The sequence below is a fragment of the Calonectris borealis genome, chromosome 4 (assembly GCF_964195595.1).
Source record: "Calonectris borealis chromosome 4, bCalBor7.hap1.2, whole genome shotgun sequence".
Classification (NCBI taxonomy): Eukaryota; Metazoa; Chordata; class Aves; order Procellariiformes; family Procellariidae; genus Calonectris; species Calonectris borealis.
Window position 1 is genome coordinate 49,633,298 of NC_134315.1, and position 271,248 is coordinate 49,904,545.

The window sequence follows — 271,248 nt, forward strand, 5'->3', positions numbered from 1 at the left end:
AATGAGGCAGCGCGAAGGAGGAGGGGGTGGGAGAAGAGGGGGGGGGGGGGGAAACCAAAATAGCCCCGCTCTGGTGACCTTGGTGCAGATGTGCCTAGGGAAGGTGCTGCCAAAGCGAACGGCGGGTGTACGGTTCAGAAAATAAATGGGCAGTGGGATTTATTTGCCTTAGTATTCCCTGACTGCTTAGCAGCGCTGTATGTCAGAGGATTACTGCTGCTGGTCTGATCCATTTTGGTTTTAAGTAACTGTGCTGGTGCCTGATGGGTCTCTCCGGTAATTACGGCGTTTATGAAACACAAGTGTAGAACAGAGCCCAGCGATCGCGTACGCTGCTCATGCGGTTTTAACATGCGTCTCGCACGCCCTTCTAATCATATTTTAAAGCACTTGTCCCTTTTGCTCAAAAAATAAAACCTCAAATGCTTAAATTACAGGAAAAAACAGTTGTTAAACTAGTTGTGCAAACCTTGAGGAAAAAAGCAAGCAAATACTCTGCTAACAAGGTTTGCAGAACCCCAAAATTGCATCTGGTTCTCTCCTTACTGATCACACATAGTAACTCACATAAACAACGGAAACATGGTGCTTACTCACCAAAGGCTCGTAAATAAAGCCAAACAAATGACAAAACCCATTTTCAGCCCCGGACTGAGACAACACATGAGGCCGTTTGAGACCTCGGTCCCCATCGGCAGCGGGGCAGCCACGCGATGCCTCTCCGCTTAGCGGTTGTAAAAGCTTTTCCCACCCAGAGGCCATCCAGGTTTGACGGAGCCGCCAGGGCGAGGGCAGGTCTGCGTATGGGGAGCGCGTCTGCTCGCGGCAAGAGCAGAGCTGACCCCTGCCTTCAAGGAGAAGACTTTGGCGTTCACCCGTATTGCGCAACGGCCGACGCGTGGCGATGCAGTCTTGTCTCTTGCCCACGTCCTCCTCTCGCTTTCTCCTCTTCCCCCCTTTTTCCTGCTCTCTGCCTGTTAGATGGGTCTTTTATTTTCCGCCCCGTCCCTCTGCATCTTTCATCGCGTTGCCCATGCTTCCCCACAGGCGGGCAGAGGAATGGCTGCCCCGGTTGCAGGGGCGCACGCCGGGGCACCCTTCCGCCTGTGCCCCAGAGCGCCCCCGGGGCTTGCAGAGAAACAGCACCTTTTAAAATGGGAATGGTTGGATGTTTCTCTGCCGGCAACCGTGCAGCCATGCTTGGACAGGTGCAGGAATAGATGCTTTAGAGAGAAAGAGGGTTGTAATGGCGTAAACTTTATATAACAACCCCACCCCAGGGCTGCATGGCACTATGAACGTACTGTGCATTCGGCAGGGAACTGTTCCCACCACTTTTGCAACTGGTTCCATTTGAGATAGCAGTTAGAGCCATAGACTGATGTTACTTTAAATTATTAGCTTTTTCTTGCCGAGTTTTTAAAAACCGATGTCAGCACGAGCTGATGATTTTGCGCGTCTTACGTCTGAAAGTCGACTGCATTTTTAATGTCTGCAGGAAGGGGTCTGGCTGGCAGTAGGTCGGGGTTTAGAGGAAAACTCTCCTAGACGGTCTTGAGACTGGTTTAGCTAAATAGGTTTTAAGACGTTAGGCGAGAGAGGTGGCCTGAGCCGCAGTCCGGGCTGGGACCGGGCTCACCTGGGAGATGCTTCCCCCATGAAAAGCAAGGGGCACGTTTGCAGCCTTGGAAAGGGGGGAGCTGCAAGGCTTTCTGCAGGCATGGTACAGCCACCCCAGTTCGACGGCAGGGCTGAACACCTTGCTTTCTGGAGGCTTTTTCAGATGCAACGGGCAGGACCGGGAGGAAATCAGGGCCAGGATGCAGATGTTGCGATCGGATGAGGAGATACATAACGTTGCGTAACAGACATCAGATGGGAGCAGGCAGCCTAATGATGTTCCCGCTCCTGTGCCTCCGTGCATCCCGTTACCAGCTAAATATGCCTGGGACTGTTCTTCATGCGTGAGATGAAATCAAATGTACCTGCTGGTAAACACACGGAGATGCTCCTGGGCCAGCCCCAGGACAGCCTGGAGAGCTGCCCCCCGCCATAGAGAGCGCAGGGGAAGACCGAGCAGGGACGATGCTGGGTGGGCAGAGCAGAAGGGAAGAGGAGCGGGAAGCTTTTCCTCCCAGATAAGGCTCTAGGTGACTTCTGCAATCATAAGAAAATGGATATTTGGGTTTTTCCAGGCTGAAACATCTGCCTTTATTGGCTGCGGTTGCGCAGGAGGGGTCTCAAGACCCCCGTGTCCCGCAGCACCCACCCTATCTTCTCTTGGCCACGCTTGGCGGGTGCTGGCCCACGCTCCCCCAGGGAGGGTTCGCCTCCCCCCGCACTGTGTGGGGGCTGCGCTGCTCCTCCTCACCCGCAGCACCGCCCGCAGCGAGCCGGCGTGTGACATGCAACCCCATGCTCTGCTCACGTTGCCTTTAGGCAGCCTGGGCATCCCTAACACCGCACCCCTCGGTGCCCGGTTATGCGCACATCGGCACCGCCGCCACCAGCTTTCCAACTGCATCCGACCTACATTCGCCGCCTTCTCACTGCCGCAGCTTGATTTTATTTAGAGCAGCCTCGCTCATCTAGCCTCGCTGCGGACCCGTCGGTGAGAAGGAGCTTGGTGCATGGGATGCAGCGGGGGGCGGAAAAAGCTGCCAGCATGTCCCTGCTGGCCCCCTTTGATGGGCCACCATGGCACTCTTTGTTCCTCAAAAATTAGTGACTAATGCAGAGCCAATAGACTCACCCCGCTCAACCTGGAAAAGCAAACAATTGCTAAAACATTTGGATGAGGAACCAGGGGCGGGTGGTCCCACTGCGTGAACCCGGCATGGACCAGCCCGCGCAGCTCTCCCAGCTACCTGCAAATGTGTCAGTTCTTTTCCAAAGCTCGCAGACCTATTGACGATGCTGTTTTCCAGCTAGGGAAGATTTTTTGAGGCTATACACGTATTTACTATTCATGTGAAACAAATCCCTGCGCCGGCATACTTTAAGATCTTTGACTTGTTTTTCAGTAGTAGGATGTGCTGCTGAAGTATTTATTTTTGCTGTTTCCCTTGCCCTTGAACTACAGGGAAAAGGAGGTGAGTTTTACCTACAGCAGTCTGGAGATACCGCTGTAAACTTCTGCAAATCGTAAAGCACACAGCAATTAATCCAGCCCTAAATGCCATTACAAATCCCCATTACTTTCAGTGTGGGAATAGCTACTCGCCTTTCAAAAAAGACAGGACACTTTACAGAAATACTAGGCAAAATTAATTTCTGGGGGAATTAAGCCCAGCAGAAGCCTTTCTAGTCAAAGTATGCAATCATTTCATATGCAGCCACATATTACACCATATGCGGTTAATGCTCAAAATAAGTATAGTGGTCATCTATTTAGGGGCTTCCATTAGGTACAGCTTGAGAGATGGTATGCACCAAGGGTGATATATTTAAAAAAAAAAAAAGCCCCAGGGCGGTGGTCAGCCCGCCCTGCAGTATTATCTTCTCCTTACCATCCCCAGCCAGGAAATCGGCAGTGATAAGCCCCATTGGCATGGGCTGAAATATGCCCACCCTGGGGTCTGCAGCGGTCTCCGGCTGAGCGCAGGGCCTCTTCTCGCCCTCCCCGGCAGCCTCCCTCCCTCGTCGGGCTCTGCTTTATCAGCCCCGAGGCTGTACATGCCCCCACCCGCCCCGCACGCCCAGGGCCGGCTCTATCGGCACGTGCAGCAATGGCCGGTCTCCCCTGATAAGGCTACAAATCCCAAAGAGAGATTCAGGGGGGATAATGCCTTCATCTGGGTCATCTCCTCATCCAACTAGCTCGCTCTTCATCGAAGGGGCAGCATTTCCCCAAACACCCGCTGCTGGCGCTTCGGGGCCGGGCACAAATCACCGGGGGGTCAGTCCCACCCAAGGAAAGCCGAGTCCCACCGACCTCTGCCACAGGGCTACGTGCTCCCCAAGGATCAGCTCACGGGTGAGTTCACAAGGAGAAAAAGAAAGAGAAAAGGAGGACCTGGCAGGGCACAGCCATAAATTTCTGTGCTCGGTTCCCCGTGTGACAACTGAAGATAAGCAGCCCTCCCTTTTCTCCCCGGTGCTTGTCCAGCTAGCTTGCTTAGCCAGCCAGCTTTCTGGGAGCAGAGACTCTCCTACCATCTCAGTGTTTGTGTAACTCCCGGCGGAGCGGGGCCGCGATCTCCGTCGGGGCGCCTCCGCATCATTATAATAATAAAACAATACGGGAACAAGCGTTTCTCTCTTCCTCCGGGTGACAATTACCGTCGTGGCTCCCTCCCCGGCCCCGCATCCCCAGCAAAGATTTTTAGCGAAGCTGGTAAGTGCGGCTCGAGCTGGGCTGAGCCTAATTCTTTTAAAGACTAATTCAGCCTGATAAGAGTGCGGGGGACAAAGCCTGCCCTGGCAGCGTAATTAATGAAGTACAAATTGTTTCTAAAGCCTCACGCTGGCAGAATTTTTAGAATTAATGACGACTTGTCACCGTTGGGGCTTGTCGGGGAGGAATCGCTCTCGTCTTACGTGCCCAATCTGGGTCAGCAGCCCATCCCTTGTTTGAGGAGGGGAGAGCGAACAGGCAGCACGGCACTGCCCCAGTAAGCTGCTAATGACACCGTACTCATTACCACGGATGACAAACATTACGCTCTTGTTTCTAAGCAGAATTTTTGCCAGCTCTCTCTGACTTTCTAGGCTGTGATTAAACACAGCCAGAAAAATAGCGCGCTTACCTGGCCTACTTTTTTTCATTTTCCCTCTCCTCCTGCATTTTTCATCAGAAAAATCTGCACAGTAAAACAAGCGTCTATATGATCCCATAGAAGACTTGATGAATGTAGGACAATATCAAGTTATTTTAATAACGCAGCATATGAAAGATTGAGAAAAAAAAACAATTAGGCAATCTATTCAAAAAGAGCCACTTGCTCTGGAATCTCAAATAAGAAACCAGTATATATCTCTCTCTCTATCTCTGCGTACTAAAGAAGAAAGGATAGTGAACGTTTTTATTTTAAAAAGCAATGTTACTATTGCGGTATCAATCAAATGCTAGGTAATTCAAAAAATATGCTGACACGCTCTGTCCTTTCCTTGCCCTGCTCTGCCTACATTTTTTAGCACATACAGTGCATCCACTTGAAAGCGTGGTGGATCCTTGCACACAGCAGGATTTTGCAGTCTCCTGCGGGACCCACCATGTTACAATAGCGTTCAAAGCTTTATAAGCTTCATTTAGTTTCAGCAAGCCTGTTGGAGCATTGTCTGTGCTTAAAGAGGCATTTAGAACTGAAGCGAAGCTTTGAAAGCTTCAGAGACAATGACGCTGGACTCCCTAAACCCATGAGTTCACTGCACGGTTTGAAGTGATGGCATCATGTAGAAAACATGACACGCTGCTCTGAGAGCCCTGCGGTACCTAGGCACGAAAGAGGGGGGGAGCAGGAAATCTGGGGCGTGCGTTGAGTTTCTATGGCTTAGAGTCACGCCTGTACCGAAGGGAAGAAAAGCATCCTTAATTTTTTCCTGCCCTTGAGATTTGTACCCATGCATATTTATTCTCTTGTTCTGGAACGATTTCTAAGCCATTGCTATGTGCATTTCTAAGCTGTTGGGAATAAAAGAAAACAACCCCCGGAGCGCACACAACAAAAACAAGCGGCGATGCAGCAGCCGTGCCACGAGGAGATGTCCGGCTTCTGCGACTCCAGCATCCTGCGGCACCGCGTTGGTGTAAGCAGTTTGCACATCCCTGGACTGAGCAAAAGGCAGCATTTAACGCAGAACTGCGCTGTCTACGAGCTGAGGGAAATAGCTGCAAAACAGGCGTCAGTAAAGCTGTGCTTTCCCGAAAGGCACTCATTTTTCAATGTACAACCCCGCCTGTCACCATTTCTAGGCAAGGGCACATCATTTGTATAACCACAGTGATAAACTGTGCCGATAACATCTCAAGGAGAGAGGAAAACATCCCCTTGAGACCCAAAAATAAGCGTCCACCCTACCCATGCCACCTCGCTCGGGCGGTGAAGGTCACCCGCGTCCTCAGGCTGCAGCGGCACAAAGTCCCCGCTCCCGCCTCGTAGGACTTCCCCGGTGAAACCTGCAGTGCTCGGCCGTGGGCAGCAGCCTCTCGGCCACCGCAGCCACCAGCAAGGAGGATGAGGAGAGGGAGGCTCATGAGAAAATGGGAACGATCCATATAAAATAGCACCTTACAGATCAAGTCAGCTACGTGATGCCCATAAGCAGATCAAAAGGACGGCCCGTAGCAAACAGGCGTAATAAATACCAGCCTCGTGAAAAGCCATCGGGCCTGAGTGGGTTTAAAAAAAAAACAGTAAAATAGGATTTCACAGCATGACAAATGCTGTCAATAAAAGCTGGGCGCACCCCGGCGCCCAGGCAGCGCTCGGAGAGCCGCCTCGTGTCTCGCAGGCTGCATCTCGTTCGTAAGACCACGGTATTTCATCAGGGCGCAGCTGCAGGCAAAGCTCGGTGGAGCGGAAAAGGAGACGGCGTGAGCCACGGCAGAGTTACCGTGTGGTTTAATTTTCAACTTCAATAGCTGTAGAAGGTTTTAATAGGGGTAAAATCTAGTTTTACTTAACTGCGGTCCAGCGGAGCTATTTTTCACTGCGACTAAAAATAAGAAAAATAAACCAGTTGGAGGCAGGTAACGGGCATGGGAGATTTTAGCCCAAAGGGTTAAAGCCTGGTAAAGGTGTAAAGCAGAATCAGTTAGTACTGCAGCATGTCAGAAAAAAGCTTAGCTGTCAAGGGTGCAGCAGTTCCACGTGTGTGCAGATGCATTTGAGGGAGGAAGATGCACTGATGACATTGAAAAAACACAGCACAAAAATAAGAAAGATTTCAGAATACATCCAAGTTGGAAACGCTACTGTTAAAAGCTTACTTAAGCACAGTAAAATATTGCTGTAGCTCTTTTTTGAAGTCCTGAACTGCTACTATAACAAAAATAAACATGCTGATAAAATATTGGAGAACAGCAATGCCAAACTCCCAGAGAAGTGAATGGCCGATTTGCCCGAGCCGAGCTTCAGGCCTGGCTCCAAAGCTGACTTCGCAGCCCAGGACCCGACGTTAATGGGTCACAGATGTTCTCCTGTAAGAAAAAGAAGTTGAATGTGTTTATTTCTTTCGTGGTACAGGCCAGAGGGCAGTTAGGGGAGCATTTGGAAACCTGCGAGTTGCAGTTGCTTGATCGAATAACTCGTTTGAGAAAAAGATTTTGCCATACAAAATTATCCCCCCCACAGTTTCGACAGCAAGTGAGAGTTTCACTTCCGTCTGAAACTGAGGGGGGAATTTAGGTAGCCTAGAAAAACAATGTAATGCGCACGGTTTGTGAAGTACCAGGGATTTTTCATGCCGCAGCCTTAAGGCCACCTCTTTTTTTACACCCTCAAAGAAGCCGGGGGGCTGGCCGCTGCCCAGCTCGGTGCCAGGGCGTCGCGATGCACGCGCGGGCCGGGCTCTCCAGCCGGGGCAGGAATCACTGCCTGCTCTGCCAGAGCTGCGAGGGGAGGCATCTCCTCTGGGCACGACCCGTCTTCTCGGCTCACCTATCTCCAGACAACTAGCGCGGCTGCAGCCACCAGTTTCTCACCGCGTGCCCTTCCCCAGCACCTTGCTCTTTCAGCAAATGAAGCGAGGGGCTAATCCTTTAGGGGAAGAAAAGCCAGCGTATTATGAGGGAGAAAATAAATCTGTCCCTGAGGACAAGAACCGCTATTACAGAGTTGCCCTAGCCACCCCAAAGCATGGGCCTTTCATTTTACCGATGTCAGGGCTGGGTTTAATGGGGGACGAGGAGAGGCAGTGCCTTGCACCGGGGCTGGGCGCGGAGCAGTGGGGGGGTGGCAGGCTGAGATAGAGCACTACAACTCGTCTGACGTGGAAATGGGAAGGATGACGGGACCCGAGCTCAACCCACAGCATCAACTACCGTCCTTTCTGGATGCCTATATTGCATAGAGCGGTAACACCCTAGGAGAGTTGAGTATCTCATGACAGTCCTGCAGATACACGGTACTGAAGTCCTCTCCAGGGCCCCAGTTCTACCACCACTGAAGTCAAATGTCATGTGTCAATATGGGACGCTTCTTCCAGGCGTGGCTGCCCAGCTACGAAGGGCACAAAAATACACGTGAACCCCCAACCCCGGCTACAGCCGAGTGATACCCCGCAGACGGCTCAGCCGAGGAAAGGTGGGGAGGTAACGCCTCGCCCTGGGTCAGAAGCCCCATCACCCCCCTCGCTTGAAATGGTTTGATTTCTGGAGGAATCTCTGCAGGAACCCTTGCCGTGTGGTGGACCCCAAAGCACAGTGGGGAGCAGGGAGGTCCGGGCCGCCCTGGGAAAAGCCGAAAGAGCAACTTTTTCTCTTATTCCTATAGCCAGGGATCAGCCTAGATACTCACAACTTTCTAATCCACTTTCAAATGCTACCTAGAAAAGCATAGCAGAAAAATCAGATGATTTGGACATTTTGAAGATTTTTTTTATTTCCCAGAAAGCAATTTTAGGCTTGTTCGTTTCTTTTCACAGAACGTCTGCAGTTCCCTGCAACTGTAATTGCTGTCATTGTCTTCTGAAAATGACACTGGCACTTGCACAGCCTCCTTCCAAATAATTGCAGGTACTTTCAGTTCCTTAGGGGAGCGCATTTTTGATGTGTAGGGCTTTACCTCTGCCCTTTCCCCAGGGATGTGCGTGCATTCATCTGCTGTACTGACATCCCAGGGGCCGTGGCCCTTCGCTCACCAGCTATTCCCAGTGGCACGTCACTCACAGCTGGATGGGAAGCGGTACAGCTCCAGCACAGTGTGGATGAGGAGCCGTGCAGATCCCATCAGCCACAGGAGTCGGGTGCCTAATTCTCCGCATGTCATGCCAAAAACGTACCCTGCCAGGTGCCCGAGGGCCACGCAGGGTTGCTTTTCCAAACCTATCGTATATGCCGGGTGATGCTCAAATGAAATGCAACTGTGGTGTTGCTCTAAAGGGCTTGATAAAACATTAAACAGGTAGACCTCTGAAAACAACGCATCTGCCTAGGAAATACATTTTGGTTGTTCTAATGAGTTACATGTTTACATCCAAAATCTGTTTAGTTTCCACTAAGAGATCAGAAGATGGCTAACATGCAATATTTCCTCAGGTTCTGCCAGAACAGCCGTCGGGTGGCTGGGAAATGCAGAAGGATCGGGACTTTCTTGAGGATATTGAAGACTATCATACAAGTAGGTTACAAATAATAGGTTGTGCTTCTATGTAAAACTGTTAGCCTTTTAACATTCAGTGCTCCAGCTTTGCCCTCAACTTTCTGAAGCATTATTCCTTATGCTGCTGACTACACACTTGCACTTACATGTTTTCGTATTTTTTGGCTCAGTGGAGCAAGCAGTCAGCTTTTCCCTCATTCCTGAGGGATATCAGGTTACAACGAATGTTGTTCTGCTCTTATATACTTACCCAGTGGCATATTAAAAATGCATATTTTCCACTTGATTTTTCTCCTTGCCAGAGTTGGGTTTAATGCCACTTTTCTTCTCCCACTTGCTAGGTACTGTTAACAAGCCACTAGCTTATTCCCAGATGTAAAAAGGCAGGCAACAACACGTGCCCTGTTTAACCCCGGTTGGGGATACAGTCCCTGCAAGTCACAAAAGCGCCAGTTCATTTTTAACTGAGGAAATTTATAGTGCATCCCTGCAGCTAAACTATTTTTGAGTGTATTAGTTTTTTGAGGAGGTAGGCGAAAGACGGGCGTAGGGAGGCTGCCTGGTAATGCGACAGCCTCCTGCAGCTGCACCCATCCCTGCCCCGCCGGCGCGCAGCACGTGTCCCCGTCCCAGGCCCCAGAGGGTCTCGAGTCCCTGCCGGCGGATACCGCGCCTGCCCCGCTGCCCCGCGCCGGGCTGCGCGGGAGCCGGCTGCCACCGCCACTGCCGCCGCGCACCCGCTGCTGAGTAGGGGGGACGTTCGGGGCCCCGTCGCTCCCAGTTTTGTTCCAACTTTGAGATCCATTCAGTTATTAAATTGAGCAGCAAGTTCAAAGAAAAAAGTCAGAAATATGGCGCGGGCTCGTCAGAGCTGCGTGCTGAGGTCTGCGGGGTGGTGAGCATCCACCTGCCTTTTCCTTGCCCACCACTGCCGTGGCTCAGTTTAGCGGTTTCATCTCAGTCCTGGAAGAAAAAAATCAGGATAAAATCCTGTGGGTGGGTTTGTCTCCCCATAGGCATTACCCAGTACTGCTCCAGCAGCCTGCACCACCGTGCAGCTGCCCAAAGCCCCTCACCTCACCTGAGGAGAAGCCCAAATGCCGCAAGGCCAACATCTGCCCGTGTCCTCCCCTCCCGCTCTGCCTGCTGCAGAGGGTGGTTCATCAGCCCCGCGCCCGCCCGTCAAGGCACTGCAAACCCGTCTTCACGCACACGTGGTAACCGCCGGACCTTGTTCTCAGTCTCCAAACCCTTTAGGTCCAGGAGCAGGCTTACTGTCTTGCACATATGTGTGCATTCATCAGTATAATAAAAAAAAAAAAAATCTTACCAACTGATTTTTTTTTCTTCTTTACAATTAGGTTAAACACTTTGAATCATTAAGTAGGACTGATGCTAATAATATTCTTTTACAGAAACTGTTAGAATAGGAATCTCGAGAGGCAATTTATCGCTATCATAATTCCCCAAAACACCAAGAGGAGGATTGTAACTGCTTTTCTTACAGCAAAAAAGGGTGAAAGTTTCAGCCTGAAAATACATTTGTGACTGGGTAATTGCCATGTGTGAAGAGCATGAACTAGAGGACTAGACAGACAGAGAGGGACATAAATCATACGGATGTAAAAGCACTCAAGCTAGAAATACTGATTAAAGGAATTGTATTGTCTGTTGGCATAATATTTTATTTTCTCTTAATTGAGCATATAGAGAAGTAGATCACTACTCAATGCAAACTTCTGAATCAGTGCCTCGCTACTTGGATTTATCTGTGGCCATACAATTATGGATGATCAAAACCAATTAAATGCATTCATTAAGTAAGGATCTTACCAACGGAAAATACGTGAAACTGAAAAGTCAAAAGAGTCATAGGAGAAAATGTTCTAAAATTATTTATGTATTTATATTCTAATATGACGTACAGTAGCAAGGAGGACAGGCTGATATTTCTAAAAGGTCAATTTTTTGTGCAAGTAACCAGCAATGAAAATACCAGAATCCATATTCCACATATTCCACATGATTCATAGTCCTAGCAGCCAGAGGTAGAGAGTTTTCATGGTCATACTGTAACTCTTAACCTACAAAGGGATACATCTAGGTTTTATGGCAACTCGTGAATCTTCAGCAAGAGAGCTAGGTTATCTTTCCTCACTTTATACAAATCTAAGCATTTCAATTCCATCCATCTGGGAAAAACTTAAAAGATTTTTTAATTTTATTTAGCGTGACCAGCATGTGAAAAGAAAACAGAGGATGCTTGATGCAACTTTCTCAAGGAAAAAGAGTGCAAACTCACCTCTAACTCTCCTGGGAAACCCTCCCATTCCAAATAAGAAAACAAGGGGAAAAAAGCATAATGGACTAAACTTGAAACTTGGTTTGTTTCAATTTCTGTTTTGAGTAGTTGAAGATAATGCATCCATCCTTCAAAAGCATTGAAAGTTGATGAGACTGAAAAAGGACATGAGACTTCTGTCAATTCCAAAAAGTTTTTCAGAAAAACAAAATAATCTGCTTTACTGCCAGTCTCTGTTGAGACCCCAGATCCTATCCAAGGTATTTGGGCTCTGAAAACAATAGTAAGCAAAATTACTTTTATCTAGATTGCATATTCCTGCTCAATCCAGAACCAGGCTCAATTGCTCCTGCAATAAAGGATGATTTACAATCCTGCTGTTGTCTTTGACAACAGAAAGCTTAAGTGAAAAAAAAAACCTCACAAAATCTCCCTTATTTACTTGAACTCATCCAGCTACCCTAGGGAAGAGACCTGAGACTCAGTTAGTTTTTTAGGCTCCCAGTGATTTCAGTAGAACTTGGTCTCCTGAGAAGCTCTGAAGAGACACAGATTCACAAGTGCCTTGCACGGCATTTAGCAGAGCCGTACTCCGAACCCCCGGGGACGTCAAGGCAGATGCTGAAAAACACTCAATGACCTGCTGAGGGGCTGGGAGGAAAAGAGACTCTATTGGGCTTAAAGCACTCCGGGAAAGCTTCTGTTGGAGAAATTGCACTGTGGAGTAAGATCTTTTCCTTATACCTCCATTTTACCTGCGAACTAAGGAAAAAATAATTAATTTAAAGAAAAAAAAATTAGCAATACTGTTTATGATGCTCATGAAAAGATATGATCAGGCTGGTCCCTTCCAGAGGCTAGGCTGTAATACAACTGCACTTGAAGTTGCATTTGACAGAAGCACATTTTTCAACAAAACCTTTTCAGTCTCGAAGGCTTCCGATGCTGCAGAGAGAGCTACTTTTCTCCACAGAGGGCTGAAAGCTGCATCTCGCGTCTCATTTCAACACACGACAGCTGTTTCTGCAGCAAGACATTACAAAACACGTCGCGTTGGAGGGTGTTCGCAGAGACTCTTTGCATGACTAATAATCTCTAAGCAATCACAGTTGTTCCTCGAGAGAAGCCGCACAGCGTACAGCAGATTACCAGGCTCTGCCTTGGCATCAAGTGCTCCGGCTGAAACGCGTCCTGGGGCCGAGACGCAAGAAGACATCAGCAAGGAGGGAAAGGCCAGAGGCACAATAGCATCATCTTGCATTACGCAGCCTCCCGCTGCAGAGAGCACTCCAGCAAAGTTAGTCTGTTTTGATAAAAATCGGGTGTGATTCAAGAGGCTTTAGCCAAAAGATAAGATGGAAGCGACACACCAAGGAATTCTGCAGCACAAACCTCCCAGATTTTTATCCCTGAAGCAAAAGGTACCGATTTCAACTCGGAAGGCAGAAAGGAGTGGGAGAAGGAAATTGTGGGGGTGAAAGCCAGGGCACACTTGGTGGAGGTGAATGGAGACGAGAATCCCCATTCCCTAGAGGTGGATAGGGTTCAAGAAAAAAAGGAATTTTACTAGGCTGAGCAGATGATTCCTAAAAAGGAAACGATTTTCCTTCTTTTCATCGACAAAAAGATTGTTCCAGTGACAGAGTTACCATGGAAACCAATTTTGAGAATAACAAGAAAGCATTTATGGTACAGAGCTTATTTTAAAGGACGGTGAACAGCAGCATCCCACTCCCCTAACTGGACTGATAACCTGATCAGATGGCCCAAAGAACTAAAATAATACATTTAAAGGTGGTGTGGAACAGCAATGGTAAATGGAGCTGTCACAGCTTCATATTGCTGTGCCTTTATGACCTTCAAAATCACGGATAGAGGACTTGAAAGAAAGTTTCTCCCAGGACACAGCTTTAGCCAGGCTGACTGGCACCACATCTCTCAGCGAGCGAAAGCCAGAGACTGGTGAGCACCTCTCCTTCAGTTAATTCAATTAGCCTGTCATTTTCTTTTGTGTCACTCAGTTTTACTACGAAGGAGTTTCCCCCCCGGCTCCCGGTAGACCGAAAATTCACAGTTGTCAAACGCAAGGGTCAGCGTGCAGCTGACCGAAGTGAGGAGGGCAGCACCCCTGCTCGCCGTGGTGCTTCTACACTCCTGTTTTCCCATTCCGCTTCTTCCTGCGGCTGCTGCATGGACAAGGGAAACGGAGAAGTGCCTGCTACCCCAAAGGCTACCGTGATGCTGACTGCACACCTTGGTGGCAAATATTTTCCTCACCAGCTGTGGGGAAGCCACTGAAAAAAGCCACTAACGTTACCTGTAAAATCTAGCGTACGTTGAAACAAGCACATAGCCCCAAACTGCCCACCTGTGATTTACTCCAGCCGAAGCAGAAACAGGTCACCCCTTTACATTGAGCACGGAGGAGTTTTCCCATTATCCCGGCCCGTTGATCTCTGAAAAACCGGGAACAGCTGTGATCTTTCAGAAGAGCCCATCAACTCCTGAGTCTGCTCTTTACAGTGAAGGGGTTAATTTCTGCCAGGGCAGCTCAAGTCCTAAGGAAGGAGGAGGAGATACTACCTTGCACAGCCGGAGGTATTCTCAATGAGAGCGCGTCCCTCTGCAGCGGGGGATAAAAGCCACCATACTAACGGTTAGTGCAAGCGTGAAGTCACAGGCACCTAAAATTTTCTTTCCCATTAAACATAAATGCAAGCTAGTAAAAGCTACTTGTATATATTGCCCCCAGGTTTCCCACCTTGACAGTAGCCGTGTGAGGCTGCAAGTGATAATACTCATCCTCTGTGAAGAAAAAAAGTCTGGTTTACATTGATCTGGGATTCAAGCATGAGGTAGAGATAAGACATTTCTAGAGTCTCTCTCGCACACGTAATGTTAAAATGTTGACTTCAGAGTAGAAGTCATGAGATTTTTTTCTTCCCCTCATCTTCAGTCTTTGCTCTGCTTTGTATTTACTTTCTGTTTTTATTGCTGCTCCTAGATCTTTGAAGGCTGAGGGACGGGAGGCTGGACACGTGCATTCTCTCTCTTCCAGACTTCAGCGAGAAAGAATACGTGGACATGAGCTTTAAACTACAGGGAAGAATGCTCTGCTAGCACTGCCACGACATTTTTCAGGCAAGGCTATCAAGAGCTTTTCAGCTTTCCAGACAGATACGGGGCCGTTCTCTGCACACAAGTAACCGAGGAGCAGTATCTCCCCTCACAGCCACCCGCAGCGCTGGAAGGAGAACCTCGCAGCCCAACTCCCGGGCAGCCAGCCTCTAATGGCTAAAACCCAAGATAAGATGACACCTGTCAGGTGGAGCAAAGACAAGAGGCAAAGCCCGGGCTTTTGCAGGATGTGAGTGCAGACGTGGATGAGAAAATAAATGAACTCAGTCAGATCTGGATGCTTTTTGAAGTACTCGGAAATCAAGCCAGTCTGTAAAGGCACATGCTGCAGAAACATTTCTTTTTCAAGTAGACTGATGCTGCTCAGAAGGTTCTTCCTCTACTGGCTCCTTGGCAAAACTTCTTTCATTTTAGTAAAATCTGAAACCACGTGTCCCACCATCATTGCTGTCATTCATACAAGAGGTGACAGAACCGTTCCATTAGCATCAGCTTGGTGAATGAAACTAAAGCCTCTGAAATATATTATCTTGAAAAAAATTACATTGTCAAGTAGATAGCCTGACATCAAATGGTTTCTTTCAGTAACTCCATAGTACAAGCTTGCAAGCTTGGTCCTCTGAATTTTTAAATTTAATTGTAAATGGTTGCTTACACCATTGCGTACTAGTTTATGATACAAAAGCACTTGCTTTAGACTACAATTATTCACCACTCACTTGCCAAAAGAAGCGTTCGTTAGGGTTACTATGTCCCAAAAAAAGTTGTCTAAAAGAGCTGAGAGGGGAACTGCTATCAAATGTAGGTCTAAGCGTAGATCTTGGTAGTGCTTTTTCAGCAGCAAACCCTCCTTCCTCTGGAGGAATTCAGGGTGGAGACACACTAACCAATAATAGTAACCATCGAAAGGCAAAAAACTTTACAAAAACCTGTTGCTATTGTTTTATATCTGCTCCCTACCAAAAGCTGGATGATGCAGCTGGGGGGTTGGTATAGGAAATACTTGCATAGCAAGTCAAGAATCAATGCTTTTCATTTATGATTTTCTAATTTGGGAAGTTGGTCCAAAACAGAGGTCAGACAATGCCCACTCCATTAGCTCAAGACTGACGAGGCGAAAGCCTAAAAAGAACCAAAAATTTGAAATTAAATTCTCCTTTTTAAATTTCCAAAGTTCTTATCGAGTTAACAGCCAAATTTGCATATCAGTAAAGGGCACTTAACAGAAAATCCTCTCCATTTCAGTAACTAGCATAAGCATTGAAGAAAGAATAAGAAGAATGAAAATATGCAACCCCAAAATGCAGATTTTATATCATGCCCACTCAAGAGAGTGAAGACGTATGTCCTACTCAGACATGCATGCTTTTCCTAGGTTTGTACAATATTCTAACAATCTAGAGAGTTAATTATAAGGGAAGGGCTCCTAGACTCTTTTTTTTTTTTTTTTCTGGTAAAGACAGCTTCAAAAATGTGATAACCGATTTTGAACAAAACATTTTAAATTGAAGTTTTGATTTTGAATTATTTTAACTATTTTCATTTTTACCGCCTCCAATCTGACAGAACAGTAAACCAGTACTTCTACAACACCTTTACTTGAAAGGACCAGAAAAAGTTGATGGACTCTGAAGATGGATTTGAAGCTGGTTTGTTCAAAATAGCTGTTCAAAAAAAATTACTCACTCACTGAACCTTTGACGGTAGTTATAGCAAAACCAGGACATATCATCCAGGCTTTTTTTCCTTTTTTCCTTTTTGTCTTTAATAGGTAAGGATGCTAATGATAAATACCTAACTAAAATCAGTGCATAGTGGAAAAGAAAAAATAAAGCTTATTGCCTTTCACCAGATGATACCAAGACTGGTGTTTTGGAGCTCTTGGCATAACCCTCTTTGGCATTATTTCTTACATATCCTTCTCAAACAGATACGATATTAATGACCACAGAATAAGAAACAGGTCTGCTACAAAGCCTTGACTTTTGGTTTTTTAATCACTGATCTCAGGAATTGACTGGCTTTTAAAAACATAGTGAAAAGCACATTCCCTAGAATATGTTTTAGGAGGAAAGCAAGCCCACAGAGCAATATAGTTTGTTATGATGATTAATTGATGTCCATGCAAAAAATTAATCAAAAAGCATTTCTGCCACTGGGAGTATATAAAGTACAGCATAACAGGGGGAAAAAAAAACCTGACTCAATAGTAAATTAATTTTACTGAGAAACTGAAAACAAGATATGAAAATCTGACTTTTATCTTCCTTCAAAAATCCTCCAGAATGCTAGGATCAGCCAGGTGCATTATTTTGCATGGCTAGTAATGGTAATGCAAGAAAATACGATGTGATTGACTTTTTTTCCTGTACTTCCCCCTGCCTCTTTTTTAAAAAAACGGAAAGGGGAAGGGGAAAAAAAAACAACTTAATTTTTCCCACTGCAGACTGCAGAAATGAGAAAAAACAGCTTTTGCACCTCAACATAAAAATCTGATCTCAGAATGCCACCGACACGCAGCCTCAAGGCAGGTGAGACGAACAAAGGTGGCCAGGGAAAGAGATGGATCCCTGTAAGACCCGGCTTCGGTACGCAGGCGGCAACTCAGGCCCGCTTCACTTCAAACACAACCTCTCCTTCATAATTTTTAACAGCTTTTGCTTTTGAGCTTCAGCAGCAGCACAGTTCAAGTTCAACACCTCACCTGAAAAAAGGTATCCCTCGGACTGGTTATAGGATTTACTTTACAGCGGGTTGCCAGTAGACCAGTAAGACTTTTTGAAACAAAAGAATGGACGATTTTTTTAAATGAAGTCTTTCATGTGGAAAGGCTCTTCTTTTCTCAGAACAGCTTGAGTTTTCATCAAACAACTGGAAACAGAAAATTGCCCAGCAGGTTTTGCTTGAAAGCTGTTCTTTATAAATACTTCATCAGGAATTTTTTTTCCAAAAGGAAAATTTTTCTGACTAGGTTAGGTGAAGTAATGACCAGATGACCAAATTATCCATAATATAAAAACTGTTGATTCATTTGTGGGGCATTATAAAGCTTCTGAAGTGACCCTGAAACATTTAGTGGTGCTTGTGGTGGTGTTCACGGATGTTTTTGCCCTCTAGTCTTTTTGACCCGCAACCTTCTGCACGTGCAGTTTAAAGAGGCAAGTCTAATGTATAGATGCTTGCCTTTCTATATGCCTGTGCACTGAGAGGCGTGTCAGCAAGAGGAGGAGTAAGACAGACAACCATCTGTACAGACTGCAGTGTGTTGCCCGTTCAGCCTACGTAGTTTCTGTAAGCAGATCTGAAAGGGCAATGACAGTGGAGGGATGGAAGAGAAAAAGCAAAAGGAACAAGGAGAAAAGGAAGCTGAAGAGAAAGGCTATCGCTGCTGTGAAGGCAGATCCCTTAAGCACAGAAATATTTACACAAGCATTGTATCTAGACGGCAGCTAACTGCACATGGAAGAACCCAGGCACCTGCGTGACACCGAGGATTAGCCAAGGACTTCAGCTGTTGAAGCCACCAGACGCGCACTTCTGGGGTGCGCTGATTCTCTAGAGCAGGCAAAATATCCAATTGCTGTTTCAGTAAAGCGTTGTGTAAATTTTCAGTGCCACAAACCCCCAGACTAATAACCACAGCTGCATGGGCAGCAGCAGTAACAGAGTCAGGCTGCCAAGAGACCAGTTTCCTAGACCCCTGTTCCTTCCCACTGAAATGATGCGGACACCACCCCATCTCACCCCCAGCAACGCTGCCAGACCCTCACACAAACTCCGCCACCAGCAGGCACCAGATGCTTCCAGGTCTTTTACAGCCGTCTTCGACATTTCTCCTTCCTCCTCCCCCCCGCATCCTCTACCCCTTCTCAGGTCCCTAAACCGGCAGGTGGGAAAGGGAAAGCCTGTGTTTATCAGGCAGCCAGCCAAGCAGAACAGATAAATCGCAAGCTCACACCACAGCCCCTCAGACTAAATTTGGCTGAAACGCACTGCGAAGCTTAAGAACACTGGGAGGGAAAAGGAGAGAAATGACAGAAAATGTAATGCTACAAACCTCACCTCTACAAGAAGCAAGGTGAAGATAAGCACCAGCCAGATCATCTGACTAGTGGAAGTACGCCTGGGCGACAGGAGGACTCTGTAAGGAGCTCTTGCATCAAACTTCTTAGTCACCATCGCAGGTTGGGTTTCTTTTCCCATCGTTCTCCCAGTAAGTTTCAGTTCCAGCTTTGCCACTCAGTCACAGCATCACTGTGCCATTTGCTTCAGAGCCTGGATTTTCCCTTTTAAAACGCGTAGGTTACTACACCCCAAAAAAGTAATGACATTTCAGAGGATGCATTAATGAAAGGTTTAGCAGCTGAATTACGTCAAAACCTAAACTCTTGTGACTCTTAACATTTTAATGCTTTGCAAGTACCACAGAAGGAGCCCTAGAGTCCATGCTTGGCTAGTTAAAAGAAAAGCTGAGGAAGAACAGGTTGTTTCAGGGCAGATACAGTCAGCAAACTTTCTTTAAACCGGTAAGGTTTCTAAGATCAGGTACAAACAAGTATTTTCTCCTGTGTCTAAGTTTGCTTCACAGTGGCTAATCAACATCAGTCCCAAAGAGTAGGTTTACCCAACACCTTAGCCTGGACTGTAGTGATAAACTCCTCATGAGATTATTTCGAAAAGCTGGACCTGATAGTGCTCCTGTAAGAGCTACAGACTCTGCTAAAAACAACTGCCTTTGATTTTCGCACTTTGCACTAGTAGCTTTTTTAATTATAAACCTGAATGGTAGTAAGGGCCTGACCTCCTGACTTAGCTCTAACAGTTGAAAATATTTACCTTACATGGGCAAAAAACATACAGGGCAGAAGAAAGAAAAAAAAAAGAGAGGAAGACATATAGATAATATAGCTGTGACATAACCACAAGGGTGACAGCAGAAGTGAGTATTTAAACCCATCGTTTCCATGTTAGATTCTTTAGAAATATCCCAGATTCTATCTCAGGAAAACTCTGAAGAAAGAAACTGGGACACAAGATTAGATTGATTGTTTTCATTTTTCTTAAAGGCTAATAGCCAAAAACATCTCAGGAGAAGGAAAATCATTTTAACTGTTAGTGACTTTTAACTCAGCAGAAAACAAAAGTCTCAGCTTCTCTTCAAAATTAAAGTGAACACACATCTCAAACCACATAACCATGCATGGTTTCATACTGTGGGATTTAACAGTCTGCTGCATATCTTTTTAAGAAAAAAAGCTTCTAAAAGTGAGCAGATGCAGCAGTCTGGAAGTATCTTGGAATATTCAAGACATACAAATTGTCTCTTTTTGTCTCAGAAGGGATCTGGATTTGCTTTTCCTGTTGAAAGTCACCTACACTAAAAAAAAGCAGAATCCTGAGAAAGGCAGCGCAAAATACAACAATTCCACTAGAGGAATAAGCATCAGTTTCTGATAATGATGCGCCTCTCCTTCCCTGCCTCTCTTTAGCTGAGAAATTTCTGTTCTGGCTGTTCCAAAATTGTGTCCTTACAGGAGGAGACGCATTCTCCTGCCAGGCTTGCTAACTAACACCAGAAGTAGAAGACAGGAGTAGAAAACAGAGTATGACTGCATATCTGTGTTCTAGTCTGTACCTGTAAAACAAAACCAAAACTCGACTGAAGATTATATTGCTGGAAATTCCTTGCGCTTGAACTAAGCACGAGGGCTGTGTTTGACATTTTAAAGGTATTGCCCGTACTGGCTGACTGTAAGCAAGTCTACCTCAAGTACAGTTATTCAGTTGCTATTTATTATATTTAATGGTTTTGTCGCAGTCCACAATGCTTTCACCCTACAGTCAGGAAGCCACAATATTGCAGCTAAACTTACATAGCTGGTCATCTTCATTTCCTTCTTGAATTTGGAAAGTAGCCAAAGCAGTAGAAATCAGTCAGAAACCCTCATCCCCACGGGTACCAGAGGAAGTCTTGGTGCACTAACTGCTACAGGCCATAAATTACCCGAGACTCCTTGACGAGTAGAAGTTCAGCCATGTGAAAGTGATTCTGAGGTAAGAACCATCAATAAGTTCAGGAGCTCAACATTCCTTCATCCGAACAAGCCTCTTGAGTCATCATCATCTCTTGTGTGTGGCAGATGCGTGCTCTCAAATGCAGATGTGCCAAGGAGCTTCTGACACCTGTCAGGTGGTACAGAACAGATTCACAGAAAAAACAGACATTTAGCAAAAAAAAAAAAAAAGAAAAAAAAAAATCACTTGAGAGAGATATTGTACAAAGAAGAGAAAAAGCTCTTTCTTTAGTGTTTCACAGCACAAAATCCAAGAGTGAGAACAACCACCCAAGCTACACGTCCATCAGTACTTTGGTTCGGCACCATCACCTAGCTTTGGTGGCCGGTACTCCATTCATGGGGCAAAAGCCAGGCCTGGTAAGAAACACTGCATTCAGCTCAATACTACCTACTCGCATTAAGCTTTTACCAGTTAGCAGCTGGTAAGCTGTTACTCAATTCGTAACACACTATATATTAAATATTGGATATATTAGGACATAGGAATAAACTGTTTCCGAACACATAAAAGGAAATGTCTCTATTGCAATTGTAAGCACAGTGACATTTTACTTTATGCCAGGCATCACATAAATTTTCCTTAGGCAACAGATAGCTTGCTACACTACCTCTGTGAGAGGAAAATCTTCCACTCTCTATCTTCCCAATAACTTTGCTGATGGGATGACAATAGCCAGAGGCACACCTAAAATCCTTGGATTTTAACAGGCGCTGAACTGCTAGGAAACATTTTAATTGGCAAAGTCACAGGAGACAGAATTCTGAGCGTATCTCCAGCTAAATGTCCCTTTTTCAGCGATACTGTCACCAGAGGTTACACGAAAGGCAGACAGACACTTTCGGGCGATACACCCATCTACCTTGCAGCAGGCCCGCCCGCCTTGCAGAGGTAAAGCTGGTACCCTCCAGAGCTGTACAGCAGAAATGCGGTCTCGCAATCCGTAGCTGCGGGAGGTAGGAGACCAGTCTGTACTCTCCACCCCTCTTTTTGTAGCCTGATCAGACTAGAAACCAGAAGCTGATAAAAAGTGAGGTGCTTGTGAAATTTCACCAAACAAAAATGAGACATTCTGAAATTTGTTCTTATTTTGGTTGGCTGCTTTTGTAGTTTGAAATTGAAAAATGTACATAAACCCAAAGATGCTCAGCATCTTCAATTCAATTTGAACAGCAAATTGAATTCGGTCTCTCACATTCCAGATTAGCATCCTAAATCTTGATGCACTGCGGTGCGAATGGATGGGTGGGTGCTCTTTGCTCTCTCTTCTTTGCCGTAACAATCCTGATCAGGGAGGCTTTCTCAGTGTCAAATCCAGTACATCTGCTGGAAAAGATTTAGCTCTGATGAACTGAATTTTCCAACAACAAACAAAATTTTGTCACTAAACTTACCAGCAGTTCTAGCAACACAATAAAAAACAACTTGAAATCAGACCTTAGCCTTTCTACTCACATCCTTACTGTCTCTGTGTTTTCTATTAGTGGATTATACATCTTTTGTATTTTATTATTGATATGAGGGAAGAATTCATTCTATTGCATATTGTCCCCTGTTACTTCCACTCCAAAGTCTTCAACATGTTTAAACATAAATCCCTGGAGCTTCTAGCTCTTAGTACTCCTCCCAGTTAAGCAAAAGAAGAGTAAAAACCAGTCTCAGGACTTTGTGATAATTATTCCCTGCCCATTCTTAGTCTGTCTCACAGAAGTAACCAAGCGATTTACTGTCCCTCTGGAAGTACAAGGAAAAAAAGGAAATGCAACAAATATTTTTAGAATTTTATTAACTTTAACAAAAACTGTGAATTAAAGGGTGGCGAGTTGTTTGGAGAGGATTCAGGCACACATTTAAATGCCAACCTAGAATATTTTACAAATTATGTACAACTGCATCAGCCATCAACTGCTGAATACTAATCAATGTAATCCAAATCTTCTGGGATTCCAAAACTTTTGTCAATTCTGCTCTCTTCAAATCCAAATTTACGTTTGGCCCAGGACTTTATTGAAAAGATGTTATCTGTAAACAGAATGAAAAACATGGAAAACAAGGAAAGCATGAATTATAGTCTTGGCTACAACAAAATCCTTCCATTTGCACTCTCTCTGTGTATAAGAAAAAGGTACATAGTGGGGAACACCATTATTAAGTAGATTTAGAACAGAAAACAAGAGGCTTTTGCTAATGATATGCTTTTGCTCGGTACTAAGTAAAATATGTCTTCTTTTTTGGAGGTTACCTTTATCTTTTCTTGCTCCTCTTCTAAGAGAAGACTGAAAGCTACAATTACAGTGTAAGCCTGCTATAGAGTGATGAAGAAAGTACGAATATGCAAAATAAGTATTTTATAGGTCCTTTTTCAACTAGACACCTACTGTGTGACTGTCTACAACTGCAAAAATCAGATTCAAATTAACTATAAGATCCTTTCTAGTCCTGCGTATGTTTGTTCAGATAACGTACATTTTGTTTGAAAGTTAAAAAAAAGAGACTTTCAAGTAGCTTTATTTCAGTCAGCATTTCTCTTTTAGCATCACATTACTATTATTTTAGCACATACATTCTCTTCAATGTAACATCATTTTTCACTGCAGTATTGGTTGAAACTCACTACTTCACTGCTGACATACATAAATTGCAGCATTCCTTAAGACAGTAAGTGTTCTGCACACCTTAGAAATATTTTCTTTTCTTTAACCATCAGACATGTGGTTTTAAAACCGTCTCTTCAAAAGAAAAATATGCTACAGCATATAACCTAATTGTCTAATTAAACAGCAAAATACTTCCTACAGGCTGCAGCATAGTTCCTTTAACTCTCTCAAGACCTTGAGAACAGCCGCCTGTCATCAACAGTAGAAAGCCCTGACAACAGTACTCCCAGAATTTATTTTCAAATACGTAAATTTATTTCCCCATATGCAGTGAACAACCCAGTGCAAATTAAGATATAAAATAATAATAGCCAAAAGACTATGACAATGATATCCTGCTCCACTTGGCATAACCAATGATAGTGAGCAGTCCATCAGTAGTAGGTGAATTCTGAACAAAAAAATTACAAACAGTATTCTAAATAATTTTTAAAAAGTAAGGACAGACATATTGCTTGCTCTGCAAAATGGAAATATATAGCAATATAGCAAAGCTAAGCAACAACAGAAAACTGAGTTAAACTTCTATACAAGTGTTATCACAGTAATCTTCCTCGAAACTGTGCAGCATTTTTCCTGCATGTCAAAGCTGATGAATTAGTTTTAGAAATACCTACTTTATATTAGCATCTATTATATGGTAGCAGCAATAAGGTTCCACAAAGCATTCTACTCTTCAGAAACAAATGAAAATTCAGAAAAGAAGAATTAAACTTTCTGAACACCCGGACACCACCATTTCCAGTTTCTTTCTATTAATGTTTTCCTCATCTTAAGAGATTTTAACTCAACCAGGAAAATGAGCTGCAGGTTTTAACATGGTGTGCAAGATAGCACCAGAAGAACAAATATGTTAAGTGATGTAAAGTACGTTCAGTAACTAAACTGAGAAAATGTATTCTTTTTTGAATCATAATAATTTATAAGCAAAATATATTTCTGCATGTTTTTATAAGTGAGGGATATCCTACATCAAGTCCTAATTGAAATTTAAAATTCTTAACAATAGGGAGGTCTTTTACTGAAATTACTCTAGTCTAAAGCTGTGTTAAGCAATATAAATGCATACACACCAGTCCATCTATTGGCTGCCTCCTTGGCTATTTTGTTTGTTTGGCCTGAAATAGAGAAGAAAACAAACAAACAAGAAACCATACATCAGAGTAAAATCATACAATAGTTTCAAGGCACAGAGATTAAATTTTTATTGATGTCATTTTCACAGAACCACACAATATAAGGAAGTTATTCTTTTAAAGTTCCAACAAGTACAAAGCTAAGTTAAAGAAAAACAGGAGCAAAGGAACATAAAAGATACCATATGAACAACTGTGAGTTTTTGAAGTGTATTTTAAAATAAAATAAACCTAGTTTGGTTTGCCTGGGGGCTTAATTGTCTGTACCAAGATTGGAACTAGATACATGGCCTGAAGATACTAGAGGCAACCGAGATGGAAAATATTTTATAATCTTCTCTATACAGAGGTGATCCATCACATAAGCATGCATGACTCTATAGAGATAAGGAAAATGACAAGAGTAGCAGTCTATCACATTAATCCAAAAGTTTATCATATAGCTCTGGAAGGTCTCCTGGGCTTTGAGAACCCCCTCAATGAAATGAAGACAAAATAATGCTCCTGGTTATTAAACTTGGCTTCCCTCCCTTACCACCGCTCCAGATCTGAATACATAATAGTAAATTACCATTACTACAAATAGCTTTTATATAGTTTCCATGAGGCAAAACAGCATCAAGAAAAATTCCTCTTAGATCACCTTGCTCGCATTAAAGTAAGTACTGAATCAAATCAAGCAGGTTGGTTTGTAACGTGGGAATTTATCAGAATCATTATGGTTCTCACGCCTACACATAACTTAGTTATTCCCAGTCAGTCTTGTTAGTACTTGCATGATAATACTCATTTGAATGGTCAGCATGAAGTTTGTCTCCAGGGGTACTGAGAAGTGAATAGATGATCAGGTATCCATTGTTATAAAGATTATACTTCAGGCAAAATTAAATTATGTTGAAAAATCATCTGCTAGTACACAGGAAGCTAAGCACTCATTATTCTACCCTTAATACTTCAATAAGTGATCTGAAAAATATTTTAATCAGAGTAAACCACTGTTTCAAAAACAGCACAGTTTCTAGAAGCAGCCTACAATTAGAAAGCTTGGGCACAGCACGAGGAAAAGCAAAAAAGAAAGATGGGCAAAAAAAAGGGAGTGGGTGAGAAGATGGCATTTTTGCTTGTTTGCATGCACCAGAAATTCAAGTTATTCCTAGCTTGAGAGAGATATTCCTTATTTCCTTTGCTGACTGCTTGTTGCCACCCCCACTTGTTCAGTTCCATGACTGGCAGCACTGACAACATACTGGCAGCCAAGGGCATTTTGAACAATACTTTACCTAATGCTCCATAAAGCAAGTCTGCAGAGTAAGGGCTTTCACTGGTCAAGATTTAAATGTGTTAGCTATGATACTTCACTCAGCATTTTTCTGAAACTCTAGAGGAAAACTGGAAAGCTGTATTTAACTCCCAGTAATGAAGTTTGAAATGAAGGGGGGAAAGTAGGATAGAGTTAAACTCCATGGATCCAGAGCTGCAAGATGACAGCATCCTGATGGCGGGTGAGCCAACCTAGTGCACAGCACCCGCTAGGTCTCAGCAGAAACCTCTGCTTTGCTGGAAGCAGCTGACCAGCTGAGTCCTGTGCTTCTGCATCACACAGCAGCTCTAAGTTCCTGCAGCTTTCAGCACGCAGCCCTGTGCTGAACGCATAGTGACCGTATGGTACAGTGCATTAAAAAAAAAGTGGCAGCATGGTGCATTGTCACCCTTCGAACATTGCTTATGCATGTTAAAATACACACATGCAATCCTGTGTTTTTAAAATGTGACTTCTTACCTCTGTCAAAGAAGAACCCCTGCTGGGCAACAAGGTGGTTAGAATGGCAGTGGCTGCCTATAACCAAGCTGTGGCTAGAAACGAAATCATGGTAGTAAGAGCAGGAAGCTGTAAAACGGGGAAATCCCACAATGGGCAGCACTTTCAAAGACTGAAATAGCAGAGAAATAACAAAAAGAAACCTAACAAAAGAAACTCCTGAAAGTAAAAGTTATACAAATAAAATGAAGAAATATTTTAACCGTGTCATTCCTCCCATGCACCACCTGGGACTGATCACAGACTGGCAGCAAAGTGTCATGGTAGAAGTGTGGAAGGATCACAAGTGGAGGCAGGACTTCGGGATGGGGAAAGTGACATTCAAACAACCTGGCTGAATATCAAAGAAGAGGCTGCCTCAGTCCTTCAGAGGCTGGGAACATACATCCCCCACATTACTCTGCTGCCAAAGGGCTCAGGGTTGGGGAAACAAGAGCCACTTGTAAAGCCTCGAGCATCTCCAGGAAATGCATTCACAAGAGGTCGGGGCAAGTGTTTGCTGCCTGCCATTTCCCATTTACACTGGCTGGCCCACAGGCCCATGTACACCACAGCACCATAGGGATGCAGGTATGGATTTATTTGCCATGTTGAAAGTTGCTTAGACCATCAGGTATATTGTATCAACAGCAATGCCAGCTAGCTTGGCAAGTTGCAAGGCACCCGCATGTTCCTCATGTCCAGCCTGAGCAAGCTCACGCAAACAAGGCAGCTTGCACTGTCTTTTGTCATCAAGTGAGACTGTCACTGCCACTGCTGCAGGATGGCACTGCAGTCTGCTTAACCACTAATTCCTTCATTTAAATTTTCCCCTCACATTTTTTTTTTTTAATTTGGGGTGAGGGAAACACACATCATCCATCCATCCAGAAACTACTATGTCATCACCTCAGCTGTTGCCTCAAGGCTATGGGCTAAGCATTTAGCTATCTACAGGCAAGATTAAAGTCCTTTGGGATCAGGCTCAACTCTTGCCTACAATTCCACTGCAGGATCTTGTCTGCCTGCTGTATCCAACACCATGCCTGAAAGAGGAAGGAGAAACAGGTATTGGCGGTTATGGACCTGCATCACCTGAAGACACCAGCTACATCTGCATCATCGCCAGCATCTTCCAGAGGCCCCTGACTCTATCACAAGAACTGAGAGAAATGAAGGAATCTGCACCTTGACTACTTTCTGGAAACCTTTTATAATTGCTTGTTGGAACTTTCATTGGTTGCATCATCTGTATGTGAACATGCATAGAGGGTGAGGGAAAGGAGGAGCAGTGAAACAGTCATCCCCCAGACACACCTACTTTATGTACTGATGTAACTCAAAGTCATGCTACTTCTGATTGCCTATTCTGTAGCTCCACAAGATCATACAGCCGTTGGCTTCCTGGTTTTTTAGACTGCACTGAAAAAGAAAGTTTAAGACCTAAAGACAACAATAGCATGGGATCTTAAAAATGTATACACCAAAGAAGAATCAGGACACAAAACGTGTGAACTGTAAAAAGGAGAAACTCAGAGACAGCGCTGAGGGCAACTGGCTAGTTGCCAAAACCACCACAACCACTGGGTCCCAGGCTTGGCTGGAGTCCTGCTGGTCCTCCTCCTGACCACAGCTGCTCTATCAGAACTTGATTTTTGGCAGCTACTAAATAGTGTTCCAGTACCGAAGCTGTGCAAGACAATGAAAGAGTCAAATGTGCAGAAGAGATGAGCAATACAGGAGGCAACATATGTTCCAGATGCTTCCAGATGTTCTCATTACCACTATTAGGCCCTAGTTACGCTCTGGTTTATATCTATACATCTGCACATAGGCTGACAATATATACAATTGCTGTCTGGAAGGAACAGAATAATCCATTTGTTCTGGACATACATATTTATTTCACCAATTTGTATGACAATGCATCAATAGACTTTCTTGCTCCTGTGCCTGCAGGATACAAGTCATTCACTTGGCTGAGACACACACCTGGATCCTCTGCTGACCAGTTTCAGGCACACTTGGCATTTTCTAAGCAGGAAAACGGAAGCTTGCATTTTCTCTCCTAAACTGAACAAAATCAACCACTGTGTGTACAGCACTGCAGGGCCCAGGAGCAGTATGGCTTGCAACAAGAGTCAGTTATGTTAGCAGAACACACCTGGAAATATGCCCTAAACAGTGAAAGGCTAAGGGTCAAAGAGTTAGTTTTAACCAGTCCTCATGGAAGTCTCTTCTTCCCTCAATCCCAGGTATCTCTGGAGAACTGCAGGGAACTCAAAAAGCTCAGATTCTGGGAACTGAACCATTGTCCTAAGCATCTGTGATTGTCCTTATCACAGGGACAATCCCCTGTATCACCTTAGAGGAAAGCAACAGTAGGGAAAGGAAGGCCCAGCAGCAGTGAATGTCTAAAAAGAAAGTGAGGGAGCGTTGGGAACGTGCTTTTTAATGCAGGCAAGTGACATTTTACCAGCAACCCGCAGGGATTCAGGAGCAGACTAGAAGGCAGAGCTGACAAAAGGCATGTGGACAGCTGTAGGAGGTGCAGTAAGAGGCCTTCTAAAGCAAACGGACAGCACCTGGTCAGGAGTGAAGGCCAGCAGCACAAAAACGTTAACACAGCAATGTTTCTGAACAAATCTGAACTGGCAATATATATATACCTTAGCATGGTCAGGCCACGTTGTTTCTGACCTGACTCAGGAAGCCCTATGGTCATTCTCAGCGTACTGCAGAACTACAGCCTCCTCTTTCCTTTCCTCCTTCCCCCCGATTCGCCCACTTTTTTCCTGGAAGGGGTGGTGGTGAATGGCCAAAAACTGTTGAAGTCTCAAATATTTCCACAGGAGGGGAAGACCACTACATGCCTCATCAACACAATATATATGCTCCAGGAGACTAAGTTAGTCTTTCTATCAGACTTCGGACACTTCCATGGGTGAAAAACAATTGCGATAGAACAACCACCACCATTTCCTCACAAACATTTTCCAAACCTACTTTCAGGTTCTTTCAAAAAGCTCTTTTAAGTCCTGCACATATCATTAAGGGAATACTAAGGAAGCAGTCACCGAATAGTATTCAAAATCGGACTGAAAAGGTAACATATGCCAGCTCCAACAGCTATACTAAAAATATCTCAACAGCCAGAACCAGCTCACAACCACCTATAGACTTGGAAATGAACAAAGAGCTGTAGCTTTCTTTCCTCTCCTAGCTTCTACTCTGGCATTTTCAAGATAACTTTAAGGATTATTGTAAATAATGTTTTTATGTGTAAACAAAATTTTCACGTCCAGGAACCTCTATTTCTACAGAATAACAAAAGCTAGTTATATTTATAAAACTAGCTCAGTTTGGTGCCAGTTTGGGCCTACCACAACTAATGCCACAAGAAAATTGTATGGATTTCCTCACTTAAAAGACGCATGACTGCAGAGGGAACTAGCACCTTTTCCAGGAGACAGTCATCCATCAACCTGTGGGACTGATAGATACAGGCAAGGTACAACTGCAGTCTTCAGCATGTGTGTGAGGGAGTAATTTTACAGTGTGAATCGCAATTCTTCTGCATGAAATGCAGAGAACAGCTGCAACTGTTCTCACGGGCCAGTGAGGATTATTAGCCCAAAGATTCCCAATCTCTCTTATGAAACTGGTCAGGGTAAATTAATTGCATTAGGTGGATTTGAATTCCAGTAATAATTCTGCATCCACTTAGACTGAATTTAAATATGAAAAATGGTAACTACCATAAGAACCGCATGCAAATTTGAGTTCCGATGACTCTGATTATCCATTGCCTTCTGCAGAGTTATCCATTCTCCTGCTCACAGGCTGCCCTCACTTTCCAGAAACCTTGTTTACCTTGCTATCATCACACTGTGACAGATTTGTGTTTCCCTACCTCTCTTGGAGAAGCATCATTATAATATCCTGTGATGCACAATTTCCAAAATCTTTCCCATTAATGAAAACATCTTATGCAAATAAAGAGCCTGTCTCTAAAGGCTAGGGTAGAAGGTGAATATAGAAATTCTACATCTGTCATCCACAGAGAGTACAAAAGCTAACTGCCTAGTAACTCCTACTGACATGTCCATCCACAAACTGACACCAGAGACCGTGATCAAGAGGCTGTAGCTTGCTGTTGGAGACTGTTCATGGCAGTGATGTGATCAAGTGGCTTCTTTAAAGTCCATATTTGAGTATCCTTGAGACTAAGTAGTTTACAACATTGTCAACACGGTAACTCACAATATTGCAAGAACAGCTTTAGAAGAATGTTTTGTCAGCAAGTATTAGGCACAGATACCTCTACACTATATGCAATCTTTACCTTCCCCATGCTTCCCCAAGAGGTATTTCCTCTTAAAGCAGAATAAAGGGCTCTTGTGTAGAAGACTCATAACACATCAGAATTCTGTCAACTCCTTTGAATCCAAAATAACACATCATTCTTCCCCCATACTCCACTATCCCACATAACACTTATCCCCATATTAATCAAGCCACAATGCTTCATAATTCATGACTAAATTCAAATCAATGCATAGATAGGATTTCTCATTTAAATGACATCACAAATTCAACAGAACTATTTATACTGACATATTACTAAATAATAAAAAGGAGTATCTCTTTTTGCATTTAGATTCTGAATAGTTTCAGAACTACAAGAAAAAGTGTTGACAATTATGAATCCTACCTACTGATCTACAACTATTTTGAAAAGCACAGAACATAAGGTAATAAGCCATTTGTGATAGAAAAATACTCAAGAAATTTTGATATATGAGTGGATTAGATTAGCATTTCTGTTGCAACAGCTCTGTGTGTGTGTGTGTGTGTGTGTATATTTATATGTGCTTGAAAATAAACCTGAGCAAATACATAACATAGTGCCAGTCTTGTCTATATGGTGAGACATGGCAGTGCATAGTAAAGCTACTAATAAGCTGATCCACATCTCTGGGAATATGCTTTTAAGGGGTCTGCCATATTTATTAGTGTGTTTGAAGAAAGTGTCAAGTCCCATCAGCAAAAGGTCCCTCTGTCCCATACGAAAAGGTCACACTGTCAAATTTCATCAGTATGTGCACAGTGTCTCTTTGAAAAACGTCCAACAGAATTTGTCAGAATTGCTACCAAAAGACTCCTCTATGCAAAATACATGCTCTTGCACTTAAGTTTACTGCATTCATGTACCCACAGAAAAAGACCATTTACCTTTCAAGTATTCTACCTGAAAGCCCACGCTGAAATCTTAGCTGCATAACTAAAATACATCTATTCTTATCCAAATAACCGAGGGAAGCTATGTGTTTACAGAAGGGAAGCAAACATACCAGCTTCCTGATTCAGGGCTCCCTAACAACACTTTGTTTTTCTTTCAGTGGACAACTCCTCCCTCCCCACTTCATTTACTGGTAAAAGCTCTGTACTCCATACCCACAGCAAACTGCTGCTGAACTGCATTTCGCAAGGAGGCCCATCCCAGAGCACTATGGGTTTTGTCCTGTTCGGGATGTCACTCTGCTGCACACCTCCTGTGGCACAGAAGTTGCAGATGTCTGGAAGGCATCGTAGGAGGTCCTCCGGTCTGTACCCATGACTCAATGCATGTCCAACCTTACCTATGCCATTTCTTTTTTTTTTGCAGCATGTTTGCAGCATGTTTTTAACGTCTCCAGCGTTAGAGCTTTTACAACTTTCCCAGGCAATCTAGTTCTGCATTTGGTTATTGTCATCATTAGAATAGTTTTTCATATAACTTTTTTCCCCCCTACCATTTAAGGCTATTACTTACTGCTGAGTTGTCCATGAGCCTGAGCAATAGGGTATTCCTTTCCTTTTTTGAAGGAGACATAAATAAGTGAAACCCACCAGGAGCAATCTTCTTTTGAGCCCTATTTTTGTAAAATTTTTTCTCCTAGAATGTGGTTACTCGATGTCTGGTCTTTTGTCCTACTCTGAATTCTCCCTATACCTCTCATGTAGGATATCCAACACTGACACAGTGTTACAGCTGAAGCCTCACTAATGCCAACTTGAGTAGAAAGATGTTTCATGCACCTCATTGCTGGCTATACTTCTGTTTCTATATCTTAGTACGGCGATTTCACTTTTCGTAACAAGCATACTATAATCCTGACATCTTATTCAAACCCTCTCCCCTTAACTATCTGTTCCAGATCATTTACGTAACACAATATCCTTGAATGCATATACGTCCTTGCACTTGCCACTACTGAATTTTATTCAGTGTTTTTTTAGACTATCTTTGCAATTTGTCATGCTCATTTGGAAATCTCACCTTGTCCTTTGTCCATGAAGTCTCTTCTAGTTTTGTCATCTGCAAATGTAAAAGCATTATCTTCTATTCTATTATCCCGCTCATTAATATAAATACTGAGCAGATGCACAGACACGACAGACTCTATTAGATCTTCATCGATTCTACCTCCCTTTCTGATACTGAATTACTAATGAATACACCTTGAGTATGATTATAAAGTAGTTTCATCAAGATTGTGTTTCCCTAGTTTTCCTAGTGTTATGCAAAACTGAGTCAAAACAGCAAAGACAAACTTCTCCCAACCTACAAAGGTCTCTTACAGTGCCAAAGACAAAACCTTTGTGTTTTCTAGGTGTTTCCAAATTGTTTCTCTGTTCCAGATTTTTTTTTTCTGCTATCCTGTTCTTTCCAGTGAAACCACCTCATAAGATGTTAAAGTGAGGACGGGAGAAAAAACATTGGAAATACTCTCAAATACACTACCAGGGCCACGATTAGTCTTGCACTCACACAGCCTGCCCTGCAAAATGTCTGCAGTTAAATAGGACAGAACACGGTATCTATATTAGGAATATATACTGATAATACATGGTCCTAATCTAGATAAACCCATAACGAAAACATACTCTACCATCCCATAACATATGAGAGATTTCCTGACATATAAGATTGGCAACACATTTTTTTAAACAAGACCAGGGAAGACTACATTTGTCAGTCCTGCAACTTCGCACTGAGGACAACAAGTTAAAAATCCACAATACCTTTCCTGACCTCACTTTGCACATGGAAGTCATGAAAAGACATAAACCAGTATGTTTTAAAAACAATCCCTTTGAACATCACCATAAGTTTATCAAAACAGTCTGAATGAATGGTACCATACGCAACTAACCTAGCAGGTCTAACACTGGGAGAGAGAGGCAAAACTCCACAAAAGCCTTTTTGTTTCTTATATATATGATCTATAGATTACTTCCATTTGATGCTCTCTTCATGGCTTTAAAACATGGCCAAATGGACTGCTGCCGATTCATTTCTAAATTGAGGAGTATAATAAATGTAGTTACAAGTAGCCATTTTCCACATCACAAATTTTATCAAGTGTCTACCATTCCTAAGCAGCTCAACAACTTTTGCCATAAAGATTTACTGGCTCAGACAATAAAATTATTCCCACATATTTCACCCGTCTGCCTCTCACCCTACATATTTTTTCTGCCATTCCAATATAAACAAATAAGAAACAAAATAAACCGAAAGAACAAAAATGAGCCTTGTGAGCTTTCCCATTTAATTTTAAGTAAAGGTAACTTGCCAGAGTAGCCAGTTTATTTAAGGAGGGTGTTACATATGTTAGCTAAAGATTTGATCTTATAACTGCCACTTTTCTGAGTGTCCAAGTAAAACGTCACCATGTAAAACGACAAAAGATAAACTATTTTAAAATTTGTTTGTGGTTTTTTTGTTTGTTTGTTTTCTTAACCAGCTAAAGTGCAGCTTCATTTTAAAGCAAGTTGGCATAAATTGAAGGCATCCAAGAAGAATAATCTTGCTAGAATCTGTTTGAGGTATAAAAACACAGGTATGCATGTGTCTAAACATTTAGGATAGTTTTTCATGGCAAAGTAACCTCTTAGCTGGAGTCCAAACTTTAGGCCAAACACAGAAACAGAGAAATTCTCTGAAACACAGAGAATTACAGCCTTTTGCTGAAAGCCAAATGACCCTTCTGAACTTCAGCTTCTCAGCTGCAGTCAAAAGCCCCACATTTCACTTTAAGCTTTGTGCCTTAGAAATATATGTGCTGATGCATCTTAAGCTGCAGCAGTCTGCCCTGGTGGTCTCTCACTTATTATTCTTCGTGGCTGTTATATTCTCCTTTCTTTCTAAGTGCCAGAAGCTGCTCACTCGTTTACCTACTCCTGTTCCTCTCTCATTCGGTTCTTTCCAAATCCATTTTCTACACAGTTCAACTCATTGCAGCATTCAGGAAGATGCCCTTTGAAAATTTGTCACCTGATGTGCTCCTAGCTGGTCAGAGGATCCCCGGTTGCTCTTCAGGGCAACTACCACAAGATTCTGGGAGACGCACGACAAATCACCACGTGTATGAAAGCCTTCTGAAGAAGGCAGAAAAAGACTTCATCAGACAGACTGGTGGAAAGAGAGATTTCAAAGACCTGAGGAGAGTCCACCACAAGACAAGGATATAAACACCATCAGTTCCTAACTTGAGCTGACAACTCTGACTCACTTGCTGTTATCACTGGTGAACCGCAGCGCAGGAATGAAGGGCCAAGGTGGGAACTCTGACCTACTTTCGTCAGGGAAGGTCTTTAAACCTACCACATTATGGCCGCTGGTAATCACAGCCAGATTCTGCTCTGCAAGTGTTTGCTCTGCTGAAGGACCAGCAAGCGTTTTCAATAACTGAACTGCAAACAAGCCTCCCTTGATTTTCAAGAGAAAAAGACAATTGGAAGGGATGAAGCTAAAGGAGCAGAAATACTACTTAAACTTGCAATTCCTTCTCACTTGCTATGATTACCGAAGGAGCTTGGAGCATTAGTGATCAGGTATACATTTGTAATTCCACTCATGATCACTTTTCAACTTTACTTAACACTTAAAATTTATGTTTACTGTTACTACATGTAACTATGATTACATACAAGTACATTTATAATTTTTTAGAAAGGATTAGGAATAAAGTTACGTTTAGTTTTGGTAAAGCACTGAGCTTTGTCTTTTAATGTAGCTTTTGAACAGGTAATTTAACTTGCCAACCTTCCAACCGAACGACAAGCCATTCAAAGAACAGTATAGGGAGCGGGGGAAGCGTAACAAAAAAAAAATCCTAGCTTGATGCGAGTAAATGTGTTCTTTCATTACTGGTACACATCGACGTGTGGGCTTTGTGGTTTTGTTTTTATCAGATAGCCCACAAGTTATGTGCATGAACATACATTGTCTATTTCCTGTCATTCCTCATCCAGATCTTCAGGAGATGAATATATTAAATATACAATTCTCTGAAAGATGACACTAAGTAAAAACAAAGGGGTGCCTGCTTTTAATTCTATTATTTTTCTATGTACTTCTAAGCAAGTGTCTGGTTCACTCCAAAGAAAGCTTATTTTAACCCTCTAAGGCTAACGTAAGTGTGGGCGGAGACACCAGTCTAACGTCAACAGAATGACTAATTTCTAATCGCAGACTCTTTGTTAATGGTATTGATGCATAAACCATAAAAAGCACAGCTTGTCTCTCAGATGCCAGGTGCGTATTTCATGGTCAGTAGCTAGAAAACATCCTCCTAATTGCAATCTGAACATACTGGATCTAGAGGTGATTAAAAAAACCACTCTCTATAGGCTTGATCTGGACCCTATTGATCTTGGTGGCACCTAGACCGGGCTTAAAATTATTTGTAGACATTCACTTTTCCAAGTGAATCATTACATTTATGAAAATAGCTACTTAATAGTTCATTAACTGAATGCACTGACAATGCTCTTTAGTTTAAATAACCTTTCTGATAGGTTTTCTGAACAATAGTCTTTGCCACAAAAAATAAAAGAAACCCCATTAAGCCACTTGGTAAATTATCAGTGTTTTGACGAATTTTGAGTAAAACTTATGCAACTCATTTTAAAGCCTCTCCATTAGCCAGGATAGTCTAATCTTCGTTTCATTTCTTCACTATTGTTCCTTCTCTGGGAACAGGGACTACTCCCAGTATTAGTAAGAAACCCCAAAAAGAATCTAGCACTTGGTACTAAGTTTTTGTCACATTAACTACATCTGTATGCATAACACATTTTCAAATTGATTTGAACCTAACAGAACATAATAGCTGGGTGTATCAACAAAAAAAATCCAAAACAAAAAAAAACACCAAAAGCCAAACTATGCACCCCACAAAATCCAGCAGCTAAATCAACATTACCTTTTCGGCATTCAGCCTCAAGATACTAAGATGAATGAAGAAACTGGTAAACCCAGAACTATTTTCTCATACCCCAATATAATTCCTCACAACAGTTTGTCAAGCTGAAATTTTCAGTGTTTAGACACATCAGAATTAGAAATTTTTGAAGCACCTATAATGAAAAAAGACACTTTGAAGTACATACACTACATATAGCATGACATTTTCATGGTATTCAGTAAAGTCTGGATGTTTTCCCAAAATTTATTTTCACACAGCCATGTAAGTATTAGTTTTAGAAAATAGTCTAATCCTGATCTGGACTGGCAGTGATGCCTCTGAGATCATACTTCTGGTGATTCAAAAGGATAACTATCTGGATATTTGTGGTTTGAAATCCTGTCCCTTTCAACCACTTACGCCTCTTGCTACAGGGTAAAAATAAACAAAGAGAGCAAAAGTAATAAGGTTGACACCAAAATTGCTATATTACATGTGTTGTATCTGGCAGTTTGCTAATTTTTGAGACTACAGTTTGTCTAGACATGTTCAGATCACCGTTTTGAAGGTAAAAGCCTAAAACATAAAAATTATCAGTAACTGAACATTCTAAAAACATGCTAAATAAAACAGGAATGCTGACAAGCAACATCTAAGACCAGCCCCATAAATATTAGCAATCATACCACATGGAAGACACTTACTTCAGTCAGTATGTAGTTATTTCTGAGATTACCGTCCTGTGCAAAGGCACAAAGCATGGCTACTGTGAAAAAAATAGCTAAGACCCAACAATGTTTTAATACAGTATAAATCAACATTCCTCTAATTACAGTGGAAGAACAAGAAGTTTGAAATTCTAGAAATGTTTATTTTACAGTGAACACTGAAAATGTTAGCTGTTTCCAGTTACAAGCTGGCCAATAACTCAGAACAAAATCCGTATCATTTACACACTTAGGCTGCCAGACAAACCTTTCTATAAAATTAATTGTCAGAAAAATTTTATTAGCTCCCTAACATCTCTCTCTGGCGGGGAGAATGAATTAAACTTATGCAGCAGGTTAATCTTGATGTTACGTGGAGCTTTTTTTGTTGGCCTTATGAAAATCTGGAAAAATTATGAACTATTGAAAGTTTGCATTCTCCATGCCTTTGTCTTCTACCGTAATCTTTAGGGAATCTAGCAGCATCACATGTATCCAACTTGCATACATACACGTTATGGCATACAAGCCTTTCTCCTGGAGGAACAGAGAATCTCTTCTCTACGATGGCTGCTTCCCCACGAGAATATCCTCCAGCCTACAAAAATCTGCCTCAAAGCTGAGAAACAAGGGCTCTGTCCTGCGCCAGCTAAAGCAGGATTAAAAGTTTAACAGAGAAATATAAAATCCCAGCTTTTTTTTTTTTTTTTTTTTTTACTTCCGATGACTGTTGTCAGTTTTACTGCCTTTAATGTTGAGGAAGAATTTATTACTCAATCCTAACTCACACAAGATGGCTTAAACAACATTTCCAAGTGGCAAAGACAAGCTTCAACCACTGAACTGCAATGGTCGTTAGAAGAAATCCATATATTTTGCTGTTCTAGATATATTTTTTACAATACCTACCTGTAAAATGGAATTATCCAAATATATCCACAAGACCAGACTATTACGTAGCTTCCTCTAGTGGTCAGTCCCTAAATCTTGTTTCTTCTGCTATTTACTGTAGTTAATTGTTATACACAAATACTGAAATTCTGCATTCAAATGCTGTAGACTTGGGAAGGCATTAGAGTTTATACTTCAGCTCTCCAATACAAAAGCCAAGGAAATTAAGCCAAAACTTATAGAAAAACATTTGTTACTGATATTAAAAGGACAAGCAGTGAAGTCAGTAAAAAACACAGTTAGTATTTTAGTATTCTGATTTGCCCCCTTGTGAATATGCATTACAGTATATTTAGTTACATGGTCAAACATGACTTTCCCACCACAAGACTCAGGAAGCAAGACAGACGTTCAGCTTTTAGTTGAGTCTTCAGATATTTGCTATGAATCATCAAAACTTTGCTTTGACCCTGGAATTAGCGTGCGTGTTTAATGAGACTCACCGCTGTACAATAGGTTTGTTTCTGCAATACCCCTTTGAGGGAAAGAGCAATTAAAAAGGCATAGCAAAGCATTCACTGAATTTGAAGGCCACTGAAATCAGATGACAATATGATATACCCCTAAAATACCACAACAAAAATCAAGGCTGCTCTATGATATGGGATGGGAAATTAATACAGTGAAATTTTATACTGAGCATCAGAAAGATTTCCTTACAGGTTGAAATCATTAAGGAAGAAGAGGGAAAATCCAAATGTAGAAAGTGACAACTGCCCATTACAAAACATGTTATATTGAACAATCCAAATCTTAAAAAGAGTGCGATTATGTAACATAACAGCCATCTCTGATTTCTGACTCAAAATTAAAATAAGGTAATTTAGAATTAGTAATCTGCTCAGGTGATCTAACTGAAAATAATCACAAGGACTATGTTATCTAAATTGTACAGCTAGTAGAAAATTGTATCACTCGTGCAGTTTGGAAATGCTTTAAAATCTGTCAACCGCTAACTTTGATTATAAGGTTATTCTGTGAAACAGCGGCAGTAACTTTCATGCCTAGCTGAACACCTTCCATTGCCTGAGATTCTGTATTGCCTTCTTACACTAAAAACCGTAACTTCCTGCATCTTGTTTTGCCTTTGCACTTCCCCGCACTCTGGAACGAGAGAAATGCCCCCCAACCTTTTTTTTTTCCTCTTTCCCTTAAAGCTTGTAAAATTCCATTCAGCTTTGACAGAGACATTTATACATTGCCAGCAACAACATGCACTGCCAGTGCAACAATGACTGATGAAACATATAAAGAAGCAGATACTTTTTAATCAAAGGTCAGGGACAAATTATTTTCTAAACACTACTGCATATTCCCCTGGGAATTTACAGGTAGCCCAACAAGGCTAATCTCACCAACTCCCTTAAAAGCTCATCCCTCCGTTGCAGAAGCTTACATGGAGCTTCCACACACTTTAACACCACCACCACCACCAAACAAACAACAAAAAAAAAAAAAAAACCCAAAAAAAAAGAGAAGGGCACAACTGAAGTAACTAACGATTACATTTCTTTCCCTTTCCCTCTTTTCAAGATATTAGTCTCTGCAGTTTGCCCTAGCATTCAAGCTGTGATTTGCCCCCTTGTGCCTAGTATTTAGGAATGTGCTCACTGTGACTGCTGCAAAAGAGAGGCTCCTCAAATCATTCAGTGCAACGCTTACTCTAAGGGTATCTCAGCAGTTAAAATACCTGGCACTACGAATCCTCTGCTGTCGGTATCTGCCTAACCTCATTCATTTTTAGAGCTGGAATCAGCTGGAATGTGTCTGTTACTTGTCCTCAGGAGAGCACGCAGCGAGGGATTTACAGCACAGTAACTAACCTCAGGTCTCGAGTTTGCTTATTCCCTGGCATACCATTACATCTTTGGGGAAAGATAACGCAACTGACAAAAAAATGTCACAGCCCCTCAAAATAAATAATATCTGTCCAATTTTGGAGTGTGCTGCCAACTCTGTTTATGTTCCTGGCTTTCTCTCAGCACATTTCTAAAGCTGTGGACTTTGTTAGAAGAACAAGGAAAGAGAAAGATTCAGTCAGATATCTTTTCAGAAAAAGGTCTGTGTCTGTTCCTCATCACTCTGTAATGGCATTTTGGCATTACAGCAACTGAATATGCAGTGGTGTTTGGGCAGCAACGTAAGAGCCTAATAAATAAAACATGAAAGCCGAAGTAGAGAAAATTCAATAAAATTTCATGCATGCTTTTCATTTTTCATGCTAAGTATCAGAGTATTAAGTACATTTCAGTGCCCAATTCTGTATTAATTTGTATATCATTAGAATTAGCAACTCCAACCAAAACCCAGCATGTCAGAGACAGTACAAACAGTAAGTCAACTATACAACAGTCAGTATAATACCATACTTACATATAAGTGACAATTAAGTGTCTCTAATGAAATGCTTACGTTCTAAATAGACAAGACAATGTAAGTAGAAAGATACCTGTTTTGCCAGCATGGAACTGAAGGTAAATGGGAGCCAGAGACTACTCTTCCTACACACACTCTAGGGTTCAGCACACTTAGAAGTTATAGAATTAATATTGTTCTAGAAAGAATGGTACTGATATTAATTCTAACACATCAGAGTAATTCAATTTTAGGATGGTTTGTTAACTGCTCAGTTGCTGGCAGAGTAAATATCAATAAAAACCCCCTTATATAATACAACAAAACATGAAAAGAAGTGGTCAGTGTACCTGTATTGTATTGCTTACAGCTTTAAAAAGAAAAGCAGCTATTCTTTGGCTTATCTCTGCATACTAGATTTTAAGCTGAAGAAGTGCAGACCTTTTCGTGCAGAACTTCACTTTAAAAAATATACAACTTACGCATTTCTTCAACAACGTCTGGATCACATTCTCTGTATTTGTCTATTTCTGCCTTTAGCTTCTCTTTCTTCTGCCGAAGGGCAGCAAGTTCCTCTATTAGAGCTGCACGTTCCGCCTGAGGATTCAGAGTATGTTGGGAGATATAAAAAAATACAAAACCAAAAATCAGTAATTATTGCACAGAATATTTTTCAAAAAATGAAAAGATGTAAATTTAAAAGCTGTTTTCCCTACTGCTTTCTGTCAATGAATCACTTGAGCATTTTATGCACACACAAAACTCCCAGTGACCCTAAATGATATTGAGTACAAACTGGAAGGAAAAAAAATTAAGGCCAAAATGGATAAAGAAAAGAACAATTTTCTACAACCTTTCAACTCGACGTGGTTTGACAAACTCCCAACAGAACTCTTAACTGTTGGGCTTAAAGGTTAAGTGATACTTAGGAGTGCTAGTCTTGTAATTAAGGACAGCGTTACAGACAAACCTACCATTCACACTTCCACATATCGGGATGCTGTGTATGAACACCCGCTGAATTTATTTTTCTTCTTCTTTTTTCCACATCATTTAAGAGCAGTGGTTTCAAAAATAAAATCAGATATTTATGACATGGTAGTCTTTGCTGGGAGAGTATACAATATCAACCTCAAATATTCTATCGATCAATAAGAATCTGCAGACACTGACTCAACACGAGCTCTCCCATAGCCAACTCAGCACATACTTCTAATCCAGTCTGTAGTTACAGCCAAACACTATCAGCACTGGCTGATACTCAAAGAACTCATGCTAGGGCCCTGGGTAGCCTAAAAAAGCCAGAGAGCATGAGTTTGTAAGCCATCAGGTTTTTAGCCAATGGCAATCTCCACGGCAGCCCAGCAGTCTGAGGTGGTTTTTTTTTGTTGATGTTGTTTTTCAAACTTCCGTATTCCCAGTGCTTTTGCCAACAGTCTGGATTCAGCATGTTCTGAAAATGCAGATTGGAAATCAAAAGCTTCCAGATGCTGGGGTATGGAGGCCAGCCGCTCAGAGACCTACATCGTGATCTAGATTTCTGGGGACTTCTTCCTGATGTATAATCCAGGACTAAAATGTTGGAAGCATCAGCCAGAACAGTATTTCCAGGACCAATACCTTCTTGTGACTAGGGCAGGCCACATGGTGGAGAAGCCCAAGTCTCGAAGAGTCCATTTGGAAACCTGACAAGCACAACTGTGTGAGAAACCCACCTGTGATTCCCTGATTACGGTCAAACCCAGAGCATTTCTATAAAACATTTTGGATTATAAGATTTGGCACTTTCCCACAAAATTCAATTCCACCTGAAAGCTTCTGGCCGTCCCTGTTTATGCATTTATTTATTAGAGGTTTAAACCACTTTAGACTGAGCATCTGAAAACAAATCAGCAACTTAGACTACCGTATGAAGTATTTCTAACTAATATGCTATTTCATACGTGTGGCAAATATGAAGCCTAAATATTATTTTGCCATGTTAACAGCTTCAGCATGCAAAGAGCACCGAGCTTACATGGCTGCTCAGAATAGTAATTTAGAAATTTAGATTATAAATAAGATAAAAAAAAAAATACGACCCCCAACACCTAAGTTTGCAGTTACTAGATTTGGCAGTTCAGCAACCATTGCCAACTTTCGTACTTACCTCCGGGTAGTTCAAGTTTTAAGATATCTTTGAATCTGAAAAACCCTGGAAAATTACCAGACCTCAGGCAGTCACACATTTTCTCAGCCTTGGAGCAGCCAGTTGTCAATATTTACTCATTAGTGCATGACCAACTAAGGAATAATCTAATATCTGATTTTTTTCTGTCCTTTTCTCATCTCCAGTATTTAGAATTCTTAATGGATTTCCGACAACTACATTAATATTTACAAACCGTGCATACTTGTAGCCCTATTTTCCGGTAGGAATGCCTCCCCCACAAAGCAACTTACAGTATCTTCACGTCCAATTTTTGATTTCTCAATGCTTTTTTGCAAAGCCTCTTTTTTCTGACTGCTTTCAGCAAACTGATAAAGGAAACAAAGGACAAAATCAACTTATTTCAGTAACATATATTAAACATACTTATAAAATGTGTATACATAGGAATACACTTAAATAAACAGGTGGATATACACTTTTAAGTATACAAATTTATATATATTTACAACTTGTGCAAATAAATACAAAAGCACCCAAATATAAGTCTGAGGCTCTGAACCACAGAAAAGAATTACAGGAAGCAACTTAAAGTCTAAGAAATTTTCACTCCCGTGGCACATAATCTTGTTATGTACTGCATGTTCAGCATGGGACCAAAATCCTATTTCATACCATAATCTGGCATCTCTATGCAAAGGACTCCATGACATGCAGGCTTTGGATAGATGATTTCCTTTGGTCCTTTTCCAGCTCTCCTTATTCAATGGAAGCAATGACAAAAGCGGTAGCAGATCCACCTGCTCAGCTGCTGATACCAGTCTTCCCAAAGTCTGGTATGCCATTGGCACGGCCCCAATCCCTTTTGCATACTGGTGAATAGAAGCCTTTATAGCTCAAAGGCGTGTAAAGCCATGGCCCCTTTTTTGGGTGCTGCACTCACACTGCTAGACTTCAGTGTTCTCTTCCTTCAGGCCTGAGGCAGAGGAATCTCACAGAAGTCGCATCTCACAGGACTGGTGTGAATACTCCCTCCATTCTCCTGTTACTCCAGGAGGAATCATTCATAAAGAGAGATCTCTCTCCATTAACCTGCCACCCATCTTAAATCAGGCCCTTCCAGTTTAGTTGGAAGTTTACCAGAGACACTTTGGAAACTCTTAAGCTGAGCAGGATGCATGACTTGCCCCTCGGGGACATAATACTCAGCATTAGCCAAAGCACCTTGAAATATTAAATGAGATGAATGAGAATGCAAAAAAAATTGTAATAAAACGTAGTTTGGAAACTAGCTATTGCATTTGAAACCAACACAAAAGAAAAAAGAAAAAAAAGAAAGAAGAAACAATAGTATTCTTTCTAAGTATTCACTCTTTGGTTTAGCTTTAAGATGTTCTGAGCACCAGTCCGGTAGAAAACCAGTACATCAGACTAATCATGAAGACGACGAAGGTGCCCAGAGGTCAGAGCCCAGGTTTCATTCTGCCTTCCCCCAAAAACCCTTACATGAAGCCTCCACTTCTACATTTCCTTTCTCACTGAGGATCCCACTGAGAGGAAAAGCATTCCTAGCCATTTCTTGCAATCCCTAGCCTTGATAATTTAACCATATCATTTATATTTTTGTGCAACTGAAACACCAAGACCACATTCATACAATGCAAACAGAACTGTTTTGGAGCTATAGTCACGTCTCAATTTCTATTTAAATTCATGTTCAGCCCGTATTTTCAGAAATACATATTAAATGTAAATGCATGATAAATATCAGGCAGGGCTTACTGACAAGTCTTAGAGATCGGCCATAACAGTAAAAAGAAACTCCGTACTGGTCCATGTAGATTAGGATGCAGCTCACTGGGTTTAAGGGTTCCTTTTATAGCTCAATTTTTAAAAATTAAATACTCTTTCTAGATAAGTATGTGTTCATGCATGTGTGGGCATACATACAGTCAAGAAGGTCTCTTTCAAAAAGAATGTTTTAGTTTTTCTTCAATTTATAGAGAAATTACACTAATGGTAAGGCATATATAACTTGGGGGAAAATATGTCGAGCTGTTTACTCATTGCTTTTAGTGCAAGTAACCACAGAGGCAGTGTGGGTTTCAGTATGTGGCTTGAGGCACACCAACATCTTAATTTTGGTGGATACTTAAACAGTACTCTTTCTGGGCTTTCGACAAAATTCTTAAAAAATCAAGTGTGTTAGTCCCCACATTATGCCGTACTAAACAGAAGTATACAGTTCAGAAGAAGATGGGTACTTAGGTGCAGTTTGCAGTTCATGAAGCCCAGGGAGGACAAACACCTGAGCACACATCATTCAGTATCTCTGAACAAAGAATTTTTCTGGAACAAAACTCACAGAGGAAGCAGAGAAGCTAAGGAGCTTATCCAGGCCCATATACCACAAGTGCAAAGAATAAGCCAACGCTTTCTGCAAGAAAGGCCATAGAGATGTCACTTTCTCTGTTTTTTCATATTCATTAAGCTCTTTAGGAATGTTTCTACATTCTCTAAAATGGAAGCACAGAAGGAGCTCTCAGGGAATTGCAATAAAATCATAAAAGCTGGTTTCCAGCTTGAAAGCATGTTTCCCAGTATGGCATCTTATTATTTTCTTGGCCCTCGATATTCCACAGCATTTAATCATGAAAGAGACAGTAATGACAAACACTGAGAACTACAGAAATTTCTTAGATTCTGACCTACATAACATGCAAGGTTGCCACACCATGAGGTTAGAAGATTAGAAGATCTTCCTCTATCTAAAAGCAGTGATGATTTTTATACAATTTTATTCAAGCTTTTGCTTTCTTCTCTCACAGATTTTAATTTCTTGGCGTTTTTTCTAATTCTCTCTTCACAATCAAGAATTTACAAAATAAAATGAAACCGCAGCTCTTTGTGTATTATTTAGAAGTCCCAGTGGGTATTCCCATGACAACAAATAAAAGATGAGGATAAGGAAAGGAACAGAAGAAGGAGGCGAGATACTGAAAAAAACATTGGACAAGAATGCAAAGGGCGAGGAACAGATGGCCAGGGTCTGTGCAAGGAATCTATGATGATGGGAGAAGCAGGAAGGCTTTGATACAGAGGTGGGAACACAGCTGAAAATAACTGTACACGAAAGAAGGAAAGACAGCCAGCAAGGATAAAGGAGTCGGAGGAAGGATGAACACAGATGATACAATACTTAATTGAGAGGTAAGGGCAAATGGCAGATGACAGGTTATAGGGCATTAAAAGAAAAAAAAAAGGCAGAATTTGCAAGTGTTGTGTGTGTATGACAGCAGAGGATCACATCTGGCCAAATACAGTGACTTACTTTCCCACTCACCAGCTGTAGAAAAGCCTGATTGCAAAGGAGCACAGTAGCAGATGGAAGGTTTCAATCCTTGGAGCCATCTTGGGACATTTTTTCAAGGGAATTGGCAAATAATTTCTCAAGGAACATTAACCACCCTGAGAGAAATCTGACTCCTGCCAATAGCAGTGAGATTGATCCGGAGAAAAAGCTACTTATTGTCTCCCCTCTATGTTTCTTAAGAGAGATGTCTGGTCAGACACATGAACAATCTTCTGCCACAAGTGTAACTGACCGGATGTGGAAAACAAGTACAGACAGTTTCGTGTCTCCAGTCTGTCTAACTGCTCCGAATCAGCACACGATTACGCAAGATGCAAGAAAGCTGGAAAAATGTCATCTAGGGGAAAGCTGTTCAAAGAAGGAGGGGAGACTAAATAGTTAAAAAGTAAAAAAAAATTTGCCGGAGAGCATTTTCAGTGTTTGCAAAACGTGGTAGGAGCCTACAAGACAACAGATTAATAATGTAACTAGCTAGCATCTATGAAACAGCAGAGTTGGGAAACAGTTCCTTTAATTTTACAGACCACTGCGATCAATTAACTGCCCACTGCCCTAGCTTCCACACTAATTCAATCCAAAGTCCCCCAAAGGGATGTTCCTTCTTACTTTGCAAGGGTCTCACAATGTTTAGCTATACAGTTGTGCAGCGGTTTGCGTGTGCTAAGTGCTACGTGGTGAAGATAACCATCAGTTCCATCACAGGCCTGGGGTCTGGTTTGTATTAAGGATACAGATCAGATGTACACAGGTAATTCATAATATATTATGCACGCATTATTACTAGGGTTCCACTTTGGCAAGTCGGTGATGTACATTTGGAAGAGGAATGTTTAACCCTGACACACAACAGCAGCAGGTTTCAGTTCTCTGCCTTCTCAAAACCTGACTGATGCTGTCCTAGCTCTACACCACTGGATTTTTATTCTCCAGCAAAAGTTTTTGTTGGTTGTATTCCTTCTGGTTCCTCGTTCTTAACCACTCTAACCACCAATATCCCACCAAACATGTAGCTCGTCTCCCTAGCACATTAAAATATCTACAAACCTGGTGCAAGCCATGCAAACACAGACCCTAGTATGTACACTGGACAAGAATCAAACCAAGGTCTCGTCCGCTAACCACCAACAGCATTCACAGCTGTTATCCCACTGTCATTATGGTCTTAAAGAGAAATATCATATGCTCAGTTTTCTTTCAGCCAAAACACTCAACCAAAAATGGTATTAAAAACTACTGCTATTGTGAGCACCACTCACTGTGGCACTACAGAAGAATTCAAGACATCCATTTTTTAATTGTAACTTTGCGAATTATTTACTTTGGGTTTGAAGCTCACTATGCTGTGTTTCAGGCCAGGGGCAAGGGCTTGTTTGCTTTTAGCTTAAACAAAAGCAGTTCAAGAGTTTTAGGGTGACATTTGCAGTAGATGGCTGTATTTCTTTCCTATGTTAAACCTAACCCACCACTGAAAAAGTTAAATGGAATTGACAGAAGGCATGGAGAGAAAGTACTTCAAAGCATTCCTCTAGATTTTAAAGAAAGATAAAAAAAATTTTAAGCCAGAAAGCAGACTAATAATATATAGAGCGTAAAAATGCAAAGATTAACAGCCAAAGAACAATCTGAAAATATTGAAAACAGACCTGTTGTGTTAAAAGAAAGGCATAGAACATTACTAAAAGAAACCGCTCAGCAATCACTGTTGACTAAAACAATACAACTTAAAAGAGGGGAAAAAAAGCGCATCGATGTGCAGAATTGTGTTCTAAAGTACTACACAAAGTAAGCATACAACTACTTCTTTTACATATCCAATCACAAATACATACTTGCCAGGGCCTCCAAATACACAGAAATAAGCTTTTAAGTTAGCTCATTATGCTCGCAGTGGAGTAGAGAGTACTGCCGTGAGCTGCAGTATTGTCACTTCTGCTCTGCTCTCAGGATGCCTGCGTACCACTCGTGAAATGCTGGTGTGGCATACAATCCATCCAGCGAACTGAACTGCAGCAGGAGCAGGCCCCAGGTTCACTGGGACTTTAGTCAGGGATGTGATGTACTCTTCGTGAAACACAGACAGCAAACGCACACTTGTTATGTAAATACAACTAAAAGACCTTTTGCTTTTTGCTTTTAACATTTGTGAAAGGAAGAGAAAAGCAACATACAATGTCTTACCCCCAGTCATTACAGGTCACTTCAGCAATACCAAGTAGGGAATCATGTTGGCTGGGAATTAGGAGGAGCATGAGAGAAGCAACTGGGAGACTGCAATGGTTCAGCAAATACAGGTAAGAACAAGAGTAGAGATTAAAGCAATATAGAATCAGAATTTTTAACTCTGGAACTGAAGAATAGACAAGATTTTTTCAGCAAAAGAACACCATAAAATGGATGGGGAACAGGCCGTAGAAAAAGAGAAGAGACAGAGTTAGGGCCCACCGTATTTCTGTACTCACAAGAATATTTTTTTCTTAAATACTACATTATAGGTATACCAGAGAAATGTTCAATACAAGAACTCTCTTCTCTTTATGCATGCTACAAATTTTATCATAAAAAGATTACTTCATTTTTAATGCCATCTTTGAAAGAGTCAGTTCACAAACTTGGGAGAAGGTAGGGAATAAATATAATTTTCCAGAGAAAAAGGAGACCCCAAACAAGTTATATTTGCTATTCAAAATGAAGGGCTGATGCATGGGTTCTTTTAAGTGAATAACACTTGTTCCAAAATACCATGCTATTAATTCTGCCAGTGCGCAAGTTCTATCTTTTTAAAGAAGTACTGAAGAGGTAACGAGTGGGTATTTTTTTGTTTTGGATTGTAACTTATGTCAGTGATTAAAAAAAAGTATCAGACACTCAAGCTAAGTAAGTGAAGGTTTTTTCAGGGAACTAACTAAACAAATATCTGACTCTCCACACAATTGTCCAACAAAGCACTATAAAGGTTCTCAAAAAAAAGAATTCTGAAGTTAGATCTCTGCACTCATAAGCAGTATTTCTGTGGTTTGCTAGATTATTCATGTGGGTAATACTGATTTACTTGCCCCTCCCACAAACACAATCCATTTTGTGTTCCAAGATTTAATTTAGGCCTATAATCCTGATTTATTTAGCATGCTAGCGTATGAGAGTGAGACTAAAATATCACACGGTAAATTAGGCATGGCTCTGTTCTCAGGTCATGTTGAGTATGAGATGAGTCCTTCTTCCTGCAAGTGCTTTTGGATAAAGAAAACAGAACATGCAGGGTATCCAGAAGAAACAAACGAGGAATTCCCCCTCCATTGGAACCTTCACGCATCCATGTACAAACCTTATACTGCTAGCTGCAGTTATTTTGAAGATTATTACTATACAGCAAACCCCTCTACATTAAAAGTAGCTTTTAATTCAATTATTTTCCATCTTTTTAGATTTGCCATAATAGTTAAGTTAAAGTTTACATAGAGAAGATGTCTTGCCGTGAGCTTTTGTTTTTGCAACACCATTTGGTAAGTACTAGTTATGCAACAGAAAATAACCACTCCAGGCCAATCTCCTTAATAGACAAAAAGTGAAAGAAACAGTTGTGCAGGCTGAATAGAAGAACTGAATTTCTCTGGCTGCTTTCAGAGTTGGCATAATTGGCACGACCTGAGGGACAGATGGCTGTATACTCAGATACGAATACTAAGTATGCCCAATCAATCTAAAAAAAAAAAAAAAAAAGCTGAAACGCCTCATTCTTCAACCCTGTTTCACAAATGCAAGCAGTCTAATAGGGAAAGCTGAAAGAGCCAAAAGGCATTCGCATGACTGACAGAACTATAGAAAATTTTAATATCTGGACATGAAGGATGCTTGTTACTGCACATTAGTGTATTTACTAAACCTACGAAGTCCAAGGTGATAGTTAACAGCTCTGTTCAAGGCAGAAAGAACATTGAAAAATATTTTCCCTTGGAAAGACAGGGAGAGAAAGAAGAAAAGTTCCAATTTTTCCCTAAAGGGCTTTTAAAGATTGATATCCTAACCAGCTGGGCCATACACTGACAGTGCCTTCAGGGACTAAGCACAGACAGTCCCAAGTTAAAACACAATATTCATCTGATATTCCCCGAGCTCAAGTCCTGCCTAAAGACTACAAAAACCAAATCAAAACTTTATTCCACAGACTTTAAAAAAAGCCCAAATTCTACACTGAGGTATTATCAGTAAAATAAAAAGCCTCAGTAAAATACATCTATCAAATTTCAGAGTTTTGACAGCACTCTTACACACTCTTTAATGCCAATTTCATAATTTTTAAGTAATGCTCAGACAGATAGCCAAGTCACCTCAAATTCCTGATACAAAGAATAGTCTTTGATGGAACCACCATGTGTTCAACAATAATGAGCTGTTTAACTATGAGGAGAAAGACCTTTCCTCTAAAGACTCCCTGCTTCAAACTAACTTCACACATTTTGGTTTCATACCGGTTTTTTATTGTTTTTATTTCATTCCTTTCAGAAGAGGAAAATGCGATGAAGTGAGACTTACATAATTGCATGCTAGTATTTTTATTTCTGCATGCATGCTAATTTTCTGAAATAAAATATGCTATATTCATTGAATGACAAGATTTTAAGGTGAAAGTCAAAGTTCAAATTAAGTAAGATTACAACTCACCATTTCCATCAAATCCAGCTTTGAAATTAGTATTGGCTCCCAGGCTGGAAGCTCCTGGCCTTATGGCAGAGGCAAACTTACAGGTTTCCAGACAGCGCAGAACATCCAAGCCTTTAAACTTTTTCAGGATGCTGGGTTTCTGCTGATGTGCTGAACTGTCACTCACACCTGCCATGCCTACTGTGGGGCATGGGGAGACGTGCAGGGCTGCATCTGTGCCAGATTTGACTGGGCTTCTGGAGTGAGCGCCCCATGTTTATTCCCAATTTCTTTGCATTTCAGATCAACAGTTTCATGGCAATGTCAGGAATGAAGCCAGCAGCCAGTATGCAAGCCTTTTCGAAAAGGAAAGGTAAACTGTGTGATGACATTACCTAAAAAATTCAGAGTTTCACAGAAAAAGCTAGTGTTCACCGTTAGAAAAAGCTAGTGTTTTCTTCCTGCGTTATATCAGAATGAATATATAATATACACTACTGGGGCACAGTAACAATACATCCTTTTAATGTAGTAGGATTCTTCCTTCAAACCCACTTTATAATCTTTACAGTTACTACAGAGCCAGCTTTTTTAAAAAAAATTGTTCTTAATCATGCCAATTTTAGCTTATGCTCATCAAGAAGGCAGGAAAGGAAAACCTACACTTCACAGTTGCCATCAGTCTAGTTACATATTAACAGCTAGTAAAAGGCAAAGCATGAAATTCAACTAATGAACACCAAATTATGAGGTTGCTTAATTCTAACAGAAGCCTCCAGAGCACTGTATTTTTAGAAGCCTGCCACGACAGCAGTAACTAAGCATACCCTCCAGGGCTTTGTAGCATGCCATTAAACATAATTCCAGAAGGCTCTAACAAGTTACAGCATTAGAAGAGTATTCTCTGCTGGACATTTTAGGACGTACTAAATTCAGAATCATTTCAAGGCATCAACATTTTTTAAATGCAAGATGCAAAGAGGTATCAAAAACCCTGGACTGCTTCAAATAAAACTTTATTAGCATCTTCCAGGAGACTGATCCAGGGAATAAGCTTTACAGGATCAACAAACAAATAAGCATAGATATAATCAACATATTCTCGATGTTTAAATGATGCAAATTTCTAGGCGCTTGCTTTTAGGATACTTCTTACTGCTACAACTCCCACTGGATGGTATGAAGTTAGCTAGTCATACCATACCAGCTTCACAGTTGGCCATTTCTTTATGTGTCTAGTTCTTTATTTCAAAGAAAACATACACGCCTGTGAAAGGCTGCAGGCTGAAAATAGAGAGGAGTCACTAGTTGCCTCTGTTGGGAGAGTTATTACTACGTAAGGGGGGCGGGGGCAGGGGGAGCAAGCCAGAAGGGAATGGAATCACCCAGCAGACTGAGGCTGCAGATTATCAAAATAGCCAGGCCAATCCAAGGAAGAATAAATAAATAAAGTCGAAAGCTAATGAGATGCCCTCAAATACGAGGGAAAAAGGGAGGCCCAGTCTGGACATGCGAAGACTGCCATAACTGCTTAGTCAACACATTGGGATCCTGCGTATATATTACAATGGGCATTAAAAGAGAGAAATCTTCAGTAATTAGACTTTTATTTTTCCTGGAAAGAGACAATTTATTACTTTTTCTGTAACCTAATAAAATTAAATTATAAGCATACATATTAGAGAAAAATGTCTAGATAAATAATTCCTAACACAAGTCACACGCATTAGTTGCAAAAGTACTGATGTACTTCTCTGGTTTTAGAGGACAATTCTTTAACTACGCTATCTATTCCGTAACATTAATAAAATTCATACTAAAAAGATAGTCCCAAGCTTTTCTAAAAGGTATTTCAGCAAAGCTTAAGATCACGATAAACCTTAAGACACTTTATACATGCAAGTCCTTTATGTTCAATAAATAAAAAAAGTATTTTTAAAAACATACTGAATAATGAATTACTACAGCTATTCAATTGATCATAATGTAAAAATCTCGCACCCAAAAAACAAACTGTTCTATCAAAAGCATTACGCCACGGATTTCAAAGTTGTTGCATATGTACCTCTAGGGAGAAAAAGCAGCGAGACCCTGCATTCAAAACCATTGACAGAGGCTGAAAATTCAAACAGAGATCTGAGGTGTGTAAGGAGCGCTGTTAGAGGCTGGTACACCATCTACTGAGGACACTGCTATGAAGCAATACAAAAAGCTTGCTTCACAGCACTAGGTCCCACAGGCACTCCCTGGCTGATTCAAAGCACCAGCCAGGATACGCATCTCGTCCGGCATCTTCAGCAACGTCACCCGACTCCAAGCGCCGTCAGGCCTGTTACCCCTCACTGAAGATCTGTCATCTCCACAGATTTGTACCTCAGTTCAGGATTGGTTACTTTAAGCCAGCCACCTCTGAGCAACTGTACCTACTTGCAATCCAGAACCAATCTCCGAACTATGTGGAAATACACTGACAATTGAGTGAGTCAATTGGATCGAGGAGGAGGCTGCTCAGGCTGAAACAATGTGGATAGCAGAAGATTCTTGTGCTTCAGTCAGTGGTCTCAAGCAGTCTCTATTCAGCAACTTGCCGTGCAGTTATCCAGTCACAGTATTTGAGGAGGAAAAATATATCTGTCTAAAAGGATAGAAATAAACCAACTTGCATCTTGAAAGAACTTTCTGATGGTTAAAACTCGACATTTTCTGTGTGCATTCTGAACAAATAAGGTTCTCTCCTTTTAGTTATGTCGTCAAACATCTTCAGGAGGCTTGAAGCCAGATTACTCACCAATATGATTATTTTTTTCCATTAACTATTTTCAAACAATGTGCATTCCTAACAAAAGCATTTCCTAATATAGCATTCCCTGAGGTTGGTTTTTTTTTTTAAATAAAATAAATCCTTTCTCTTTTCATATTTCAATGCTCACAAGTACAAACAATTTGGTACATGTGAAGTCACTCTCTTTCGACAAGTTCATTCCTGGGGTTTTTGGTTGTTGTTTTTTTTTTTTTAAACTAGCTGCCAAAGTAGAGTTAGCATGTACTGACTTCTAAATTCTTCCCCTGGCTCAATACATGAGTCATGGGCAAGTGAAAATCCCTCCTCTTACCAACCCTAGGGCAGGGATTTAAGGAATGAAACATCAACTAATCCCTTCCATCTTAACTAACACTGGCCCAATGAAGTGCTTAGTGGGAGAAAAATAATTGCCACAAACTCTCCCCAAGTCTCTGTAGCACATGCGTATCTTGAAGCGAGCACCAGGAACAGCATAAAAAGTCCATCCTGTATCCTGCTTGTTTAATCTTTGTTGCAGTACAAGGTGACACCATCCTGCTGTGTCTCAGAAGGAACAGCAGCTTTAATACTGTTTGCTGTTAAACTTCCCTTTCAAAGCCTAAGAATACAAAAGAATAACCCACAAGAAAGCCACGTCGAGAGAAACAAGGCAAGTCCAACAATTAATAATAAAATGGTGAAATGAACGGTTTTGCACTGAACAGTGAAATGAACTGTCACAAAACCAGACTGGGGAAAGGAAGTAAACTGGTTGTTTCCCCAAGCTACTGAATTACAGTGCTCACTGTACTGTCAATAGTTACACTAACAACTGCAAGATCTTTGAAGAACTTGGTATTTCAGGTCCCTATCTGTTAAAAATATTATATTATGCTGTGGCAATCCTCTATGACCTTATGGTTCAAGTATATATCCCTATCATACTGAATGCTAGACACCCTTCGATGTCACCAAGGATCACTGAAATTGCTTTTGCCTCCCTGAAGCCCTGTAGTGTCAGTACTAAACCTGCCCTGTGCAACTCCAGCCGAGATACGCTGGCTATGGCAGACAACGTGCTGGAGAGATGGGACACTCCTTATGGCTTCTGAGGGTTGTGGTTTGCAGACTCGCGAGCCCTTGGGTGAAAAAGGCCTCACTGTTACTAGTCACTTTAATTAACGCTTAATTCAAGCCACTATAAAGGAAAATGCAAACAAGCGTTAATTCACCGTATCTAAAACAGACAGCACAGTTGCAAGTGTTTACCAAAGACATAGATGAAAAAATGAAAGAAAATCTAAGCTAAATCTGTTTATACTAAGGTTACATCAGAAAGGTTTCTCTTTTCCTCACTCACTGATATGCCATTTCCTACCTGATAAAACTGTTGTCAAGGTTTTGGTTGCATATGTGCCTTCTCTCCTTCAGCAGGTAACATACCCTTCACGTTCATATCCCTTCTGGAGCAACATGTACATCAGAATGATACAAAAACCAAACATGCAAGGGGCTAACTGTATGAAACATATTAGCAGCTCTTGCCTGAGACTGAACATGACTCTGATTAACATGCTAGAGTTGCTCATCTCCAGTCTCCTCATTTTATGCATGCTATGAAATCAGCAAAAGGCAGCAGAATCATCAATAAATGATGATCTTTCTGCTTACACTGCATAGGTCCAATTCTTCGTTAGTTTAATAAAAACCCTAAGCTTCCAGTATTGTTATGCCAAGAATACACACCTCATTTTATCAAAATATAATCAATCACAGGTAATTCAAAACTTTAGAACCTAACTGCCAGGAAAATATTGATAAAGAATAAATGTGCATCCTTTCACCTTCTCTTATGGAAGGAAAAAAAAAACAAACCCCTCTCATAAAGCTTCCACAGTTCTCTCAACAGAGGTGAAGTTCCATTAAAAATTTGTCCACTTATAAGCCTTGTTAAAACAATACTTCTCAATCCACACCCTTGCTCTGGTTTCACCATCTCATAGCTGTACTGATGCAACTATAAACCCATCTAACCAAAACGCAACTTCCAACATCTTTTACTTTTTCAGTGGTCTAATTCATGGCTGCATAAGCGTAACCAAGAGGTGAAGAATAAGCATCTGGCAGAAGGCATGAACCTTTAACAGCAGCCATGCCACTGCAAAACAAATCAATACAAAATCCATAGGGACCTACTTAGCAATTCTTATTCTGTGAGCTGTCGGAGAAAAAAAAATGGCAGCAGATGCTACACAAACTAAAAATATTCGCTGTCCTTGCTTTTCAGAAAAACAGGAAGAAGTCCGAACAATAACCCTGGGTTAGAAAGCAGCACCAAGATCCTAATCCTAATCAGATCAGCATAAGATTTGCCATGTATGTCAGTTCAGGGGTTAGGACCCCTCTCCAAACACTTGCCCCCACAAAAGCAAGTTGAAAGATGGGGATGGCGGGGAAGCTATGTCAACAGAAACTTTATTTCAAGCATTGTTTTTAATTGCCATATCTCTGCACAAGGGGATCACACTGATGACGTAATAAATCCTTCCTCAAAAATATCTAGGGTATACACAACCACTGTGAGGCGTAACTTTAAACATCCAGACAACACTGGCTTGCTCATCCTCATAAATATTGAGTCTCCAATTTGGGATGTGGCTCAATAATCACTAAAAAATCTGAAACAAAAATTTTGTTTCAAGAAGAGTTCCTAAACCAACCTCCCCACGATCACAACCTCTGTAAGATGCAGAGAGCTATGAGCAACTTTGCTAAAACATTATGAATTACCAACGTATGCAGGCAAAAGGTCCTGTAGCAGGCCCAACTTGTCAAACGTAAGCCTCAGCGCTAAGAAATAATAGAATTTGCATCATGGAGAAGCTTGTTCTGTCCCTCCACATTATTTTCAGATGTCTCAATTCAGCATTTGGGATCACCCCTTTCCCTTCACTACTTACCCATGCCCTTGGCAAACAAAGATACTGCCTCCTGGTAAAAAGCTTTAATTGCAATATGAACTGAACCGCTAGATTTTTAAACTTTTGCTTTAAGTAAAGCGGCTTGATTCCAGCTTTTAACTGCTGAACAAAAAGACCAACTCATGTAGTTAACAAGCAATCTGGACAAGGCACAGAAAGAAAACATGTCTCTCAGCATGCCACAAGCTGTATACAGGAATGATCAAAGACAGACAACATGCAACAGAGATGGTACAATAGCTTACTTTTTTTCTCTGCTTTGCATGTTCTGACAAGAAGTTTTGTGATACTCAGTGACTGGATTTAGAAACCCTTAAGAAAATCTATATGTATGCACATTGAGAAGAATACAAACACTAAAATAGCTAATTTGAACTCACAGACAGAACCTGTTATCAACTTGTAAAAATGTTCAGAGAGCTATTCATTGAAAATGCCACCTTTCCATGGTGTCAACAGAGAAGTTATTTTCAGCTAGTGAAAATGTTTTTCCCTGAAATGCTGAAACATTTCGATTCTCATCAGAAAAGCAAGGTAATGAATATAAGTATTTTTAAGGACTCATAACATGGTCTAAAGAGAGCTCTTATATCAGTAAGCCCATATGCTAGGAGCAGGACTTGGTTTGCAAATAAGGGTCTGGTAACAAAACAATTTCTTTCAACTGGAACAGTTTCATATTGCAAAACTGTTTATATCAGCATAGTTTATTTCCTACACAGAAATAACCATAAAATAACATTACAATACAATAACTGCATGCCTATTATAATTCCACAATAATAGATGGGTTTATGTTTAATAATGTAACAGTACATTTAAAGCAGTACAGCATATGTTTACAGATAACCCCTGGAAACTTATGGTGGAGCGCACTAGGCAGATTCTGCAAGACATTCCAAGGAAGATATTCATCAGCGTATGCCAGATCTGCTTGATCAATTATCTTTAAAATTCATGATGGGACTGGGTCCAAGGGCAAAGGCAACAAATATCAACTCCTTCATTCAACTACTTGGCTATAATATGCAGCATGAGCAAAACCAGAAAGTATCCAAGAGCAAATCATTTGCATTCAACAAGACAGTGGCACTAGGGTATTTGGTGAACAAAGCAGGAGTTTTGGCATGTATTTGTTCAATTGCTCAGCTGGCATTCATGTTCTGGCAGAGTAAGTAGCCTGGTCTAAACCTTGTGTAAATATACTAATAAGTTGAGTAACTTTACTAGGAAACTCAGCTCCAAGTCAGTGCAGAGTTAAACTGATCTTCTGTTTCAGACAAACAAAACTTCACTGGTGTAGGAACCCATGCATTGTTACTACCAGTCAATAAAAATGAATTTAAGCCCTGTCATGCCAGACTCTAAGTCCATGCCTGAAAATAGTACAAGCGTATCCAGCTAAATCGAGGAAGTTTTTAACATCTCATGTGAGTTCTGAAAACAAAGACAGTAAAGGAGCAGACAAAATTGTCAGTGGGACAACTTAATATTAACCAAGTCTCAGTACACACAAGGTACAGTTTATATCCGTGATACCAATAGGTCATCTGAGATGCTGAGAAAGGTACTCAAAACATAGAGCAAGTCAGCGGCAGAACCTGAAATTAAAGAGCCAGTGATTTTGATGACCCACACAGTACCACAAGAGCTATCTCAAGCGGCTCTTTCCAACTCATGCAAAGCACCTGCCTGAAAGCAGGTCAATACACAGTTCCAGCTGATGATAGGAAAGACTGCAGTGCTTCCTCCTTACTGCCACAGACCCCTGAACGTATCACTGGCTCAAAAAAGTGACATGAATTAGTGAATAAGGAGAAAGGAAGTGAAAGTTCTAGCAAGTCTTACTCTTGATCTTGAAAACTGCAGCAGACGCATCAGGCATGCGACAGAGTACCAGCACTCTCCTCCCTTTGCCCGATCCACGCAAGCAGACACACAAAATGCTTTCGGATAGCCGTCTACAGCACCCAGGCCAGCAATGAAAACGTTCAGGGCAAAGGGAAACAATCTTACGTTAGTTAAAAAGAACAGTGGACTGGACTCTCTCAGTTTAGCAATGACTGAGATTTAGAAGCAATGACAGCATAGCAAGGGATAACTGACAAAGTTACCTCTCAGTTGGTTACGCTACACTATGCATAAACAAGCAATTTCAAATGCATTCATCAGGCTATTTAATCTGCTTTGGTGAAAAGTCTTCAGATTCAGAAACTGCTTTTTCAATTCATGTTGGGGAAAAAAAGCATGTTTTTATACAGTTAATTTGGAGCTTTAAAGAAGTAGCTGAAGTTGACAATGGTGTATGTACATAAGATAGAACGACGACACCAGAGCTATGCCTGAAGAAAATAATGTCTGTAAAAATGTTCAGATACTACCGATAATTTTGCATTAATTCAAATGATCCGTTGATGAATGGACACAATGCTAAATAAGCATGGGAAAAGTTGTCTGATTGCACTACAACACTGCCCATAAAGTTAGTTTATTGATCTTGTTATCACGTACTCCAGTTGCAAATAAACTGATGAACAGATGCTTCCCACTCCAATTAAAAGAAGCAAGAAAGACAGTTCCTAAAAAGTAGGAAAGAACCAGATTAATAGAACAGCAGTGTTGCAAAAAAAGATGCCTTGCTCTTCTGCGGAAGATCGTGAACAATTTGCTCTCCTCTCCTAATAAAAGTGCAATACGGGATTACACTCAAGCGCTCACAAATTAAGCTACCGATAAAAGCAGACAGGAAAGCACACTGGCCATAAGTAGAAACCATTGCCGCATTTTCTTGAGATATCCATTTCAGTCCTCTCGTGGCTTTTAGATCATTACCACATGATGGCCTACATTATATAAAAGACACAAAAAGCACATGCTGCCTAATTATTTAGAGGAAGTCACGAAATCATGTTTTGCATCATGAATAACATGCTTTCAGCAGCAAGTAGACAAGAAGTCTTCTCAAGCTCCAAAAAGAACAACCTCCAAAACTTTTCTGAAGTGATAGCAAGATAATGAGAATGTCAGACCACACGTGCCAGATGATTCCTATTGTAAAATCTGTGTGTGTGTCTGTGCACAGGCACATGTGCACATGTGAGACAGCACGATATGAAAAAGAATGACAAGAAGGTATAACGAAAAAGCAAACCCATTCAGGTAAACAAGTACTTTCCTTAAAACAGATTTACCTGAGACTCCAATTCTTCCAATTTACGCTTCCTGGCATGAAGAGCTTTACTTGGAAAAGCCCAGAAATAATTGGAAGTGCCAATTCTATCAGTGTCCACCATGCCATCATCAACTAAGCTTTGCAGAATCTCTTTCACTGACATCGAGGCTAATAAAAGCAAAAATATCAAATTAGAACTGCATAGCATCTAAACTATGGAGAATTATGAATACCATAAGCCCTCATCTACAATCATCTGTATGAATATTTTACTATAATGTCAGCTAGCTGGACAATTTCAAGAGGACACCATGCCTGATGCTTCACTTGAAGCAGTTTATACATAAAGGCTGCTATTCTATTGAGTCTGCTACCAGATGTTTGTAAAACACCACTCATGAGTATCATAAAACATACATGCATATTACAGTACAATACCAGAACAAACTCATGAGAGGCTGCTTGAGAAGTTGTCTTGCAATCTTAATTCTAACATGGATTAACTTACAATTTCTTGATTAGGAGTGTAATTACTTTTCACTTTGTAATGCTTATCAAAGCATTAAACAGCAGAAGAGACACTAAAGCCATCTGTCTACAGACTCAGGAGGGGCAGATTTTACTTTTGATTATATTCAGTTCCAATACAGAAAGTCATCTGCAGTCAGAAGGATCCAAAACATTTCTGAACATAATTGCTCATTTTCTAGCGAATGTGTGGTGTAATTCACCATTTTAAAAAGGATACCTGTTCAACAAAGCAAAGTAGTTATTGTCATCCTCAAGTGTTGCAGATACAAAGACTTTTGAGTTAATTTTCAGTGTCTGACTTTCAACTTCGAGTCTAAGGGGATCCCAGATCAGGAACATCCAATCTTTTGGAAGCTCTAGGCTGGATGCCAGTATGGGGGCGTTTCCGCAGGCTAGATGTTTTTCTTTTTAGAGGAACTGGGGCTTGGGTTGTGTGGCTAAATGCCTTCATATGCAGAGGCAGGATGAATTTGGACTATTCAAAGGTGTTAATGGTTTTAGAAACGCTACACTCCAGATTTTTAAATACGGAAATTCCATTGCTTGTATTTACTGTTTTGCATCCTCTTCCTGCAAATTACAATTAAACATATGCATTGACAAACCAATCAAGACAGCATCACATCTCTTCAGAAGCCTACGAGTGCCTCTGTTAGCTGCTGACATAACTGAAAAACACTGCTTTGCAATATTCACATATGTCTGCAGTTCTTTCAACAAGTTCATTTACTCTTGCAGTGCCACAAAGATATGCTAGTCAAGGACAGTGGCAACCACACAAATGTTACACTTCGTCCCCCTTTTGTCAATGAACATAGAAGGAAGCAAAATGAGGAACATATAAAACAACTCAACAGCATAAGGTAAATCCTCTTGGACCTAATCCTAAACAAATGGATCTCATCAGGAAGGCTTTAATTGAAAAGACAAACCCCTTCCCTTTACAGCTGTCCAGCCATTTTTTTGGGGGGGGAAAGCTCAGCAGAACATTGACCGTGTACATTTGGACTAGCATTTTAAGATATTTGTGACATTACAGACAGACATTGGAATCCTCTGTTCACTACCCGAGTACACATAACAATTTCATAGACTGAAAGTCACTGCAAGTCAGGCATCTCAGAGCCTAAGAAAAACCCCATCCCATGTTTCAGTGGTTAACTTGGAGTTAGCTGTGACATTTTAATACTCTCCCATTTTGGCCCTAACACCTAACATAAGTGACAAACATGAGCAAACTGAGTAGGAGTATGCTGTGGATATCCCTTTTAACGCTACAGCCCTGCCAGTGACCAGTCTCCCTTTCTAGCTATTTTTTCTGTTATTATTACAGTCACAAACCTAAAATTGTAGCCAGGAAAATTTACACTGTATGACTGTCCCAAAAATGATTAATGGCTCAAGAGAAATAACTTTTGTAAACACTTACTAATCCCTTTTTCTTTTGGAGCAATCTTCTCTATATCCTTCAACTGGAACACATCTTTCTGTGCAAAACATAAAAGACACTTTAGCTCCAAATGACAGCATCATCTAAGCCTGAGTGTTTTTTACACTGAACCAATGCCAACAAAAGCAAGTAGGAAATACATTGCATGTTTATGTTTTGCTAGGGAAATAGGCTGCATATCCCTCAATAGAATTAGAACATTCTGAGAATTAAAAAAAAAGACTATTATTGTAATAAGCCCTGTTCTTTTCTTTGGTACTCTAAAGTCACCGTATTTTGCCTGAAGTTAGACTGTAAACCCCTTAGGGCAGACAGAGCCAAGTGTAGATTGTCAGCACCAGATGCACCACATTGCTCAAGTATTCAAACGTCACCATAATTTTTTTACTAGGTGAAACATTGTGAATTACATATGTCACCAATATAATTGTAGCTCAGCTTTTGGATCTCCAGGTTTCTTCTGCCCACTGACCTCTTCCAGGTCTGCTCTCATCTTTTCTAATGCTCAGATTTCTTCCTCCTCCCATAAACTGCAGGGGGATACTTCCTCATCTCTTGCTATCCCTCTCATGGTAACAGACTCAAAACGAGAAGATTTGAATAGGGAGCACATGAAGCATTTAACACCACCTCTGCATCTTCCTGCCTTGGCTCCACCTGGGGATGAGCCACCTGATCAGAAGCTACATGAATCAAGCTCTGTCCCTATAACGTATACATTGATGACACAGGGCATCAGTGAAATGCATATACAGAATAGGCAGATATACAGATACACAGAATTCATCTACATCTAAGTTAAGCTCCTTTTAGGACCTGTTTTCCCATCGATGTTAATGCAGGACAATTACAAGTTACTTACTGTTTCAAAAAAGATCTCCATCATGCGAACTCTCTTCTCCTCAAAGCTCAGACCTTTTTTCTTGGACTAGAACAGGGGGAAAAAAAAAAAAACAAACCCAACACATTCAGCCATTTGAATAATTAACATTTGCTCAGAATTCAAATCTATTTACCTCTAAGTTATATTTGCCATCCTTTAAAATACCTTACCACTAACCCCAGACTTTCAGATAAACTACTACTTCCCAAAGCATCATTACACCAAGCTAATCCACCTGCCATCTATTAAACTGATGGATCTATCTTCTAAGTTTGGAGCTGACCTTTCACACAGCCTAATCCATCCCAAGCCTCAATGTTTCTTGGCATAGCCAAACAGTTCCCTGTTCTACCTTACTAGATTAAAAATGTGTATTTATACCAATTCTCAGCAACTCACCCAAATGTTTAATAGTCCTTAAAAAGATAAGAAGGAATATCTTTTGGGTTTTTGTTTAGAATTGTTTTTTATCTTGTGATATAGAGACACTGTGTGAGATGTAGGCCATTTAGGTTTCTTTAAGGAGATAAAGAGCACTTTGAGGTACCATGCCTGTCTTCAAATTTCCTACCCAACTTTATAATTTCAAGCTCACATTTTTAAAACTGTGTTTCTTTTATTTCTTTTCTCTGCAGTTGTGTGACCAAGCAGTAAATAACATGGATTGAAATAGAAGCAAAAGGCAGAAGTGACTACTCACAAACTGCTGCCAGTAATAGGAAACTGAGAAATATCCTCCTCTGATCACTTTCAGAGACACTACTTTGACATGCCCCTTGTAAAATTCGGATATAAAATATTTCACAGAGAATTGGAGTTTTATTAATTGCGTTTAGCTTAGTCCTCAACAACCCAAAAGCGGTGGTCATAAGGTGAATCAGGAATGTTTCCCCTTGCCCCACTCCCTGCTTCGCAGGCCGCGAGACCTGGCACTGCTGCGTGCATCTACAGGAAACTGAAAGGGGGATAGAAAGAGCAAAATAGGATCCTGGCAGAAAAAGGTCTCCCTTTAAAAAAAAGGCAAAAGTATTTTTGCCCTTGAGTCAATGGAAGTGGGGAGTCTAATAACACAGTGCTTTAAGAAAGACGACATGGGTTTTCCAAGCCCTGACAGAAGGGAGTCGATACCATTTTTTGCTTCTTAACAGCTGCTTCCTTCTTAAATAAATCACACGGTAGGGCAGCATAAAATTTAAAAGGTGCATCGAGAGCAAAACGGCCAGACTGATTTAGATTTCAAAAAATAAGTTGAAAAACTAGTTTATACAGCTACAGTAACACACAGACATGAAACAATTCAGTATTATATTTAACAAAAGCACTATTAATATTTTTTGAAGTCTCCTCCCTTCTGGCTTTAGCCAGAGATACCCTCCATCAGCACTGTCGTCACAGCTGTCTCCTATGACATCTTATGTCGCAGGATTGGAACCTGGAGCCACCATGTATATGCAAGTAGGAGCACGAACAGAAAACAGACTGATCTTCAACTTCTTTCTCCCTGCTTCCCCAACAGCCCAAACCCCAGCAACAGGAACAAACCCCATATGCGCACGGTGTGAAATCTAAGCAGCGTTTCTGAAAGCACGTGCTTATTAGCTACGTCCCTCGGGCACCAAGTTTCACACCAGCACTCTGACAAAACAGAGAGAAGTAACAAGTCAATGTGTTTTATGGATAAATTTTATTAATTTTCACATTGGTTTCTCTCTCCTACCTCTTTGCCAGGTGTTCCACACCACGTACATAAAACCCACCAGGTATATCAATTTCGCTGCCGCTCACGCTCCTGAAGGTGGCCACAGGCACGCCACGCTGTTAAGCGCACTTGGGCACACTGGCAATGCCTTCTGCTCGCACCCACCCCCGCACAACCGCGGCCGGAGCGCGGCCCAGCCCGTTCACACCTGGGTATCTGGAGGGCCGCGGCCGCCTGTGCCCCCCCGACCTGTCTGTGGGTCTCAGCGGGACTAGCAGGCACCGTGCCCACCCCAAGCTACAGTTACAGGGCCTGCTCCTCCAGGTGCCAGTGAAGTTTACATCGCTCTTCAAGAAACCAGACAAATAAATGGCCCACGCCATGGTAACGCTACACCCCCAGACCCGGCGTCGCGGGCGTTTATTAGGAACCGTGCTGCACCCCCCCACGCCGGGAGGCGCGGGGCAGGGGGCCGGGGACCCTGCCGCTGCCTTGCAGCCGCTGGGGACACGAGCCCGGCGGCAGGCGGGCAGCTCCCGCCGCGCTCCCTCAGCGGCCGCAGGGGCGGAGGGAAAGCGCGGCGCGGGCGACCGTTACCCGCAGCAACGGCCGGCTTGCTCCGCCCCCTCCCCACAGCCCTGACTGGCGCCGAGGCCGCCGCGCCCGCTATTCTATGCCATGCCCTACCCGGCCCGCGCCGCGCTGCGGCTGCCTCGGCGGCCCCGCAGTCTCGTTAACTGCCCGGCCCGGGCGCGACACCGCGCCCCAGCTCGCCAACGAGAGAGGGAGGAGGGCGACCGGCCCCGCCGCGGCCGCCGCTTACCATGTCGCGGGCGAGCGGCGCGGTTTGATTTCGGCGCCACCGGGAGGGAGAAGGCCGCCGGGAGGCCGCCTGCGCAGCTCGCAGCGCCGCCTGCCGCCGGCCCCGCCTGCCGCCGGCCCCGCCCGCCCCCGCAGCGCGGCAGCCCCCGGCGGGGCCGCGGAGGCGCGGCGGAGAGGAGAAGAGAGGAGAAGAGAGGAGGGGAGCGGAGCGGAGAGGAGAGGAGCTGCGGCCGCCTGGCCGCTCTGTCCGCAGCGGCGGGGTAGCAGAGCAAGCCGAGTTGCGCCATAGAATAAGGAGAAAAAAAGATGCGTGAAGTTATGCTCTGTTTTTTATACCTTGTGCAGCCAACCCAGGAATAGATCTTTGCATTTTTATAAAGCAGTCCTGCCGTACCAGAAAGCAGGTTATCACTTCTCTCTCATTTTCTGTATTACAATACCGTGTTTGGGTTTTTTGTTTGTTTGTTGTTTTGTTTTTTTTTTAAACGTATCGTAGGCGCTCGTAGACAGCTGAAGCTAGGAAGCAAAACTCAGCTTTTGTCATCAACTGCCTATGAGTGACATGTGATGCAAGTTACAGAGAATGTGTTAAAATGTAGGGGCCGTACTTCAGTTTTGCACTTGGCATTGCTCAGGCTTCAGAGCAAAATTTTCTCAAGTTCTCATTTTGTCTACATGTGTTTCTCAATACCTACCCATTTTATATTTTATATAGAAAGTACAATTTTCTTGACCAGATGTCATTGCCATATCTTCAATATATATTTGCTGTATTATTGAAATTAATAAAAATTAACAAAATCAAAAGTTTTAAAAATATTTAAAATTGCACCACCATTGGCTCTAATCATCAGGGGAAAAATATTTGTTCCTCAATCTGTCTACACAGGGTTTGAAAACCTATGGGGTATGTGCTTTATGCCTCCAGGTAGCTACACCTCCAAGATGAGGCACTGGGCCCCTGACGGCGCTGCCTGGTGCGGGCACAGCCTGTTCTTTTTTCTCTGAGGTCCAGCAGCAAAGGTAAAATATGAACACATCAACGGTGGTCTAAAACGACATGTATTGCACGACTAGCCCGTTATAGGAGGAACAGGACATGGAAAAATAAAACCCTCTCTGGGGACCTGGGCACATCTGGTGTTGCTTGAAACAGTTGTTCATTGTGATGACTGTTCTAGCGACTTTAATTACTTACAGTTTGTTTTAATTATTATTTGTGCTGTAAATTACCTTCCTTCAGCTACAGCAGTTCTGGGAAATTGCTTTGCAGTTTAACAGCAGCGGGTTCGTATCTGCCATACTAATTCTAGAGCTTAAATTCAAGCAAATGAAAACGTGCAAGCTGAAGTGTTCGGGCAGTCCCCAGGAAGATTTTCCATCACCTTTGTGAGGTGCCCCCTTTCCTGAAACCTGAGGTTCTCTTCCACGCAGACCTGGCCGTGATCCTGTTGCTCATTGTGCGCACCAGTGTGTTACTAAAACTGAAATGCAAGTTAGAAAGGACATTATGAATACAAAGCTTAATATTCATACAAAACACAAAGCTGCTTCTTTAATACTTCCTTGTGCATCACATTTTCGACTCGGTAACTTGCGATGAAATCTGTTGGCACGCCTCCTCATCTGTTGTGAGGGCTCATGTTCTGTCCTTCCGCTTTTCCCTTCCTTTGGCCAGCCCTCAAAGCGAGCATGTCCCCACGCTGCCTGTGACAGTTGTTTTCCTCCTGTCACCGTGACCTCCTCTCCCCCGGGACGTGGGCCCCTTCCTGCTCCTTCACAGCTCCTTTTTTTACCACTGCCACGCAAACGGTTGCTACGACATTTGCAAAGCACCTGTTGCGGCGTGGGTTTTCTCCAAGCGACACGTGTGAGCGGCAGGGTGGGTGTCGGAGCCGAACATGCTGCTGGGAGAAGAGGAAGAGGGGAGGGAGGAAGGGGTTTCAGAGGGGGGCTCACTCTGAAGCGGGCTTGAGGCACGTACCTCGCGTCTTCTGTTCAGCACGCGTGAGGCAGCAATGCTCCCGTCTCCCCGTCACACCTCAAAGTAGACTGGCAGCAAACACCCAGGTCTCACCTCTGGATGGAGCCGGCACACGGCCGGAGCACACACCTGGAGCCACAGCTGGAAGGCGTTCCTGGTTTCAGCAGTTGAACGTGATCACAGCAACCATCCGCCTCTGAAACGCTAGGCCATGCTCTCAGGTGATGATGGGGCAGGAGGCTCAGCACATTTTCTCTGCCCACGCGCCCTGGGCACAGCCAGGCTCGGCTGCCCCGAATGTGCTGGCAGCCCTGAAGCCCTTTTGTGGCCAAATCACTAGGCCCGATTTACTCTGTAATAAGAGGTTCCTTAACACCTCCCAAATTTTGCAGCACCGGATCAAAACTAACTAGTTTGAAAGACCATAGGGTGGAAGAGGTCCCAGACAAAGGGAGAACACACTGGAGTATCTCATGCTTTGACATGTGAGGGTAGTTTTCCATTACTGGGTAAATTGGAATGAACGACTCCTAAAATACATGGAGGGCTTCAGAATGTCTCAATGTGGTATTTCACAAAACTGCTAATCATATACTATTAATATAAAAACAAGACAATGGATGGAAATACTGTGGAAGGGGGACTCATAACTGGGCCTTTCTATTAGAAGATTGTTCTCATTTCCCTGTGATTTTCTTAAGCTTTAGCAGTTTGGGCTGAAATTTTCTATGCTAGGTGTCTGACTGAGATTTCTAAGTACCAGCCAAAACAGTTTTTCACTGTTCTGAGGTAGAGAAAATACATTGCTTTGTCAGTGTTAAAATATGCTTAGATGAGATGAAATTTGTACCTTCCTTCATTTTGCTCTTACAAATCTGTAATTAAATTACATTTGTAAATTCTGTTTTGAAAGGACATTAAAGTGACATTGGCAGGCAGGAAGGTTAGGAAGTAGGAGAATGAAAATTGTCCTACTTTTTGTTCCTTTCGTATATAGGCACCATAGTGCAGTCTTTAATTACATGAGCTATTTTTTCAGCAGAAGGGAAGAATTCAAGTTGAATAGCAGATCAGTTTATTTCCAGAAAAGTAATAGCAAACCTTCTGAGTCCTGTGGCTACCTCCCACAACATCTGTATGACTGACAGCAAAAAGATGCTTCAGTAGAGCTTGAGGCTGGAGGACAAAGAGAGCTGTAGGAGATGCTCACCCATGGGAGGCGATACCAGCTCCTCTGAGGTCCCAGCAGTCTGCGGTGGGATGTGGCCGGGTATCAGGAAGGAAAATGGTCCATGAGTATCCCACACAGGCCGGTCTCTGCAGCATCTGCTGCCTCACTTCATCCTCGGACGAGTGTTTGGGCTGCAAGCTGACGTTCTCCCTACAAACATCTAACCTGGTGAGAAATGCTAGCTGGCCCTCCTCTAAAACTTACTGCTTCCACAGCTTTGCTAGCAGAGCTGCTGAAGTAAGCACTTACCAACTCACTGAGGTGGTAGCTTAAATACTATTTTTTTGGTAACTAGGCATTTCACTAAAAGAACAAGTGAGCATTCATATGCCTGGCTCCGCCAACAGATCCGAGGGTCAGCACCCTTCAACTGGAGGTAGCAAGGAGCAGCAAATGGTGGGTATCTCTTCCACCAGCACAGCTGGGGCCTGGGGAGAACATCTGTCCACAGAAATTACATTGACTGTTCCAGTTCACTGAGGTAAGTTTTGTCTGGTGCAAATTAGGGAGCATTCACATGAACTGTCAGCAAAACTATGGGGATCGTTAACTGCAGAGCAACACAGCTGGATGTGAGAGAGAACTTCAGCCTAAGGAACAATGAAACGTTAAGTGGTTAGCATTCTGAAGAGAGAGATCCTGGCTGACAATAAAAACACATGCACCTTTAGCTCTTTTGGCCTTCCTCTCCCTGACATTGTTTCTCATTGGTGAGACTGGGTTCTGTATTCCTGTTTACAGAACTTCTGCATTTGGGTCAGTATTCAAATAAGTACCACGGGAAGGCCAAAGAGGAAGTTGGCCATTTACTGCAGAATTTTCCTGGTAAAGGGCAGTGTTCCCCAGTCTCAACGTCCTGCCTGCCTGTCTGTCTCATTTTGCTCACTGATGGAGAGCCTCTGCTGTAATAATGCAGGGGACAGAAAAAATTTCTAGCGAGAAAAGATTGGGAATGCCACAAAAGTCTTGTCTACTCAGCCCTGCAGCTTCAGGGTATCCTGTGCTATCTCTTCTTCATGGTCTTTTATGCATGGGAAGGAGCAGGTATCCGCAACTCTGAATATCAAACTAACACTGCTCTTCTTCAAGCTCTGAGGTTTTTTTGCTGGCAGCCAAATAAAGCCCCTTGTAAGCATCTGAACCTCAGGGCAGACAGACAATATACTCCAGTCCATTCAGCACCAAGACCATATTTTCTGGACATATATTCATCTGAAGACTGACAAAGAAAAACAAAATTGGTCCATTGTGTTGCAGTAGGCCTGCCTTCAGGAAAAAAAAGGCCTCAAAACGTGACTGCTGACATTCCCTATGACTTGCAAGAAAGAATAAAACATGTATTCCTTTAGAGGGTTTGGGGCAAGATCCATGAAAAAGGATGGCTGCTCTGTATTTCAGCTGTCTCACTTCTGAGAGTCCTGCCACCGAGCAAACACACATCACCAAGTCTGACCTCTCTGGTCCCCTCCAGCCAAATGATGCGTCTGAAGATTCTCTCTTACTTCGTGAGCGAGTTCCCAATGACACTGAGTTCTCAAAGGGTTCAGGTTTGGAGAGCTCATCAGTGACCAAGACGACATATGAACTATGTAAAATGAAAGTTAACATGAGCTGAAAATTTGTTCTTACAGGAAAGGAGTCAGAGTGAACTCCTAAGGCAAACTTTCTGTTCTTCGACAATAATTTATATTTGGTTTTCTGCAGCAGACCCTTGAAGATTATAGCACAGCACAGCTGAAAGGTACCGTATACTTCCATGATGCAAATGGAAAAGCTTACGACTCAGAATCTTACTGCCGCCAATGAAAGTGTTCATTTTGATTACTGAACTGAAGAAGGAAGGGAGGAGACAAGGAAGCTCCAACTCCCCACCTTCTTCCCAAGAAGGACCCAAGTCCCTCTTTCCTCTGTGTCTACATAAAAGCTTAACACCCGTGAAACAATCACAGTTTTCTTGGCTTGTGACCTGTGGTGTCAGGTCGGGTTTTTTGGAAAAAATTAGCCATCTTCCTGCATTATGGGGCTATTTGAGACATTCATATGAGATGTATGAATAATAAATCCTCAACCATGAAAATAACAGAGGAAACAAGCTTTATTATTTGAAATTTTTGTGCGTGGTAAAGGTACACATTTGATTCTGGTTTTCCTACATTTCCAAGACAAAGTAATTTTTTTTTAATCATCGGCTAAAGCATCAAGAATACTGTGGCACACAGGAAGCTAAAACTACACACACACACACATACACACACACACAAAGACTTTGATGCACATCTTTCATCCTTGACCTTAAGGAGACAAAGTTTGTATTTAGCCTCACAGGGATTTAAAAAACCAAAAACAACAGCAAAAAAAAACAAGTGAAAAGAATATTTCATTATGAGTGTCAAGAGAGTGCAAGGCTTACATGTACACAAAACATACAAGATTTACGTACAAAGATGGAATGTACAAAAACTTTTAAAAAAAATAAAGAAAAAAGACAGCCTCACTTCTAGAACTGGAAAGCTACAGCGTATCAAATGGTAGAGATTTCTAACAGGGGCTGCTGCCATACACTATGCGGCTTAGGGAACATTCCCATGTCATAACGCCAAAGCAAAAGTGTCAGGGTTAAGGCCGTGTTGCTCACAAACATCAACCAAAGTGCTGTACATTCATCAGAAACAACACAACCCGTTAGGAATCTTTGTACTTGGTAGCACAAATACCTTTCGCGCACTCTCCACAAACAGGCCAAAACAATCACTGCTCACAATTCTTGAAGAAAATTTTCAATGTACATCATGATTTCATAACTAGCTGTCACCCACAACCGAAAGTCATTTCTTTATAACAAACACAACATATTGGGCACTTATAGTTCTCATTATGGCAACACTAGATCCTTAGTTATAAAAAATATTGACATAAAATCGAAAGCCCTCTAGCTTTTACAGAACGGAAGAGCATTTACTAATAAACAACTCTCCATCTACATTAGGCAAATGCTTGCCTAAACCATTTTCCTTTTCTTTGTCAGCTACATTGCTGCTGGTTTAGCCTATGTAAAAATCCCCTACTGTTTATACTGGATTTATCTGAACAGATCCTTTTATTCTGTTCACAAAACAATGAAAATACAGTTGGCGAGTTTGTCCTAAAATGCTCCAAATTACACAAGATCTGATAACCTTTTGAGATTACTTTTGAGTTGAAGATTAGTTAAATGAAGCACATACTTTCACCATGCATGCTGTGCTGCTAGTCAATTAGCATTCCAGGGAAGTCAAGGGAACATTTGGTTATACCTGAAATCTGGCAGCAGAATGCCTATAAAGCCTTTAATAAATGCTAACAACTCAGCAAATCAAGTAGTGCAATTTTGACGTTCACTTAATTGGATGAGGAAAAAAATCTGCCAGTTTTCTAGAACAGAATTTCTGCTTTGGTTGCTCTTTGTAAGGTTTGGAAGCCAAGCATTTTAGCTAAGTTGGCTTCAGAAGCACACCATAAAACCAATGTGTTTCTCAGTTTCCCGGTGCCAGGCAGATAAGGTCAGACCTTGGAAGGGAATGCCCTATGCCACTGAAGTTGAAATTGTAGTTGGCACCATTTGCTATCAGAAGGAACTCCAAATTAGTGACATTTTTCAGGTGCAGTAAGTGCTGCTCTGGTGATAAATGTCTGAAAACCCAAAAGACTATTCAGTCTTAAAAAAAAATCCACATCACCTCTAACAGCTGTTAGCTGGGTTGTGTGCAGAATTCCATATTTCATCAGGATGCACTGGGTTCACATAGGTTATATAAAATCTTGGTAAACAATACTGAGTCAAAGGGACTGAAAATCTTTTGAAGAAAAGTGTATACATGGAATAGTACAGTCTTAAGTATATGTTTTTATATATAGGTTAGGGTCTGATTTCCGTGCTTTTCAGAGTTCCTGGCAACAGAGGATTTGGCAATGTTTCCTGAGTGGAAACCATGCAAGTTCAGTAAAATGTTGTTATAAAAATCCAAATTTGGAACTGGATTTGATTAATATTATCCATAACTGACAGCAACAGCACAATTCTCATTTTCTTTTTAAGTTTTTATTTCAAAGAACCTGTGCAACCTCTTCTCTATGTTAATAAATACAGTTAAAATGCTACGTACCTTTTCTTCATTGATAAATTCGCCATTTAAGGGCATTCCAATGTCAGAAATTGTTTGTTTGCCAGAAGGTTGCTTATAAGGACACTTAGAAGGAAATTACTTGATCATCAGAAAATTTGATCTACAACTTTTTTAAATTTTGATAGGACAGTTAATTGTGTAATGACTGAGATACCATCTTCAGAATTTTAGGACAAACTCAGTTCAAGCAGAGGATATTTTGTTCTCTTGGTAATAACAAACTTGAGTTTTAACATTTCAAAAATGTTACCACCAGTTTCTTAGCTGCATTATATAGTCCAAACCTTAAGCTTTATACACAAAATATTTATTCCAATGAAATAAGGAAACTTATCTTTGCATGGAATTTGTAAATTGGCTCTATGTGCAAAAAATAAAGAAGGGAAAGAAGAGAAAATATCTTTAAGAAACAGTAAGTAAAAACCAGAAAAAACTCCACATTTAAGAATCTTACAAGTCAAATGCATCTTTACAAAAAAACCATTAGTTTTTCTCAAATTAATTGAAACAACCACCTTAACCTTTTCAAAATAAGACAAATACTTATAACGAGTTGTTTAACAAAGATTTCTTTCCATTTTGCAAACATGCTTAAAATACTCCCTTGTTCCTGACCCAGTGCCCTTTTGTTTCAAGGCCCTAAAAGTGAGAAAAGAAAGACAGTACTTCCCAGGTTATTGTAGGCATTGGCAGCAAGCTCACCAGCTCCTCAAACGAGGTTTAAGAGTGAGCACCACTCTATCTAGATTAGGCTACAGTAGCAATTCCTCCTTTGACTACTGGATTTAGGAATAAGAATAAAGCCAATCCTACTTTAAAAAGGACAAGTTCACACTTAAGAAAAACATTAAAAACAGAATCAAGTCATATGATTGTAAGCATTTCCAATTAAATTAATACTTCAACAAAGAACACAGTAGAGAGAGCCGGCAGGAAGAAGGAGGGACATTTTTCAGAGTACTGCCATTGTCACATGGCATACATACGTTCCAGTTTGTGAAATAACCTACATTTACTTTTTTTTATCTTTGTGTCAATCAGTCATACATACATACATACAAACAAATCGGAACAAATCTCACAGTCCTTATTTTGTCCTCTAACAAAATTCCCTTTGATGAAAGACTTCAGGAATTGGTTCAAATTCATTCTTATTTGTAATGTATTTTTTCTCATGTAAAAACAAATAGCTTTGGTAACCCTTGGCTTTCCTATACAACCTCTGTTTGCCACAGTTCCTTTGGTTGTATAATGTAGGTCCTCCGTAGGGGTACCTCTCTGGCTTTCTGTCCTGTGTGATGCTGCATTTTATTTTATTGGTTAATACAATGAGTTGCCTTAAGGAAACATGGCAATGAACGTGTACGAAAGAGTGGCACACATGAGGTTAATTGAGTTGACATTGTAATGACCCTGATTGTAATAAACTAGTTTGGTGTCAAAAGGTCTGCCGTTACACAGAAATACAGCTCTCACTAATGTATCAATACAATTAAGTTTTTCCAGAGCTTTAGAAGTGTCAGGTTTCTGCAAAGTCCTTCCAGCACATTGAGCAAGAGGAAGAGTGAAAAACAAGCACATGAAACAATCCTTCATTAATCCCTCATGAGTAGGGAATTTGCATTGATTCTCATAGTGCTAAACGTTGAGCTGTGTTAGGTCTGACGGTTAGAGCTAGACGAATTTTGTGAGACTTAACCTTATACTAAAAGGACCTACTTGTTATAGATAGTAAGACTGAAGAATGTTAGAAGTGTAATACCTACCATGATAATGAGATCTAGACGATTCCCAGGACCACCTCTGAGTTAAATAATGCATAATAATGATACTTCTTCAAATTTGGAAGCTCTAAGCAGGAGCTACCCTTCGCAGTCTTCAAAAAGGTTTGGGGACTTTTCCCAAATTTTTCTCATTTTTGCCTAATTAGTTAATTCCAGTTCCATAAGTTGCAGTTTGCATTTAATATCACATTGTCTTTATGAATTCAGTTAAAGAGGATTTTGTGTATTAACCCTTACAACAAAAAGTTCAGTGAGAAACATAAGAGGTGCAAATCCTATGTAAACAAGGTAAGTTTGGAAATTAACACAAGAAGTCCATAAGAGACTCCTTCATTATTAAAAATGAACTCAAAGTAGGAGATAATCTGCACTGGATCTCTAGGACCAGTCTTTTCTTAAGGGTGGACAATTATCCAGCTCCAGAGCTCATTGCTACTGTAAGTATCGATAGACCTTGAAGCAGTGATTTCCAGAGTCTGCAACTACAACATGGCCATCTGAAGTAAGGGCCAGACCTTGGGGACCATAAAGTGGGTCAGCAGAGGTGTTAATGTAGGATAAAAATGATCCACTTCCATCAAAAACCTTTGAGGGCGAGAAAGCACAGAATAAATGTTAGGAATAAAAAAGAAAAGTAGCGGACACAAGTCTGCTCTCAATTATACCATTATACTTCTCATTTCTGAAATGGTTGACATACACTAGAAGAAACAAGGGCAGAATCTGATCTGTTACTCTCATAATATACAAGTTTATATACAAATGTATTTTCTTATTAAAAAGAAATTAAAGCTGCCAGGATCTTTGGCAAGAATTAAGCATGCAATGAAATAGTAATAAAAAGAGCACCTTGGCTGTTCCTTGTTCTAAAAATAGCCAACTACAATAAATCAAACTCAATCAGGAACTCAACCAACACCTTGTTTTCCTAACAAATATTACTGTTGTGGCTAGTATGACTCTTAGGTTCCCACACAGAGAAAACCAGGGACTTGTTTACACTGTTGACAGTGCTTCCTGAGAACAACTCATATGCAGCTCCCTCATTTTTATATTCAGTGAAAATAATACATACACTTAGTTATTTATTAGGTATTCTTTGGCAAATAAGACTTTGTGATTAGCACTTGAAAGATAAAAAGAGTGCAACTCTCATAACTTAAAAGCAGAATATTTTCTCAACATTTAAAAAAGATGATAAAAATCTGCTGCATATGCCTCAGGGTCTATACTTTCATATTTTCCACCATGTCTCCAATCTTCTGTTATGGTGATTATAAATTACTATCATCTCAGCAATGCTTGCAAGTCTCCTAAGTCATCAAATAGCTTTTGGGGAACTACTTGGAGACAAAAGCCTTGGTCACAAGAACCATCAGAGTTGCTAGCAGTCACACTGGAAAGTCCACGATCTGACACCACCGTTCTAAAAGTGGACAGACCAGCAATGAGGCATGTAAAAGGCTGTGTTAGAAACCACATCACTTCTAATGCTGCTATCCTGTTTCTTGGGAAGTCTGAAGACTTCAGTGGCCAGAGTTATCAATCCATTAGTTTTCCTGATCAAGCACCTTTGAAATACAGAAATTTCTACCTGTATTCGGCTGTTTCCCCAATCTGCTACGATAATATTTCCATTAGAATCTACAGCTACACCAGTTGGTGCATTAAATTGTCCATTTCCTTCTCCATTTGATCCAAACTTCAGTATGAATTCTCCCTCCTGGTTAAATACCTGTATGGGTTAAAACAAAAACCTGAATATGGCATCGTATCTAATATTAGTCATCTACTACTACCAGTTCACCTGTTAACAAAACTGGGAGTTGAATAGTTCCCAGGAACATCCCCCCGATACAGCCCCCTAAACTCCCCCTACACACATACCCCCTACACACACAGACGCACTGAAGATGGGAGAAAAGGTGCCCATCTCTCCCTCCAGCTCCATTACACTGTACAGTATTTCCCTTCTAACTTAAGATCAGATTCATCTCAGACACGGGGGGAGGATGCCAAGAACCACTCTGCAGCTTGTGCATCTGGAATTAGGAAGAGCTGAGCGCAGATACGGCACTGGGAGTCAGTCAGAAACACAACCGAGCAGATGCGTTCTTCTCTGACTTTCATAATCTGACACATATTGAGAGTCACGCATGCTGCTCTCTGTATAGACAGTTCAGCAGCTGAATTCTCTGTGATGGTAACAGGTTTAGACAGCAGAAAGAAGGAACCGATCAATGACTGTTCTGTCAGTGACCTGGATGCACTAATGGGACCAAGTGAGATACAGGATGTGTCACCTACATAGTACCATAGCCACCTCTTTATTTTGGTCCATCTTGGACTCAGGCCCAGCTGTGCCACAAAGTCCAACAGTGTTTTAGAGACCGGCAGTGGCTTGCACAAGAAAATGCAAAGACCTGACAAGTGCCAAGTGCACACTGAAGTGCTAAGAAGGTGGAAGATGTGAGGAAATTATCCTATTCTTGAACACCCACAGTGAAGAGAAAAAGCATTTGGGGGAGGAAATTAATGAAGTACTAGGTTGGTGCCTCAGATGATGAAATAAAGTATAAAAAAGTAAACTAATAAGAAAAAAAACAGCTAAAGATGTATTGCTTTCTCCCTGGGTTAAAATGGGGATGGTGAGTGACCAAATGAGAGAGGAGCCTACATTAAATAGGATTTTCCATAGAAGATGCCTGAAGGAAGGAACGCACTTGAAGGTTAATGGCAGAGGGGGGATAATGTTGCTGAGTGAGGATGTTTAATTCAAGACACTGGTGGCAGGAAGAGGCTTCGGGACCCGTAAGACTGAAATTTATTTATTTATTTACAAATTTATTTCTTACTTAAAATGAAATTTACTCTCTGCTCTTTGCCCCACCATCTAACAAAAGATAACAGCATCACCCAGATTATAAATTACTTTCCAAAGCGTCAACAATTATCTGTACCGATTTAGAGAACACTACAAAAATAAGAATATTTTCCAGTTAGTACCAAATTGTAACAAAAAACATTTTTATCCCATTGAGTCACACCAGAGACAGACGGGAACGCTCTGTTCTCATTAGGAATGCAATAATTATAAATTCATTAAGATGCCACACTTCTTGCATCTCTTCACTTGCTTTTTTCATTTTAGTTTGCCCTTGTTGTTAACTCTCTCCAGGCATTCTTGTTACCACGGCAAGCCCTGCTGGTGGAGGGGTAATTTACGGAGTCATAGGCCTCCTGCTGCTAAACCACGTAAACAATCTGCTTCAGGGCTCCTGCAGCAGTCTTGGTTTCTTTGTTGTAATCCAAACCACATGAGTTGCTACTTCCTCTCTCATTCCAAAAGGATACAAGAGCAAGGTCGCTATTCAAAAGCTAGATGATTCAGCACCGCTCAGGACATGAGGGTGTCTATGCTCACACAGTGATTTCCTATTTCAGGTGAATGTGTAAGATTTATCATTTCCGTTATGAACACTGAAGAACTGGACAGAGGGTTTATCTTTGTGTTCAACCAGAACAGGCAGCCATTGAGTGAAATCCCAGGGATTCCACCGGTGCGTGGGACCAGCGCCCATGGCCTGAGAACCCATGCAGGACAGCATTCTGCTGCCCGTGTCCTGCTGCTGCTGCTGCTGCGTGTTGAGGGAGGGAAAAAGAGCATGGAAAGTGACTGGAAGGGAACGTCACAGCCTGAAAACAAACACGCACAGGTAAGTAATTGCTGAAATGGCCTGTAGCTCCTTCATATACATTTTCCATCACATGACATCTCAACATGTATCCTTGTTTTGGTTTATTATTGAGACAAACAAATATACCACCCTATCTTACCATGCCTGTTCACAGGCCATAAGTCAGGACTTTCCATGGGTGTAAGGACTAGTGGCCAGTTCTGCCCAGCGCAGGAGGTACTGGATGAAAACTGATGGTCTGTGGTACACAGCTGTTAAGAGTATCGGGTTGTAAATGGATCCAGTAATCTTAAAGCTTATAGGTATGGAATTAAAGATTGTCAGGTATCTTTACTTTGTTACAATTTTATTCAACTAGTAATGTGGGAAGCTTTTACTGGGAAATTCAAAAGCAGTTACCAGACTTACTTAAAATAGGAAAGAACATAGGCTAACTAACAGGGTTGGCAGAGCGCTAATAAAAATAACTAAGTTGATATTATTTATCTCAGGTACAACTTACGTTTAAGGAATTGAATTAGAGAACATTATAGTGGCACCAAAGGCAACAGATTATATCCCCATTAAGCAATGCACTCCATGCAAAGGTCTCTGAATGTGCAGTCCTTACATCACACTCTATATGTGATCTCTTTGTTTTTAACAATACTTTATTTTCCCCAAGAAAGTGCCATGATAAAATAAAAAGCCTTCCCAGTTGCCATTAATTGACAGTACCTTGACAGAATGGTTATGAAAATCTGTAACGATAATTTCATTGTTGCTGTTTACAGCTGCAAAATGAGGACCTGCAATGCAGAGGAAGAAAAAAAAATAATAATAACACTAAATCAAAAAGTTTGCTTAGGCCTGCCAGAATATTATATTTGGTTTCTGAGCAATAATAGTCCAGTTGGGAATATCAATTTCAAATTAAGAGTAATTTCATTTCATGTTTTAAAAAGCTCAGCATGCCTTTTTGTAAACACAAAAAATTTCAACCAGCTGTCAGCTAGTGTTATCAATAAGCATTGTTCATTCCTTCGTCTCTCATATACAGATGACTATGTAGATGTTTATGTATTTATTAACAAGACAAAACATGTAGTGCTTAGGCATAAAGTTGTGTATACACTGAAAATAGTTCTCAAAAATGTTTATGTAAAGTCTTAATTGAAATCTTCCATGCTTTGTGTGCTCACTTCTTACAAGCATTTGAGCAAAAAAGTTTTAGAATAAATACAAAAGTTACTTAGAAGAACACTATCAGGGAAAAACGTGCATTTTTTGCTTTACTTTGTGTATTGAACCATGTGTGCAAACTTGAATAAAAACCAAAAACAGGCAAGTACCTGAATCAAAATACTTGGTGCTATTTTGAATTATTAAACAGATCAGAACTCAGTTTCAATTTTCACAGTTCATCAGTGTAAACTATAAAAAGGGTGAAAACCTTTGCACTGAATACATTCAAGTAATGACAATTCACCTGTTTTATGTAGCCTACCACTGAGAAGAGGCAATACATTTCTCAAATGCACTGTTACAGAGTATTTGCACACTTATTTTCAGGAGGTATTCTTACAAATTTTAAAATGAAAGAAATTGGACATAACCAGAAAATTTTGGTGACACTTAGCTGTGTTAGAGCCAAAGCTCTTACAAATTATGTATATGGCACTTGCGCCATAAGACATTGCAAGAGAACTCAAGTAAGATAAAAGCAGTTATACCATTTCTCTCTTGTGCTGTGAACCAGTCAGAACATCTATAACTACTTATTCAGTGACCCAACACCTGCAAAATGACCTGCCTATGTAATTTGGTATCTTCGTTTCAAATTTTGAAAGAACAGCTATTCACTCAAAATATACCAGTTTTGGGTTTTTTTTAAACTTAATTGCATGTTCTAATTGAAAGACACCATGTGCAAGCAGTCAGTTGAATGTCAGTGGCAATTTCCCCAAACTGGCGTTTTCCGTTTGCGTAACTGTGTCTTCCTGATCTCCATCTTAACACTATCCCATTACACTCATTTTCTAATGGGAAGATACCACTTAGGGGATTGGTTAATGTGTATCTGATCATTGGAAACACAATGCATGGTGTCTGAGTTGATTATCATGAACAGCTGAGTGTGGGCATTACAAAGCATTTATAAAATGCTAGTTAAGATCAGTCTGTCTTGGATCACTGATCTGAAATGCTTCCAGGCACAGAGAGGTAGATAAAACAATCTGGTTACAGCTACATTTGCAGAACAGATGTTGCAGTCTTCCTGACCAATTAAACAAATGGTGAAGTGAATAGGAGCTGTATGTTTAGTAGAACCTTTCCACCCCAGGAAAAAAGACTAGGATACAGCGTCTTCAACATGCTCAAACATCAAGCAAATGTGAGCAGAAGGGGCAAGAAAAGGGGATTTACATATTACCATCAAGTGTACCTGCAAACTGCTTGTCACCATTTCCTCGACTACCAAACCTGGTGACTATTTTCCCATTCGGCTGGAAGATGAAAACACAGCATGCTTTATTGTCCACTACAATTATATGTCCATTACGATCCACAGAAACACCTTTAGGGCCCATGAGCTTTCCAGACCCAATTTTGGCCTAAAAGGGAAAACACAAAACAGAAAAATATGTTGGCATGATGGAAATAAGTTAGTACAATTCAAAGATTGTATTACAGGCACACAGCAGGACGGAGAGACTTTTTTGTCATTAAAAGTTTCCCAGAGGGAAGTGATTGTTTTTATCAGCTCTTATTGTGTACTTCATAATTTTTTCTTCAGCTGAAAATAAAGACTGCTTTCTGTCTGTCCTTTCTGGAGTGGCAGATCTGCCACCTCGGCAACGGAGTCCAAAAATACAACTCATGAGAAACACAATCATCAGATTTGTATGTCTTGATAAAAACTACAGCATCTGTCAGAAACCATCACAAATGGCTGTATTGCCAGCACTAGTGTACCAGTAGGATAGACAGACACGCATAAAGGACTTCTGCCTCCTATTGCATGCTATTCCTGAGTCCAGTGACCACCTGGTTATGGACAGGGAAACATGCCTTTACCACTGCCTGCTACATCAAAGCAGTCAGAGCTCACTGTTGGAGCATCAGAGCTGGGTGGGATGTAGGCTATGATGTCCTCTGTTGCTTTTCTTGGGTGAATGAGACACCATGCAGCTTCTGAGTGCTCTTGGAAAGAATTTGAGCAGACCTAACGCTCAGGCTCACCTCTATATCTTCCACCAGATCCACGTGAGATTGCTTCACTTGCTGCTTAGACACATGAAGTGTCAGCTGAAACCCACGAAGGAGATAGGATTGTGCTGCCAAACAGCAAATAAAGTAATCTTTGAAACACTAAACAAATCAAAGCTTGCTCCTGTCTTAGATAAATAAAATTATTTCCATCATTTTAAACAGGCCTTGTGACTACGAAGAACATCTGCCAGCATAATCAGCAACAGCAGGGGAACTGTATACAATATTCCATATTGTATCAATGGAAAAACCTTCAGTGGAGATGAGGTGGATCTCACACACAGTGAGTTATTTGGAAAGACTAGAGAGCTGTCAAAATAGATCAGAAAACGTTAGAAGCACAGTTTAGTAGGATCAAAAAGAAGGGGATCTAAGAAGGGGATCTAAGCAACAGCATCCCATCCAGCCCAGCGCAAGCAGAAATGAGCTACCTGGGCATATACCCAAGAAGATTCTAGGATCACCTTGCAACCCATTTCACATTTTCACCATTCTGCTGTTTTTTCAGGCAGAGATTCTAGAAACATAAAATCAGTTGAGTTTTGACCTTTCAGTTAAAAAAAGGCTGTAAAAATACCACCTAATTGTTTGGGGGGTTTGTTGTTGGAATGCAGCAACTTGCTTTCTGTTTTGTTGTTGTTGTTTGTTGTTTTGTTTTGTTTTTTTTTTAAACGATGGACAGATTTGGAAGCAGTTATCCAGGTTGTTTCCAAAAATCTGGTCTCCTGCCAGCCTCTTTACTGTGCTGGACAGGCAATCCACTGAACAGGCTGTGTGGAAATTATGGATCCAGAACTTTCAGATCCTGTAGTAATTTGCGAGAGAGACATCCTACAAACTGAGGTCCATCTCTATGGTGGAGAACATAATTTCCTGTTTCCATAGGAATTTAAATGAAATCAATACTAAGATATTAATCATCTTTATGAAACAAGACCATGTTTTCACCTCACTGCCTCAGCAGGGTGGGACAGATCACCACCTAGAACAAGCAATGCTTCTGACTTCTCTGCCCCCCCCCCCCTTGCAAGTGGTGAGGAGTTGCTGAAGCTCTGTTAGTCTGTGACTAATTATCAAGGTGGGACAGATTATAAGGCATGGAGAAGATCCATTACCTAACTCGTTTCCCTCAGTTCCCTAATATTTTCAAAGCAAACAACCATGTTAGTATCTGAAGGAGCTCAACTACCCTTAGTAAGCCCCATGCTCCTGTTCCACGGTACATTCACATGGGTGGGGTTGCAGGTAAAAATAGAAGCCATCCCAAAATAAAGCCATCTAGGTTCCCTGAGGCTGTCTGGTACAAAGTCACCACTACGCAACCTCTTTCAATGTCAAATAAAGAAAACTCCAAGGGAGTAAATCTTGCTTAGCCAACATGCAATGATCATGTGTCTGTTTTATGTTCAGGTACATATAGTCTTATAAATTGCTAAATATTTAGGCAAAAACCACCTAATTAAATCATGCAAAAATATCCCCAGGAAAAACTATTAAAAATTACTTTGTGTTCACCAGGGGAAAGAGATGAGGAGACCTACAAAATGTATTCAGGTTTGCATAACAACAAAGCAGCAAAAACATAAACCAAATGCAGATCAGTCGATTTATTTCCTGTGGGGCGATTAAATCATATTCCCTTCTTTCCTCTGGGATCCCCATGTGTTTGTCTGCTTGTGCATTGCACCACCTCCTTACCATCTTTCCAGGATTCCTATGGAAAAATGACTCAGACTCATGAGTACGGTGTCTTCCTGCCCGTATAAATACATATGAAAAAAAATCATGAATACATCACGTACTACATTAATGGGTACTCAGTGGTGAGAAGAGTAATAAAAATCACTATTCTTGGGCCAGGATTTAAAATACAATTCACAGGCAGCAAGAAATTATGCCCAGCTAGAGTTTGCAGTGCTTTTTACTAAAAATCTCTGTTTCCAGTTTAGATCAAAATATGCTGATGACACATTACTGGATCTGGCTGAACATATGCTTTGTATATTTTTATTTCAGAAGGTTTCTTAGAATTATAGTTTGATTATTTAGAACAGCACATTATGAAACCCAACAGTCACTCCTGTTAAGTGTATGAATAGAAGTATTTTCAGACTTTTCTGCCATTGGAAATGAATAAAGTGTAATGAATCATCTGAACCTTAATACAAGTAATGTGTTTAATTGAATTCAGTCAAGGACATTATGTCCCTTATTTTATAGGCTCTTATGAATTTAGACTGGTTTTCAAATATGTGTTTATAAAGTCACCCTTTATAAAGGGTGGAAAGTATTCTACTGTGGGATATTCCTAGAGGTAAAAAAATCAGCTAGCCTACATAAAAATTTACAAAGACTTTTCCACTGTAGAAGTAGGTGTGTTAGGACTTTAAGTTTAACTCCACCAACCTTGTTGCTGTCTGAAAGGTTCACAATTGTCAGGAATTAATTTACAGACTTTCAACAGACCTTCTTTTCCTATTTGAGAACTTCCCTAATATGGAGATACAGCTTTGTCACACATTGCAGTGTCGCACAATAAATGAATTTATCATTCATGTGACTGTCTTAATTCAACTGTGACCACTTAACCACACTCCACAGAACTATTCCTATCTGAACATGCAACCAGCTTCAAGCAGCTCTCTTCTTAATTCTTCTAATGAGACAAGAAAAAATAAAAGTCTGACAGATAAAATGTTTCCTTTCATCTTTTCCCACTCATCTAAACCTGATCTTGACTTGCAGCCCTATTTGGCTGATAACAAGCTATCTTAGATACATCCCTTCAAGACTAGAAAGAAAGTAATTCTCTCCTCAGAGGACTGAGAATTGTTCTCTTGGCCCTGTTCTCCAGTTCCTTCACTAGGTTTGAACACCACCACTGGTGCAGCAGCTGATACTGCTGCTTCAGCATGCGTTCTCTCCTCAGCCTAGCAATGTCTTCTCTAACAGTTTTCTTAAGCAATTTCAGAATAATTTACAGAGCAAGCCAGCACTGTTATCTGCCTTTTATAGATGAGGAAAATAAAGCACTGGGAAGTGAAATGGAAGATTACTAGTCACCTGTGAGACCTGTGGCATAGCCAGAAACAGAAGCCCCAGTTCCTAAGACCCTATCTGAGGCTTTATCGTTCACAGGATAATACAGCCTTTCATTTTAAAAGACTCGTGTTTTGGTGTAACCTTAGATTAGGGTTTGTCCACCTCTGCATTATGCAAGTTTTACAGCCTTGAGAAAACGGAGCTCTGTCTCTGTTGCTACCAGCGACTGAGGAGGGTGACACTTTTCTGCCTGGCAGTGGAGGTTGCTAGGGTGAGTCAGCCCAGTGCTGCAATCAGGGAGATGCCTGGGCCTGGCTCCAGGGGAAATTTGCCTTCTGGCTCACATGACTATTAAAATGCTGCTAAGGGAGAGTAAGTGTAAGTAAATACAGAAAGAAGGGGACAACAACAAAAATAGTTAGAATAAGTTTGAAACAGCCCCCTGATAATGCTGAGTTAACAACTAGCAGACCACCTGCATCAGAGATTATATACAATGACTTGCATGCACAGTCCTTTGAAGGGAAACACCATTACCCCTTTATCTCTCTGTGTACCTTGGCAAGCGTTGCCCATTTTAATCTGACAAAGCGCCTCTAAGAATTACCATTGCCAACACACAAGGAATTTCAAGGCTTTGCCCAGATTCCCACAGGCTAGATCTGTTATATCCATGTCCTGTGCTTCAACTATATGATTATGCCTGCCCTCCATATATAAAATGCTTCTACAAACATTCGTATATTTTTCTCTCATAAATACAGCCTGTTGCATTCAATCTAAAAATAGTATTTTATATCATTGATGTTTCATCTCTCATTTAATCAGTCTACTCCCAAGAACTATAAAGTCCGATGCATTAACTTGTATTAACCACCCAAACATTGCCAACTTTACACAGCTCTTGCAATCCAACAAAAACAAAGCTAGGCTCCACATCAGAGGAACTAGCTTAATAATTCATTTTTTTCAATACCTGTCTCCCTGCTGGTAGTGTATAGCACATAGGGTCCTGGCTGCTCCAGAGCCATGGCTTCTTCTTCCAGAGCTGGCACCATCCAAAATGCTGGATTTACAGCATGTCTTGAGAAGGAAGGAAAACGAGCCCTCCATGCTCTGTGTCCAGATCAAGCCAGTTCACATTAAAGATGTTAATAATTATTTAAAACATACTTAGGTTACTCAGAGTATTTGGATTCTTAACTAAATTACATCTTTCTTTGGTTTTGTTTTGGTGCCTTCATTTCATTCAAGGACTTTGGCCAAAACCAAGGTTTTCCTGTGTAGCTGTACATTTTCAAAACTACTTGACAAGGGAAATCACATACTCTGCAAATGCGAGTAATTTATATTTTTTTAACAATTGCATTGCATATTAGTATTGTTTTACTTTAGCTTCAAGTCTACACAGGATCTGGATACTTTTAAAAGCATACATGTCTGTTTCCCAGATGGAGGTCACTGAGGACTATGCAAGCACAATTGCTTGTTTGCTATAGCATTCATCACTTTGCAAAGACTACTCAAAGGAAGGCCATTTCTTGGTACACATGTGAGCAGCTCAGGACCTGAGCTTTTTGGTCATTAGGCTGCCAGAAAATTAGCCAAACAGGCAATTTCTCTCCAATGCAGGACTCTAGAACTAAGTAACTACGGTACAGATTTCCCTGCAGGTCCTTTATCTCACTGAACAGTGTACTGCTAACCTCTGCTATAGGTGGCTATTTCTAGCATGCATCGCCAGACTTGGTAACAAGCATTCAGAGAACATTACCAAATGGAGACAACCTTTAATTCTCTCTGGAATTGCACCTGAACCCAAGCAAAATGAATATTGCAGGTTGGCAAGCATAAGTGTAGTGTATTAGCTGCCTTCTTATTTTACTCCTATTAAAGGGATCAGAGTTGCTATAAAAATAAGAGGTACGCTTTTCTCAGAACTTCTGACTTCTGAAATCTAAGACATTATTACTGCCTTTCAGTTTTTCCAGTGCACATCACCCCACCTAAAACACTCCTGCCTATGCTGTAGCACTGGAACAACATCCTAGGTTGCCCTTCCTTGCATTTATTACCAACAGGATCATAGACGAATTATACACTTGTTTTGCTGATACGTATGGAGTAAATAGAGGAAGTCATCATCAGTCTGCTACCTTATTTTTCTCCTCCATATGTCACTGAAGAGCCTCATGTCCTCCTCATAAGTTTTTATGTGTGTCTGTGTATATACATATATGCACACGCCTTTCTGTATAATCAGAATACTAATGATATGAATGTTGTTGAGCTCGTCCAACTAGACTTGATTACGTTACTATCCTTGACTGTAAGTTACAGAAAGGCATCCAAGCACCTAGTACATAGACCTGTAAAATGGAACATACCGTCTCTATTTGGTATAACATTAGCATCACAGCTGTGACCTCTTCCTATTAATTATATAACATGGCTGTGTCATGGGTTTCCACATCACAACAATGGAATTTGGACTAAGTTACAACCAAACTATGCAGTTTCTTGACAAAAAAGACCCATTACTTTGCATTCCTTTGTAAGACGGAGAAAGCTCAGGAGAGTTCACATGATAACTCGTACCTTAAATTTTCCATCTGATGAGAATATGCTAACCCATTTGTTATCATAATCTGCAATAATGATGTCACCACTGGGATGCACAGCCACTCCTGTTGGCCGCTGCAACTGGCCGGGAGACCTTCCTCGTATGCCAAAACGGCTTTTGAACTGACCATCATTGGAAAATATCTGTAACAGAAAATGTGCATTTTAAAATTAAGTCTGCATAATAACATCATCTCTTTCTTGGAGCTTAGATTTTAGCAAGTCACTAATGAACACTATAGTCAGGAACAGAGTTAGGAACATGAAGCACTTTTACATGGTCCATATTTGAAAGTGATATGCCTAATTTAAGAAGAGGCTTCCACCTGGACCCTAATTTCAAAATAAAGTAGTTCTCTGCACTTACATTGCACTGTTTCTTCAGTGATCTCAAAGTACTTTACAAACATTACTGCATTAAGCTTCACAATGTCCCTCTCAGCTGGAAGGATGTGGTATTACTCCCATATTAGAAATGAGGAAACTGAGGCACTGAGTGACTCGGCCACAGTCAAACACTAAGTCTGTAGAAAAGATAGGAATAGAAGCTAAAAGAAAATTTCAGAATTTAATTATTTGACTTAGGGATAAGTATTAGGCCATCTCCTGAGAGACGCTTTAGCCATGCAAAATTCAGTCCACTGGTTGTGTCCCCAAGCCAGGTAATTAGACATTGAAGTTCCTCTGAAGTGGCTGCAAATTACAAAGTGTGAGGGTGCTGATGAAAATTTGACTCCGTCTCTTTGAAAAGGCTTGGAAACAAGTTCTTACTGCATGTGGCTTTGCTGGTTCTCATACTGAAGAACAAGCCACACACTGCTGCCTTGTTCATTGCTACCACACGGGCAGCCTGAAGAGTGATAACAAATTGTTAATGATAAAAAAGATACATGGCAAGCAACAGAAAAAACACAGCTTGATTTTCACGCAGGTTACAGAAGCCAAGAAATCATGGGTGTCAGGGGTGCTACCACAGAAAAGATTTGATCATGATATCAGACAGAAAAGTCAATTAAGCAGACTAAAAGCCATTTGAAAATGACATCTACATGGGTTTGTTTGTATTTGTATTTGCTTAAGAAATCATATTTGTGGCACCTTGCCCTAGATTTAATATTTGGAAACATGGAGTGATAAATTTACAATGCAAAATTATATTTACAAAAAGGTGTTTTTCCGGATTATTGCACCGCTTGTTTTCTTCATTCATTGCCAAACATCATAAGGAAGGGAAATAAACTCTGATATACATACTAGATATAGTGTAGATCTGAAAAAGATAGCTGCAGGTCAAGAAGATGGAATGATAATGGATGATGAACAAGCTGAGCTTCCTCTGTATTTTCTATATCTGCTTGAATTGTAAAAAATGTGTCTTTCCTGGAGTACAAAGAAGGTAGAGGTGTGGGGGTAGGGAGAAAAAGAAAAATACTGGAAGTGGCATATCCTCATACCTGCACACACTGGTTGTTACTGTCTGCTATTAATATTTTTCCATTTGTAGATGCAGCTACTCCTTGAAGATTTGTAAATTCCCCTTTGTTTCTTCCTTTGGTGCCTAAAATTGAACACAAAGCACATAAGAAATCAGGTTAGACAGGACTAATCAGTTAGGACCTAAATGCCAACCCATTCATTTGTTACATCCTTGATCTATAGATTTCTATTTTGAAGAGTTCTTATCACTGCTACAACTTCAAAGAACCATCTCAGTAACAGATCCACAATTCTAAGTACAAGAAGGGATTGCTCTTAATCTTTGACATGTATGCCATCTTAGCCCCCATCACTGTAATTACCTCTTTGGCCTTCACAAATCAGAGTGTTCACAATTTGCCTCTTGTGTGAGGCAACTAGTAAAATGTTTTCTCGTAAGTGATGGACTTTTTTTAAATTGCAGATTTTTATTCAACTGAGAAGGCAATGAAAGGGGAGGTACTATGGGAACATACAGACAGAGGCTAAGATAAGAACCTGGACAGATGACAAGGTTTTAGTACAATTAGCTAAGTCTCCTCAGTGAAATCACAAAGTTGAGATAAAAGATATCGGTGATCACTTTGGATGGGGCCATTTCAAGCCAGGGAAGTTTCCTATTCACTCATACACAGTTTTCAGTCATAGGCTTTAAAAATTCCCTTCAAAAGGAAACTCAGATGAAGAACTGGTTTTGATTGATTGGGACATGTGGGCCAAGGAAGACCAACACCTGGAGACTGAATGCTTCTGCAAAGACCTTAGATTGTTCTAATAAAGTAGTATATACACACAGAGGTCCCATTTTTACCCAGGACAAATACAATAATGATTTACATAGAACTGTAAGTCTTTTCGCCAGTGGCTTAAGGGGATAAGGAGCTGTAAAATGTCAAATTTTCACAAAAGTTCATTAAGTTAAATGCCTTATTACTTAGATGTTTGTTCTGAGACGTTCTGAGGAGAGTCACACAGCAAACTGGTGTCTTTAAAAGGTCAGCCCTAAAGTGGCTGGTCCAAATACACCTGGAGCACAAGAACAGTATCCAAATTCCTGCTTTGTTTGTAAAGGAGGCTCAGGGGTCTTTAGACAAGATTGCATTTATGATCTTGGGCCCCAAGGTTATTCATAATGAATGAATGAATTTTGAAACAAAAAGACTCTATAAGCTGTTCTTTCCAAGACTTGGATGCAGCACTATTTTTCCCGGTGAAGTATTTTTACAAGCATTCACTGGCTGCGTATCAGACATTAATTGGTTTCAATATATGGTTTTAACTGAAAAACTTGTATTTCATTTTAGTGAGTCCAAAATATCCTGGAGCTCAGTGATTAAAACTGTTCTGACTGTGATGCCCAATAGAAGACATACATATTAGCTCTAATTTGTATTTAGCTTTCATTAGGGATGTGTATGCTCTTAACAACCCTTCTTTCTGCTGTGGTGATGACTCTGGGTTGCCTATTTCCTGTCACTGCCTAACAAGTAACATTTAATTCCTCTGCACTTCGTGCTGCGAACGGTTTGTTTTCTTGAACTCCATGTTTACATCCTCTGGACAAGGCAAATACTTCTCAATTTTTGTACTGCAAAGGGAAAGTACATATTCAGGGAATGGTGAGTTACACACCAATTACATTAACCACACTCAAAACATTTCTGTGTATTCTTTTAATGAGCAGTGCCTGAGGGACGCACACAGTAATTTTTTTCCACCATATGCTAATGATAAGTTTCCTTTTTGCCTTTTAGCCAAAGACAATGGATGAAAAGGGAGAAACATTCCTTTTACTACTGAGAGTAAAGGGAAAACATTTGTTAGAAAAGAGGAGGCATAAGCTAGAGCATCTGGAACCAACTAGCACACACATTATGGAATGTATGCTCTTTACCCTTAGAAAAATGTCCTTGAAAGTCAAGGAATTTCATTTTTAAAGATAAGAGAGACCTATATAAAGAGTTACTCAGAGTGTTCTTCAGTGGGACCTTGTAAACATACATCAAAGGAAAAATAGAAGAAATTAGCCAGGAATGCTATAGTCACATTTCACAGTAAGTTTAAGAAATAGTAATTTATTAGCACAGCGTGCAGATGAAATTCAGCTCCATGCAATGTCCCTGTACATAGCACTTTGCAGCTATTAAACCCATCTCATAGGTCCTAATTTGCACACAGGCCTTTATACAGTCGCCTCTGCGGTGGCACAAATTTCTCTGAAGAAGAAAGCTGAGGTTAGTGAAACACAGCTTATTTCCTAACTTATGTTCAAGAGGAAAATAGATAACTTTGAACTTTCTGATTTGAATAATTCACTATGCCAGCAAAGATCTGAATCCAAGCACAGGCAGTGGCAGCAGTTCAGATGATGAGAGGAAAGCTTGTATTAAAGTAGTCAGCCTCTGGAAAAGCAGGCTCCTGCAGCTGACTCCGTAATACCAAAGGATGATAGCTCCTTCCTGTAAGTAGAGATTCCTGCCTTATAAACATACCTGCCTGAGAGAGAGTCTTCAGCAAATCTTTCACTGCAAGAAACCATCCCTCTCTATCAAGACACCCCATGCTTTGTCCTCTCTTCTCTCAGTCATGCGCAGTCACCCATCACTCCTCAGCCTAGGGAGACACCAACATTTCAAATGCACAGGGCTGGGGCTAGGGAATAGTTGTGGGATCCTCATGCCAGTGTTTCCCAAGCAGCATGGTTTGGAGATAAAAGGCTGCATCCTTCGTGCCTGTCTTTGCCCAGCCTTACCTCCCTCCTGTTCTGAGCCACTGCGGGGCACAAAGGAGGAAAAGCTGTTTTACTGCAACTTCTGTGGCAAGCTGCTTGGGATTGGGAGAGGACAGCAGAGTTTTCAAAAGAGCAGGCTTGAACAGCGTTATTAGGAAGCAGATCTGTGGCCTATGGAATAGCTCCTTTTATACCATTTTTGTATACAGTTCTCTAAATAAACAATCAAATTTGCCTTAGCCCTATCTAATTCCTTCTGGTATCACTGAGCATAGCCTGCACAAACCAATTAATTTAGCTTTGAAGATACGCTTTCAACAAAAGAGTATCCATTTTCAGCTCAAGACAGTCTAACGTAAAATGCTTCATAATTTCAATCTTTTATTATTGCACAATACAGGCCAGATTGAATCTCAACAAAAAGAAGGAAAAAAAAAAATCTAAAAGCCCATTAACATCACAGGAGATGTTAAAAATTACATCATATAACTGCAATAAGAATCTGCTCTGTAAGTGTTGAGCATCTGGACAAAGCTGTTGTACCATGTACATTTTTGATGCTCATAGTAATAGATGGAGCATTTTTTGCTTTCTAAGTTTTACTAATACGAATAATAACCTCCCTGCTTGCTAACCTGGATTTACCAGCTTCCTAAAACAGAAAGAAAAGCCATGCCACTGCCCCCAGCAGGAAGGGAATGGATTCAGAGAGACAAAAACCCTGCAGAAAGATTGCAGATTAACGGGCAGACTTTAGAGGTTGCAAGTAGCCATAACATGTTGTGTAAGCACCATTTTTTTCGTGCCTGCAACACTTCAAATACTTCTTCTTGGACTGTTCTCTATGTGGTACTGAAAATAAGCATGGAAAGGTCTACAAACATACTGCATACTGCATAGACATCAAGGAGTTGTTTTCTTTTTCCCTAGCCTTCCTTCTTTTTTCCTTAGTCAAACCTTACACGTTATTAGGATGTGATGCCCTCTCCCATAATAGACACAGCTGAAACACAAAAGGCTCTGTAGTAAAACTGCACCGAATCAGATTGTTAACAAGCTATGTGCTCATTGTAAAATAAATGTCAGTGATTCTAATCCAAGTTCCCATGCAAATCTAAGTTTTAAAATCAATCAGTCTGTTGGATGAAGGCACACAATGTTTGTAACCTTTAAAGAGGAATTCTGGCAGATACTCCCATACACTGTTGGTAGTGAAGTTTGGGCTGATTTGTATTAATTTGCTTTACACAGCATCTGTCCCTAATAGCTTGGCCAAGACCACCTCCAAGCCTTGCTTGTGCAGCAGAGCCCCTGCCACCACAGCTAGGTATGCACAAATCCTAGGGATGGGTGCACCTCAGAAGCAGTTCTTGCTGGTACAGCAGCAAAACCCCAAACGACATGAGTCGAACCAAGACCAGGTCCCTGTCGTCAGGACATCAGACCCATGCTGGGGATTTTGCCAGCAATGTGATGTCAGACTTCTTCAGCCCAATACAGGTATAACTGCAAAATTATGCAATGTAGGCCTGGCCAAATTTCACGCTGGCCATCACAAACCCATAAGGAGTTCATGACAAGCCTCGGAGGGATTTGAGCTAATAAACTGGAAAATTAAATTCTATTTCCCCATTACTAGGCTTTCCTATTTCTACAGAAATATAAATTCTGTATAGAAAACATCTCGCTATTTCATACTACTTGTTAATGTTCTGAAATAGAAAATGAAGAACAACTGATTAAAGTGGGTCAGCGGGGCCTCTGCATTTCATGTATCATACTTCCGCACTACAGGGAACAACTACACATACATCCTTCTCTTTGCCAATGTCCTTCACCAGGCTGTAATTTGTTCAGGACAGGACCTTGCTGGAAAGGTAGAGAAGGGATGGGGGAATGGGAGGAAGCAGGTGCTGCTTGCTATAGGGGAGAAGGTTCCTCTGGACCATCCATACAAGGGGGCTAACTGCAGTTGGAAAAATACACGTTTTTTCAAGAAGATGTGTGCCCATATAACCCACTTGTATTTTTGTAAGAGCTCAAAAATTATATAGCTATAGGCACCCTGTTCCTTTCAAACAGGACAATCCAATACAGAGTTTCAGGCAGAGGCCTTCAGAGAAAATTAAAGAAACACCTGATCAAGAATCCCTTTGCTCCCCCTAAGCCTCCTTTTAAACTGCACTAAAGCTATTATTACACAGGCATTGTTCATGTGGAGTAGATTCACAATAAGGCTCCTGTTTGCTTTCAGCATTGACAACAGACCAGAAGATGACATCCGCACCTGGTAAGGCGGCTGACAGAAGGTACTGTTAAAGGCACTTTTTTTTTTTTAATTAGAGTGAATTGCACACATTAAATGTACCAGGTAAACTTAGATGCTCAGTTACAGGACTGAACAGACAACTAAACACAGTCTGAGGAAAAGGAAAATTGAGCTTTCTAGCAGAGAGCCAACTCTCCATCTGGCTGTATCTGATGCCAATCCCAAGTATAAATAAATGAAGAGAAAAAGCAGTTAAAGTGGGAAATAGCACCATTACTGCTAAACGGTGTCAAAGAACTCAGTGATGAAAAGTGCCAGAAGAGAAAAAATACCAAGGCATACGGCACAGCATGGCAGAGCTAGAGCACAAGACGGTGTCCTAGACAGAGTAGCTAACTGATGCACCCATGGCTCTTAGCCCTCCTTTGGAGATCGTGGGAGAGATTTACCAGGGAAGGTGGAAGTGGCTGACACTGTGCACATCCCTCCCTCCATTTACCTCTGCTCAGCATGGGTCTAAGGCACAAAAACAAGGTAACGGAAAAGAGCCTTCCCTCTCACTTCAGTGCTTCCTACCACTTGTAGAGGTAGCAAAAACCATTGTGCAACAATTATTTTCTGGGTATCATAAGCACATTCTTGTTTGCCTTTGTATAAACTAAGTACATGCTACACAGATACTGCATCGACACACTCTTAGAGATCATGCTTGTTTAAAAAAAATTTTAAAAAGGGTTGACGATCTAAATTATTGAGAGAGAAGAGGAGGAAGCAAGAAATACTCTGTTCTTGTAAATAATTAATTACACGAAATAATTAATTAATGTAATTAATTAATTACATTACAATAGCTTGACCTTAAAATGTCTGAATAGAACCACATGCCATTTTAAAAGCCATGAATAACACGGAATTGGCAAAAGATACAATGCACAATTCCCCATGAATGAAAGCACTTAACTGTACTAATGTTGTATTAATGCTATCTCTGTTAATACTAGCACAAGAACAATCTCCTGCTAGGAGCCGATCAATTTACTTGTGCATAAAAGCCCATATATCAGCATATATATAATAGCATACTCCGAATACTTGGATGCCCATAGGAATATTATGGTATGGTTCTCCAACACAGCTGTATGAGCTTCTGGCAGCCCAAATATAAGATTTATCTTGCCTGGTTTAAAATACAAATCTGGATTTGGCCAGGGCTATCAGAGGAATTCAACAATGGGTTCAAAACAGAGATACACAATTGTGTTGGAAAACAGTGATAAACTTTATTTTACATTACCTCATCAACAAATGAACCAAACCTTAACTTTTCAAAGTGAGCTGAAACTGGAACTAAGCGAACTCTTAAATCCGTTAAGGCAATCCCTGTGAAAATGTCAGAAGTTTTACCAGTCTTCATTAATTTTGCATATTTTAGAAGTGTGTAAAAAGCTAGAGCATTACAGCTGCAACGTTAAGAGACCTTTCAGATGATGCATATATAAGCCCACAGAAGCCCAGAGGGACATCTCTATGTAGGGTCATTCTGTGAAATGAGTGGCTGAGAACTGAACATGTAATAGGATGAAGTATTACTCTCAGCTCAGTTTTTCGATAAAATAGTGATCCATATATCCCAAATGTGGGCACTCCTGAGAGGTTTCATCAAGCAAAAGCTCTGAAGCATGCGTAGCTCTTGTTCTAATTATTTTCTCTTCTTTTTTTGGGGGGATAGAGTGGTGAAGAAGGGGAGGAGGCAGAACTCCAAAATAAAGCACGTGGTCATAATTGCATCACAACAGAAAGAAAGGGTACTGCACTTTTTGGAAAACATTTAAGACTTTTAGAGTTTATGGTGTGTTGGAGAGAATATTTAAAAAAACAGAGCCATACTGCTGTTTGGTAGTCAGGCTAGAAACTGCTCACTAGAAGCAAGGGATACAGAAGCAGAAATTACAACCTGAAATCACTTTAATCCATACCAAAAGCTTTATAATAAGAATATTAACAGTTTTTTAAAAATTTCAGGACATGTCTTTTTTTTTTTTAAGTATTTAGATCTATGATTTCCACACCAGTACAAATTAATGCTTGATATATATGAACAAGAGGGCTTAGCATTCAGTGAAGGTGTCAGCCACAATGGGTAACAGAGGTCCCCTGTTACTCCCAGGCGCAGTGTGCCTGTGCAGGCTTTCCTATCCTGCTCCTACCTGCTGCAGACCCACAGACTCTTTCTGCCTGAATCTGTCCATCCAGCCCCTTCTCTGTCTAGCACACAACATGTTCCAGAAGAGATTAGAGAGATGTTTTCTTTCTAGACAGGGTTCAGACATTATTCTTAACTGTTTTGTTTAACCCTGTCTCAAAACAGGGCCCAAAAAACATCTAGGCTACATTTATACATATCCTCTGCCACTCTTACCAGTACCAGCAGTGAAACTGCATTTGGGAAGAGTCACAGGCCCCTTTCCATTCCACCAGGAGCCTGAGGCTGATCTCTCTGCCCTGTGTAAGGGCTTCTCTCCCCATGGGATTGCTATCAGGGGCTCTGCCAGTGGTGATTACAGCAATAGCTTTTGCAAAAAGAACACCCTCCTGCTAGAGGAAGGGCCATGTCTGGGTACTAATTTAACAAAGGTCGCCTACCAGCTTTGGACAATAAAGCATGGTTATTGCCTAGTAGGGCTGGCTCGACTTCAGTATAAATTGTTCTACATCATATTTCTAACTTTTGACTCAGCAGACACCGTAAAATTTAGCCTTAGCAACAGTAAAGCTGGGTATCATTGCCTCTGTAAAAAATGCTTTGAGTTGTAATATTTATGGGGTCATTTACCTTACTAGGAAATGCATTGGCCATCTGGGAAAGGCTGGTCATTTTATGAGTGGCTTCATCCAAAGCTTTCGTTGTACTGTCCTTTTCAGCAAGCAAAGCACGCTTGCTGAATACATTTTGTGATATAAAACCATTATGTTATTGCACGTACTCTCTATCAAAGCAAGGAATCTATTTGAAATACTGACAGATGAGAAATCAGATGGACAGGGTTAACCAACTGACAAATGGTGTCCAGATGAATTTTCAATAGAATTACTAAAAAAAACTCCAGGATCATTCCCTGCTACAAAGGGGAAAGCCACCTTGCCAACTGGTTGTCAAACTTGGTAACACATACTGCTGAAAACCTGACTTGTACCTATTAAGAATTAACTTGCTTTCTTCTTTAGTTGTGCAAAGTGAGAATTATTTTCTAACTATATAAGCAGATATTATATAAGTACAATACCCCATCGCACAGACTTTTTAAATGATGAATTATTATTAAAAAGAGTACATCAAAAGACCTGAAAGAAAATCACAGTAAATGACACCAAGATGTTATATTTTTACCAAGCATTAGCATTCCACAGATTTAGAGAAAACATTACACTATATAAAGAACCAAACATATTTAGATCTTGGAGGAACAAAGCAAATAAATAAAGGAAATTGTAATTTTGTCCTATGCTGACATAATGAAATAATTATATATGACCACAGGATTTAGCATGTAGAGTTCCAGGTTAATTAATTAGATTAATCTTTAGGGCAATAGTTTTAGAGAAGGAATTCTTTTACTTCCCTTCTTGCCATGCAACTTTTTAAAGAAGTAATTTCATCTAATCTGAAGCATCGATCTTATTATATTTTCATTTTATGATGCCCAATAGAGTACAGAAGAGGTGGTAAAATATTTTATCCCAAATCAAATGCATGCATTTCTCAACTCAAATTCCAATTAAATATTTGCTGCAAACAGAATTCCTGAAGTATGTGCTTTTAAAATTTACATATGAACAAAAGTCAGGAGGCCTAAAGGTATTACCAGGTTGCTCTACTTACAGCTTTAACCTTAAAATAATTTAACTTCTAGATTTTTTCATCCAGTTTCCCTGAACTATTTTTAAGTATGTCAATAGGTAGCAGACAAGTCACCTACCTACTCTGAAGATCAAATCATCTTCAATGGGATTCTCTTTTCTTTTGCCAGTGCTGTACATGCTCGCAGGTCTTTTCACAGCTTTCTGCTTCACATGACCACTGCCAGGAGATTTAACACGCCTCTTAACCCCTTCAGTGGTAGGGGACACATCTGCTGATCTGACCACTTTAAGTTTGAACGGGCTGCCCTTGATATGTTGATCATAAAGTCTCAGTGACAAAGTGAAGTCCCCTTCTTTCTGAACAGTATACAGAAATTCGTAAGTACCATTTTTATTGTCAAGTATTTCTCCATCCGCTACACTCCCATCAGGTGTGCTCAGTTCAGCAGTGAGGTAAGCATTCCCAGATTTACAGAGCTCCCCATCTTTGTCCTTAGTTGTGATGGTAACGGACATGGGCTGTCCGATCACTGTCTGCCTCAGTCCTTCACCTGTGGCAACTGTTTCAGAGGCAACAGCATTGGTGGTTAAGATAGTACCCAGATTGTGAATGGACTTCTTCAGGCCTTCCGTTTCCACTATGAAGTCCAACTGATCATTTTCACGTGGCTGCAACGGGAAGTCCCGCTCAGCCAGTTCATTCAGCTTGTCGCTCATTTGCTTCTTCACCAGCAGAACTTCGGTTTCGGTGCCGTGGTTGAGGGCTTGGGCCGTAAAGTTGCTGCAACTTTTAATGCTTTCTTGTCCTTCAAGTAAGGTATCCAGCTGTGTCTGGAGGACCTGTGTGCATTACCAAACACCAGATTAGCATCATGTTACAAGAACTATCCTAGCAATATGTAGCATGCTTTATATCTGAAGGCCTTTTGTAGAAACCCAATTTATAGTGCTTTATTTTAGAGTTTATTTTAAAGTTTCTTTCAAGTACCACACTGATTGCTAAATGTTCTTGGAATATCATGCTACAACACAAAAAATGTACCCTGTTTTGGGTCTTCAAGGCTTCACAGATCCACTGTCACACTAGATTGAATTATTGCCCCACCTCTTTGTCTTGTAGAAGTTTGAACCCTGCTCCATCTAATTCTCAGCTGTCACAATTAATGAGATAGTTACTGGGAATTGAGCTATGAGCACAGAGATAGAGATATTTTGGGGTCATCAGGCCCATTAATAAGGGAGGCTGCAAGAAACTTCTTGAAACTATTTCTTCAGAGCCAAGGGAAACCTTGGGTTACTCCTCTATGGAGATGGACAAGAAGGCACTCTCAAGATCTGTACATCCATCCTGAAGAAAAGTGTGATTCCTGGCCTAAATAAGTGAAGAAAGGAAAAGTTTCCCCAGCAGAAGCGGGTAAGTTGATTCCCCAGTTTCAGCAGGCAGGAAAGCAAAACATAAAGGATGGGTTGTGGATATTGGGAAGGGTTGAGTAGCCTGAAATTTTGGTATTCAGCAAGTAGCTACTCTATATTTAAGACTGAGAAAGAGTTTTAATTATAGGCTCAGTTCTGGCCCTCAGTCTAAAATCCTTAAAACAGCATTGACCTCAAAATTGTTAGGTGTGGGCTGGGAACAAGGCTAACTTTTTTTTTAAAACCAGTTTTGCAATGAATTGGAAAAAGGATCCCTGAATTATAACAACCTAGCAGAGAAATTCATGACAGTCAGGAAAGCCTGTACATTCCAGCTACCCCCCACACTCTCCACTGACAAAATCCCCAAACCAAAGTACCCAGTCACACATGTGGTATGTTTTTCCTACAGAAAAGAACTAGAATTCTGTGGATCAGAGAAGTTATTTTGTTGATGATCACTGTAAAGTAAATATTTTTGAAACATTTCAATTGATTTTAAAGTAAACTTAGAGACTGGGTGTATTTATTGCTATGAGATACTCCTCCCTTGCTGAGACACACCATGTAATGACACTGCATTCTAAGGGCATTTTTCTTCTGAATTTTACAAAGCTATCTGCTTTTCACCCACTGGAGAAAATCCAGGCTGATGAGTTACTGATATGGGAAAGTGATAACAACACAAAATCTTCTGAAAGCAAAACAGAATGAACAAATTTAAAGACTACACTGAAATTTCAAGTTATCTGTTTTTCTAGGCATCTATAAATGTCTCAGGATTCAATACAAGGCATTTCTAATCTGCCTTGTCTTTATTCCAGGACATAAGTAGTTAAACAGATAGCATAGCTAATAAAGTCCCAGGATGACAAAAACCTATATGCTTGGGATAACAAACCACAAACTGAGGCAGAAAACAATTTGCAGCTACATTTTAAAAGCATTATTTTCTCAATATAGTTTTCTTTCATTACAAAGATGGAAAATATTCAATCCTACCATAGCTAATATTTAACATGTGTTTAGAGTATTTTACACGAGGCCTCTTTCAGTCCATTGGACAACTGAAACTGAATTGCCAACTTTCTTTTAGTAACGTGTAACCCTTTCATTTTTTCATTTTTGCAAAGTACATGATCAGAATGATGGAATACTGGGTTTAAATTATTTTGCAGGATTACAATTCATTCAAAAACAAAATCCAATTCCAATCACTCTTTTTTATACAAACAGGGGAGATGCCTCTTTTACTGCTTACGTGTAGCTTTGTAAAAATTTGGTTCTCTAACGCCCAAAATAATTTTTAAACTATTTTAAATCCCTTTAAACAACAATAAGATAATTTAACATCATATTCCACCTTGTGTGAACTTTGTAGACACACTGAGTATATTTGCTTGCTAAGAAAATAAGTTTTTGTAATATCTTGGATACGTTTACATGAACCTGGGATCTAAGTCCAAATTTTTGATGTTAAAAGGTCCTCAGCTGCTACTTAGCTCTGGAGATGACTAAATTCTGTGCCCCTAGGGTTTTGGGCTCCCTATGTACCTGAAAGTACACATCTTGTGCACGTTAGAATTCCTCCATTTTCACAGCCCCAGCAGTTCAATACCTTCCTAATGATCAAGCCTGTTCCAGATCCAGGAATACAGCATTCCTCCACTTCAGACATCTGGAGATGCTCAAGCTGCTCAGTAATCACAGAGAATGCCCAAAGATGCCAATATTATCAGGCGCTCTTGAAATGCCAGTTGTCGATGCTAGTTTCTTTTAAAGGTTACTTTGAGGGAAGAGATCTTTCTTTTATATAAAACAGACAACTGATGCCCAGAAGACAAGGACTAAATTCTTTCATTTGCCTGATTCAGACTTACTAATCCTCAACAAAAACCCTACCCATCAGGCTACAGGCTTCTCTTTGTAAAAAGGCAGATTTCTGTTTTCTTCCTCTGAAGCTTAGTCTACAATACAGGGGGAAAAATGCAAGATTCGATCATCCAGATAGGAAGTAAAAGCGTGAATACAGTTCTGGAATTTACTGCTCCCTGCATTCCTCTGAGAAAGTGAGATCTTTATGTGTTCTTTATGTGTTCCATCCAGTGACATCTAACATGAAATATGTTACCAGGCATTTGAAAGGAAAACAGTGCTTTAAAGCAAAACCGTAAGCCTTGTTCAGTTCTTCAGGAGAAATTGTTTGGCCTGTATCTTCATGGTGGTGGTTCATAGGATTGCAGCCCAAGGATTTCAGACTTTCCTTTGGTGTTCCTTTATTGTCATCTGCACATCAACCTGTTGGCTTTAAGCAGACGTCTGCTTAGTGTGTTGGCCATTTTAGATCCTCACACACCATGCACAAAGGGCTACCTGCCCATACAGGGTCTGGATTCCATTTATGAGGCTGGGCACCCACAAGTGAGGCTCTGCAGCACTTGATTTCAGGAAAACAAAGTTCTCCTCTGGGTCTCACACACAATTTGTCAAACTGGTGTCCTGCATCATTTGTAAAAACTGCCCGATTAAATTAATAGCTTTTCACTGAAACAAAACATGCATCTTACTTTGTGTTTAAGGCCATAATTCACTTCCAGTTCCATAAGCAGCACGCTCTTTCGCACATTTAAAGTCTTCTGGAGTTCATCAAAAGTGGAATGAATGTCATCTACAATGCTAGCCTTTTGGTTGGTTAACTGGTGTATGATTTCAGATATAAAATGAAGTGCTGAGTCGATCTCTGGAAGCCTGAGGGAGGGATTAAATTACAAAGATTGCTGTTTCAAAAGTCATTAAACATTGGCCCTTGCCCTGATATCTTTTGATGAAACAATCTCATCAGCAGGCTGTCTTTAAACTCAGTCATTTCCCAGAAGTTCATTCCTTTTATAACCACATAGTGGTTTTGGTCTGATAAAATAAGGCTAAGCTAGGGCCCTCCCTTGTGGAAATCCATTAGACTTCAGGCATTTCCAACAAGGAAGCCTTGGATCCTCTGTCCATTATGCAAATATATCTACTTGGAAAGATACAACTAGATCTACCCCACTTTTTATTTTTTTTTAGCCTTTCTGCCACCATAGTGTTTGTACTAGTCTTTTAAGCATCCGGTACTATTAATTTATCATGAAATTCATGACTGGCTAGTACTTTTCTCCTTAACATTTTATGCCCCTTCTTTGGACGACACTTGCATTTCTAATGGCTTCTGGTTTGTGAAAAACAGATGGGACTCTTTTGCTCTTTTCTGTTATCCCTCAGCGCATCACACTCAATGGATTTTTTTCCTTATGCTAGCCTCACTATCCTTGTTTTCTAGGTAAAGGTCCATGGCACCAGCAGATTAAAACATCTACCCAAGGTAATACAGGAAGCCAGTGGCAGAACTGAAAAAGGACAATAATCAGTGGCGTCTCCATACCTTTTGTTGACAGCATCCAACTGGACTTGGAGGGAAGCCTTGTGTTGCTCCACCACATCCTTGAGTGGTACCGTGGGATGCTCTGCATGTTCTCCTTCTGTACACTCCCGGCACATGGCTGTCTCGCAGGACTGGCAGTAAAACTCCATCACCTGGAAAAGTGCACAGCTCTGAATTCAAACATGGCAGCAGTAACATCATTCAAAGCACATCTTGCTGGGTCTTGAACTCATGTTATTATCCAAGCTCTGAGACAAAGTTTCTCCTTTCTTAGACACCAATAATTTACTGCCTAAAAGGTGGCTGTTATTCTTATATATTTCATATCAAAATGCTGGTTTGAATGCATTTTACTCTATCAGAAAGTGTCAGAACAGCAGCCTGGGAGACAGAATGCTGGATTTCAAGGCTGGCCTTAACATCATCTCTATACTGTGTAATAGTAAGTTTTGGTGTCTCTCTCAAGTACTCCATGAAACAACTCAAAAAACCAGGGCATCCAAGTCCCCTCACTAACTCGATCTGTAGTCTCCCCAGAGGGTCTGCCAAAGAAAGTGTAAACTTAGGCTGTTTTTCGTAACAGGGCCAAGGAACATAAACTCAACGGAGGCTCACCAAACAGCATGTTTATTTGCTAGAGAAAAGCACCCTAAATGAACCAACCTGCTGCAGGGAGAAATCTCCATATCCCATTACTAATCCCTTAAAACCACCAAAACCTCATATCTGAGATTACAGGAAGAGTGCTGATCTACACTTGAAAGAGGAGGAGATTGTTTCAACTGTTATGTACCCAGTAAGATGCTCTCTGAAGATAAAAAAGGATCTTTACATGTAATAAATACCCCAAATTCTGAATATATTCATGAAGGGAAAGAAATAGAAAAGCGCTGTGCCCAAAATCATACATTAGTTAAAATAATGCATATATACACAAATTTGGCATGAGACTTTCTTTTACAGCTAGGAAGTCCTTGAGCACAAAACACTTAAGGCTTATTACAAGTATATAAGGAAGCTCGTAGTATATGCATCAAAGCAAGACATTGGCATTCAGAACACAGCATCAGAATCTTGAATAACTCGGCTGATGCTTCTGGCGATCAGACCTCTTGCACAAAGACCGTTGTGCTGGAGATGTTGGTTGAGAACAAAATGGTTGTTTTCAGGTGAGCAAAGGGATCTATAACAGCACTGTGCAAAGTAGCTGGCTGCTCCAAAACATCTTGAGAATTAGGAGGGAGAAGTAAGAACCATGATTTGCATGTGGCTATTAGCATTAATAGGGATTTTCCTCTGATAAGCCTCTTTCCATCTTATTCCCATTCTTCTATGTTATCTCAATTCACAAGATACGGGATTCACATGCAATGAGGGTTTAGTCATTTGTTGGCCATTCGTGTAAGCCACTTTAGAGAAAATTTAAAAGCTGCTCCAAATAAACTGTAAGATCAAATATATCAGCGCAAAAAAAAAAAAGTAGACCTTCTGAACAATGACAACCCCCATCAACACTACACCAGTCACTGTTAATTTAGCAGTCTCAGAGTAGTAGATCCTCTGAGGCCTGATAGTTACTTTGGTAGGCACTAAGATGTGACACAGTCTTAAAGTACATTGATGAAATAAGTTTAACAGAGTTTAGGATTTAAATTATTTTCAAAGACTTAAAAAATTTGCAGCCAGAAACAACCAAAACTAACAATATTTTATTAAGAAACTCTTAAGTCTTTTTATATGGTCAAAAAATTTCATTTCTTTTGAATGTCTAAAGTTCATCTTTCTGCCTCTTCACAATTTAATGCTTAGGTTCAAGATATTTTAACAAGCCCTTTACTTATTAAATATTTTTATCTTTGCATACAAGGCTTAGAATAATTTAATATTTGTTTCCTATTGAACACCTCATAATAAACATTATATTTGCAGCAACATATATAGAAAGAAAGCATCTCATTGGCATATTAAAGTTTAGCCTAATCAACTTTTTTCCTCTTTATTCAAGCACCAGAGAATCACGTAAGCTAGAATGGTAATAGCAAGCAGACCACAAAGACATAATGTGTATATCTGCATAGAAATAGTCATCTTTGCTTCAGTCAAATTCAAAATGTTTTGAGTGAGGCAGCTTTCATTTCCCATTAAAATCTTTGTGCCATAGCTGAAGGAAAAAGAAAACCTAATATTAATACGATTCAGGCTTCAAGTGCCTAAATAAGCTTATTTCCTAACATTTTGTCTAGCATTTCTTAATCAGGTAAGATTAATTTCTAACTACAGACACACATGTATTACTGGCTTTTCCTCTCTCCCCTCAATGCCCAACATGGGCATCACATTTTGTGACATTCCCAGAAAGCTTTTCATGATAACAGGTTTGCTTCACAAAATATCTCAGAAAAAAAATGTTTGCCCAAACCCCTCCTTTCCAAATTGCAGAGAGCTCTTGGGCAGGATATACTATGGCATCCAACAGTGGCTTCAGGTGTATTTCCACTGGTCAATGAGAACATTCCCATCAGCTGTAATGAAATGTGAATTAATACCCACTGGTTCTGAAATCCCATCCACTAACTCCCACCTTAAACCTGACCAGCATATTTCAGCATAGTAATCTAATTAGAGACCCATGCATATCTTCACTACTGTAATTTAACTGAATTTACAGAAACTTTTTAATTTGCATAATCAAGGATGCAGGTAGTTCTGAATTATATTTCACAAAGCCAAAGCACACTAATTCCAGACCTTCAAAGTTCAGGTCTCGAGAAAATGGCTCTCACCAATCACAAGCCCCCCTTATCTAAAATCACATTTGAATAATCACATTGTTCATCCTCTGCTTTCTATCTGTTTGAATTAAAACAGCAGTCCAGAGAAAAGGATGAATCTGCTCTTTGCCAGCCTTCTTCCTCATCTCACACACATGTTTAATTCCTCGGTCTCAGGGCTAATGTGTACCTTAGCTTTGTATGTTTGGGCTTTTAGAAGAATATAAGTTTGGATTACCTGAGGGCACTTCCCAGATATCTGGTAAAATTTAGAATGTGGGCTTTTGTTCTCCCTAGTCCTAGCTTTTGCCTTACCCATGCAGTAAAAACCTGAAAGCTTTAAGCAAATTTTTTTAAAAGTTTTGTAAGACTATCATGACTTAAACAAGATACATACAAGTGAACCACCCAAAACTCTTGTATGACTTCCCAATTCAGTCAGATATTATTGTATCAGTCACCCTATTGCTTCCTAACTGTATTAAATGTTAATTAACAAAATTTCACCAGCAGTGAGCTCAGTTTATTAGTTTTAATGCTCATTAAGAATCTAACTCTGACGTTCTGAATTTTGTATTTAGTATTCAATGACACACTGAATATTGCAGAGTACAGAAAAAACTAGATTACACTTTAATGGGATACACGAGTAAGTGACAATGGTGGGAAGTACAGAGGTGAGAAAAAGCAAGGTTTAAAAGGTATGTTATGAAGTCATTTCACCAGAATATCAAGGATAGGTGCTTTCTTAATTTTTCTAAGAGAAGCATACAGGCAGTAAGCAACACCTGCAAAAGTTCAGGAAATGTTTTTCTAGACAAGATCTTATACCTGTCAAGTTGCCAAGCTAGTCTATGAGCTTTTGAGAAAAAGCTAGTCAGAGATAAGGCATTGCTCTCTTGTCACAAGCGTTTAATTTAATATTGGGTATGCTCTCTTGTTACACTCTATAGGCAGAAAACATACTGCACCTGTAAAAGCACGGATCCTAGACTCCAGGCTGGCTTTCACTTCAAATTCAAATAAAACCCAAGCATGGACTTTTCAGGATGGGTGACTGCAAAGAGGCTACACCACTCATTACATATTATGAAGTAATGGATGTACAATTTCACAGCTTCCCTGTCTTGGCTGTTGTACCTGGTCCCTAAGTTATGATAGACCAATGTTTCCAAACCAGGATGCTTACATCCAACAAGAGCTGCAGGTGTTTAGCAGCTGAGAATAAAGCCAATTTTCCTTTAATATGTAGATAGAAGATAAAAATCTTCTGTTAGGTTCAAAAGTTCCGTAACGTATGTGCCCTATTACCCCAATTTAACAAGAACATATATTTGTGCTCTGTGTTGGGTGAATATGAGGAAGCATTTGTTTATAGTTCAAGCACAAGAAAACATCTCTCACCTTAAGATACTACAAGCTAAGTTTCATTTTTCATAAGAGCACGCACAACAAAGATGCCACAACAGAGGATGAGAGGATGTGCGCAGAAGGAATAGGATGTGCACACACATAAGGAAAATATGAGTGGTGGGAATAAGAGACCACCTGGAAAGGAAAGTATCTAATCTACGTGGCCTGAGGAAGGCTAAGTTACAAGCAGACAGGCAAGCCAATGAGAAAGTATCTGCGCATGAGTTTCTATCTGGTCTTAATCAGAGAGGTTTAAATCCAGCATGGCTGGAGAGATTGAAAAAACTTGTTTAAACGCAAACTTATTTCCAAGCTAATATAAAGAAAATCTGGTAATATTTAAATGAAATATACTCGATGCAAATTTTTCCCTTGATAGTAAAAATACAATGTGTCTGACCCTCCCCCAAGCAATATGTAAAAACTAACGGAGAGAAGATTCAATGCAGAACGACTGCTGGTTCTGTGAAGGTATTCTCCTCCAGCTACCACCTCAATCCTCTCTCACTCCCTGAAGCCCCCAGCAAAGCTGCTAGCAGCCAGGCACTTGCCACACAGTGCCCTTGTGCTGTGTACCCATGAAGCCAACAAAAGCCCATTTCCTCAGGTGTAAGGTGCCCAGCACCTTGCCCTGCACACCCTGCCCATCAGCCAGACCCACCCGGCCAGCCTCAAGCAGCTCTCCCCAAAGCTCATCTCAGCTCCTCCCATCACAAGGACTAATGTGTGCACTTTAGCTTTTAATTTCCTAGCTCACAAAGCTTTAAATTGGAGTCACCCTCAGCCTGTCCTCAACCTTCCCAGAAACTTACTGAAACGAGGAGATATTCCCATCACACATTACTCAGCATTCTAAAAGGCATGCTATGTTTCAAGACAAGCCAAGTAAGTTTGGTTTAGAGGACTTACAGACCCACCTTTCCCTAGAAAGGAGTTCTCAGAGAGGTATAAGGTGACATATTTTTAATTGTAGGCAAACCAGTTTTTTTTTCTAAGCTGATAATGTAAAATGCAAAACAAGTAACATCTCATTTTGACTTTTTTCTGCATTTCACAATCAAATGGCTCCTATCACAATTGTTACATCAGAAAAGAACTCCGATTCGTTTTAAGGAGAGCCAATAAAATGCAAATAAAAACTAGGAATGTATTAATCAGTAACCACTACACACACACAGGTATAGTACACATTAAAAAAGTTAAACCAGTTATTCATTAATCAGACTGTACAGCAAATCAGTTCTACAAGTCCACCTAATTGCAGCAGGTCAGTAAAGGAGAGGGAACTGAGCTGTTCCTCTGTAACAGTAATCACTATCTATCAGCTGAATTATTCCTATACCACCTATATACCTAAACTGAGTATCAAATAAGACATGCCCAGAAATACTGGCACATATTTCTTGGCTTGCATAGAAGCACAGCATTCAGTTTACAACACAGCATTGCTCAGCTTTGCAACGTGGTCTACTTACATGTTTGCATAAGCCTGGCTATGAAACAGGAGCTCATATACCTACCATGAAACCACACAGGTTAACATTGAAAATTGTGAAGTAAGCAGAGTTAGAGCTGTTCTTGTAGTAATCCGAGGATACTTACTCAGTTGGGGGTACTTGCCAATGAATACACTGATATGATTTGAGGGTGTATGTGGAGGGATGCTGGGCAGAAAAAGTAGGTGGGGGAAAAAAACAAAGCAGCCTCCAAGGACTGATACATGAGATGTACAAAACACTGCAGGATACACCGAAGCTCTCTGTTTCTAGCCTGTGCTGACCCGAAGCATCCTGAGCTAGGACACCCTTTTACTTGGCTCCATGTTAATAGGCTCACATAGCTTTTGGTACTGCCTCAGTGTGCAGGTCAGTTAAACTTATAAGGTCCCTGACGCATACTGCCTAAACAAGCCCACATGTTCCCATGGCAACAGTTGAATCTACAAATAAGAGAGCCATGGAAACCCATCCCAAAGAGGCAAAAGCACAAGGTTCAGCGCTTGCAGGACAAAAATTTTGACCAAATGTGCTGAAAGACAGTATCATCCACAATGATTGGTAAGATGACATAATATCCTCACTACTTTAAGATGCTCCACTAAGAGCATTTGAGTTAATTTTAAGAATCTCTTGTCTTTTGTTGACATATTATAAAATCAAAGAACTAGTGTGATTCCAATTCCCCCACTATCTTTTTAGAACAAAATATCCATGACAAACGAGACCAGTCAGTATGTATCAGTACCTGTACGTATCACAGGAGTTCATCTCACTTACATTTCCATCATGATTGGGGCAGGAGAGCGGTTTGCCTGCAGCAACAGCGGTGACAGTCTCCAAGATGGAGGACTCTTCAATGCTGTTGTCCGGCGTTCGTTGCAGGACATCCATCAGGTTGGTGATAAAGAAGTTGTTCTGGAGTGCAGAAACCCCTTTCTCTGGCAGAATGGAGGTCTGGCGGCACACGGGGCAAGAAAGGGTTAAGCTATGAGCTGGAATGTAATTCTGTAAGCACCTATGGGGAAGGGAGGTGGAAGGAGAGAAAGAGAGAGGCAAAATATCATCAAAGAGAAAAAATACTCCCTTCAGTTTAAGAACTGGTTTGAAATAGTGTTACCCCTACTTATAAAAAGAAAGGTACATCGCCAGGCTTCAGAAGTAAAAGTGGTTATGGGGATTTTTTTTTCCTTTAGACCTTTTTTCTCTGCCACATGAAAAAAGTTCAATAAGCTGATATCATTTTAACAGTTATGTGCCTTTCTTTGAGATATTTCTGCAGAGTGGATCCATGCTTTCAGACATGTACTGCATCCTGCTCACAGGGTAGTAAAAATGATAAACTATCAGATAAAGTTTGACAGACATGAAGTTATTGCACCAAGTATTTGAACTTGTGTCTGACTAACCTAGTGGTTGACCCTGGTTTTTCCAATAGAACCTCCTTTATTAGCTTGTATCTGTGGGTTTAGTGTTTCAGAGCTAAAACCTGGTCCCAATGAAACCAATGGAAATTTTTCCATTTATTTCAATTAGGAAAGTTATTTGGCAGTTAGCCAGAATCAACAGAGCTCTCTCTACTACATAGAGAAGCATGTCCTGGGTTATCACAGTTTATGTTAAGGGGAGTTTTGCGGGAAGATTTTTGTTTGTTTTTGTTTGATTGGGGGGTGGGTTTTGTTTTGTTTAAGAGTTTTGTTTTGTTTTATTTTTAAGAAGAACTGAGTTTCAGAGAATATAAATCTGACACAGAAGTTCTGTGATCAACAATATGCAGCAGACTGGTCTAGGTGGTAGGTAGTGCCATTTTTGACCTTGAAAATCAAGTTAACAGCTGCTGGGCATGCAACATCCAACTGCAATTAGCAATTCAGTATAGTCCCATAAGCTTTGCAGAATGCAGTTCTTCACGAGTCTAACATTCCTCATGAGATGCCAACCAAGAAGTGTGACCTCGCACAGCTACACAGCTCTTATCCACTTCCAAGGGCTTTGCTTGCACCAATCTTCATCCTCCCTTGGCAGCCCTCCTCCTGACCCCCTACAGGGCCCTGTGAAAGGAGAGCTTGGGCTTTGTACATCAGCAGTACATTGGAGGAGTTCTTCCAACCTCTCTCCATAACCAGATCAGCGTAAGAGGATTACAGTGAAAACCAGAAGCTGACCTTAGGATTTACACATGAACTGAAGTCAAGAAACTTAAGACATAGTGGTGAAAATCTTGACTTCACTGACTTCAGTGAGAGTTTCACTGCTGACTTCAGTAAAGTTGGGGTTTCCTATTCTTCTACAAAAGACCATTTCATCTGACACACTCAGAGATCCACAATTTTTCTTGCACCCTGGGCAAAATTAGATATGCACACCACAATTCTAACTAAGAGGTTGAAATCTCCTAAACTAAATGTTCACACAAAATACCATTTATTAAAATTCTTCTGCCATTCAATATATGCATCCAAAGAGTTGCATCCCATCATCAGATAAAGAACTCTAACCAATAATTCTTCAGCTAACTTTTCTGCAGATGCTGTATCTTCTCCACCATTTGATGGATAATATAACGTTAAAGTATCACTATGTATATTCAATTCATTTAGCTGAATACAGTAGAAGGCAGGTTGCTGTTTTATCACATCTATTTTCAGAGAATTTTTCCACTTCAGTCAACCAAGCTGCAGAATAATAAAGACATTTAATCACAGGTTATTAATAATGTACATATCATGTCTAACCCCTGGACAGGATGGGATAATTATTTCGCTGCTTAGTAAATCAACAAAGAAAGGTTTTTATTGTTTCTAATTATAGGCTAATCGGTATAAATTTGAGGCCATTAATTTGAGGTCCAAACTCTGACTGCAATCACCTTTCACATTGTTATAACTGTATTCATTAGTTTCATTGGATTTACTTTTCATTTATTCTTGCATAAAGGGAATATATTCCAAATATTCCACTGCTGTCTCTTTTTCCTGCCTGCCACAAATAGCAGTGTTTCCATCCCTGCCTCTCCGGCCTTCCCAGACTTTATCATGCCTTAACATGACCTTTACAAGTAAAGAGAAAAGTCCCTGTCCACTAAAGGATGCATTGTTCTGTGCTTGTTGCATGACACAAATACGTAGTTACCAGCACGAGGAAAGAACTTACCTCTCACAGAAAGTGTGCAGGCAGGGAAGTACTTTGGGGTTCTTGTAACGGTCCAGGCATATGCTGCAAATCAGAAACTGCTTGTCAATCTGACGGACCACAGGACTTGGGATGTTGGAGCCTTCACTGGCCATCCTAGACCACTGACATATGGGTCCTGTTCCCTTCTACCCTGCACGCTGCTGGAGTGGGGTGGGGAAAAGAAGAAAAGAAGAAAAATGGCTTATAAACTCCATGAAATAACAAAATCAGCAACTAATTTGCTCATGTTTCATCCTTATGCAGGAATTCATATTTCCATATAAAACCAAAACAGTGAAGAATTAAACTTCTAAAATGGTTTATTTTAGATGAGAGCCTGGGAAAGAGTCAGCCAAGTCTACACCACCTCCCATAACACCTGTCTGAGCAGGCATTCTGGAAAGGCGTGTTGCCTCTAGACTGAAAAAGTTACAGGGCTGTCTGTTTTTAAAGAAATCTCACGATAAAAACGTTCTTGCGCCAGTAGGTTCAGCCAGGGCTAACAAACATGGGATTTCTTACGTCTACAATAACGCTGGCAAAATGCTTAAATTGGAACTGTACCAACCAGTCAAATGGCTGTATCTCTGACAGATTTTGAAAATGGTTCACCTAACAATTTTTTCCCTTATCAGTGCTGATGTTGCCAAAGATATGGTAGGTTTGGACTACAGGAAGCCCCCAAGAAGGAAACTCCAGAACCAGCCAGCCCCTGGGAAGGGAATGCTCAAATTCTGCATCAGCAACAGGGGTGAGGTAGGTGAAGTGAAAATCCTCACGATAAAAGAAACTGAGCAAAGAAGAGGCAATTGAGAGCTGCTGAGAATGAGCAAAGGTAGGGTGAAGGATACATGAAGCACATCCAAATAATAAATGCAAGAAAAATGGCATTCTAGGCAGAAAGAGTAGTAAGAATCATGTTTCTAGGACTGAAGACTCTTCATAACTCTAGCATACAAATCATGAAATAAAAGGGTAAGAAAGAAGCCTACTGACTGACAGAATTAAAATCGCATGTTAAAGGAATGCCAGCAGCTTGGAACTCCTCCTGTCCTGGAAAAAAGCACAGGGAGAGAAAAACTTAGTTTCTTTTCAGCTGGAGGTACAGATTATAGCCAACAGAATTAATATGCAGAAAGAGAAGACGGGAGGAAAAGGAAGGAAGCAACCTCAGAGAAAAGTAAACTGCCTGCTAAAATACTTCAGGAAAATCTGACAAGCAAAGGCCTCAGCAGGGTGGCCCAGCAAGAACTCCTCTCTACCAGTGTTTCTAGTGGGCTGGATCCCCGGGGAGCCGACCGCAGCATCTCTGTCACAGCACTTTCTGCCAGCCCTCCCGCACCCACGGCGAGACAAGGACTCCTCTTGCGTGTGAGCAGCGAGCCCAGCTGGGCTCTGTCACTGCAGGTACACTCCTGAGGTAGTAACTTCTTCCCCAAACATTTCCTACCCCAGTTTTTAGTCATCCATTTCAGACAATTTGATATTTGGCTTGAGGGCAGTTCAGGCTTTCCAAGACAAAAATAACAAGCCCTCTGCCTCGGTGCTGATCACACTCATTCAGAGGTCACTCAATTCCACAATGATTTGCGTGACAAGTAGTATTTTATTGGTAGTGTTACATCAGATCTTCTTCCTGTACTGAATGCACGGCACACTAATCTGGCAGAGCTGAACTCACGCTGTTCTTCCTGAGCCGTACAGGTATGGTTTACTTACTACATTGAGCAAGTGGCTATTTCTAGGACAATGACAGCGATTATGGAACACGCTGTACTGACTTCCCTGATAACAGGTTCCTGGGGAATCACCTCTGTGCTAACAAGTACAGCAGCATAAAGTTATTCACAATTAACGTACCCAACAGCAGTAACCGACATGTAATTCAATGCACAACACTTATGGCGGACCCTTTTGTTTCCTTTTTTTCCAAGAAAGGGGAATCTACAAGGTTAAAAATTGCTATAATACTTGTAAAACATAACGTTTGTTCATGACCCAAAAATGCATGATTTCAAAATTGATCATTTGTTTCACTTTTTTAATTTCTTTCCCCATAGTAAGATAAAATGTGAATATTACATAAACACAAATTAATTTCATGTATTTACATGCCATAAATCACAGACAATAAACCTTATGAGATCAGTTAGGAACCTGTGTTACTTTTTAAAAGCTTGAGTTAAAAATGGCTTTACAAGAAGTGGAACCAAAATATCTAGCAGATGGGAGTAGAAAGAGCAGACTATAAAATATGCATTAATGTATTCATGCATTTGGCAGTATAACATGCGGAACGTCAGTCATGTGTTTCAAAAGAAAATTCATTTCACCACTGATGCAGCTGTGTTTGCCTCCCACTCTCCCTACCCAAAAGTTAGGGGCTGGGACCCAAACAAAACAGACAAGATAATCAGGAGCAGGAGGACTTCTTTGATAAGAAGGACAGCGATATTGTTATGAACAGTGTAATTTCTTTGTTATAGACTAAGCACAGACTATTTAAAAAAAAAAATTGTAATTAAGATATGAAAGGTCTCCAGTGAATGCTGCCTGCCATTTAACAGAAGAAAGTTCTCTAGCAACCAGGTATTTTCTGTAATTTCATCTTTCCGCCACCAAGTACAGCTACACCAGCAAACAGTGTTTATACAAGGAAAAATCCTGCTGCCTAAAAAATTTCATATCGACTTCATCTCATCTTCACCTTAGTCTTTTACATTCCCCCAATCTCATTGCAAAATCAAGTGATTCTTAGCATTTCATACACAAAGCTCATTCCAGTCACTTTAATTTTCAAATGTTCACGCTTTAAGCTTTGTCAGTGAAAGAAACCATTAACAGTTCAGAAATAAGTGCTTTTAATATTTGCTGTTTTGTCTGGAACGCAGCAGGCCATGATTGTAATTTATCCCCTGTGCTCACATAAATCAGGTTTAAAACATGCACCTGAAAACAGAATTTTATCAGTACATTTCAAGCTTTGGCCACTACTTGGTACAATAACTTCTTACTTAAACTTTAAATGAACAAGGGTTCATTTTAAAAGGTTTTTTTAGTATGGAATTTCCAGGATTCTGCAGCCTTCCTGAGATAACTCCACCTTCGATGCAATTTTGATGAATGTGATGTAGCTACGAGGATGATTTTGCCCATTGACTCAATGAAAGCAACGGTACAATCAAAGACTATTTTAGGAAAAGCTAGAGATTTTAGATGATGCTTTTGAATTTCGCCAAAGACAGCATTTATTCTGATTTACTGCAGTTCCTCAAAACCGCACCGTGAGTTTCAGATACATTAGCAGTGGGAGATTTTGCAACGCAAGACTATTTTTACAAGAAAAACATTCTTTTTTGTAGTAGCATCTTCTCAGCTCGGAAACTGCCAGAACTCTTTTTGGAGGTTCATTCTGTCTCACAATCTAATAAAGAGCAGCTGAAGCATGAGCTTTGAAAATAAGTCTGAGAATCACTTCTCCGTGTATTTACACTTCATAATTTAAACATGCAAAGCCAAGGGTTGTGAAACATTGCACCAAACGACACAAAACCCCACCCATTTATCTATAAGAAGCACACACAGGAAACCCAGTTCAGGTTTGCTAAATCAAGTGCAGAAAAGGTTTCCAAAATGTATACCCTTTTTCACCCCTTTGAGGCTCAACGGTTGTTACCTTTCCAGTCACCCCCAAAGTAACATTGTTCTTTTTCCTTCTGCTTGGAGATATGACTATCGATTTTCATTCAAAATATACTATACAGCAAAGAAAGCAGAAAACAATGGCTTTCTAAGCTAGTGGAAAGCCTTGCCCTGTGATGCATGCATGCCTTCGGGAACGAAAGTCAGGGTGCGGCCCCACCCATATGAAAAGAACTTCCTATAGTATTAGAAAAGGGAAAAAAAAAATGTTAGGGTACAGCAAATAACAGTTCCAGAAGAGTTGTTTCAGATAAATAGAGCCATGTAATAGGGAAGTGCACCCTTGCTACATATATCTTCAAATGAGCTCTGGAATTCCTCAATGGTTACCGAATTCTCTATTCGTCTCCGTGGCCCGGCCAAGAAAAAGACATTGGGAAAACTTATAACTGTCTTTCAGTTCCCAGGATTTATTCCTAAAAGAACAGAATTCTCCGTTGCTGATACACGCTATCACCGAACTCCACCCAGCCAGAGCTGCAACTCGCCTGAAAGTACAGCCTGAGGAGAACAAATTGCTTGCAGCTTGTTCATCCTCCTCTTATCAATGGTATTCACAACCCAGAGGGTCTATTCATGTATTATGAATGAACAGGTTTCCAATGGCAACGTTTCCAAAGGAACGGTTAGGCCTTGAGAGCCGTAAGAAAGGGTGGGGAACCTCAATAATGGTGCTTCAAGGATTGGGGGAGCTGGGGCTTAAAAGTCCTTAAAACAGATATATCGCCTGTCCACAGTCTTTAGGAATAAAGAACAGATTCAAGCTATTTCTAGCAGCAGCCCCAAAATTAGCCGATACAGAACACACCGAGCAAATTAATAATCATAACCGCCACACAGTCCACTTGTGTAAAAGGCTTGATAAGCTAAATTTGCATTCCTTTCTCTCCCACTCTTGCAATCAGCTTGGTGCCTTGTTTAAAACACAGCAACCCTCTTCATTCTTACAGCATGCAGAAGCATAATGAACGATCGGGGGCCGAAACAGAAGGAGCAACCTAGCAGCAGCCACCAGGAATAACACTGAGCAAACTTGAGCATTTTAGACCTACCCATCTTTGTAGAAAAATAGCTTAATCAGTGCAGTGCTGAGGATAAAATCCTTGCAGGGACGGAGCTGCAGTTCCGCAGTAATCCAAACGAACAAACCATCATCTGTTAATATTTCAAGCCTCACGCGTAAAACTGCTTAAGAATCCCTATCACAGCATAGTCATTCTTAGATGCACAACAGATTTTGTGCTCTAAGGAATGACGCTCCATTCCATGAAGAGGACAGGTGGAAAGAAAAATGGAAGAATAAGAGGAGGCCCAGTGAAGTCGTCATGAATTTTTTTTTCCCCCGGGTCATTTACGAGTGGGAGACCCCTTCAGGATTCAAACCAATCAATCTTTATTTAGCACATCTTTTTCTCACTCAGCCTGTGTAGAAAGACTGCAGCAAACGGTGCAAGGGATTGTGGGATAGGGATGCAGCAGAGAGCTGCAACGAGATTCGCTGGGTTATTTTTTTTTCCTCCCTACTCAGCAATCAGCTGTTTCGAGGCTCCGCGCAGGGCCATTGAATTTGGTCACCAGCATGTTATTACAGGATTAGCAGGCGGAGACAGCTACCACTGTGCATCTGGCATGTCAATGCAGCTAAGACAGACGTATGCAAATATTACTCGCAAATCGGAAAAAGGATTTAACTCCGAAGGGGAGAGTAAATGTTACGTAACATCCATTACCAGGACATTCGCCACAGATGAAACGAAAGCACTTCCGTTTACAAAGGAGAAAAAGCTTAACACTTAATGATTCCACCCTGATTTTTCCAGGATTCAGAGTATTTCTTGGAACGTAATTCTTCCCTGGTCCAACTTTCAGCAACAACAAAAGACCCCACAAACGCTCTTTGTCTCTCCAGATGTTTAAAGCAGAAGCAAAGAACCCCTCCAGAAAGCTGTGCTACTCACACACAAACCAGCAGCAGTTTCTTCTACTACAGAGCTGCATATTTGACCTGACTCAGACTCAAGTCAAATATTTAAGGCAGCAATTAGTAAACTCGTATTCAAGGAACGCGAGAATCAAAGCTAACAGTCTGTTCAACTTTTGTACAAACATTAATGCAAAGCTGTATTCTCTTAGTTAATCTATTTACTTTTAAAAAAAATTTAAAAATCACAGATCAACTCAGATTTTACTAGGCTATTCCCAAAGGAAAGAAAAAGAAATTTGGTGTCTGGTATTTTTCAGCTATGCAGAGAAGGTTGTTAAAAAGATGCTTGTGAATACACAGACACTACTGAAGTAAAGCAACATAGAATTAGCTTTGTCTTCCAGTACAACAGCTGGTGGTTTTTGCAGACAAGGTAGTATTTGCATCTCTAAATACAGTGAATCTTTTATTTTGAAAAAACAAATCATATGCAAGTATTTCAGCTAACTGAGGCTAACAAAGCTTCCCACAAATAAAAGAACACAAAGGTCCATTTGCATCAAGAAGAAAAAATGTGGGGTTTAAATACTGTCTGTGCTACTGTGATTTAATTAGGACAGATATAGTTATTTTAGAAGTTTAAAATGTTGTCCCAAGCTCTTTAAGCACACTTTCCAGAATATAGTATTTATTCCATTCTTGGACTGATGAGGTAAATAGTATTAATAATCATTCAGCATGACCGAAATGTAATCTAAATCCCTGTTAAAAATATAGATTCTGCATACATCATTTACTTTCCACTTGGCAATTGTTCAGACAGATTGGTTTTACACATCAGGCAGACCCAGCCTGGTTTCCCTGGGTAATGCCCACAGGGCGAAAGCATGTTGTAATCCAGTTTATAACCTGAAATGAAACATCAGGCAGCCTGTGTGCCTGTGTTGGGATTTTGGGTGCTTGTGCCAAAATACTGCTCCTCTGAATCACTCAGCATGTGCTAAACTCTGTCAAAGACAGAGAACAAGGTATGTTTCGTTTTAGCTTCAACATTCAGCAGGTCAGAAGAAGCAGGCATCTGCACAGCAGCATTCACAGTTGAAAAAAAGGCCAGAGATTTCAGGGACATTTTTGGAGGGGTGTTTTTTTATGTTTGGTTGGTTTTTTTTGTTTTCTTTTTAAACTGTCTAGAGAATCCCCATTGCAAAGAGCAAGCAACATATTACACTCCCACAACAGGGAGATCCCAGGCCTCTTGTTTCAGCCACTGGAACAAAGACACACTTAAAAATCAAGAGAGAAAATTCAGGAGTGGCACTCACAGAACCAAGGTGGAAGACTCTCGGACAGAAGCATGCAGACATCACTTAGCTGCTTGCTTTTCCTTGCTCATTTCAAGCATCAAATTTACGTACACTAAAACAGAATGACAAGTACTGCTCAAATTACTCTTTCCATTTACAATCAGTAGTAAGGACTACATACCCCACAAATCAGAACCCATCCCGTAACGTACCTCATGGCCAAAGGAGACTGCAGGATTCACAGCTGCAGCCACGCTCACAGGGTTCTACATCTCCAAATGAGAGATTGCTTCAAAGTGCAGTTATAATTAACTCTGAGAAGCTGCCCGCTGACAATGAGCTGATATTCTGCAAATAATCCTGCTTCTTCAACAAAACAGAAATGTGGTACTGTGGCAAGGAAAATGTGACAAAAGTAATATCATTTCCCTTGAGATTTTTGTTCTTACATGTTGAATGTTGATATGTGGGTTTCTTCTCTCTAGTGAAGAGGAAATGGATTCGTGAACAGTCTTGCACTTTACCCCCAAAGCAGTTACTACCAGCCTGTTTCAAATAGGTTTATTGTATGTGTGTGTCTTTTGAGCTGGGAGATGTGAGTGGGGGTTGTTGTTATATCTTGTTATGTGCTTGGTTTTGTATTGCTGTTTGTTTGGTTTTTGGGGGGGTTTTGTTTGTTGTGTTGGGTTTTTTTTAAAAAAAAAAAAGAACAGGCTACTTTCCCTCATTTGGTGCACTCATCATTGCTGCTGACTTATCAGTGAAGTAAGTTCTGGAGAAGAAAATATATAGCATGTGCCATCTTCACAGTGCCATGGAAGAGTGGTCTAGCCCCTGTTATCATCCCCTGTAATTGTCATGTTTTTGGAATAATTTATTCTTTTCCCTGTTCCAAACACAACCTGAGTTCATATTCTTAGAGAGCCCATAAATAGTAAGTTACCAAAAAACCCCATAGCTAATTTACAGACCATAGGTAGATATTGGTATATCCTTCCCTAATACTAAATGTCATCCAAACACTCCAGGTTAAGATTAATGGTCTGCACTGATGCCTCTACTATAAATTGACTGAAGGAAGAGTAGTCTAACTCAGCCTGCTGTACAAAAGAGATTTTAAGGTCAGCAGAAAAAAAAGTTATTGGGTTAGCCCAAACTAAATGGCCAACTAATACAGTCCTGGCAATTAAGACTGACTGGAAAATAAGAGGTGGGAGAGACCAGAAATCAATTACCCAAAGCTGACATGCTGGGAATGAGGGCTAGTTTGGGAACACAACTATAGGAGAGGATGGGCTGTTACAGCCGTCACCCAGCTCCACGTCCTTAATTTGACCCTGGCGCCAGGAAAGCAAGTGGGGTGAAACAACCAAGCTCTGTCCTTGTGGGACCATGCCCACACTGGGAATCAAGAGGCCTTAGTCATCCTGACGAGACAGCAGCAGTGGAGATGCTTTTACCTTTCCCCACTGCGGCCATGCACCCATGCAGATTCAGCAGCTCCTGCAGAGCAAGTGCAACTTCCAGCCCTGACCCCATGTTCTCCAACAGACAAGGCTGTAGCTCACATGGGCTGGGAAGAGCCACAGCTTCCTCCCACTGTGGGCTTGTAGCTAGAGGGCACGTCTGCCCCGAAAGGAGCTCGGCTAGGTTCTGGTTCCTCCCCACCAGCCACAGCCTGGAGCCACAGTCACTCCCCCATCTTGTGATTCAGTGGAGCAGATGCTTTTCCCTGAAGCTTGTGACCCAACACATGGCTTGTCATACCCTGGGAGGCAAAGAACTTGAAAGGTGTGCTTGGGATGTAATGCTGGGCTGGAGACCTTCCCAGCCCCCCCAGCACCCATCCTCCTATGCCTTTGTCACCTTATTCTATTTCCTTCTACTTTCTGCTTACGCCTAGTTTAGCTTGCCAAGGTTGCGGCTCTTGTAGCACAACTGCAGCCAGGCCGGGACAGCCTGGCCTCCCTGCTCAGCCAGCCCAAGCTTGGCTGATGTGACTGCACTCCCTGCCTGTCTCCAGCACTGACGTTGCAAGTCAGGCAGCACCAAACACAAACTGCTTTTCTCCCCTCCGTGTTATTCTTTCTCTTTCCCCTTTCGGGTATTTGCCATTGAGGTGGCAGGGCCAGGCACTATGGTCACCAGAAACAAGCTCTGTTTTCTGGCATTTCTTCTGCACGGCAATGGGCTCACCTTCAGGACCACTGTCAGATGCTGATGTCATGAATTATGTTTCTTTTAAAAGCTTTCAACTGCTAGAGGCACAGGAATAACAGGAATAGAAGCCACTGCTATAAATGAAAGCCTTGCTTAATAGTTTTACATGTTTAATGCTTTGTTGCTTTTTCCTCCTTCCTTTCCTCAGTCTGTAATCAAAGCTTATAACAGGGTGAACACCTGAAATACATGGGTGGGCCTCTTAAGACATCAACGTACTAATGCGTTATACTCCGACCTGTAGAGGTGACAAGGGTTATAGCTGGCACCTAATACCCCCTTTTCTTCTCTCTCCCCATCCTCACAACTTCTGCCTCCCTCTGCAGTTCTCCACCACCCTTTGGTGGTGCAATAGTCCTGCTTCCACCCCCACAGACTCCATCTCCCAACTGTCCTGTCCTTGGATGGAGAGGGGACCTTCTGGTGGCTGCCCTGCATACACCAGGGGACAAGACTGGCAGGTTAGAGCTCATGTGATCACACAGTCATCAACTGAGATACGATACCTACTTTAAGGCTGTCTGTCTGAGGTTTTCAGGACCTCATTTTGGGTCAGGGCCTTGCACAATAAATTCCAACACGCTTGGAGCACACTGGATTTACTGCACATGCAAGGACAATTTGAGTGCTTGCAGTGGAAGTCCAGGAATCCCAAAACAAATGGCCAACGTTCTCACAAATGAGATTTCAGAGAGAAGGGGTAGGAAATGAGGGGGAAAGGGCATGCCAAGGAAATGATAGGATTAAACTGTCACAAACCAGGTTAAATGACAGCCTCAGAGCTGCCATTTAGGGCCCTTTCCATGTTTAATAAACTGTCATATTCTCAGGTAAGCTATTAAAAAAAAATATCTGCAGTGAGGTAGGGTCTAGATGTTGTGCAGGTGTAAGTAAAAGGATTTTAAATTGTACAATTGCCATCCAAAGCAGCGAGTCAGAGCATCTATACTGAAAAAAACCCTCCCCTGATTAACTTAGTGCTGTTAACATCACCCTTACAGTTGTACATTTTTGACTCTCTAGGCCTACCTATTTTGTTAACACTGAAAGAAAGGCTCTGTTCAGCCTTTATAGGTACACAGGCTCAAATAAAACCAAGCTGAACTGACAAATAATTAAAACTGCACATCAAATCACTGCTGCTTACATAAACATCTGCTCTGAAATGCTACTTGAAATAAAAGTGCTCCATGGAGACTCCATACTAATCACTGTTAACCCCTCCAGGCACAGGATAACAGGCAGTACAGGCAAAAAGCAGGAGGCTGAGCAGGAATCTATTTTGAAAGAGGTCCCTGGCCTTTTCTACATACTCTTAGATAAAAGATACATTGCAAAATGCTCTAGGCATTTTTTTCAGAGTTGCTGAGCAATGGCAAGAAAAGTTAAAGTAAGTAGCAAATGCTCGGTGTTTTTGGTACTGAGCTGTGTGGTGAAGGTTGAACTGCTCAGAGACCATCCCCTCCGCTCCCTCCTGAGATGTTCTTCTGGATCTGCCCCACGCTACATCTCCACTTGATCTTACAGTTCTGCAACTCTCCCTTTAGGAGAGGTGATACACATCGGGTACTGGAGCTTAGTCATATATTCTCTGTTGACCACTGCAAAGTTCCTCTGCTTCTGTTTCCATTTACTTCAGTCGGATTTTGTTGAACTAGCACAAAGTTCAAATCAGCAAGGGAAAAGGCAGCACCCAGCAATCACCACATGCCATGTAACTTCTTCACAAAATTAACTTAGAGACTGCCAGCCCTTTAGAATTTTTTTCTTGCAACCTTCAAAATCCCACTTCCCAGCAGATACAGCATATGGAAAACAAAATAGGTGTTTCACAGCAAGAAACAGCAGACAGAATCTAAGCGTTAAAAAGCAAACAATGGAGGCAGAAAGCGAAGGAATTCACGTCGTCTTAGCGCACAGCACGCAGCAGATAGGGTGCCTGAGCAGGTAAGGTTTCTGCCAAAAACATATCTGGGAGAGGGACTAAGAAGGAGGGGGAAGGAAGAGCCCCTCTCCAGCCTGTGAGCAGGCTGGATTCGGGCTCACATCCTCTGCAGCACTTACATTGTTTAAAAGAGGAAATATTGGTTGCTGCAGCTCCATATTTACCTTAGCTTTTGTACAGTACCCACCTCATTTTCTTGCCTGGAGCCCAGCAGCGATGTTACCTTCTCTGTCTGCTAAGCCTTCTTCTGAACTGAAATGTCTTTCAAAAACACAGCGATATGTCTACATATTTATATCGTCCTTGGGTTCTGAGAAGACTTTGCTCAGGTGTTAAGTGGCAGCCAGAGGTTTACTCAGGCAGGCTCTTTATGATGGCAGAAACGCAACAGTGAACTTTCACAGCAAGTAGGTAAACACGTAGCTGCACACAGCAGGCAGTCTGGCAGCACCAGCAGTAGTGAGAAACAATGTCAGAACAACCTTGGCAAAAGGAGCTTGGGTTTGAACAATAGTTGTAGGCACAGGAGCTGAACCGCCCAAACAACAGTAGCAAAAAGCCATCGACAGCTGCCGTGGGGAGCTCCAAGCATACAGAGCCTGAGCGTGCCGGCTACGACACTGCACTCACAGGGTCACTCCATTGGACTTAGCAGAAGTCAGCTCCAGCACTTCAAAACTTGGAAACACCCAATGGCTAAACTTCACCCAGTAAACATGTCTTTCCAGTCCTCAGCAAGGACACTCGTTTGCTGATTGCATGCCAGCACTCCTATTTAAAGAACTGCTGTTATGGGAAAAAGCTGAAACCTTTCTACAGCCCAGACGAAGTGCTCCCCGTATCTTGTGCCTTATCCGCAGAAATGCATCAATTCCCAGTATGTGTTTCCACAGCAGAGTTTCACTACGGCCACAGTAAGATGCGGTTATCTGACTGCAAAGCCCACCAGACCCCTGAGCGGGCTGGATTTCCAGACAGTCCTAGTGGCCCTTTCTCTGGGCCTACCAAGCAGCTACTCTGGCTCAGCCCAGGTTTTCCTCAGGCCTTTTCCTTCATCTCCAAGGTTTTATACCTGACACAAGCTTCAAGGAGCAGCAGTAGTAAAAGGTGTCCTCTATCTCTCATCTCCAAAAATAACTCTCCTAAGCTTCCTCTTAGACATCTCTTCCAGGTTCTCATCACGCAGGGCAGGTTCAGGCTCGATGCCCAAGGCTCCTCTGGGGGCATTGCCAGGCTGCTCGTAAGCAAATGCCCAGCACTGACGTAGGTCCGACTTCTGCAAAAACTACATTCGCAGAAGACCCTCATAGATATCTTCCTGCATGAATATCAGTCTTTTTAACTGACATCACAACTTATGAAGCAACAGCTAATGAAAGAGGAGGAAAGTAGAACCACTCATATGACACAATTTTAAGACTCTCCCAAGCTGAACTGGGATACACAGTACATTCATTTCTGTATGAAAATACATCCGTTTTACTTTACAGGAAAAACAGTACATTTTTAAGTACATGAAAAGCAAATTAGGAGACAGGCTAGAAAACAATAACCATGTGAATGCAGCTGTGTTTTTAAATAAAAAAGCACTTGGAAAAAACACTGGCATCAGGACAGCTAAGAACAATATTGTCTTAAATCAGCCACGTTATCATTTGGATTGTGATAGCACCTGGAAATCTCTTCCAAGTACCAGAATCCCACTGTGATAGGCACCAGCTACACAGAACGCAGATCCTGTGCAAGCATAGGTAGCCCATGTCTTAACACCTCGTACAATTCAACTATTGCCATTTAACCATATCTGTGACACTAAGTACCTTTCTACACTATGAAATAAGTTTTCGTAGCAACCCATTAATTTGGATAAGGGCTATTTTTGTAAAGAAAGAGGTGCAAGATAGCAGCTTATACAGCCTGAATCTTTTGCAGTCAGAGAACAGGAGCAGATCTTAGCATCCTCCTCGCTTTGCAAACTCTATAAGCAGATATAAGAACTGCCTGACACTTTAGAAGTAATCCTTGCGATGACTGTGACGAGACGTACCATGCTGTTATTGATACAGATTACATATAGTAAACGACAAAACCCGTTAGAGGTGTATGTAAAGTAACCAGCTCTAGGTACCGCTATTAAAAGTAATTGAGAAATCCTAGTGGAAAACCAGTTACAAAAAGGCCATACAGACTCTGCACTATTTCAGGTACTGAACAACAACTCTCACTCAGATACCACAGTGAGGGGCTGTTAGGATGTATTTCAAATAACTTAAAATGCTTTTGGAAGCCTGATGAAACAGCAATCACTAGGTTTTTGGTAGGTGGAGCATGCTGTACTCCGAGTTAAATTTTATTCACAATTTATTTTTTATTCACAATTTATATCTATTGCTTTTTACTCTTCCATTTTATTGGCCACAGATGAGAAACCACTTTTAAGGCTACCAGTAATGTGCTGCATACTCCTTCATCCTGTGAGCTGTGAAACCCATTGCCCCAGGATGCTACATTTGTTAATATTCCAGGAGAGAAGGACAAATTCACAGTGGATAAATTGATTAAAGATTTTAAAATACAAAGATACCACCTTTAGCAGAAGCAGAACTGGAAGCACAAATCATTGAAGATGCAAGAGCATTCTGGAGAGTACCATGATATGTCTGATCTATTCTTACGCCCTTCCGTAGGCACCCACTGTCAGCCACCATCCAAATTATAAGGCTAGGCTAGATTTACTTTTGATTTGACCCAGACAAACTTTCAAAATACTCAGTGTAGACATCACAGGAGCTGTCTAAGTAGCCACTCCCTTTTGGCATAGTTAATGGACAATAACGGCTCCACAGGGCTGTTTTTATCACTTTGCAGAGCCCTGCCTTTTAGGGATGTCAGGTGAAATGAATCCATCAGACAGCTGCCTTAATACACTACTGGTGCATGAAGAATGCCACTCAGGGCCTCAGAGTACCTTTAGCATGTACACCCATTTCTAAGTCATACAAAAAAGACACACAACAATGGAGACTGACTAGTCATCACCCCAAGCAGAGAACCCTTTCATGGTGAATACAAGACTAACCTAGCATTTCTCCCCGCTTCCTCCTACCATTTCAAATTTACTTTATCTTTAAGAAAAAAAAAAGAGACTTCTAGTGATATTTCCTTAAGAGTGACATTTGTCTTGTTTCTCTGCAGAGGTACTCTGTATTATTCTAAAAGCAATGCCATAGAGCTTGGGGAAATCATGCCTTGATCGCTATCCTGGTTCTCCTCTTTTAGAACTTTAAAAGTTGTCCACCTTCCTCAACAGAAGTCCTTCCAGAGGGTGCACACCTTCAGAGCAAGCCTTCTGCAAGAACACATGCCAGAGGTGAAACAATTATGATTGTTCAGAGGGTAAAGGCCACCATTCAGGAGCGCAGATAAAAACCCATCCCAAAAGTTAAATGTGGGAAGAAGCCTTCCTGCTCTTCTATTTACTTGTATTCAAGACTGTGCAATGTGTCAGCTTCTAATAAGACAAACAAAAATTTTGGACTTTGCAAGCACAGGAAATGGAACTACTCACTTATTTTTTGCAAATTCACCTTATTATATACAAACATTTTTGCATGCACCAGTCTAGTTTGCTTTTTTCTTTATTTTTCGTAGGAGGGAATAGTAAAAAAGCTAATTAGAATGAGGAAGCTAAGGGATGAGGGGGTTCTCTGCCTACACAGAACATGTAGCGCACTTCTTATAAAACAGTCCTCTGTTACATACTGTCTTCTGTTTTCTGTGTAATAAAGGATTGCACTTATCTCCACTGAGAGATTTTAAGAAAAGGATTACATTTGTGAATGAATGGAAAATTATTCATCTTTAATTAGTAACGAAGTATCTCAGAACATGTTTGTATTTCACAATCAAAATTTATTTCCAGCTATTTTAGATGCAAGGCAAAAAAACCACCACTGCATATTTGATAAATAGGATCAAATCTTCATGGTGCAACAGTTAATTTTATCTCTTTACTATAAAAAATTTTCTGAGCTGAGATGCAGAAACATCAGTTGTTTCCAAATCTATACAAAGCAGACTAAGAATTAGGTAGTAAGTAAAGAGAAGAGCCTGTTCCTTTAGAGGGTCCAGCAAGCCTTTCAAGCACGCTGGGAAGACCACACAGTAACCCATATCATACTATTGTCTCAGAGTAACACTCAGGACAAAAAAACCTCACACGGTATGAAATTAGGCTGTGGCTCTACCTGATTTTTGGGCCCTAGGTTTCCCAACCCCAGTACAGTGCAATTACTTGAGCTCTAAATATCAAATTAAATCTGCTTTCAAGATAACAAGAACAAAACCACCTGCAGAAGCTTATCTTGTGGGAGTTAATCCCTGAAGGTTTACATTAACACTTCCACCAATATAGGGATTACAGGAGAGAAAGTTGTAGAAGGGTATTTCATGAATACTGTTTCCTCACTGGAAAAGGAAGAAAAAAATACTGTGCAAATGCAGACAAACCGTGATAGTTTTTCCTCTTGAACAGTTTATGTATGCTGTAAAAGGCTTGTTCCTCCGTCCTCAGTTTTCATTCCTGGGCGTCAGTTTAGTTCCTGAGGAATTTGTAAGCAGCCTGATTTACAGTATTTACAACATATAACTGTTCTCAGAAGAACCAGGGTGGCCTTGAAGACACCTGACATCATTGAACTTGGTGGCATCTGCTCTTCTGGAAGACCTGTTTCTCACAGAGAATGCAAGTTCTCTAATAATATAGATCATGGGCCAAATATGGCTGGGGCTAAATAAGTCTCTTCAAGGACCACTATAGAGATTAATGCATTCAGAGGCACACAAAAACATAATTGTTGGGATCTTTTCAAGAGCATTTCCAAGTTCAGCAAAATCTTTTGGGTGCAATCTTTTTTTTTGTTGTTCTGCAAGTAATTGTGTCAAGTGCGTTTGCTTAAGATTCCATCACTGCTTTGGAGGGTTTTTGTTCTGCACAAGGTGCAGGAGCATCTTTGCACATTTATATTCTCATACTAATCAGAATTATGTAGCTCAGAATAATCTGGCCACTGCTCTCTCCTTGCTAAATCAACTCCTGAGCACTTCACAAAACACACTGGTAGATACCACACACCTTCAAGCTCACAAATAACCTAGTTTTACTAAACTTTGACGGAGAAGGAGGCAGGCACAGTATAAATCTTTGCAGAGACTAAAACTCTCACTTTTTCTGTAAGCCATCACTCCACACATGACAATTTTCCAAATTACAAGTTCAATGAAGGGATATCCTCAAACCTAGCATTCAACACCCATAAAAAAGAACAGAAAAAGAGGGGATTGTCACTCTACGTTTCCAGAATCGAAAGAAAAAAATAATTAAGAACAGAAGCTCATAGCTTTACATGACAAAAGAACATGACAGAAAGTCACCCAAAATAAACTGATCACACACATGTTTAGGCAGACTAATAACACTGAGACAAATAAATCCATACAGGATTAGGAGCAGGCAGATTGCTGAACATTCATCTCATGCGTTTAAAACCTGATCAAAAGTAATTGCATGTACTCCAATCTTCATGTCTCTTTCACAGAGGGCATCCACCCTGGCATAAGGAATGAAGATCACCATCCACCTAATTAATTGCTCCTAAAATGCATCCAAACCTGATAATATTCACAAGGTTTTGAAGTGAGAGAGAATGAATACTTTTGCACATGAGCAAAAGTGCTGACCATAAAAAGCAGAATTCTTCCAGGGGAACATTTAGGGTATACACGATTACAGTACATTTTAAAGTCATTTGTCTTCTCCTAATGGCAGGGCATATTCTTAAAGTTATTATAGCCTAGATTTAATATCTAACAGTAAACCATCATAGCCATTCCGGCAGCAGTTTCTTTGTAAACTATTGTAGCAGCCCAGCTATACAGGATATATTTTGATGCTTGTGTTAACAGGATCACCATGTAATGTAAGAAGTGCCAGAATACATGCTGCTAACATTTTTCACATGTCTATGATTAGTCGTCGTCTTAATTTAGCTGTGCCTCTTTTAACCCTACTGCAACTAACTAGTAGCAAGATGGATGGAGCCAGCCAACATCTACCTGCACCACTATCTGTTCAGCACCTTAAGGACTATATTCCAATTGCTATTTCAATTCTTCCTTTTGAATGGGATTTGCTTTTGAGTTATTGCCCTAAAGTCCAACTGGCAAGTGCGAAAGCTGCCTGGTTGCCAGCCGACTTCTCAGCTGACTAGATCCTTGGCTGTCCCCACACAGTACACTAGAGCGATGTGTTATGTCATTTATTTCACTTTATGCTATTCCAGTTACAAACTGCTATTCCTGTGATCAGACTAAATTACTGACTTCCAGCTAAATTCACCTTTTAAAAGAAGCAATGCCCAATCCAAATATAGCCAACCACCCCAATTATTAGAAGGAATGACATGCAATGCCAAGATATGTCTACAGATTCTGTGACAGAAAATGTCTAGAGTCTATGGTAGAAAACAAAGACAAATGTCTTTAATGTTACAATTTATACAATAAATATTAGTTATTTACACCACAGAAATAAAACCTGGTCTTTATAGAAATAAAACAATTCAGAAAGTTTGACATGAAATGCCATTTTCATCTCTCCAAAGGTCAACCTGAGTTTTGTTCAGTGGGAGGTGGACTTTATTCCAGTTGATCAAAAATAAAGAGGAAAAGAAAGAAGTCTTGCACAACTTCTCACAAAACAGGAATTCTTCCAAACTGCATTTGCTAAGTGTTTGCAACCAAGCAGCTCTTTCCATTACAGGCACATGTTAACATAAACCTTACAGCATACCAAGGGACTGCCTCCAATCCATTCATGTCACATAACAAATACAAGAGCAGGCCCATTTCTAACAGAAGCAGCATGTGTGTCTTAAAAAGTAACCTATCGAAAATGGAGGCATAGAATGGTGAAGTCTATTTATGCGAATGCTAAGCCCTGTTCTTTTCCCTTCAGTATTTTAGAAACCTCCAAACAATCATAATTTCCTTTTCAATATTTATTCCTTTCAATAAATATTGACTTTGTTTCAGTCTTGTTTTTTTAACAACTCATGTCATGCATTTCACAGGGTTAGCCCCCCCTGCTTTTTTTAACCCACAAACATCAGCAATAACATAAACACAACCTGCAGTCTCTGGAAATAGCATATCTAATTTTGGTTGAAGGTGTCAGCCAAGTGTAAGATCTGCAATAGTGGATTTCAATCTGACAATCACTGGACTTCAACGTGGTTCCTGAAAGCTGACTAAAAAAAGCAAGTTCATATATGTTACCCTGCAAAATATGGATAGGCAAATTTCTAAGAGAAAGTTTTTAGGGCTCAAAAAAACAAAAAAAAAGGTGGAAAAAACACTGTGTTGGAGTTTTCAGTGCATTTGTAGGTTCTTTGGAATTAATGGCTCTTTATAATACAGAATATTGCACTGTCCTCAAAACAACTATTTAAATCTGAAGAGCTATTCCCTTCTATAATGCAATTGTATTAAGGATCATTCTTTATAAACTTAATTTCTTATTTGGAGTAATATTTATGTTTGCTGCTGTGTATAAACAAATAGTTCAAACTAGCTACACTTGTATCCTCAGGCACATTTAATTTTGATGAGACAATATGCTTGCCAACTGATCAAATCCAATTCTTTTACATTTGGCTCAAGGATTTATCCTAACCTACCATACACTGTGCCTTTGTTTTTGTATAAATAGTTCACGTGTCTAGACACAGTATTACATGTTTCTGCAAAACTGTGTATGTTTAATACTTGATGCAGATGATTAAATTTCAGCTTCACTATAGTAATGCACAACACACTGTTCTCTGTATTAGGACACCCAAAACCTTTTCAGTTCATTTAATTCCCCAGTTTTCCTCAAAGGAATCAGGAGCATCACTGTTTATATAAGCTGTCCAAATCCTTGTTTTGTTATGAATTAATGAAATTCCATTATCAGGCAAAGACAGGCCCAGCATATTTTCACGATGGCTTCAAACACCAATTATCTGGGATTTTCCAGTAAACAACCTGACCTTCAAGCTAAAACTGGGATTGCCAGAGAAAGAATACTATCACAGGCTGGGAAAATCCCCCAGCAGTATTATCAATCATCTTTGTCCAGGTAAGGTCTAATTTTCCAAACACTGTGCATACTGCTGGACGTAGCAGAATTCAGACAGCACTCGCGTGTGCTGTCAGGCCATGGACACTGCTTGTCTCAAACCTAGCCTCAAAACCAAGATTTCACTGAACTCGTATATTCTAGTTAGTACATGGAAAATAACTTCTAATTTTTATTCTGTATCTGGCATGATGCATTTGCTGTCTCCCTTTACGAATTACACAAAGAAACCAAAAGATTTTTCCCAGCTGGCTGAAATAAATGTTTCCATGATTTTAATTTTTCCCTCTTCCCAGAAACCCTATAATCAAATCTGGAATTGGTTCTGTCATAAAACCCACTTCATGTTTCTTTCTGGCCCTCAAGCAGCATTGTGTTAGTGGTGCTCCTTGAAGCAGCAAAGAAGTTCTGTTTAGCCTTCTCCCTGAGGAAAGCCATGGTGTATTAAAGATGTATCAAAGCCATTTCTCATGAGAAAGGATGAATGTCAAGGACTGAAAAGAGCCCTCAATGAAGAAAACCCCAAGCTGTTCTTTATAGTCAAACTGTGGGCACTGCAGGACCAGATCAGACCAGGGAGTTTCTTCACAACTCAAGTTTGTCAAATGCTTTGCTGAGAAGTTTGAGGAAACCTTTGGTTTATGGTAGGCAGTTCTGGATGAGGGCCAAAGCACAGAAGCCTTATTTCATTTTGTCAGCAGCCAACAAAATTGTTCCCCCAAAAAAACTCTCTGGAAGCAGGGACTAACCTCCTCTTTCTGCTGGCTTTGTTTTCTAACAGGACGGTGCAGTCCCAAGACCAAGTACAGTAGCTTCCTGGTACTTCTCTCTATAACCACTCCAGGCTTTAGATATCATGAGTCCATCTTCCAGAAAATTATGGTACTAACTTTAAAATAAACAAGTTTATACAGATTTTAACAAACCAAACCTTTTAATATGCTTTTCAAGCCCTACAGTTTATATTCCCAAGTTTATTCCAAATATTCACATTGTCTAGAAGCTCTCATTAGTATCGCAAGTCAATTTAATTTCAGTTCTCACACAAGTAGCAATGTGGAATTTTAAGAAAAAAAATTCTGATTATTAAATCACAATAGTTGGCCACAGAACTGTTATCCAGGTAATAAATCCATTGCCCTCAAAGACAAAAAAACCAAGGCTGGAACAGAAAGCAACTTTTCTTATGCCACATCCTTATCTAAGAAATATTTATTTAGTCATTGTACTTTTACCACAATTTTCTTATTTGTCCCCATATAAATGAACATTTATGTGATTGTTTTGGCCTAATGAATGTTTGCGTTCAGGGCAATTTTTATCTTATTCTTGGTATATTACCTGGTACATTATCATTATAATCTCTTGTTTTTACTTAAACCTATCAATCCGCCTGACAGCCCGCCTAGACTGCATTTTGAAAATAGTCAAATAAACTAAAAGAGGGGAATATCAACCAACGTAAGTAACCTATGGAGAGCTACGCACCAGGTAACGGCTCAAGTTACTCTTCACAAAAGCACAACAGAATACAGCAACATTAATGCCAACTGCCAGCTTCAAAAAACTGAACACCTGTGAAAAGTAAACTCCCTCTCTTAATTAGACCTTGGCATTGTCCTCTCAGATTTACAGCGTTGTTATTTTGCTTTGAATAATAAACATCACTATTTCTTTCCTAGGCAAACTCCTTGGCTCTGTTTCAATTACTTCTTTTAAATATTAAAGAGCAGGAAACATTTGTTTTCCCTTGTCACATCCTGTCCTGTTTATACAGCATCACACAATCCCCTTTGAAACGCCTGCTCTTACAGCAAGCCTGACACACGTAGTTCAATCAAAACATTTGCTATTGTCTTTTGCCAACTACAAACAAATTTCTGCACAAACGCTGAAAAGGTTTAAGGTTTCGACAGCCATCTAAAGTCGAGTTACCGACTGTCAAAGAAAGGTGGTGTCAAACTGCTCGGATTCCCCGCTACCGCCCTGACTTAAAGAAGAGAAAGAAAGACAAAGCGATTCACTCATTCACACAGCAGAGCTCCTGGCAAGAGCTCACTCGCTGTAAAACCACTGCTCTCACAAAACACTCAAAAGCAGAAAAAGCACACGGACGGTCAGAGACGAGTGTGAAAGGGTAACTTACATTATTTAGAAAGACAGTGGGAAAGGACTGCTGCAGTTTCTTCGTTATTTTACACTGCTGTTGGCAGAGCAGACAACCAAAAAAGTTCACCTAAAGAAATCCCTCCTTTTAATTCTCTCTCTCCCAGTTCATTTACTCTGGAGTCTCTCAGCCTGAAGAGATCCGACAGTCAAAAGTTTATGCCCTTGTATTTCCGAATGATATGGCCGACTTTCCTTGGACACATACCAATGATGCAGTAAAAATAGACAAAAGGGGGGGAGGGAAGAAGCAATCTAGCTTGAGCCTGAATCTTCTTAACTCAATGTTTTCTGTAAAAGCTGCTCTTATGTCAGAAGCTCCCATCCCTATGCTAACTTGCAGAGCACAGAGTCATCCATCTGGTTTTCATAAGCTGCAAATTACAGGCAAACCAGGGAATATATACAGTCCAGTTTTAGCAGAAATCCCCAAGCATCAGCCTTACAAGTAACCTGAGGTACAAAGGCTTTGAAAATAAACAGCCAGCCCCATGCCGGGATGGTCTCCCGCCTGCGGATGACTGAGTGCTCCCCCAGGCAGCCCCCAGCAGCCGAGAGCACCACACACCACTCAGGAAGGTGGCAGTCAGGTTCCCCCTCCCCGTGGAAACAAATCAGCCCTGCAGCCCTCCCTCCCAGCACAAACAGCCTCTCTGGAGAGGGGGAAAAATCCAGTGCATTACTTGAAATAGTTCAACAGTTTAGCAAGTCATTTAGAACAACCTGGTTTTTATAAACAGGGAAGTGAATGCTGATCCACTTACATCCTTTAAATGCTTCCAGGTGGGAAGCAAATCTATTGTGTTGGGAGGTTTTGGTTTGGTTTGTTTTTTTCTCTATTAAGGCAACTCTCAGAGTCAGCAGACAGTTGCTTGATAGAGTACCTCTGGGGTGATCTATTAATTACAAGAAAGAACATTTTACCAGAAGTGTCACAAGCAAAATTTTGAAAAGCACCCAGTGAAAGTCCATGACTTGAAGCTCCTAAGTCACTTTCGGTCCCTATTTCCAGCTATTTAAGTGTCTACTGCCCTGATTAAATTCAGGTACCAGAGGCTTGAGGGGTCATCTATATTTTTGGATACCTCAAGGCTTCTGAGTCAGTACTGAAGAACATTGTTTTCCCAATAAAAAATTGGAAAAACAATTTTATGGTGGATAAAAAAAGTTTTGCCATTGCTTAAAACTAAAGTTGTTATTATCTGCATGTTCTCTCACTTTAAAATATCAAGTTTTATTTAGTCTTTAGTTTTGCCAGAAGACTTTTGCAAGCTTTTCTACTGGGAATAATCTTACTCTATTTGAACAGTGTGAATCTCTAAACAAGGCAGCTTTCACTAAAGCATGGGTGAATCAGTACAGTGAGTCATTAACAAAATAAAAACACCATTGTAAACACTCTGCCTAAAAGTCCTGAGCCTTGTCACTTGCTCAGTTTTTCATCTTTGCACAATTAGGATTGTGCTGATTGTCTACTCATCTTGTACCTGGATCCAGGATTGACATGACTGAACTGTTACTGTCAAAAGAAGTTGAATTATTTAAAAAAAAAAAACAAAATCAGAACTCTCTAATCGGTAGAAGCAAAGGAGAAAATTATGAACGAATTTTCTTTACGTGTATTTTTGCCTGTGCTGTCACAATTCCTTCCAATAGTTGTATAACCCATTGAATAATTTCAGTCAAATCAGGCAGAATGCTAGAGATCTCAAAGGTATTATATTCCTACAGCTTTGTGAAAACAGGCAGCCCTCCAGATGAGTGAAATACAATCCAGTGATCCAATGTAAAAGGCTACACATGAGCTCAGTCATATTATTAGACACCAGAGCGCCCCACACAAACAGGAGGTACATGAGAACAGGTTTCATGTACCCTACTGCTCAGCTGCTACCACAGTTGTGCATCTTTGGCCTGCATTCTAGCATTTTACCTCTCTTCTGTTCTGTCCTCCCATCAAGGTAGTAAGCAGCAAAACACTTGAAATGCACAGACAATGTCAGCTAAAGCAAATAATTTTTTTTTTGAAACAGCAGTAAACAAGGTTTGTTAACAGTTGAGTTATTCTTCTCCCACTTAATAAACAAGTGGGGTGAACTGACTACATCTTGTTTTTATCAGGACTGATACTTTCTGTGAAATCAGATTACTTGATCCTGGTGGAGCAGACTTCCAGATTTGGAGCCAGAAATTATTTTATGGGGTACAGCAGAGTAGCCCTTGTGTGGTTTTCTAGACATGTAGACTCTCCTCCCCACTGTACTGTACAAAAGAAGAATGACTGTTATCTTTGGAATAAGAACTCTTTTTTTTTGGTAAGACATGGTGTTAAAGTGGAGAGTAAGTGGAAATAACCACTTTCAGATTGTGATGCTCATGCTGACTGAATGTTTTTTTCCTCCTGAGGAGTAAATGCATTAATTTACACTGGTCTGTCAGGTACTCTTCAATATATCTGTTGCCTCAGAAAAACACTCCAATCCATTTACATCAAAGGCTGTTTTCACAAAAAACAATTGTGTAAGAAAACTTCAAGAAAATTCAAAATTCAGAAATAGAAGACTGATTTTAAATGACCTTTAATTTTCCAGCCTCCAGGGATCATTCATATTTGCCATCTTTTCCTCCCTTCTTTTCTGTTCTTCATTTCCTCCTTCGTATCATCCATGTGGGCATCCTACATCATAGATGCCTCTGCCTCCAGGCAGGCTGGCTGTGTGTCCCCGCACTGTTGCATGCACAACTGTTCCCTGAATATTACTAAGGCATCATTTGATGCCCAGTTTCTCACACTTTGTCTCCATGAACTTTGAGGCAGTTAAGAACCATGTTCCTATCTAGCACAGGGATGTTAGTTTTCTGGGGAAATGGAGATGGAAGATATTAATCAGTTTGATGGTGAGAGAAAATTTACTTCAGAAAGCTTCATATAAGAAAGACTGCAACAAAGAACAGATCAGATAGGGAAAACAACCTCCTAGGAGCATTTTGCCATCTCATAAAAATTTCAGCTTCCATTTAGGATGTTTCCAAATGCCAGCTACAAAACAACCCTGTTATTTTCCATGTAAGTAGAAAACAACCCTGATTTTTCAACAAGATCAACTATGTTAGCGATGCTAGTAAGACAAGAGTGGAGAAGGATGCAGCTTAGATATTGATTATACTGCTTATATGCTTGTACATAGATTCTTGAAAGGTTTTTTTAAACCTCATTGCATGTTCGTTAAAGCAAGAAAAAAGTGCCCCTTCTCAGTCAGTGACGGACAGGTTGTGATGCACAGTAGGTGGCAGAATATGTATATATCTCTCTTGGCCCGGATTCTGCTCCAATCTAGTATAGTGTGATTGTATTGGGATTGCTGAATTGCAAAGGTATAGATGAAAGCAACCTGTTTTCCATCCTGTTCTTTTGCAGTTTAAATACAGAGAAAGTGACAGGTGAAAGGTCTGGGTTTGGTGGGGATGCACCTTGCCATTTAATTGGAATCTGTGAAATTGCGTGAATGATAGAAGCTTAGGATGGCAGATTAACAAGCCAGGGATGCACCACAGCTATGTGTTCACCTTTAATTTTAGCAGTAGACTACTTGGTGTAGGATTTTAAATATGTTTATGCAGGTTTCTAGTCGGTCATAGTTTAAGTCCTAGATGAATGTTCTGATGCAAACAAGCTGGCAGGCTTTGTACAGACTGAAAACCACAAGTCTTTTAAACTGAGACAAATCTACCCTTGGAGGAGTTCAAGGCGAAGCTTTAGTTCACTTACTGTTGATGAAATAAAATACTGTAGATTTTGGCACTAACAATAACCCATTTTTTTGAAGACAAATTAGCTGTGATATTATAAATCATTTTACCACCAGCATTTTAAAGACAGCACGTGGAATATCTTGGATCTGGGTTCAGATGCTAAGCTTGTATTCAGTTGGTCTGGCCTCACGTACTACGTATTTTATTTTAGTACTTCAGCCTGGTGCCCAGTGACTTGAGTTTGGCAAAAGCCTGCCCCCCTCCAGAAAGGCACATAATTGTCAGCTGATCTTCTGAAGAGATAATATAGTGTGATAATGCTTTGCAGCCTGCTTCTACTATTAGATGAGGATAGGGCTGTTTCAGAGCTTTTGGTATTTTGCTTTATAATGTGTGTATTTTGCTTTACAATGTATCACTTCTTTTCCACAGAAAGAAAGTATGCAGCTCAGACAAAACCATAATGCATTATAACCTTGATGTCATCATTGGAGAAGCCCCACAGCTTTTTCACCACAGCCTGCAGTAGCCCCTGGCTGTCCCCAGAAAAAAGGGAGAATAAGCATAGCACTAATCCACTTCCCATCAACTCTCACTAACATCTGTGACTGCAGGGATCTGGGCTTGCCTGGGGCACATGATCTCATTCTGAGCGCTTTCGTGACAGAGAGACATTGCAGCCTTTTCCCTTCTAAGTGAGCTGGAATCGTGGTCCTTTCTTCCCCACCCTGAAGCCCACAGTACAAGAGTTAATGGCTGGATACTTTATATTCTTAAAGTAACAAGCCAGCAAACAGCATGCAATGCCTATGTCCCAGTGGTTTTCATCTGGGAAGGTCAAATATTGGAAGGATGTAATTTCGAAAGACAAACATTAGACTGTTTTCAAAGGTTTCCTTTCCCCCTCTGGCTGTACACTCTCTTACCTTGCACTGAGGCGCTTGTTGGACTCCTAGTGAACAGCTACAGTTCATCGCCTGACAGAAAATTGACCCATGACAAAACACATCAATTTTCTGCAGGGTGAGTGAGGTGAACTAGCCCACAGGGGTCCACTGAGTGCTGCAGCTGACACACACGTAGGGCATTATGGACCAGAGCAGGGGAAGAAAAGATGACTACAAGCTGAATGCTCAAGCTGCTTATGAAAATATACCGTGAAACAGCAGGTAAGCCCCACACTCCTCCTGACTGTAATCTTACGTCAAGCTCTAAGTCACACTTCTGTGGCAACCATGACCCTTAAACACTGGCATACACTCAGTTTGTGCCAGGCTCACGTTTCTGCTCTGTAGTGCCCTGAATCATAGTTTGCTACTCTCAGAAATTAACCACCAGCCCTGCCTCCTATAAAATCATGATGCCTCAGTATTACTGTTTTTCACAAACTTTCATTCACATAAGTAAGCTTTCTTTCAAAAGCGAGTATCCAGGAAACACTGATGTAACACATTTTCATTTGGTTGCATTCATGAAAAGTTCTGAACCACAAGTAATGTGTCCAAACCCCTCTTTTTGTTTGAAAACATCATTCATCCAAGAATCAGAAATGTTACCATGTGACCAGTAACACAAAAAATGAGCATATGAAGAATCACAGCAAAGAGTTCAAAAGCAGCTCTGGGCCTAAAGTTGGTTCACAAGATACGTGTTGAATACTGGACACTTTGTTTGCCAAGAGAAATAGAAAGGGCTACATTTTCTAAAAAATATACCATGCTTATATATTTCTTGGCTTAGTCTTTCTCTGACCTTGCCTGGAGCTATCCATTCTTACAGCATACAAAGGGCTAGTATGTGCCTCGTTTACCCTGGACCTGTCCTACTTTCCTGCCTTCAAGTACAAAAAGAAAGAGGAAAAAGAAGGTATGTTGAGACCTTTGCACTGAAGAACCTGAGATTCTAGGGGAGAAGAAACAGCCCCCTGTTTGTCAGACTGCAAACACTGGGCCGTAGTGAGGAAGACTGAGAGTACGAAGAGAATATGGCAAAGAGCGAAGGGCTCTGGGGAAGCTTTTAAGGACTGCGACGCAGGGAGAACAAGCATCTTAAATGGTATGGAGCAGAGAGGTTCAGGAGCATGGGATCTGGGAGGCCTGGGAAAAAAGTTACCTCTAGGATGGGAGGAGAAGAGTTGTAGCAGAAAGATGAAGAGGCTGTGAACTATGTGGTTGAGGCAGGGGGGCATGGATCATAGGAAGGAGCTAGATGCTCTGGCAGGAGCTGGAGACTGGGTCTAAGCATGAGGGGCCTCAGGCTAGGAGACACTAAAAGCCAGAGTGAAAGGCTGAGAGCTCGGGGCTGTGCAGGGCTTTGGGGCAGGTGGGAATACAAGACATCTGTACTGAGAATACCCTAATTTAGGTACCTGCACACATATACAAGAATGCTGCCCCTGCTCTTTCAACTCACATGATCGTCTCTTCCCACTCCTGTAACCTCTTTTTTGCAGTCAGAACCACAATAGCCCTGGCTCACATTTTCCCATCTGTATATTGAAGTGTGACAGCACAGTATTTTCCATAGCCACTGTGAACCAAGAAAATGCTTTGATGTAGCTCTGGGTCCCAAAGTGTATATAAGTGTCAAGCATAGACTTCAAAGTGATAGAGGAGAGTGGATATCAGGATAAAATGATGGGGAAAATGGAGAGAAGGAGGCAGATTTCTTTAGATGGATGGTCTCATGAAGGCAATGTCTGAAAACTGTAATATGCTGAAAGTTCAGCCACTGCAAGCCAGAGTTAATATTAACCTCATTGAATACCTATCAACTTGCACATACACATTCAAAAACTAATTTAAAAGAAGGCCAAAGGTACCACTCTAAAGTTAAGCATCCCAATCAGAAGGAGAAATTAAACCACACATACAAGAAAAGATTGTAATTCTCACAGTCCCATTTCAGCCCTTAAATAACCAGTCCCCCTATTGCTGTAAGCAGGAGTTTTGCCAGAGTAAGACCTGCAGAATTCCATGCCAGGATATTGCTATTACAAACATTAACATCTGACTGTCAGGGTACATTAGGGGGTTATACTATACCTTAGGGAGCATTAGGTAAAGTGTCAACTGAAGATGCTGTGTAAGGAGAAAGAGGTCAGGAAGAAAGCAAGCTCCGGTATGATTTGATTTCATGAGGGAAACTGCGGTGCAATCCTTGAGACTTAATGGGTACTATGCTTCTCAGCTTCACATGCTGTGAACCAGCAGTGATAAGAGGGAAAGGCTGACGACAGCCGTGATAATTTTTTTAGACAGCAGCAACCAGAACAGAACACAGCAATTAGGAACCCATTCAATTAGGGACGTTTTATGCTACGAGTCTAAATTACTTCTTTCTTAGACCTTTGGCCCAGCTACACAAGCAAAAAGGAAGGAAACTGAAATATTTAAAAGATGAAGGAGCAGTGGCATCTGTAATATTTCCTGCTTACTTGAGCACATACTGGGATACAGTTTGCTTTCTGGGCCTGAGAGAGGTGAGCTAGAGAGAGGAATCTGTGTGGGCCATCTGGAGGCTGCAGTTAATTTTATACCAATCCTGTATGTACCCTAAAAGAAGATGGTTTGCAAGACTGTGCCTTTTACACACTATCAAAGCAATGAAACATTCCAGAGAGCCTGTTCTGTAAGCCAGTGATTCCAGTAAGAAGAAAGCTTAGGGCTTGCCTATGGAGTCCAAGGGAACATCTTCCTAGCATAGGAATAGAGCACAGCCTGTACAAGTATCTGTATGCCCCTGATGCTTGTTTCTTTCAACATTGCTAGCCAGCTGGGAGGCCGGGCATATCGGACAGGAGGGAGAAAAGTCAAAGAAACCAGTGGACTCTGGTAGATACAGATTTAAGGCAGCACAGAACTGAAGACCACTTAGCCACTGCAATTCACTCTCTCCTGCAAGCAAGGAAGGTAGGAAGCGGTCCCTTTTCTTTCTGTTTTGACCTGTGTTTTCTATTATATTTCAGGCAGGCCACCCTACAGAACTGGTCCTGTGGCAAATTCCTGGTTGAGAAACTTCCTCTATTCTCCTGGGGTGAATTTTGCACATATAACCTGCCTTGCAATCATTTTATTTCCTAAGTGCAGTGCTTTCTCTGAGTAACATCACCAAAATAAAATGCACACCGTAGAAGGAGACCCTCTGCTCTTGATGTATGAGTGAAATCTGAGTACTACAACCCTGCTGCTTTTCCATTTTTAATAGAAAAGACTGCATGCTTAGCATTTTTCATTTTTTTAGAACCAACCACTATGTTCCACTTTACTGGCAACAACATCCCTTACCTAGGAAAAGATCTAATACCTAGGAAAATGGACCTGAAAAAAAAAACACAGTGAAAGATTTTAAAAGCTTTCACAGGTGCGGGTGAAAGTTGAGGATAGTAGCATGGAGGATATTAGTCAGAGGGTTCAGATTTAAGAGAGAGGACAACTTATCCAAGGAGGCTGAGGAGGCGTTATTTGCAAATTTCAGCCTCTATCCCTACGGAGACTTGTGTACTGATGGTGAGTGATTTTACACGGAAGTCTATCCAAACCTGACAGAAGGCTGCCACTGCTTCTTTCAGACTTTTTCCTGTTACCTGGCAGTTCAGCTTTCTGGTCAGACTCAAACAGCTGATGGGAGGGGCACACATGGTATTTTACTCACAGGCTCTCTCTTATCATGACCTTAATTGATATGTGTCAAGCATATAGGACACATCAACAGAGCACCTGTTGAATCCCTGAGATAAAAAGCACCCTTAAAGCCTCTTGCTTTCACTAAGAATTCAAATGTTCAGCATGTCATGAATTACAGCTCCCGTTAACTCAAAACTCTTATTAATCTAGAGAGCTGTTCTTTCCTGGGAGATCGATCAGTCCTGGGAGCTGGTCTGACATTCTCAAGGGCAAAGAAGGGGAAATCTAGTAGATCAGATTCAACGTTACAGGCTTTGTAATCTGGTAACTGTAAGTATATTTGGGAAGTACTGTTAAGAGATCATGGTAAGAGGTCAGGGTTTCAGTCAACTCCAAATTAATACCTTCTATTAACTGCTGAATAACTGAACAATAGCTATATAGCAAATATGCCTGCAGACCGAAGACTCAACCACAGGAAATGTTGGCAAGTGATCCCACAGTCAACATACAGTGCACCTACAGAGCCAGAGGAAGAAAATGAATTGTGGTAAAAACACAGCCCTGGGAAGCAGATCTTAGTTCTATTTCCAGCTTTCCTGCAGATTTCATTTTCCTCTTTTGTAGATGAAGGACGATATGCTTATCTGCTTCCTAAGCTATCTGAAGGTTCAGTTAATGAGTATTAGTAAATAATTTTGTTTTCACAAACTGCCTACCATCTCAGAATCAGAAAGTACAATTACAGCATATGCAGTTCAGAGTAGTCAGGTTTTTTATGAAGGATGTTGATTCAGCGCCCTGCTTTAGCAAGCCCTGTGAATACATCTTGAAAATTATCTCTCTGAGAGAAAGACAAATCAATTTTAATCTTCTGCCTGTTTACCCTGATGTAAATCAAACAGGCACAATATGCCCCTACAGAGCAAGCCATGTTGTGCTGAGCTCGTGATGCACAAGGGAGTTCTTTCTTTAGTCAAGAGAGAGACAATGTGGTAAACATAATTGATTTTTCCTAACTATGTACTGAGAGAGCACAGCAAAAACTTCTAGGTGTGTATTTATGCCTGATGTGTATCTCATGGCTTTCATCGTTACCTAAGTTCTGAGATCCTGCTTTCTTAATCTACAGACAAAAAACAATTTCATTTTCATCTTTACTAGTCAAGGCTTAGTATCTATCTGCTACTTAGAAAGAGTGACTGAAAACCTCTGGCTTGTGTTCACAGCCTGGCACAGAAGCAGCTTATTGCTGTAATTAGCTTTAGTTCATACACTACCACGCATGCACTGTATTGCTGTAGAGGCTCAGTCTCAGAGCTGAACAACTGTGAGTATCAAGACCCATCTAGTTAAAATGTACCAAGTACAACAGCTGCCCATAATTTGAGCAGTTTTATTTGAAAGTTTCTTCTAACTGTCTCTTAGCCACTGTTTCCTACAGATAATATTGCTTGACTGGCCCTCTGCAATTCAAGACTCACTGAATGATGCAGTTCTTAAAAGCATCATAGATGAGTAGGAGAGTTGAGCCAAAGGTCTCCAGACTGCATCAGGGCTGTCTGCAGAAGCTGTGCACAGCCCCAAAACACAAGCAGCATGGCAGAGACGAGGGCACAGCCCCCAGGGCATCCCCCTATTGGGCACATCCACAGAGGGCAAGTTAGACAAGCTGAAAAGAACCTCAGGCCTCGCTGCGGATTTGCTTTTATTTTTTTGGCATGACTCAAGGCTAACAAATATCTGATTGAAACTTAGAAGTAAGGTTATTCCTGTGATTTTAAACCGTAGAAGTAAGGTTATTCCTGTGATTTTAAAAAGAGGCATAATGAACATGCTTATTTATAGTGACAGCTTCTTTCCCCCCCCCCCAGGTATCTTGAACTCAAAACCTGAGCTGAATTTTCTGGAGATCTTGGAAGTTCTGGTTCAGGAGAGAGCTGAAGAAGAAGTACCCTGGAGAAAGAACCATCCTGGCAATATCGAAGTGCTGTCATAGTGCCACATAGGACATTTCCAGCCATGCTAAATGAAGGAAGAACTAAAAATATTGCTGCAGCCTACTCTGCTTGAGGCAGTTTTGAGCTCAAAGTAGTTTGAATAAGCAGCCAAACCATGAGGTACTTCTCTTAGCCAATCTGAACCCTGTGAGGTGCACACAGTCATCCCTAGAAATTACTATTCACACTGTCCGATAGGATTTTGTAAAATAAATGAAAGAAAGAAAAATAAATAATATAATACAGTGACCTCAGTAATAGACTGTTGAATGCTGACACTTACTTTGTGCTATGGTCATGGCAAAGTCACTTAATCTGTCTTATGTTTATTTTCTTCATCTATAAAATGAGATCTATAGATGAGCTCCTCAGCTACCACATGAAATCTAGACACAGACTTGTCAAAACTTCAGGAGCAGACTAGTTCTGAGATTCTGCATGGTGTCCAGCTCTGACAGGAACATTAAGATTTTCTTTGCTGGTGTAAAGGGTAGAAGAGAAAGTGTGAAAAGTCCATCAATATTCGCAATGCAGGATTAAGTTGAAGAATACTGTTCAAACATGGAATATTTTATTTAAAATTCTGACCATTAGAAAGGACATATTAAGGACACAAAAAGTCAAGCTCGTTCCATCTCTGCAGTCTTTTGCTCTGTGGAGCTGTGAACATTTCCTAATAGCAGCCAGCAAAGAGAACTGAAATCTCAACATGACTTTGCTTTTTCTACTGCTAGGCGTATATCTTAGAATATGACAGCACCTATCAGCATTTTTGGGAGCATTCATTTTATAGTATCTCATTTCTAGCCCTTTCACGCTTTTCCGAACGACGCTACTTATGACCTTGCAAAAACTGCTGATGTTTGAACACGACTGGATGATCAAATACTGAAAATGCAGCTAAAAATGAGAACTAGATGCAGATTAATTAAAGTCATACAAAAAAAAAATAACCTGGCAAGTTTAAATGGGCTGTGTCCCTATTAACTTCTTCCGTCTCGCCTCCCAGGAAGGTCTCATTTGAGATTGAAATAGTGTAGTCCTTGTAGTCATGACAGTGCATACAAAGTAGCTGCTCTTTTACTTCAGCCAGAGGAAAATACTTTAATAGCTGCTTCTCTGAATGACAGCGCCTACCTGCCTTGCTAAAACATGCCCTTAGTCTTACGAGAAAAACCACAACGAGACAGAAGGCTACTTACTAGTGTTCCATAGAGTCCACGCAGGAATATCAGAGACTGAAATTCACTGTGCCTCTGATCAGAAGATTTAGCTCCCTGCAGCATTCAGACAGTTGGTCCTATTATGGCCATCAGGCGGCTGAGTTAAAAGGTGGCCTTGCACAAACATAAACAGCTTGTCAGCACAAGCCAAAGAGGCGGGCCTGCCCTGCCAGCCACAATGCGAGCCAATGATTAGCTTCTTCGCATTCTGGGTGTTCAAGATATTGTGTTTCATTCTTAAGCAGGGGAACAAGAGGGACTAACTAGGAAGAGCTAATGCTTGACGGTTTACTGCTAGGCAGTAAAACGCTTAAGGTGGAAGGAAAAAAATCAGTAAGTCACTTCAGGAAAAGTGCATGTTTGCTGCGTATTCATACAAACACTTTTAGAAAACCCACAGGCATCCCCAATGCATTGTTCCTTTTAGGTCAATCAATCAATCAAACAAACTAACAAAAAACCTATGAATTAAGTTTAGCCCATATTCACTGTAAAGAAGTTTCACTTGCAAAGTCTCTGATTTTTCTTCTCTCCACCCTTTTTCTTACTCTCATCCTTCCTAACATACTTTGTTTGCTGACGCTGGGGTTTCTCATTTCTCTGTCACAAATGTCTTACCCTGACCTTCTTGACCTGACCCCCCAATCTTCATTGATACTTCTATGACTGCTTCTCTTCATCTCCATCTTAACAGCTTGTTCTTTTGGTCCTGATCTCCGCAAAAGAGCACATAGGCAACATAGGCACCTTAGGGTAAGGTTCTGTGAGACAACCAAGCAGATTAGCAACTTCCTGCTGTCAAAAGTGGAGGTGTTGGGTCTTCCCTCTCTTCATCACCACACCGTGTCCCCTCTGTCCTCTGTGTGTGTGTGTCCCCATCATTTCAAGGAGAGGTAATGTAGCACAGAAGCAAATACTTCTCTGTCAGTTTAGTAATCTTAACAAAGAGACGGAAGAGGTATTGCATGGAGTGATTACTCCCCGAAATTTAAGCCCTTCTGATCTTGCCTCAGCCATCTATGAGCCCACCTGTCCCCCCAAGTTCCTCTTTCCTTGTTTGAATTGAATTGTTCCTAGTTAATTGAATACCCTGCTTACAGCTGCTGATCCCATTTCATCCCAGCATACTTTCTTATGCCTCTAGTTTGGCTGTGAGGCCTGCCTGCTACCAAAATCAGTCTCATCAAGTCCCTTATAATAACTGCCTGCACAAATATCATGTGTGTACTTCAGCCTCAGCTTTTTTGAGCTCTTTGCTGCTTTGGAAATAATTAAAATCCTCCTTAAAAAACATGCCATCTTTTTGGTTTTCACTGTTTTTTTCTCTGACTTTTCTGATTAATTCTTCTCTAGGCATCTACCTCTTTTCTCTCATACTCCCAAGGCATCCTACTTCTTGTTATATTCTATCCAGCTTTTACTATTTGCTTGTGCAGGTTCCTGTACTACTTTTATGTCAATGATTTATAAGCATGCATTTCTATTTTTCAGCTTTCTGCTTTTCTCCGGTCCCATATTTTACCCTGTGTTTTAGGCATACTGTATTAAATACCTTGACAGCTCCTAATTTTAAGATCCTTTTCTGGGGGCAAATTAAAGCAGTCCAATCACACTACATTCATTACTGTATAGTCTTGGCACAAGTAATTTCCCTCCCCCTCTGCTTTGGTAAAGGAGCTGAGCCCCCTGCAGAAGCAGATGCTGAAGTTAACACCTCGTTCAGATGGGCAGGCATGTCGCAGCTCTCAGGCTTCTGCTGACAGGCTGCGTGTGAGTTCTGGCACATATCACTGCATCACAATGTGCTAGGGTCACGTTTGCAAGTTTTTCTTCACAGTGAGACATACTAGGCACGTTCTTCAATGATATCTGAGATTCTGGTGCAATTGCACGGCTCCATCAGCTGCCACCCAAGTATATAACCTACACTGCCTATACTTTTATCCAGATTTCCTGCTTAGTTAACCCTGTGCTATCCACATTAACAACATTATTTTACCAGAGCTCTCTTTTTCTAGTATTTTTAACATGTAAATCCCTGCCCAGATCCACCATGTGATCACAGTATTTGATTACTTCAATTATTTTGATTACTGAGCCTGGATCTTATTCTCAATGCACCTACATTGTTCTCCACAGAAAATTCAGCAACTGAGGTCATCTTTTGTTCCATAACCCAGCCACATTGCCTACATCCCCATGAAAGCCGTGCTTTCTTGTCCTGAGCTTCAAGGCCTTTTCAGAGTTTCTCCTTTCTTATTGATCCACTCCCACAGCTCTCTTCATCACAAGGCCTGTCTTTTCAGCCCTCTCTCTTCCTACAAAGCTCTCTTTTTTTACCTTGTCCTCTATGCAGAGAATGCCCTGCTTCATCAAATCAAGTTATCTATTCTTCTTTCTTTTCTGCAATCCACATGTCACAAAATATAGAAATAATGTATCAGAATGAGAGTGAGGAGCAATAAATAGGCGACAAGTCACTCCAGAAAGAGAGATGTTTCAGCTGTGTATATAAATTATATGTGCTAGAAATTTTCTATCAATCAACCATATACCATATGTTATGGACCTTACACTGTTAGATTTTTTTATGGAACAGGATAGGCGTCAAAAGCCCTTGATGGATAGAGATCAAGTGCCCAAACACTGTACATGAGATTGTGAAAAGACTGCTATGAAAAGACTGTTTGTAGATGCACAAAAGAAAGCAAGCTAGCTATTGCATCTCTGATTCCCATGGCAATTTATTTAAGATGCTAATTCAGTGTAGTCACAAATAAAGAAACAAAAGAGAGAGTAAGAATGAGCTGATTTAGTGGACTATGTTGAAAAGGCACACTTTAGACAAGGTCACCCCGGCTATAACTCCTGCGACTCCACTCGTAGAATTATGCCAAGGATGAAGCTGCCTCTTTGTCCTTAAGCCTTTTATGGTGCAGGAAAATTGTTACCAGCACTGCCAACGGTACCAACCCAGGCACCAGATAAGTGAGATGGCCAAGCTGATTTAACAGCTTACTTTTACCAAAAGGGTCATCCTGCCCCCTCTCCTCATCGTCGTTCCCAGCTGCAAAGGCCTGCCTTCTCCCTTACACACGTTTCAGGAACGGTGTGAAAGCTCACAGACCAGATTTGTCTTGCTGGATATGTTTTTCAGACAGGTTAATGATCTGACTCATCTCCCTGCCATGTTAAACCACACAAGAGCCCGCGGAGGGAAGCAGTAAACACACGTGGCTGGAAGCAGGAGAGGGAAAGATGTGGAGACCAGAATCACCACCACCTTTTTCATAAGCAGAAAGCTGGATGTCATCCCCAGAAGCTACCATCCACTCTGGGGTGAGACCTAAAACTATGAGCCCCAAAAACCATGCCACTCTTAAGCACAAGGTCCCAAAAGCTCCGGTAACCCCTTGTGGATTTCCAGCAAGCACCAAAATGTTTTATTGAAATGTATTTTCCAAAGGAAGGTGAGGCTTTATTTTAATTAAATGCAAGTTTCCGAAAACATAATAATAATTTGATTTCCTAGGAAAAAAATCAGATAGGAGAAAGATTCTGATGGGCAAAAAAAGGAAACATTTAAGTTTTCTGCATCTGAAAACAGAAAGTATTTGAGTTATGAATCACCAGAACTTAACTTTACCCACTCCCTAGGCTGCAGGCTCCATGGAGTAACACTTTGACTCTGTCCCCTTCCATATTACCATCCATGCATCTGGCTTCTACAATTTATTCTTTGCTTAGTAAAACTGTTTTTTTTTCCTTTCCCTTTTTGTGGCCTCAGCCTAGCCTCACTCTGCCCTTTCTTCTCAAAACACAATCCCAGCTGGATGCCATTTTGCCTGCCCTTTGCTTCTCCTTGGGGGGCCAACAAGGAACCTCAGGCCCCCTGAGGCTCAGCCTGACCAGTTCATATCTACGCCTCTGCTGGGAGGAGACCACTCTTGCTTCTCCAGCAGTAGCTGCAGATGCTGCAGAATGGAGTGGAGTGAGAAGATTTTTGTCATGTTTTACTGGCCTGGTTTCAATTATAAAGTGGGTCACAAGTTATTCCCAGAAAGCACACAAGCTCAAGCAATGAAAGACTTTGGACAGTGACAAAAGAAGTGAAAGTCTGTAGATGAATTGTTTCATTTTTCTTTAAAAAAGGAAAACAAATGGAAGAAATGGCAAGGGGAAGAGATCATGTGCAGATGCAGCACACTAACATATGAGGCTGCAATCAATGGGAACTTGGGCTTAGTCCCAGCTCAGACCATGTGTATTTTGAACTTTGAGCTCTTGGACCACTTCCTAATTAGAGAGTGAGCGACACACTGTGGAACTATTTAACCCTTTGGTGGTGTCTCATGAGGTCTAGCAAATGCCAGAAAAGATTCTGGGGATGTGTCTAACCCCTGGAGGCCACATCTGACTACAGGAAATATCCCTGTGTTCCAAATGGCTTAGTGAAACAACTGCTGTCAGCACCTTACTTCATGGCTCCCTACACAGAAGGGTCAGGCTTATAACTACTCCTTCCTGCACTGCTGAACGATTACTGGGATCTCTCCCTAATCTGCCAGCTCCCCATCCAAAATATGCCTCTCTTCAAGGCTTGTCATGTCTCCTCCAAGGTCATCAGTAACTCCACACCAACGATCAGATCAGAGATACCCGCCTGGAACTTAATGGTGTAAATAATGCCACATTACACACACGGACTTGCTTGTCTACTTCACAGGAGTGGAAAAGCAGCAGATTATTACAAAATTGTAACTGTAACCAAAAATACAAACATTACAGCATTAGAAGCTGTGTGGAAAGAAACAAGGGTTATAGAGCTGATGTACATCAACAGCTGTCATATTATTTCTATCCTATCTGACTATCACTGGTGTTCTAGTTAGACCTGGACTAGTGATTTCATCTTTTATACACCTCTATAAAGTGGTAATATTATGTCTTGCCTATTTCACAGAAGTACTGTGTGGATACATTTACAGTGCTTTGAAGCTCTCACTGAAGACATTTCAGACATACAAACTGTTACTACTTTCATTATTGATTTGAGAAATACATCCTTCAAAAGCCAATAAACAGGATAACTACTTTGCCAGGATAAGTTTTGTTTAAAATTTCCTGCCACCTCTAAGGTCACTCATTCCAAACATAACACAAATGCACTAATAAAAGGAGAGGCGCCTCCAAAAATACATGCACCTTGGGTAAAGATTAACTTCGGGGTTGCAGAGCACAGTAAACCTACAAGCTTAAATTCCAGCTCTGCAAGTTTTCTCCCTATTTTCCTGGAGTCCCATCTCCTGGTAAGAGGTGGTTCACAGACCCCAATTGCCACAGAGCCCGGAGGAGACCTTTCAAGTACAAACTACTCTTTGCACATGCCTTTCATTTGCCATTCAGGTGTGCTCTACCTTATTTGCAGACTAAAGGCCTCCATTTCCCATCTCAGCTGGCAGTCTGGCAGTCTGAGAGTTTTTGAGCCTCAAGATTTGTCTAGACTGCACTGTGACAGCAGGGTAGCAAGAAATATCAAAGCTAGCTCTAAAATAGCTGTCTATGTGCTGCTAAAGTACTAGAGAACTCAGTCAAGAAGCGAAGCACATTAGCCTGTCTTGGACACCATGCTGCCATAACTGGGCTTCTATACCCAAGCTGGCTATAAGCTACTTTGAGCCGTGCTATACGACACTACAGGCATTTCTCTATTAAATTCTGTGAATGAATCTACACACAACATTTGAATTCCACTGTTGTTCGGGGGTGATTCACTTCTGACAAGTGCTGAATCAAACAGTCAAACAGTGCTGAAACACTCCTTAGCTATGATTAGCTTTAGAGTTCACAAAAACATTGCAGAAGGACAAATGTTTTGGCTTTGGAGCAGACCTACATTCAGAGTGTCAGCTACTTCCAAAAAGAGGCACTGACACCAGCAGCACACACATCCACCCTAATTTCAAATTACAAGATGAACGCGTCTCCAAGAATCACTTTTCTAGATAACAGTATAAACATTTCCAGCAGTATCTTTGGAACGGACAAATTGGTATGAAAAAACATGCCATCTCCCTTATTAGGTACAGCCTTTGCAATGTGGGCTTGTTCACAAGGAAAAAGAAATAGCTTCCCCAGTTCCTCACACTTCTCTGTAGGCTGAGATGCCCTTGCTCACACAGAAGAACATAAGGGAGATATTCAAAAGAACTCTTTTGTGAAGACCTTGCTGCATGCAACAAATAGATATGATTAATTAGAAGACTGCCTTCAAGATAGGAATGGCTCCTGCTCCCATTATAAACCCTATTCATCTTGAACTCAGCAGTAAATATCCCACTTGCTTCTTTGGCACAGAACCAAACCTCTGCATCGACAAGAGCAAAGGATGCTCAGAGACCAGGAGGTATTTGCCCATCACAGGAAAAATGCTCAGATTAGCAATGCAATGACCTTGGTTCAAAGAAAGCACTTTAATACGTGCCTTCCTTTTAAGTATATGAGAACTCCCGCTGATTTCACTGTCACTTCAATGAGGTCAGCCACGGATTTATCCAGGAACTAAAAGGAATTAACTCCCTTCACATGCACCCACTTACCCTGAATAATGGCCAGAGTGGTCTGCGCCTCACGGTGCAGATGTGACTTGTCCCTCCCCACTCCCAATGTGGATCAGCAGTTTACCTCTCCCTGAAGGAGACTACCCACGTGTTTTATGTCATCTGCCTACTTGCTGAACCGGAGTGAGGGGGATACCAAGAAAAATGCTATACCCAGCTTACTTCTACACCCCCTTTCTACCCAGCAAGCCTAGAGAAAGTGTGCTAGTTACCTAGCATGCAGAAACACTTAAATAATTTAAACACTTGAAACGGAACTGCAGAGGCACAACAAAGGTCAGAATCATTCACTTGAATGAACAAATGCTTTTAAAAGATGGTGATGTGTACTTATAGAAGCCCGCAAGCAAACACGACAGGCCAAGTTTTCAGTATCCTCATATAATAGGCTAGTAAGAGGGAATTTTGATGAATTCCAGGTGTTCTCAAGTCAGGTTCCTGGTGATTACCCATTCCCCTATAAAAACAGGGCCATGCTAGTTCTCAAGCAAAGCTCTGTTATAGAGGTATTCTGAACAGTAGGAGAGGGAAAGAAGACCTTAATATCAAAAGACATTATAAACTTTAGCCATGCAGGAGAACCCAATTAAAATACAAAAGTCCCCTGATCCAAGTAGCATATGGCTAAAGCTGTCATGTAATCAGAACCAAACCACCCCCATGTCTGGATTTAATTATGTTATGCCATTTTACAGCAGCCTAAGAAAACTGAACTGGGGATCAAAATAATTCCAGAGTAATTCTTCAGTCAATCACACATATAAGAACCTGGGTAAAAATGGATAACAACCAATATTAGCAGACTGAGCATACAAAGGTTCTTATTAAAGGCAAGAACAACAAACAAGTCTATATACAAATGGCTCACCGCTGAATGAAAGCACCAATGCTATCACAAATTTCTGTATGGTCTATAAAATTCAAGCAAACCTACTAAACTAATGCATGCTGAAAGAATGGAGTTCTGTTCGATACGCTCTCACTGATTTGAAAAGAAATGGAATTCATGGAATGCTAAAATGCTTCAGAAATATGTATTTTGTTACAAGTTCTGCACATATTTGAAACAAATTCTCCATAAGAAAATATTTGTATGAGATTGTATGTTTATATAGCAACTGTAAGTTATGGGGAAAAATCTACATAAGAACATACTTGTAATTAATATGGAAGTACAAAGGACATGACTGAGAATTAAACATGACATTTAATTTTTTATTCAATGTGAGTCTAAAATCAACTAAATTATATCTTTTTATTGGCAAACAAAAATGTCTAGATAGATTTCTTGCAAATGTTAACTAGGGGGAAGGAATTTGAAGTCTTTTGAAATACTATCTAGCCAACAAAGAAGTTTGGGGATATTGTATATTCTATCTTAAGCAAATAAATAAATAAAAATGTATATGCAAAAGCAATACCAATGATATCTAAATCGGTAAATGTTTTCTGAAGATATGCAGAATGAAATAAAATTAAAATCTCTATAACCTGGATCCAGCATCACTGTAATATTTTTATAGTAATATGAAATCAGTTCCATCTCAGTCTGCTTTCTATTTTTTTTTAATTGCCTTTTTAGAAAAAAAAAACTTCTTTCAGTATTCAGTCTTCTTATTGCTCTAAAAGTAATGAATATGCTGCCTCATTCCTTGAGCAAGGACTCCCTGATTTCTGTTAAAACAGTCACAGCTGCCTGACTGCAGCCCAGTGCTCTACCAGGGCCTTTGTGTTGACCCTGTCTACGACATGGATTAAATTATAGCTTGCACACTGTGATTCTATTTGCATGCAAGGAACAAAATCCGTTGTGAGGCAATACTGCATAGCACCCAGTGTCTGGATGAACAGCAGGCCTTAAAAATTTCTGTGCATTCGCTTGTGCTTTTCTGCATGCTTGTCAAGATCAGCAATGTGGCACGTTTAAAGGAGGCTTCTTGCTTTGCAAGTGTTGTTTGCTCTTGTTGCTTTCTGACTCAAGCTGAAAGAGACCTCACAGAAGGAGGCAATGATAATTGTAATATAATTGCTAAAATTAAGCAATTGCTTGGATTAATACAGTTATTTTAAAGCTATATTTCTTCATCATTTTAAGGACAGGTTAAAGACAGCAAAAAGCAGAAGTCAGACAGAAAAGCAGCTTATCTTGCAGTCAGTCCCACTGGCATGCCTAGATGACAATGGCTAAAACAAAACACATACGAACCCCTTGATATTCCAGAGGATTCAAGGGCGGTAATGTGCACAATTCAGGCAGTCTGTGAAGGAAATATTCTGCAGATTTTTGAATCTGTTTAACTTTTGAATGAGGGAAAAAGATAAATTTTCCCAGTAGCATTTAAAAAAATGAAACTGAAGATGTATGGACCAATCTTTTTGCCTTTCACTTCCTCCCTCTTCCACAATAATCTCAGTCTCTACAGCAAGTTCCAATACCACTTTTTAGAAGGTGAAGAACCCACAGAGATATTTAATACCACCCTCAACAGAATGAATTACCATTCAGATTTTTTCTAAGAAATCTTGTTACAACTATACTTAGGAACCTCCTTGCTACATGGAGGTACTGAATGCCATGATGTCTGCCCAAAGCCACATTTTGTCAATTGTGCATTTTTAGTGCATTTTGATAGTATTATCTGTAAGCATGGCAATTTCATATTTCTCCAGTAAGTGACCCTGCTTTCAGCAGTTAATAGATTGACAGTCTTCAGTGGCTGGGGTGAAATTTTTCATGCTAGATGTTTGCCTCATTAAAAAAAAATCAGCCAAAATCATTGAGTTATTTCTGAGAACAAGACTAAGAAAAATCAGATTGCTTTGCATGATAAAAATTCTGGTGCCTTTATTTGAGAATCTTGAAAATCTTCTGCTTTGCAATAGGAGCCTGAACACTGAACAATAGGAGAGAGAATGTCTTTTTTGAAATCGCATGAATGTGTACACTAACTTCACTGTGTCCTGATGCATACTCATTCGGGAGATGAATTTTTGATGTGATATAGGCAACTTTCTTTCTGTCCTTTCCTAGTGTTTGTGTAGCATACCACTGATACTCTAATTTCTTTTGTTTTATGCTGAGGATGTATGGATATGAGTACATTTGTAGCTATTTATGTTTAGTCTTATTATTTGGCACTCACTAACAGAATTACAGAATCACAGAACCACAGAATGGCTCAGGGGGGAAGGATCCTCTGGAGGTCATCTGGTCCGACCCCCCTGCTCAAGCAGGGCCACCTAGAGCCGGTTGCCCAGGACCATGTCCAGTCAGGTTTTTAATATCTCCAAGGATGGAGACTCCACAACCTCTCTGGGCAAACTTTGCCAGTGCTCACGTCACCCTCACAGTGAAAAACTGTTTCCTGATGTTCAGACGGCACCTCCTGTGTTTCAGTTTGTGCTTATTGTCTCTTACCCTGTCACTGGGCACTACTGAAAAGAGTCTGGTTCCGTCCTCTTTACACCCTCCCTCCAGGTATTTGTACACATTGATGAGATCCTCCCCGAGCCTTCTCTTCTCCAAGCTGAACAGTGCCAGCTCTCTCAGCCCTTCCTCATAGGAGAGAAGGTCCCATCCCTTCATCATCTTCATGGTTCTTTGCTGGACTCTCCAGAATGTCCATCTCTCCCATATACTGGGGAGCCCAGACTGGACACAGCACTCCAGGAGTGACCTCACCAGTGCTGTGTAGGTGGGAAGGATCACCTCCCTCGACCTGTGGGCAATACCTCTCCTAATGCAGCCCAGGGTACCATTAGCCTTCTTTACTGCAAGGGTACTAATATTTGAAGAAAGCCTGCTTTGGGATGCTAGCTTTTGACACCAATTAAAGACCCTTATTGTAAAAACAGGTAATGCGTCAAATTCCAACTGTTTTTCTTTTCCATCTACAAACCACTATAACATCTACAATTTATAAGAATAACACACACCTGGATTTGGGCACGAAATTTTTTGGTCAAAGAGAATGAAACAAACTTCTAGAAGAGATTAAGTGAGACCAAATAATGCACACACTTTTGTGAAAAGTTCTTTCTGCTTGATTCTTAAGATTGATTTCTCCTCCCCTATGTAGCAAGCCTCAATCAACGATTACAAAGAGAAGACTGATAATGTGTAAAGAGATAAAAATAGATACCCCATTCAGGTAGATATTTTGTTCCAAGAAATAAAAAAAAAAATCAAATACTCTGTAAAGTCCTCTAGAGGTATCAGTACTGCAGTCAAATTTACATAAAGGGTTGCCCTACAAAAATTCCCCAACATGAAATACTGCTGTTTTTATTGCATATTGTACTAACACTATTTCCTCAGTGTCAGGGCTGTTCCTTCCCTATTTACAGCTATGTTAGCCAGCTCAAGACCTCATGGTGGTCAAGAAGTGGGCTTTGCAGGTGAGCAATAGTGGAAGGTCTTGGTCCAAACAGAGCCAGTGGAATCTATTCAGTGATTAAGCCAAGCGAATGGAAAAAAGAGACTCCCCTGTCACTGTATTTCTCCAAGTTGGCTCTGAGTAGGATCATACTTTGTCTATAGCAAATAAAATGGCCACCGATTGTTAGTAGCAACAATTAAGCCATTCAGTGTGCCTTTTGGAAAATGATGGATGGAGTTTCTTGTACCATCCACACCCCAGCTGCACTCTTTATCAGTGAATTCCTCCTTCATGAAAGTTGTGCTATTTGAGCATCTGTTCTGAATCAGTAGATAAACAAACCACTATGGACTTCTTTGTACACATACACTTTGACAGACAGTCCTGTAAAGAGATAGCAATCTATTGACCTAGAGAATTGCACTGGCAGTGTGATAGGCAGCCCTACACCTACTTTTAATCTCCATACCTGATTAAACCAATCAGTTGAAGGGCTCTCTTGAGCTCTCTTTATAAATACCTTTATTTAGATAGTTCTCCAGAAGCACAGAAGATGATATAGTGATGTTGTGCCACTTGTTGCTCTGGCAACACTCAAACTTTCCTCAGTGACAAACAGAAGGGAAGTATATTTACAGGAAAAGTCTTTCCAGACGATAGGGTCAGAGTAGTGTGGGGTCTCTCCTGCTGAAGAATCTAAGCAATCTTTTCCCAGCTCCATAAATCAGGGCCGCATAACATCATCTCTGATTTCTCCTAGGGCTAGCTGGCTGAGGATCAAGGAGCGTCAAAGAGTTTTCTTCTTCCAGCCTCCACAGCACTTGCAATCAGGTGAGATCCTCTCTGTGTCCAACTGTCCTCACATCTTCAAGAATAAAGCAAAGCAAAACCTTCCAGAAGACATTTTAAGGACAGAACCATTTTTAAAAGCATTACCCTAAGCCAATGATGTGTCCTTTTGTTGCCCCAAGACGATAAACTCACACTTCCCAAGAAATAAAAATAACAGTGTTTTGCGTCGTGGTCCTCCCTTACCTACACTCTCTGATGCTGACCAAGAAATGAACATTTCCGGAAAAAGGAATTACCTGCAATTATTATTTCAGTGCATGAACAATCAAGGTCAGAACCAAAGCAAACCATCACGAGTCTCCTAATAATTACAATGAAAATAATGACTTCTTTTCTCATCAATAATTATTGATTTCTAGAAGACCTCTGATGTCCAGAGCATGGTGTTCATTATAAGCACTATACAAAGCTATCCATGTTACAAGCTTCACTCTTAACTCTCAACATGCTCTTAAAAACAAAAGAAGATGAATAAATTCTGTTTCTCATTTTAAATTGCACAATCTTAATTTTATAAAGGAAAAGAGTACTTTGGCTATTCCATCCAGTAGGAACAGTGATGGTTAGAAGCCCCTTTGGGGTAAAATTTTGCCATGAGAATATGCTATATGAGCTACATTCACTTGTAGGATGGCTATGTCTTGGCCCAGTGTTAATATGTATATTGCCCTGGGAACCCCAAACATGCTAAAATAATTTGGGTGTTAGTTGATCTAATTCTTTAATTGATTTTCAGCCTCGTTGCTTCACTTTTACATGGCAATCACCTAATGCCTCAGCATTAACTAATGACTAATTTAAAATCTGTCTGAGGGCTATACATACTGTAACAAAGCTATAACAACCTATGGATTCAGATATGTCAGTAGGGCAGCACTTAGAATATCAAGGACGTTAATGTCAACCTTCTCTTTCAAAACACCAGCCCTGCCACCTAGGAGGAACTACTTCTCTGCACTCTGCCAAGACAGAGCCAAAGACACATATTTCAGTGAACCTACTTCCATCCAAAGAAGAATGGAAGCTGGTTCATTACAATGCATTCAACAGAGATAGCTCACTTTCAGTCTGTAGACTCTCTCGGTTCTTAAAAAGGCCCCTTGCGTGAGTGAATTCCCACTGAATTGAAGGAGAAGGGGGAAATAGAACAGAAAAAGTATTTAACTCTCTTGAATGACTTCCCTAGATATGTAAAGGAGACTCAAAAGTATTGAAGCCTTTAAGACTACCCAACTTTCTAAAAGACAAACAAGCTGCATTGATTTGGTTATTTCTGATTTACTGTCTTTAAAATTAGGTCATTACTCTTAGGAATGCTTTGAAATACATGAATGATGGGACAGGATTTCAGAATGTTCTTAACAGTAATCCATACCACTTCTGGGGATAAATTATTTTGCCTTTGACCTTCTAGCTTATCCATTTGGGAATCATATTATTGTCTCATAAAAAAAGAGGCACCTGTCCTAATATTCCTGAACTACTGAGTTCTGCAAAATCCTTTCAAAGTACTAGCTAACCAGATTGATAAACTACGGCTTTATCCATCCAGATCAAGCTGGATTTATGATTAATTGCATGCTTCAAATAATCTTTCAGATTGTTTTATTCATTGTTCCCTGTATTTAAAAAAAAAAAAAGACATTTGATGAGTACAATATCCCTTCATGTTTGGCAGCTTGCATTCATTTAGATTCTTTCATCTGCTTTTATGGAAGGGACAACAGTGCCACTGTAAGAATATATTTAAGTTTTGCCTGACACCAATGCCCACTGTTAGTTTTTAATGTGTCACCACAGTTATACAAGTTGCAGTGTCAATGAAAAAAGAGATATTATTGCAAAGTATAGTTTCAAACTGAAATTAAAAAAACCTGGGGAATTCAAGGTATTATATCTTTCCAACTGCAACTTGACCCTCTGGATCCTTTAGATTTTTTTATTCCTACATATGCAAATAGGTTTATGACCTCATAATAAAAATGGCACTTAGAAATCACAGTGGTTTGCGCAATATAAATTTCCAGAAAGAATAATTATGCTATTTTGCTCAGTTACGTCAGTTACGTTGCTCAGTTAAGTTATAGCTTGTATTCACATGCTAATGCCTTGCCTCAGGAAGGATGATCTGAAGAGTGTACAAACTGAATAAATGAAATATCTTCAGAATGGAATAGTGTATTATAGTATGGCTTTGTAAACTAGAGAGTTGTTCTGACCGATTTCATATGGCAAATTCAGTCCTAGTTTACGGGTATAAAAACTACTGCATATCTTACACCATACCGTTCAAATAAAAGGCAGCAGAAAAGGTGATGTTAACATATGTGTGACTTCTCCTGAAATCTACATGTAAGATGGGTAAGGAGCAGAGAGATGGGAAAACTGGTCTTACAGAAAATACAGATGAAGACTCTCATCCCGTATTATGATCCCCACTGTTCACCTGCCCGAATCACAGTACATGGTCCGTGATGAGTCAATTACCATCTGACGGTCATGTGTCATGTTGCTTCTATTTCATGTCAATAATTAACATTGAAATTTAGATCCTGTAAATAAGTGCAGGTAAACATGCTTCATTAAACTTAATAATGAATATTATTACCTTAGTAATGAAGTTTATCATGAGCCTTATTAACTTAGTAATTGACAATAGCGTCTTAATGATTTTAAGGGGAATCTTCATCAGTGGCCCACAACTATTTTGTAATTATAGTCATTTTTTGGTCAGTTGAGTTGATTTCAATTAATATACTTCATTAACTTAATAGCTAAACATTAACAGCCTAAGGGAGATACTCCAAGAGAATCAGTAAGACAGCTTTGAAATAAGGTCACAGTAAGTGTATGTCATTTTCTTATTTTAATTACATACAATTTCAAGCCCACATCTAGGCAAACTCTGGTATCCTGATGACCAATTCAGTTATAACATACTACTGACATCTGTATTCTGAATTCAGATAAAAAGCCAAACATGAAAGGTGGTAACTGTATGATAAGGGGGTTTTGCTTTATTTTTAAAATAGCTTGTAAGCAATCTGGGGCCAAGGATTATCTTCTGTTTCTATACAGTACCTAGCTCAGTGACCTTCCAATAAAAGTGTTCCTAGATGCTACAGAAATAGTAAAGAGTAATAATATAAATTCAGAATAAAATGATAATGTCATTGGTGCAAGTCAGAATTTTGTATCAGGTGTAATGACTGATGTTTAATGAACTGATCTGACACTGCACAGGTTCTTAGGAAACAATCAAGCCCTGTATAATTGGATTTAAAAGAAATTACAGCTGCTGATTAATATATTCAGTTATTTTCCTCAGATTTTTTCTTCATGCAAAGCCTACAGAAAACAGCAGCATCCCTATTTTTTTTTTCTTTAACATTATCAGGGATGATTAAATAGATTGTGCCTACATGTGGTTTGCTGTTTGAAGATCAAAATCCAAAACTCAGTCTAGGTATCTGTGTTGTGATAAGTTACATTAATTGGTACCTCAGTGACCTTTTTATTCCTCAACTAGATGAGTATAATGTTTTTCTTCCAAACAGATTTTTAAGTCTTAGTAAATCTCAAATCACAGAAATGCTTGTGGCAAAGCAGATAGAAATTTGAAGACAGGAGGAAGGGAGAAAGGAAGGGAAGCAGGAAGGATTAATTTCTGTAAGATGTTTATGGGAATTTGTCCTTACCTACCTCATTTGCTTCATCATTCTTCTTGTAGGGAATTAGGAGAAAGGAGGAGTGATCAAGGAATACTGACTGGAAAGAAATGACCAACATGCAAACTTAAGTCTTTCCTGTGACTACAGAAGAGAGAAGATGGTCACAGAATGCAGTGTTCCCAGTTTTAAAGGGCAGGGGTGGGTGGGACACATTTCCTCTAGGAGTAGAAGTGGAGAACACAAACACAGTTATAAAAAGTTGCTTGCTTGTAGTAGGAGACAGAACTTGGAGTGACACAGAACTCCTGTACCGAAATGGAAAGAAAAAAGGAAAGAAATACTGGAAAGGACTATATTCCTTTTCAGCATCTTGGTAGGTAACAATGGATTTGGCACCATTAAATCTGGCCTCTGACTGCTTTACAGGGGTTACCTGTGTTGGCAGCTCACCCTGTGCTTTGCATGGAGAATACTGAGAATCCTCTTGAACTGTGGCCAGTTGCAAACTGGCCAGACAAGACTGGTCTGGTGCAGTCACTGGTGTACCTTTTCTTATTCTCCAAGTGAGGTCAACCACAAGGTGAACAGGTTAGTTCCCTGATCAACCATGCATGGCTTTCCTACAGGCCAAGGTAAAGGATCAGGCAGTTTCACACCTCCCAGAAATATTTGTGCAGTGGGGAGGGAACCAAAAAGGCAAGCAATCACAGTGTCACTGATCTGTTTACCAGGGGGTAAAGGTACCTGTGAAGCTGACACACCAGCAAGCACGGGAATGCTCACACCTCAGTGCCTTCAAAGAAAGTTACAAAGCATCGATGCATGTAATAGCAAATAAGGTTTCAGCTAGGGCTGCAGCACCAAGAACTGCAGGGGACTGTTTAATATTCAGTGAGCACATGCCTAAAAAGTCAGTGCACACGCGATCAGAATTTCAGCATCCTGCTGCGCATCAGTGAACTTTGCTTAGGCTGCATCAGCATTCATTTACATTGTGGATAAGAGATTTGGGAGGAAAACTGATATATGATGCAAAGTACAAAAGGAAAGGCAAAAAGCTGCTTTTCTGGACATCTGTCAGAAGATGCCTGAGCAAATTTTAAACAAAACACCTCTGAAATTTTCTACCCGTGTCCCAAATCTTCCCAGAACTTCTGAAATTATTCAGGGCACATATGAATAATTTCTGTATATTTTAGAGACTTAGGCAGGGGCTTTCAGTGTTTAATCCAGGCAAGCAGCGGATTAACTGCCTTCAGCTGAAAGCCTGCCAGCTGACAACCCTTCCCCATGCACATGGCATTTGATGTCTGCCATTTTAATATTTTGACATTTTTGTGAGAGACATTGTCCTGAAAGGTCACCACTTGTCTCAGCAGTTGGCTGGCTGCCATTCAGGCTTGGGAAGCTTAGCTCCACAGCTGTCATCAAAAATGACCATTTTCACAGCTAAGTTTCAGGGAAGCTCTGAATTTTTGACTGTATGAGAGGAAGGAAAAAGAAGCTCCAAAATCATCTTTCACTTGCTACAATGAAGACAGGCATTTCTACATATACATCTGTTAAGATGAGGCTGAAGTATTGCAAAAGCAGCTTATAAACAACAGATTGACCAAACATACCTGTGTTATAGCAGCATTATCAAGGGGGTTATACCATGAATATATTTAGCCTTCTATGTACAGCAAACACCACAACATATATACTCTCCCCCTAATCACTTAATGGCACTCACTGTTAAGGGTGATAACGACATTTTAACATGGCTCATAAAAAGCTTACAGTACCACAATGGTCCCTAAGAAATAACAAAACCTGTAAATAAAGAAAGAAACGTGATTTGACAACACAAACAAACTGGCTACAGCCTGCATTTCTTGTGCAATTATCTGACATTTATACTTGGTACTGATCACAGGCTGTTTTCAATAAGCAGATTTTATTCACAGCACAGCAAGAATTCACTAGCCATAAACTCAATAGGACAATGGCACTACAGAAGCTTTGAATTAGAAAGGAGAATAAAATCCAAGATGCTGTTTCTTCAGTGCTATGAGACCAAAAACCACTAACAAATACCAATTCTCTTCCTTACAGTATCACCGCAACACTGAGAAACCTTCAACTCCGCTGCTTCCCAACCACCTTACTATCCTGCCTTCATGCCACATAGCAGATAAAGATCGTTATCATGTACAGACAGAGTGAGATTGGTGAAAAACATGCATTGCTCACCGTGCTACGTTCATTGTTCTTATCAGGTCAGATGCAGACTTACTGGTGCCCCTTATGACGACTATTTGTTTGCGCTTCTGATAATAAGGTACTGTCGAGTTTCTTAATGAGAAGTCCAGGTCTGCATTTATGGATTTTTAAATAAAAGATTCCAGGCAAAAAATACCATGGCAGATTTCTCTCCTATGCGTTCACAAGCCATCTATTACTGCTGAAGTATCTTTCTTGCTGTATATCTAATATTATCCAATCTAAGCAGAAAACCATCTCTCTAGAAGTACCTCCTGCATTTGCTTGGCTTCTCCCCTCACAGACAAAGTGGCAAGCAGACGTCCCAAAAATCAACAAACACAACTGCAAGCTATTTGTTCCAGAAAGCTTTCATGCATCCCTCTCCCTCAGTAGCTCTTCCACTGAGAGCCAGAACAATACTGCAGAGAAGCTTTCCCTGTCAGGATGTTTTCAGCTTTCATCTCACTGCTTTTTCAAGCAGAACACTGAGGTAGAAACCCTAATTAGCAATCTGAAAGCAGCACACAGGCAAGGAATACTTACGTTTGCAACTGTGTATGTGATATTTGCACACTGATCCAGTGACTGGTGATTACAAAGAAGAGAAAGAGCTTTTTAGACTGCCTTTCAAGCCTCACAGCAGTGAAAAGGCGGCTGTTATCTGAAAGCTACTCATTTTCTATATGCTGTGCTCTATTTGCTTCCCATGTGCATACAACACAGCTGCCAGATTTAATAACCATGTCAGCCTGCTTTCCCCATAAAGCAGAAGAGAGATGACAGGATGAAGATGAAGTAGCCAGCGCGTTAATCTGTAGTTATGGCTGCACTAAGCCTTGAATGAATGTCACGGTTTTATTGCCCTTGAAGAAAAAAATAAAACAAATTGACACTATTTGTGAAAAAAATGTGCAAAAGGATTTCAGAAATGTTAATCCATACTGGCCTCAGTGACATTAAAGTACATTAAAGAAATTTCTCCTTTTTCTTCCTCAGTTAGCAAATCCTAGGACTTAATTCCGTTTTACTACATTCTGATCTTTCAGAATACGTTTTTCCTAGCAGTGCATGCTTGTATCCCAAAAGAACAAAACCATTAACTGACAAATTAGTCAAGCTTCTCTCCTCTCTGGTTCCTCTCTGGAAGGAAGTATTTCCATACCTGTCTGTCTTCTTTCAGGAAAAAAAAAGTTAATAAAAAAGGGGGAAAATTCTCATTTACCGTTTAAATTCTCCCACGCACAGTGGTTCCTAGAGCACTGGACTTCAGTATCTGATGTGGTCAGTTCACTGCCAAGGTGGAGCATTGCCGTACCTCCAGTCGCAAAACCAGTTCCATGTGAGGGAAGGGTGGCCAGAGTTTACATGACAAGAGAAGGTGCCAGTCATGCAATCAAAACCAACAAACTAAAAATAAACCCAGAAATGTTCAGTTAAACACACTGTTGCAATAGTGTGGGGATGCCGCAGAGATCATATGACATCTGTGCGCGTCTCTTTCTCTCTCATTTATATTCCCTTCACTTCCCTTGGAGGCACCTGTCTCAGCAGGGAGTGGTTTCTGTGGAAACTATGGACAGTCGGTTTTCCCCTCAGAGAAACTGTTACTATGGCAACCTTACATAATGTATATGGCCTAGATTCTTTTTGAAAATAATCTAACAGTGAAATTCTCATTATAAAATTAGAGCTGATCTGTCTGAGGGGCAAGAAATCTAGTTATTTTAAAATTGCATTAGAAATGTAGGATAAAAAAACCCAAATGGTATTATGAATTAAATGAGAGTGTAGAGGGCACTGTCATTGCATCACTCACAAAGACAAAATAATTGGTAAATTGCAGTAAACAAGGTGTATTATTTAGCACATGTGGGAAGTGAGGAGAAAGGGAAGCATTTACTTGTCATTGTGGTTCAATGTAGCACTCAATACCGCATCTTATAGAGTGGAGTTTTTTTCTGTGTGTTTATTCTTCCAGCAACCAGGACCTCACTTAATGACGTAAGCCCAAACACCGCTTACATCTACCCCGTTCAAAACTGAAATATCAGCTTCAAAGTCACTTATTCTACATTATGAAGTCGTGCTATGTTAAAACTCGAGGAAGTGCCTAAAAGGAGCCATATCAGTCAATGAGGCATAGCATGCAGTGGAGCAGAAGCAGAAAAGGCACACTGCTCCTTACACAACTTTCCTCTCAGCTCAGAGGAGACAAACCTGCCCACAGCCATGGTGGGAGGGCAGATCTGGCAGATTGTACTGGGGAGATGGGGAGGTTAGGGCCCCGGTAATGGGGTGAGGCAGGGTGAGGGCGCTTTGCCTTCTAAGTCAGCAGCTGAAGACTTGCCTGGGTTGGCAATGACATGAAGTGGTAGTCATGTCACAGATGTTTTGTGACCCCTGTGAAATGGGTAGATAGATATCTCCCCTCCATCCCCTATCTGCAGCCACCCTTACTTGTAACACTTTAACCGGAAATACAAATCAAAACTCAAATGGTTAAGAAGGCAGAGCTACCTGTTTACACAAAATCAGTGATTTCAGTTTGAAAAATATTGTTCGAGAAACTTTAGTAAAACCCTACCTCTGAGGTATCTGTGTTGTGACTCAGTGGATCCAAATCTCTCCTGACCTGTCGATCTAGCAACTTTTATTAGCATGAACTACATTAATATACATGGGGACTGATTTTTCTTCTCTACTCCTATTCAGAAGATGAACAAGAGAGAGCACCCTGCCCACAGAACATTTTCCCAAAACTTACACAAGGTCCTCCTACGCTCCACTGTGCAAATGGGCTCTCCAGGTGGGACAAAGCAGGCAGGAAGCACTGCTTCAAACCCCACAGCATTTGTGTTCTTTTCTTGTGTAGTGGAGGCACTTTTACAAAGAAGACTCATGCTGCCTGAAGGTGAGGTGGTGTTTGGGATGTTGCTTCTACAAGCAGGTGTTCAAGAACCAATACCAGAGTTTCACAAAAAAACCTGCCACAAGTGATGGGACATTCTCTAATACAAAATCCCTCAAAGGGGTTTCCCTATACTGGGATCCACCCATTCCAGCAGTATTTATTATGTTTCCCACATCTTTTCCCATGTCATTACATCAAGCCTATGAAAAAATATATTAGCAACACAATATTACATATGGCTTTGCTCAGAAATAGAGAGAAGTGTCAATAGCAACCCTTTGTACAATATTACATCACTTATTACAAAAGAAATCTCTAGTTGACGTACCACCTCACTTAACTCCATGCTAGGCTTTTACATAGACAAGCTACTCATACTTCCAGGGTATTGACCGCTCATCAGATTTTTACTGCTTTTGATACTGCAATCTCTTTCCTCCTGTGGTTGTATTACAGAGAAAAGGTCCTCCTTCCTATCTACTTGGATTGACATGCTTTGGATGAGGAAAAAAAATCTTAGCAGTAAATAAAGGGAGACATTCACAAAGAGGCACAGGCAGGCGTGTTGGTTCCTAACCACAAGGTGCCTTGCAGTCTGCAGATCCCTCTGCCAAGAGTTCTGTGCTTAAGCAATCCACAGGAATGACACCCACAAAAGCCAGCACATTAGCACAAAGCTGCCTAACTTAGCTACTGCGAAATGCTAAGATCTTAAACTCTCTCCATGAACTTGGTATCCTCATCTGGGCTGCAGGAAAATGCCCATCTCCAACTGGGATTCATACATACCCATTCTCTTGAATTAACTTCCCTTTCTCACAAAAGCTGACTGGGGAAGAGATGAGAGGCAATTACAGTACTCAAGAGATGACAGATTGGGGCTCAAATCTACTAGCAGCCAGATGAAAGTTTAACAAACATTTCCTTATTTAATCATATCTTTTTAGGTTATTCTAAGGTAGGAATCCTCCTGAAGCTGCTGTCCTGATATTACTAAATAACGAAGGGAGTGAGGGAAAGAACAAAGACCACTGTGTAGCCTAGTAGTCAGGCTGTTGTTTAACGCACTAACCTTGAAAGTCCAATCTCTGCCTCAGTAATTGGCTGTTCATTAGGAGAGAATCAGGTTTCTGCATCCCTGATGGCAGGAGCTATTTTGTTGGGGTTCAACAGGTGCTTTCTGAGCTCTGCCAGACTAACCGCTTCAGACAGGACAGGCTCAGAGTGTCTTCTGTGATGGTCCTGATGTGTCTAGGTATGAGGGAGATGCCCAGTTGCTCAGCCCTCGCTGCTGTTTAGCATCTCCAGACACCTGGGTTACGTGGCAGGTTTCGAAGACCTACATTTCTGTCTGAAGTGTTTAAGATGGCCATTAGGTACTTAAGGCCATGTCTACAACGTGGGAGCAGGGCCACCTGAGCTGGCAGGGATCTGCATACTGACTCATAAACCAGAAATGCTGGGGAGTTCAGTCCAGAAACACACAATCTGGCTCTGTGTATGGTCACTAATAAGCCATAATGCTGTGCACAAGGCTGCACTCCACTGTGACTTTTCCAGATCGAGGGTTCCTGAACTCTAGTCTACCCCAGAGAGTAGGCAGGCCCTACATCTGGCCTCAGTCCCCGCACAGATCTTGCCTGAGTTCAGCCAAGGAAATAATCATTATGGGGATTAAAACTAACCTGATTTCATTTAGCCTAGAACACACAGGAAACAGATCAAAGGTGGATTTCTGCCTGGGTTTCTCATGGATTTCAATTTCAGTTAACGCTCCAAACTGCAGGCCTGCCTATTTCTTTCCTTCTTTTAGAAGAAGAAATCATTGCCAAGGCTCTGGCAGCCAGGCCAGAAAATAGTGACAAATAGTGTATGCTGATCTGGCGGGCTTCATTAAGGGCAGATTAAACACTGACAGTCCCCAAGGTTTTTGTGATATGATTGCATGACATGGCCAATGAACTAGTCACTCCCTAGGGTGAGAAGCAGAGATGATGTTCAACTGCCTGGAGAGTGGAACATAGACTGCTCTGTGAAATTACATGTTACGACAATGTAAGATGCAAAGCACCATCTCTAAACAAGGTGCTTCACCTCAAATAAACCCTGTGAATAGCAAAATACAAGTCTGTCTATTCCTAAGAGGGCTGAGCGATGTAGAAAAAAAATCAAGAGACCTGCAAAAGGCCAACATAGGAACTCAACAGTCCATCCCAGTCAGGATGCCTTGCCTTTTTTCCTATGCAAAGTCCATAGTTCTCATCATTTAAGATTGTTTTTTCAAGAAATATTTGAGAATGGTCCCCCATTTACTGGGTCAAGTATTACTATATCAGAATGTCAACAATTCTCTGAGTTGTCTGTGCTCATGGCAAGGTTGTCTTGGACCTAAAGCAGCCTCTTAGTTCTACTATCTACTTGTAACCTGATGATTTTCCTTGCTCTACAGGGTGGTGGATCTTTCTAAGTTTCTAATCACAAAGACTGCATGATAACATTTCCCTTTTCAACCCAAAATACTCCAAATGCTTCCAGATTTTCTCTTACATCACCAGACCAAATAAATTGATCCTACCTGAAATGTTGCCACTTAACATTGTGTTACTTGACTTTCTGTACCCATTCTATCCAAATACAATGTATATGAAATCAAATGCATTTAAAAGGAAATAAAAAAAAAAAGCCCCATAACATCAAAAGAAGAATCTTAGCAAGCAATCTTGATCTGATTTGTAGGTGCAGAAAGGATAGAGTAGAAAGAAGCTGCACTAGGTCTACACAGCTACAGCACAGGAGGCTGCATTAAGATAATGATAAACAGAAGAATAAAATTTGTCATTGACCATCTGAAATGATAGAGTTCTAGCAGCGTAGAAGTGAAAGGTGAAAGCCTCATCTGTGCCTCACTACTTTATCCAGAAAGGCAGGAAATTCAGATACATAACCATTAACATTATAATTGAAAAGTGGGAAACAATTCTGCAAGCTTCGATAGAATAGAGGGTTTCTAATTCAGGCAGAAAATTATCTGAGTTTCCATATTTCTCTACTAAGGTCTGGATTGTATCTATTGACATAAGTTTGGAAGAGAAAAAAGTGCTGTTGAATTTGTCTCATGCCCAGAGAGCACTGCATCCAAGAGACATAGCACAGCTTCTTAGCTGTCTCATGGATTAAGAATCACATGGAAGACCTTTTTTCAGTGCTGCATGTTCTGCCTTTAACAGCCATTAGTGATTTCAACCACATCTAGACACGTTTTAATGATGTTATATCTAGCAAAAGCCTCTTGAACACAGTACATGCAGTGTCCTGTTTGCAGGGGTCTACCTGGCCTTTATTATTAAATAAAATTGTTTGGTTTGCTTACAGTTACTACAGGACAGCAGGTAAGAGAGAGCAGGTGGAACTGAGGTGTTGGTATACACATGGGAAGACATATGTGTAAAAGGGAAGTCAAACATAGTTTTATTTGGAAAACAAATGAGCAGTTGGTGGCACAATTTGGTCCTTGCCTTGTTCACTTTCCCTATTCTTCCTGCATTTTAGTACCTCGACACCATCACCAGAACTAGCATTCACAATGTCTCCATTTAGCCCTTTTAGCCCAGGGAGCTCTAAAAGAACACGAAATAATTACCTTTAGCTCTCCTGCTTCATCAAGTCAGCGCAGAGACACTTTGTCGCCTGCTGTGACACCATTTGTGCCCTAGAAGTTCTGAACTGAAATGGATGTCTCCAGACTCCAGGGACATCCACAGGGAGCTTTCCACAAACAACACTGCTTACTTGGAATGTCTTTATGTTTGTTAAATACAAGGAAACAAGTTAAAATACACAAACCAAAATTATCCACCAGGAGAATTATATTCCAATGTGACTAACACATTCAGCTAGTTAGACCTCTTACGGCTTTACCTCCAATTTAGAATGAATTGAGTAACTTTCTGGGCGTGTGTGGGTTCCAAGTGGAATGGAAATGATGAAAACACTTATTCAAAACACTCGTTAGCAATCTTTTCCAGCACTCCTGTCCAAATCAGCTATTTGAGTGGATTACTTATAATTTAGGAACCACACACTATGCCTTGCCTGAAAAAATGAATTCCCAGAGACAACTAGAATGCTGCAGAAATCACTGTGAATTAAGACGAAGATTGTTGGAAGAGGGAGGAAGGAGCTGCAATGATGTACGTTAGCAGTATCTTTTCTCTCTTTCAGATTTTGCAGAAGTTTTTTTCCATGCACAGGGAGTTCCTTGATTTCTAGAAGTGAGAGTGCTCTGGCTTAGTGGGAAGGAATCAAAGGTGTGAGTCTGCTCCTACCATTATTCTCCCTACATAACACAGAGATTTATTTAGACAGATCTCAGATAATCCCAGTGCCTGGAACTAATCTTTTGACTCTAGGAGTTGCAAACTTCCTCGTGCTCCTACGCTGAGCCTGAAATCAGGGAATAGAAAACAAACCCTTGGTTTTGCAGCATAATGCTCTCATATCCACCCCAGAAACGGGCTTCTGCCTTGACCTGCCCAGCTTTTTTGGCAATATATCTCATTGTACCCTCCAATCTGAAGCCAGAAAATTGAAAAATAGCACTACTTGTTTTGCCTTCTCCAAATACAGTCCTGCTGCAGTAGATGACATCCATAAGGGAATCCTCAGTAGAAAAACGTGATAATGTGTGGCTTTCAACCGCACCTTGGTTCCTGAAAGCAAGAAAATTTGGACAAAGTCCTGTGCTCGCTGTCTTTTGGCTACTTCTATGCTGAGCCTGAAGGCTCTCATTCATAGGGTGCCTAATTCTGGTGCCTAGGCTTAACCTGTTAGGACTAAGCACAATTTTTGCAGGCACTGCAGTGCAGAACTGGAATTTGTGAAGTAGATATTACACATCTAAAAGCAGATCACTTATTATAGGATCTCAGGTTACTAGTCTTATTTCTAAGCAGATTCACAGTAGCATCACAGTGTGTACAGAGGTACTCGCTATATTATTCAAGGATACAAATGTTCCATTACAATCTTTGCACACACTGTGTGCAGCCATGTTCCTGTTTTCTCAGCTCAGATGCAGTACCATATGCATCTAAATGTTTCTGTGCTACGAAGATTAGATCCTAAACGATTCTACTTTGCTGAAGAACATCGTGTATCCCTTGTGTAAAGTAAGTTTTCCAGGTTCTGCTACAATCAGCAGTATGCCCAAGCAAACAACTGCTCTAACAGGATTCCTTACAGACAAAATGGGATTGAAATCCCATTGTTGACTAGTGAAAAAAGCAGATAAATAGTTCCTTTTCTCTAGCATCAACATCTTACTTGCTTTGTATTCCTAGAAAATAAAATGTGATGGGAAGAGCCCACATTTCTCAGGGAACAGCCTGTCTTAAATCTCTGTTTGGGCAGTTAGTGCGTGGTGACTTCTGTCCTTTTTAAATTAAGGAAACTCTAGTACTCTTTTCCACAGAAGCACCATTTTCTTGCTATGAACTATTTGCACCTCACTATAAAATACTTTGAGATTAACATTATACTAATCAATCGTTAGGCCTAATTAAACTGGCTGCTTTAATTACATCAGTTGTTGCTTTTAGAGACTTTATTGAAAACATCAGAGATGGTGAGGACATTTTCATTTCATGTTCTCTCAACCCCCTAAGCCTTTCATTAAGTCCTTCACTACAGATGTACATCCTGGCACCAGCTGGCTCAATAGCTGTGCTAGAGCCAATTAAACCTGGCCATCATGGCCACATTCAGAATTACTGACTCCCAGAGAAGATCATGGTCATAACCACTGCCTGACAAACAACTGGTTGTTATGATCTCATCTATGGATTCTCACCCTTCTTTTGTTGCCATATCTCTTCCTATAAATGCAAACAATGGATGCATAGCTATTGCTCTATGTTGCTGGGCCGCTTGGAATAGAAATTGTACTACCATCTTTTGACTGTAAGGAGAACTACACCTTTAGAGAGTCCCTTCTGTAATAAGTCACTGCAGGAAGTAATCTTTAATTCAGTGAATGAAACATAAAAATCCATTTAAATATAGAGACACAAGATGAACAGTGTAGTCTATAAGCTGAGTCCTTTACAAAAAGCAATTTGGTTTGAACATACCCATAAGGAGGCCCATAATTTTGGGCAATCACAGTATACCCAAGAAAAAAAAACATCCACAGTCTTAAATGTGTCAGCCACAGTGCATCTACCTCTATTTCACATGCCCTAGTAAACTGTTTGGAAGCAGCTCCACTATTACAGCTCTATGTTTCCTCTAGCACTTCCGGTCTGTATGACTACGATGGTGCTCAGTTCTTGGGCAGATCAGTACAGACTGGAGTAGGTATTAATTACAGGCTCTTTGATTTTCAATTAGTAGTTTTTATCTAGATCAATTCAGAAGTGATGGACAGTACCACTTTCTGAAATGTACAGTGATCTATACAAAATTATTTCAGTTCCTAGGGAGAAGGTGTCATCCAGAATTACAGTTAACTGTCCTTAGTGGAAGTCTTAGCACCAAGGATTCTTCTGCTTCTGTGCCTAGACAAAGTCCTTCTGAAACAAGTCAGAAACACATTGGAAAAGCTCAAAACGGAGATCTTCAGAGGTTGGTTATCCTACACCGTGCTCATACACAAAATTGTGATATTTTGAAACCATGTTAAAACATAATACTGACATTTTTAGGCAATTGCAAATGAATCTCATGTATTCATAAAAGGCAAATTCCAAAGCACTGCAAATACACAAATATATTTAAAACCCAAAGTAACATGTAAAAATGTACACTGTCTATCTGACATTAAGAACAGTTTTGGGAGTGGCGTGTTTAATAACATTCCTCTGCATACCAACAAAGGTTCTGCTGGATATCTGACAACAGAAACACTGGTTTAATACCCTGTGATCTCGCAACAGCATTTTTGCGAATCCCTGAAATGAAACCACTGGCATTTTGGGTGTGCATTATGGTGTGTGTGGTTTAGTAGTGCTTTACCACTTTATAAATTCAGGGCAAAATCTTGGTTTCAGTGAAATCAATGGGATATTTGCTACAGGCCTCGGTGGAGTTGGGCTTTCATCCACGATATTTAAGAAGCGGGTCTATGGTCTGAAGAAGAGCAAAGAAGAAAGTAAAATAGTTTTTTTTCCCATTGCAAACAAAAAAGTTACAAAAAACACTAATGGGTAAAATCCAAGTTTTTCATAAGACTCTTTTCCCTATCAATTATGCTGTGCTGTACACAGTTTTTAAGCAGCTCTCAATTAATTTATCTATGTACATATGCAAAGAAATTGGAAAATAGTACATATATATACACACAGGCTAAAGTCAATATAGGTGTTATTTTTCATTTTCGTCTCTCATTAGAATAGTTCCACTAACATTCAGTCCCTCTGGTGTAGCTGAAATTACATATGGTAATAAAGAACAGAGTAGAGCTACTAATTCAAAGACATCTTTTTGTTCTCGCATGTAACGTTATTAAGTGGAGCTATTACAAAGTAGTGGTCAAGGGTCTTCACGGTCACATTTCATTTTGACCTCTGATCTACATCCTTTCTGTAATAGACCATCATATACCATCATATACCACAGTACTACAGTAGCTAACTCCACACATAAAATCACATTTTATCAAAAAAAATTGTATATTCCCTACTCCTCAGCAGCAATGAAAGCAATCCTCCCCCGCACCCTGACTCCCTTAAATTATGTAGAATCTACTTTTTTATCCTGGGTATGTTTAAATAGAGCAAGAAAAACAATTTTTCTGTCACTGGTAACAATGTTTCTGTAGTTGTACACAGCACCTTAAAAGTTGATTGCAATAGTAAATCCCTTCCATCCGCTTTTGTCTGCTGGTTCAGAAAATAACTTGTCATAGTATCTCAAGGTCTGGGAATCCTTGATCTCAAATCCACTGTCTCACCAAAGACGCTGGTTATTGGCATGACGAGCCTTAAGAATTGGTAATGTACCTAATGTACTTCGGATCTCTTTTACATGCCTGTACCACGTATTAGCGTTGGTTTATAAGGATACGGCTTTGTGAAGAGCTACGTACTGAGGTTTAAGTGTCATCAGTCAGATGAAAGAATGTTTATCTCTCAATGAGCTAATGATTTGTTTGTAGTCCAGTGAAGCAACTAGCCTATATGCCATCTGGAAAGGAGATGTCTCTGTCTAGCTAACATCTGAAATACATCAGCATTTCTACAGTAAGGTGAATTGCCGCTTGTCCTGTACAAGAATATTCAAACTGACCTCTAAGAAAGTGATGAATTACAGGAAAACATGAAGAGAAAGAGAGGGAATGCTTGAATCTGAACAGAATTCCAAGAAAAGTTTGGCCAGTTATCACATACAAGTAACCCCTAAACAGAGGTTTTTTTCAGTGACATTTAAATCCAAAGCAGTAGGTTTTGTCCAAGAACTGGATCCCAGCCATAAAGCACCAAAGTATTCTGACTGCTTGTTAGCTGAAGATGAGCTAAAATACAGGTAGATATAAAGATTTGCTTTTATTTCTTTTGGCTTGCCTCTGCACCTACTAACTTTGTTGTCTATATTTGGCTTATGTAAATAAATTATCCTTCCACTTTTATCTCATGGGGGATTTTAGGTTAGCTGGCAATAAATAAAACATTCTGCTCTGACGGGTGTGGATGATCATTAAGACATGGGTATTGGACCATTTTCAAGGTTCCAGTACCCCGCCACAAGTAATCATACAGAATAAAGAAAAAGCGAGGACGACCTCCTTTTTCTAAGCTGTTCTGCTTGTCTGGGAAGCTGGCAGTGCAGAGTGTCACTGTGGAGGAAATATCATCCCCACTGATTAACATTGGCTGGAGATATGCCAGCATGCAAGAGACCTATGCGGAGAATGCCAGGACCTTGGTTATCACCCAGACCTCTTCAGTGATTCATGTCACAGTACTCCATCTGGGCCAGGCAGTACTGAGCAAGAACCTGATACGTACACGTACATTCCTAAACTGCAGAAATGTTTTGAACATCCCCTGGTATTGAATGCTCCTGTTCTTTGCCCAGCAATGACAAGAGATACTTCTTCTGAAAAAGTAGTCATCAACCACAAGCCCAATGTCTGACAAGACTGCAATCCAGGCAGCGATTTCCCATGCTTCCCCTCTTTAGGGGGCATTATTAGCTTGCTTATCATCACTGTTCTTTTCTAAGATTATCAATACAACACAAACGTCCAGACAAATGGAAAAACAAAGGTTTGAAAGGTTATGTATTATGGGGTTCATGAGTTGTAGTTATGTACTCTCTATCAAGTTTGATTAGAGAAGTCTTTTCTAACAATTTTGGACTTTCCATTTACATTACTCAACAGAAATATTTGTGGTGACATTCCAAATGTTCAGAATGTGGATTCCTTCTTATTTCAATGGGAACTCTGAATTAGACCCCTACTGAAAAGGCCAATCCAAACAAAATAAAAACCATTTGCATAAAAAACTGATCCACAAAATGGCAGCGTTCACTTCATGGGCAATACAATATTTCATGATTTTTCATTTTCACAGAAACAATTTCCATGTGCTAAGTTACCAGCTATAAGTGAATTCTGAGATTTCTCTGCACGCCACAGCATGAAACTGATGATCTACATTTAATCCTAAATGCCCAGCAGGTCTATGTTCTGATACGCCTTTGTCTCTCACCCCATTTTTCTTCAAAAACTCAGGCTTCTTTTTGAAATGTGCCCACTTTATGCATATGTTTTCAAGCTTTTATTCTATACCAAAAATACCTGGAAAACAAGATGACAGACAGCACAAGAAAAAAAAATCAGGGTTGGCAGCATATTCGGGAACATGCCAAAGGTTTCGTGGAATAAATTCCGTTTGGCAAGTTTAGAGATAAAAGAATCCAGCTGCTTTCAAACACCAAATGCACCACTAAAAAGTCTCTAAAATTGCAGAAACATCTTAAATCAACAAAACATATAATCCTCCCACACAAAACAAGAACAGCAGCAACAAAAGAACACAAAACGTTCCTATTTAGATAGACTTCAATGCTAGCTGAAGTATGTCTGTTCCAGGCAGTTTGTCAAAGAATACGCTTATATACAACAAAGGGCATAGGGTTGAGGGATTTTATGATGCTTCAGGCTATTGCAAAGCTAGGCAAAGAGATGAAAGCAGTCATGCTGCTGAGGGACCTAGGATAAGGAACCAGGCTGAGCCATATGATGATTAGAAACACTTCTGCAAAGGATTCCATCCACTTGATTAGCCTTTCAATGACTGTATGGCTGAACAGGAGTTACTCGTTTAGGGCTTGATTCAATGTTCACCGAAGTCAGTCATGACTTTCTACTACCTTTAAAAGGTCTTTGGATCAGATGCTAATAGAATAAAACCCATCTATTTATGTATCCTGTCTTCCAAGTTTAGGTATAACCTGTTCAACTCCTTCATGACATGTAGGGCATGTAAAACACACTTCTAGCAAAACTGGAACTGGAAGTACCTAAGATAGGGACTAGCTCCTTCATTGTAATAGGAGAAAATACTCATAGAGGAGTCTGCAGAAATGGCAAGAACACTGCTCTTTTAATTCTAAAGAGAATCTGTATTTTCAGGCTGTTGTTCCTTGTCATTGTTCCTTCAACAGAATATCCACTGCCCCAGGTTCCTAGCTCTGCTCCTCACAGCCACAGCCCCTTGACAGAAATTAATACCCTGCACAATCCAACAACTTGTGTGACTACACTCAAAAACAGACTTGCAAAATGGGTTGGCCGTACTGAAACATGAACATATTTTATTTCATTTTTAAATGGACTGTTTCACAGATCTAGGTTTGAAGTCAGTCACACTAGCACAAGTGAGGGTAAGATACTTCCAGTAAATGAAGACAAAGGAGTCACTAGAAGCTACTGACAGAATACTATCCTGGGACAACAGCCTGGATGTCCAAAAAGCCAGCAAAGAGTCCTTATGGGAAGAGTCCTCCTTGTAGGTAACTAACACTCAAAGGTAACAATTTCACTAAGAAGCAAAATGAATAAACATTGTATTGAAAGTTCCTTTCATCTCTCCTTATCACCTGATAATACTACAGTATCAGTTATGAGGAGCTTTGAAACTCACATTTCAAGCTGGTAATTTTCAGCTAGTCTTTAAAAAGACATTACATCTAAGCAAAAGCAGTTCAGTAACTCTGCAGTATGAAAACTAAACATAAACTTTTCCATTTCTAAACACACACACAAAGAATGTAAAAAAGACTTGTGCTGAAATGGCTGGAAACAGAAGGCACAAATTTGGCAGGCAAAATGACTAAATAAGAAGAAATGCCTTCACATTTTCCAATTAAAATGGGATTTGCTTTGACTGATCTGCTGCAAATCAGTCTTTTTGTCCTTTATCAAGTGTTTTCCCTCAGCTTGAAAGGAAGCAGCTAAGGAACATCATGCTGTGCTTGTGTACAATTAACTTAGCCAAGCAATGAAACATGCAGAGAAGAAACAGAACAGCCCTGTCTGTGATATGTGGATTTTTATAGTGTGCTTACACAGCGCTGAACATCCAGTATGGTAAAAGCACTGTAGTTCGCAAGATCTGTGTATTTATTATATCCTATTCACGTATCACCTCCACAGTCTCTGTAAAATACCTGAATGAATTACAAAATCCATAACATCACAGAAAGTTGTTTTCTATTCAGTAATCAATACAGGCACTAGGTCTTCAATCCACAAAGGGATGCCAACATGTCCCTATGGATCAAGCTGTTTATAATTAGGGTGAGAATCACCTCACTACAGAGGGTCTGTGTAATTTCTTACACATTACCTCAGCCCTATGATTTCAAATGTCTGAAGAGCTCCAAAGTGGTCTATTAGAGATTTCATCTTATACCTCCTCCTGCACGACATGTCTTTTTCCAATAGTATACTTGGCCTTTAATTTGCCAGCAACTGCTTTGTTAGAAGAAAAAGTCTGACTTTTATCACTTTGTCATATCCCATTGCTGAAACAACATTACACTGATTCAACATCAAACTGACATGAAGCACCTTGTTGTAACCATACTGAAGTAGCTTTAATATTTTTCCCTGTAGATTTCTCCAGATAATAATGAGCTTTACTTTTGATGCTCCGGTCTTTGTAGCGCTGGACATTTGTATGCAAATGGACAAGTTGCACAGCAGCAGAAAATGAGACTTCTGTATTTTTTGATGTTGGTTGGACTGAATCTTCTCAGCATGTCTATATAAGGTTGACTAAAAAGAGGCATTGTCTTTATATCAGATACGTCCTCTACAGAAAGACTATTTTCTACACTTCCAGGAATTTAGCTTCTTTGAGATTTTAAGTGCCAGTGTTGGAGCTGGCTGAATACTATTTGCCAGCTGACACTAATTTTGATCTTCTCTAATTCACAATCATTCATAAATATTTCTCACTGTCAAGGAACAAATTTTGTCCCTGTATGCTTTTGCCAAATGGTTTGGTGGCCCATTTTACAGATGCTGGTTACTCATGAACATACCAGCTATTGACTATTTGAGTTATGTGTATGCTTTTCATCCATTGCCTTTTTTGCGGAGTGAGTGGCTGAAACTTTCTTGGAAAATAATCGATAGCAAACAACAAAGAATGGATTTCCGTGACTAATCCTTTGGGATTTGCAAACATCTCCATGACTGTTCCACCATTGTACAAATATTAAAGACTGGCAAATAGCAGAGCCACCACAGTCTTCAAGAATGTTGAATTAAAATGATTTAATTGTTATTATATTTACAAGAGTTCCCTTTTCCGCTATCTTGCCAGCCTTAACCACTATTTTCCATAGCAACAGTGGCTAAAAAGAGGGCAGCAGATCTGTGCTAATGGCCTGCAGGAAAAGTATTGAGAAATAGGCTTTTCTTCCACCTTCAGCTAATATACTATCTGGAGGCTGCACCCATATTCCTTTCAGATGGGGGGATCACAATCTATGTCTTCAGGTATCTCCAGTTTGACCTACTGCAAATGTCCAGATTCCTGCTGCTTGCCTTCCAAGCAAGCTATGAGAGCACATAAACTTCAGTACTGTGGAGCTCCTGCTGGCTTCCCATCTAGTGAAACTACACACATTTTAAGCTCTTGTTCCTAACCTAAAAGGAACCTTTAATTATTAGGACCTGGCTATATGGAAACCATTTAATTTTTTTTGCAGCACCGCACTGCTGTAACAACAGGCCTTGCAGATACTGAAACTATGCAAAGTTTATCAGGAAAAACTGTCAGGAGCTCAGGGCTGAGCATTTTTAGCTGACCTACTTGAGCTATGGAACATAGTATCAGGAGGGATTGGCATGAGTTTAAATATACACAGGAAGATGCTTATGACCCGCCTCTCCCCATATTGCAAGCTTTTCTGTAGCAATGAGTGCAGAATACACAATAATCTCAGAGAAGGACAATGGAAACTCTAAAAACACATCAGAATAAATATCAAGAGCTAAGCACAATGATGGGTAACGTGCTCTCAAAACGAGGGCACAGACAGGACTTGAACACAGAGTGCATCAGGTACCTGGCACAGCTGATCTAGCTCAATCTGCTAAAGGTCTCTAAACCTCCAAAGCATTGAGGGTGAACTTGATTTATCAGAACTAGAGAGAAATGACGGCACAGGATGGTCAGGGGTACAAATCCTAATTTACGTCAACGTAAAATGGAGCTTGCTACTGTTACTCCAGCTCAAGAGCTAGAGCTCTGTGCTCCCAGTCCAGTCAGATAATACATATAAAAATAAAAAGGCATGTGAGTAGTCCCCTTATTTACAATGTCTATGCTATTCACAGCAGGGTGAGTGTCTGGCTACAACAAAGCTTTCGGTAAGGTTACTGATCATGAGAGCCTCCATGAGAGTGTGCATTAAAGCTGCTTTTAGTAGTAGGAGTCTCTCAGTATGAATATTTGCTACTATCAGGCTCAAGACAAAGCATCTATTCAGAGACTTTCATTCACCCATTTTAAAACGGTTTACAAGGGTGGCTGATAAGAACTGGCTGTGCTTCACTACTGAAGGCAACTGAGGCACTACAGAAATAAGACTTTCTTTTTTTCTTTTTTTGGTCAAAAATGGCTTCTTCTTTGAGTGCCCTAATGTTTTTGTCCAAGGTTAAGATATTGAAAAGACTGAGTATTAGAGGTAGCGGTGTTCCCCTGAACAATCCTGTCATCACAGCAGGCTTTCAGCATTTCTGAAAATGTTACCAGAGCCTGAAGATTAACACTTCAAGCTAAATACCTAGATCTGAAGAACACTTTTGAATACATAGTCCTATGTCTCTAAGACTACAGTCACACAGAAAGTCAGTGGTAGAGTCAAACTCCATAACTCTCAAAAGATGTTTCTCCTTCAGAGCAAGTATAAATATGAGTAAATGAAACAAGCTATACCACATGGCTTGTTTGTTCAACAAAAGTAGCAAGAATGATTTGTATGTGGAAAACTTCTCAATAGAAAGGCATATGTTGGCATGACAATACATTAAAGAGCTTTTTTGTAGAAATACAACAAGAATAATACACGAGGGGATTATTATGAGGACAGTACTCCAGAGCCTCATCAAATGTGGTTTGTTAGAAACAGGAACAAATAACACTTTCTCTAAGTTAGTTGAACTTGCAGCAATGACCCTTAAAGCTAGTAATAAAATTTTCCAAAGACCTGAAACAAATAAAAGTTGCTTTTGTTGTACTCCTCCCTTTGTAACTTTTCAGGAATATTTTGGGCCTAGAAAATTTACTATTTTCAACTGATGGGTTTTATTTTGCCTGCATTCTTTGTCACCCTGTATATATATTCTTTCAATCACCTAATAACTTCTGTTTTGCTCTCTGATCCTTTTGTTTTCTTTCCTTTGTCTGGGCCTCAAAAATAAAAATTTATAAACAAGGTAAGAGGACACAGGGTGATGGTTTTCTACTTTCAAGAACAGGGATAAATATTTTGAGAGAGGATACAAGAATTAACACATACTGAGAAAATAAAGAACTCGGAATAACAGCTGAAGTTCTCCACCAGCACATATGTAAGTTGCTTTGCATAAATCAGATGCATTACAGAGTCTGGGATAAGATACTCTAAGAAAAAGTTACTTTAAAAAGGTAAAACAAATACACACCACTTACTATATTCATGAAGGACTAGACTGGAGCTTTACCCCTTTTACTTGAAACAATATTAAGTTATATTCCAAGTCTTGTTCTGAACACATTTTTAGAATCAATTATGCTAAGAGGTTTGAGCTACCTGAAGATTAATCTTCTGGTCTCAACGACAACTTAGCTGAATAAAGCAACTCCTCTTCTGCAAGAAACGTCATTCTTCACCTAGAGACAGAAGAAACCATTTCCAAAACCGTCCTTTTTATGACCTTCACTGTGCTGGAAGATAAGATGATCATCTGACTGTATTCTTGCTCCTGCCAGCAAAAATTAGACTGCCAGATTATGTTTTCCATTTAAAGTGAATGAAGGTTTTCAGGAGCTCAGGTTTGCCTCAGTAGTCAGCCCTGCTAAAATGGGGTGTTTTCTTTTGGCACATAGTTTCCTAGCAGTAGCCAGGACTAGTGAGACACAAAGCTGTGTCAGCGGGTGGAAAAGCAGAAGTGACTACATAGAACATTAAACGCGTTGATTAGTGCATTTTTATAAATGTTGACATCATTCTCGCATCTATGAAGTTCAGTACTGACACATCTGCGCTACAGTCCTGCACCTGACTGCCACTGATGTACACATAAAAGAAGAGTAATGACAACAGCATAGGTTTCAGCTCTTGAACATTACTCAGACACATGCAGGCCTCACTGAAGCTTCTGCTGCTTCAACAGCAGCAGTGTCACAGTGTGACAGTAACTACATGCAGCCTGCCTTAAGCCATCTGGGGCATCTCTCCTCTGTGTCACGCTGCAGGCATACCCACATCGAGGAAGCTAGACCTGCTAAAAGTTAAAGTCCTTGGGCGGCAGGCTCTTTGGGTCATTCACCATACCATCCAGTGGTGGTAATGAAAGCGTGAGACCTTTTGTAGAAAAGCCTATTAAAAAATTACAGTACTTTAAACTTCTCAGTGATTTTTCTACCCAGGAAAATTTAAGTGTATTAGCACAATACCTGATCAACCAACTTTCAATAGAATAAGACTTAAAATTAACTCTAAATGTGTGTAGTTTGTATTCTAATTGAAAACCTACTTTTTCCTTCTTCCAAAGAGCTTCATTTCCCTTGTTGCCAGGGCTTGTGTTTCACCTCAGGCTTGTCATAATACTCAATTCTTTATAGTTTTGCACTTTTCTCCTCCAGGAGCATTCTTCTGTCAGCTCAGCAAGACCTTTTTCATTATATATTCTCTTTTTTTCTCTCTCTTTTTCCTTTCAGGCCCTCTCTCTTCTATGCTCATATTTACTACTTACGACCACATTTTACATTTCCTCACTATTACTTTCCTAGGGTTTCTTTAATACCATCTATCCTATTTCGTAAGGAATACATCCACATTGCTTACTTCTCTCCCTCAGGCATCCTTCTCATCTCCATCTCAAGTCGTTCCCTCTCTTTTTTTCTTTCGGTATTTTTCCTCTTCAGCCTTATATCACCTTCCTCTGCTCCTATCACTATCAAACCGATAAATTGTTTCTGGAGTCCACAGGCTGTGGACAGCTAGGCAGTACCCATTTCTTTGAAGTTAGTGTCCATTCAGGAAAGGGGATATCACTGTCCTTCCCTAGTGAGAACTGACCCACATTAAAGCCCAAGAATTGCTCTCCCCCAGCTGTTTGAGACTGAGGAGATGCCACTGTGGATGCAACCTGCTCTTAAGAGATTTAAAAATCGGGGATTACAACATTTCATTAATACTAATCCTGTCCTGATCTTTAGAACTGCAGTTAAAAATTTCCATTCTGATTGACGTAACTTGGGTGACTACAAATTTTATTTGCTTCAAAAGCCTAACCTCAGCCCTGTGAGGAGTCATTGGCTATGGCAGTGTGACAGCAGTCATATCCAGACTAGCTTCTAAACTGGCGAGAGAGCAGCAGGTGTAAAATCCAGGTCTCTCACTTGGCAGAGCCAAGCTGTCAGGTCAGTACTCATGACAGGTGAAGGAGAAAAACTGGAAAATCAGCTTCTGCAGATAGAGCTAACTTAATATTATTGGAACATATGATATCCATTAGACCCTGAGAATTTCAAGAACTAGAAGGTGCCGTAAGTAAACTGTAACTACTATCCCCAACAACAGGCATACATATGTTTTCCTCTACCCATGTTTATCCAAACAAATCAGCACGCAAGCTCACATTAAATGGGAAATTCTCTCAAGAGCACAGAAGGAGGTTTCCAACCTCTGACTTCCCAGGCCAGGGCAGGTGCAGAGGGCAGAGTCACCATTAGGTGGGAGCTGCTGGTCTCAGCTTGGCTGGGCAGCAGACAAAAAGGAGATGCTATCAAGCAGAAGCAGCACAGCTCTTCAGACAACAGTAGCCAGTAGGAGAGGCAGTTTGGGAGCTAGCTGTGATCTTAACATTTGGTCCTAATGAGCTGGACTGAACTTTCTCCAACACAGTTGTGCTTAAAGCTGTTTTTCTGGACCGAGGCTGCCGTCCTGGTCTAATTATTGTAATAATTCCACATTCCCCTGCCTTGTGTAATTAACTTGAGTTTGTGGTTTTGCAGAGAAGACCGCTATTAAAACAAAATCAAGCCGGTTAGTGGTAGCAGTAGTGTTTGTACTACTGCAGCACCTCAAACTTAGTCACGGCTCAGGATTCTAGAGTCCTGAGGCTGTGCTGAGGAGGATGAAGAAACCTAACAGAGTACACACTATACGTCACAAGATGGAAGCACTGCATCTTTCTCCAGCTTGGCAATGGTTCAGCGTTTTACATTCGGTTCTTTATGGACACATGATTTCCTGTTGCCCACTGAATACTAGCCTGGGGACCAAGCCACAATGCTGAAATATTACTCATCATCTATTCAGATATGAAGCCACCTTCCTCAGGACAGGGCCTGCTGCAGGGAGAGGGGGTGACTATTGTAGGTACTCCCATGGTTCCCATCAGAGCAACACTGAAGCAGCTCACTGTCCCTGATGTGTTCATCATTGCGATGCCCCTGTGTAGAGAGGTAGCCTAGGTCTTGAAGGACTTTATTGACAAAGCACCTTGCCTAAGGTGATACAAAAAAACCAAAAACCACAAGATCTGTGGCAAAGCAGGAACTGAATTCAAATTTTCCTGGTGGCCACAGGGCTTAGTGTCTACTATTCTCTGAACAACCTTTCCTTACACCACACTAGGTTTGCATGCCATATTAAAAGCTAAGATGCAAATGTTTACACAGCACATCTAGTTTCTTCCTTTTTAAAAAGAAAAGTGTAAGGTAGTGGTATGCTACCAAAAAATTGTTGTAATTTTCCTTTTGTTTTAAAATAAGCCAAGAAGTTTTAAGCTTTAAGCTTTCATAGCTTTAAGCTATGAAACACTACAGGGTTTCATAGCCTTAGAGAAGGACTGAAAACTATCAGTGTAAAGTCTTAAGGCCTTTCCATTTTCTTAATTGTGTTTAATCTAAAAGAGTTACACTATTTCCCAAGTAGCTGCTGTATAATCGTATTTGCACTTGCACTGCTTTTCCTCCACATTTTTATATAGCGAGCAAAATTTTATTAACCACATTTGAGGAGAAGCTGAAAACCAAAGAGAATAAACAAAACTTCACACAGCAAGTGATCTGAGGCTGCAAGAAGGCAACCCAGCATTACAGAAACATCATGTGGGCCCTCTGGTTCCTGTGCCATGTTTTTTGCTTGGCATGACAGCAGCGGGCACCAACAGTCACAGCTAGGCAGCAAGTCTGTCAGTGAACACACCAAGAAGCAGAGCTTTAAGCAGCCAGAAAAACATAGTTTGAAAACCAGAAAGGGAAGAGGTGGTTTGAAAGCCACTGAAATACTCCATTCACAATGATGAGCCCATAACCTGAATTTTCAATTAAATTAAAAGTATCTGTTCTTTTACATTTAGATAGAAGTGGTCTTGAGCTGAGACTCTGCCCACAGAGGAATAAGTATTAGGTGAGGGTAGAGGACTAAACGGTAGTGAGTTGGTCCATTTAGGTCTTCATTTAAGGGACTACGTGGTACAAACCAAAGTTTGGTTGCAGTCTGGGTGCCTCCCAGATTTTGTTTTTTACATTTTTGCCCTGCCTACACATAGTTTTTCCATCCAACTCGAATAATTTTTTCCTCTTACTTTTCAATTCTACGCTCAAACATTTAACCTCTCTTCTTTGTCCAGTTGCACTGGTCTTTGCTCGCTCTCTCTTTGGCCCCACCCACACTCCCCCCTCAACCATTTTTGTTTGCAATCTCTAGAAAAGAAACATTATAAATTAAAATTCTGGTGAAGACTTCATTCTATGATTCAAGGAAATAATAGTTCTGAATGAAACAGGCTGACACCTTAGAGCCAGACACAGTGAGCCCTGATCTGAACGCTAGCACATTTATTTATCTAACAGTTCACTCCAAAAGATAATCATGCTGATCATATCAGAAAGTACATCTATGCAAACATACTATGGTTGCATATTTACTGGGAAGCACTTGAAAAAAAGTTACTTGCACAATCATGCATCATTGGTTATGTGTTCAAGATAAAGTTTAAACACTGTTTATACCTTTCAGTTTATATCCTGTTATCTTTGTCTGTGCACTAAGAAGATTTAAAATCTCCAGACAATCCTTTAAATCTAATAACAGTTTAGCAAAAAAATTACAAGGCTGTGAGAAAAATATTTAACAGATACATTAATATGAATCCTCCATGCAGTAAAGCGTAATGAAACTATATGAATATAAATTACTATTCAAAATATTTTAGTATGTATATCTTGTAGGTTTCTAACCCAATTATTTTTAAAATATCTGCTCCTTAAAAATGAAATGCATAATAACTTAAGTGTAATCTTACTTTTTGTATGTTTTCTGCATATAAAATACTCCTGTGTTTTTGTAAATGAATCCCAGTGATAAGGAACAAACGCCATGAAAATAAACACAAAGTAGTTACATAAGGTAAAGTAAGGAGTCCTTGCTGAGCCAAGCCCTTTCATTGGTGAGCATTGCAAAACCAAGGAAAGTGTTATAATATTTTATATGCCCAACATCCAACTTTAAGCAACTCTCCTTTGAAACTGCAGACAAGGAGAGCTCACAGACCATGAATTCTCTCATCAATTTATGATCTGTCTCCGGTGCTGTTTCTCTGCTTTCAGACCAAGAGAAGCAGGCAATTTTACAGTCCACATTCAGCTGCAGACAAGAGGTAAATAAGCTCATCTGCTCCACTAACAAGAAAGAACGAACTTGTTAAGTACCTACCTTCTTTTCATTTTCTTGGTTCCAGTTCCTCCGCAGTCTTCAGCCTTGCAAAACTCCTCCAGCCTGTGTGACCCCGCAACAGACTCTTGAGTGATTCATTGTGGCAAACTTCCTTCTGTTCAGCTTCAGTTTATGCGGCCAGACTGGCTGAGGTGGAAAAAAAAAAACCAACCAAACACAAAACAAAGGAAAAAATAAAAAGTGGAGGCATTGACAGAAGAAACTAAAACCATCTTAAGAAACAGTGGGTCTGGTTAAGGCACACTGTTCTTTCACCATGGTAGAGAGTTAGTTTACTGACTATTGACTTTGGCTGTAGGTCACTAGGGTTCTAATGCCAGGCAAGGCAAAAGGCATCTTGTTCTTTGATAGGATTTAAGGGTAATCGGGAGAAAAACTGAGAACAGTTATTAGCATTTGGGGGTATGATTGCTAATCCAGCAATGATGCATGACTGATTTATTAACTGTTTCACTCACAGAAACAAATGGAAGAAGGTTCTGCCAAGAATCTGCTGTTCTTTGATGGAGACCACAATGTCTGAATCCCTTTCTTAGAGCAAAGCCGTGGCAAATGCTGAGCCTGTGTGTTTCGCAATAAGGGATTAATTCTGTCTTAATGCATAATCCTATAAGCTCACAGAGGAGAGAGTGCTTGCAGAGAATTTTAAAAAAGCATACAGAAATACACCTAGTGTGTTATATGTATTTATAGACAAAGAGGAAGAAATATTTCTGCATGCATTTTTCCCCTATTTATCAATATAATCAGTAGCTAAACTAGGTCGCATGTCAAAAGTAAGCCATTAGTGCTTCCCCTACTTCTTCCTCTCCACCACCAAATTCTGATTCCATGTGTGGCACTGCCACAAAAGCAGCCAAACTGCATGTTGTAGGTTACTCTTCAACAGGACTATGGGGCCTTAAAGAACTCTGGAGCCTCTTACACAAGAAAACATTCTCTGCCTCAAAAGGCTTACAAGACAACCATTCATCATACTGAACCGGCTGCGTTAGCAGCTCACATAAAAATCATTCATTTGCAGCATTTGTAAATTCCCATCCCATAGGCACCTATTTGCATGTTGCAATGATACGTCCAGGAAAAGACGTGCTGATCTACACAGTGACCTAAGTACAAGGATCAGAGGCAGAAGTTTCCACCCTGAAGGGCCAGGTGTGCAGCGCTCAGCTTTCAGATACCCAGGTTCTTTGTCACGCACAGCGTTGAGCCTTTTAAGTTGAATTCGTGTCTCACTTTCAGAATTCTTCCCAAGTCTGAGTAACCTACTCAGGTATCCTAAATTATATGTACTCCCTATTACGGCTTAAGACAACACTGCTTTTGAAATAAGAGCTATTAACATTTCCATTATGTCTTTACGCCAGGAGGACTTCTCTATTTGAGTTGTCAGTTTAATTGTTAATCACTTTATGTACCAGATACCTCATAAAAACAAGTCAAGACGCAGATCTTGGTTCAAACAATCTGCATTCAGCATTATATAACAAGTGAGAATTGTTAGCTGGCAATAAACAAATAAGAAAGACTGAAACAGAAAGAGTGAGGAGGGGAACATAGATTATAAGAAAGGCCAAAAGTTATCTAGGCCTTCCGCCTGATCCATACAGCCAGAGCTGTATGAATCCCGCAACAGCTAAACATCATTGCTGAGCCTTCCACCACATTTTCTCCTCTTCAACGCGTGCCTTCAAATTTAACAGAATATGTTATTAACACCAAAATGCAACCCACTGCTCTTCACACAGCAAAAAAACCTCCATTCAGCAGTCCATTCCCTGGATAATTTGAACAGTCAAAGTTGGCCTGAAAGTAGGTAGGGTTGGCCACACCCAATCAGCTGCAGAACGTGTGCAACCACTGTGCCATTGTAACAGATCGGCATAGAAACATCACTTCAAGTGTCCTGGTTTCGGCTCGGATAGAGTTAAATTTCTTCCTAGTGCTGTGTTTTGGATTTAGTATGAGAAGAATGTTGAAAACACACTCATGTTTTTAGTCGTTGCTAAGCACCCTACTCGTCAAGGACTTTTTGGCCTCCCATGTTCTGCCAGGTGCACAAGAGGCTGGGAGGGAGCATAGCCAGGACAGCTGACCCAGCTGGCCAATGGGGTATTCCATACCAAGGGACGTCATGCTCAGTATATGAATGGTAGGCGTGTTCCAGGAAGTAGCAATCGCTACTTGGTTATCAGTCAGTGGGTGGTAAGCAATTGCATTGTGCATCACTCACTTTGTACATTCTATTATTATCCCTTCTTCTTCTGTTCTATTAAACTGTCTTTATCTCAATCCACAAATTTTACTTTTTTTTTTTTTGATTCTCTTCCCCATCCCACTTGGGGGTGTGGGGGAGGAGAGTGAGCGGGTAGCTGTGTGGTGTTTGGCTGCCTGCCGGGTTAAACCACCACACAAGCACTCAAAAAAAGGCTAAAGATTAAGATTCCCCCAAAGCTGGGTCAAACTTTTTTTCTTTTAAATGAATGTCCTAGAAAAAAAAGCAAGACTTGAGTAAGAAGTTGCAAACTGTGGGCAAGAAGAAAAGCATTTGCATACTGATGCTTTCTCAGCAAGTCCTCTCACTTGCACTGTGGGCAGTTTCACTGCTGATGTAAGAGCCCTGCCTGACTCTCTGCACCTCACCTTGCTTTGGCTTGTACTGTAATATTATACTGAGCTTCATCTTCACGATTAATCTCAATGACTTTTTCAGACAGATTTGGACCTGTCCTCTGATAATTTATGAATCCTGCAAGCTGATCTGGGTGTCAGAACATCCACTCAATTAATATATTGGCTTATCTTGGTTAAGTAGCGACCTTAAAAAGCAGTACAGAAATCACAAAATGTCTCAAAATGGCTATGTGTCATTAAAAACTGGGATAATGGCATAACGTCAAGTAGTTTTCCCTTCACTTTTGGTCAACTTCACAAGCCTGCTTCTGCCTAAGGAAGGGAAAGGCCTGCAAATAAATAGCTATAGCAGAAATAAATAGCTTAGCAGAGAGGTAGAAGAGCAGAGCACATTTTAGGTGGAACAAGATGGCAACAACTCAGTGAGGGAGTCTGACCTACCTCAGTCTCTAACAACAGGAGCCCTGCAGGGTAACAGGTTAAGCCAAGTGGAAAAATTTATCCTAATAGTCTGGTTTCCCACAAAGTATATAGCCTCCAAACCCATCATAATCCCACTTTATTTTCTTTAGTACAGCATCATCTGTCAAGAATTAAAGTGATTTAGTAGGTATGTAAGGTAACTACTTTGTAGAAACTCACTAAAGTTTAAATTTAAAGAGTTGCTTAATTTTCTTCTCCAGTACAGATAGTATCCTTTTCCTTACTTAGCTGGTACATATTCAGCACCAAACTAATTTAAAATACTGAGACTTTATCAACTGTGTCTTTCTCTAGTATCCTAAAAATACAGCACTCTTTTTCCACGTTTATGGAAAGTAAAACAGCCTTTTATTCTATTATCTTTTATTTGAAGGCTCCATACAAATTGTTCCTTCAAAGCCTTTATTGCCTTCAGAGGAGGAAAGCCATAAACATCCTTTAGCTGTAGTGCCTGACACTTGAAAGCTCATCCTGACTATTTGCATCTTTAGATACCAGACTCCCTGGTAGTGCTACCAGGAATCTCAAACACATAGACACAAAACATCAAATTAATCAATATGAACACTGTAATTGCTCAACACCAAAATACTTAAATGTGAACATTTAAATGTATATCCCAGGACTCATGTCATATTTATTGCACATAATGATGTTATCTTCCTGCACCACCCCAGTCATAGACTTGGACATGTTATTTCTAGCAAAAAAATCATGTAGAAAAAATGGCCTAGTCTATTGCACCAAGTATTGTACCACCTAAGAACTGCAGCTGGGTAATTTGCAGTTTACTCTTAGGTCTGAAACCAGCTTACACTGACAGGAAGAGAAATTGAGAAGGTTATCTCCCACTGACCTGTCCGTTTCTCTCTTATGAAAAACACTGCATCTTCAGGGTTGAACAGTCTTCACACATAAATCTTAACAGCTCTGTAAACATCTGCACCATCGTTCATCAATTACCCTCCCCTGCCTTCTGTCACTGGCAAAGTTTGGGGAGAATTTGTTTGTCTCACTGGAGAGTGACTTCTTCTGGAATAAAAGTTTATGTCTTTTCTTTGTTCCATGCCCAGAAAGAGAATGAAGAAACGTGGCCAGGTTGTTAATCTAATCAATTGCCTGACTTTTTTCTCCATTTTTAGTGGACTTTAATTTCACTAGCTCCCTAAAGACTTTCAGGTTTGGCACAATGCCAGACAGGGCAGAGGTAATGGAGTCACCTCAGTATGAACTGCTTCCACAACCAGCCTAGGTCAGTACCCAGGAACACCCCAGGATGACTTTTCTTAGCAGCTAGGTATACATCATGTCCTAGGGACAAACCCCACATGTTTTCAAAGGGCAACCTTGAGTCTGATTGTCATCTTAATTCTGTCCATGTAAATGAGATGTTATTTCCATTAGCACTGAAGAACAACTGAACTAGAGGCTGGATTTAGTGAGATTCACACAAATCACTCATCAGCCCTTTCAGGCAGGGCCCTTTTTTTCCTGATTCTGTACAGCAGCCAAGCAGCTAGCTCACACCACCCTGACCTGCGACAAGGGTTTCTAGGCACAAGAGAAGAGAGGGGGGAGAAAGGGAGAAACAGAAGGATGCATAGAGAGCCCCATCTGCCAGCCATGAAGGAAAGATAAATTGCATGAAAAAGATCCAAGGCCTAGAGGAGGTTCTCACATTATCATTTACAAAATGTTACAGCTTTGATCTATAATCCATGTTCTCTTATTCCTCCTCCTCCTTTTACATCCATCAGGAATTGTCATCCTTTATCTTATTTGGAGTTAGAGCTGTGAGTGTGGGGAGACCAGATCTTTGTAAAGTGCTTTTGCCCTTTTGTGGCAGCATTAAAAAGACAGCTTTCCATGACCGCATTTTTCTGTGGGTGTAGGACTCCCCTCCCGAAGCAGCAGGTATTGCCCACTATCTCTATCATTATTGAGCACTTGGAGATCCTGGACTGAAAACAAGTGCGGAGTATCAGTACACACATTTTAAAACCCAAGAGACCTTCTCTTATTTTAATGTAACTGATAGAGTTTCCCAGGCTCTTCAAGGATAACTTAAAACCTCTGATCAGTGCTTTTTGCTTTAAAGCTACCACAGTGTCCCCAAAAGTAAAACAAAACACACCTGCAACCGAAATGTCATACAAAAATTAACCACTATTTCTTTAGGACTTACGGGACCAAATCCTGCTTAATGAGGCAACCCAGGCAAACGCTAAGAATCAATGAGTTTGACCCATGGCATTCTATTGTCTGCAACAAACCCAGCTAAAGGTATGCTCACAAAGATGTGCCCATTTCATCTGTGATACAGGCGCACAAACAAGCATGGGAGAGTGGATGGAAGAGAAGAAAATTTTGTGAGAATCCAGGTAATAAAACTGATAGTGAGGAGAGTTCTTGTCTTAACAGGGGCTAAACAAGTTCTCATTTCAAATAAGAAGTTGTAAGATGTTTCATTTCCCCGCTGATTCATAATGTTGTGACATTGAAAGCAAGAGGAGGGATATGCAAGGGAAAGGGGCAATGTTTCCTCTCCTATTACACAGGAGCTATTCAAGAAAGGAAAGAAACCAAGCTCAAATCTATGCTTCGCTGCTCATAGCATTTGCTGAGTGGCAAATAGATACCAAGTGAGTGAAAAGGTTTAGGGATTTGACATCCGTTGGCAAGGAGAAAGCTCATCATCTGCATCCCTTGCAGCTGCTGATACTCGGCCAACACACTCCTACTCTGATGTCAGCAGTCTAAATGAGGGCCTTACTCTGATAGTTTAATCCCAGGAAATCTCTGCTGAATTATTAGCTGAGGCTCTGACTTCCACAATTGCACACTGCTCCTCAAGCACAGAGAAGATTCACTAGCTTCCAATTAAGGCAGGGAAGATTCTGCAACTATTAATCCCTAGTGCAAAATTCAAACTTACTTTCAAGACAGACCTGCTTACACATGTTCACCACCACCACGAGCTCTCAGTGAACAGAAAAGAATTGCCCAGTCCCTCAAGTGATTAGAGCTGGGCTATGTCAGTAATAATTACTAAGTGCAGCAAAATGCCATCTTGGCACTGAAAAACATATTCAGAATACATGAAAATACTGCAACGGCATTTCATCTTCCCTTCTAAGTGGCTGGAAAGCTAAAGTCTGTTTAGCTTTCAGAGTCTCTTGTGGATGTAATCATTTTATATATAACTGGAAAACTTGTTCATGACTCATCTGCCTGTATTACCAATTGAATTTTTTAGTCCACTAGCCAGACGTCCATTATGTGGGCTGCTAAATGATTTACATTGATTGAGTACGCCCTGTATGCGGCTCTTGCAAATTTTATATGCTGGCTGTATGGAGAATGAATGCTTGTTGATTATGCTCCAAATAGCAATGAACCCGATTACCTAAGCCACTCACTCCCAGTAAGGCAGCCAGAAATACAGCTGTTGCTTCACTACCTTAAAGAAACATTTACTGTTTGGATCCTAAACTACTGTAAATTGAAGTAAATGGGAGATTAGTGAAGAACAAGCCCATGAGTTCAAATCACCTCTTTTAATAACTGTTAATTCCTTATGCTCTAGAGTTTGTATTCCAGAGTAGGCCTCACCCCACACCTGGGAAAGTAGCCAAGAATCCAGCTACTTTCGGAATCTGAGTGACTTCTGAGATGGAGCCACCAAGATGAGAAGCCTGAAAAAAGGTAATTTCAGGGAGAAACATAAGGACACTTCTGAATCATCTTGTGGTGAAAAACTGACTTCTATCTTACACAGCTAGAATGAACTTTGGTATGAGGAATGGGTACTAATGACTGCAGAAGGATCATACGAAAAAAAGATTCTGGCTGAAAGCAACTGTCCTGGTTTCAGCTGGGATAGAGTTAAATTTCTTCCTAGTGCTGTGTTTTGGATTTAGTATGAGAAGAATGTTGATAACACACTGATGTTTTCAGTTGTTGCTAAGTACCTTGTCAAGGACAACTATCCTCTGCTACCAAGCTAGACTGGGAGGAGGAAGCACAGCCAGGACAGCTAGCCCAGCTGGCCAACAGGGTATTCCATACTATGTGACGTCATGCTTAGTATATGAATCGTAGGCGTGCTTCAGGAAGTAGCGATCAATACTTGGTTATCGGTCAGCGTGGGTGGTGAGCAATTGCATTGTGCATCACTCATTTTGTATATTCTATTATTATTGTTATTATTTTCCCTTTTCTGTTCTATTAAACTGTCTTTACCTCAACCCACGAGTTTTCCTCACTCTTACCCTTCCGATTCTCTCCCCGTCCCACTGCAGGGGGGAGGGGGGTGTGTGTGTGTGTGTGTAAGCGAGCGGCTGCGTGGTATTTGGCTGCCTGCCAGGTTAAACCACGACAGCAACATGTGGAGGCCACCTAGTCCAAACGCCTTTTCCACACAGGGCTAACTTCACATGAGCTAGTGAGATCCTGGGCCTTGTCCACTCAAGGTTCAATGTGGATTGAGATATCACATCTCTGGCACTGGTTCCAGTGCTCTGCCACTCTTATGGGGAAGAATTTTTTCCCGTTCCTACTGGAACTTCCCTTGTTGCAACATATCACTATTGCCCCTTATCCCTTCACTGTGCAGCTCTAGGCACTTTTGAGCACATCAGCTTTGTACCCAGTGACAGAGCAGAACAGGCGCCGCATGCAGAGCAGTGATAGCAGTGGGCCTGTATGGGTGCAAGACCAAAGGGACATCACCATCAGAGGAAACAGCCGCAGTTCTACAGATTGAGAGCAGCTACAAATTTAGCCAAGAGCCTCACTTAATAGCTCATATTGCATTTCAGGGCTCTGACGCACATGTAATTGTCTGACGTCACCACACAACCCCACATCCGCAATGCTGCTGAGTCTGTGCTTCAGGAAAGGACTTAAAGCTAGAACTGGAATAACAGGAAAGTCAGAGGAGGGTGAAGTACAAGCTTATTCTTTTAAGTTCACAAAGCACCTGTCATACAAAACACTTCTTCCAGAGTAAGAAGCACCAGAGAAAGTCACACAGTGTATCACAGAATTAAATGAAAAAGCCAAAAATTACCAATGTGATTGAAATCAGACCCCTCTGCTCTTGTTCACTGAGCACATTATGAAAACCAATGGTTAAGTGACCTTCCATTCCAATCAATAATGAAATTGCTGTCCATTCAGTAAGGTTTTAGCTCCTATTTCAGACTCTGAGGTATAACCACAAATACATTCGCCACTAAAAATGATGATGGGGGAGGCACGCCCTCACACACATCACACTGGTGCACACCCCAGGAGACTCAGGGTAGATGTAATCTCTTAAGTTTAGCAACACAATCCAGCCAATTAAAAAAAAAAAAAAAAATCTCTTTTTTTTAAATAAATTTTTGCATGTCAGAATCATCTGTCTTCCAAAACTCTCAATTATTTTTACAGATATTAATAGATAAGGCTTAACCATATCATGGAACCTAAGATGGCTGCCTGCACCTATCCGTACGGTTTGGAAATGAGAAACAGTGCACACCACCGAAATGCAAGTTTCACAGTTAGCAAAAGGTGCAACTCCAACTGCATAGAATCAGGCAAAGAAGAAATTAATTATGAAACTCCTCTTTACAAATATGATTTGAGGATTCAATCCACATCCCTTTCTCACTGGAAAGAAAGATAAGGTGCTTTGGAGGATCATTCCGGAGGCCAGTTTATCCACCCGTTCTCCCTCCTGCTCTGCATCTTTCAGACTACTTTGTACAGTGGCTAAAAGGGAGGATATGAACCAATGCCTGTTTGCTCTGATAACTGTCTCTGCTCCTAGTCAGATTAATTGGTTACAACCCAGCTAAAGATTACAGCCTGGTAAAATGATACAGACACAGTCCTTCAGTTACTCTTCACAGTTCATGTGAAGAGACTAAAGTACATTCCTAAGAATGAAAACGGAGTTTCAGTACATGCTAGGGATTGTGCAAAACACATTGCTGTAGAGTACAGTATTTGTCCTTCCAGACTGCAGTTTTAAAGAATATAAAATTTACAGGAAAGTGAAGGTCAAACGGAAGTTTAGAGACACAAGGTGTTCATGAGGATCAACAAACTCAGGATATTTGACAGAATAGTATTAGTGTCTACTACTTTTTGTTCATCCAGGCCTTTGGCATCAAGCTGCTCATGAGACTTAAGGGCTGCAGTAGTATCTGATTTCATACCTCTTCCAATTATGCTGAGAAGAGATTCCCCTCCAAAAAACTGGGAACATGCCAGAAGACTGGAGCATTGTACTGATACTCACTAAAGAGGAAAATGGGTTGACCTCAGTAATTATAACCCTCAGTGCAAGCTAAGATAATGGCAAAAACCATGCAATGCAATCAATAAAGAACGAAAGGATGGGAACGTAAGTAGGGCTGGTCTACGTGGTTATATGGAAAATAGACACTGACTCAGAAACCTGATTGCATTCTCTGAGACTGCGGGATTGATGGCTAATGATAATCATGAAAGTGTAACAACTTTAGTAGAGTACTTGACATAGTGCTGCAAGGTACTCTGCTTAAAAAGGTACCTCTTATCCTGCACTAATGAAAGCACAATAAATGGATTAAAAATTGGCTAACTGAGCCAAATTCACAGAGACACTGGGAAAACACGACCAGTTGAGGAAGTTTCTAATGGGGTTCTGCAGGGTTTCATTCTGGGTACGCTCCATAAAGGTTAGGTTTTTTCCTCCCTCTTCTATGAAACATGTACATAACACATGTATATGTTTGTATGTGTGACACATACACACGTATGTTTATCACACTGAGACTGACAAAGGGTATAAGGACTTGATCATAAGTAAATTCAGCTCAGTAACACATAGTACTCAAGCAAATGCAATGCAATAAATGTAAGAATAGCAAGCACAGGCCTCGCAGGACAAGAGTGTATTCTAGAAAACAATGAACTTGAAAAGAATTTGGGTTTACACAGAATTAAGAGATTGCAGACACATCTGAGGAAGCAAAATGAGTACATACAATCCCTGTGCTTGTACTGTGCTGCAGGGGAGGGGAGAAGCAGTAGAAGAGGAGCTTGTTTCTCAGGTCTTTGATTAAGAACTGGGGAGGAGGCAGAAAGAGCCACAAAGAAGAGGTGAGAGCTCAAGAAAATGCGTTGCAGGAGAGGCCTATGGAGCTCCAGCTGTTCAGGCTATCAAAAGGAAGACAAAGAGATGACTTGGTTACAGCATATAAATCCTTCAAAAGGAGAAAATGAAAATTATTAGAGAGATGTTTAACACAGCAGAGAAAGACACACACACAAAACCCCACTGGTTCAAGCCAAGAAAATTAATTTGTGAAATCAGACAAAGTTGTAATCTACAAGGTGATTAACCAGGAGCAAAGTACCTGGGGGAAGATTTTTCATCTTTGCTTGGCGTTTCCAAACCAAGACTGGCTGTCTTCATGGAGAACAGAAGCTTTAGTCTGACTCTTCAGATCAAGGGGAAAACAAAACTGAAACGCTGCCAAAAGCACCAGTTTTCAGCCTGTGGTGCTTGCCCATATTTACTTCAGAAGTTGCATGATCCCCCTCACAGAGCTGAGATCCAAGTCTTTTATCAGTCACCTACACTCAGCTAAGATTCATCTTCTCCCACTACCAAGTCTCAGGTTTATTTACACATACTCCATATATCTCTAAGCAGGTTGATGAGTAGGCATGACCATTTTTAATACGTGTAATGAAACAAAAAGTAACATTTTCAAGCAGATATCTAAAAACCCAGGGAAATACACATCACCTGCATCCACATGATGAATAGCTATAACACATCTCTAACACAGACTTTTAACTGCTCTCAATCCTGACCTCATCTCTTCCTCTGCTACTAGAAGATGCACAGCTTGTGCCAGGCCACTACATGTGTTCCACACTCCCTGCTTCTCAAATAAAACCAATGAAAGAGATGCCTTCACTTTTTTTCTTTTTTTAATCTGAAGAGAAATCCCAGGACCACACTAAAATGATATTTTCTTTTTTTTCTTTTTTTTAATTAGATCACATCCTCCCCTGTAACTTGGATGTTACCTCTGCCCCAGTGGGCAAGAAAGCCTTCAGAAACACACCCTGCAAATCCTTCATCTACAGACTGTTTTCTTCCTGTAAAGCAACTTGTGCCTATTCGGAAACATAAGGCCGAAACGTGCCTCACGACATACTCTCTCAGCACTTCGTAGAAACACACAGCCTCCCCCGACTTTCACCCTACATGAAACAAATGCAGGATTAAATTGCCATTCGTGGATGCAACCCCCACGCACGCCCGCCAGAGAAAGGCCCTACGCTTTAAACGACGGCTGGGCGTCCCCTCCCGCATCCGAGGCTACACGTAGCGTCGTTCACACGGCGCAGCACACCACCACACGTTACTGCATACAACAGCAAGGCGCACCGCCGCCGCTGGGCAGCAGGGAAATGGCTCCCGGCCCCCTCAGGGACCGTTGCGGCCGTTGGCAGGGGGCGCGGCGCGCCCGCCGCGAGGCCTCTGGCGCCACCCAGCGGGCGCCGCGGGCCACCGCTGCCGGCCCCGGGTGTGGGGGGAGACTGGCGGCGGCCCCGAGCTGGAGCGCCTGCGGCACGGGCTGCCCCGGGGGGAAAGGCCGTGCCCGGAGAGGAGGGCAGAGCCCTAGGAAGGATTAAATTGTCCATCTCCTCCCTGAGACCGTGAGGAAAAGAGGAAGTCGGCTTTCCTGTCAGAGGAGCCGCTGACACCCCCACCCCCCAACAAGCAGTATCTTCCTTGCAGGGCAGTACCTCCCCGAAGAGCAGACAAGATCCCATTTGGGGGGATTTATACCACAAGAGCGAAGCCCCGCTCGCTGCCCAGGGCCAGCGGGGATGGAGCTCGGCTGCTGCCACCCACACCCTTCATTAATTAAACCTTGGCCAGGCTCCCCTCTCCCATTAACGAGCAGGAGGAGAAAAAGCACTCAAGTGCTCCCTAAACAGCACCGTAAATGCCATCTGCTAACGGGGAGTGATACAAAATGGCTGCCTCAGTTGGCTTTTTGTGACCTTTCTCATGGCCAGGCTACAGTTGTTGATCACAGGCTCTTCAGGGCATGGGTGCCAGGCCAGCAATTAGCACCGCTGTGTCCAGGGCCTCTCCATGCTGCCACAGCCCAAAACAGCAGCAACACTAATGTACATTACTACTACTAAGTAATGCTCTAATCCATCGGGACGGAGCTCTTCTGCACAGCCCACAGCTGCGCTGGGCTGGAGGTCCTTCCTAGCTTTCAGGGATCTATGCAGGGAAGGAGCAAATAATGATGTATATGCCTGGTGCACATTTTTATAGTGTTTTTGGGGTTACAAGGGGTTTTTTTGCATAAGAAAAACCGCTTGTATTTATGTAGGGTTGTATTTGTGAAGGATGCAGGTTTCAAAGTTTGCCCGTTGCTAAGGTTAAAGCGACCAACATGAGTTTTCTCAAATTTTCCCCTTCTGTCAAATGAATCCACACAGTGAAAATTCATTTAAGGCAAACATTTTTAGTCCTAGCACCCAACCTGACTTTGACAAAAAAGTCAAAGGCAGCCCCTCCTCTGCCCCCTAGGCCTGCAAATTGGCTATGTAATTAAAAAAAATGCAATTTTATTCTAAGACTTGCTGCCAAAGCTTAGTGGTAGGACCACACTGAAGTGAGTGCAACAGAGAGATACAATAATATCTTCAGATGTCCTTGGATGCATTGCCTCCTTCAACCACTTAACTGATATAATGAGCTAAATGAAAGTATATGGGTTTTTATATCACAGGCCTGCTGCTTAGAGTAGACGAACTAACTCAATTTTTTATGTAATGTCTCAATCCCTTATCTTCACTCTCAACATCTGCAGGAACTAAGCTATAAAATCTAATGATGGCTAACCTGCAGACTTCAAACCTGGTCTGAATTGATGCCTGTTCTCTGTCTTTTCCACCCAAGAAGCGCACCCCTTTTCCCATCTCTTTCTGGAGTATCCTCAGTCCTCATGCTGCTTCCCCACCTGCAGCACCAGCAAGCCAAACCCTTCCTTCCTCCCCTTATTTCTTCCCACCAGTGTATACTTCTATCTTCTTATGCTACAGGATCACTTTGACATAGCTTTGTTTATGTCTTGTTTTGATAGCAATGAACTGATCATTATTCACAGAGAAGACAGCATCTCAGTGTTTCCCAGTTGTTTTGTTTTGTACATCCTGTAATTTTTATGATGGGATTTTTTGGCTACCTGCAAAGTGATCTGATAATCTAATTGTATTCTTGGTTTCCTGAGGCCTTCTCAAAGCCTTTTGCTTTTTATAATCCTCTTTCCAAATCCTGAAAATAGCATTTTTCTTAGCATTGCTGTTTAATACTTATCTTTTGAACTCTGCAAGCATCTTCCCTCTGAAGAGGGGAATGCAAATGCATGTTCCAGAACAGCCTGCCCTTCTCCATCTGAAGGGGCACCACCTGGGGTATCTAAGAAGCATTTTTTAAAAAGCTATTTTTCCTATTAGTTTATTGTGTCAATGATCCAACGACAGCTGGCAGCAAAGGAGTTGTTTATCAGGTCTCTCCCTTGCAAATTGCTGTTAATGGGCACACATACCTTATACCCACACAAAACCTTGCTTGGTGGGCTGTGTGGGTGGACCTGGGCCTGCATTCCTGCAAATACTTGTGGGCACAACCTAGTCACATCCTTACACTTAAGTGTTGTCTTAAGATATGCTTAAGATAAGTGTACATTTCAGATTATTTTTTGTCTCAGTTTTACACCCCTTAAAGGATACAGACCATCTTGTCATCTCTGCTTGTTCAGTGCTTGCCACTTTGGTGTCACAGCCTGCTGGAAGGTTTGTCAGATACTCTGCCAATACACATAAGCAACGACAAGTAATAAATTGAGGCATGGAAACCTCACTGGTGAGGTTTTCTGGAGGCAGGACACAAAATATCGTATGTCCTACAAACGTAAGAGAAGGGCTTGAAAGGGTGTTTTTCAATTATGATTACTTTGGGGAAAACAAAGGTGGATTGTGGGTTTTATACATGTCTGATTTCCAGAATTGCTAAGCATGTATAATCCCCCCAGTAGCCAGAGGGAGCTGAGACTCCTACATATCTGCAAGCCCGTCTTGCAAAAGGAGTAGTAGCACTGTGTTCCAGCATTGAATTTGCTGTTCTTAGCACTGGTTTAGAGATGGACCTTGATTTCACTTAATACATGACTGACAGTGTCATTTTAACAGCAAAATCCTCCATCCACACTCTTTTAAGGAATGAGGAGCCAAAGCCTGTCAGGTGGATTAGCCATATGTCAACTTCCCAGTGCACTACAGCAGAGCCATAGTTAATCTGAAAACTTGATCGCAAGCCAAAGGGAACAATTATATAACCTAGAAATCTGAAAGGCGAATAGTACAAAAACAAACAAGAAAGAACAATCATCCTTACTTACACATGTGCCACATTTTACTACAACTATTAGGCAATCAAGATTGTCATATAATTGGCTTTTTTAAAATTACAAAAAATGATGGAAGGCTGGCAGTAATTAAAAAGTGCAGGCAAGACGTTGAAAGGTGATAAATTACATAAAGGCAAAGTGCAAATGAAGCAAAATCTTTACAAGTATTTATTTGAGTCTCCACAATTTAGAGAATTTGTGGATTTGCTGTTTGTCTGTTCCTGACTGTCGTTGACAAGCCAGTGTCAAATTGGTCAGAGGGACAGATAGCCGTCAGAAGGAACTGAGTCACCAGAGCAGAAGATTACTTTTAAAAAATGGTGTCAAGCCTCAGAAAAGATACAAGCCGTAGGAGTGGGGCTCTTCACCAAGATAGATTGCATGGGCGAGTTCTATGGCACATGCCTGAATTGCCATGAACATCCAAAGCAAACTTTGGAAAACTGACAACAGAAGAAAAAGGTCCACTAGCATTATTCCTCCCACATGGTTAAAGGAGATGATCGTGCAATTAATTCAGCTTATTTATTAGGACAGTGCCTAGGGCCCCTCAAGGTGGGGCCTTATTATGATAGGCACGTAAAAGCAGAACAAGTCTCTGCCCCAAAAAGACTTATACTCTCTTCGTGCAAGGTAGGAGAGAGGAGGATAAAATATAAGCTGAATGAACTAGCTGTAGAAGTGAGGTTAAGATAATACTCTAAAACACCCGGGAAATTATTCTAAGAGGAAAGTGTCTACCTGCGTAGTTTGAAATGCCAGCCTTTCCATACTGCCCCAGAGCCATCCTCCAGAGATCTGCTACAGAACTAGAAGTCAGTGTCAAATCCCACAGGAAGGTCGTCAGTCTGTAGTAAACTCCTAGGACCTACCTGATCCTCAGGGTTGATTTTCCACAGAATGACTCTTGGGAAGCTAATGGTCCCCCTGCTTCAAGGGTTGTGGTAGCAAGTCTCCAAACCTGGCATGCAGTTTAATACCCGATATCTGGACACACGCTTTTGTACCTATTGTCTCCTGAGATATTACTTGCAACACATGGGTTGCAACTAACTTACTTGTATTTGCAGCTTCCTTGGGTTTTATTTTCTTTCTTTTTTTTTTTTTCCCCCCAAAGATGCCTCAGGTTGCACAGCCCTCTAGCACTTTACATGCACATTTCTGAATTTACTGTGGATATATGGCACTGCTCCTCACTGGCATGGGCCAATTCTTTATGCTAAGTACTGCTAGTAATAATAACATTTGTTATTTTTCTATTCTTTTGTATCTTCAAAGCATTGAACAAATTAACTATCTAAGCTGCTAGAAAAGCTTTCTAGCAGCATTTCAGCTATCACAAAACCATCCATTTGCTCTGTGCCCAAGCTCTCAAGACACTGCAGTGCAGGTACAATGGTAATCTGTAGCAGAGAAATGTCAGACCTCACATAATCTCCACTTCAGCACATGTGTGTATATACACAACCCCGTAAATTAGATGCGTGAGTCATCCAGCTGAGGTCACAGGCAGTGGACACTATAACTGAGGGGGGTTTTTTATATATGAGGTGTAAAGAGTGATTTCAATGAGAATAACCCTTAGTTTGGATTAAGGGACCAGAAGGAAACAACCCAAGCAAAAGTTTAGTGAGAGGGTGTCACGTACAATTTTGTCTGTATTAGCCTGTTCTGAGCTGGAGACAAAATGGCTGTCGGGCTTTCTTGCCAACTTTGACATTAACAGGAGGCAGGGAAGCCAAGGGTTTGCATGCCAGCCTCGAACTCAGAAAGCCTGCACCCCGCAAGCTGCCGGCTGAGTGACACGAGGCGTACTTCACTTCCCCGAGCCTCTCTCTCCTTTCCCACCCATTGCTACTTTTGCAGATCGTGAACTCATCCCGAGAGAAGCTGTTTTCTTATTCTGTCTATGCACGGCAGAGCCCTGAGCTCAGTTGGGCCTCTAGGCACCAGGATAATATATATAATAATAGTGTGGTACAAAAAAACAAAGGCATAACAGTTTCATGACGGAACGCATCTCAGATGAGTTAATGTGTGCAAAGCACTTTGAAGTTGAAAGGTTCTGCAGCATGTAAAAGTTGAGCATTACTTTCATATGGATTTGTTGATCTTGAGGACTTGCGAAGCCGCTCAAAACATGCCTCCACTCAGCGAAGTGCAGAGTGCAAATCCCTGCTATGCACTCCGATCTCCAAATGGAATAGTATGTCCAAGAAATTCCTATTCGAGGATGTCATTAATAAAACCCGTGTCATTATAAGCAAATATCCTTACTTTTAGCACCTCTCTATATTAAAAACGAGGATCCCTGGGGAAAAATGCAAATAGGCTTTTCACAATCCTGCTGATTTTGGCATTATCTCTTTTCCACTGCTTTGAGTCACTCTCACTTTCTGGTTCTCCTACGTTAAGTTACCATGGGAAATAAAAAAATTCAAAGAAAAAGTGTTACAACCTGCCAATAGGTTGACATGAATCTTACCCATTCTGGCTCTTGGAACTGAGCTGACTTTCCAAGGTTCACTGAAGCCCAGCTGATCCCCGACCAAGAATAAAGAGCAGTTTGTGACTCCATATCCAGGCTTGTTGGCCAGGTCCTTTCTGGGGTTGGAGCTGAGACCCAGCCCAAACGCTCCCCAGACAGATTCCAGACCCAAACTGCTACTTAGGATCATGCTCGCTTTAGTTGCTCTCACACCTCACCACCTCTTTTGGATTATTACTTACTGTATTTCAGGAGCAGGGAGCACCCTAGCTAAGGATTAAGGACCTGTCTCGTGCCGCCCAGGCACACCCAGTGGTGGTCCCAGAGCTCATCTTCTGACTGAGACAAGATGCAAAATCTGAGCAAAACATCCCCTAAAGAAAGCAGAAGGATTACAGGAGAACAAGGGGTTACGTAGAGCAGCTTTGTGCCTAATTTTGGTGGTTCTACATCATTTCAACTGTTCTGCACCGTTTTGTGTATCTATTACTATAGAGATCCACACCAATATGCACGCTTACGCATGCATCTATCCAAAAGGAGAAAAGCTATAATTAAATACCCCTGATGGACACCCACCGTCCCCACGGGCCGTGTACCCTCCCACGGCCACAGACATCTTTCCAAAGATGGTGCCACTAGGTGGAGCTGAGCAGCAAAATTCCTCCCAGGCCATGTGCACAGCTGCAGCATCAGCTCCATTGCCTAAGTCACAGGTTTAAACATGTTTCTTGCTTACCGGGCACTAATGTTGTTTCCCTGGCCAGTTGATACAGGGACAAGCTGTGGCGAATTGTCATTAAGAGATTGCAAAACCGTACTCCCCAACCATGCTGATTCACCCTTAGCGAAAGATGATGTCAGTCCGGGTAGATTTGGCAGCCAGAAATGAGTTTGAGAAACGAAAGGAGGGGCTTCTGCATGCCCCACAGTTTATGGTGTGGAAAAGCCTCCTCTGTAATAGCCTCTTTCGGTTATCTAGGGAACAGGGGGTCTGGCAGCTCTTGGCCCTTAAGCTCATCGACAGCCTCCCGAGAGCCTGGGAGACAGGCAGGAAGCATCTCTGCTTCCCCGTGGTTGCCTCTCCAGCCTTTCAAATGATCCAATGACAGCAAACTGGACACAAAACTGCCTGTCTTCCTTGGTGAGGGGTACCGCAAGAGAGAGAGAGAAATACAGGGAAAAGCAGTCGTAAAATAAAAACCCAGCCTCATGGTCCAGACAGGGCAGAAATTTCAGGGAAACAATCAAAATGCAGGCACATCTGGTAGCAAAACGACTGTCACTCTCATCTTGCGCAGGTAGTGGTGCAGAGAGGCTGAAAACTGGTGCTGTGGAAACACGCAGCCCTGGGACACCCCACCACCACCACCACCCCCCCCGAGAGAAGTGACATTGCCAGGTCTTGTTTACACAGAGCATTGGCAGTAATCTGTCTCCGTCTCTTCAGAGGCAGGCAGAGTTAAGTGTGCTCAGCTCCCCACAGCGGAAGGGATTATCCCACCATAAAGGTGGTTAAAACCATCCCGTTTATTTTGTAAACTAGTTTACCTATAAACGCTTTCATATCTAAACAAGTATGGTGGCGGGAAATCTGCTTATAACTTCTTAAAGATGTTATAAGCAAAGGAGATAAACGAATGTGGAAACGAAAGGGGGAAAAGGTAAAAATAAAAGATATTAGCAAATCAGGTAATGGCAACATCTAAAAATTTTTTAGGATGCAGATTGTCAGGCTAAATTTGAATTATATCTGTTGACAAGTATCATGGACCGCAGTGAGCTGGGAGCAGAATGCAAATACAACCACAGCTTGTAACATTTAATGTTATTTAGGTTATGTGTTGAAATGGGAATAGGGAATAGGAATAGGATAAATCTGCACTACAGTGGATCCAATACAAACCTTGGAGAAACTAGCGTGAAAACAAAATCAGATCTTAAATTTTGCAATGCACTTATACAAACTACATGTTCATGTGAGAAAAAAAATCATTAATAAATCATTGGATGAATCTCCAAATACATTATTTCTGTCCAAGCCTAAATGTATTATCCAAAATAAGCCTATTTTTGTATTTATCTAATCAAGTGGATGTATCTACAGAGATACAGTATATCATTTCTCACTTTCTTTATTCCACGTGTGTGTCATATTGTGGTAACTTCAGTTTTAGATTATTATAAAATGAATGCTTTCTGCATCCCAGCTGTTAAAGTGCCAAATGTCTGCAGGCAAACACCATTAAGATGTTTTAACGGTACATTATGCAAAGCTGGTCGTACAGTAGTAGGTTTCTATAATGGTAACCAAGTGGCTAACCTGTCGGAGGACCACTTTTGTCAAGCCAACAATACTAAGATGCTTTTCAGTCAAGGTGTGTTAAAGCCTGCAGGAAAGGGTGTGGTACGCTCACAAAAGTGTGTCTGTGCCCAAGGTGTTCCCAGGAACGTGGGGTGAGTCACCAATGTCACATTGCTTAGCTGCCTGTGACAGGTGACGTTTGGTAGCCGCATTATTACTGAACAGAAGTATGAGTGAGCCTTGCTACATGCAGGCACTGAAGGGTGACGGGACCATCCGACGCCTTACAAAAAGCTTCAAGGAGCACACAGGACTGAAGCTGGAGGCTTATAGCCTGAGAAAAACTGGGCCCTCTGTGCCTGGTGAACAATTTTGAGGAGATTGATAACTTTCAAGAGTCTAGCCATATATTACTCCACTGTAATGAACAGAAATAGCTTTTTAATGATTTCTAATCTAATTTGATAATTAACTTTGTCTTCAGAAAGCATATCAGTATCTACTGTAGTTGAAATTTGATGTTGGGAAGCTGGAAAATAAAACTCCTTTTTTTTCCTACCCTATTGGGCTTTTGGCAAACTTAGATGGCATCCTTAGCCTTTGACTTCAGCTGTGCTACCTGACTTAGGCAAATGGAAGCCCTGATGTGGCGCTGTCACGTTAAAGCCTCCTTGGCCATCCTCTAAAACGTGCAGAGGTGCTCCGTTTCCCAGGTTCCGCATTGCACCATTGCCCGCGCCACCAAGGAGGCTTGCCTCCAGACCTGCCGAGACTTGTTGGCCACCCAGCGCGCTCGCACACCAGCCTCCGGTCAGGACTTCCAGCTCCCCGGGGCACCCTTTGGAGAGGGAAAGCTCAGATACCCTTGTGCAAGCCCAGCCCATCACGTTTGCGGTGCCGGGGGAGCCAGACACGGGTGGCACCGAGCCCCATGCACCCCGGCCGGGCAGCCGGCAGCCCCGGTGACTCTGCGAGAGCGTGCAGGTCACAGGGCTAAGCGTGCCGAAGCCTGCCCCAAGCGCAGATGGGGCCCGAGGGGGCTTGCAAGCTTTGCCTCTGCCCTGTAAAAAACACATGGTGGCCTTGCACTTCTGGGGGCCCTCTCTGGCTCCTGCACTCCCCAATTTTACCGGGGCTCGGAGCAGCCAGCACATGGAGCCTCACTGCCCAAAAGCTCAGTTCGACCTTGGTTCATGATGCATATGAAGAAGATCCTCCCTCATCCTCACTGGCGCGAGGGGAATGGCAGCATGGCGCTGACCCAGAGGAAGAGCCATGTGAGTGTCCTGTCCGGGGGATCCCCGGCTCCCGGCCCCCCAAGCCTGATGTTATCTCCCGCACATCCACGCTGCAGCGGTGACGACGAGCGCTTTCAGCCGCTGCCCGCCTGCCTGTTTTCCAGCACCATGGACCCCGTGCCTTTTGACATAGATCTGAGCTGAATATAGCCTCAGGCTTCAAGTCACATTAATCCTACTACAAGTTCATACAGCGTGGTGCAGCCAAGGAGCTCGGTGCAAGAAATGGAAGAAGAAGGGGGAGAGAGAGGTAAAGAGGGAAAATGGGGGGGTTTGGCACCTGTGCTAGGAACGTGCCAGGGAGCAATTGGAGGATTTCTGACAGCCAGTTTCAGATCACCTTTCATTTAAAAGGCAATCCTGCCTATAAGCTGCAACACCTTACCGTGACTTTGAACAAAAAAGCAAGCGTAAATCAGTTTTGCTGTTCAGGGGTTTTGCCTTGCACCCCTGATGGGGAATGAAAGAGGAGAGCTAGTGAGTCGCAGCATGCAGGGAGAGGTGCAAGGGGAGCTGGTGTCTCTGTTTCCACCAAGAGACCCTCACTGACACAGCACAGCTGAGTACGGGGCGTGTCCCCCACTACAGCAAGCTGAATGAAAGGTACTTTCTTCACTGAAGGGCAGCGGTTTGTACTGGGAGCAGGAAGAAAATAGAGGCTCTTTCAGCAGGGGGAGGACTTCTAACGCCGCCAAATCTCCATCATGTGGCCATAGTTTGCAGCACCTTCCAGTTAGTTGGGGAATTGGGCAAACCACTCTTCCTCGCTAAAGGGCAGGCTGGATTTACCCACTGGCTGATGTGGGGGGAAGAAAGACTAATAAATCCCCTGTCCCCTGGCAGGTTTACACTGGTCCAAACTGATGCCTGGACTCAGGTGGCATCTCTCAAGAGTCCACGCATTGATGGGGATAACCGGGGCACAGGGACCCTATAACTACTGCCTACAACAGCTCCCTGTCTCCCAGCACAAGCAGCTGGATAGGGAGCTGTAAAAGCAGCCTCTGCCCCATGGTAGTCGCTTGCCAAAACTGTGAGCCCAGCCAGGTGCAGGGGTAGTCACGCTGCCGGTGCCAGGCCAGTGCTGTTGGATACCAGGGCTCAGCTGGGAAAAGTACTGCTCCTGGCCTGGGGGAGAGCAAAATCTGGCTAAAAACTGCCGGCACATGAGAAGGGTCACCTGGATGAAATGGCAAAGGGTTGTTTTGGCTCTGCTGCTCAGCTTACAGGTGACACTGAGGAGAGCTGAACAAGCTGGAGCCAGAAACAACATTTTGTGTCTTGGGTTTTCTCTTTGGCCGCCAAACTCCAAAATCAATTTTCAGCCAGCTCTAACGACAATTTTAACATGTAGCCATGTTAAATGGCCCCATACAGGAAAGGTGTGAGGTGAGGTGAGGTGTCTTTTCTCTGTGTATATGCCCGTTGACACTGTTTAGCACAGGTTCAGCACTAAACATGGTGGTGCTGTTTTCTCCTCCTTTCCTCCTCTTCTTCTCTGCTTTGTAACCACCAGGACTGGTTCCTGCACTTACAAAGAAGTTGTGTGATCCTCTCAGGACAGACGAGAGATTGTTTTTAAGTCCAGCATCTGTTATTTATTGTTTATAGTGAAAGCTTCAGCTTTGAGCTGAGATCAATGCAGTTGCTCTAAGTGTTGGAGAAAGTGTTCAATTATCACAAATCTTCCTGTCATTTGTTCATGTTAGTCTGCCGTGTGCTCAAGCTCCAGGCCACAATCTCCAGCAAAGCCTCCAGAGCCGGACTGCAAAGGGAGACATGAAACACACACACCCAGTTATGCCAAGCTGCTGAAATTAAAGCTGGTTAGAGCGGTGTGAAACGCCCTGCAGGCAGTGGGATAGTGTCTTTTTCCTAGGACCCTTTCGCTGGGTAACGATGAAAGCACAACAACTGTCAGGGAAGCCTCTTGCTGTCCTGCCTTCGCATGCAAAAGCCGTATTTGCTTTGCCAAAATGAAGCTGGTGCCTCTCGACAGCAGAAATGCTCGTGCCTAGAAGTGGCCCGCCTTGCCTCTCCTGAGGTGTCTGTTGTGGTCACATCCAAAGACCCCAAATCAAGATCGGAGCAGGGCTGTGGTAGATGCTGCGGAGCGATACGCTGGTGCAGGAAGTCCCACACCCTGCCACAAACAATTTCCACCCTGATGTGGAACAGGCCAGGGGAACCAACAACCAGGTGCAGGGAAGCTCCTGGCTAATGGGAATCCGATCAGCCTGGAAAGCATGTTCTGGGAACAATTTGATCCTTCAAAATCACTCATAAAGGAAACCAAACCAACCCTTGTACAAATAGAGCCAGTTGTCTTTGAAAGCTATTCCAGCCAGCTCTCGGTGTCCCTCATGGGCTGATGCAGACCGTCATCACCTTTGCGGCCCCGCTCTGTGCGGCAAGGGTGGCACAGACCCCTCCGAGCGGCAGGGAGGGCTGGGGGGAGCGGGGCAGGCAGCATCACAGGGCTGCCCCATCCCCTGAGGCAGAGCACGTGCCATGCCTGCTGGTACCTCCCGGCGGGCTCCGGGCGAGAGCCACGGCCCCTTACGCCTTCCATAAGGCTGCCCCCGTCAAAAATTGGGTGGAGGTGGCCCAGACCCACACAGCTGCGGGAACACAAATTAAAGCCACCCATGTATGTAAACTACCTCAAAGTACTGAATACAAAAGCAGATGCTTAGAATTGCAATACCAGTTTCAGGCAGGATTCACCAGAGAACAAGATGAAATATATACATATAGGATTTCAAAGGGGATCCTTAGGACAGGCTGAGTTCTGCCCAAGTCTTAATGACCTGAATAGATTAGCCTCGCCCTCTCCGCCACCTTGTGCTATCTGGCTGGGGATGGAAATTGCAGAGATTTTCGCTTCGCTTCAGGCCTTAAAGAGAAGCTTCAGCTTCAGGGAGAGGGCAGGGGGTGATGATGTGGTGCTGCACCCCAAGGAGCTCCCATTGCCCTGCCAGGGGTGGCTTGTTTGCAGAGACAAACCCCAGGGCCACCCTCAAAGCAGAAAAGAGGCAAAGGGGAAGAAGAGGGAGCCTAGCTGAGTGTGCTTGGAGAGAGCAAGAAAGGACAAGAGGGAAGAGACTGCCTGAAATGAGTGTTCCTCTGGTGTTTCTCGAGCATCACTAGAGCAAAAAGAGAGAAAAAAGAGAATAAACAGAGGAAAGCAACAGTGAAGGAAAATGTATGATATTAACTGGATGGAGAGTTTAAACCAAAAAACCCAAGAGATGAATGAAGGGCGTAGGAGATGCCCCTGCACCTTGCAGATCCTTCCAGTATTTCCTTACAGCAGCTTCTCGCAGTTCTGTGAAATAAGTGCCTGCCGTCCCGTGGTGGAAAGGCTGAGTGCGGCCTCCCCCCAGCCTGCACAGGGTTTCCCTGCAAGGCACATGCTGCCCATTCCTGCACGGAGCAGCTGGGCCCTTCTGGAGCACCGGTAAATAATCCCACGCTTGCACACCTTGGGGCGAGTACATTTTTCCTGGGTGAATACAGATTTTTCCAAGTGATCAAGGTAGGATAACCAGGAGTAAGAGACCAGATTATACAGCAGAGCTCATGAATTTCCATGGAAGCCTGGGAACGCCATGTCACAAGTAAGCACTGCTGTCACCTCTGTTATTTTCCAAGACCAATTTCCAAAGGTCATTTTTGGTTTGCAATAAACAGCCTTGGAGTCGCTCTGATTTTATTCTCTGTAGATCACATCCACTGACTGTCCCCTTATCAGGACAGTTGGTGTCCTTATGACCCCAAGCTTATAGCCCCTGAGGGAGGCCCGCTGCGGCCACAGCGAACACCCCATCAGATCTCCCACGTCCTACATGCAGCACAGTGGGTCTGGATGGCCACATGCAAAAGCCCACCCAAAACTGTGACTCCTTGCAAAGCACCAGGAGACCTTCGGGTAGGGCAGACCTGGAGCCAACGTTAGCATCGCTTTAACTCCAGGCAGGTGCAGAAGAGGCGGCCTGACACAATCCACGTCCTACCTCTCTCTTTGCCAGGCAATAAATGCTGCCGTTTGGGTTCCCATGCCATTTATTTTATACCTTTTTATCCTAACGCTCTGGCTGTGTTCTTTAATATAATAAACAAATCAAAGGTCTTGTTTTACATATCTCCACACATGAAATCTCTTTCCGGCACTTTGTCTTTATGCTTGTCTAAAAAGTGCCTAGCAAACTGCTGCATTAAATAAAAATGAAGTCAAGCTTGGGGCTCCCGTACCCAGAGCCCTGGGGTTTTACAGAGCCTTCTTTGTACAGCTTCTATTTCTGTCTGATTAAGCTATCTAATTCTCGAAGATTAAGCTATCTAAACTGACTGAGTACTGAAGCATTTACAATGTAAACGCACTGAGCTTTAATCACAGCCTGCAGACTACCCCCCTCTCTCTCTCCATCTGTATATATGCGGGGGCTGTTTCCTTGCAATTTCTTGATGTTACACCTGTATCTGGTGGCCCTTTCACATCCCACAATTAAATAGAGCGTGCCAGGGTGAAGGACCAGATGTCCAGGTGTATGGGTGGGAGGCTGAGGGTGCAGGTAGAGCGGCTAACGTGATCCTGTCTCCCCTCTCTGTCCTGCTGCCCCCACAGCCTCGCACGCCCCGTGTCGGCACCCACAGGATTGGCTTTCCCGGTGGCTTGGCTTGCCCTTGGTCAGGCAGCACCGCTGCCAGCATGAAGTCAGGGAGTGGGCGGAAGGCAAAAACACAGCTCCCCCAAACGGGGCCAATTTATGCTCCCACAGTCATGCATCTCAGAGAAGTGAGAGCTGCCAAGTTCTCCTCCCTCCCAGTACCTCACTATGATATTCAGAAGTCCCTTGATTTTTCACATCTGAGAAAAATCCTTACAGAGGACTATTTCCAGTCTGGCGCGGCGAGCCCAGGGAAGAGAAGACACACTACAGCTGTTCTGCGGCTCTGGCCCATAGGAGTTATGGGGGGAAAAGTGGGGCAAGCCTGGCGCAACCCTGCAAGCCCCAGCGCTTGGCAGCCCAGGGACTTCCCAAGCCACAGGCTGCATCTGCAGCAGCAGCTCTAACAGGCCTCCATAGACTGCTGTCCCATTAATTTGCCTAATTGCTTTTTGAACCAATGTATAGTTTTGGCACCTGAAGCATCCCGTGGCAATGAGTTCCACCAATTAATTATGGTTGTGTGAAAAAAAGACTTCCTCCTTTATGCCTTAAAAAATATCTGCCTGATGATTTCATTTAACATCCCTCAGCTCTTGTCTCATGAGCAACTGCTGCCATTCCTCCTGCTATTCGTCACGTTGTAAACTTCTGCCGTAGCCAGGTCCTCTCTTTTCTAGGCTGAAGTTGATTCAGTCTCATCTCATACAGATAGCATTGCACATCTCTGATCATTCCCGCCATACGTCTGTCTGCCCTTTCCCGTTCAAGCACAGCCTGAATTTCAGGAGTGCCGCACACCTGCAACCCCGAGGTTGTTCAGTAGGAACCGAAGGCATTGGGTACTGCGTCCTTTAAAAAATCAAATTCGCTGCTGTGGGTTGTGCACCAAAACTGACTGCAGCCATCTCAGCAGATGTCCTGGAGGTGTTCGGTGCTAACCCTGCCTTTGGTGGAGGGGTGGTAGCACCATGCCTGGCTCCCAGGGCTTCTGCAGGCATTGGCTCTGAAGTGCCACCCATGGCTGGCTCTGGCACTTGTTTATTGGCACCTCTCTTACTAAGCCCACAAACAATAGGTGACTGCCACAACATTTGTATTTGAGATCACAGGGACAATAGAAGTAATATGTTCATTGAGCAATTGCAAGTGTTACCTCAATTAAACCATTATAGGCGCTTGCAATAGAAATATTGCAGATAGGAAAAGAAATGACCTCAGACAGGATCAAATATGCAAAGCTAACTGTGGCTGCGGACTTCTCCCACAAGATAAACACGTGGCTCAGCCCTCGAGAGGAGTAGCAGGAAAGGGGAATCCCGGAGAGCTGTTCCCATGCCAGATTTTTTTGCAGGGCTTTAGCAGGAGCCAGGTCTGGGAGCCCGGCGGCTGGCCTCCCTGCTGCCTGCCCTGCCGGCAGGGCGACGCCGCCGGAGCCCTGCTCCCCCAGAGCCCCTCACCCCAAGCCCTGCACGCCGCGGGGGGCAGCAGGCTTGTGCCCGCTCTGTGTCAGCAGTTGCTTTGAAACAGAGCAGGACAAAAACATAGGCACAGGTTTTGAAAGGAGATGAGGAATATTTACAAGGGCTGGGCACGTACGGTGACTTTCTCTTGCTCCTGAGATGCAGAGGTGATTCCAGCTTTCCGCTCCCTCCGAGATAGCCACAAGGAGGAAAGACAAAACGTGGGGCAGAGAAAAAGCCGTGATTCAAAGCACTACATCCACCTCCCCGTATCCCTCGGCTGTGGCATAACAACCCGCCAGCCACTTCTCCCGGCCCCACGAAACCGGGGGGGGGCCTGCAGCGTGCCAGCTCGGAGATTATCTTTGCCATCTCTGGTGCTTTTCTAGCTCAGTGTACAATCCATCTTTCTTGAAGTACTCTGTTTTTCTTAAACAACATCGCCATTCCCTTTAAAACATAGCTCCGTTTATTGAAAACAAGCTGGGGGGAAGCGCAGGGTTGGTATCACACCGCGCCAAATGGCAGCTGCTGGGTGGTGCTTGACAGCACCGAGCTGCGGGTGACAACTCCTTTTTCCAGTAGATGAAACAGGCAAGTGCAGCAAGGGTATGCCCATAATAAACCACCACTTATCTCTTGGGGCAGAGATTTTTCCTCTAGTTGCCAACATGGATTACAGCTTGAATCTTCCTTTTTTCTAGCAAAAAGCATTTACGGACATTTCCACCATTCCTTCTCTAGGGTTATTCTGCAAAAGATGAGCAAAACAATGAAATTGTTGGCTTAGCAGGAGTGAGACAGCTCTTCTTTTAAATGGAGGATTTTCATCGCGCCCTGTTATTTCATCTCTTTAGAATATTCACTAGACAAAGTAATTTTCCTGTCTCTCAGCAGTGCTGAGCTGTCAGACTCCTTTTCTCTGAGCAAAAGGTAGTGCAGCATCTTCTCCCCACACAAGTGCTTTTTTGGGAAAATAAAAAAGAAAAGGAAAAAGAAAAAACACCCCCACCCCGTGCGGGTCACTTAGAGGCATATGGTTTTCCAGAGGTAGATAGCAAGGAGAAAAAAACTGTGTGTGGCTCTTCATGTAAAACCCCAGCACCCAGGAATCGCTCCTAGCAGGATTGCCACCCCAGGAGAGTCGGCCCCTCCTTGTAGCATAACAACAGGAGGCTCATCTAGCAGCTACAATAACCTACCCTGCAAATATCCTCCCATTTAGATTTAAATGGCGAATGGGCCGAAATTCAGCTTCCAACAGGATGGGGGCAGGGCAAAAAGAGATTGCCCAGAGCCCTCCCAGCGCAGACACTGCCCGTGTTGTTTCTTTAATTGGGGAAACAATGTGCTCTTTCAGGGGCTGCAGGTGGCTCGGGGCATTGCAGAAAAGGGACATTATGGCTTTCCATGATAGCGTGGTTGAAAGGTTTGGAGCCCTATGTACAAAAAAGCCTTTGCTGAGGGTATTGCTGCTGCATCAAGTATCAATGAAAGCTGCGTATCTGCTGGTATGAATCTGATCGCCGCAGAAAATGAATGGGAAGCATTAAGAGTAGCAAAATAGTATTTCAAGCTGCAATGAACAGCATCCAATTCATCAGTGAATAGCAGGCCGGGGTCAGTGAAATAATAGCTCTGTTTGAAAGAAATATGGAAGAGCCTTGAGCAGTCTGCAGGAGCAGATGTGCAAAAGAAGTAACCAAAACTGCAGGCGCTTCTGAGGTCTAACGTAGAGCCAGCTTCGAGCAAGGCAGCCTGGCTGGGCGTAGGGTCTGCAGCTCCCCGCCTGAACCAGTTTATGGGGCCTTTAACAGCACGCCACTCCCCTGTCTTTGAAAATAAGCTTCACTGAAGAAGAAAAGCAACTGTATGTAAAATAGCACTATGGTTCAGCGTGGTTTACCTCCAAATGTCATGGTCAACCCTTCGGAAACCAAACTGGCATGAAAAACACGGAGGCGTTACCAGCATTTTTACAGGTAGGGAAAGTAAGGTGTGTAGCAAAGCCAGAAGCAGAACTTGGATGTCCCAATTTCCCATCCCTAATCCTGACCCTGGTCCTCCACCAGCCCCCTGTTCCTCTGATTTCTGGGATGCTGCAGCGATGAGAGCTGCAAAATCCGAAAGCAAGCCCTGCTCACGCCGCAGCTGCAGCAGCACAGCCCGGCCTCGCGTTGTTACGGTGGGAGCCGGGGACCACGTGCAGGACCGAACACCTCCCTGCCCGCAGCCTCGGCCCAGCTTGCCCCCTCGCCCACTGGCCAGGGCTTGGCGGGCTCTGTGTGGGTTTTTTCCCAGGTGTGTGGGATCCACCCGATGCTGGTCAGACCCTGCTGATGGCACCCTGCCCACACGTACCGCAAACTAAAGGGAGTTTAGGGACTGCTAGGCAGGAGTTAGCTGGGACTGGGGTTCTTGGCCTGATGGTTGCCAGTCCCTGAGCTGCCGGGGGTGCCACGGGGCTGGGCCAATCCCGGGACGTGTCCCCCCAGCTCTGCGCTGCTTTGGGCTGCACACTGGGCTTTTACCCAGAGATTTCTCTGCCTGACCTCTCCGTGGCAGATGCTGCCTTCAAGGGGCGGTGACACAGGAATAGCAAGACAGCTGATAAGGTTTGATGGCTCTTTACTTAGGGGAAATCGTCTTGACTATTGCCCAGGGCAAGTAAGACTCAGAGGCCTGAATTCCCAGAGGAGGCATCGATGCACCAGATCAAAGTCTGCTCCCCATCCGTCACCGCAGAGGCATCACCTCCAGCCATAATAGGAGGTTATAAAAACAAGGTCTCTCCCTGACACATCCCAGGCTGCACAAAAAAACCGGCTCCAAAGAAGGGAAGGCGAGAGAGACTGCAAGTGCACTGTGGACTGTGGGTCCGAGCGGCAGGCTCCCAGAACGCTGCGGGACAGTGGCTCCGGCCCCGGGGATGCACCGGAGCCATGTGGCAGCTGGGGCAGGGGAGCGCGCAGTGCTTGCCTCTGCCTATTTCTTGCATTGGCTCCCGTAGGCAGGGATGCATCTGGTTGCTTCCACTGTTGCAGTCTCACACTTTTTAAGGGAACTTAAATCCAGAGGACCGTGAGGCTCTTGAGTTATTAAAAATTCTGGGGTATAGTCCTGAGTTTTTAAACCAACGGGGGCATGGGGTCCCCATGATTTCTCTCAGGTGGAGGCTTTCCAAAAAGCGTCGCCGCTGCTGGCACCTTGTAAGAGCCCGGCTACAGGCGGGCACAGGCTGTATCACCCCGCTCGTCATAACAGCCACGGGACTCACTTGCAGGGCACCGTGTGCTCTCACAACAGTGGCTGCCCGTCAGGGCTGGGCTGCCGGCGCTGCTGGCACAGATCGTGCCAAGGCGGCATCAGGAGCAGCCGGCAGCCCTGCGGAAAGCTCGCCTGGCGCAGAAGAGGCCAAAGAGTTGAGCTGTGTTAGTTGACGTTGCTTTGATAATTTCTATCACATTTTATAGCTGTTGATGTTACAACTCCTTCAAGGTACTTCAACATGAAAGATGGCAAGGTCCCTGCCTTGGAGAGCTTACAGTCTAGTACAGACAGGTAAACATAACAAGTAGAAACATTAAACCTTAGGTAGGGAGTGGGGACAGGTTGAGGGAGTATGTACAGAAATTATCTTTGGCACATCAAAGAGCTGGAAGAAGTCCATCAGAGGAACCTTTAGGCTATTTATGTATTTCAGGTAGCAAGATAAAATCATGAATAATGAGTTCCTGCAACCTCTTTGCAGAACCAGCGCTGAAGCAATGCTTACAGAGGCGCTTCTCTGCTAACATAGGTCCTTCGGATGGGGAATGCTGAATCCTCCCCAGATTTACATTGCTGACTTTTAACCAGTAACGAAAAAAGAAATAACAAGCAGCACAAGCACAGCCAGCATGCTTCCAGGTTTTGGTCCCTGGCTACCTGATCACAACGTCTATCTGCCCAGCACCATCCTCAGCATCTCTTTCTTTTCTTCTTCTTCTTTCTTTTCACCACAGACTGCTGCTTCTGAACTCCCAAGCTACATCTCGCTCTCAAAAAAAACCTATTTTGAAGTCAAAGTTCCCAATCCTTAACCCTGCTCTCCCTCACCATCCCCAATCCATGCTGTCTTCAGTGAAACATTGCTGAGCGAGGCAAGTTGCACACCAAAGAGAGGAACAACCAGACCCAGCTTCAACAGAGCTCGCTGTCGCCTCAGCTCCTGCGGCCGGAGAGCCAGCGCGCACCGCGGGGCAGCAGAGGGGCTGTCCCACCAGAGCCTCCCCGCACAGCTTCTCTGGACAGGGGGCAAAGGGCTCGGACCCATCCCCTACAGGCTTTCGAACCCTTTTGGTGCAGAACCCAGGATTTGAATAGGGAAACAGAAAGGCAGATAACCCGCTCGTGCTACGCTGTCAGGCAGTGGGAGGCTCAGGCTCACAAGCACCGGAGACGGCTCGGGCGCAGAGCAGAGGTGTTTCTAGGCTTATTCCTCTCATTTGTGAGGGCTCCCTCGAGCAGACTGACACAGGACATGAACTCTTGCCAGTACGACGCAAAAATATATCACCCAAAAAAAAGACAAATGTAGGTGGCGGCACTGTTAGCCGCTTCACTGCCAACCAGACCAAGCCAAAAACGTCAGTCGATCAAATCAGAAAGGAGTCCTGTGCATACAGAGGCTGGAGACCCTTCACGCCAGGCTGGTGTAGTTCCTGCCAGCCTGAGCCCCAGCAGGGGTGGTGCGGAGTGAAGCAGAACTGTTACAGAAAAAAGGCGGCTCCTGCCCACCCCTGCTGCTCCCCTCTCCTGCGCTGCCTCTCCCGCCCCCCAGCCCCAGCACTGGTGCAAAGAGCTGGGTGATAAATGATCCAGCTGAAAAACAACCTGGCGGAAAGCATTATTTCTTAGCCAGATAAATTCTGCAATCCAGTTCATCCTATAGCAGCACCTGTGGGCTGTGTCAAGTTAAAAGCTAGCCGGGCTCCATCCTTAATCATCCCCTGGGCAACTGAATTATGACTCTTCTACTTGGTGGCAACTAACTGCAAGAGATTGCCGTTGTTTTGTTGTTGGTGGTTTTTTTCTCTTGCTGTTTCAGCCCCAGTTTGCTGGTCACCATCTCTCTCGTGGTTGCTGGCAGGTCAAGGAGCTTGGAGGCGTTATGGTATTTTCGACTGGAGAAGGCTCTCCGTGGATAACTCGCACTGCTTCCCTGCAGCCCGGCCTCAGGACACACGGAGAAACCCAGCCAAAACCACGCAACCCAACGGCAATGGAGCCACGGTACGGCTCGGGTGGTGAAGGGGCTGGCAGGTCCTTTCCCCTTCACATGGCTGGGGGCACACAGGGCTAGCGAGAGGCTGCCTCTGCCTTAGCCGCCTGATAAACCCTGAGACAACTGTCAAATTTCTTTTCCCTCCTTTTTCCACTGGCCAGCACTGCCAGAGACCTGCCCTCCCGAATCAGCCGGGGGGGACCTCCCTGTTCTTGCAGCTTTCCTCACGCCTTTCCCCACCCCGGTGCCACCCACCGGTTACGCAAGCCGGGATACACCTCCCTCCCCATCCCTTCTCCTCACCTACAGCAAACACCCCCTTGTTTCCCTTCTGTTTTGACGACCCTTATCGAACTGCTGTGGAAAAGCAGAGGCAGATCTCCAACACCTCCTCCTCGGGCCGGTGGGTAAACAGAGGCGCAGCGGCAGGGAGGGGGCACAGTCTCCTTCAACCCCTGCGAGCAACCGCTCACATCTATAGACGGCATACAGATTTCAGGACACAAAGTACTCCACAGTATATCGCACGAGGAGTTACAAAAGGCTTTTAAGTCACCAAATGTCCCCTTTCCCTCTGCTTCAGCAGTGGACACTGTAAATCCATGGTACGCTGCAGACTGCAGCTCTCTGAGGATGGGGTCATCTGCTTGCCCTGCTGGGCACGGAGCCCAGCACTTTGCACGCAGCCATCCCCATCCCTTCCGGGCTCCTCCGCTATAAAATAAAAATTAAAAAAAAAAGCACCGTCTAAGTGAGTGAAATTACCAATCACTTAAAGGCAAAGTAAACAATCAGAGGGAAAAAAAAAAAGTTTTTAAGTGGGTTGGCTCAATCCATGCCAAGAGAAAAGGATGTTTGTTGCACAAATAAAGTGAGAGGGAGCAAGACTTTCCTGCCTGACTGGTGGAGAGGTCCGTAAATCAAGACTGGAACTTCTTGCTATGTCTATGAATCAATTAAAGCCCTCGATGAATCATTTATTTTCAACATAGGCAATCAGCAACAATGGTTTGATGTTCAATTGATTTCTCATTTGTCTTGCTCCCCTGAGTAATGACAAACAGCTCACCGCTTACATGGTGCATGCCTCAACCCGACCGCTCCGGGAGCAGCTTCTTCTGCAAGGAATCACGCCGGGCACCTGCTCCTACCTGCTGACATTTCACACCTCTTGGTCACTACCCGCCGATGCCTTTGGCTCTGCTTCTCTCACTCATCTCACGCCCCATGCTCTCCCCCCCGAGGTTCCTCCTTCTTTCTTTCTTTAGAAAATTAAGTAAATAAATAGCAAAGCTTCATTTTCAACGCGTGGCAGGAGAGCCAGGTTCCTCGCTAGAAAGCATCAGCATCCTACTTCTCAAAAGCTCAGAATATCAAAAATTGCAGAGAAGCAGCACAGCTCTGTGTACCGCAGATGATGTAAAACACTCTAAAGAAAGGAGGGAGTCTTTAGAATATTTTCTATTAGATACCATATCCATACGGCACATTTCCTTCATCCGAAGTGCCTTGTAAAGTGCTTTGTGTGGACCTCTAATTTGTAATTTGGATGCCTCATGGTACATTTCACTAGTTAAACTCGGGCGCATACCAAAAGGAAGCCCTCGGCTCAGATGCTGGGCTACGCTGAAGTCGCAGCGATTAAGACATCACGCCGACAGCGAGGAGTCCTGCAGTCACACAGTTAATTTTAGGCTGTGCGATTCGCACAGCCCCAGATATCTGTCCTGAAACAAGAAGGCTTGGCTGTGGCTGTTGGTTGTTCCTAGCGGATACAAGGCACCCCTGGGATCGGGCCAAGATGAACATTAACATAATCCTATTATGACGAACAAACTGATAAAAGACGAGGGAGGAAAAAAAAATATTGGGGCACACTGAGCTTTCCCATTCATGAAAACGAGGTGCCCGCGCCCAGCTCGCAGGACGGAGCACTGATTTGGGGGCCCAGGGGCTGAGTTTCCGGGGGGTCCGAGGCCACCCCCCGCTCACCGGCGCGCTGCCCTCTGCGGAAAGCGGAGGCAGGAGCTACGCCGCCTCCTGCGCCCGGCGGGACCGCGGCCTTGGCCTTGCCACTGCCAACACACCAACGCCCGGTGGCACAACAGGCGGCACGGAGGCTGCGGGTGAAATTCAGGCGTCGGTGAAGGACTAGGAGCAGGCGCCTTTGGCTGTATTATGGTGAATATCAAGGATACATGAGCTTCACCTCCGGCCGCCTATGGTCCTCCCCCCCGGAGCATCCCCTCCACGGAGCATCCCTTCCCCAGCACAAGGCCCCCGGGGCTCCTTTTCTCCTCTGGCGAGCAGGGCAACCGACCAACAGCTCTCCTTGCTTCTTTGTCCTTCCCCATCACTATGTAGTGCTTCAAAAATGATTTTTGGCCATATTTGTGCATAAAGAAGGCCCAAGAGGGCTGCGGGGTAATAAACAACTTGTTTCCTCTGCGCTCAGAACATTTCCAAACGCTTTTGCTTTTCAGCCGCTTCATTGGAGAACATCTCAAAAACCCTCTTCCATTTATAGCCATGATTCAAAGATTTTAGCTCCTTTGCCCACCACCTCCTCTCTAAAGCTTTCAGAGAGCGAGGGCCACCTCGGGGAGCCAGCTGCAGGTGCCGCACTTCCAGCTCCCGTAGGAGTGAGACGTGGAGAGCAGCGACTGCCCCGCGCCCCTTCCCATGCACACGCGCTCTGGCTTTTTAAAACCTGCCCAGTAGGAAAATATCACTATTTCCCAAATTACCCAACACGCTGCACTGAAAGGTGTTGAGACACCTCTCTCAAAGAGCAAGGCTTGTGTCACTTGCGGCATTTGGGCACGCTGCAGTTATGACTCAAAAGAGCGAGCGCAGCGGCTAAGGAAAGTCTTTTCAAAAGCTCCAGATTCACCTCCAAGGAGCGGGCGCGTTCAGAGTTCACCGAGCCTGAACTCGGCGGTAGCTGCCTGATGTCATCGCGATTGCAGCTCCCTTCCTTAAAACCCTGCAAGCCAGAACAGAGCTGGTATTCACGGAGGCTGTGCAAATAGTGCCCGTGGTGCTGCGGCTCTGGCTTGGGCCATGCTCAGATGCACGTTTGCACTAGCGAAGTGGCTGTTCTGGAAAAGGCAAAGAGCCTTTTATCTGATAGGTTCCATTTTACCTGCAAAATCATTACAGAGCTTCCCAGGTCACACAGTGCATCCCGCAGGTGCAGAGGGATCCTTTGCCCCAGTTTAGCAGCCTGTCCCTTTTACCAGGGAGGCAATCGGGCTGCCCCGAGATGGACAAATGGTAAAACCAGACTGGGAAGCTGAACAGAAGGAGGAAAACATACCAGGCCAATTTCCACGAGTACTTCAGATGTGGGGCTTGATACCTTTGGACCAACGTGCCACTGAGAACCACCACGTTCATCCTCAGTTGAAGTTTTCACAAGGGTTCTCCATGATGCACACCAACGTCGGGCCTGGGGAAGGGAAAATTAACGGATGTGAGCAGGAGCGGGCTTGGTGGTACGGTCTGATGGTCTACAGTGAGGAAGTCCCATCTGGGATCGGTTTCTTCAGCCCTTATCAGCGCTTAGCCCAACGATTTCATTATCTAACCCACGCTGTTAAATGCGGTTAGCCACCAACGTACACCTAACAAAGTCAAGGAATGGAAAGCAGATGACAAAATATTACTCTGGGGATTGTCAGCACTATCCGCTTGGCACTGACGCGTGGCGATGCCTTGCCCGGGAAGAGGGATGATGGCCGTCACGCTCACAGCTCAAGGAGCGAGCACATGCGGGAGTTGGTCCCCGCTGACTGCTCCTGGCCGCAGCCCGCTGGCTTCCCGCAGCCCGGGCGCACGCTTCGGAGCCAGCAGATGCGGCACCTCAGGGAAAACTAAGGGATCTCTGGGATGAAGTTTCCTCCTCTTTCTCCTGAGGTCTGAGCTCCGGCTGCCAGCAACAGAAGCAAGGAGCAGCTTTGACCTGCTTCACTGTCACAGACGCAAATTCCAGCTTCATCAAATCCACCTCACCAGCCTTTCTTGACAAAACATGAGTTGGTTTTTAATTTCTGTAAAATTCTCAGCCTTGTACAATTTCAAGACGATAAAAAAAATCTATCAGTTTTCTGCACTGGTCTTGATTTTACAAGACCACACATTTTAAATAAATAACTAGCACTTTTCATAGCATTTCAAGATTTGTCTTAGGAGAAAGAGCACAGGGCTATTATTTTTTATATCTGAAATCAGAGAAGACCACTTGATGCCTGCTCAGAAATTGGCAACCTCTTTGAAATAATGACAAATCCAATGGAAACGGAAAACTGCCATGGATTAATTTTTTGGAAGAGACAAAAGCACTTGATTTCAGCTGGTGTTAAACTGGAGTAAATCCTCCAGCTGGGTTTGGCGAGTTTGTTTGAACCCGTATGGCGGTAACTCAGCTCCATGGGCAGGACACGGTATGCAAAGATTACGTCGTCAGACTTCACGTCGTGATCACCCAGGATATGCAACACCACTTGGAGAACCAACAGTAAATGAAAACAGGCCATGCAAAGAGAAATACTTAAAACTAAGTCCTTTGTGGACCCTGTGCCATATCATTCCTCCTTGCCTTACAGGTTTTGTTATGAAAGCCACCTCAAATTATTTGCATGTATCTTGCAGTCTCTACCTTCCTTCCCTGCAAGAAGGATCTTTGCCCTCTTTGGTCCCGTAGCACGGAATCACATGCCCGGTTAGGTCACCTGCAAGCTCTTTGCTGGGATGCCATTTTCCCCGGCTCCGAGAGCAGAGCTCCACGTGACTTTATCCTTATTCCCCTCAGCAGGCGATGAGATCATCCTTCTGGTGGCCCAGGAATTGCTGCAAGTCTTCTCAGGCCGCAGTGATTCACGGGGAAGCTGCCGGAGGTGGCTTTGGTGGAGCATGGCACCCGTGACTCACCGCCGCGCTGGATAAACACCCGCGCCACAGTGAGCTGGCGGGGCGCCGGCCCCGGCTGAGCTGCGGCTGCTGGAGCAGGGCTGGTCCCAAACAGCAACTTCAGAGTCCTTCCTCCCTCCACCCCGCTCCAGCTCGGAAGAGTACAACTCCTTCGGTTGCCATAGCACGAGTCTCCGCAACAACATCAATAAAGAAAAATGACCCGGGATGAGGCCGTCTGTTTTATAGTCCCTGGAGGCGCTGCAGCAAAGGTGTTGCGCTCGACTGAGAGATGTTTCACTTCCATGGCGCAGCGAACAGGAGCGATTGGGGAGCAGCACGGCTCATGTAGGCTCAAAAAAGGAAAAAGATTGGGGAAAAAAGGAAAAGAAATAAAAAAGTGTCCCCTCTTTCTAAAAGGCAGCCTTAAAATAGAGAAAACGGTCAACACAGTCAAAAAATGGTCAATTGAGAAGCAGGTGGCATAGCCGCCATTTAATCTGCAGAATAGCTCCAGGCTCCTCATCAGTCTTAGCGCAAGGGAAGGAGGGAAGGAAACCCAGGAGAAGAGGGGACAGAGTCAGAGCTCCCTTTTTAAAGGATGTCAGTAAATGAATCATGAGATGTTATCACCGTCTCCTTAATTACAGAATGCTCAAACAGTCCCAAGGGGGAAGGGAGAGAGGTTTACTAAAAAATGCATATTCCTAGCTTAAGGGACAGCAGGACAAGGCCAAAGAGCTGCAGGCCAGCTGCAGAAGACCACAGAGGAGCGAGATGATGGGGTTTACCAGCGTCCACGTTGGCCCCATCAGGGAGAAAGGAACAGCGAGTACAACAGCTCTGACCAAAGACAGCCCTGGTGATTTCCAGCAGCATTTGGGCTCTGTAATTGGCCAGATAGTGGATGGCTAGTTAAAAATAAACATTTACACACAACCATCATGTAGTTCTGAAACAAGTCCCTTTTGTTAGTCACGTTTTTAATGTGACAGAGACTAAACTTGGGTTACCAAGAGTGGTTTTGGGAAACCACTGCAGCAAACACAGGTCCGACCTTCCAGAGCTTCCACCCCGTGTCAAAATAAACTCTGCTGAACAGGTTTCTAAATCGTTCCTGTGGGTCTCTCCCGAGACCAGGGGGCAGGCGGCAGCCCGCCAGCCGGAGCCGCTCTCCCAGGGCAGCCTCCGGCCGCGCGTAGCCACAGGGACACTGGCCAGAGGCCGAGAGCCAGTGCCTGCGAGCAGGAAAACTGCCGCCGATGCCAAAAGCCACTGTGCCCCGCTGAGGACGAGGTCCCCCCGGCTCAGCCCAGCAGCGGGAGCACACTGGGACACCCTCTCCCATGGATTTCAGCACCCCGCACAGCCCCTGGAGCTGGCTGGCCCCAGAGCCGCTGCGGGTCTTCACCGGGGGAAATCACAGCTCCTTTCCTGCAAAGGCTTAATCCGAGAAGCAGAAATCCGATAATGAGAGCTTGCCAGTTTGGCACACAGCACTGTAACAGATCCAGTTACCAGCAATTAGACACTCCACCCCGATTAATTTGTGCTAGAAATACTACGACAATTTTAAACAGAGAGCTTGATTATCTGTTCAAACTGTTTACCAAAGGTTGGGGTGACTTCTCTGACATTTAAAATGTTGTATATTAAGGCTGGACATCTTATTCAAAGCTATTTACTGTAGTTTAAATGAGACTTATTCAGAGGAGTGTTTTCATTAAACAAGAGGTTAGACTCCATCGTACAATGGGCCTCTGTGATTAGTCATGGACCCACTTGGGCAATTCATGCTGAATTTTCAAGCTACACATTCTCGCCAATCTCTGCTGTATAGTCTTTTATAATACTGTCGCTTGCTTCTACAATTAGAAAATGTCTCCTACTGTATTTCCACATGCCCTTTTCCCACGGGTTGCTTATGGCACATTTCACATTATTTCAGATACCGTCTTTGTGCGGGTTGGGGACACCACGGCCACTGTGCCCAGTGGCCTCGCTCCTCCGCTTGCTGTGCAGATGAAGAGCAGCCCATGATTTTAGGGATATTTCTCACAGTAGTTCAAAGCGCTCCCCGTGCTAACACCCCACTCCCAGCCACTCATCCCTGCCTCCGTGCTGTATCTTCAGCTGGAAACTCACCTGTAAAGTGTCTTGCAGGGGTCTGGTTTTGGCTGGTTATTTTGTTTAGTGGGTCCAAGGGCTGAGTGAGAATTGGGTACGCTCCTACAGCAAGGTACACACAGGGAGGGCAGGGGTTAAGATTTGGCTTGAGCATTCATGTTTTCCCTATAGCCATCTCCTCGCTGTCTTGCTCAATATGAGGTCCTTCAGAGCACGAGCTCTGATCTGGGACCATCTCCACCGGGGTATGAACCGTTCTCACGTATTGCAGCAGCCACTGAAAGCACCAGCAGGAGCTGCCACATGATCCAGCCCACGCTCCATCCAGTTGAGTTGCAAGTCTCTGGCAACAGATTGCATCGAATCTTTCAGAGCAACACAGGTGGTATTTTCTGCAATGAAAAAACATTCGCTAGGTTTCTAGCCTTACCAGTTAGCCGCTGCTTTACACGCTCAGTACGAGCATTTGTATTACTTGGGATGACCACAGCAGCTCTATCGTAAGTGTGGGGGTGCTGATTTCATTAGAAAAGCCACCTTGCAAGAAAAGACATGCATCGGAAGTGTCACGTTTATCGGGAGACTTGCTGCTTAGCTCTACACGCACGAACAGGCATCCCATTCTGGAGGACACAAGCCAGTCATCAGGAATACTTACTGTAACTTCCTCTCCTGTTTGGCCCTTCAGTCCTTTAAGAACAGGGGAAGCAAACATCTGCCAGGAAGGGCTGAGCTAGAGCTAGCGCTGTCTGGGGGCAGGGGGACGGACTCGCCGAGCCCACGAGGGCCCTTCCTCTGTTTCCTGCGGATCGATTTCGGTGCTGCCAGCAGCTGCCTACAGGTTAACAGCCCTGGACCTGGCTACTGAACATCTCTCACCCCTCCTCCTCTCTCTTCATCCAAAGCGTGACTGTCCACCCTCTCCCACAAGCCTTGCAACTTTCAGTGTTTTTCTCCTCTGATTTCTCTTAAGCCTCAAACTTATTTCTTTCTTGCACCCCGTAGGTTCCCTTCTGCTTTCTGGGTTTTCCTCAGATTTCTTTCCTGACTCCTGCCTTTATTTGCTTTACTGACCTCACATCGCTATCAGCCACCTAAGGCTGACTAGCATTAAAAATTGCAGTATATTCCTTGGACTAGGTGGCAAACATTTTTCAAGCCATAGCCTACAGAAGAGTAGCGTTTTCCTTAGCGTTTTCCCATCTTCAGCACTCCTATTTCAGTAGCAAAATCATATACCTCCCTCTTATAACCGCTGTGTGGCAAGAACAACACCCTGCGGCCCTCAGCGAAGTGACCTACGTGTGAAGTCAGCCCTTCTGGGAGCAGGCGGCTGGGCTAGGCCACTCCAGAGGTGCCTTCTCAGCTCAGCTATTCAATGGCTTAGGCTATTTTTATTTAGGCTTTCCTGGGAGGAAAGACAGTCTTAAACAGGATTCAGTTCTTTTTAGAAGGAGCATGCGTGAGTACCAAGTACTCACAGCCATAAACAGTGCATACCCTATATAAATACACTATGCATGCGTTCCAAGTGCTCTCCATTTTATGCAGCGCTTAGTCACTTCCAGCAGAAGGAAAATGGAGTAGATATTCTCCAAGAGCCATCTTTGGGCTTCCGAGTACTACCTCGTGTTGTAAAAAGGTCTTGGTCCTTACCCTATGAGAGAAAACCAAAATCTACTGGAGCCTTAACCCGTACCATGAAACGCTACGTGCTAATACTAGAAACAATAATACAATTATTTTGCTCTGATGCCCTGGGAAACAGCATCGAACTGACTGCACAAACCTATTTGCTTGTGGTACCAAGATTACGGGTGGGGTTAGGAATCACTTCGCCAAATACCTTTTTAAGCTGTCGTCGACAGTCTTTCATTAAGGTTTTTTAGACTTGAACCGCAAAGCTAAATTACTCACACCTTTATTTGAACAGACTTTCCTCACCCACCTCTGCAAAATCACCCCATGCACTCAGCTCCTCAGCTCCCCCCCTGCCCTCCCGTAGGCTGCTCGGCGTAGGGAGTGAGTGACGTTCATATAGAAAAGATGCAAAGATGCACTTCTGCTCGGTAATAGCCTCCTCCAGCTACTCGCTCGCAGTGACAAGGCGAAACTGCAAAATACAGACACGTAAACCTTAAAAATTGAGTCCATTTTGTTGCTCTACTCCCACATCTTACTGGAAGCTGGCAGCGAAAAGTCTCAGCTTGCAGATTTTGCAGACAGACGTTTGGGGAAAGACTCACATTAACAGAAAGAAGAAAGCAAGCGACGGAGCAAAACGGCCACTGGAGTGGAGAAACGGAGAGAAAGCAGGATGAAGCGAATGGAAGAGTACAGAAAGCCTGCCATGTGAAAAGAAGATAAAGAAGAGGGATGAGTTATTAGCGGAGGTTGGAAAATTTAATAGAGGAGGATGGAAAATTATAATAGAGGAAATAGGAGTGGGAGGAAGCAGTCATGGGATGTAAAGGGGCAAATACAGCTGTAAAAGGGTGGGGAAAAATCAAAACCACATTTACACCCATTTTTCATCCTAAAAAAGAAGATTAAAGATTTGCATAGGGAATACGTCTGAATCAGTTTAAAATGCTGCGTGAGAAACACCAGAAACCAAAACACAAAGCTAGCAACGTGTCATATTTTCAGCCCCAGAACTCAAGCAACTCCAGCAGTTCTCAGTCGAATGCTTTCTGCAGTGATTCAGTGGCGTCAGGCACAGGGGAGTCCCGATTTCTCCTGGAGACCGTGGTTTAAATTGGACTTGCCAGAAACAGCAGGCACACAGGGAAGCATGAGGGTGCTAATGATAGAGAGAAAAGGACCCACATGGTTTTTGAAAACTTGTCCCCAGTTGTGCCTATCCATTTGTCGTCATCACGTTTTCCCTTATGTGCATTTCCCCAGTTTCCATAGGCAGCGCCTCAGTTACTGGGCTTCAGTAATTCGTAACACCTATCGCGCGTGTATCCATCTTAGACATATATTCAGTTCCTTCCCAGAACCTGTGCTAGCCCACCGGAAAGAAGTAAAATCCTACTCTTTCGAAGAAACTATCAAAAGCGCACATAGACAGTCAATTCATTTGTTTCCCTAACCCTACAGAAAAGGACTGTGCGGAGTTAGCGGCAGGGAAACGATGCAGCTGGGGGTGGTGGGTTTGCACCCGTCAGCCCGGCCTTACTGCTCTCTGTTGAAGGGAGCTTTTTTACTTCTAACGCCAAATGGAAGAGCAATGGGAAATAAAATAAAATGGGAAATGGAAGAGCAATGCGAAATAAAATTCATTGTAAACAATTATTTAGAACTGGAATCAAATATTTTCTAGCCAGTTCCTTTTGGGGTGAAATGAACATCATCTGTGTTCAGTTACTAGGATTTATATTTCAGAGAAGAGAGGAAAGTCACTTGGATGTGCTCTGGAGCTGAACGGAGTTCTTGCTTTTATGCCTATTTTGCTGCTGGATCACTGCAGCCACTGAAAATATCTGGTGCCCCTGTGCAGCAGAGAGTTATTTGAAGCTACCGGCTCTATTTATCAGTCAAAGTCCTATTGTTTTTTTTTTTAAAAAAAAAAAGTAGGTAGAGTTCATATCTTTCCTCCACTTGACCCAAGAGGAGGCATCAAAGTTTTTTGTTTTTTTTTTTCCTCCTCTTCCCAATAAATAAGGATGGAATAGGATAAAAAAGGAGCTATTGTTCAGACCTGATCAAAAGCAGAAGAGACAGATCTCTGTTCAAAGGGAGTCTGTCCAGAACCTCTGCTTCAGATGGGGTGAATGGTCTCAGAAATGCGTGCAACTCTCTCCCCTCCGTGCAGACAAGGCTGCCCTTGCTGAGCGTTTGCTCGGCCACTGCAAACCTCACCCTAAACACCACCACTAAAGTCAGGGTGCTGATGTCCCCTCTGTGCTCCCCAGCGGTTCAGTGCTACAAGGAAAGGCAGCAGCAGCTGGAGGTTAATGAGGATTTTTCATTTCTTTTTTTTTTTTTAATCAGAGCAAGTGGCTAGCCGGGCAGTGCATATCCTGCCACATCAGCCTTCAGCCTGAGAAGAGACAAAAACCGACTACATGGCAAGGAACAACCGCTGGCTGGAAACAATTTTCTCTAAGTGCAAGTAGTTGATGCTGGTGGTGGTGATCACACGTTGGGAAGAGAAACACGCTTTCTTGCAACAAGAACCTTCACACGTCCTTCGCCTCAGTGTCACTTTCTTTTACAGTTGCAAGGATATTTGCTCAGCTTTAACAGCATGCAAGATTTCCAGAATGCATCTTTCAGCCAGGAGAACAAGACAGATTTTTTAATATTGGCTTACGAGTAATAAAAAAGTAATGTATTTCTGGCTGTTTAGTTAGTGACGTGGCTAAAACAAACTCCTTTGTTTTCAGCAGCTGTTAACAATACCTGTAGGGAGCTGTTCCCAAGGCAGTTATCTCTGGCACTGGCGGCAGTAGGATGTAAACAGCGTGTATCAAGTTAATGGAAAACATTGAGCAGCCAAATCTGAAAGGAGCTGTGTTTAGCTGGGCCTCTCTCGCAGGGATTACGTTCTGACGTGTGGCAGCAGCAGCAATGGCTTTCGGAGGGCAGGTCTTCCTGGGGGCGGACAGCCGGGGCTCTGCTGCAGCGCTGCTGAAGCAGCGCAGCCCTGCCGGCGTGCACCGAGCTGGAGGCAGCGAGCCCAGCTGAGGGTATGCAATTACAGCCGCGGCATACGAGCTCGGGGTCAGCGCCGAGCTAACGCGCCGTACGCCTCCAGCCTGGAGCTGGCTCGTGTCTGGTTAGGTCGGAGCCAACGTGTGGCTGTCTGCATCCGTCCACGCAGACATACCCTAAGATTAGAAAGATACCGATGGGTTATTTTGAATGACATAGTCCAGACTTGTACGCTGTGGGAGGTGTGATGGGAACTCTTTCTCTCTTTCTTGATAATTTAATGAGCTGTTGTAATGAGGGATGCACTGAGCCCCTCATTTGTATGCAGTTCCCACATGAGATGTTAATATTAAATTCCTCCAAGTATGAATCAGCACCTCTCACTCCCACAGCTCTTTCCCCTATCTCTCAATCTGCACCAGCCCCACAGCTCCAGATCCCCTCATGGTCCCCTGGGCTCCCCCACTTCACGGCCACCTCAACAGCCACCAAAGGAGAGAGCTGCGCCCCCGGTCACAGTCAGAAGCATCGGCCATTCGGCAGAACAAAGCTGGAGAAAAGGTCTCGGTTCTTTCTTGAAAACCAACTGCAACCGGGCTAGCCCCGTGGCCTGTTAGCATTTGGGAAAATTGCATGACATGGGAAATTAAACCCACAGGGCATCGCTGTCTCTGACAGCTGGTAGTTTAAATAATGAATTGGTAATTATAAACCCTTTTGAAATAAAAATGAAGTTTAAAAAAACATAAACTTTTGAGACACACCTTTTGATGGTGAAGGGCTTTCCCACGTAGATTCCACCAGCAGCCATCACTCAGCACTGGCAGACAGCAGGTGCTTGCCACTCCGTACGGGGAGAGACACACTCACCAAACGAGAAAAGTCAGGGGCTAAACAAGTTTGCAAATAGCAGCAATTCCAGTCCAAAAATCATTTCCATAGCAGAGAGGAGGAAGTGCTCCCTGAGGACAAGGAGGCTGGCTGGCTTTCGCTTTTTTCCTGCTGAATAGATGTTCTTTTGTACGCAGTAAAGAAGGAAAAATAATGGGAGAATGGGACGAAATGTAAAAAGTCAGAATTGCAGTGTAAAAGTCACCACCTGCTCCTGCAAAACAGGCTATTCTTTATTTTCAAAGTCCCGGGAGTTGTAAACCAGGATTTCTCAATAAAGTGTGCTAAGCTAAAAGGCATGAAGATAGCGACAGATCCAGACTTGTTAGTGCCATGAACATTTGTCTTGGCCACAACATACAACGTGTACACAAAGTACTGCATCTACCATCTAACGCCTTCCACGTTATACCCAAACCTGTGCAGAAACTCTCGCTTCAGAAATGTTCAGAAACTGAAGTTAAATTGCATGTCTTAGTATAAAAACAAACCTAGGATTTTAAACACCAGGATTTCTGCTGTGAAGTCCTTCCTTTTGGGACTTTCCCACAGTCCCCTACACCCAGACTCCAGTTGCTTGAGATCTCCAGGACCAAAGCCAAGAGTGTTACAGGAAGGAGAAAGTACAAACCTCATACCCAGTAAATGGGAACTTTATTAAACTACCAAGTTACTCCGAAATGTATAAATGTTCCATTAAATACATTCAGTTTTCTTTTACACAGATTTATAGAAATTTATTTACATATTCCAAACACATTTAAATTATTTTTCAAGCTTGCTACCAATAAAATTTTTTGTTGTTTTTTTTTTTAAAAAAAAGGAAAAAAGTCAATCATCTGCTCTTGCAGATGTGCATACGTACACACGGATACAAATAAGGGAGATGCTTTCATATTTAACCCACAAGGGAGGCAGTATCCAAAAAGCTTATAGGGTTTCAAGCAAAAATTCACCCTTGCCGAAAAGCGGGCTACAGAAATTCTCCCTGTGGGACAGACTCAAACAAGAGGCCCTACGCAATACTTTAAGGTGTTTGGGTATGATGTCTGCATCAAGATTTGCTGGTACGTGGGAAGAGCTAGAGGCCCCTTGCCAAATTCAAAACACAAAGCTAGCTGTCCCTGATACTAGCCCATGAGAAGCATGTGAGCAATTAAATGGCTCGTTCTCATTGAATTACGCTCTCCCAGCACTGAGGGATAGAGCAGACAAACAGATCTACCACTAGTAAGTCAATGCCACTTGTCCGAAGAGATTTTCCTTTCTATTTTTTATTTTATTCTTAAATGAGGCTTCATTCATAATGAATAAAAAGGCAACTCTTTAAATAAGATGCTTAGGAGAACAGCGATCAGTTTCCCCACCTACATACATTTCTCTTGGGAAGATGCACAGCATGCTGAACAAGTTTTCCCTCATTCTCTGTACCTTAGTGTGACAGGAGTTAAAATGCGTATCTGCAGGAAAAAAGAGGTGTTTTTATTTTGTAAAAAGCTTATCAAATACTAGTTTAGTTCATCCTTTAGAGTCTTTAAACATTAAAAACCACATTTGAAGCAACCAAGAAAGTCTACAAAAACATTGTCATGCGTAAGCTCTGTGTTTCATGCTAAATATCCATGTTGACAAGGAGAGGGAGAGGAGGAGGAGGAGGAGGCGGCAGGGAAACTAATGGCTCAATCAGAGCCATTGCAACATTCAAGTAATTTGGTAGTAGATAAACCAGTGGAAACATGGAATGGTAAGAAAGTGCTCGGCACTACATCGCAGCCTTCAAGAGTTGAACTGCAAACATCCTTGATATGTATCATAAATATATGGCACTTCTGTATGACCAAAAGCTGGCAAGTTTGCTTGTGACCGAAAGAAGTCAGGAGTAGTCATCATCCCATCAATGGTTACTGACGGCCCTTCCAACGGGCACAGCCTTCAGCCGTGCTGCTCGATGCAGCACCAGCCATATCTACTTGTGCATGCAAGACTATGCTGCCACATTCTTGGCGAATAAGCCTCCTGCCCAGCAGAAAGCCCTCTCCAGACACACATACACATTCATAAAACATGCTATAAATTCTTCAGTGAGGTTAAAGACAGCCACAAACAGCAAATGTCTCGTTTTACTATTTTTTGGCCAGCAGTTCCCAATCTGTCCAATTGCCAGCAATGGACTTCGCAACAGGCAAAAAGAGTTCCTGAATCCAAGGAATTGAAAGCAACGGAAAGCACAATCACCTAAGTTCGTTTTCAGTACTGTTCCACAGGATTCACTTTGACATCAAATAAGGAACCAACCAGCACAAAGGCTTGAGTCTTAGGGAGAATCTTATGTACACAAAAACTGGCCTTTATCCACATTTTCTGTCACAAAGCGTTTCATCTTGTAGTTTAACTTCTTAAAACTTTTTGGCTTTTGGTGACCTTCTGTATCACAAATACGCAAAGATTTGCTGTTATGCTCGCATTCCATCACAGTAGCTTCAAATACATTCAAATTCATAAAAAAGGATTTAGACCAGAACACAACTACTTGCCCTTTTCCAACAGTGTGCCGTACTTCAATGAGCACATGATGTTGCTTATCGGCAATGTTACTGTTTTAAGGAATTTCACGACACAGACATCCAGTGCTTGAACAAGTGTTCACATTCCAAGACTCAAAAAACCTTCTCCCTTATTTCAGTAACGGCTTCAGTATTTTACCAATGGTGGTCTGGTTTGCGTCTTTCAGTTTAAGAGAGGCCTTTTCCACTGTTCCCTGCTCCCTTGGCGCAGGCTCTACTTTAGTGCTGACGGCTTCTGCCTGCAGGATGCCTCTTCCAACCATTCTGGCACTACTTGCTCTCTTTAAGGTACTCACACTGTTCTCCTTTGGACTCGGATCATCAGAGGTCGCTGCTGGCTTCACTTTAGGCAGCCTCTGGGACACAGACCTTGTAATGGTTGGAGGTTTGGACGAGCTGGATAGATCCACTTTTGCACGCTTTGAAGAAGAAGCCACTGTATTCCTCGCAAAGTTTGGGACAGCGGATGGTGTTTTGGGAACACTGACTGTGGCAACCTTGGAGTCATCTGTAGGGGTCTGGGGTTTTACACTGGAGCGACACATCTTCATTTCATCCATCTTTGATTTGACATTACTCCTAACAGGTTTAGAGCTTGGCTTCTTGAGGGAGACTCTGTCCCTCTCAAAATGAGCACTGCTCGAGGTGACAGTGCCCCTTTGTAACTTTGGCTCTTCTACCGACATGCTATGCCTGTAAGGACTTCTTGGCAGTGTGTCTGTTGTGCCTCGGACAGAGCTGCGACGAGACAGCCGACTTTCCACTGTACTAGTTTCACGAAGTGCCAGCTTGGCTTCCGGCTTTTTCACGCTGCTCGGTGCTCTGTTTGACCGAGAAATAGGCACCACTTTCCTCATACTTTCATTCTCAGAGGCATTCAAAGTTCTTACAGGTCTGGAAGGAGCTGTGTGGCTAGGGCGAGTGCCACTGGGTTTTGAGGAGCTTGGAGATCTATCTTTTAGAGAGTTTCTCTTTGGTCCTGCTGGGTCTTTATTTTTTATGGGCTTTTCTTTAGGAAGGGTGGGCTTGCTATTTGCATCATCCTTATCATTTGCAGAAGTGTGAAGAGACAGATCCTTGGCAGAAGCAGAATTCAGGTTTGAGAAGAATGTTCTAGCCCTGTATTGAGCACCATTCCCAGAAGAGCGTGCTTTGCCAGCCTCGCTTCTTATTTCGTTGCCTGCTGATTTAAAATCATTTCCCTCTTCAGAGTCCAATGTCAAAGAACAATCAGTCGTTGTATCTGACACATAGAACATTGGCCCATCTTCCCTACTTCCCGAAACACTTGTATCCATAGACATGGGGCTGCTGCTGCTGGGCTCTGCAGCTTCACTCTTGCAACCCACTGCCTTGGCTTTATGGTCATGGGCCTCTCTGGAACTTCTGCAAGCTGGAGGCAGGTCGTCATCAGCAGTGCTAAGGGAATGAAAGCTTAGATCATCTAGAGTCTCCAAATCTGTTCCACCAGCATCCTCTAAATATATTAAAGGTGTATCCTCTGCAGGCTTTGCTCCCTGAATATCAAACTTACGTAATCCTTTAACAAGTTCACGCTCCTCAATTGCAAGGGCCAGAGCATTTATATCTGTGGACTCCTCGCAGGACACATTGGAAGTGTGCATGTTGTAGTCGCTGCTTCTCTGTAAGTAACGGGCACCCGGACCAGCTGAGCCACTGAAGTGACTGGGCTGAGCTGGAGGCACCTGCAGTAGGCCACCACTTTTCACTTTGGTTTCAGACTGTTGGTGTAAGTGCAAGGTATTTAAGTTGAGATCTCTTGTTTCTTTGGATTCAGTCCAGGCTACGTTTGGTCTTGCTTGTCGGGTGTTTGCACGGGGAAGGCTGTTAAACTTGTTTGGATCCTCGTCTTTTGAGATTTCCAGAAAACTCTGCAACTCCCTGTCTGCAGTAATCCCCAAAGAAAGTCGAGAGCGTCTAGAATTGGGGTTTCTGTATGAAGGGCTTTGAGGTCTCTGCTGCAAGAAGGGAAGAAATTCTTCAAGTCCTTTTTTGGCCAACATCTCCACATCATTTTCACTGCTGCTCCGCCCAAAGCTCCCAAGCTCTCCAGCTGCCCAGGATCGACGCTTCTCCTCTAGCTCCTTTTGCCTTTGCAGACTATGAAGTTCCTGGATCTCTCGTTCCCTATTTTCCTGATGAGGAAAAGCATAAATACATGTCTCAGAGGACAGTATCCTACGCATGAGAACAAGTCACACCCCTTTATCTTTCCCTTTATTTCTTCCCACCAAAGTTAGCTGCTACTGCTATACCCTCCCCCAAACCCCGATACATACACACACAAAATCACCATGGCAACCACAGCCTGCAACCATTAGCTGTATGGAGAGCAGTTCCCTGCATAACTAATGCTGGCGACACATCAGTCAGGTCAGCATAAGAAACAAATGCACAAGTCCCTGCAGAGACGGAGGAACGTGACCTATCAAACCAAGTAGATGTCAAGTCCAGCCAAACAGTTCCTGCTATAAGACGGAGAGCTTCAAGTCCCCACTAAGTTTAAAGTTGGTAGTTTTATCAGGTGAGTAAACCTCTACCTGATCATTACATTCATATTTTAAGATAAACTTGTCTAATGAGCACGCAGCCAATGTGTTCCTTCCATCCTCCCTTATTACAATTGCAGTTGTTCCTCAGCAAGTGCAGTTTCTACAGGGTGCTACTTACCTCTGACGCGAACATTACCAATTGGAAATTCTGTGAAAAGACATTACTTAATTGCATATAAAAGCCAATAGAAAAGTTTACACAATGCATCATGGTCATTACTTAGACATCAACTGACACTGCTCAAGGACCATTAATCAACGCCTCATTCCAGTTCTTGATCTCGTATTCACTGTTGGCTTCAAAAACTGGCAACTATTGCACAGAAGTTGCCCAGGGCAGGCTGGAGATTTTGGCAGCTAGGCTGAGCAGTTTTGGTTCAGGAAGCCATAGAAAGAGGTAGTTTGTGTTTGAAAGACAACACAGTAACACCTTTTTACTAAAATCATTAGCAGTGGATTTCTGCAAATATCCACATTTTAACTGTCAACTCTAGGCTTCAGATTTAAACTAGCTGAACCTTCGGTTGAACTTTCCAGGTTATCTTCTGAAATGGAGAACCTGGTTTTCTAAAACCACTACAGCTGTAGAAAAAGGAAGAAGAGGGAGGCTAGTCTTGACAGAGGATTCAAAAATTACATAATTTTCCAGCACGTTGTGAAATCTGTTCTGAGCAATGACACACTGTTTAAAAAAAACACACCTATATTTGTCTGAAGCACTATCTAGTTTGATCTTCCCATTGTTGTGACAACAGAAGATCTGCACAACTAGAAAAAGTCACCTGAAAGTTTTCAGTAAACAAAAGCCTAATGCTGAAGCTCTTTCTGATGAATGGGTTAATCTACACCTCTTAAAGTGGCTTTGAGACTATACTGGGCTCTGAAAGATAAGATGCATTAGAGACGTAAGAAGCCTGAACAGCTAAGAAAGGAAAAAGAAAAAAAACTTGCATTTCAAGAAAAATGTCTGTGGTAGGGAGCTTTCTTTCATGGGTATGGAATTACAGAATGAATTCTTGCCAAATGCTAAAGCTCAACTTTAAATATCCCATTGCAACACAAATGGTTAAAAATAGTTGTAGATATTATTATCATATTCCATATTAGACACAGAACATTTTAACCTCACCCAAAACACATTTCAGGAGATTTTATTCAAATGAAAAATCTATTTTAAGCACACATAAACAGGTTAAAAAATTGCAAAAAATGTTTAAAGATTTGAAATATGTGCACATGGCCATTGTGGTATGAGACATCTTTTTAGACTGCTGCCTGTGCTGTCCACACATCACATTCATTTCTCAGAACCACAATCCTTATTCTGAATTCTTCTGTTAATTTTGTAGGGACAAAAGTTAATCCCCACAAAATATTTAGTGAGCAAATTTCCTCAATATTTGCAAATAAGAGACTAATTTGTCATTTTTAGAGTGTAACTAGTTACTACAGAGAGAGGAAGGAAAATCCCCATCGGACCTCAAAGTAATAGCCATCCGACAACCACTTGTAATGTGGGACTATGAATTAAATCCCCAATCCCAAATAACTGAACATGTATGCATGAAGTCACCTCTCACTAAAATGTCTGCAACAGTTGTCTGCATTTTGTATAATGTTCACACACATGCATAACTACATGCTATCTTGGGAGGTAAAGGGTAGGTAAACTAATGGTACAACAGGCATGTTAGCTGAACATCCTGTCAGCTTGCTATAAATCAAGATTGTTCTCTCTTTTCTGAACTAAAGCTCTTATACAAAATGCTGTCAAATGCAGATTGCCTAAGGCAGAAAAATCAAGAAATGTGTGGATGCATCTAATTCATGCTATTTATAAAAGCCTAAAAAATATTTGTAACAGTAGGCAGACTTTGCTGAACCAAAACCGTAACCAATGCCAATACTGCTCCTTCATCTTAGTATACTTCTTGAATTATTTGGGACCAATTCAGGGTACTTAGCAAATGAGCGGTCACACACTGGGGATGAGGTATCTTTGTACTGTAGGCCTGTTTAATTTCTCGAGTTTTCACCCAAAAAAAACATTTGAAAGAACAAAGTAGAAGACACAGTCCTTACTTGACTTGGCAAAGCGTGTCTAGTCACGTAAAGGAGGGCAGTGGAGAGCCTGAGCTAGTGCTGATTCAGGCTGGTATGTCAATGTAATGTGGTGCCACATCTCAAGGCCTTTCCAGTGATCAAACGTTACCAGTCCAGGGCCTGAACAGTCAGCACTAGTCAGGAAGTCTGCGCAATCTGTTTCACTGCTCAGCTTAGCAATCACCAACCTCCTTACCAAAAGAGAAGGAAGGAGCTCACTTACAAGCAGGCCTGAGGCTGCCTGTACCTATCAGTAAAGGCTACCCTGACCTATCAACTCAACGGTCTAGTCAGCCTGCTGCAGAAGATGCAGAGCAGCGGGACTGAACACAGGGCTGGGCAGAATGACCATTTCCCACCTGGCTTTTGGCAAGGAATGCCTACAAGAAGGCAGTTTGCTGCAGCCATTTGAGCAAATATATCAAATATTACAAGATATAAAATGTTCCGTAAGCAGAAAAGACAACTTAATTCATGTGAGCCAATATCTATTTCAACTGCGTGAGAATCTCATTCAGAGTTCTTACCTTAACTGCCTTGTTGAATCTTATGCAGAAGTCCCTAAATATCTGGAAACATTCATCCAACTTCATAGTTTCTTTGTCTTCACAGAAAAAGTCAATGAGAGCGTTTCCCTCCTTTTGTAATTCTCGTTTCTGGTGTTCAAGCTCCTTTAGATGTCTTATAGCAAACTGTAGCAAAAAACATATATGGCATGAACCAGACAGAAAAATTAAAGTCACAACAGGTCATGTATATATTAGGAATTTATGAAATTCATGTTCCAACCTAGGAGCTGTTAGAGAGCCCAGGACAGTGACAGACCACTTTGGAGCCCCTTGAAAGCTCCACATGTCTTACTTTCCCATTTTCCCTGCCACTTTCAACTAAGCATAAATGGATTAATCCCTCCTCCCTACTTTTCCCAAAAAAACATGTGGATAAATTCATGGATGTGCATCACAGAATCAACTCCTTCCTAAGTTGACCATAGACCACAATGAAAAAAGTTTTCATGCCAGAAAGGTAAGGAACCGCTGGAAATATGTATATTTTAAGACATCCAGAAAACGTCCCCCTAAAGTTGCACTTTGAATCATAAGTGTAGAGCTATACAGACAGGGTTGGAGTAGATTAGTGGATTTCTTAGGAGGAAGAGAATAAGGCTGTGGTTAAGCAGAACTGCTTAAAACCCTTTCAGCAGTTGCCCCTCTGTCTCCCCTATCTGCATCACCATTCACTCCCATCCTTGCACAGTCCCAGATCTGAGACCCCATGTGGCTCAAAGTAACGTAGGGAGAAAAGTTAATTTTCAGAGAAATCTGTTCTCTGACACTGTCTGACTCATGATCACCTAAATACTTTTGATACTGCAGCACCAGGGTGGGAATAGGCAGCTGGGGGCACTGGTGACCATTTAAGCCAACCCTGCTGCCACAAAGTTACTTGGCAAATTATGTCTTGTTAGTCTTTAAAAAAAAAGCACCCAATAAAAAGCTGTATTGAAGATAAGCTGGACAAGTGATAAAAGCATACACAGAAAATTAGTTCCTCCCACATATTTCAGTAATTTATTCGTAAGGATGAGATAATGAAATCTGACTTTTAAATCAGCTTGGTTATCACCTGTACTTTAGAAACAAAAACCGGAAGTGTTTATGTAAGGTATGCATTTGTAAAATGATTTTTTTCCCCCAACATTTCTTTTGGAATGTGGCCTAAACAAGGTTGTAGTGTTACATAAAACCAGCTATTAAATTAAAAAAAAATCCCAAACATGTTAGAACATAACATTAAAGAGTCTGGGTGCAATGGATAAAAGCCAATAATTCAGAGTGAATGAGGACAAGTATTTCAATCTTAACTTGCCCCTTTCTTCATCAACTTCTCATCTCCTGAAAAACTGCAGGGACGATTAACTACATTTGCAAGTTGAAAATCAGGGTGGGTTCAGTTCCAGATCAACACCTGCTTTCTTACTTTTAATAATTATCTATAGCGTGAAACAGAAAAATCATTTAAGTATAATACGTATTTCTCCAGGCATCACCACATACTCAGAAAATACCAAGAACTCTCTTTCAAAGTTAAGTGCTATGCACACTCATATCTATAAAGTCACTGCAGTACTAAAAAAGAAAAGGTGAGCCCACTCAGAAGTAATGGTACAGCTCAGAATAATACACCTGTAAATTAGTAAATTAGTAGAGAAAACAGTCCCTTAACCTTTCAGCTTCTAACAATATCTCTTCAGTCACCCAGCAATCAGGATTCATATGCATAGCACAGCCTCAGCTAAAACTGACATGCTCCAGTATAACATAACATGCAGATACTATATTTTGGGCAGCTGTGAAGTACAAAACCAGAGACCAATCCAAATTGTCTTATATTTTAACTACTGATCTTCATCAGTCATTTCACAGGCATTAAACACGCTTGCCTAACAAGCCTCAGGCAATGTACACTCAATATCCCTCCCTGTAAAAACACAGTCCTTCCAACACTCTTACTTGACAAACAGCATGTAGTTGGAATACCTTTGTACAACTGATAGGGTAGACATATTAAAACAACGCTTCTGTTTATTAACGTGTCCACACAAACTACATTGAGCTGAGGAATGCTCCTGCATTCAGGCAACAGTAACACATTAACACGGATATCCTACAAACCTGGAGAAAGCTTTCCATCTGGTGAAAGAGTTTTGGGTCTCGCCGAATGCTGTCTTTAACAGATCTTGCCTTGAAAGACAGCGAGTGGAGCTCTGCTTCTACATTATCAATGGATAACCTAAAAATAGCATATACAGAGAATGTTTATCGAGGGGGAAAGAGTTGCCCACAGGTTAGCCACAATATGCTTCAAAAATAGATGTTTAACATGAGGTGCAACCTGGCTATCAAACAAGACCTGCCTGTTCAGGAAATCTTTCCAGAGTAGACACTGAAAGTTAGGAGAGAGATAAGCACATTTCTTCTTATTTGCAACCTGAAAAGATTCCCATGGGGTGTGGTTTCATGATTAACTCCAGCCAGTCCTACCCAACCTTATCATGAGAAAGGGTGATGCTGCCCTGCCTCTGACCAGGTGTTTTTTCTCTCCCTGATGCCTGTGCTAGCACTCATGTTCTAGGTGGCCAGCCATATCTGTATACTGAAAATTAACCTAAGAAAAGGAAAAAACAATTTGCTTCTAGATGGATCGTTTGCTTGGTACAGCTGATTACATGACTGTTCGAGTGCAGTAGCTGGCACAAAAAGGGGGTCACAAGGGATTGTCAGCCAGGACTACTCATTTTGGCAGTAGCATTTGGCATTATGAAATTGCATGTTACGTTCTTCTAAGCAGTCACAGCAATGCAGCCTACACAGTCTCAACCCAGCAGTTGTAACATTTCATCCTTCCACCACATACCAGCAGCAGAGCTGCTCCTGTGGAGAGGTAACTCAGAACTCGAAGACCACAAGGAAGAGCTCTGATCTGATGTACTCTAGGCTTTATCCTGGGAGATCCACGTCCATACAACGGGAGCTCCCACCCAAATCTCCCAGTCACTTTGACAGTAAATGCTTCTAAATCTATGGCATTTCCTTCACAAGAGAACTGAGCTTTGCCTTGGAATTGAAGTACTACAGTTTCCAAAATGATAAAAATTAACAACTGTACACATGCTCCTAACTAAGGTCATTTCACCAGCAGCATGACTTTAAAACAGTAAAGCTGAAGAATTTGTGGCAGACTGATTGACGTGCACCTGGCATCACATGGTGACAGCATGCTTAAGTTTGTCAGTGCACACACAAATGAATATAATGTGTGCTGTTTTTTCTCTCCTTACATCATCTGCAAGGGTTAGTTCCCTGTACTGGGCAGATCATGGGTGTTTTTGCAAATAAGAAAAGCAGTAGAAGATACAGGCTATATTTTTCTGCCTGTGAAGGAGGAAGAGGATGGCCTACAACTAAAGAAGGCAAGACAATAAAAAATAAAGAACATAATGGCAGTTGTTTTAACATGCTCTAATTGGGAGGATTTATGAACAGCTTGTACATGACAGTTGTCTCTAATACAGATCTTCCTTATGCCCAATGGTGAGACATGTATTTCGTTTTGTTTCATTTTCCTGTACAGAGTGCATTCCCTGAATAGATTTCAGCATGAGTTACAACAGAAGATTTTCAGCATTAACAAATGTGATCAAGGAACAAACTGGTTAGAGAAAATATTACCAGATTTGGGATTCTGCCTGTTCCCCCGCTGTTTGCCAGGGGGCTTGGATGCCGAGGGAAGCTACATTCCCCAGCAGGCCACATGGCAGACCGCCAAAAAGGTGTGTGGGTTGCATGGCTGAGAGCCACACAGGTGGTCCCTCAAAAATGTTCTGATTAACTCCATGACCACTCCTTTCCTCAGAAGATTTCAGAGTCCTTTGCAGACATTACTTAACCCTGCATCAGATCTAAGAGATTGGATCCATTTTACAGCTGGGAAAAGAATGTAAATAGATTGCCCAAAGCTCAAGAGTAGGGAAGTAGCAAAACTGGGAATAGAACTCCAGCATTGCTAGCTTCCAGTTTTGGGGTTTAGATCACACTGTCTCACAAAAGCAAGTACAGTTGTCGAGGTACGAATCAGTTTAAAATTATGCAGCTAGAGACTTTAAGATGAAAACAATACAGAGCCCCAAACCCTTCAGATTTTCCATCCGAGACAGAAATGGAGAAGCAAATGAAGTATCAAAAAGCATCTAAGAGAAGTCAGGGCCACTATCTGTACCTGGTACCAGATTTGGAAAAGTATTGTAGCCTGAGACAGATGAAAATTCGTTTAAGGAAAGACAGTAACGTGCTTTTAGTTCAATCCCTTAAAAGTAACATAGACGCACATGTATTTGACAGAGACAAAACTACCAAAAACCTAAGGAGATCATGTCATAAAAAAACCTCACACCTGAAGGCACATTGCAGGCATACTTCTGCTAGCAAATGGAAATGAAGCCCTCAAAGCTATAGTAAACATTTGTAAAGATCTCAGTTTTTGTGCCAAGACTTCTCTAAATAAGCCTCATTGCTTCACAAATAAGAAAATTCCAAGTCACAGTCTAATTGTAAGTTCTCAGTTTTCTTTTGACTTACCTGGCGGCATCATGAACATCCCTAATTTTTTCTGAAAAGTTGAGAAGAGCAGCATCTTTCTTTTGGGCTTCCTGAAACAAACAGAACAAAACCAAAACACACACAATCCATTAACATTCCACCACCACAATGAAGTCCCTAAGTCCAGCAGTTCTAAAGCCTCTGAGAGGGCACTTAAACTTTTCTCTCCTGCACTGTTTTTCTTCCCGTTCAATCCTAACACAACTGAGTGGAGGACACCCCTTAACGAAAGGCAGGGATCAGAACTGGAAACTTTGAACAACAGCTTCCATTTTGCAGTGTACAATAATAGCTGCTAGTGAACACAAGCCACATGTATTAATAGGGAATGTCAGGGAAAGAACAATTTACTGATGCCCATTGTTCGAGCAGATACGATGTTTCCTGCACAAACATCAATTAATACCCTATTGTTAGCTGACTGGAAATCTGTTAAGCCAGTTTGTACACAGATAACCCAAGTCACATATAGAAGCATTTAAATTCTCTCCCTTCTAAAATCAAGAAGTTTGAAAAGAAGGAAAAAGAACTTGAAAAAAGTCTGCAGCAGCTTTAAAAATACACGTCAGTCACCGAGGGAGGAAAAAAAAAAACCTCTAACAAAAATGCTGCTCAAAAGATTCAACAGGAAGACTGAAAGAATATTTATCAAAATAAGCCACTTCCACAGTGTAAGAATTCAGGACAATAAGAAAAAAGCTACAGTAAGGAAGTTAGATGAAGGCAAGCTTTTATATGATATAAAAAACTTAAGTTTTCCATGGGTTTCTGGATAGGATGACCAGACATAGGTAAACTGGTGAATTTTGTGGCAGGAGAAGAAAGGTGAAGATTAGGATCAAAGCTGTAAAAAAGCTGCTTTTTCTGAGGCACATGGCCCCTTCTATTGTCTATCATCTATGGCTCTACTTTTGTAGCGGTTGCTTATACCAGCAAAATAGTTTTTCTATACCAGAGCAACAAAATGCAGCAGACTCATCCCAGGTTTGTTTGCTTTTGTGTCCGCCAGCTTGAGCAGTGACGACAGTTTAAATCCAACAGCATTGCCAGCATAACCTCCCTAAAAAGAAACGAGCACACAGCTGAGGCATGACATCAATGGACTGCAATACTAACAAGGAAGTTTGGTCAATCAGCCGTCTCCATTTTGGATGTCACTTACCGCATTCATAATATTCCCAGCCTGAAGGACCAAGTGCAATATGGAATGCAGTTCCTCACAAGTCATTAACTCTGTAAGGAACAAGAAAATTGCTGTCTAACAATCGTTTGTTTAGAAATATACACAGTCATTTACTAAACTCTACTTCATCTCAAGCTTTTAAAGGAGAAAATTTTTATTTTAACAGGAAACTACAACAAACTGAAAAGGTCATGGGGAAAAAATGGTACTTTATAATTCAAATTCACAAGCACAGTTGACAAACCTCAAGTATATGTTCAGACCTTAGCTTAGCAAGTGTAGTATTTCCAAGGCAACCCCCAGCAGCTAACAAAACATTTGGGGCCTAATCCTGCAATGTGCAAAGTGTCTCATGCAAGTGGTTAAGTATCCTCACCACCTACTAATTCCAGCGTGAGGCAAGTGTTCTGCACCCTGCAGGATCCATTTGCCATCTGCCGGGATTGGGCTTTTGAAAAATTATTCTTTTTTTGGGAGACTTAGCCATCAGGCCTGAAAAGATAACAGGCAATGTTTAAATTTTCCTTGCTTATCCCACTCCCGCTATGAATCATCATTTTATTTCTGTATGATCACCAACTCAGAGCAGCATTTATTTTACTTCAGTTACATCAAAGATGATTTAGCACAAAGTTATATCCAGTGTGATGCAAAGAGTCAAATGTAATAAAACTGCCTTTTAAAGCTTTTCCATCACAGAAGCCTGCTTTGCACATATTTCCATTTTTTGCAAAATGCACAGTAGTGTTCTATCTGAATTCATACACCTTTTCACCCAGCCACATATGAACACAAAAAATACATGTGCTTAAAAGTCACCAGAGGGAGTGCCTTAGAAATAAGATACAGAAATTCAGAACTGTAAAGAGTTAATAAATTAGCATTACCCAAGTGGCACAGCAAACCAAATAACTCCAAATTTGCAAGTGCCCACATGGCAAGAAAATTAACCTGAGCTGGTTTTAATGTAAGGTGTTATATTTTACACTGATGAACATAATAAAAGGTGGAATCTTTTTGATTGCAGTCTAAATACTTTTAAAAACTATTTTGCTTCGAAATTCACATTCTATAATTTACTCTGCATTTAACCGCTCAACACAATACACTAATCTATCATTTTGGAAGCAGAAGCAGACAGCCCTTCTATCTTTGGATTTCAGTATTAGCAGCCTAAAAACATAGACCTAATTAAATAACCTTTGATCTAACAAGCTATAGGTGAGGAAGCAAGGAGGAAGAAAGAGGAGAGAATACAAAAGAGAATACCAAATTTCATAAGGCCAAGAGGAGAAGGCAACTTCTAAAGATTTTGCATAGTAAGAGCCTACTCAGCGTCACTATGAGATACATCCATTTGCAGGCTAGATGAGAATCCGTCAGGCTATTTAGACCATCCTAACCCTTAGTGATTATCAGCATTAGAATTTAAGTAAATATTCTCTCAGCTTAATTACAAGGAAAGAAACATAGGAGATAGGAACAGAAAAGTAGACGTAATTCCTAAACAACTTCGGGCAATCAACAAACCCTGAAGTGAAAAGACCAAATGGAGAAGAGCACATGACACAAGTGGACTGAAAACAGGGAAGACTCAGTCAGTCTGATTTGCATGACTGGCCTGATGCAGGAGCTGGAGACCAAAGCATCTCCTCTGGAAGGAATGAATTCATCAGTTCACAGATGTCCTGGGTAAAGGACATGAAGGACAACAGGGCGCGGCTGCTTTTATACATAACATATTCCCTCACATATGTCTGTTGCTCAAAACACAAAGAACAATGATTTGAAAGAGATCCCAATAAAAGGCCAAACTCAAACCTCAGCCTAAGCTAAGGCACATTTTTCTGAGTCAGGAAGGACTAGTTCAATCCCCACTGGTGGGAAAAACACACCAGGCTTTTCTCCCTTTCCTTTCACTAAAAATGACTATCCTAAGCACTGGTGCTCATAGTTGAATATTTTTACTACTGTGCCTTTTTGTACCACTAGAAGCAGTCTAAACAGTGCTTTAGTAGCCTGTCAAAAAAATTGCAAGCATGAAGTAGGAATTTCACATTGAGGAACAGGACAAATAGGTACTCAAGGCATTTGAAAAAGTCAGCATTAATGTTTAACTGAAACCAGGAAATGAACTATTTTCCTGCAGAGTAGAAGACAGCAGATTACCTTATGAATAACCAGCTGCAACATTTCAAAACTTGTGAAATGTAGAGAACAAAAGAGAAATGTAGAGAAATATAGAGAACAAAAACAGAAAACAAAGGAGTAGCAATAGTATTAAGTCTCTACAATAAAGATTTTAGCCCATCAATACCGCTACCTCAAAAGGCAACAGCATATAGAGAAATTTGGAAAGTATACAGTGATTTTCTCTATGGATCTCTAAAAGAGTGAGCAGAGAGGTGGAACAACCGCACTCAATCAGAGAGACAGCAATGCATGAATGAGCAAACTGTACTCAAGAGATGATTTATCCTTATTTGGCCATGGACACCTTTGCTTCTGTCAGTTTTGGATACACTGCTTGTAGGCTTTGGTCATGAACTCATTGCTAGTGTGTCCAAAGTCTCCAGATTTTTGATTTTGGAAGCAAAGATTCGCCAGGCACACCCTGATGGCATTTGTCAGAGGGGAGTTAGCTTCCTTTTAATAGCTAAGGTACCTGAAATTCAAGCTCTAGTCTTCATAATGCAGACTAATTAACATGCTAACAAAAACAAGAGTATTATGCATGTCCCAACATGCTTAATTACCTTTTGTTGCCCGTCTTATAATTTTCATGTCATCCTGTAGAGAAGCACAGGAGGGTGAGAACTCCCTCTCTAACACCATAGCTTCAATCCTAAGAGCATAGCTGGAGCACACAAACAAACAGGTTTAGAACTGACAGCCAAAAGAGAACATTTATTGTGAACAGAATAAACCTACTATCTCCTTACTTTGGCACCTGGATTAGTAAATACATGAAGGAATCAGCTTGAGACAGTTTTGATACATCTCCATCAAAGGCTTTTAATTTCTTTACCTAGAAAAGAGAAAAAAACACTAGCAAAGAATTTTATCAAAGATCAAGATTAACTTGACTTTGGAAGGAAACACCTTGAAAAGCAGTAAATTTAACAGGAGGCATTAGAGAGTCCACTCAGTGACTGACTGAATGGCTTCACTGTCCAAGCTCCTGTAATTTGCACACAGCCCAATCACAAAAAAATAAAAGCAGTAACATCACTCTTCTCCCAAAAGCCTAGTTACACAGTCCAGCAGAAAAAATACAATGCCATCATTCTGATTGGTGATTCTGATTTCTGATCAATGATTTCTGATTTCCGATTCATCGTTCTGATTTCTGATCAATGATTGCTCTCATCACTATGTTTAGGACACTGCTGTTCCAGGTTCCCCGGGAGAATTGGCTCTTTTCTTTCCGACTGATCCATTTGCTGTTCTTTAGCTGTTCACCCAGGAAATAGCTGCTTAAGTGATGATCTGAAAAATGATCCTCAACTCTTCAACAACTGTGATATACACTTAGGCTAGCTTAAAGTTAATTGTGTTCTGCATTTCCAGCATAGGACTGCCTAGATCTCTTCGGCACAATGCAGCTAAGGTTTAAGTTCTGATTTTTTTCCCAGATAACTTGCTTCAACCATTTCCTCTAAAACTCTCTTAAGGGATAAACCTCATGCGCTTGAATTTGTTTTTTTTTTCATTCATACGAAATATTTTAAAGATAAATGCAATCTTGCATTTTAAGTTATTTGTTGTCAGTACTTTGAGAACACCATTTACATGCAAAGGAAATACCACTGCATTAATTTTGTCGATCTTCCTTCCCAGCTCCACCAAAATCCATAAATTTGCATGATCTGGAAGCCACTGATCTGCCCACATACTTACTATTTGTTTATATAGAAGAACTGGAAAATACATGCACATATGTTTAAGTGTAACTGGAATTTCTTCCACATCTTCCAACACAGCAACTGTGTCCAAAAGCAGCGCTCATTCTCAATTACACTATTTCTTCATTCAACCAACAAGTTCACACCCAGTATCAGTTGTATGTTTCCACTGATTTACACACCAGCCCATCATCCTTCCTTTTCATAACATTACACTTAAAGCCCGTTCACAACCACATTTACACAGATGGTCTTCAGTTTTAGAAAGCATATTAAGCTATCCTGGAGAGAGGCACACTACATCAGGGCATCAACAGTTATCAGGTTGCTATGATTTAGCAAGATATCCACAGGTTTTTTAAAGCATTGGGCTCCAAATTAATCACTTAATGTTTTTTTCCGCTTTCACAGTAAAAAAGTAACTGATTTGTAGTGAAAGACAACATACGCTATGCTAAATCGGGGATTTAAAATACATTCTGGACTAGCAGAAGAAAAGGATTCTTTTAACAGCTTCGTTCTGCTTTATTCCCATTCTTTTTCCACATCATAAAAAAATAGAAATGTTGAGAGCACATTAAGAAAGAGGAAACAAAAATTACAAATTAAACCCAGAATAGAAAAAACTGCCTTTTCAAATTAAAAAAAAAAACACACAAAAAACCAACAAAAACTTATGACCGAGAAAGAGAATTCTAATCAACAAGCAATTTTTATTCAGGCTATGTAACTCCATGTCCTAACACCACCACCCCCCATTTAACTCAAGACACTCAGACAAAAGCTGCTTCTAAAGATAAACAGCATACCCATTTTTTTGAGGCCTGAGAAAACTCCTAATTTACAGAGTCATTCAAGAAGTCTGCCAAAAAAAAACAGGAAAGACCAGACTTGACATTCCTGATATTTCTAAGGTGTTAAACGAGTAAGAAACAAAACCAAAATGAACACTTTTTCCTACATCATGAAGTGGGGAGTGGGAGACATCTACTATCTCAGGTAGTCTTTGCAGGTGTTCCTTACCTAGCTTCCAAAAAGTAGCGGTCTGCAACCTAAACAACAAAAATTGTAAATTCTTCAACCCCATTTTAGTATGTTGCAAATATCAAAGTTTGCCTGAAAAGGATACAGGTGTTCAGATTTGGGGTGGGGGGAGGGGGAGAAAAAAAGAAACGCAGCCCACCAAAAACCCCACCCCAAATCACCAAAATCAGGATCTTATAAACCACAGGCAATTATAGGAAGATGCAATTTTAAGATTTAAATGCACAAAAAGTGAACAATAAGAGATCCTGAGATACTCACAGGAATATTAACTTATGCTACCTGTACTGTATTTAAATATACTTTTGACAGTAAGTAGCAATCAATGTTATCTATGTGGAATGTTAATTTTAAAGGCACTGGATGAAATTCTCTTTCTTCTACCCTATTATATTAGGAAAAATGCCTGGAGTGGTACAAGGGAGTACTAAATCCTAGAATTCATCCAGAGGAGGAACTTTCCTATAAATGCACAACAGAAGACACTGATGAGGCTGCCTTCTGATGTGTAGGATGGGGTGTGAATGTCACAATGGAAAAAGCTTGGGGCAAGTAGTCAACCCAAAAGACAGTCTGTCTAATCAGCCTTAAAACAAAGATGTGCTCACCACCTAGTTACACTTTTTCCAGCCCACATCAGCCATCTTAACCCCCACTGCCTTTGCCTTAGATGTCCAAAGCTATCTTTATAAGAAGCAGCAAAGAAGCTCACCTGACAAGTCCGAAACCCAAGCAAGGTGGAGGATAGTGACCCATTCCACAAACAGAAGCACAAAAGAGTTATAAGGTCCTTTTCATCCTGGACTTCAGCACAGCATAGCCTGGTTCTCCGTACGTGTCCGAGTTTTCGACACAGGAGAGTAAATCCTCTGTTAACTTGGCCTTAAAATAGTAAATAGTCTGGGGAATAGCTAAGGTAAAGTTAGGACAACAATTTATTTTGTGTTCTGTCTTTATTACAAATTTCGTAATTGAAAAAGACCAGTTATCTCACCATGAAGTAGGAGAAAAAAAAAAAGTTATTTGACACTACCTATGAACTAAAAGAACAGCTTCTGAAGCCCAAAGCTAAAAATTACTGAAACATGTTTTGGATGGCTGCCCCTACACGTTCCAAGGGAGGCTACTCAAAAGCCCGTGGGATTGGCCTTTTCTCTCTGCAGCCATGTTGTCCAAGTCTTCCCAAAGAGAACTGAGATTATCTGATGGCTCCTAGAAGTGGAGGTCAAATTCAAATACCAAATCCAGCCAGGAACTGCAGTGAAACTATGGGAATTGACAATAATGTTCACTATTAATCATATTACAGATATAGTAGATAGGTTTATAATTACTCTGAGAACACAAAGGAGCTAAAAAATGTAGTTTATTTTAAAATCACAATGAATAACTCTATCAGTTCTGGCCTTGACCTCCTCTCTTCAAGCACAACAAAATCTCTTCCACAATAGTATGCAGCCACGTACCAAGATATGGCAGTGTAACTTATACATGCAAGACAGCATAATTACATTGTATGCTCAGTTCTGTATTACTCAAATCGGGCGCAGAGCTACTAATTTAATTTTTCATTATATTTGTATATGCAATATGCATTTGCACTGTCCATGCATGCCCATGCACACTAAATCAGATTTTAGATACAGAAGGTTCTCACATATGTAATTTGCTTCATTTTAAAAACAGTTAGAAAACAGAGAAAGCTTGATATTTGATTTGAGTTGTGAATAATTGGAGTAGATATGCCTATTGCAAGTATCTCATTATTCCTCACATACAGGAAAGCTACTGCATTCCTGCCACTCAAGTTTTCAGCCATTTTCGAGCTACGAGTAGCACTTATTTACAACTAGTGGGATTTTACTTTATGGCATAAAACAGGTATGTTGCACTCCTATGCAGGATCTTCGAAGAAGAGTATAAATCAGTACACCACTCATCCTCATATATACTTGTAACTAAGTATTTCCCCGCATTCCGATTAAATAAGTCAAATATTCCCCATGTTACAAATAAATAAGTAAAGCCAAGTGCAATAGTCCAGAGGAGTAAACATTTTCTCTGTTTTTGTTTAATATTTCCATATGATTGCAAAAATTCAGGGCACTAAAGAAAAACAGAGTTAAAAAAATACCAAAACCCCCAAAAGCATCACAGTGGAATCCAACTACAAGGGCACGTGGGAAAGCAGCTAATGTATTAGGTGGGGAGGCACCATGGAGCGCATGCCTGGGCCATGGCAAACCTCTATCAGCAAATGCTAAAAAGAAAAGGAGAAAAACCTGCAGCTATCATAACGGGCAAAAAAGGAAGCAGGAGATGAAAACTATGAAGGATGGTCAGCCATATACAGCATGGCTGAGGAAAGGAGGGGGCAGTTAACTACTCAAACATGGTTTGAAAATGGTAGAGCTAACAGACAGAAACAATTCCAGTAAAGCAGGTGACAGATGACTAGGGTTTTAAAACAGAGTATACAAGCAAAGGACAGGCTTGAGACATTATAAAGGAAGTTAAGACATTGTGTTGATAACCTGGGTGTGCACGTGTGTGGGTGGGCTGATTAGCAGTATGATATGCTCTCTTCTGTATATATTTAAAGTACAAATTCTGGCTATTCTAGCTTGTTAAACACTGGACTCTCTCAACTTTTACCAGTCTGGGCCTGCTGAAGAGTGCGATGATATGCACATACAAGCAGCTAAAAGCTTCACCTCTGCTTTGGTCAGGATGCCAGTAAATGACAGCTGTCAGCCATTTTAACAGGATATCGTTAAGAAACAGCTAGGATTCTTTTTAGAAGTGATATAGCACAGAAGGCCATTGCTTCAGTCAAGACAAAGGCTCCCTGGAAAAATAAATGAGCTGCAAAAGGGATGAAGCAGAGGAGATTCCAAATAGGCACTTCTTCCTCTTACAAAACTGCTAACCACAGTAAGGTACAAACTGCAGGACATCTAGCAAGGCTTACACAAAATCAGTCATCTTATCTTACTTGTTAATGTATTGAGAATTTTTATACCTTTTCTTGGTCTTTTTTTTTAACCACTGTGTGATGGCTAGGCTGGTGCCACACCCACATCCCTGAACAAAACACTGAGTGGAACCTTGCAGCAAGCTCCAGGTTTGCCAGCTTCAAGAACTTGTCAAGTTTTTCAAATTAAACATTTGAAAATACCCAAACGTTTTCAGTTTGACAAAAGACTTCACAGCAGTGCCAATATTTCAATAATAGTCTTATTCAGTTTGACAAAAACATCCCGCAAAGAGCCAGTATTTGTCATGTATACACAAAAATCCCAACAGCTTTCATAGCTGTTGGGATTTTTCATAGAAAACAGCTAGAAAATTACTAGTACTGACACCTATTTCTGCATGTAAACAGAGTTGCCACATTACAATATTGCAAAAAGAAAGAATAATTTTAAAGACAACAGATGTTAAATGTATTTGTTATCCTGAGTACTTAGCCTCCATTGTCAAAAAGCTGTTCCATCTCAAAGACACTGGAACGTCCATCAGGTACCTGAGATAATACGGACTAAAATGATGTAAAATATGTCACATACGTCAAACTGGTGACCAGGGCAACATTCAGGTCATGTGACTATATATCACAACACTTCCAGGTAAGATAAGATTGGAGTATAAAGCCAATGTTTATTCACACTAGATAAACGTAAAGGTTGTTGGTAAAAAAGAAGAAACGTGACGGTCCAGAGTTGCCCTTTCTACAGCTGTGACCAGGAATGGTGTTCCTCTCTCCCTCCTTTCACTTTTACAAACTAAGGATTTATGGTACCGTATAAAAGAACAAATAGAAGACATCTCCAAACCCAGTTATTGGGGTGGGGCACATGCCTGGCAGGGGGTACTTGGCTCTCACTCCAACCTGCAAGACAATTGTGCTACTGGGAAATGTGACTGTAAATACCTGAGCTGCTGAAAAGAAGAGTACACAAAGAGGAACTGCAGAAGCCCACCCATGGTTACACCAAGACAGTTAGCACTGGTAACTGAATAACAACTAACCTTTTAGGAACTGCTTAAGTCTCTGCTCAGAGTAATTCTCAACCCTACAACAACAAAGCAGGTCTTCAGGAGAATGGGAAGTATCTAAGGGTAATCCCACGGAAACCTTGCTGAGGATGGCTGCAACATTCTGCAGGGACAGGCCAATGTGATGACACCTTGCTAAAGCTATCTCATGCAATACGACAACCAGATCAAAAAGAAATTAGGGTCTATTAAACAGAATAGGGAACAGCAGAACAAATAACACCACTTCATCTCATGTGTCTAGTGAATTTGGGTTATTTGTATGTGGAGAGGGACGGCATAGCTCTGCTGGCTTCCCTTTAGCAAACGGTGAATCATTATTCCAGGAGACAGGTGTTCAGACTAGGAGGCAGATAATAAACTAACAAAAAAGAAGGGGACATACACGGAGAACAATGAAAATATATTTAGGGGAAAAAAATGCTGAGAAAGACGAACAACAAAAGCTCTGAGGCTCCTAAAGAGAACAAATTTTTTAATTGACTACTCTAAAATTTTAGGAGCCACAGTAGTAAACAAGTTATTGGACCCACTTTGAAGACTTGAAGCATGAGGACATGGAGGCACTGAAACATTTTTCCGTACCAGCAGAAGCATCAGTTCCTCACACTCAGGATCTTCTCCCTGTCCTGCCTCCCCACTCCAGCTCTCACAGGGAAAACTCCCAAGAAGTTAAACAATTACAGGGAGAATAACAAAGAGAAAGGGGGTCTTTCCTTTTCCTGACGGTGAGCAATGAGATTTCTGAAGCATGGAACTAATTAAATACATACAAATACCTGCATGCTGGGAACAAGCCTCTTGCCAGCCTTCCCTTGGGAACAGCAACAATCTAATGTCTAATGCCCCTTAATTTCTAATACTCCTCTGCACCATAAAATCTCTTCTATTAATTTCTCAAGTGCCTCCTTAAAAGCACTTAAGTGCTCTGGCCCCACTACCTTGAGGGACAGGCCTGTTGTCCAATCATCTACTAGGAAATAAATATACCTTTTCACTCTTAGCAGCACCTACTGGATATCTAAAGCGTCTAGCTGAGTACTGCAGACAAAATTCTGACAAAATTCAACAACTTACATTACAATTCTAGCTGAATTACAACATTTGTATCACATAGGAGTACGCTATTTGGAAGATTTTCTACTTGTCGTAAAATGACAACCAAGATCTAAACCAGAAAGAGGAAAAAAAGAAAAAAACCCTTTCTTTCAGTCTAATTTGCTGAATATACACAAAGTTAACTAGGAGTCACTTCCTTTTAAGTTAGTACTTCACTGTTCTCCTCTGTCTGACTCTTTCAGAGGAAGGAGATAAATTCTCTTTAAATACATGAATATGTACTGAAATTCAAACAAGGAGGGGAGGGGGAATAGTTTTGAGCTCCCAGAACTACTGTCACCTCTTTTTTTCGGATAAATTACATTTCAACTTGTTGATATCCCCCAACTCTAAAAAATATATTAATCAAATATAATAACATAACACAGTTTTTACAAGATTGCCTGCAAAAGCAGCCCAATTTAGGGTTATATATTTGACAGCAAAATAATACAACGTGTTTTGCTGTTGACTGGATGTGAGATTTGGTGCTGCACAGAGGAAGGAGTGCTTTGACAGTATGACCTTGAAGTGGTAAAGCATGTGAGTTGAGGTTGATCTGTATGTGGACATTAACTAGCAATTTCCCAGGTTTCAGCCATCACTTTGATATGAAGCACTCAAGCAACTCTAATTTTATCAAGTTTGTGGTATACATTTCTCTCAAGTACAAACAAATGGGTCAGTGCAAATACATGAGCAGACAAGGAACTGTGCATCATTAAGCAGGGCTCCCAGGTCAGCCCATGAAGCTTTACTTCCTTAACCATATGAATGGACTTGAAGGTTGGGACTGGGAGGGGAGAAAGCAGCACTTGCATGTTGGTCGTATGGTGAGCACAGAGACATTGCAGAAGGTGCTGCTGGTAATTCTGTGCCTTCTAACACGTCTCCTTTGGAGCAGTAAGCCATGTTAGCAAATTCTATGGGTGCTGCACAGCGGAGCAGCCTTTCTGCCCTGTTGGAACCCAATGACCCGGGCCCAAGAGCAGGCAGATCCCAGATGCCCCAAGCAGGCAGCAAACCAGAAGGGAGAAGAGACAGTAGCATAGGGCTACCAATATTCAACTCATAGGCACTGCAATGAGAAAGCATGAGTCAGGTGCCAAAGTGAAACTTAATTTGTTTGCATTAGGATATACTTTGATTCTGAGTTTTCTGACCCTCCCCCAGGCAGAGTTATCTGCACACAGGAGGGTTCCAAGTCTTGCTAAAATGTTTATGGGACAAAAGGGACGTCATAAAGGACATCGGAGAAACAAAAATACCTTATCACTACTTTCATTAAGAAGCACCTTCAAAGTAGGTGAAATTACTTGATGTGAGGGGAATGACTACACTCAATACCACATGTCAAACGAAGATTAAACCTTTGCACTCAGTGGTTTCCTATCCCCTGGCCTCAGGAAGGCTTTGGGAGTCCTCTTTTACAGACCTTCATGTTGGAATCCCAGGCAGTAGAACTCTACAAAAAAAATAAGTTCCACGTAAAACCATTATTTACCTCCTCTGCTTCTGGTAATAATTTAAGAAATTCATGCAGCAGTTCAGAACCATAGGGCTCACTTCTTCCATGATAAATATCTTCAATGATGGATTCACCAGACCTTGAAAAAACAATTGAGCATACACATTTCTAACACTTGCAGGGTGAATAGTTACACAAATTGAACCATGCCTGGGCTATTCAAAGGAATTATAATGAGGTTATGTATCAGTGTCCACAGCAGCACTGTTCTAACACCACTTTCAGTGATGCCTTTACTGAAGGGCAACATTATCAGTGAATAAAGATAGCATTGAAACAGCTTGCACTTAAAAAAAAAATTCTTCACCTCACCCCTTTCTATTAATTCTTTATAAAGAAAGGAAGCCAGTGAAAAGCAGCTCTCATGCCGTATTACATGAGATATAAGGGCTTCCCTTAACTATACCTGAAAACTCATTTCAACAGGTTAACAGTAGCAAACTCTAAATGTTTAGTGCTAAGTGGTAATGGCACTCAAAACTAAACATATTAGAAAACGAATTATGAAATGTAGTTACTTATGACAAACCTGTATAGAACTGTAAACTCCACAAGGAACAGAGCACAATATACAATACATTTGATGAGAACTACAAAGAATTTCACACATCTGTAGCTTGCACTAGCTGCATGGAAAAATCAAATCTTACTTTTTGAATTGTTTGAGAAATATCCCAATGTTCATACTTCTTTTTGCATCCAAAATGGAAACCTGAAAGAGAAAGCAAGAGAGATTAATCTACCAATACCTAAGAAAATAGCATATAATGCAGATATCATTTCTTAAATTGCTGCTGATAATTGTTTGCAGTTGCCACCAAATCACAGGCCAAATGAATACACAGAGTCACGTCTTATCAACAAAGATCATATATTACTATATGTAGTAATATATATATGTAGAACTAGTTTTTACCAGGGAAATACACAGCACAGCCACAACACCTTTTTCCAAGTGAAGCAAAAAAAACATAGCAACATTTACAGAAGGAAGGAATCAAGCTAGGTTCTATTTCATTACAAAGTAAAAACATTATTCTTGCTTATTTCATAATGCTGCAACTGCAAAACGTTGCTTATCAAGGAATACGTTGTATGGCATTCGAATGCCCCATGGTTAGCGAGCACCACACTTCAAAATCCACGTATTTCAGAGGTTTTGTAACAAACGTGAGGATGGGCTTTCTAAGCAGAGGTCAGTACGCACTACTGATTTCATTCACGCAAACTAACTGCCACGCTGATCCATGGAAAGACAAGTAAGTCGATGTTGAATCAAAACCTGAGACAGATAATGCTCAAATCTGTTTGCTTTATCTAGAAGCAAACAGAAACCCATAATAAAATAATAGTCTCCCCCGCTTTATATTTTAAAGTTGATTTGCTATATCATCTTACGTGTACAATTCTGGAGATTAAGCAAAGGCAAAAAAAAACCCAACTTTTTTTTCCCTAATTTATTTTTAAAAAATTTTTACATAAAAGTGTTAATTCTTTTTATACTAGTTTTTCTTCCTGTAACAGCATACAAGTTCAAACCCGAGATGTCTACCCTGTTTTAGCGAATTGTATCCTTAAGGTTAAAATTTTACCACAGCTATTTTGGTGATAACAGCTACAAAAGTCATGAGATTTACAAGGACAAGAGAATTGTTTCACGTTAACAGTGCCACCCAACAGCTACAATAAAACAACTCAGTACACACAGATGTTCAAGACTGCTGTTGGACTCACATGACGTTTGAGGTTTTGACAACGGGAAAGGTGTCTTGACCTCTGTGAAAGTGCACAAATTAGAAATACATACATAAATGCAACGTTGGCATCATCACAAAATTGAATTAGCCTGCAGCCAGCTGGTGACAGTGAAAATATAGATATGATTAATGCGCTATCCTCAACATACACCCAGGAGACAGCCTCCTCATTTGCTGAAAAGAATGAATCAAAATCAAAAGTTTTCTGAAATTTTGGAATTTCCTCTCTTCTGAAACCAGTAAAGACTAGAAAACACAGGAAATATCAGCGTATTAGTTTTAATTAGATGATTGCTAGCCTGAAGCCCTTCAATTTTAGCATATGCAAAGATAAGAGGACAGATTGTCGTTTATTCTCCTGTTATCTTAGGAGTTGAAAGGTCCCCAACAGATCATTAAGGGAAAGCCCCTTAACATAGGACAGGTTCAACTATCTCTCCCCCTGCAGTATCTAATCTTTTTCAAATGTTTTACTGCAGGGACCTCTCACTGACCTCTCAAACTGCAGATCCAGTCTCCAGTTGCTTTGGTCACTCCTAATTCTCTGATTTCTCTGTGCTAGCTTGAGCCTACAAGCTTTGCCATCATGATTTGGCTTTTGGTTTGTTGGGTTTTTTAAAAGCATATTCACAGTTAACCTTCTGTACGTATTATTTTCAGTCACAGTCGGTAACTGTTACAATAAGACTCACCACCAGCTGAATTTTTTTAACATCTTCCCTCCAAGAAAAACAACAGATGGCAACATATACAGCTGCATTTGCCTTATCAGCACAACATAAAAATGTCATAGCTGTTGTTAAGTGCAAGGATCTTAGAGACACTTCTTGCTCTTTATATGACTGTACTCTATTTTTTCTCCGATTTCTTGTTCAAGCACACAATCAAAACCCATGGCTCAGTTTTTGGTCACTCTTTGTTTGGTGTCCACTTCAAGATTATCAAAAGTGTTTGAAAAAGCTGTCATTACTTAACTACCTTCAAGGAGTTTCCAGATCGGAGTGTGAAGAGGAGAAAAGGGGAACCTGGCAGATACTCCATAAATACAAGTTCCTACTCCCTTGCACACAAATACCGTATCTTTCATGTCACATTCAGTTGCATATTAGATTCATGATCTTAGCCTTAACATCCATTCATAACGTCTACTCTTCTTCCCCACCGAGCTTTCATTCGATTTTGTCCTTGCAGAAAGCTGTCTGAATATGACTTCCCACCAAGCTGTTGCTTTTTACCCTTTAAACATTACCCCAGCTTTTTATAAATTCTTCAGCACTGACACCAGCACAGCATGTTCTAAATCTCTGTTCGCCACCTAAAGAGATTTTAAAGTGCTGTCCACCAATAATACCCTTGGGCTTCTTGACTCAAAAAGTTACACTGGACTGTAATTAAGAATTGAGAACAGACTTTCCTAGCCTCACTGGGATTATCTATACCAAAGAAAACTCTCGTATGGTTTCTTCTGATTTACTTTAGATAAATTCAGAAGAGCTTTCTCCATTCTCATCTTCTTCAACTCTCCTGCCAGAGAAAGCTATTAAATTTTTGTTTATCCTACTCTGGAAATACTAGAATTCTCTCAGATACTTTGCACCATCTCAACACCTACACTTTGCCAGCCAATGCAAGTGTCACTGCCTCACACACCTGCCACCTCTCCTTCATAAACAGCGCAATCTTCGAAGCAAGGACAGCTGATACACTCGTGAATCTGTTTCTCATCACCATAGTATTCAACTCAGCATATTTCTGCAATCTGCAGCAGGCACAGATCATGTGGGGTAATAACAGCATCAGTTTGACAAATGTTAATCCAGCAGTGAAATATTCACTTTTTAGATATATTAAGGGAAGGGGAAAATTAGCTTGACTACCATGGTGAAGTTGTGATGATGGTAAGAGGAAATCTGCTCCTGAACTCTGACACAAATTTGCAATCAACACGAAAGATTCAGAGGAGTGTTCTGGGAGACACAAAAAGCCCCACATCAATACTGACTTTGTAGTGACTTCAGAAATGCAATAGGAGTTTCTTGCCATGAGATTGTCAATGAGGAAGAGGAACAGGAACATGACAAAGTGGATTTATGACAGATTAGTGAAAGCAAAACATTGTATTTATTCTTTGGATAAGAACAATGGGGTTTCACATGGTGGGATACAGTTTACAAATTACAGCAAGCACGGAACAGGCTCATGGCGCAGGCTCAGTGCTGGAGGTTAGGATGGATATAAACAACTTCCTGCTTCAGCTTCCACTTCACTTTACAACACACTAACCATCACTGTTGAGTTTAACATTTTGGCCTCTATTCTCCAAGCCACACGCGCTGCCTGGAGCGGCTGAGGAAGGGTACACTTCCACAGTGCGGCAGGGCGAACCTAGCAGCTTACTACAGGGCTGTCCTGCTCCATGTCATCCTCCCTTGTCACGTTCCTAGCCTGCTCTTTCCCTTAGGCAGGCACTGGTACTCATCTCATTGTTTTTCTGCTGTGTTAGTCCTCTGCTGGATTAACAGGTTGAATCAGCTCTCAAGAAGGTGGAATGAGCATCAGAGCCAGCACAGGGAAAACAGAGAGACGGCATGGGTAGCAGAGGGGAGAAGAGACATCCTGTTTGCCCCTTCCATTTCCTTCTCTCTCCTCCTCTCACTAACTCCTTGTGCAGGCTCTGGAATTCACTGCACCCTTTCTCAAGCCATCAAAACTCACTAAAATAGCAGAAAACTACTCCAGTAGAAAACAAATAAAAAACCCCAACAGCATTCTGCTGAGCTACTTACTTAAATCTGTTTACAGAGGGTCCAATGTCTGCCAGAGCCAGCACACAAATGGGGGGAGGTGAGGGACAGGAGCAGAGGGACAGTTTGAAGGAGAAAGCAAGACCAGCTCCCTTGGCTGGCAACAAGCTGTTCTTCCCGCTCTGCTGCCTGGCTAGCTATAGCCTAGGTGAGTGTGTGTTGTGCCATACTGTGACACCAGTAAAGAATGGGGAAAGTAAATTGGTGTGTAAACTTAACTCTGCACCCCCTATTTTTCAGAAGCTCAAATTACACAAAACCATAGGGCAAATTAAGCCTTTAGTCAAGGAAACATGTTAATTAATCTCCTAAGGGTTTGGTGAGGGATTGTTTACAAAAAGGAAAGCATTTGCTGTAGCAGTTTGACTCAAATCGCAAAAGGGACTTCTGTTATAATGATGATGTTTAGTCCTAAGCCTCCAGAATTGGGATTCAATGACCTGAGTTGGGCATCTAAATTCCCTGTATAAATCACTGGCGAGTGAGGAATTAAAAGGACATGCAGTATTGTAAGCTCCTACATGAAGAGAGAGCTTTTTCCAAAACTGCTCATGATTTCATAATCAACAGCGATCTCTGGAGAAGGTATGAAAGCCCTATCTCCACCACAGTCTCTCGGGGAGTGCCCTCAACACTGGCTGAAGAGTCATTCTTCACCACTTCCACTGAAGCTATGCCACTGCACCCAGGGGAACCCCACAGAGCCAAAAGGGCAGGCTCTCCGGCCATGCACTTTTGTACAGCACTTTGGACACGTGCTGGTTTTTTCAGCTTTGGATCTAAGTGATACTTGAATGTAAGCACTTGAAGTTATCTTGAAAATTTGTTGTTGACATACTACGCCAACTAGACTAATTCCACTATTTAAACGCCAAAGAACATTTTTCACTGCTAGACCGTAAAGCACTTTCTAAAATCAACTGTTTTTTACACAAAAGGAATAGAGGTACTGAAACACAAAATGTCTTGTCCACCTTCCCCTGACAGGCCAGCGACACAGGCAGGAACAGAACCACAGCTTCCTCAGGCCCACGCTAACACACTCTCCACAAGGTCACCCGGCTGCTGCGTACCTTAGCCTGCCCCCAACTCCTTTCAACCTCCGCAGGTTTTACTACAGTGAAGTGACGATAACCATCACACATTAAAGTAAGTGAGCAGCAGCTGACAGCACCGATGATGGAAATCACAAACATTGCCTATGCCTCAAATCTCCATACTCTTGCTGAATGATGCCTGTAGTAACGTTAAGCACGTGAGCTGTTGCGTATCTGTGCTTCCGCACTTCCAATAACACATAGCTCTTCAAGATTATCTCCTTCCCTCCTTGCTAAGCAGCTAATACTGCAAAGTCCATTAGTACACAAGAAACTGCTCATCACTGTCTGACACACTGCTGTGGCATGCTTGACAAAGCTCAGGAACGGTGTTGAACATTTTGGCACTTAAGTAGCATAACTCAGAGGCAAGTCCTGTTGCCTCACACTGCCTGCCATGTGCAAAGGCACCTGGGGAGCCCTGAACCACGGTGGACAGGCATCAAGCAGTAGAGATGCACTGGACCACCGCATCAGCTCCAGACGGATGCACAAAAACATTAACTTGTAGCAAGGCAGGTTTTTGTTTCCAAGGCACTGTATCTTGGAGAAACCCTTGTTTTGCAGGCCTGTAATTTTAATCTCTAACACTGCTCTTAACCTCCCCAGGATGCCCCGAGTTTCAAGCTGTACATGAAAATGCGTGAGTTCTGGAGCACGCTGGGGTTTCCTCTGCCCCGGCTACTGTACACTAGGGGCCACACTCAGTTTATGAAACTTATCATCATTTTTACTGTAACTAGATCTTCACCACACGGCAGTTCTGAAAGGGGGAGCTTCTAAGGAAACACGTGGGGCCGGAGTTGTGTACGTCTCTGCAGTACAGGAAGTCCACTCACTGCAATCCTGATTCGGAGATGAACATATCCCGAAAACAGCGCCGAGGTTAATGACTACCTTTGACGATGGCCCCAATTACTCCTTCCCGATGTCAGGGTTTCAGAGTCTGCAATACACATGCCTGTTTTAAACCCCTTATTTTAGTCTATATACAACATCCACACTACCAGTACATTGGTTTCTCACCTTGTCCCTGCTGATCTTATTTTGACACCTCCTGAATCCTGCAAGATACCATCAACTCCAAGTCCCTGTTTTCTCACTAAAAACTGATACATGGTTACACCTCTTAACCCCGTGCCCTCTGTATTTTGTTTACAAGCTAACATGTATGTAGACACACGCTGGTGATTAAATCTGCATTTCAACCCTCCAATTACTTCACAGAAAGATCTCTTGAGACAATTCAATTCAGGCTTCACAAAGAGGCTGTCTATAAATCAGGATTTAAGAACTAGAAAAGCTACTTATCAGATCACCGGAGAGTGTTTGAACCTGAAAGTGCTTGGTATATACCTTCTCACCACCAGAAAAGAAATCAGTAACAACCTTCAGACCTCCTTGGAAGGTTATTTTAGTGTCCAGAAAAAGCAGGGTAGAGGAAATAAAGTTTTCATTAGCAGGAAAGCAAAGTTTATGAAAGTTGAAACTTTAGAATTATCTCAATTAAATAACAAATTCCCTTAATCACTATGTTACGTTTTATTTTCTTGCTGTCATACTGGTACTTCCCTTCCTGATGTCTCTAGGACATAAAGGGTATATACAGCATTAACCCTTGCAATAGGATTCTCTTCCCTCCCGCCTGGCGCACGTTTGCATGTAGAACATTTTGTTTGCACAGCAGACATAGTGGAAGAGCTGAAGAGAGAAGTTACAGTACACCTATGTTTCACACTGAAAACTCAAGGGCTATCCAACATGAGTAAATACAGATGCCTTCAGCTCCCTCCACTTATTTATATTTATTTTAACAGGTGATCAAATCACAGCACTTACCAAGTTAAAATAATAAAACACTCTTAGCTCTTTGAAAAACAAATGTGTGCCACTAGGAACAAAGAGTTTATCCTCCCTGTCATTCCCCTCTCCTTCAAATCAAGAAAAATTTGCCGTAAGGATGAAACATGACAGAGAAAGAGACAAAGGCGAGTGAGAATTCACACCAATTCCTGCAGCATTATGTAAAAGAGAGGTTTACTTCAATTCTTACCTCCTCTTTAGTCTCTTTAAATGAAGACTTTAAAGATCGATTGCGGGGGTCCTGAGGCTTGGTTTCTTCCTGCTGCCCAAAAAGTTCCTCAATTGTCTTTGTATCAATCTGATACTGTGGTCTAGCAGCAATTGTCCAGATATTGTTTTTACCACGGACTTGTTCTTCAGGGATAGTTTTCCAGAAAAAGCTCCGCATTCGTTTTTTTTTGCCGTGGTTGTCATGCCCATTTATCAGCTGTGGAGGCAGAGGTATGTTTGGCCCAGGCAATGGAGGAGGGGGTGGTGGTGGGGGCGGCATCCCCGGGGGGAGCGGAGGGGCTGGGGGTGTCCCGGCAAGGGGACATGGCGGAGGGGGCAGTGGTGCTGCAGGCTGAGAAAGTTGAGATGCTGTCGTCGTACCCTCGTTCATTAATCCCGTTGCAACTGGAATAGCCCCATTTTCTTTATCATTGACCAAGGAGAGACAATTCATAACATGCATTTTATGGCCTCTCCAAAGCGGAGAGTGTTACTTCCTTGGATGGCTTTGAAACATTGAACAGTGAGTGCAGCAGCAACTGATACCACGCTCTCTCAAGCTCTAGACTGTCAGCAGTAGCAACGCAGGAGGGGACTGTACCATCCTCGCAACCTAGAACAAAGGACAATAGGGAGACTCAGATCAGAGAGACTGGATATTGTCCCTAGCGCTTAAAAAAGACTAAAATTAAGCTATAACAGCTATCAAGTTTTTAATCCAGAAAGGAATTTTAGTGAATCAAAAGTCTTTCCCCCGGCAACTGTATAAAATTTATCCACACCAAGATTTCAAATAGGTTTCAGGAACATATATAAAAATAAGAATACCTCTTAAATTGCCCACAGTAGATACCAAACGCACCTATTAATCTCAGTTCCGTGCAATTTTGTAAGAGAATATATTTATCTCAAATTATTAAAACAAACAAATATTATTCCACTTGTAATTTTAGATTTTCTTTTAAGGTGATTACACATAGTTAGAAAATATAAGTACTAACTATGGTACTGGATTAAGTGGATCAAACAGACCCTGTTTGAATCCTTTTAATTCATGGCTTAAATCCAGGCTGCATTAAAATATCGAACGATATGTCGATGATTTAACAATCTAGCCTAATGTACTGCTTTTTTGCCTTCGTATTTTTCATACAGTTATCAATAAGGGAAAAACAGCGTGCAGTCCCTAAACTCTCTATGTTCACTGAGCATAAACTTACAGTATTTGCATTTCACCATTACTGGTCTGGTGACACTACCTCCCAAAATGCACTAAGAGAAGAAAGAGTGCAGTTTGATTAAGCTGCCCCTTACAATTTAGTTCAGTATCTAGGTTAACATAGCCAGTTCAATAAGCAGAGTGAGAGAGAAAGGACAGAGGAGCTGATAGGAACAGTAACCTACACATCCTAAGCGCTGTACATATGCAAAGCTTTAAATATTTAAGAAAGCTTTTACATCTAGATTCCCTCATGAAGCAGCTTAACAGGAATCACAAGTTTTGAGCAATTTTTCTTATACTGTCACCTACTAAATGAAGATGCTGTTATTGACAGTAAACCTTCAGGTAAGAGTATGACTTCCACGAAAAGCACAATTTTGACAAGCCAAATCTGTTAAAACAGGTTTACTTCATAAGTTTAAGGTGTTTCAAATACAGACCAATGAAGAATCCCATGGTTTTACGGAAATTTGTAAGTTATCTCAAAAAAAAATCGGGAATTTACAAAAAAAAAAAGAAGATACTACACAATACAAATTTAAATAGAAGAAAGACAGCCCCTGAGCAAAAATCAGTCACAGGAAAGCTCAACAGAAAAAGCTGAAGTAATGCACTGGCACAAAAACAATATCAAATCAGAAATTTGGCACCGATTTAGTCGTATTCCTCTTCAGCAGGGTTCACATAGAGCTAATAGCAACCCAGATCAATTTGACATTGTATAATAGTGATGAAAAACCTTTCCTATTTTTGCCAGAGATCCGTCATTAGAGTGTACACGAACAAACAGACCCAAGTCATAGACACAAGCCTTAGGGCAAATTCTCTCTTGCGCTGCAAGGACTCAGCCACTCACAGCTTCACTGAAGTCAATGGAAACCGACACAAAATGATCTACTGTACCTTTTCTTCTCAAAAGCTTGCATAGGTAGCAATGAACTCCTCTTTCCTGCTTCAGATTTTCTAATCTTATGCCTTACGTTATCAAGGTATTTGCAAGAATAGAAAACATATAAAAATCTGTATGAGGTTTAAGTCATAGGAATAATGGAAAATATTTTAATGGCAGTGTAAAAAGGGGAAGGGCTACAAAGAAAGTAGATCAGGATAGAGGGCTTCAAAATTAAATCAGCATTAATACCCAGTTGCTATTACAGAGCTCTGTACGTTCATGCCTTTCCTCCCAAGTTCACAGAAGCAGAGAGGCATAAAAAAGCAGGTGCAAGGTGGTGGAAAGAGATTAACCACTCAAAGCAATTAAGTGTTGCATTAATTTAAAGAAATACTCAACTAGGAAAAAATCTTCTCCTCCCTACCACTTATTTAAAAATGAAAAATGTATTAGCTAGTCTTCCACCATCACAAAGCAGTATTCAACAGTTATTATTTTCTAACTTGGGTTCCCACAGATTTAAAAAAAAAAAAAAAAAAAAGAAGAGACAGACCGACCGACCGACCGACCATGCCCCCGGGCAATGTACAAGAACCTCATTTTGAAATTTCCAATCAATCTAGATGCTTTAAGAAAAATGGGATCAAATCCTAATGAAACAAAGTTGTAGGCGATGAATCATCAGAGTCCCAGCGCTAACACACAAGAGTGGAAAACGACTGATCTCAGACCTGAGCGCTTCTGAGTTAGAAAAGGGACACTCCTAGTGAAAGGAGTGGAGAATGCAAGGGGAAGAAAACATCCCAACCTAGATGTAAAGATAGATAGATAGACAGATAGATAGAAGAGGAAAAACTGTTTTCAAGCCAACGAGCCCTGTGCTGCTTTAGATGAGGTAACCGTCACCCAGAACCAGGAAAGGGGAAGAATCAGCATTCGGAAGGAAGGTATGAGAGGACAGGCCCAGCATGAAGGCTGGCATTCAGCTTTGTCTTCTGACAGATAAGCACGATGCAGGTGACAGAGGTCACCTGCTCGTAAGAAGACAGCAATTTCAAGTTACCAGATACCAGAAGACTGATCAAAATTCCCTTCTCCTGCTGCCTCTCAGAGGAGCGGCTCGAAGACGTTCCCAGCGCCCCCGCCATTACCGTGGGTGGGAGAGGAGAGAAGCTGGCAGCCGGGACAGGCTCTGGGCCGCTTGTCGGTATCAGCAGGTGCCTCCAAGGAGGAAGTACAGCGAGAGGAGGTGGGGAACAACGCAGCCGTTCCGACTGTGAACTACAGATTACTGAGACACGCCAGAACTGGGATGCGTAATAAAACCCAAGCAAAATTTTAACTCCTAAGGAGCCTCTCCGCACTTTTCAAAGGATTAAAGAGAAGAAAAAGAACGGGACCCACGAACAAACATTTAAGATGTCTCAATTATGCTTAATTATTGCATGTTTGTTATCCAAAACAGCCCAAGAAGTGCAAGAGCTCTAAAGTAACATCTTTACTGCACGTTTTAATTGTGCCCATATTTGGCATAAAAGAAATATTTTATTTCTTTGTCTCATTCATTGTTTTAGCCAACCTAATCTAACTTGGAAATGTATTTCAAAGTTAGAGGGTGGGGACAACTTTCTCCCCAGGTAAGAAGACAAATACTCCAAAGTAATTTGTTTCTTGCAAAAAAGGCAGTTGCCACTGAGGCGGACATGCATTATATTTGCATACACAAATTAACAGGTGAAACGCACGATGCGCTCATAATTCATACTGCATCTCATAATTCATACTGCAAGATATTACTCCCTTTAACTCACGCCTTATGTTCTCTGCTGCCCACGTTTCTGTGTCAGGCGTCCTCCAAATTCTCATGAGAACAACACCGATTTTGACACCAAAGCCCAACCACAGTATTTGGATGTCTAGGTCTCAACAGCAGCTATACAAAAAGGTAAACGGAGCAACCAGTTGCTAACTGCAGATAAAGAAGCTGCAAACGCTGCCTCATAGAACCAGCCGCTGATCTTGCCAAAACGTGTGGGTTACAAAGAAGACGCAGCGCGCGCGATCACAGCGACTTAGCGCTTAACCACTTAATGCATCCAACAAAATCCCTCATGCGGCACGACCCGCCGGCCAGCCAGGCTGGGAAGGGAACCCCACGCGGGTTCACCTCGCAAGCGAGAGGGGCAGGCGACAGAGGCCCCCGCGCCAGGCGGGACCTTACGGGTTTTGTCAGGGGGCTCGATTCCAGCTATTTTTTTGTTTGGGCTCCCAGCCGCTGCGCTCACCCCGCCGTAGGGAAGGGGACGCCCCGGGAACAGCCCTCAGCCTTACCGCCGTGTTTTCCGTCCGGAGCGGGTGTTTGGCGCCCGCCGCGGGGGCCCTGCCGCCGGGACCACCCGAGGGGCCCGGGTGGAGCTCCTCACTTCGTGACTCGCTTCAGCAGACGCCGCGGGCCACGGGGGAGCGCCGAGGGCTTTTCGGGGGGAAGCTGCGCGGGCGCGATGCCGCCCCGGCGGCTCGGCTGGACGCGGGGTACGACCGCGGCCCGCTCACCTCAGGCTCCCGCCCGGCCGCCGCATCCCGGGCACCCTTCGCTCCCTCGCGCCCCGCCCCAGCCGCCGGGCCCCGCCCCGCCCGCAGGGGGCGCCCTCGCGCCCGCCGCCCCCCTGCGGGAGCCGCCCGACCCCCTCTCCTTTGCAGGCGGGGAGGGGGCCACGCTCCCCTCAACGGCAGCGGCCCGGGCAGAGACAGCCGCGGGTCCCCGCCGCAGCCCCCGGGAGCGCTCTCCTCTCCGCCGTCTCGGGGAAGCGGAGAAGGACCCACGCTGGCGGCGGCGAACCCCCCTGCGCTGCCCGGCCGCGCGGAGCCCCCGCCCAGCCAGGGGAGACCCGCGCGGAGCCCCCCTCCGCGCCGCGCCCCTCCCGCCGCCGCCGCTCACCTCCGCGCCCGCGGGAGCAGGCGGCGCCGCGCGCAGCAGGGCCCGGTGCCGCCGCCGCCTCCTCCCATCGCGCCGCGGCCGCGCCGCCGGAGCGGGCGGGGGCGGGGCAGCGCGCAGGCGCGGCGCGGGCGGGGCCGCGGCAGGTGACAGCGGCGGTGGTGCCCCGGCCCCCCGCCCACCCTCACCCTAGCGGCGGTGGCCCCGGCCCCCCCGCCCACCCTCACCCTGGCGGCGGGACAGCGGCGTCCCGTCTCCTTCCCTGCCTGGCCGGTGCTACGGAAAGGCCTGTGCGGGAGGAGGGCGACCCGCTCCCCAGCGCCGGGCGCCGCCGCCGCGGCGTGCGGAGGTGTGCACCGGCGTCCTCGGTGGGTCTCGGTCCAAGCAAGCTCCTGACAAGCTGAGGGGGTATATATATATATATATGTGTGTATATACACACACACACCATTCACCCCATGCTATCGCCGAAATCACGGCAACTATTTCTATAGACGCAGAAGAGCGGTGCTATCAGCCACCCTCCCGGTTAGAAGGAACGGGCTCCCCTCCACGGCTGAAGCCTTTCGCCCTCGGCGCTGGCTCCCAGGCCAGCATCACGCTTCCCCTCCCCTTCCCGCGCCGCCTCCGCATCCAGGCACTACAGGTGGGAGCAGGTAGGCAAGATGGGCGTGCAGACCCGCCTCCAGAGCCCCTCGTGTCACCCACCGGCAGGCTGAAAGCCGGTCTCCAAAGCAGACCACGTGACAGGACTTCAGACAAATTTAAGACGCGATCACGGCCCTGGGTTATGTCGCGCTAGGCAGCTCACATGCCTTGTGGACACCTGAAAGCCAAAGTACCATCTGCAGATTCTATGGCAAACAAATATATTGTTCTAAAATATTTTGCCAAGAGATTCAATCACATTTCAAAAATAAAAACCACTTTCCCCAAAAGAGTAAAGGTTAAGAACTTCACTCGAGTAAATAAATAGTCACAGCTGTAAGGAACAAACACAGCCCACACACCCCAACGCTACTTTTTACAGGAGGTCAATTCCGAGGCAGAATCAGAACTGCTTCCTTGCCTGAGAAAGGAGGGAGGGAGGGAGAGAGAAAAAACCTCACCTCCAGCCTTGCACAACCAGCTACCAGAGCTTCTGAGCTGAGCACGAGGGAGCAAATAAAACCTTGGCATGGCCAGGGGTGGGAAGGCAGGAGCAGGAGGACAACAGCGTGTCTCACCTCGGTGGGGAGAGCCCAACCCGCACCCTGCTGCTTCTGCCGGGGGGCAGGAGGCAGGAACCCGAGGAAGAGCGGGCCTCCCCCTGCCCAAGACATGGAGCCCAGGCCTGTGGTGGCTGAGGTTACACCATCCCGACTTACCGTTCTGCAGCCACAGATCTGACCTACTGTCTGGCAAGACAGCCTGTCCGATTCACTCGATTTAAAAAAAAAAATATTAGAACAAAAGGAAAATTTATGGAATGCGATGTCAGAACATGGTCATTTGAGCTCAAAATTCCCTGAGTGAAAACAGTTCAGCTTTAGTAAATGGCAATTCATATCATGCCACACATCTCCGCTTGGCAGGGTTAGCGGCAGCTGGGGAGGACACGCTCAGCTTTGAGCCAGCACGGACATTCCTCGAGAGTGTCAGGTCACCCCTGAGGTCGTCAGCGAGGAAGCGCATTGCCACTTGGACTGTAGCTGCTTGTGTTGGAACCAAAGAGACTTGTTTTCATTGCTGCCAGTCATGAGCACAAATATTCACTCGAAAAGACGGAAAGAGCAAGCTAAACAAGAGACCTGCATAATGGCATTGTATTTAAAAAAAAAAAAAACACCAAAACCCGAACAGGGCAGCAGAGGACTTGGGAGCCAGTCCGGATGTGAAGTTAAACTCTTAACTTTTCCTCACCCTGTGGGTTTTTTCCCCCAGAAGTTTTCCAAAACACAATGTTAGCAAATTAATTTTAAGTTTTTAGCTGATTTTTTCCCTACTAAAAAAATGTGAACACTCAGCAGGCAAAGATTTTGCCCACATGGCTAAAATTCATCCAAGTTGCAAACAACTGAAAACAGGTCTTTACAGTAGGAAGTATTAAGCAACTTTAATAATAGGTAGATCGAGCAGCCCCACCTATAACAAGCAACAAATGCACCTCCCTAGAACAGATAGCATTTAGATGGGTTGGTATACTATGAAAACAAATCCTATTTGTTAATATTTTAAGATTTCTAGTTAATTAAATGCTCAAGACAGTTTTCAAGATGGCTACTTCTTTTAAGGCATTACCTTTTATTCTCGTGAGAGAAAAAATGTCTTTCGTAAACTCTGCTTTTCTTTAGAGCACAAAGAGCTTCTAATGCTTTATGCTGAACACAAATTTAATGACCAAACAGAAGTTAATTGTGACACTTCAGACACACTAAAACCAAGTTCCATTTGGCTTCAAAATTAAGCACGGTGGTAGTTAACTTCTTGAAACAAAACCCTGCAATTAATTACCACTATCACATAAAACTAGCATGATGCATACACATATGTAAGAAAGGCAAATCAAGACTGAACAGGCAACACTAGTTTTTAGCATTAACTCCTAAGTGCTCAAATTTACAGTCTTCAGTATTCTTTAAAAGGTAGCAAGGTGTATAATAATTTTTTTAATTAGCACAGTTAGACATACCATTTGTTAAGTACCATTTACTAGGAACACATTGCTGATAACTGAACTGGTCCTGACTGAACCAATGGATTCATGCTGGCATAAACAGTAATAACAGGGCAAACCCGAACGAAAAATTTGTTTCAGGTTTACTCTGTTCTATATCTGATCTATCTCTGCACTTAATTAAGAAATCTTATCATACAGCCACACTGGGACCCATCTAAGTTCTACCACCTGGTGATGTAAGGGATCTCTGGAAAGATACTCTTGATCTCTTTTTCTGCTTCTCCTGGAATATCAAGTATTTCCATTCCTCCAATAGCTATTATCTTTAAAATGGGTTCTCATAAAGATATGAGACAGAGTGTACTTGCTCAGAAAACAAAGTTTTTCTCACCCACAGCAATTAAAAAAGTTGAACATGCATTTTGCTGAGTGTAAGTACTTAAGAGAAATACACTACCAATAGCGGACAGCACAGAATTGTTGCTGCTCCTGCCCCCTTCTTAAAAAAACTTTTTTTCGAAAGGCAGCTGAAGTGTAAATAGTAATGCTTTTGTGCCAGCCATAGGAAACAAAAGATTTACGAACCATAGATTGAGCTTTTATGTCCAAGGCCATTGCTCTGCAAGGTTCATACGCTGCTTCTCAGCATTTCAGTATAGGGACTGTGATGAAACAGCAACACATCACCCTCCCTTTCCACTGCTGCTCTATCTGTTTATGCCACCCTTCTCCAAGGCACACACAAGCCATCCTACTTGCTACTCTTACGCTACAGGGTAAGGTACTTCCTTAATTCACTTCAAACTATTGCC

At 42.0% G+C, this 271,248-nt stretch overlaps 3 protein-coding genes and 1 long non-coding RNA gene across 16 annotated transcripts; 1 reads left to right on the forward strand and 3 right to left on the reverse strand.

Annotated features, from left to right (window-relative positions):
* The first annotated feature begins 3,735 nt into the window (after positions 1 to 3,735).
* LOC142081997 (uncharacterized) lies at positions 3,736 to 19,322 on the forward strand. Of its 6 annotated transcripts, XR_012673545.1 has the most exons (7): positions 3,736 to 3,976; positions 8,587 to 8,677; positions 9,200 to 9,281; positions 10,280 to 10,480; positions 11,493 to 14,221; positions 14,318 to 14,420; positions 14,570 to 14,961. It is a non-coding gene; the product is annotated as an uncharacterized LOC142081997 (long non-coding RNA). The 6 variants fall into 6 exon arrangements; XR_012673544.1 differs by lacking the exon at positions 10,280 to 10,480; XR_012673542.1 differs by lacking the exon at positions 8,587 to 8,677.
* A 3,225-nt stretch (positions 19,323 to 22,547) lies between these two features.
* Positions 22,548 to 65,180, reverse strand: MND1 (meiotic nuclear divisions 1). Its single transcript, XM_075149472.1, has 8 exons — positions 65,102 to 65,180; positions 62,559 to 62,624; positions 61,676 to 61,733; positions 59,735 to 59,883; positions 43,063 to 43,137; positions 41,103 to 41,217; positions 24,509 to 24,553; positions 22,548 to 22,800 (listed from the first exon to the last, which is right to left on the reverse strand). Exons 1-8 carry the CDS (start codon positions 65,102 to 65,104, stop codon positions 22,694 to 22,696), a joined length of 618 nt encoding a protein of 205 aa, XP_075005573.1. The 5' UTR covers positions 65,105 to 65,180; the 3' UTR covers positions 22,548 to 22,693.
* A 5,212-nt stretch (positions 65,181 to 70,392) lies between these two features.
* On the reverse strand, positions 70,393 to 144,054 carry TRIM2 (tripartite motif containing 2). 8 transcript variants are annotated; one of them, XM_075149477.1, is made up of 12 exons: positions 143,922 to 144,054; positions 110,881 to 111,062; positions 108,508 to 108,745; positions 102,048 to 102,199; positions 101,194 to 101,374; positions 97,330 to 98,053; positions 88,331 to 88,434; positions 86,853 to 87,020; positions 80,386 to 80,554; positions 78,678 to 78,748; positions 75,857 to 75,997; positions 70,393 to 74,847 (listed from the first exon to the last, which is right to left on the reverse strand). In XM_075149477.1, the coding sequence occupies exons 2-12, from the start codon at positions 111,012 to 111,014 to the stop codon at positions 74,695 to 74,697; spliced, it is 2,235 nt and encodes a 744-aa protein (XP_075005578.1). In that variant the 5' UTR covers positions 111,015 to 111,062; positions 143,922 to 144,054; the 3' UTR covers positions 70,393 to 74,694. The 8 variants fall into 8 exon arrangements, with proteins under 8 accessions (XP_075005578.1, XP_075005577.1, XP_075005576.1 ...); XM_075149476.1 differs by having other exon boundaries at positions 73,515 to 74,847; positions 80,374 to 80,554; XM_075149481.1 differs by lacking the exon at positions 70,393 to 74,847 and adding an exon at positions 78,100 to 78,211 and having other exon boundaries at positions 75,920 to 75,997; positions 80,374 to 80,554.
* Positions 144,055 to 230,596: 86,542 nt separating this feature from the next.
* On the reverse strand, positions 230,597 to 263,341 carry FHDC1 (FH2 domain containing 1). Its single transcript, XM_075150584.1, has 11 exons — positions 262,709 to 263,341; positions 255,648 to 255,709; positions 254,974 to 255,076; positions 246,306 to 246,391; positions 246,120 to 246,220; positions 243,343 to 243,413; positions 243,133 to 243,240; positions 242,160 to 242,230; positions 239,697 to 239,814; positions 237,549 to 237,713; positions 230,597 to 234,501 (listed from the first exon to the last, which is right to left on the reverse strand). Exons 1-11 carry the CDS (start codon positions 263,189 to 263,191, stop codon positions 232,456 to 232,458), a joined length of 3,414 nt encoding a protein of 1,137 aa, XP_075006685.1. The 5' UTR covers positions 263,192 to 263,341; the 3' UTR covers positions 230,597 to 232,455.
* Between the last annotated feature and the right edge of the window lie 7,907 nt (positions 263,342 to 271,248).

Coding starts and splice junctions, on each gene's coding strand:
- MND1 (XM_075149472.1), bottom strand. Junction 61,734..62,558: donor TGGAGATCTTTTTTGAAACA/GTAAGTAACTTG, acceptor TGTTTTGCACAG/AAAGATGTGTTCCAGTTGAA. Junction 24,554..41,102: donor AGACGTTGTTGAAGAAATGC/GTAAGTTGTATA, acceptor TCTCTATTTCAG/GCCAAACAAACAAAATAGCC.
- TRIM2 (XM_075149474.1), bottom strand. CDS start 111,014: ATGGCCAGTGAAGGCTCCAACATCCCAAGTCCTGTGGTCCGTCAGATT. Junction 108,746..110,880: donor CTGCACACTTTCTGTGAGAG/GTAAGTTCTTTC, acceptor CCTTCCCCATAG/GTGCTTACAGAATTACATTC. Junction 88,435..97,329: donor TGATTTGATCTTCAGAGTAG/GTAGGTGACTTG, acceptor GTTCAATTTTAG/GCACCAAAGGAAGAAACAAA.
- FHDC1 (XM_075150584.1), bottom strand. CDS start 263,191: ATGCATGTTATGAATTGTCTCTCCTTGGTCAATGATAAAGAAAATGGG. Junction 246,392..254,973: donor TATTACCAGAAGCAGAGGAG/GTAAATAATGGT, acceptor TCTCTTTTCTAG/GTAAAGAAATTAAAAGCCTT. Junction 237,714..239,696: donor AGATGGAAAGCTTTCTCCAG/GTTTGTAGGATA, acceptor TTTTTGCTACAG/TTTGCTATAAGACATCTAAA.